General features: G+C 42.7%; 1 protein-coding gene and 1 pseudogene across 1 annotated transcript; one reads left to right on the top strand and one right to left on the bottom strand.

Moving 5' to 3' along the window:
- Positions 1 to 35025: 35025 nt before the first annotated feature.
- Positions 35026 to 205331, top strand: SLC12A8 (solute carrier family 12 member 8). The gene is made up of 13 exons (XM_064286104.1): positions 35026 to 35058; positions 42144 to 42290; positions 46756 to 46947; positions 59499 to 59730; positions 133249 to 133362; positions 155576 to 155663; positions 157922 to 158009; positions 176565 to 176711; positions 181563 to 182208; positions 191089 to 191186; positions 191746 to 191863; positions 195448 to 195508; positions 205028 to 205331. The coding sequence occupies exons 1-13, from the start codon at positions 35026 to 35028 to the stop codon at positions 205188 to 205190; spliced, it is 2127 nt and encodes a 708-aa protein (XP_064142174.1). The 3' UTR covers positions 205191 to 205331.
- Positions 96411 to 115590, bottom strand: LOC135227279 (small ribosomal subunit protein uS8-like; annotated as a pseudogene).
- Positions 205332 to 223528: the final 18197 nt, after the last annotated feature.

The raw sequence follows: 223528 nt of genomic DNA, 5'->3' as shown, positions 1-223528 counted from the left end.
CATTGTTGGATTTGAATTATACTGGATTTTATCTGTGTAGTCTTACTTGTCTTTATTTTAATGCTGTCTGGAAGGGAACTTGGTATCCAAATAAAGCAGGTAACCTCATTTTATTCAAGGGCATACTGTGTAGTGCTGAATTTAATCTGGAAATCCGATGATTTTGAAAAGCAAAAAAAAGTTTATAACAATTGTACAGAGGAAATTAAATGTGTGATGGAAATCCTGATGATGGAGCACGTTGACTTTTCTGATAATATAGTGTTATTTTCCTGGGATCCCGTATGCCTTCTTTGTATTTCAGCTAATAAAGGAAAAACCATGTCATTGAAACTGGTAGGATAAGAGGATATTCTGATGATACAGTATTACTTTTCCTATCCCGTTTTCCGACCCTTTCTCAATCACTGTAAATTTTTATTTTCTATTTCCTATTGATAATTAAATGTGTACATAATATAGATGCTGTTGTATAGAAACTGAATGAATTGGGTTGCTATGCTTGAATGAGTAAGCGGAAATATTTTATGGATACTGAGAATTCATAAAATGCCGGAGCAAATTTACGTGGGAAAAGAGGGGGACATTGTGTGTCTTGAGAAGGTGACTGCAGATTGTTTCTTCAATCCCCTGGGATATCAGTGTGAAAAGACCCAACTGCAAGCTCAACGTCAGAAACAAAGTGGGCTTCTCCTTCCCCTTTCTTCCCCAAAATACGCGCACGAAATTTCAAAATCTACTCAGGTGAAAATTGTTTTGCAATGAAACTTAGCGTATTGAAATTTTCACTGTTAAATAACAAGCTATTTGTGATATTTTTAAATAAAAACTTTCACATCAGTAGTCAGCAGCCTGACAATTGAAATTTGGTAAGTCAATATATTTTAAAAATATATTTTGCCTTCCAAATAGAATTGTTTTTAAACAATTGGGAGGATTTTTGTTTGTTTGTTTAAATGCATTTTTACTGTCATTGTAAAAATAAAAATCTTGCTTGACCCCATATTATGCCACGAATGGAATGGATTGCTGAGCCTTTATAATACAATGAAAGATGGTTTCATGCATAGTCATGGAACATGGAATTGTTCTTTAAACTGACCTATTCGTTAAGAGGTTTAATAAGCTTCACGGCTTCTGGCATTATTGTTTTCATATAGTTAAACTTGCCATTTGGAGTTTATAATACCATTTTATGTATTATGATACTAAAGGAAGTTGTTTTGCTTTATTTTTAATTGAATTTTAGAGTAATTTATATTTGCAAATTCTGCATTTTAAATGTGGACACTGGCTGTTTGAAAAATAAAAAAAATACAGAATACAGTTTTTGAATAATTTTCTAGCCGTGTTTTTCACAATATTCTGAACCAAATATCAAATGGTAGTTATGCAAAAACCATGGTGGGTAGATAATTTAATGTTCACAAAGAGAAAAAGATTTCTGTATGTAATAAACAGTTTGTCACACGAATTAGGTAACAATTAGCAGGACTTTTACTGTAGCTTTGTGTGGAATGTTAGTTATTAGACAGTTCTAAAATGCAGGAGTTCAATCTTACCATCAGTGAGTGTTTTAGATCTGAAATATGTTTAACATAGAGCTAAGAATATATGTGGTTCTTTCTTTACAGATAAGATTCTATTAACCCACCATCAGTAGGATGCATACTTGAGATTTTTGAAATATTATTATTGGAAATAGATTTGTTTTCATCCATCTGCCATCTTGCCATTTCCTTATGCTGTGACTAGCAGCATGCATTGCGGGAAAGCTGCAGTCAGGAATGTAGTCTGGGTCCATGGAACGAATTAAAACTAATTGTCCCATGCGGAGATTAATCCTAGGACCTTGGCCTTATTAGCACGGTGCTTAAACCAATTGTACATAATCCACTGATATTCTACTAATGCATTTCCTAGATCCTAGTTTTTCTTGAATGACTAGGAATGGTGGGAGAAGGGTGGGCAGATAGTCTACAAGATACTTCTCCTACCTTCTGAATGAGAAGATAACAAGAAAAAATAAAATTGAATTCTCTTAAATCAATGTATTGTCGTTGAGTCTTAATTGCCAACTTACCATGCACAAGAAAGTATGAAGACTTTCATATTTATATGTTCAGGTAGGGATTTTTTTCAAAGTGTTGAGTGGTTTTTGTTTTTTTCCCTTTGTGGACCAGGTAAGGTATTTAGGATAAATGATACTAAGCCCATCTGATGGATAAGGGAACAAAGGATTTGAGAAGTTTAAGTGAACTAATGCCAAAATTTGGGTCTCATAATTTCAGCTCTTTTGTCATTTTCAAGTGTCCCTAAAAAGGCATTTACAGGGAAATAGTTTGCGCTCACTCGTGCAGGTGCGTATGCATATATGTAAAAGCGTATGCGTGTATGTCAGGGCTGGGACGTGAAAAGACATTGTAAATGAGAATGATATTTTCAAAGTGATTTTCAAACTATTGGGACAACTCAAGTTTAGAAATGGACTTGAATTGTAAAATAGAGAACATTTAAGCCTTTGCATATTTACCCATGTATACAGATGACCTTTTAAAAGTCATAACATTCTTAATTTTCTCTAGCTTTTTCCGGTCAATAAGGTTCTGAAACTTATGATGCCTGTATCAAAGTGAAGGGGGCCAAAGAAGTATGTTGTCAGGGATAATATTTGTGTTGTCCGTTGATGTGTATGGAAACCCTAGTGGTGTAGTGGTCAAGTGCTATGGCTGCTAACCAAAAGGTCGGCAGTTCAAATCCACCAGGCGCTCCTTGGAAACTCTATGGGGCAGTTCTACCCTGTCCTATAGAGTTGCTATGAGTCGGAATTGACGGCAGTGGGTTTGGGTGGGGTATTAGGTTTGAATCCTTACTTGCGGGAGTATAGGTCTTCCTTCAGCAGGGTCATTGATTGCATACTTCTTAACAGCCATTGTTCTAGATGCAAATAATGGATGAGGCTACTAGCATCTTTATTTGAGGCTCTGAAAGGCATTTATAGTGTTATCAACCACAGGATGCTCTATTAACTTTCAATTAAAACGTTTTTCAATTAAGAAATACCAAACTTATGGAAAGAGTTCAAGACTGGACAGTTGAAATGAGACAGTAGACTGTTAGAAGAAACTGATCTATTACAGAAGTTTAATGCTCTGCCTGAGGTAAAAATACACTAAGGATCAACTATTCCTTACAGGGGTGGGGGGCCTGGCAATTGGAGAGGGTGCTTTGGTGGAAGTAAGGAAATAGAACTAGCTGAACCAATGCCAATTAGTCATTTTAGAACAGTCTTCATGGAAGGGTACTAATATTTCTAAACCCTTTGAAGCCAGGCACTACGTGTCCTCCAGACTACAATAGCGTCCCATCAGATAACTTCAGTAGTCCCTAATTATCTGTTACCTTTTTTTTAACCATTTCCTTCAGGTGTTTGGACCACTGTAAACTTGTAGTTTTAAACTTCGATATCCTTCTTTTGTTTCTTCATGGGGCTCCACCACTATCACGAAACTTTTGTCACTGATAATATGAAGGTTAAGACTGATTACTAGAACACAAAATGGCAGAGAGAGAACGCAACAGAGTAAACACATTGCAGCAGAACTCATCTGGAAATCTCACGGTAGATTACTTGACAGAGCAGTTGTCGCAGGTAGTTGGTTGAGCTGGCCCTCTGGTTGGGAACAGACGATGATACTCAAAGCATGGGAGGAAGTATACATACACAATCTAATAGATTGTAGTAACTGTAAAATATACATATCTTTTAGGAAAATATTTCCGAGGCAGCATAACCAGTGCTGTGTGGGACAGCCTTAAATGGGCTGCGTGTGGTTTTTGTTGGGGAGGATGGCGAGGCAGTAGTTTGGTATTATTCTACAGACTGTTCAGGCCACTGAGAACAGTGAAATAGGCAAGAAACTGATCTGTGACTTGTTCAAGTCACTTAATCCTTTCTGAACCTCAGTTTTTCCATCTGTAAAATGAGACAGTGAAAAAAGACCTATCAGTTTTTGTGAATATCAAATCATCAGAGATACTGTGTCAATTGTAAAGCACTAAAACATTTCCTGGTTCAAGTTTTAAAACTGGCATGAAGACAAGATGGAACACAGTTGGATGAGCATTGGAAGCCTCATTCCATATGTCAATCAGTATGGGGTAAATTCCTGACTTGCTGAAAATATCTTTCAAAAGGTTGAAGATATGAGAGGGACTGCCTCTAGATTTAACAGACCAGCAAGGTGTACCTAGTTAGTGAGGTAGAAATGATAGGAATTTTGTAAGGAATTTATCATTTGTTGTCTCCAAAGAATGGAGTGTAAAAGAATTATCAAGAAACATGCCCTGAATACAGAATTCAAAAAGCTCAGTAAAAAAATCTTGATCCCATGAACAAAGACCCTGAGAAGGATGGGACATTCTGGAGAAGGAAAGCCTGCAGGACACTGATGTGTATTGCAACAAATGAAGCAAACAAAAATAATTAGCCAGTAGATTTGCAGGTATAAAAAGGGCAGAAATATGGTTCTGCAAAAGTAAAGAATGTATTAAGGCGGAGGTGCCCAACTCTTCAATGATCAAGAAGCCTAGAAATGTCAGAATTCTGCACTTGACCACAACCACCTAAACAAGATTCCCAAAGGAGACACAAGGACCAATGCGGGTATTTAGTGGGAAACAAGGTACCCTCTTATTATGTGTTGGGCTTGTTTTCCAAACCCTAGTGTAGAAATGGGCCAGGGAGGCCAGGATTTACATTACTGTAATAATCTAAGGTCATTTCTTCTCCTTGGCACCTTATCACCCTCTGGCTGGCCAGAGTAATGAGATCATCTTAACTTACAAGAAGAGTAAAACAGGAGGCTGGCCAAGCCTCCATCAGTGGGTCAGTGAGCCCCAGCTGTGTTTCTACGGAAAGAAGAAAGGAAGAAGCAGGAACGATCATGTCCACAATGTGTACCCTGTTAATGGGAAATGACCTTGTAGCCTGCTGGATGTGGATCAGATTGGCAACTCATGCAGGGCAAGGGCTTGTAAATATTTTTTGAATTCTTTAGAGTCCCTCTACCACCATCACAGCCCAAGCCACCCCCAGGTCTTACCTGGGCTCCTTGCAAGTTTCTGCACGTCCCCTGTAGGCCTCCAGTTCTTTCTCCAGATAGTAACCATGCAAGACCCTTTCCGAAACTTCCTAGTTGCTATTTGGATAAACACTAAGTTCCTCACCTTGGTTCTCTCCTGCCTAGCTCCCTGGCCTCATCCTACAATAAGCCTCTAATTCTCTCTGCTCTTTTCCTCCAAGACCTGCTTTCAGCCTGTCATATTTGATCATGCTCCCTTCTGCCACAAAGGCAAATCTTCTTTACACTGTTTACCTATTAACTCCCCCTTGCCCTTTCAATTTCAGCCCCAACATCACTTCTTCAGAAAAGCTCATCCTGATCTCCTTGATGAGGCCAGAACCTATCAGTGTCAGGCACAGTGTTTGGTGCTCAATAGATACTAATGTGGTGGAAAATGAGCGGCCAGGCCCGATGAATTACATCCAAGAGTGCAGAGAAAGCTTGCACGTGCCAGAGAGGAAGGACTGCCAGAAAATTTGAGGCTCTGTAGATAGCAGCAGAGGTTCCAGAAAACTGGTCATGTGATTTTTTTAATGGAAGGAAAAAGAGTAAATTGCGAAAAAAAGGAAAAAAAAAATGCTGACCTGCCTTTCAAGCCACGGCAAAATTCTAGAATCTTCATAACAATTCTGCCAGGTAAGTTTGGCAGGTCTTACCATTAGCTCTACGTTACAAATGAGAAAACTGAGGGTGTGACACATTAAAGACCTTGGACAAGGTGACAGTAAAAGGGAGAACCAGGACTCAAATTCAGACCGAACTTCGCTCCTCTAGGCTCTTGAAGGTCTGTCCCTGGGCCCTCCATTTATGGTATTCAAGCAAATGCTGAATGCTGATGGCATTGTCGTCACACCCTAGTAAGGCCGACAAGGTCATCCATAAAATAAACTGGACCCGGTTTATCAGGCTCCTCTCTGCGTCACATGTTTTCTTACGCTCCCACCAGGTCCTGGCTCCTCCAGATGCCAGGTGGCTGGTAGGAGGGAGAGTGCCTTTCTCTTGTCAGAGAGCAAACCCCCAGAGTCAACAAATAGCATAGATCCTGGAGAAGAAACCTGCTCAGCAGGAGCTGGGACACCTGACAGCAGAAGAGTGGTGATCCCTCCCTTCCCACTCAGCCCTATCAGGGAACCCAGAGCGAGAGACTTGTCTCCCTAGGGACCCGCCCAGTCCTTTGGGAACCCGGAACTCTCAGGCTGTAAGCCGGTGGCATTCGCATCTCGTCAGTTGCCCCCTCCCAACTCCCGGACTTCCTGCTTAGATCTGGGAGTCTCAAACCTCAGGCTCTTGGAAGCACATTTCAAAGTCCAGGACGGGGAAAACGTTTCTCTATTTTATCTAGTCACCTGGATTGAAGAGGCTGCATTGTATAAAACAGAGTCTAATATTGAAACCAGACCTATGTTCAAATCCTGACTTCACCCTCAGAGCCAGCAAGTCTCAGTGTGCATAATTCCTGTGACTTTAAAGCAGGCAGGCATGCCCGAGGGAGCTGCATCTCGACGACCAATTTAAATATATGTATGTATATATGTAATACACTATGTATAAATTAGGAGCCCTGGTGGCGCAGTGATTAAGTGATTGGCTGCTCACCAAAGGCTGGCAGCTCGAATCTACCATCTGCTCCTTGGAAACCCTATGGGACGATTCTACTCTGTCCTATAGGGTCGCTGGGAGGCAGAATTGACTGGATGGCAATACGTGTGGTTTTGGTATGTATAAATTATATATTTTATATATGTTTTTTTTATTAACTTTTATTAAGCTTCAAGTGAACGTTTACAAATCCAATCAGTCTGTCACATATAAGTTTACATACATCTTACTCCGTACTCCCACCTGCTCTTCCCCTATTGAGTTAGCCCTTTCAGTCTCTCCTTTCGTGACAATTTTGCCAGCTTCCCTCTCTCTCTACCCTCCCATCCCCCCTCCAGACAAGAGTTGCCAACACACTCTCAAGTGTCCACCTGATATAATTAGCTCACTGTTCATCAGCATCTCTCTCCCACCTGCTGACCAGTCCCTTTCATGTCTGATGAGTTGTCTTCAGGGATGGTTCCTGTCCTGTGCCGACAGAAGGTCTGGGGACCATGGCCGCCGGGATTCCTCTAGTCTCAGTCAGACCATTAAGTCTGGTCTTTTTATGAGAATTTGGGGTCTGCATCCCACTGATCTCCTGCTCCCTCAGGGGTTCTCTGTTGTGTTCCCTGTCAGGGCAGTCATCGATTGTGGCCGGGCACCAACTAGTTCTTCTGGTCTCAGGATGATGTAGGTCTCTGGTTCATGTGGCCCTTTCTGTCTCTTGGGCCCTTAGTTGTCGTGTGACCTTGGCGTTCTTCATGTTCCTTTGCTCCAGGTGGGTTGAGACCAATTGATGCATCTTAGATGGCCGCTTGTTAGCCTTTAAGACCCCAGACGCCACATTTCAAAGTGGGATGCAGAATGTTTTCATAATAGAATTATTTTCCCAATTGACATAGAAGTCCCCTCAAACCATTTTCCCCAGACCCCCGCCCCTGGTCCGCTGACCTTTGAAGCATTCATTTTATCCCGGAAACTTCTTTGCTTTTGGTCCAGTCCAATTGAGCTGACCTTCCATGTATTGAGTGTTGTCTTTCCCTTCACCTAAAGCAGCTCTTATCTACTGATTAATCAATAAAAAACCTTCTCCCTCCCTCCCTCCCTCCCTCCCTCCCCCCCGCTTCGTAACCACAAAAGTATGTGTTCTTCTCAGTTTTTACTATTTCTCAAGATCTTATAATAGTGGTCTTATACAATATTTGTCTTTTTGCCTCTGACTAATTTCGCTCAGCATAATGCCTTCCAGGTTCCTCCATGTTATGAAATGTTTCACAGATTCGTCACTGTTCTTTATCGATGCGTAGTATTCCATTGTGTGAATATACCACAATTTATTTACCCATTCATCCGTTGATGGACACCTTGGTTGCTTCCAGCTTTTTGCTATTGTAAACAGAGCTGCAATAAACATGGGTGTGCATATATCTGTTTGTGTGAAGGCTCTTGTATCTCTAGGGTATATTCCGAGGAGTGGGATTTCTGGGTTGTATGGTAGTTCTATTTCTAACTGTTTAAGATAACGCCAGATAGATTTCCAAAGTGGTTGTACCATTTTACATTCCCACCAGCAGTGTATAAGAGTTCCAATCTCTCCGCAGCCTCTCCAACATTTATTATTTTGTGTTTTTTGGATTAATGCCAGCCTTGTTGGTGTGAGATGGAATCTCATCGTAGTTTTAATTTGCATTTCTCTAATGGCTAATGATCGAGAGCATTTTCTCATGTATCTGTTGGCTGCCTGAATATCTTCTTTAGTGAAATGTGTGTTCATATCCTTTGCCCACTTCTTGATTGGGTTGTTTGTCTTTCTGTGGTTGAGTTTTGACAGAATCATGTAGATTTTAGAGATCAGGCGCTGGTCTGAGATGTCATAGCTGAAAATTCTTTCCCAGTCTGTAGGTGGTCTTTTTACTCTTTTGGTGAAGTCTTTAGATGAGCATAGATATTTGATTTTTAGGAGCTCCCAGTTATCGGGTTTCTCTTCATCATTTTTGGTAATGTTTTGTATTCTGTTTATGCCTTGTATTAGGGCTCCTAGGGTTGTCCCTATTTTTTCTTCCATGATCTTTATCGTTTTAGTCTTTATGTTTAGGTCTTTGATCCACTTGGAGTTAGTTTTTGTGCATGGTGTGAGGTATGGGTCCTGTTTCATTCTTTTGCAAATGGATATCCAGTTATGCCAGCACCATTTGTTAAAAAGACTATCATTTCCCCAATTTACTGACACTGGTCCTTTGTCAAATATCAGCTGCTCATACGTGGATGGATTTATATCTGGGTTCTCAATTCTGTTCCATTGGTCTATGTGCCTGTTGTTGTACCAGTACCAGGCTGTTCTGACTACTGTGGCTGTATAATACGTTCTGAAATCAGGTAGAGTGAGGCCTCCCACTTTCTTCTTCTTTTTCAGTAATGCTTTGCTTATCCGGGGCTTCTTTCCCTTCCATATGAAATTGGTGATTTGTTTCTCTATCACCTTAAAATATGACATTGGAATTTGGATTGGAAGTGCATTATATGTATAGATGGCTTTTGGTAGAATAGACATTTTTACTATGTTAAGTCTTCCTATCCATGAACAAGGTATGTTTTTCCACTTAAGTATGTCCTTTTGAATTTCTTGTAGTAGAGCTTTGTAGTTTTCTTTGTATAGGTCTTTTACATCCTTGGTAAGATTTATTCCTAAGTATTTTATCTTCTTGGGGGCTACTGTGAATGGTATTGATTTGGTTATTTCCTCTTCGGTGTTCTTTTTGTTGATGTAGAGGAATCCAAGTGATTTTTGTATGTTTATTTTATAACCTGAGACTCTGCCAAACTCTTCTATTAGTTTCAGTAGTTTTCTGGAGGGTTCCTTAGGGTTTTCTGTGTATAAGATCATGTCATCTGCAAATAGTGATAACTTTACTTCTTCCTTGCCAATCCAGATACCCTTTATTTCTTTGTCTAGCCTAATTGCCCTGGCTAGGACTTCAGGTACGATGTTGAATAAGAGTGGTGATAAAGGGCATCCTTGTCTGGTTCCTGTTCTCAAGGGAAATGCTTTCAGGTTCTCTCCATTTAGAGTGATATTGGCTGTTGGCTTTGCATAGATGCCCTTTATTATGTTGAGGAATTTTCCTTCAATTCCTATTTTGGTAAGAGTTTTTTTCATAAATGGGTGTTGGACTTTGTCAAATGCTTTTTCTGCATCAATTGATAAGATCATGTGGTTTTTATCTTTTGTTTTATTTATGTGATGGATTACATTAATGGTTTTTCTGATATTAAACCAGCCTTGCATACCTGGTATAAATCCCACTTGATCAGGGTGAATTATTTTTTTGATGTGTTGTTGGATTCTATTGGCTAGAATTTTGTTGAGGATTTTTGCATCTATGTTCATGAGGGATATAGGTCTGTAATTTTCTTTTTTTGTAATGCCTTTACCTGGTTTTGGTATCAGGGAGATGGTGGCTTCATAGAATGAGTTGGGTAGTATTCCGTCCTTTTCTATGCTTTGAAATACCTTCAGTAGTAGTGGTGTTAACTCTTCTCTGAAAGTTTGGTAGAACTCTGCAGTGAAGCCGTCCAGGCCAGGGCTTTTTTTGTTGGAAGTTTTTTGATTACAGTTTCAATCTCTTTTTTTGTTATGGGTCTATTTAGTTGTTCTACTTCTGAATGTGTTAGTTTAGGTAGGTAGTGTTTTTCCAAGAATTCATCCATTTCTTCTAGGTTTTCAAATTTGTTAGAGTACAATTTTTCGTAGTAATCTGAAATGATTCTTTTAATTTCATTTGGTTCTGTTGTGATGTGGTCCTTCTCGTTTCTTATTCGGGTTATTTGTTTTCCTTTCCTGTATTTCTTTAGTCAGTCTAGCCAATGGTTTATCAATTTTCTTAATTTTTTCGAAGAACCAGCTTTTGGCTTTGTTAATTCTTTCAATTGTTTTTCTGTTCTCTAATTCATTTAGTTCAGCTCTAATTTTTATTATTTATTTTATATATAGTTTTTAATTACCTATGTCCCTTTAGTGATATATTTTGCACCGTTTCCTTGTCATTGAAAATTGTGACTGGAGTAAGACACCACTGCTGACAAGATGATGTGTTCTATCTCAGAGGTTTTGAGGGGGAAAAAAAAAGATTGGGCTGGAAATTCCATGGTTTTTAACTTTGGCTCCACAGTAGAATCACCTGAGGTACTGATGCCCAGGCCCTAAAAAAAAAACTAGCCCAGATCAATTCAGTCAGGATCTCTGGGAGTGGGCTGGGCAGTGCTGGTTTCTGAAGGCATTTCCAGGTGACTGTAGCATACCACCAGGGTAGAGGGCCACCAGACTAGAAGATCCACCTCTGAGGCACTGCTGACTCTGGTCTAGCTCCTAGGCTGTGAGATATGTTTTATGTATGTTTACATATTTACATTGTGATTTCATGTTTTCACATTTCTGTTTTGGTTGACTCTGTCAAAGCTCTACTCCCTCCTGAGGGTTCAGACTTTCTGACACATGAGTCATTTTTCAAGACATGGCTTCCTCTCCAGCCCTCACACAGAGGGCAGTTCTCAGCACTGATCACTGGAAGGGAAGGAGGAGAAGGACCTTCTGGCTGAGGTTGAACCAGGTAAGATCCACAAAGTAACAGCTTCACTCTTGTGTGTGTACTTCCACTTGCACACCATTGTCTACATTGACTTGAGCTTGCGTTGTTACTGAATATAAAAAAAGATGAGTTACAAACAATATTGTTTTAATATCTGGGCTGCTGTCACTGAATTCAAACAACAAAATGAAGAAAAATACTTTCAGTGGCAGCAAAACACTTTTTACCTTGGTTGTAGGCACTATGTATTAGCTATCTATGGCTGCGTAACAAATTTCCCCAAAACTTAGTACCTTAAAACAACAACAATAATTTATTATTTCTCATGGTTTCTGTGGGTCAGGAATTCAGATAGAGGCCAGCAAGGACGTCTTCTTTTTGCTCTACTATGTCTCAGACCTCAGCTGGAAGAATCCAAGGGTGGGGGCTGGAATCAAGAAGGCCTCTTCACTCACGTGTCTGTTGGTTGATGCTGGCTATTGGCTGGGACACCCACATGTGGCCTCTCCATGTGGCCTGGGCTTCCTCACAGCATGGTAGATGGGTTCCAAGGGTAAGAACGCTGAGAAGGATGAAGCCAGATGCCCTATTGTCTTTAGGCTAGGAAGTCAAGCGGTGTCATTTCTTCTATTTTTTTCCTATTGGTTGAGGCTGTTACAAAGGTCTATCCACGATCAAGGGAAAGGAACATAGACTCCTGTGTTTTTCTTTTTTGGAGCATATGGGTTGGGATATACTAGCGCAGCCATCTTTGGAAAGTACAACCTGCCACATATTGTTTGCCTTTTTAATTTTCTTACTCATTTTCAGGTTACAAAAGTAATGTGTGCATGTGCTCTTTGTTTTAAAAAGAATTCATAACAATCCAGAATTGTATACACCAAAGTGAGTTTCCTCTCCCAATTTACTCACTATCTCAATCCCATTCTCTAGTGGTAACCACTATTAACAGATTGATGTGTATTTTCCCAAACAAATTACATATATATGTGTGTATATATGTATGTATATATATATATCTCAAGGCAATGGCTCATGCGGTTGTAGAGTTTGGAAGGTCCCAACTCCATGGGTCAGGCATCAGGCTGCAAGTTTCTCCTGACTCACATAGCTGAAGGGGCTGATGAACCCAAGATCGGCAGGTCAGATGGCAGGTTGCTGGCTCAAGCCCCAAGAACCAGAGGTCAGATGATAAGTCAAATGCAGGATCCAGAGCAGAGCAAAAGCCAGGTGAGCTTTGCCAGAAAGTCCATATATATTGGGTGCAGACCACACCCCAAGGAACTCCCTTTCAACTGACTTGCTCATAGCAGATCTTCTCATGGAGATGATTACGTCATTACATAACTGCCAAACCACATCATAATTGTCAAACCACTGAGAATCATGGCCCAGGCACGTTGACATACAACCTTAACCATCACAGTACGGGTGTACCATAATTTATTTAACCAATCTTCTGTTGATGGGCATTAAGGTTGTTCTCACTCTTTTTTCTTAAACTACATATTACAAATCAATGATGGCAATAAAACTCTTTATTCATAGGTCATATAGGGTAGTATCTTTAAAATGAAATTGCTCTGTTTAAAGGGTATACAGGATATTTTTCAACACAAGATTTTTTTTTTAAAGGTAGTGTCACCATTACAAGATAAATCTGTATTAAGCAGGGTACACTTTTTTTTTCTTTGCAAATGGGCAGGTTTCTCTAGCCTTAGAATGAAGAAAAGAAACAAACACGTTTGTTTCTAGGTTTAAAGGATGCCTTATAAGCTCTGAAGGGAACTTCTCATTTATTTAGAAAATGGTGAGTGGCAGGGAGTAGGTGGTTAAGAAGAGAGGGATGGATTGCTTCTTCTACTGTGTTTAACTCAGGCTGAAACAGAATTGAATGTGGAGTCTTCAGAGTTCACACTGATACTTAGAGGAAGGCTCATCAGAAGCTGATAGCAAACAGGAAGCCAGGTTGAGGCAAAAAAAAAAAAAAAAAAAAGGTACCATGTGTAACCCAAAAGTGAATAATAAAGACGACTCCACCTGCCATAAAGATCAATGTATGACTATATAGTAGATTCCAGTGACATGACCCTGTCATCCTGTCTACCTACCCACCCTAGTTCACAGACGTAATCTGAAGTTCTTTCCTCTTGCGCACATGGGTTATTAGAAAACTCTTTGCTGGAACAGAAGAGAGGTTGGGGCTCTGTCAATGTTCCCAGGGCTTTGCCTTCCCTTTTGTTTTTAAAAGAACAACTTCTATTTTTAGGGATTTTCACACAAAGGCTTGTGGGTGTGGGAAGTACTCCCAGCTGCCCTCCTGTTTCTCAGAAGCCCATGTGGGAGCCTAGCAAGTTATTTAAGGCTTAGGGAAATGTGCCAGATTGGAGATGTGAGATAATTTAATCTCTCAGTATATTAATTTTGTTTTTTTCCTGCAACCTGGGGCCCTGCAAACCTTACCTTACTCCTAGGAAACCTGGTTCTGGGTCTTGCTGAAGACAGTGAGGGTACTGCCTTCCCCTTCACCCCCAATCTCAGTAGCCTGGGGCACTTCCCACTCTTCGGGATCCCTAGCGCCGAAGGTCACAGAGACGTCTCCTGTCCGAATTTCCTCCTGCACCTGCCTGGGGGCTGCAGGCTTTGTTGCCCTCCAACCTTTTTCACTCACGTGTGTGGTGTTAGCGATTCCTTAGATGCAACCGCCGGGGGTAGAGCTGTGTCTCTGTCTCTCTGATCCCAGGGCCGGGCACCTCAACTGGTTACATTGAACTAGTTATTGATGGGGAGTAGCGGCAGTGGTGGGTCAAGTCTAGTCCGTGGACTTGGGGCCCCCCTCCCTCATTAAGATTCCCTTCCTCTCCTCCTGGGCCTGTCAGTGCCACCTGGGTGCGCGAATCCCTCTTAAGCAGCCGCAGGTGTGCAGCCCAGACCTTTCGGGAGGGAAAGTCTTTACAGCTCCTCCCTCCCCACGTGGCCCAGAACCTCCGGGAAGGCTGGGGCTGCTGGCGTGTTGGGGTGCGCTGGCCAGGCGGGAACCAGCCGGACAGCTGGGACGCGCGCAGCCGGCTGTGGCGGCCACGTCGCGGCGGGGCGGGGCCAGCCCTGCGCTCTCCGCTGGCGGTGTGACAGGTGGCCTAGGGGAAGCTCCTCTGTCCAGAAGGTGCTCTGATCTGTCCTGCTCCTCCTCCTCACATCGCGCGCTGGTGCACGGTCGCGTCTGCGCCCGGCCAGTCGAACACACACGCGCCTCAGTGCCCGGCCCAAGAGGGCCCTGAGTTCTCCCCAGGGTGACCGAGAGCTTGGTATGAGGACCCCACACCACCACGCTGGGAGGGACGTGGGCAGCTAGTATCGTGGGATTTGCGTTTGTGCCGGTGCCAAAGGGGCCCAGTGTCCCCGCGCTGACTGAGGCGCGAAGGAGTCGGGCTCTGACCGGGGCGCTGGTCTCTGCGGCTGGGGAAGGGTAGGCGTATGTCTCGGGGTTCTTTGCTCGCAGGTTGAGGGGGGCCGAGCAGCCGGTGGAGGTCCGAGGCTGACCTGGGCACTGGCAGGCGCGGCTCTGTCTGCCTGGGGGCAGCCGGCCCGAGCGCGCGGGAACTTGACGCGCGCCCCTCTTGCACCCTACCGCTCACAGCTTTTGCCTGGACCGCAGCCCACCAAGTCCCCGCAGTCTCTGAGTAAATACCTTCCCGCCCACCGCGCCCCCCAACCCTTTTTCTTGGAATACCCTTCAGTGTGCTTTCCCTTCCTTCACATCGCCGGCTGCTGTTTATTTCACTGGTCACATTCTTCTTCTGTGACAAGCTCTATCCCCTTTCCCTTCCCTCATTCCCGCCTTTTCCTCTTTCTTCCAAAATGTTTGAGCCCTGTCTTCGTTCCAGCCCTGTGCTGGGCAGAGGGGAAACACAGCAGAGGGCTAGGTCTCTGCGCCCAAGGAAGGTCCCCTGTGGAGAGAGGGCTCACTCTGCTAGTGGAATGAGGACGGAGCCCTGATAATGATTCTCCAACATCCTTTTTCTCACCGGTCTCCTCCCCTCCCCGCCTGCCCCTTTCTGTCCCTGCTCCAGAGAGGTCCCCAAGACAACCTCCTGGTCTCCCCTCTCCCACTCTGCTCATGGGCTAACCTTCATTCACCCACAACCCCCAACCAATTTCAGGCCCCACAGGACAGGAGATAAGACCCAGTTCTACCTTTAAGGACTGAGCTGGTGGTACCCTAGCCCTGGACAAAGATGAGAGAGAAGTGCAAACTGTCTCCCCAAGGGCTGGGCAACTGGGCGGCTGGCCCCACACACTAAAGGAGCTCAGGGAAGAAAGAGAGGCTGTGGCTTTCAGAGAGCAAGACCTGAGCTTAGTTGGCTCTGAAGGATGAGTGGGATCTAGTTGGGTGGCAGAGGGGAATGGGATGAGTTTCCACTGAGGTGGAACAAGGTCCAGTCCTCAGCTGGAGCATTGTCCAGGATACAGGAAGGATGGACAATGAGAGGGAAGGAGGACCCAGCCTGACCCAGGATGGTATTTGCCTTTTAGATGGGCCTCCCTGCCCAGACCACCAGGAGAATGGCACAGACGTCTCAGGTGCAGGAGCTTTTCCATGAGGAAGCCCAGCAGGTAGGCAGGGGTGATATAGGGGCCTGTGTGCAAGGGGAGCTGACCAGACAGGGAAGCTGAATGGAAACATTTCAGTGCATGGTTCAGAAAATAATTACTTCAGAAATTTGGTATTCCAGAGTCATCAAGAAAATATTACAGCCAACTCTTAATCGTCTGTGTGCAGGAAATCTTCTTTTGCATTATTTGTACTGGATTTTGAACCCTGGACACTCCCACCCCCATCACAGGAAGTCTTCCATGAGCAGTCAGAGTGTGGACTCATACTTTAAACTCCTTTTTAATATTGAATCAAACCATTATAACTAGGGAAACCCTGGTGGCATAGTAGCAAAGAGCTATGTCTGCTCACCAAAACGTTGGCAGGTCAAATCCACTAGGCGCTTCTTGGAAACTCTATGGGGCAGTTCTACTCTGTCCTGTAGGGTCACTATGAATTAGAATTGACTGGAATGCAACAGGTTTTTATTATTATTATTATTATTATAAGAAGGTAAATTTAGTTCTGAAGAACTCATATGTACTGAAGCTGACTAGGTTTCTGGATTTCCTGATGTCTCCAGGTTTTTGTCTTCTTTGTCATCTCCTTATGAGTCATTAGTTACACTAAGTATTCAATGTGTAGGCATGGAACTGAAGTGACTCTCCCCAGAAACAAGAATTGACCCCTAAAGAAATAGAAAGCCTTTTTCAGGTGTTTGTCAGGAAACTGCTGAACTCAGAGTCTGCATTGATGATCACTCAACCCTGAAGTTTTTACTGTCCCTTGGATTTTTTTCATGCTTTGTAGAAAGGGGCAGGAGAGTTTCCCTGCACTAGGAAAGTGGGAACGAGCCCCCTTAGAAGAGAGAGAACCACCTCCAGAGAGTTGATAAAATGTGATGGGTGTTTTTCCCATATTCCTCTTCCTCATGTTCAGTCAACTGTCAAGACTTTTGTTGTTTACCCCACAGATGTATATGGAACTCACCCCTCCTTCCTCTCCACTCCCCCCCGCCCCCCGACTGCCTTGTCTAAGGTACCATTTCTTGATTGGATTATTCTCGTTCTTCTAACTTCTTTCTCCACGTTGCTGTGAAGTGACTCTTTTCTAAAGCATAAATCTGTTCATTTGACTTTTCTGCATAAAGTCCTCAGTGGCTTCTCACTGTCTCAGACTCCAGTTCAAACTCCTTATCTTGGCCCCCAGCCCTCTGTGGTCTGGATCTTACTGACTTCTCTTGCTCTATCCTCTTCCCAGTATTTTCCGTGCCCTTGTCTCTGTCACTGCACTTACTGTGTGGGGTTGAAATCAGCTGTTTCTTTTCTATCTCCCTTAAGGCTGTGAGGACAGCCCTGGTGGTGCAGTGGTTAAAACACTCGGCTGCTAACCAAAAGGTCACCTGTTCGAGCCCACCAGCTGCTCCATGGGAGAAAGGCGTGGCAGTCTGCCTCTGTAAAGATTTACAGCCTTGGAAACCCTATAGGGCAGTTCCCCTCTGTTCTTTAAGGTCGCTATGAGTCAGAATCAACTTGATGTTGGTTTTTTTTTGGCTGTAAATGCCTTAAGTTCAAGAGCATGTCTTATTCATTTTTGTATCCCCAGTACCTGGCATAGTACCCAGCATACAGAGGATGCTCAGCCAATGGTGGTGCTCCCGGACTGAACAGCCTAAGAATTGGGGAGCTGCAATTTGCATTAGATCTTGAGGTATTGGTGGAAGTGGACCATATGATGAGGTTGGGAAGCACCTTCCAGGTTGAGAGGGTAGCAAAATGATAATAGCTACTGATTTGCTGCCATTTACTATGTGCTGGGAGTCCCTGGATGGTGCATCCAGTTAGTCCACCCAGAGGTACCTTGAAAGAAAGGCCTGCAAATCTCCTTCTGAAAAATCATCCGTTGAAAACCCTATGGAGCACTGTTCTACTCTGGCACACATGAGTCAGACTTAAAGGCATCTGTTTTTTTTTTGTTTGTTTGTTTTAATGTGTTGAGCACTTAATATGCATTATCTCATTTAACCTTCACAGCAGTGTTTTAAGGTAGATATTGTTATTTTGGTTTGACAAACAGACCAAAGCGAGGCCCTTTGAATCCAGGTGTGTCTGATGCCTCAGCCCACACTTTTATCCTTTCTGTTACGTTCCTCCTGCTCCAACAGCGTGAGCAAAGCCACTCAGATGGTAAATCAAGGGCCTGTGTGGGGAACAGAGAATAGATTAAGGTGGCTAATTTTTTTTTTTTTTAATTTTTAATGTGTTTGAACTCTGGGAGTGGCTAGCCCTCCAGAAGTTTCTTGTGAACCTGTTCTACCTTTACTCCAGTCTTGGGGATCCTGAATGCTGCTAAGCCTTTCAGACCTGCAGAACAGTGGATTAAGTGAGAAGGCAGGCTTGTGGTGGTACACCAAACCCTTCCATTCGGAAGACTCTCTCTTGGTGGCCGTGACTGGGAAATACCTAGAGGTAGATGAATGGATTTTTGGTGTGCTTTTAGTCAAGACCAGATGGGTTGCCATGTATGAGTGTGTGTATGTGTGAGTATAAGTTGGTCAGTAATAAGCGGACCAGCTAAGAAATTTTAAATCTGATGGTTAGTAGTGTAGTGGCCAACGGTACATGTGTTGCCTGGACCCAATAGTTTAGGACCTTGGGCAAGTCACTTCACCTCACCAGGCCTCTTTTATAGGGTTCCTCATCTATAAAATGCTGTAGAAATAGAACTTACTGCAGAGAATTCAGAAGATTAAAAGAGATAATTTATGTAAATATTTAGTATCGTGCTTGGTCAGTCAGTAAGCCTTCACTCAATGCTGGTTAATAGTAAAAATACAGTAGAGAGTATGTATTTGGTCCATGTAGTAGTGATAGCAATGATCGGAAGGACTAGCTGGCAAACAAATGCATGACTCAGAATAGAGAAGTCAGGCAGAAGACCTAGGCAGGAGTCCCCAACCTAGATGATACCATTGGCCAAAGCCAGAATATGAGATATTGTGTGGGACCATTGACCTGGTTTCTTCAACAAATCAATGGCATGAAAAAAGGTGTGTGTGCATGTGTGTGCATGTAGGGGTGTGTATGTGTGTGCATGTGTGTGCGTGTAGGGGTGTGTGTGTGTGTGTGTGTGTGTGTGTGTGTGTGTAGGAAGAGTACCGAGAAAGGGCCTATTCTAGGTTAAAAGAGACTTGAGACATCACAACTACATATAATGAGTGGACCTTGTTTAGTTTCTGATTCAAACAATTGTAAAAAAGATATTTTTTAGGCAATTGGGGAAATGTGAATATAAACTAAAACGGTTGTTGCCATGGAGTCTATTCCGACTCATAGCGACTTTATAGGCCAGAGTAGCACTGCCCCCTTGGGTTTCCAATGGGTGGCTAATGGATTTGAACTGCTGATCTCTTGGTTAGCAGCTGAGCTCTTAACCACTGCACCACCAGGGCTCCATTGGTATTGTGATTATATAAGAAAACGTCCTTTATTTTGAAGTACATACTCAAGTATTTGAGGGTAAACAAACATGATGTCTGTGGTTTGCTCTAAAATTTTCTAGCAAAAAAGAGGGGCAGTTTGGGGGAATAGATGAAAAAGCATTGAAAAATGCTGAAGTCTTTGAAGCTTGGTGATTCATACATAAGGGTTCATTATACTGTCTTATCTTCATGTTTGGGAGTTTTCATAATAGAAAGTTATTTAAAAAGGAAGAAAACCCAAGAGACAGAAAAGGCCACATGAACCAGAGACTACATTATCCTGAGACCAGAAGAACTAGATGGTGACTGGCTACAACCAATGACTGCCCTGACAGGGAACACAACAGAGAACCCCTGAGGGAGCAGGAGAGCAGTGGGATGCAGACCCCAAATTCTCATAAAAAGACCAGACTTAATGGTCTGACTGAGACTGGAAGGACCCTGGTGGTCATGGCCCCCAGACCTTGTGTTTGTCCAGGACAGGAACCATTCCTGAAGCCAACTCTTCAGATATGGATTGGACTGGACAATGGGTTGGAGAGGGATGCTGGTGAGGAGTAAGCTTCTTGGATCAGGTGGACACTTGAGACTATGTTGGCATCTCCTGCCTGGAGGGGAGATGAGAAGGTAGAGGAGGTTAGAAGCTGGCGAAATGGACACGAAAAGAGAGAGTGGAGGGAGAGAGTGGGCTGTCTCATTGTGGGGAGAATAATTGGGAGTATGTAGCAAGGTGTATATGAGTTTATATGTGAGAGACTGACTTGATTTGTAAACTTTTACTTAAAGCACAATAAAAATTATATATATATATAAAAAAAAAAAAAAGGAAGAAAGAAAAAGAAACAATGCTGTAAAAATGGTGTCACTGCACCAGGCCTCCTCATCTAACTTTACAAAGGTGAAGAGAGAGAATCAAAATCATCATACCAAGGCTGATCCCTATGAGGCAGAGGTTAGACATACCTCCTTTCGGCAACCTTTTTACTGATTCTGACACCAGCCGTCCCTCCCACACCACTTTCTACTTCTCTGCTGGGTTTGATAATTCGTTGAAACAGCCACATAGAACTCACAGACCGTACTCACAGTTATGGCGTGTATTAGGGAAGTAACAGGTTACAATTCAGGATCAGGGGTGACTCAGGATACAGTTCTTCGGTCAGGACAGCCTCTTTTCCGTCATGCCCAGCGGCAGGCCTCTCTCTGGCCCTCGGCCACCTGGCCCCTTGGCCTGGCCTCTGCCTTGCTTGGACAAGTGTTATAAAGCTCTTCAGCTCTGCCAGTAAGTGCTTGGAGGCACCCCATGCTGCCAGTAAGGCTTAGTTCGAAGGCCCTCAGCTCCCTGGCCCCATGGTCAGCACGCTGCCTGTAGTCACCTCACTGTGTGGGCCAGGATGGGTCAGCACGCCGCCTGCAGTCACCTCACTGTGTGGGCCAGGATGGGTCAGCACGCTGCCTGCAGTCACCTCACTGTGTGGGCCAGGATGGGTCAGCACGCCGCCTGCAGTCACCTCACTGTGTGGGCCAGGATGGGTCAGCACGCCCCCTGCAGTCACCTCACTGTGTGGGCCAGGATGGGTCAGCACGCCGCCTGCAGTCACCTCACTGTGTGGGCCAGGATGGGTCAGCACGCCGCCTGCAGTCACCTCACTGTGTGGGCCAGGATGGGTCAGCACGCCGCCTGCAGTCACCTCACTGTGTGGGCCAGGATGGGTCAGCACGCCGCCTGCAGTCACCTCACTGTGTGGGCCAGGATGGGTCAGCACGCCGCCTGCAGTCACCTCACTGTGTGGGCCAGGATGGGTCAGCACGCCGCCTGCAGTCACCTCACTGTGTGGGCCAGGATGGGTCAGCACGCCGCCTGCAGTCACCTCACTGTGTGGGCCAGGATGGGTCAGCACGCCGCCTGCAGTCACCTCACTGTGTGGGCCAGGATGGGTCAGCACGCCGCCTGCAGTCACCTCACTGTGTGGGCCAGGATGGGTCAGCACGCCGCCTGCAGTCACCTCACTGTGTGGGCCAGGATGGGTCAGCACGCTGCCTGCAGTCACCTCACTGTGTGGGCCAGGATGGGTCAGCACGCCGCCTGCAGTCACCTCACTGTGTGGGCCAGGATGGGTCAGCACGCCCCCTGCAGTCACCTCACTGTGTGGGCCAGGATGGGTCAGCACGCCGCCTGCAGTCACCTCACCGTGTGGGCCAGGATGGGTCAGCACGCCGCCTGCAGTCACCTCACCGTGTGGGCCAGGATGGGTCAGCACGCCGCCTGCAGTCACCTCACCGTGTGGGCCAGGATGGGTCAGCACGCCCCCTGCAGTCACCTCACTGTGTGGGCCAGCATGGGTCAGCACGCCGCCTGTAGTAACCTCACTGTGTGGGCCAGGAAACCCATTGTGCTCTTTCGGGCCAGTCTCCTGGTTCTGCTGCTGCACTTTCTCTGCCACTGCTTCTTGTCGTTTTTCGCCACCTCCTGTGTTACGGTTCTCTCTCCTGGGTCTAGGAAGTTCTCAGCACAGGGCAGTGGCATCACTAGGGGTGTGCAGGGAGTACACTGTCAGAGTGGGTGACAGCAAAATGATCCCAGGGTCTGTGGTGGTGGTGGTGATGGTGGCAGCAGCAGCAGGCAAACTAGCACTACTAGGAGAGGGGCCACCAAGGCAGTGGCATCATTAGAGTTGGTGTTATCTGTCACCTAGTGTGGTAACTCATTACCACCAACACCCCATCACTTGCCAGTAGGGGAACAGGTGGCCGGCTTATGGTGCCCACTGTTGGGCGGAGAGAAGGGTCTCCACCTTGGCCAATAGGAGAAGGGAGGAGCTTCAGGAACCATGGGTGGCAGGGCTGGGCTGCTTTGCCTGGGGGGGATGACACCATGAGTTACCTCACTGGGTGACACCAACCCTAGTGATGACAGTGGTGCAGGGAACCTGCATTCAAAGAACATGCTTTGCTCCTGGCTTTTCTGATGATAGTGAGGTCCCCTCTCTGCTTCCGGGATTGGCTGCCTTTAAGTTCAGTGGGATGGCAAAACTGACCAATCCCCTCGTTAGGGTTCTATACACCTTATTTGCATGGTCCAGCTCCCACAAGTGTTTCATGCACCTTATTTGCATTGTTAGCAAGCTGTCCAATCCCTTTGGTGGGCCACAAGCCCTTTATTTGCATAGTCCCACCCAATCATTGTGCAGGAGTCACAAAGACTATGGCTAAAAGGGCCGTATTAAGTCATTCACTGCACTGCAACAAGTTAAAAAAAAGAACGACGCTATCAGGAGCCAGGTGGATAATGTGTTTGTGAAATGGCTTGCTGTGAGACAATCGGAATTGGTGGGGCCTGTTACCAAATACCTTCTCCATGACCAATGCCATGTTGGCTAAACAAGACATGCCTGGGGGCTCTATTCAGCCATCCCCTGCTAGGACTTTATATCTATCTATCTGTCTATTTATCTATATAAGTAAGTAGACAAAGAAAGGTATAAAATAAACATGATCTCATCTTCTCTTCATTCAACCAATAATCATTGGGGTAGACAGTGGAACACGGTAACTCTTGAGATAAACCTTCATGTGGGGAACAAAGTGTTATGTGGTTTCCCAGGGTCTAAAAGTAGTTTTGGAGGGCAAGAGGAATGCCTGGGCTATGAATCTCTTATAACCAACCGCCAGGAAAATTAAAAGAAAAAAAAGAGTAGGGGGATGAAGCCACCTTGAGGGTTAGTGCTCCTGGGTACTTCCTGCCTGGATCGCTCATCTGGTGTTCATTTATTCACCTCATCCCATCTCCCTGGTTGGAGTCAGTGTTTCTCAAGAACAGAAGACAGCGTCTTAAACTTGTTTGTATCCACAGAATAGGTGCCCAGGTGACGGTTTAGGAATCTAGATATTCAGTAACGACTGTTCTAGGCCTGAAAGTCTGTGGTTCTTTGGTAAGCTAGGGAGCTTAGGAATAAATTATGAGAGTCTGAGATGTCCTGGCAAGGGATGGGGAGGGCTAGGACAAGGAAGGAGTCCCTGGAGGTATGAACAGTTAAGCGCTCGGCCACTAACCAAAGGGTTGGTAGTTAGAATCCACCTAGAGGCACCTTGGAAGAAAAGCCTGGTGATCTATTTCTGAAAAATCAGCCACTGAAAACCCTATGGAGCACAGTTCTAGTCTAACACACATGGGGTCACCATGAGTTGGAACTGATTTGAAGAAAACTTTTTTTGTTAAATGGAAGGATATTGATGGGGTCCAGAGCGGGGCATTTCCTTTGAGGAAGGCCTTGCATAATGGAGGTGTGAGTGACTTGGAAGGGGCTGGAGACTGGGCGGGCAAACCATCGAGGAGGATGGGCTATTTTCCAGGCCTAGGGATAAGCTGGGTCTGGAGTTTTTTTGGAATGTGTGTGTGAAGACCTACTGAATCTCCGGCAGGCCTGAGTCTTGTCCCATGGGCCTCTGTCCTTAGACGCTTTACTAATGTGTGGTGTGGTTTGGTGGGAGACTTGAACCTGGGAACCTGGATTCCAGTTTCTGACTATGCCACTAGACATGCTGGGGCCTTGGGCAAGCTATTCAAGGTCTTCCAGTCTCTATTCATACAACTGTGAGATGGGATGAGCATACCTGATCTTCAGGGTTTTTGTGAGCTTAAAATCAGATACCATCTGTGGAAGGTTCTGGCCCAGTGCCTGTCACATGGTGAGCACTAAATAGAAGGCCTGTTCAGGCACTGGATGAAGCGACATCAGACTGAAGCTCAGTAGATGAGGGCTTTGTGAAATATGGGACAGGACAGCTAAAGGGAAGTCGGTGCCAGAGAGAGGTGAATGTCAGGCTGAGGAGCTTCGATTCTGTGCTTGCCTCTGCCAGTTACTGGACAGGAGAGGATGCAAAAAGCACGGTGTATTAAAAGGATTAAGTTGGCAGGAGAAAGCAGGTAGCTGGAGACGGGAAAAGACAGCAAGTAGACACGCTGAGTGTGGTTTGCAGCCCAGCAGAATCAAATGCTTTTAGCATTGGGTATAGGGAGAAAATTCAGTTCAGCTTAACAGGTATTTATTGGGTGCCTGCTCTTGCCAGGATCTCCCTCTGCTGCTGTTGGAGATACTAAAATAAATAAGAATAGAACAGAAACCTCTCAGTTCCAATGAGTAAAGAATGCCTCCAGCTAATCTAAGGCTTTTGTCTTCCTTCTCACAGGGTTGGGTGGTCTAAAGAAAAACTTAAAAGGGAAGCTGTACCACGTGATGGGGACCAAAAGCAAAAGGGTGACGAATGACTCATTCTTTCTTCACCATCAGCTTTCCTACGGAGATGTGAGCTTCTCTGGGGTGGGTCCTTGAGGACCTTTCTCTAGGAAGTCTATGGGCCACGGATAGCTTGCCTGAGCTGATCATCCTAGAAAAAAGCCCAGTGCAGACCCAGGAAGCAGGTGTCCGTCAGAACCGTGTCATCTAGCCAAGTGTGGGAGGAAGTGTTTCTAGGTCTCTGAGGCCTGCTGTGTCCCTGGGTATGACCCACCTCTGGCCCTGCTCCTTGTCTCCCCACACAGTGCCCAGCATGACCTGTCTCCCTGCCCCTGTCTTTTTTTTCCTCTGTCATTCCCTCCCTTGCTCCCTCCCTGTCTCAATTGAGTGGCTTACCTAGGTTAAAAAAAAAAAAAACCTATTGCCGTTGAATTGATTCTGACTCATAGCAACCCTCTAGGACAGAGTAGAACTGCCCCATAGAGTTTCCAAGGAGCACCTGGTGGATTCGAACTGCTGACTTTTGGTTAGCAGCAGTAGCTCTTAACCACTATGCCACTAGGGTTTCTTTACCTAGGTTAGCTTGTCATGATAAGAGTACGCAAGAGAGTATGGTCAAGTTTTAGGACAGTGGTGAACAAGGAGGTAGCAATGGCAAGAAACATAGAATCAAGCATATTAAGAGATGGGGGGTCCTTAGGGGTCCTCTAGCCCCTTGCTTAGCATGTCAAGAAACAAACTCAGAGGTGTCAAAGGCACATTTGTGAAGGGTAGCAGAGCCAGGCGGGAACCAAGGCTCTTGATTCCATAGTACAGCTCTGTGTACTATCTAATTTTTAGGTTATGATATCATGTTGAACATTGGTGTTAGGCTCCACCAAAAAAAGCTTTGCTCTCATTTTCTGCATCCTTATTAGCCAGTGGTGTACAGTCAAGAACAGACTTGTGCTTTTGCTATGCATTTTTCAAAACTGTTTTACCATCTTTGAAAAGCCAGTATGCAAAGTGAAGTTTTGTGGCCACATTCTAGGCAAAAACACATTGCTTTATTAATATGTAGAGAAATGGGTGTAACTCAGGAGAAAGGAAAGGAAAGGTCAGACCAGGACTTCATGCTAACAACCTCTCATTTTATAGATAAGGAAAGGGGTTCAAATGGTGGGAGAGCAGGACGCTTGGCTGGAGCTGTGACCTGGGTCCCCTGTCTTTCTCCCTCCCTGGCAGAGCCAGACCCAGGATTTGTAGGGCATGGAGGCTATACAATTTTTTGGGGGGGGGGGTCCTCTTTAAGAAAAATTGTACAAATTACAAATACAAAATTAGGTATAAATTTTGGAAGGGACTCAATGCATGTGAAGGGCCTTGAAACTTAAGTTCTTAGCTTCACTATAAAACCATCTCTAGTCCCTGAACAGAACCAACTTTTGGAGGCCACAGAAGAAAAGAGACTGACGGTCCTGGAGTCTATAGGACAGGAGAAAGGAAACGACAGAGATTGGTCTCAGAATTGAGATGTGTCTGGGACAGGTCATGGGGCACTAGCTTCCTTTCCTGCCCTTTCTCCCCTGTCAGTTTCTGAGTTTGTTACTTAGCCTAGGAGGCCAACCCTGAAAATGATACCTGGACCAAAAAAGCTCCGTATTTGTAAACAGTAGAATGGATCTATTTCTTGGAGGAAAGTGTCCTAGAAACTGGAATGAAAGTGATTCTGCACTGAAACAAATTAGGTGGGATTCTGCCTAGATGTAAATGGGTGCGCTGAGCAACTTCAAAACTTCTTACTGCCTTAGGGTTCATTTCATCCATGGTCAGATATAGAAAAAATGCAATCTTTGCCATCATTTACTAGATTTAATTTGCAAGGAGATTCCTAGATGCAATTTTATATACTCTGAAGTATTGTTCTTGTAATTTGAGTACCTATTCCATCTGTATGCTGAACAAATAATCCAAGAAGCTGGACTATATGAAGAACGTGGCATCAGGACTGGAGGAAGACTCATTAACAACCTGCAATATGCAGATGACACAACCTTGCTTGCTGAAAGCTAAGAGGATTTGAAGCACTTACTGATGGAGATCAAAGACCACAGCCTTCAGTAGGGATTATACCTCAACATAAAGAAAACAAAAACCCTCACAACTGGACCAACAAGCAACATCATGATAAACAGAAAAGATTGAAGTTGTCAAGGATTTCATTTGACGTGGATCCACAATCAACAGCCACGGAAGCAGCAGTCAAGAAATCAAAAGACGCGTTTGCTAATTGAGTGTTCACAGAGTCTTTCTAGGTTGGAACTACCATGAATAGCAAGAATTGACTACACTGAGTTGGAATCGACTCGATGGCAACAGGTTTGGATTTAGGTGTTTTGTTTTGTTTTGTTTTAGTATCTTCTTGCTCGTCAATAATTATCAAATAAAATTTAATCTGATTCTTAAAAAAAATTTTCCCCACTCTTGAGTTTTAATACCTTAAAAGGCTGTGGTGGTTGTAGTGGTGGTGGTATGCGTTAGAATACTCTTTACTTCAGAAAGGTCTTTACAGGTAACACCTGTCCAGCTTTGATGTGCTTCTAATAGAATTATACTTCAGCATTACCACTTCTCAGGAGAAAGGTCCCGTATATCTGTCATTCTCTTCCAATCTCTCTTTTTTTGTTTCGATGAGTGTTTTCTTTTCCACATGAACAGGCATAAAGAAAAAGAAGATAGTGGAGTGAAACCCGCTGGTCTGTGTAAAAATTCTCTGATGTTCTTTTCCTAATCTGCAGATAGGTTTTAAGTCACTTCCATGGTCCCAGTCACCAGTTACAGGATTTAAGTGTTTACTAATTAACTTGAAGCAATGGTGCCCTAGTAACGCCCACCAAGCCAAAAATAGTTATGTCTGATCCGTATGACAAATTTGCTGTGACATGAATCCTAGTGTTCACAGAGCTTTAAAGAAAACAGAAAGCTATGACTCATTTTGAATCACTTTCCTTTTATTTTAGGCATTTATCAGTAAAGAGCAACACAAAGAAAAACCCAAATTACATATATATTTTTAAAGGTACACAAATTTTGAGGCAGACATTAATTTTACAAAAGGCTTCACCACCTTTAAGTATCCAGTTCTCTCAGTATATTTAAAATGTGATTCAAATGACAGGTAGAAACCCTGGTGGTGCAGTGGTTATAAGCTACGACTGTGAACCAAAAGGTTGGCAGTTCAAATCCACCAAGCATCCTTTGGTGAATTCATTGACCGTACAAAATCAAGTACAGCTATGATCAGGGCTGCTAACTCTAGGTAAGTAAAAACACCCCAATGTATTAACAAAAAATTTTTTAATAATATATTTAAGTAAAAGTTAATTAGTATTTTTATCATAGAAGTAATACATGAATATAGTAAAAAAAAATTCAAACAGGACAGAATAAAAACATAGAAAACATTCTTCCTCTCTTCGTTCACCTCTGTTCCCCAGAGGAAATCACTGCTAATGGTTTTTGATTTTCATTTCCTCTAAGTGGTTATCATTGTAACTTTAAATAATACACTTATACCTCCTTTTAATTTCTGGATCAAGTTATCGGTTTGTTATCCATTTACCTGTTGCTTCCTGGTATGAAAAATAGGGCACTGGCATAAATACTCTTCCTTCCATTTCTCTCATTTTGTTTCCAGCATTTTCTTAGTTGGATTATTAGTATTTGAACTAATTGTTGAGGTTTATAAAGTTTACACTTTATTCTGCAGTTATAATGAACATTTTCTTATCTGTAATAGTGGCTTATAAAAAGTTTAAAACAATAAACAGCATTTACAATAATAAGATTTTGTGTGTGTGTGTGTACGTGCACACACACTTTTGAATAACCAACTGGTATTAATGGACACAGAAGCCCTGGTTGCTCAGTGGTTAAGAACTATGGCTGCTAACCAAAAGGTCGGCAGTTCAAATTCACCAGCCGCTCCTTGGAAACTCTATGGGGGCAGTTCTACCCTGTCCTATAGAGTTGCTATGAGTTGAAATCGACTTGACGACAATTGGTTTGGTTTGTCTTTTTTTGGTTATTAATGGATGCGTGGAAAGAAAACCTAGTATTAAATCATTAAAGCTTTGCTGCTTGAAGGAGAATCTTCTAAGCAACAAGATTTTAATTTCTTTCAAAGATTCTTTAATTCTCCTGGGACGTGTGTGGCTACCATTGTTTCTTATATCTGATGTCACCTTCTTTTTGCAATACTTTTATGTTTTGAGTGACAGTAACTTTTTCAGACTTGAATCAATGGTAGTAAAATACACCTTCTTTTCTACTCTGTTTGTTACTGTGAGAGGCTAGACTTTTTTTTTTTTTTTTATCCATATACTTCAGAAACAACATTTTGCAACAGATTGAATGCAGAAGCAGTTAGAAGAATCCAGCTCTCTTCTATCAAGCCAGACACTAAGAAGATTTGCAAAAATGAATAACCATGCCTCTTTTTACTAAATTTGTTTTTGTTTTGGAAAATAATAATTTTTCATGAAAACAAGTCATTTATGTTAACAGGTAAACGGCTTGCTATTGTTATTTTTAAACTTTAAAACCCATAACCCATTGCCAGTTGAGTCAATTCCGACCCATAACCACCCTATAGGACAGAGTAGAACTGCCCTGTAGGTTTCCAAGGAGCAGGTGGTGGATTCAAACTGCTGACCTTTTGGTTAGCAGCCAAAATCTCCCTTTAAATTTAAAATATAGTAAATATTGATAGGTATAACCCGTATAAATGAAAGCACTTTAGGGTTCTCAATCATTTTGAAGGATGTAAAATGGTCCTGAGATCAAAAAGTTTGTGCCACTTCATGCAAAATGTAGAAACTTTGCAATCCTGTAGGTCTGTTTACGACTCCCTCCCCAATCTTTAATGCTTTAAGTGTCATATGTATTACTTCTATATACACTATAAAGCCTTCAAGATAACATTATCCTCAGTGATTGTCCACGGCCCATGCTGGTGCTCCTAGGTTAGCTGGCTCTGAGCTTGAGCTTCTCAGACGCCCTTGGGAAGGCAGCTCTTGTCTTGGCTGCCCTGGGCTGCTCTACCCTTGGCTTTTTCTCTGCCCCTCCAAGCTCATCTGCGGGAATTCCTCCAAATGGCTCATATGCTGGTGGTGCTTGTTTCTTCCTCCTCCTCGTTATAGTTTCATATTAAAAAAAAAAAAAAGTGTCTTTTCTGTTATTTCCTTGGTAATTTAGGAGGTAGGAAAGTGTTTCCTTTGCCATCTTAAAAGAGATGCCTAATGTTATTTTCTAAAGCACATTGCATTCACTCAGTCAACTAACTCACATTTCATAAGTATCTGCTCCATGGTGGGAACTCGGGGTACAAGAGTGAACAAGCTATGTTTTCTTTTCCTTTTTTTAAACAAGTGTCTGGACTCCTTTTTTACATACAATGTGTACACTATGGACTATATACATATATATATATATACATGTATATATGCATACACACACGCATACACACACATACTCCCAAACTATTTGAAAGTAATTTGCAGACATCATACTCCTTTATCCATAAGTACTTCAGTGTGCATTTCCTAAGAAAAAGAATTTTCTTTTCACCTAACCACCGTATATTTATCAACATTAGGGAACGTAACATCGTTATGGCCTATTATCTAATCCACATCCCACATTCACGTTTGGCCACTTATCCCACTGATATCCTATGGCCCTCCCCACCCTACCCCCAGCCTGGAATCCAACATAGGATCATGTACTGCATTTAGTGGTCATGTCTCTCTTGTCTCCTTTAATATATGACAATTCCCCAGCCTTTCCTTGTCTTTTGTGACCATGACATTTTCTGAAGGACACAAACCAGTTATTTTGCAGAACGTCCCCCCCCTTTGGGACATGATTCCTCATGATTAGATTTAGGTTTTGTGTCCTTCTCGGTACATCATATTGGGAGGTACCTGATTTCTGTTTGTGTCGTTATTGGTGATATTAGCTTTGATTACTTGGTATGATGCCCACTAGGTTAATCTTTGGTGAAGTTACTAATTTTCCTTGTGTAATTAGTGAACAGTCTGTTGGGGATACTTTGAGTCTATGTAATATCCTATTCCTAATCAGTCTTTCCCCCACTAGCTTTCGCATTCAGTGGTGATTCTCGGCAGAATCAATTACTACCATGATGGTTGCAAAATAATGGTTTCTCTGACTCCATCATCCCTTCTACATGTATTAGTTGGTATTCCACTGTAAGGAAGCACCTTCTCTTCTTCCTCAGTTATTTATTTAGTCATTTATTTTTAGCTGTCTGGACTCAGATTTTCATTTTATTCCATGAATATTTTGTTGCTATTATTATTTATTTCAGTGCTCAAATTGTTCCAGATTTGGCCAGTGGGAGCCCTTTCAAGCTGTCTCCTGTGTCCTTTTGACGCATCCTTGTCATTTTTTTTTTTTTTAAGCCCTTCCTTACTTTCTGGCATGAGATGTTCCAGCTCCTTTTGCACTTTTCTCTTCCGCAGCCCTGAAATCAGCCATTTCTCCAAAGAGCACTGGTTCCTTAAAGTGAGTAATGGTATTTAGAAACCAAGATCTGGATGCTATGTGTGTTTATTGCTGCTGGGGTATCTTTACTCCCAGACCCTTTAAGTGGACAGAGAGAAGGAATATAAATATAAAAACACACATATGTATCTATCCATCTGTATATCTTTATATATTAAAAGCCATAAACTGAAACTGATACCTCTAATTCCATTTGAACCCCACTGGGTTCATTCTTCTATTCTGTCCCCTTTCTTTAGTTTTAACTCCTTTCTCTAACAGTGAGAAACTGACTCTCATTCAGACTATTTACTTGTTTGCCAGGCATTGGTGGTCCAGTGGTAAAATTCTCACCTTCCATGCAGGAGACCTGGGTTTGATTCCCAGCCAGTGCCCCTCATGTGCAGCCACCCCTCACTTCTCAGTGGGTGTTGCTGTGATGCTGAACAGGTTTTAGCGGAGCTTCCAGACTGAGACAGAGTAGGAAGAAAGGCCTGTGATCTACTTCCAAAAATCAGCTGATGAAGACCCTGTGGATCACAATGGTCTCATCTGCAAACCATCATGGGGACGGCATACGACCAGGCAGTTTTTCATTTCATTGCTCATGGGGTCGCCGTGAGCTGGGGGCTGACTCAGTGGCAGTTAACAACAACAACAACAAAATTCATAGAAAATAAATTCAGAATTGATAACTCATACCTTCACAACAGACAATCTAGAATGTAATATTAGTTTGTAGTTATTTTTGTCTTTGTTCAAAAGTTGCTCTGGTTAGTTCCTTTTCACCCTCCAATGTGGTCGTTATTCATTTGAAGTACAGTAAGGTAAATTCCTTTCCCTTTGTATTCTATTTTAATTTTTTTTCTCTCATTTATTTTATTTTATTTCAGGTACGTAAAATATCAGCATGGTTCCAAAAGTCAAAAATACGTGAAAGGGTATATTCAGCACTAAGAATTTTTAAATGAATGTAATATTGGCTGATTCACTGAAGCACCCGGAAGAATAAACCTTTTGTAGTTGATTTTTAGCTGCTTTGCCTGATACTTAAGGGAAGAGTGTTAGGGCCTGCGTTGCTCCTCCTTGTGTTAAAGCCAGGTAGACTTCCTTGTGGCAGCTTGAGTCCTGCAGGAAAGGTGCCCTTTTCCCCAGGAGGTTGAGAAGGACAGGGGAAGCTCCTGTTTAGGTGACCATGGCATTTTGGGTACCAAAAAAAAAAAAAAAAGGATGTTATAATTTGCGGGGTGGTATCAGGTTTTATCAGGTTTCAGACTAAGATAGACTAGGAAGAAAGGCCTGGCCATCTACCTTAGAAAATCAACCAATGAAAATTCTGTGGATCTCGGTGATCTGATCCACCACCAATCATGGGAGCCATTTGCCACCAAGGGCTGGGCAGCACTGCATTCCCTTTGTGCACGGGGTCACCGTGAGTCAGGAGCCAACTCTAAGGCAGCCAACAACATCAGGTGTCCAGAGCACGTGTGCCTTCGAGCTCGAGGCAGAAGTGGCTGCCGCGTGGGGAAGGAGCTGCTGTGTGGTCCTGGGAGGCAGACCTCAGGCAGGAACCTGACGTCAGTGTCAGCATTTTCACAGTGCTTGAGGGTCTTGCAGTGGCGTGACCAGGTTGTGCCTCTGGGAGATTCCCAGCCTTGGGCAAGAATTAGGATGTGCAGGCACAGGAAAAATATAGATCAAGCATGCAGGAAGTACTGTATTTAGACACGGTCTCTTCTGTGTCCTAAGAGACCAACGTGGCCAGAAAGATCTCACATTTCTAGGAATGGCTAAGCCAATATTGACCGAGGGTGCTGCCCAGGTTCTAATCCAGGGAAATCAGACTTTGGCCACCCCACTGGGATCCTAGCACCCTCAGCTCCAGAGCCATGGTCATTCCCAACATGGGCTGGGGTGGCAGGGCAGATTTCCTTGGAGTCGTTTGTCCTGGTCCTGCTGGCATAATACAGAGGGTTTGGCTCCCCCAGTGTTTGCACTGGGCAAGGTTAGAGACATAGCTTCCAAAGTTGAGTGGTAGAGCAAGGATTCCTCCTTAAAAATGAGGGCAACAGGTTATCTGGGGGAAAATAGAAAATACATGGTCAACAAGATCTCTTTTCTTTCAAGAGAGAGAACTTCCCGGAAGAAATCCTCACCCACGTTTAAAATTTGGTGTGGTGCTTAGTACTGACAAATAGGCTTCAGGCTTATTTTCTTATGCAAGTTTACAAAACACCAGGGTGCAGGTGTGTAGCTATCTGCCTTCTACACAGGCACCACAGGGGGCCCACGGATGAGCTGGTCCTTGGCTGCCTACCAGTCACTGTGCCCCATACGTGGGGCCTGCAGAGCCCCAGGGGAGGGACACAGCTCCCAGCCTGCCCACTGGCTCACAGTTCAGCAGCAGCTTGGAGATGCCCTCTGGCGTTTAATTAATAATTAAACAATCAACTCCGAAAAAGCACACGGCTGGCTTGTGTGTGTATAATCCTGGCAGGACACGTTCCCATGAGTGCGGTTTGGAAGCAAGGGGCAGGTCATGTCTTGCTGTGACCCACCCCTGACCTGAGTGGGCAGAAGCAGCGTTTCTCACCTGACCTTTTGTCCTGCAGCTGCCAGAAGGCAAAAGGTGTCATCTCACATTTCAGATGTGTTTATGAAGGCCTGGCAGGTGACTGTTGGGAGGTGGCTGTTTGAGGTCAAAGGCTCCTGGGCAGGGGCTCCTGGCATCGACTCTGGCAGAAATTTTTCTTTCATCCTCGGCTCAGCTTGCTGGGTGTACGCAACAGAGTATTTCCTACCCTGGGCAAGATCTAGGTGCAACTTCCCTGCCATTCTAGATCCCCGATCAAGTTTAGAGAGTCTCCTTCCACCGGAGAAAGGCTTCACCCTTGGGGCTCAAACATCCACCAGGCAGTCATGGTATTTCCCGCGGGGTTGCAGACCCCTGGGCTCAAAGGGACAAGGCCCTGGGGAGGAAAAGGCATAACCCTGGTGGTGGGGAGCATGAAGGTGGGGTCGCCCGGGACCAAGCTCTACTTTGTGTCCTGAGTCATTGGGCTCCTGGAACCTGTCAAGCTTGTCCCTGCCAGGCTGGGGGGCCCCACAAGAGAGAGAGGAAGCGTCCCCTGGAGCAGGTTTTATGGTGTCCCTTCTGAGGAGCTGATTTGTTCCTCTTTTTTTAAATCTCCCTTCTCAGTCCCCATCTCTACTTCCCAGGATACCTCGTACGAGGCATAGCCTACCTGGCTTTGCTACCTCTCTCCCCCTCAACCTGTTATTCTATGTGATAGAACGTCAGATAGGATACTTCTTATTTTGGAGTTGGTGATTAGGGCCCAAATCTGAGGACAACTAGGTTTTAGGAGAGCTACCGACCATTGGGACCAGACCTCTACCCTGGGGCTTACTAGGATAGCAGAACTGGCCCTACTACTATCAACCATCGCCCCAGTGTTACACCTGCTCCCCTCCTCCAGGCAACAGAAATGACTGGGTGGAGGCACAAAGGGAGTCTTTGGAGCCAGGGACTTTGTGGGAGGAACATATTTGAAGTGAGAGATGATTCCTTACCCTCCCTTAGAGGAGAAAGTTGGGTGTGAGGCCCCAAGAAAATCACTACAGTGAGTAGGGGAAGCTGACATCTGCCTCCTACTGGATGTCTGCTATACTGCAGCCTGTGGAAGCAGGGGAGGAAACCTTGGAGAGAGCTGGCAGGACAGAGCAAGAGGCAGGCTGTGGAGCCGCCAGCTCTTCACCTTCTGGGTCAAGTAGCCACCATGCCAAGTGGGAGGTTTGCGCTGTCTAGCCAGCATTCTCCCTAGAAGGCTAGCTGTGGGACACTGGCACAGTGCTGAGGGGCATCCCGCAAGTGATGGGGCTGGAGAGGATGGTGGAGGAGGGAGAGGTACGCAAAAGGGGAACACCTAAGCTGGTACTTCGATGTCGACACCTGGGAGGCTGCCTGTCATTCTAAGAAGGCCCTGAAACATCCCTGGGGTCTCTGTATTACCTCTTTGGCATTTTATTCCAGGGTTTTCTGGTTCATCCCTTTTCCTATGATTTTGTTGCTGCTTCCCCTTCCTTCCCTCTTTCTCACTGGGCACTGTAGAATCTCAGTCTCTCTTTCTATAAAAACATCAGTGGGGTCAAACCTAGGCTCTTCCTGCCCAGTCTCTGATGTGCAGGCTGTAGGAAGACCTAGTTATATTCTTTTGTTAGTTGGTAAAAATAGTTAGACTCACGCCCTGTCTTAGTTACCTGCCGTAACAAATAATACCAGAACGGGGTGGCTTTAAAGATTGGAAATTTATTTTCTCACAGTTTTGGAGGCTGAAAGTCCAAATTGAGATCTCAGCCATGTTGATGTCTTCTGTGGGCCTTTCTTTTGGTTTCTGCAATCCTTGGCACTCTTTGCTTGTACGTGAATCCTCACATGGCATCTGTCTTCACCCGGTGTGTGTCTCAGTGTCTTGACTGCTCTTTTTATAAGACACCACTCAGAAGTTATTCGTTTTAGAAGCCACCCTACTCTGGTCTAACCTCATTAACATAACAAAAAAAAAAACACCCCTATTTCCAAACAGGATCATATTTGCAGGTACAGGGGTTTGGACCTCCAAATTTCTTTTTTGAAAACACAATTCAATCTATAAAACAAAAACCAAACTCGTTGCCATTGAGTCTATTCCAGCTCATAGTGATCCTATAGGACAGAGTAGAACTGTACCATAGCGTTTCCAAGGAGCGCCTAGTGGGTTCGATTCAATCTATCACACACCTTAAATATCCCTAATAGGCTATTGTGACTTGGTCACCAAGCCCATTTCAAACCATTTATATTTTTGTTTTGAGGGTAAAGAGTTTCCTGAAGTTTCCACCTGATCTGTAAGGTAACTGTAAGGCTGATTTACCAGTCCAGTGAGAACAAGGCAATGGAAGACTTTCCGTACATGACTGGGTAAACAAACAAGAAAACAAAACAGGCTTCGGTGTACAAATGTTAAGTTTAGGATAAAAGAGAAATAAAGTTTCCAAAATCACAAAGGGTGCTTTATGGGTAAAAGGCACATGTATTCACCATTAGCCAAAATCCAGAATGTGAGAACATGAAACATGGAAGACGTAAATTGAGGGGAGGAGAGGACAGGTGACCCTTAGGTAAGTGTCGTGCTGGGAAAGGTACGGATTTTACAATCTGTAGAGCTGGATTCAAACCCCAGTGTGGGACTTGGGGCATTCGCTTCCTCAGGACAGTCTGCTTCCTTGGCCATAAACCTGGACCCTGGCCCTGCCTGTCTCTCAGGGTTGTTGTGAGGCTCAAAAGAGAGACTTGATGTGGGAGCTAAAAGCAAAAACAAACAACAACAACTACAGCAAAACAAACCCACCATTGTTGAGTCGATTCTGACTCCTAGTGACCCCATAGGTCAGAGTAGAACTGCCCCACAGGGTTTCCAAGGCTGTAAATCTTTATGGAAGCAGACTGCCTCATCCTTCTCCCTCAGAGTGGCTGGTGGGCTTGAACCACCAACCTTTGAGTTAGCAGCCGAGCGGTCACCCGCTGTGCCACCAGGGCTCCGAGCTGAAAGCACGTCTAAATTATGCCTCTTTTGGTGTTGCTAATGGTTGCTATTGTTGCTGTTTCTAATAAATAATAGGCCTGTGATAGCCAAGATAGGAAGTTGAATACCAGCAAAGACAGGAAGTTGGGGCGTGTCCTGAATTTTGAGATTGAGATCCTGGAAAACAATCCTACATTCACCAAACAGGTCCCTGGGACTGTTTGTTCAAGGACAGACGTCGGTAGGCAGGGTCTTAGCTCTGAGCAACAATGACTGTTCTTACATTCATTGACTTTCAGAATGGTCTTTGTTTGTGGTTTGTGAAAGATGGATGAGCAGAAGTATACATAAGTAAACAAGTTGCTAGCTGGAGCTGAGAATTCATCTCAACCGTCAGGGACCTTGATAGGGGATACCAAGAGTCCTCTGTCCCCTGTGGCTTGATTGACGTCCTTAATGATTTGTTGAGGCCCTTTCTTGGTCTGTGAGTGTTATGACTCAAGAGGGAAGGAGAGGAGCTGAGATTCTCTCCTTTTGTTTTGGCCAAGTATGACTGGCCTCAATCTTTGGTCTTAGATCGTAGGTGCATCCACCATTGGATTTTTTTTTCTGTACTCTTGATTTTTCTGCCTTCTCACTGTGTTTATGGATAACACACTCTCATGAGTTACAGACACATTGCACACGATGATTCTTAAGAAGGTGCTTTCCCCTCCCTGCCCACCCCACCAGCTGAGACTCGCTAGCCGCTGCTATGGGTTGAGGTATTGGAAGAGTCTACTGATGTCTGAATTTAGATTAATTACAAAACTGCTAGGGCAGTCTACAGCTTGAGTTGCTACTGGTTTTCTTTAGAATCATTTTAGTATTTCCGCAAGGTGTTAGTGTTTTGAGTGTTTTATAAGTTACCTTGTTATTTTAGAATTGAAAAAGTGAGCAAGGAATTTGATTAACCACTTATTAGCCTCTGATCCTAAACAACTGCCAAATGATATTTGTAGAATCCTAGGGTATTAGAATGGAAGGAGACTCAGAACTCACTGTATCCATCAGTGTTCAGTCAGGAAAAGAGATATTTCAAACAGAGGGAATTTAATCCACGAAATTGATTATACCGAGGTGCTGGAAGAGCTGAAGGAGTCCACAGGGAAAAGTAAGGTTACCCAAAGATTAGTAATTGCTGAGGCTGCTATTACTCCTAGGCCTGGAGGAATAAAAGTGAAGATGGTGTTACCCAGAGCTCGTGGCCACTGCCTGAGCTGGAACCCAGAATCCAACACTCACTGCCCACTGCTGCTGCCACCACTGTGGCTTCCTCCCCTGCTAGAGCTGCCATCAGAAGCTGGGAAAATGACTTCTGCTTTTCTCCCATCATTCATCTCTCACCAGTGCCTCCTCCTGGCAGGATCTAACAGGAAGCCAGGCGGCAAAGGAGTCTGGGAAATGTAGCTTGCAGGCGTCCTGCCCCAGGGTGGAGAGGAGAGTCTAAGACAATGTGGAGCTGAGACAACAGACACTGTCCAGCACAATCACTTTGTCCAATTCTCTGTCTTTCAGATGAGACCCAGACCCAGGGAGGTTAAGGGTAAGTGACATGCCTGTTATCACACAGCTAGCTGGTGACCCAGGTAGGACTGCAAGCCAGGTCTGCAAATTCTCCCTTTATTCCTCTTTCCAGAATAGTGTGAGTTGTTGAATTTTAGGATCAACAGTGATTCAGTAATCATCCATTTAAAAAATTCTTTTTTATTCAGATGAAATTCACACAACATAAAATTAACCATTTAAAGTGCATAATTCAGTGGCAATTAGTAAGTTCACAGTATTGGGCAGCCACCACCTCTATCCAGTCCCAAAACATTTTCATCACCCCAAAGAAAACCCTGTTCCTAATAAGAAGTTACTCAGTAACCAGCCATTTTTAAAAACCTAGGTGCTACACTAACATGAAGAATTTAATTTATAAGAATTCAGATGCTAGAAATTTCTTAAGGTATGACATCCCCAGAGAACAGATCAATAAAATTGGCAAGATAGATTTCACATGGTGGTCAACATCTGCCAGGTGCACTCTCAATTAATGATGCGAGCAGATTAGATTCTAATTTAGCTAACTTTATTCTGGGTAAGTGTCTTAGTTGTCTAGTGCCGCTATAACAGAAATACCACAAGTGAATGGCTTTAACAAAGAGAAGTCTATTTTCTCACAGTAATGTAGGCTAAAAGTCCAAAATCAGGGCATCAGCTCCAGGGGAAGATTTCTCTCTCTGTCGGCCTTCTCATCAATGTTCCCCCAGACTAGGAGCTTCTCTGTGCAGGGACCCCAGGTCCAAAGGACGTGCTCTGCTCCCAGCACTGCTTTCTTGGCGGTATGAGGCCCCCTCTCTGCTGGTTTCCCCTTCCATTTTATCTCTTGAGAGACAAAAGGTGGTGCAGGCCACACCCCAGGGAAACTCCCTTTACATTCGATCAGGGATGTGATCTGGATAAGGGTGGTGTTACAATCCCACCCTAATCCTCTTTGACATAAAATTATAATCACAAAATGGAGGACAACCACACAATTCTGGGAATCATGGCCTAACCAAACATATTTTGGGGGACACAATTCAATCCATGACAGTAAGCTAATTTAGATAAATGAGAATGAGATTGGAAATGTAGAACCCTTTAGATTCCACTCGAAAACCCACACTTGTGTTCACAGGTGAAGTTTGCTTTTGAGGTTTGAGTCATAATGAGGGGCACTGGTGGCGCCTGGCCAACTGGTCTCTGTTTGTCCAGATCACAGCACTGGTCTTTCTCCAAAGTGCTCAGTTCATTTTCTCAGACTTTTAGTATTTTTTTTACTACATAAGTTGTAATAAAGTCATTGTACAAAATTTTTAGAAAAATACATGTAACTACAAGAAAAGAATTAAAATCACCCATGAATCAAGCGCCAGCAAATATACCTGTTAACGCTTTGCTGTAGATCTGCCTAGCTTTTCTATGCACATTTACCACATGGTTTTTGTTTATGTTTTTACAAAACTGAGATCATAAAGTAAATACTGTTTTGTAACCTGCCCCTCCCAATGATCGTCTTTTTGTGTCATCCGCTTGGTAGTCCATTATCATAATGTATTCATCAATCCCTTTTTGTTAAACATTTAGATCATTTCTGGTTTTTTTTAGGTTGTTTATAAACAAAACTGCAAACGCTAGCCTTGTAGCTAAAGCTTTACCACATTTTTATTATTTTACCTGAATATGAGGTCGAGGTGGCGTAGTGGTTAAGTGCTATGGCTGCTAACCAAAGGGTCGGCAGTTTGAATTTGCCAGGCGCTCCTTGGAAACTCTATGGGGCAGTTCTACTCTGTCCTAAAGGGTCGCTATAAGTTGGAGTCGACTTGATGGCACTGGGTTTGGTTTTTTTTTTTTTTTGTATGAGGTCAAGCATTGCACAGCCATTTACTAACTTCTGAGTGCTCAACCTTTGGTGACTGATCTCTATGGAAGACTGAGACTGCCCTCCTCCTGAAGTCTGAATCTTTCCCACACTTGGCCAGGCTCGTCCCTTGGCCACCTTACACCAATAGCCATTTTCACAGTTGCTTCAGGAACCTACAGGTTTTTTCAGGAACCTGCAAGTCCCTCTCCCACCTAGCTACAGCCTTCCCATTAAGAATCCTTGGGTGCTATCCTGTACTGGAAGCCTCCAGCCAGTTCCTTTTCCTGCCCCTGCTTCCCTTTTCTATCAAAAGCTCAGTAAGCTTCTTGAAGGACTTAGGGCTGTGAGTAGGACTATTCCTCTGACATTAGGGACCACACTGGCATTTGCAGTGCAGCCTGGGAAATCCTGCCATGTGTGAGATATATTTCTACTAAGTTCCAGCCAACTTGATTTCAAGTCTGCTTTTGGAGCACCTTCATGCTGTCCGCATGTTGGGCCCTGCTGTGCACATTTGCAGTGAACAACAGATCGCAGTTCTCTGCAAGGGAACCCCACGTCAGCTAGAATTATTCATAAGACTTCCATAAATGAAGAGATGTCCCTTAACTTTTGCGAACTTGTATCAATTCATCTTAAATTATGGATGCTTAAAATATAATGTAAAAAGCAGGGAGTGGTGATTACCCTGTGACTTTGAAAACATCATTGAATGCATTTTCTAGGCCAAAAGTAAGGGCACCTATAAAAGGGTCAAGGGAGAAAAGAACATAAAAGCAGATGATTCAAATCAGGGCTTACATTCATTAGGAAGGCCCTTTAATTGATCAGAGAAATCAGACAGTGGGAGCATTGAAGGTACCAACCACCCTCTCCCCTAGCCTACTACTACTAAGAACAGCTAGCATTTCTTAAACACCTACTGTGTGCCAGGTACTGTTACATACGTACCATATTCTGTCTCTAGTCCTTAAAATCTTATAAGGTAGATATTCTGAATTTATAGAGGAAGAAACTGAGGCTTAGAGGTATTAAGTGATTTTTGTGGGATCACAGGATCAGGAGGTTGGGATTTTAACTGCAAAGTATCTAGTTTCAAAGTCTCTTTGGACCCTTCCACATGACCAAATGCATCTTTTGGCTCCACAATGAGGGAGCTGCAGTTGGTGGAAGGTTCTTAGAATCATTGGCTAAGGAATCAAGACACAACAGAGTGTATTAGTTTAAGTAACACTGTCTCCTTCCTGAAATAGATAGGCCCCAAATCTCAGTGACTTCACACAACGAAAGTTTCTTTCTTTCTCATGTAGAGTCCGGTGAGGTAGGGCTCTGCTCCACACAGTCATTCATAGACCCAGGATGACAGAGAGTCCACTATTTTCTACACATCACAGTTGCCCTGGGCATCAACATCTGACTGATAAAGGAGTGGAGTAGGATGGTGGGGACTGGAGGATTGTGTGGGAGAATTATGGGTGAGGTCTAGAATTGTCATACGTCACTTCTACCTACATTCCATTGGCCAGAACTTAGTCACATGGCCACACCTAACTGCAAAGAGGCTGGGAAATGTAGTCTATGTATCCAGGAGGAAAGAGAACTGAGTTGCTGAACAACTAGTGTCTGCTACACATGGGTACAGGAATCAGTGCTGTGAGGAGAGAACAGTGATTTTATTGTAGAATTTGTCTTCTAGACTCTGTGTGTGTGTGTACACACATGTGTGCACAGACCTGCCTTGACACAGTAAGGGGGGAGTATCCAGACAAAGAGCCTCGGAAGAAAGGCCTGGTGATCTATTTCTGAAAAAAATCAGCCAGTGAAAACCCTATGGATCATACTAGTCCGATCTCATTGTGTATGGGATTGCCATGAGTCGGGGACCAACTCAACAATAACATTTTTAAGCTGAGTTCTCCTAACTCCTCCTGCTCCACTTCCGTTTTCTCACCTCGCTGGTCCTCTCGAGCTGACTTCTGTGTGCTCTGTCCTCAGGGGGCCCTGGCCCAGCCCCAGCCCTGGTGGAAGATCCAGCTGTTCGTCTGGGAGCCAGTGCTATTCGGGACCTGGGATGGGGTGTTCACGTCCTGCATGATCAACATTTTTGGGGTTGTCCTTTTCTTGAGGACCGGCTGGCTGGTGGTGAGTGATGAGCTGGTGGCCCTGGAGCCTCTCATGGGCTTGTGACGTTGGGGGGCTCTATCACTCTTGGCCTTCCACAGTGCAGGTGACAGATTCCTGAAGCGCAGATACTCCAGAAACATGAAACAAGAAGAAGCCTGTTGAGTAAAGAGCACGGGTTTCAATGAGAACCCTGGGACCAGGGCTCAGATGACGGTTCGGATGGACGCCTCACCATGGGTATAACTAGAGATATGAGCGCAGATGGCGGGTGCATATCATGGGTGGAGCTAGAGGTGGGTCATCGAGCTTGCGCTGATGGCAAGTTTGCCTCCTGTTGTGGCCCTCTCCAGCGACCCCGGTGCTCTTCATCTTGTGCCTTCCCAATGGCACCAGCTCCTCACCCCCAAATACAAATACGACCTAAACGTGATCTATAGTTTCCAGACCTTCCATTAGTTTTCCCTGAAAAATCACATTTGATTATTGAACAAAGGCAAATGTGAAATTCCAAAAATAAAGCAGAGCATCTAGGGGATAGCAGAAAATTAAAACGAGTAACGATCAGGCCAAACTTATTTTTAAGTCTGAAATAGTAACTCCAAAGAATGATTTGGCAGCATGCTTTTAATTTGGAAACTGTCAAAGTGGCAGTTAGGTATGAAAACTTAGCGATGTTATTGGTACAGGATATCTTATTATCATAGGCAGACAATTTAAAACCGTGAACGAAGGAAGAAAACAGTAATTCTACAATTTCATTAAAAATATAAAATCAGCAGGGTAAGTAACCGCCATGCTCAGATGTCACAGTCACTTGGGTGGAGCGTGACAGCATCCAGGTCACAGGAAGCTGGGGCTGGGGAGATGGGTGGAGCAGGCTGGGGAGAGTGGGCACTTCGGTTAGCTTCTATCAGTTCTTCTCCCTCCCCTGGCCCTACCGCTTCCATCGTTCATTGCCACCACTGTTTAGAAATCTCAGCAGGCAATCAGGAGTCTCTTTTCACATGATCTGACATCATCATTGAAAGTTGTTTTCTAGAGAGAGCCCGCAGATATCCTTATATGCCAACCTAGCTATTAGGGCACAGCTGAAAAAAAAAACAGCTGAGGAGATGGACTATTAACCCATTGATCTTTGTCATCTTCATAGCAAGCAGCTAAGATTTATTGAGCACTTACCATATGACTGTAGATGAGACTGCAGCCTAGCTGACAGCTTATCTGCAGCCTTATGAGAGACGTGGAGGCAGAGGCACCAACCTAGGTTGCACCAGGATTCCTAAACCATGAAAATTGTACGATTATACATATTTGTTGTTTTAAGTGACTAAAATGGTAGTTCAAAGTGCTTTAAATGTATTAGTCCTCCTAAAGTGTAATATATCCTGATAGCTATAAGTATTATTGTTCTCCCCATTTTCCAGATGAGGAAACTGAGCACAGGGAGGTTAAGTAACTGTAGCCACAGTTGAGGATGTGCTCACTGCCTTAGCTTCTTCTCAACATAATGTTTGGATTCAGAGCCTTCCCTTTCTGGGGGTACACATTGATTTCCAGACTCATGTGTCCCCTGGGGATCTCTTTCCTCCTCCTGGTCGTCTTACTAGGTCAGCCAGCTAGCTGGTCAGAGGCCCCACCCCTTGGTCTGAAATTTATTTCATTTATTTCATGTACTTTTGAGTCACAGCCACTTGAGTGAGTGCACCCTGACACAGCCCTTAATGATTCATGTATTTGCATTTTATTTATATTCTCTTCTATTACCAAAAGGATTTAAGGTAGTTAATAAAGAGACCTACCGTATTTCAAGCTAAAAAATAATGGAGGGGAAAAAAAAAGTCGTGGCCAAGAGAGAATAAACATAGTGTCTTAGTGTGGGTTCTCTAGAGGAGCAAAACCAGTGAGGTGTGTGTGTGTGCGTAGAGAGAGAGGGTGAGACAGAGAAAGAGAGAGACAGACAGAGAGATGTTTACTTCAAAGAAATGGCTCACCCAATTGTAGGGACTGGCAAGTGCCAAATCTATAGGTCAGGTGGCAGTTGGAGACCTCTGCTGGCTCACGGGGTTGCAGGAGCTGACAAACCCAAAACCTGCAGGTCAGGCAGCAGGCTGAAGGCCTCTACTGGTTCATGAGGTTGCAGGGGCTGGTGAATCCAAAACCTGAGGTCAGGCAGCAGGCCAGAGACTTCAGGCTTATGTCCCAGGAACCAGAGGTTAGGCGATGAGAAGAGTGCAGGGTCAAGAGAGAACGAGCTTTGTCAGAACATCCATTTATATACTGGAGGCAGGCCACGTTGTCCCCCAGGAAACGCCCCTTTCAACTGATTGCCTGATCACTTCAGATCACATCATAAAGATGATTACATTATGGTTAAGCAACCAGTCCAGTGTCTGCCAAACCTGCCAAACTGAGCATCATAGCCTAGTCAAGTTGACACATAACATTAACCATGACTTATAGGCATGCAGCTCACGGCAGCAATTCCTACCAGGGCCTACACATGCAAGCTGAGCTTTAGCAGTTCTTCCTATTGACTAGTTCACGCTTGCACGAACACCCAAAGCCAAATGAGCAGTACCTTCCCAAAACTTCCTACCCCAGCAGGCTCTGAAGGGACAGTGGGCAAAAGGCTGTGTCTCCTGGGCCCACTGTGTGGAATATTACAGTAGAAGGGGGTTTTATGGGGGAAAGAAATCCAAACTTGGTCCATACGAAATTCACAGTTAATGGAAGGGTTAAGATACACTCCCAAGAATGAGTCCTTAGGTGGTACAAACGGTTAAGTGCTCAGCTACTAACCAGAAGGTTGGCCATTTGAATCCAGGAGAGGTGCCTTGGAAGGAAGACCTGATGATTTATTTCCAAAAGGTCACAGCCACTGAAAACTCCATGGAGCAGCTCTACTCTGAAACACATGGGTTGGCATGGGTCGGAGTCTACTCAATGGCAATTAGAAAAAACTCCTAACACTGTGTGAATTAGCAGGAATTTTTTTTAATAGAATCAGGCAGCAAGGATCCTGGCAGTGAGAAAAGGGAGAAGAAAAGCTGCCCAACTCTGATCCCTGGAGTGCTGTTGTACATCTCAGACTAGTGGTGGAGCCCCCCAATTTATCTCATGAACAGAGATTTATCCATGAACAGAGGAGTAGAGCACCCCTGACTTCCAGGAACCATCTCTAGCTTCTTTTAAGGCTTCTCAGCTCTTGAGGGGGCTCTGCGCACTCCTGATTTTCTCTCTGACACCCATAACCCAGGGTCTTGCCTGCAACACGGCTTGTCTCCGTTGCCCCTGCCATTGTAAAGCACCCAGCATTGCAGCTCCTTCTGAGGTGCCGTCTATACTGTGTCCATTTCCTCTCTGGACTCTTGCTTTTCACACTGAAATGAGTCTGTCTCCGTGGGTACCTCTCCAGGCACGTGTGTGCATTTATTCACTCAACAAACATTTAATGAGAGCTTCTTATATGGCAGTTGTGCCAAGCCCCAAGGGTGCAAAGGAGAATCAAACACAGTGCCGCCCTTCAGGAGGGCTTGGAGATAGCCACACTCAGTATGAAAAGTTCGTGCTAACGCTGGGCCCTGGGTGCTGCGGGAGCCCAGAGGAGGGGTGACAGAGAAAGCTCGCTGGAGGCTGGGCTGTGCAGGGAGCATTGAAGTAAACCTGGCGAAGAAGGGGAACGAGCAGGAAAGGCATCCCTGGCAGGGGGCCAAGCCTGGGTAAGGTGGGGTGGGGAGAGAGCATGTGACCATGTGCCAGGACACGGAGTATGCGTGTTGTGGGGAGGGGTCTGCCAAGGAATGAGAGGTACTGGGGAGGTAGAGAGGGCCAGGTGAATGCCTTAAATAGCTTTGACTTTACCCTATAAGGAGTCCTGGTGATACAGTGGTTAAGAGCTATGGCTGCAAACCAGAATATCAGCAGTTCATATCCACTAGCGGCTCCTTGGAAACCCTATGGGGCCATTCTACTCTGTCATACAGGGTCGCTGAGTTAGAATCAACTCAATTGCAATGGGTTCTTTTTTTTTTACCCTATAAACAGTGGGATGAGCTTGAAGCAAGGACATTTCCTTTCATCTAGGATTTCTTCCGGAATCCCTGAGTGGTGCAAACGCTTAATGTGCTCGGCTGCTAACTGAGAGGTTGGAAGTTCAACTCCACCCAGGGGTGCCTCAGAAGAAAGGTCTGCCAATCTACCTCTGAAAAACCAGCCGTTGAAAACCCTGTGGAGCACAGTTCTACTCTGACACACAAGGGGTCGCCACGAGTCGGAGCTGACTCCGCAGCAGCTGGTGCTGGTTGGATTTCTTCCAGGCTTTACCCCTTGTGGTGCCGCCTTTGTCCCTTGCCCGTTGCTGCACCACCGTGGCCCAGCTCTGCTTCCTGGATTCCAGCAGTGGAGAGGTGGTCAGTGCTCCCAGGAGGGACTGTGGCTGGTGGGGCCTCCTTATTCTAAATGTTGACCTTGCTCCTTGCTGCAGGGAAACACAGGCGTGCTCATGGGCATGGTCTTGGTGTCCTTCGTCATCCTCGTGGCCCTTGTTACCGTGGTGTCTGGCATCGGGGTCGGGGAGCATTGCAGCATCGGCAGTGGTGGCGTCTACTCCATGATCTCCTCCGTCCTCGGTGGGCAGACCGGAGGCACAGTTGGACTTCTGTACGTGTTTGGACAGGTGAGTGGGCTGGGGAGCCAGGGCTGGGATGCTGAGCTCCTGGGCCACCTGCTTACGTGATTCTCTTCCCTTGCCTTGCTGGTCGCCAGCATCTTCTCATCTGACCCAGTCAGAGGCAAGGGTGGAACAATTGCCCCCATTTTACAGATGAGCAGGCTGGGGCTCTTGGAGGAGCCTCAGCCCACAGTCCACCTCCACCACTCAGTCCTCATGAATTCCTAATTTGATCAGGGAGGCAGAGCCAGGCCCATAACCATCCTTGCTGCCCTTTCTATGGACAGAGTACACAGCAAGTGGCTGCAGCGGGTGGCCTGGTCCCTGGGGCACTTTAGCACTGGAGAAGGGGCATTTTGGTAGAAGCAGGTACTTCTCAAATGAGTAGGGCTCTCAGTCGCATTGGTAGCTTGGATGGCCTTAGCTGGGAGGCTGATGGCCCCGGTGTGGGGAGCTCTGTCTGAGAAGGAGACCACTAAAGAGCAGACAGCTTCATCCGGATGGCTGAAGGCTTGCAGAAACCGAACGAGTTAGGGAGAAATACTAAGGTTTATTTAGCTGAAACACAGGGATGGTGACTTAATGCTGAGGAAACAAAGTGCGGACATTAAGAAGCAGCTCTTTGTAAGCATTTTTTTGGATTGAAAAAGGCTTTTATGAGGGTGCGAAGGATGGTGGGTGGTTGAAAAAACAGTTTAAAGAAAAGAATTTGTTTAAGTGAGAGTACAAGAGGCTCCTTGGAGAAAGCATCGGTTTTGTTGCTTTTATTTGTAAGCAGCAGGGGCAGGGTGTTTCAGCATCAATACATGTGATTCTCCAATAGCGCAAAGCCCTGGGTGCGTGTGTGTAGGACAGACACACGGAAGGCAGACAGATTGTCCCTGCGCTCTTAAGAAGCACTGGGCTTTACTGGAGAAGGGGCTTTACTCAGTAGTTTGAGAAAGGAATAATAAATAGTCAGTTAACTTTATTACCCTGGGGATTGGTGGGTGTATCGATGTTTCGCTTCTCTGCTACCTTATAGCCCAGCAGGCTGCAAGATGAGCAGAAGTTCTCAATTTTTTCACCTTCTGAGTAGACAAGAGCCAGCCTCTTGAAGCAGACACCTCAGATAGGGGACCAGTGCTGAAGAGGTGGGAAGGGGCCTGGATAGAGAGAGCAAGCTGTGATACTGAAGGACCCCCTTTTGTGGGCTGATTTGGAAGGAAAGATGTACACAAACAAAACGTTTTCTAAGTGCTGGCAACCATAGCATCAACATCCCTGCTTGTTTTGCCTCCTTTCCTTTTGGTCCCTGATCAGGTGTTGGAGTCCCTGAGGTCAGTGTCTTTGGTGTGCCTTGCTTTGTCGGAAGCTGAGCTGGGCTGGGGATCTCCGATCAGGGTGTGGTTGCTGTATAATCCGCGTGATGGGTTGCTGGATTCTATTTGCTAGTATTTTGCTGAGGGTTTCCGTATCTGTAGTCATAAGGAATATTAAGCTGTAGATTTATTTTCTTGTTATGCCTTTGTCTGGTTTTAGTATCAGGGTAATGACGGCCTCGTGGAATGAATTGGGACATGATACCTGCTATTCTGTTTTTTTTTGTGTGTGTGTATGTGTTAATTTTTCTTTAAACGTAAGATGGACTTTACCAGTGAAGCCATCAGGGCTAGAGTTTTCCTTTTTGGAAAGTTTTTTTTTTTTTTTTTCTTACTAATTCAGTCTCTTTACTCGTTATAGGTCTATTTAGATTTTCTATGTCTTTTTGAGTCAGTTTTGGTAGTTTGTGTCTTTCTAGGAGTTTGTCCATTTCACCTAGGTTATAGAATTTATTGGCATACAGATGTTCATAGTATTCCCTTGTAATCTCTCTTATTTCTCTTTCAGTCCTGATTTTAGTAATTTGCGTTTTCTCCCTTTTCTTTCTTGGTCAGTCTAGTTCAAAGTTTATCCATTTTGTCGATCTTTTGAAATAATTTACTTTTGGTTTTGTTGATTTTATCTGTTTTTCTAGTCTCTATTTCATTTATTTTCTCTAATCTTTATTATTTCCTCCTTTCTGCTTTCTTTAGGTTTAGTTTGCTCTTTTTCTTTTTATTGTACTTTAGATGAAAGTTTACAGAAAAAACTAGTTTCTCATTAAACACCATACATACTATTTTATGACATGGTTACCAACCCCACGACATGTCAGCACTCTCCCTTCTCAATCCTGGGTTCCCTATTAGCAGCTTTCCTGTCCTCTCCTGCCTTTCAGTCCTTGCCTCTGGGCTGCTGTGCCCCTTTAGTCTGGTTTTGTTTTATGGGACTGTCTAATCTTTGGCTGAAGGATGAACCTTGGGAGTGACTTCATTACTGAGCTGAAACGGTATCTGGGGGCCGTACTCTTGGGGTTTCACTAGTCTCTTCAGGCCAGTAAGTCTGGTCTTTTTTTGTGAGTTGGAATTTTGTTCTATATTTTTCTCCAGTTCTGTCTGGGACCCGCTATTGTGACCCCTGTCCTTTTTCTTGTTTCTTAAGGTGAAAAGTTAGGTTATTGATATAAGATCTTTCTTCTTCCAGAGTATGGTTGGAGTTTCTGAGCTTCCCTATTTATGGTTCTTATTAACCTCATACCCCTCATTCCAAGGCATGCAAGCACTCATTTATTTTACTTTATTAAAAATAAAAAATATTTTTTAAAAATAGTATTTTATTGTGTTTTTGACAAAAGTTTACACAGCAAGTTAGGTTCCCATTCAACAATTTCTACACAAATTGTTCAGTGACATTTGTTACATTCTTCACAAAGTGTCAACATTCTGATTATTTCCATTCTGGTTGTTCCATTTCCATTAATCTAGTTTCCCTGTCCCCTTACCTTCTCATCTTTGCTTTAAAGTGATTGTTGACTGTCTGGTCTCATATAGATAATTTTTTAAAGAAGCGCAGTCCACACGGGTGATATTCTTTATTTTGTAAGCTAATGGGTTATTTAGCTAAAGGGTGACCTCAGGGGATAGTTTCAGTTCAAGATTTGAAGGCTATCTCAGGGCAATAGTCTCGGGAAGTTCTCTAGTTTCAATTTGTCCAGTAAGTCTAGACTTTTTAAGAATTCGAGTTCTGTTCCATATTTTTCTTTTATTCTATCAGGATCCATCTATTGGACCCTGATCAGAACTGTTGGTAGTGTTAGCCAGGCACCATCTTGTTCTTCTGGTCTAAGGGTAGATGAGACTGTGGTTCATGTAGACAGTCCTGTAGACTAGTTTCTTCTTTGAGTCTTAAGTTTTCTTCTTTCTCTTTTGCTGTAGACGTGTAGAGACCAATAGGTGTATCTTAGATGGCTGCTCGCAAGGTTTTAAGACCCCAGGCACTTCTCACCAAACTAGGATGTAGAACATAAACTTTATCAACTATATTATGCCAGTTGACCAAGATGTTCTATGAGATTATGGTCCTAAGACTTCAAAACCAGAAAACTAATCCTGTGAGGTATTTGGTAATATCTGAGAAGTATCTGTAACTATGCTCCCATGTGCTTTATCATATCTATAAATTATATGTGCATGCATACATATAGAATTTATTGGCATACAGATGTTCATAGTATTCCCTTGTATGCACATATGTTTATAGATATAATACACATGCATACATATACATGTATCTATACCCACATGTGGAGCCCTGGTGGCACAGTGGTTAAGAGCTATGACTGCTAACCAAAAGGTTGGCAGTTTGAATCCACAAGTCACTCCTTGGAAACCCTATGGGACCGTTCTACTCTGTCTTCTAGGGTCACTACGAGTCAGAATCAACTTGATGGCAACGAGTTATACCCACATATGGTTTGAACCCAACAGCCAGTCCGTTGAGGAAAGATGTGGCAGTCTACTCCCATAGATTTACAGCCTTGGAAATCGTATAGGGCAGTTCTGCTCTGTTCTGTAGGGTCTCTAGTGAGTCAGAATCAACTTGACATCAATGGGTTTATACCCATGTATGTATACTTATATGCATACATACACGTATATATGCCCACACGTATATTTTTTGGTTGTTGTTGCAAAATTATATATGTCGTAGTATTTTCCAAAACGTTCTTTTTTTCTCATGTATATATGGGAATTCCAGAACACTTAATTGTGCTCACGAGGAACCTTTACATAGATCAAGAGGCGGTTGTTTGGGCAGAACAAAGGGATACCGATTGTTTTAAAGTCAGGAAAGGTGTGCGTCAGGGTTGTATTCTTTCACCATACCTATTCAATCTGTATGCTGAGCAAATAGTATGAGAAGCTGGAGTATATGAAGAAGAACAGGGTATCAGGATTGGAGGAAGACTCACTAACAACCTGCGTTATGCAGATGACACAACCTTACTTGCTGAAAGTGAAGAGGACTTGAAACACTTATTAATGAAGATCAAAGACCACAGCCTTCAGTTTGGATTGCACCTCAACATAAGGAAAACAAAAATCCTCACAACCGGACCAGTGAGCAACATCATGATAAATGGAGAAAAGATTGAAGTTGTCAAGGATTTCATTTTTCTTGCATCCACAATCAACAACCATGGAAGCAGCAGTCAAGAAATCAAAAGACACGTTGCACTGGGTAAATCTGCTGTAAAGGACCTCTTTAAAGTGTTGAAGAGCAAAGATGTCACCTTGAAGACTAAGGTGCACCTGACCCAAGCCATGTATTTTCAATCACCTCATATGCATGTGACAGCTGGACAATGAATAAGGAAGACTGAAGAAGAATTGACGCCTTTGAATTGTGGTGTTGGAGAAGAATATTGAATATACCATGGACTGCCAAAAGAACAAACAAATCTGTCTTGGAAGAAGTACAACCAAAATGCTCCTTAGAAGCAAGGTTGGCGAGACTGTGTCTTACATACTTTGGACGTGTTGTCAGGAGGGATCAGTCCCTGGAGAAGGACATCATGCTTGGCAGAGTACAGGGACAGTGGAAAAGGGGAAGATCCTCAATGAGGTGGATTGACACAGTGGCTGCAACAATGAGCTCAAGCATAACAATGATTGTGAGGATGGCTCAGGGCCAGGCAGTGTTTTGTTCTGTTGTGCATAGGGTCACTATGAGTTCGAACCGACTCAACAGCACCTAACAACAACAACAACAACATATCTTAGTGACATCATTTAACTTGGTTAAGCTGTGCTTACTCCACCCATATTCAGTATTACCTTTCCCATCACCAAAAATAACAAGCGTCTACTATCTAGAGGGTGAGTCCCCCTATCCTTCTTCCCCTACTCATCCCTGGTAACCACCAGTGAGCACTGGTCTCTGTATATGTATCTATTGTCTTATTATAAAAGTGAGATCATACAATATTTGTCCTTTTGTGACTGACTTATTTCACTCAGCATGATGTCCTCCAGATTCATCCGTGTTCTATGATGTTTCAAGGACAAATGATTCTTTATGGCTGTGTAGTGTTCCATTGTATATTTGTACCACACTTTGTTTATCCATTCATCCACTGGAGGATAGTTAGGTTGTTTCCATCTTTTTGTGGCACTCACTTATTTTTAATAATCACCAGAGCAGATTGCCTAGTTTTGCCTTAGAGCAGGGGTCAGCAAATTTCTTCTGTAAAGAACCAGATAGTAAATATTTTAGACTTTGCATGTCATATGTCTCTGTTCCAGTTATTCAACTCTGCCATTGTAGTATGAAAGCAGCCATAGACAGTATGTTAAAAAATGGTCATAGGTGCATTCCAGTAAAACCTTGCTTACCAAGTAGTTGCAGGGTTTGGTCCACAGACTGTAGTTTGCCAACCCCTGCCTCGGAGCATCAAAATTTGGAAGATGCACTTAAAACAGTGATTTTTGCATCACCTTGCACCCTCTAAAATCCTTTCCCAACTCCCATATCTCTGACAGTAGCCCAGACCCCTTGGCTAGTGGAGGAGATGATGGATGGGAGCCTGTCTTCACCCTCTGTTCCACTCACCTCTATGGGCCTAAGGGCTTGTTTGGGGCGGCTTACCCTGGATACCAGAATGGCTCACTACAGCATTTATTAATGGCTTAAATTAAATGGGCTCTGTACAAAGACAGTGGAGTATTGGAGAGCTTTTATAGACCTGATATAGGCCTGGAGTTTTCATTAGGGGAGTTAACACGTAAACAAGACATGCAATAAACAATCTCAAACTTCACCCAGGGATTTTGTGCCAGAGGGGAGGGAGTGTGGCAGGACAGTTCCAGCCCTCTAGGTAGGTACTGGAAGGTGGAAAGAAAAACACCTATGACAGTGAAAATGCAGTTTTGTTAAGACTTGGATTGGAAGTGTTCTACCCTGAAAATATATTGCTTGATTTCTTTAAAATGGTGGGTGGCACCCATGCCTCTTGCAGCAGGAAGTTAGAAGTTTCTCTGTAGAGAATTAAAAAAAAAAAAAGGGAATAAGTGTGATTGTGAACCTTAGCAGGAAATGAAAATACTTTAAAAATGGAGTATACGCTGTAGATGTTTACACTTAAATCTATAAGCATGTTTCAAGGAAGAGTAGTTTTCATGGTTGGCCGGTAGACCATCTGTGGGGCAGTCAGGGTGCTCGAGGAAGGGCTAACAGTCACTGTTTGTGCACATCTCTCCCCAGGAAGGTCTGAGCTCAGACCAATCCTTGTGTTCACTGCCAGTAAGTGGGGTGTAGGTGGGAAAGCCTGAGTCCTGGGCTGCTTTCCTAAATACATACAGACTGGGCTATAAGAATCCTATATTTAGTTTTTACATAAACAAACAGTACTTTTTAAAAATTTATTGTGCTTTAAGTGAAAGTTTACAGTTCGAGTTAGTTTCTCATACAAAAATGTGTACACACATTGTTATGTGACCCTAGTTGTTCTCCCTATGATGTGACTGCACACTCCTCCTTTCCACTCTGTATTTCCTGAGTCCATTCAGCCAGCTCCTATTCTTTCTGCCTTTTCATCTCGCCTCCGGACAGGAGCTACCCATTTAGTCTCATCTACTTGAGCTAAGAAGCACACTCTTCACAAGTATCATTTAATGTCTTGTAGTCCAGTCTAATCTTTGTCTGAAGAGTTAGCTTCGGGAATGGTTTTAATTTTGGGCTAATAGAGGGTCTGGGGGCCATGTCTTCTGGGGTCCCTCTAGTCTCAGTCAGACCTTTAAGTCAGGTCTTTTTACTAGAATCTGAGTTCTGCGTTCCACTTTTCTCCTGCTCCATTATGGGCAGTCTGTTGTATCCCCTGTCAGGGCGGTCATTGGTGGTGGCTGGGCACCATCTAGTTCTTCTGGTCTTAGGCTGATGGAGTCTTTGGTTTATGTGTCCCTTTTTGTCTCTTGGGCTCATATTTTCCTTGTGTCTTTGGTGTTCTTCATTCTCCTTTGCTCCAGATGGGCTGAGACCAATAGATGCATCTTAGATACTGCTTGCTAACGTTTAAGACCACAGACGCCACTCACCAAAGTGGGATGTAGGACATTTTCTTAATAAACTTTGTTATGCCAATTGACCTAGAAGTGCCCTGAAACCATGGTCGCCAGGCCCCCCTCCCCCCTGCTACTCTGTCCCTTGAAGTGTTTAGTTGTATTCAGGAAACTTCTTAGCTTTTGATTTAGTCAAGTTGTGCTGACTTCCCTACAAAAAGTACTTTTAATATGTTTGTTTTCATTTTTCTTTTATGAAATTCTTTTAAAATCACAAAACTATATTTCTTGTAACCAGTTAACGTGTCAGAAACAATGTAAAGAAAAAGTCCATTTCCTTTCATACCCCTCAGGTAACCAGTGTAAACACCTAATGTTCTCTTTCTAAACCTTTCCCTATGGTCGTATACATAGATTTATGGATTTTTTGAGGTGGTGGCTTGTTTTTACAAAAATGGAGACAGTTTTCACGCTGTATTCTATGGCTTGTGTTTCTCACTTAATAATAAGTCAGTGACAGTCCTTTAGTTCAGTGGTTAAACCCCTGCTTTTTATGTAGCTACTTAATATTATATAATATGAATGTACCATAATTTATGGCCCATGGTATTCTCTATTCATTCTTTTGCAATTGTTCTACAGTTCTTGGATAGTCTGTTTTGTATTTTGTTTGCTTTCAGTCTTTTTTCTCTTTGCTTTTCAATGTGAGAAGTTTCTAATGACATATCTTCAAGCTCACTAATTCTTCCCTTGGCCATGTCCAACCTATTGATCAAAGTCATTCTTCGTTTCTGTTATGGTGTTTTTAATTTCTAGCAGTTCTTTTTGATTCTTTCTTAGAGTATCTGTCTCTCTGCTTACATTACCCATCTGTTCTTTTTTTTTTTTTAAATAACCCATCTGTTCTTGCGTATTGTCCACTTTTTATATTAGAGTCCTTTGCATATCAATCATAACCCGTTGTTGTTGAGTCGATTCTGACTCACAGTGACCCTACAGGACAGAGTAGAACTGCCCCATAGTGTTTCCAAGGAGTGGCTGGTGAATTCAAACTGATGACATTTTGGTCTGCAGCCTGAGTGAGCTCTTAACCACTGTGCAGCCAGGGCTCCATATCAGTCATATTTTAAATTCCTGGCCTGATAATTCTAAAATCTCTGCCATTATCTATTTCTGATGCTTGCTCTGTCCCTTCAGACTGTTTTTTGCCTTTTAATTTTTTTTTTTTTTAATTTTTTGATGAAAGTTGGACATGATATACCAGGTAAAAGGAACTGAGGTAATTAGGCCTTCAGAGTGTGAGGTTTTATGTTTATCTGGCTGGGAGTTAGAGTGTTTACTGTTTGCTGTAGGTATCAGAAGCTAACATTTCCTCTGTGTCCTTGTTTTTGTCTCCCCCTGCTGTTTTGGGGATTCCCTAGAGAAATTCCAAATAAGACACATTACTTATCAGTTTCCCCACCTACCAAATACAAAATCCCTGTGATCCTTTTACTTTCCCACTCCCCACAAATACCTTTACTTTTACCACCAAATTTTTAGATTTTGAGAAGATAGTTTGATTTTTGTGTGTGGGGGTGGGTAACTGTTTTGGTTTGCCATAGAGTAAATATCTTTGGTTTTAAGAACCCTTTCTTACAATTTGTATTGCAAATCCTAGTCACATTAGCATCGTCTATTCAGAGGTAATTTAGTATTCTATGAGATTCATGACTACTGTTTCCCTCTCTTTAGTTGCTAATACTAATAAATAATAGTGATAATGACAATAGCTATTATTTCTACACACTGACTATGAGCCTGGTTCCAAGTCCTCTTCTGAATTCCGCTTGAATTTCTGGCGGTTACCTGTTGATATACTGCTACAACCGCTTTCGAATGATCTTCAGCAAAATTTTATTTCTGTGTGGTGTTAATGATATTGTTCAATAATTTCTGCATTCTGTTGAATCATCTTTCTTTGGAATGAGCACAAATATGGATCTCTTCCAGTTGGTTGGCCAGGTAGCTGTCTTCCAAATTTTTTGGCATATACAAGTGAGCGCTTCCAGCGCTGCATCTGTTTGTTGAAACATCTCAATTGGTATTCCAGCAAATACCAATTAGAAAAAGAGGAAGACCTTCAACGAGATGGATTGACACAGTGGCTGCAACAATGGGCTCAAGCTTAGCAATGATTGCGAGGATGGTGCTGGGCTGGGCCATGTTTCCTTCTGCTGTACACGGGGTTGCTACGAGCTGGAGTCAACTCAATAGCACCTAGCAACAACAACTATAAGCCAAATATTATTCCAAGACTTCACATAAATTACCTCACTTAGTCTTCACAATAACCTTTTGAAGTAGGTTTTTTTTTATTATCTGTGTTTTACAGATGAGAAAACGAAGCACAGAGAGGTTGAAAACTTTCCCAAGCACACAGCTAGTGAGTGGGAGCAGCAAGATTTGGCCTTGGGTACTCTGGCTTCAGAGTCTGTGCTCCTAACCACATTGCTCTTTCAAGTATCTTGAAGAGAACCCCCCCCCCCCATAGCATCTTCAGTCTAAAAAGCAATTTTAGATACAAACCTGAACGAGGGGTTCTCTAGAGATACTGGAAACCAAAGGTAGCAGCTACCCAGTTGGCCCACTTCATCGGAGCAAATTTTGTTCTCCACCTAGAAAAAGAAAAATCAGGTTGGAAGCTCCAGAAGCAAATGGTCACATTCAAGTGCATATTAGAGACATTGATACCCGGGCAGGTGACATCCATATAAATGATCACCGTTACTAAATTTTTATCCTTTGTTTTTTCACTCTGATAAACCCGACCAGGACAAGTCCTGTTGACCTGGCCCATTACCGATGAAATAGCCTGACTGACATTGCTACACTCTTGTATTTAGTAGGTTTCAGTTTTGAGGTGAATGTAAGAAAAAAAGGGTTCAGTCTCTCTCTTTCAGAGATAATTTTGTTTCCCCCAAGTTCCTTGGGTTTTCACCCAAAGATAGACAGCAATGCCTATTGCCTATTGTTATGGGACACTGAAAGGGCTAGAGTAACTGTTTAAGCTACATGTGTAAATTTGGGGAACACTGAGAAAAATATTATGCCTAATTGCTTGGTAGGCTCATCTCATTGAAGAAAGGGGCCTCCTTCCTGAGTTCCCCTCAAATACAGAAATCGTAAGAGGACTGGAACTTAAGAGTCCTGTTTTCTGGAGCACTTTTCCTAAAGTCAACATATCCCAAATATTTATTGAGTGCTTGCAACATACTTAGCAAATGCAGGGTATTTTAAGAGAGGCAATCAGTGTCAAAAGTTTTGGTTTTTAAGATGCTTACATTCTTGGTGGTGGGCGGGGGGGAGATAAGCTTATATGCATGAACTAATGATAGCGTATGGAACCAGATAGCTAATTGCATGACACTGGCGGTCTGCATAATATTTATTTAGAAAAGGTAAAAGAAGGAAGCCCTCATGGAAAAGGAAGAACACAAATGGGCCCCTAAAAGAATGTATTCCCTTGGAGCAGAGCAAGAACAGAGCTGCAGTGATGAGAGTGAACAAGGTGATGGGAGAAGAGGGCTTAAGCTGAGGAATTGTGGAAAACGAGGCTGGTGTTAAAATGTTTTCAAAAAGGTAGAATCATGACTCTCAGGTAACTATAAAATAAATGTGTGTCGGCAATTTTATTTACTTCATTAATTAATGAGCTTTACTTAATCGTCAACTCATTAAAGAGCATTTGAGAAGCAGGTATGGATACTGGATGGACACAGATCAAACCTATAAATTCATAGGTAGATAATTTAATGAAGAAATGTAAGGATAAGGTGGCCGATTTAGATACAAAACTTGTTAGTGTCTTACAGGACAGCAAACCGTAATCTTTTGAGTTATCCCTTTCACTGGGCAGAAGTTATTTGTATCTCCGCTGGATAAAAAGTTTATAAGTTCACATGTGACATCACTAAGTCTGGGAGAGTTGATACATTTAATTAACAGTAAATAGCCAAACTAAGTAGATTTACCTAGATAGTCCTGCGTAGCCTTTGTTTTGTATAACATTGAAAGGAAGTGCTACGTTTTCTGTCTTATACCAAAGTTTTAGATAATTTTAAAAATTATTTATTTTCTTTTATTATGGTGAATACATATAAGTATATATATATCCACACACGCAGTGGTTAAGCAGTTGGCTGCTAACTGAAAGGTTTTTGGTTTGAACCCACCGGCCACTCCACGGGAGAAAGATGTAGCAGTCTGCTTCCATAAAGATTACAGCCTCGAAAACCCTATGGGGCAGTTCTACTCTTTCCCATAGGGTCACTAGGAGTTGGAATTGATTCCATGGCAATGGGTTGTTTTTTTGGTTATATCCATAAAAATACTCACCACAATAAAATACGTACTTATACATATATATGACCAAAATTTTGCCATTTCAACATTTTTCACATGTACAATTCAGTGACATTATTTTCATCATGTTGTGTAACCATCCCCACTATCTGTTTCTGAATTTTCCATCACCCTTCACAGAAGTTCAGTAGATCTCATGCCATGACTCCCTCTTTTCCTCTCCCTCCTACCTCTGGTAACAACTAATAGGCTTTGGTCTCCATACACTTGCCTATTCTAGATATTTCACACAAAAGAGATCATACGATATTTGTCGTCTTGAGAGCATAATGTTTTCGAGGCTCATCCATGTTGATGTAGCATAGATAATTTTAAAAATAATAGCAACCTACAGAGAAATGGAGGAAAATCTAGAGTTTGTTGCAGCACCTTTCTGTCTTGATAGATGGGGCCCCGTGTGTTCTTGTTCTATGTTTAGTTCTTGAGTAACTGAGACCAAGAAATCCAAATGCCTCATTGGTCCGCCCGTATCTTTTCATCTTAGATATTACTAGCAGTCAGCTCCAGGCTTGGGCTTGGCTTTTATGCTTCCGTCTGGTAGAGATGTAGCTGAGCAGAGACGGAACCCAGGTGGGGGTTCACAGGAGAGAGGAGAGAAGGGCTTGTCGAAGACCCATGCTGGCTCCCAGATGCCAAGCCTTGGTGATGGTGTGGGTCTGACAGAGGTGAGCAGGGATCTCAGTGTTGGACAGTCTTGGCCCCTGGGCTCCTGATGCTTTTCTACCTTGCTGACTTCTACCTAGAACTGCCTGTTAGTGTGTTGCAGGTGCCATGTACATTACCGGCTTTGCTGAATCTGTCTCGGATTTGCTGGGCCTCAGGAATATCTGGGCTGTGCGAGGAATTTCAATTTTGGTGCTTCTGGCCTTGCTGGGGATTAACCTAGCAGGTGTCAAATGGATAATCCGCCTCCAGTTACTGCTACTGTTCTTGCTGGCCGTGTCTACACTGGACTTCGTGGTGGGCTCTTTCACACACCTGGACCCAGGTAAGCCTTTTGCAGTTCAGTATATGGCCTTAGAGTGGTCTGCATTGCTTTATAGATGTTTATGGGTGCCAGTTTGTGAGACTGTCTCCCTACAATTAGTGTGGCCTGTTCCTGGACGATGTAAGTGGGTATGTCTTGGTGCAGCTTCGTGGGCCCCAAACCCCTCTTGACATAGACATTTTCACTTAGCACATTTTAAAAAATATTTGCTAGTTAAAAAAAAAAAAAAAGCCAGAAAGTTGAGATAAAACAAAGAAAAAAGTAGAACTGGAGGGATGCAGATCAAATTCATAACAGTGATTGGCTGGGGAAAGGAAGTGGGAAGCAGATTTAGAGTAGGGAAGAAAATGAACTTTAAATTTTATGCATCATATATTCTTTTTTTTTTAAAAAAAGGATTTGAGACAAATATAACAAGTGTAACATTTGTGATTTCTGGAAGATAGATACAGGTATATGCTTGATTATTCCTTATAGTTTTCTGTATTGATTTTTTTTTTCAAAATAAAAATATGAATTTATTAACTAAGCTTAAAAAAGGAAATCTGCATGAATCCACGAAACATCTCACAACATGGATAAGCCTGGAGGACATTATGCTGAGTAAAATAAGTCAGTCACAACCATTTGTATTCCAATATTGTATGAGACCACTATTACAAAAAGTCAAGAATAGATTCATGCACAGAAAGAAACATTCTTTGATGGTTACCAGGGGTGGGAGAGAGAGGGAGGGAGATTCACTAAATAGATAACAGACACGTATTAATTCTGGTGAAGGGAAAGGCAATACACAATATGGGGGATGTCGGCAGAAGGTGACCAAGGCAAAGGAAGACAACTATGGTAAAAAAAAAGGCAACTAAATACTGTAACATATATGTTGCTGCAACAACAGTGTCTTAGTCGTCTAGTGCTGCCATAACAGAAGTACCACAAGTGGAGGACTTTAACAAAGACAAGTTTATTTTCCCACAGTCTAGTAGGCTGCAAGTCCAAATTCAGGGCGTCAGCTCCAAGGGAAGGCTTTCTCTCTCTGTTGGCTCTGGAGGGAGGTCCTTGCCCTCAATCTTCTCTTGGCCAAGGAGTTTCTCAGGCACAGGGACCCCAGGTCCAAAGGACGTGCCCTGCTCCTGGTGCTGCTTTCTTGGTGGTATGAGGTCCCCAACTCTCTGATTGCTTCCCTTTCCTTTTATCTCTTGAGAGATAAAAGATGATGCAAGCCACACCCCGGGGAAACTCCCTGTACATTGGATCAGGGATGTGGCCTGAGCAAGGGTGTTACATCCCACCCTAATCCTTTTTAACCACAGGCGGAGATTATGATTTATAACACACAGGAAAATCACAAAATGGAGGACAGCCACACTTGACTTAATCAAGCTGATACACCCATTTTGGGGGGGATGTAATTCAATCCATGACAAACAGTAATAACAGTAATTTGTGAGTGGATACATAGGTAGATGTGTATACTAACTAGGTGGGGGAGGTCCTACGGGAGTACACCCGCTTGCATATGTAAGTATGGTTGTGGTTGTTTCTATATACATATTTGTGTGTGCTGCATGTATATTCATATTTATAGTAGAGCACATAGGAGGCACGTTTATGGAAACTCCTTAGACATATCCAAACACTTCCTAGGACTGAGCTACTGGGCTTGAAGGCTAAGGACCATAGTCTTGGTGGACATCTAGGTCAATTGGCATAACATAATTCTTAATGTGCTATATCCTAGGTTGGTGAGTAGCCTCTGGGGTCTTAAAAACGTGTGAGCGGTCATCTAAAATACAACTATTGTTCTCTTCCCATCTGGAGCAAAGGAGAGTGAAGAAAACCAAAAGCTTAAGGAAGCAATTAGTCCAAAGAACTCATGACCCACATGAACCTCCTGTAGCCTGAGACCAGAAGAACTAGATAGTGCCCAGCTACAGCTACTGATTGCTCTGACCAAAAAACACAATAAAAGGCCCTGGTTAGAATGGGTGAAAAATACAGAACAAAACTCAAATTCATGAAAAAGACCAGACTTACTGGTCTGATAGAGACTGGAGGAACCCCCAAGACTATTGCCCTAAGACATCCCTCAAACTGGGAACCGAAGCCATCCCTGGAGGCCACCTTTCAGGCAAATAATAGATTGGCCTATAAAATAAACAATTATACCTGTGAGGAATGTGCTCCATAGAACAGTCAACTATATGAGACCACAAGGGCAACATTTGCCCAAAAGCAAAGATGAGAAGGCAAGGCAGGTCAGGGAAACCAGACGAATGGAGAGGGGACCCCCAAGGTGGAAATGGGGAGAGTGCTGACACATTGTGGGGGATTGCAACCAATGCCATAGAACAATTTGTGTATGAGTTGTTAAATGGAAAACTAATTTTCTGTGTAAATTTTTACCTAAAGCATAATAAAATGTTAAAAAAAAAAGCAGCAGCAGCACCCAGGTAAAATATTGTACTTTATGGAAACAGTCTATTTGTAACCAATTGATGCCTGTTTAATCTAACATCTAACCCTAGGTCTTCCCTACTTTTGAGGATGCTTGGCAATTCTAATCCTAAATCCTTATGCTTTAAATGAGAAGTTATTACCCAGAGTGTCCATAACTTTGTAGCTTTCTGATTTGGGTTGATTTGGCAGCAAAAACTCTTATTTCTCTTTAGAATGCAAATCTATTCTTCAGATGCTGTAGAAAAAGATAACTGCTGGTATTTCATACTTCAGGGATTCTGTCTTTATCCGGCAGTGGTGAGCAGGTATCTGCATTGGAATATGGAGAGGGAAAGGAAAGTGGGGCTACCAGCTTTATTAAAAAAATAATACGCAGGACAGACAAAAACCTCTAAAGGCACTGTGGGTGGTGGTGATGATGATGACAGCAACTTCAACTGACTGAGCTCTTGCTAATTGTCCTTCACACTTTATATGGCCTACCTCATTTAATTGTGACATAACTTCACAAGGTGGGAACGATTACACCCTTTTTACAGATGAGGAAACTGGAGTCAGAGATTATGTAATTGGTAAAAATGCATGACAGAGCTGGGATCTGAAACTAGATCCATTGGGCCCCAAATGGAGCCATTCCCTCAGGTGAGAAGCTGGTCCTGTCTAGCAGCCTCTTCATATGTCTACACGCTTCCTATCCATGGTTGTTGTCGGGTGCCATTGAGTCAAATTTCAATTGACAGCGACCCTTGTGTTGCAGTAGAGAGCTTCCCCACAGGTTTTTCTTAGCTGTAAATCTCTGTGGAAGCAGATCACCAGGTTTTTCTCTGAGGAGCCATTAAGTGGGTTCGAACTGCCAACCTTTTGGTTAATAGCCGAGCACTTAACTCTTTGCACTACCAGGGCTCCTGGCCTTCATATTACATGCTGTCTTTTTGTTGTAGCAATTTTGGTTCTCCCCATTAAGGCCACCTCTGATATGTGTTCTTACCAGTCTTTTCCTCTGTAAACATGTTGTTTGTGGGACATTCAACTGGTACACAGTGGTCTAGCCACTGCAGTTCTTTATATATTAAAATACTTCTGTGGCAAAATAGTCATTGCCTGAATTGCTTCCTGGGTGGCCCCTACCCTCTGCTAAGCTGGCTCCTCCACCAGAACCCCTGGAGCACCCCATGATCCCTGTACAGAGGGGGCCCCAGGACCCACTCCAGTGCTAAGGGTCAATGTGGTGTCCATATATGATTGCTGAAAGAGCTAACCTGTTAAATTGCAGGGCAATGCTACTGACCTCTTGAAACCCCAGTGAGCTGCTGTATTTTTCTTTGTCTAGATTAGAAGTTTTCTTGGCTGCTCTTCTAATTTATTCCAAATATTTCTTCTTCCTTCTGGATAGTACATTAGCTGGGTGTAGTATGAAATGAAATTTATTTTCAATAATTCCCATAGCAACTGGCCCCTCTGGAATCTGTTTTTGGTATCACTAATGTTTTATGTGGGTTACTTACTCTGTGGTCACAAATCTAGACTGAAGCTTGACTAAACCTTCAAAATGGGTTTAGCAGAATGATTTCAAATCTTTTAACGACTTGTACGTACACAGAGATATTTGAAAAAAGACTGGAAGGAACTATGCCTGTTAACAGTGATTATCTTCCTGCTAACAGTGATTATCTTCCTGCTGAGATTAAAAACCAGATCTGTTGCCATCAAGTCAATGCTGACTCATCGCAACCCCATGTGTTTTAGCGTAGAACTGCTTTGCATGGGGTTTTCAGTGGCTGTGATCTTTTGGAAGTAGAGCACCAGGCCTGTCTTCCAAAGCATCTCTGGGTGGGTTCGAACCATCAACTTTTTGGTTAGTAGCCAAGTACTTAGCTCTTGACATCACCCAGAGACTCCCTGCTGAGACTGGAGACCTGGTGGCACGGTGGTTAAGAGCTTGACTGCTAACCAAGAGGTCAGCAGTTCGAATCCACCAGCTGCTCCTTGGAAACCCTGTGGGGCAGTTCTACTCTGTCTCATGGGGTCGCTATGAGTCGGAATCCACTTGACGGCAACAGGTATGTTGTCTTATTTACATTTTTCCTTCAGTTGGCCAGTGTTTTTTTTTTTTAATTAATTAATTAATAGGCTTTTTTAGAGGAGTTTTAGGTTTAGATCAGATAGCACAGAGAGTTCCCATAACTCTCCTGTCTTTTTCTCTTCCCCAGTAGTCTCCCTTAGTATTAGCATCTAGCATTAGTGTGGTACATTTATTATAACTGATGAACCAATACTGATACATTGTTGTTAACTAAAGTTTACAGTAGGGTTACTGTTTGTGTTATGTTGTGTTATGTTGTTCTATGGATTTTGACAAATGCGTGTCATGTGTCCACTTATAAAGTATCATACGGAGTAGCATCACTGCCCTAAAAATCCCCTGTGTGTCACCTGTTCGTTCCTCCTCCCTCCCTGCCAACTCCTGGAAACCACTGATCTTTTTGTCTCTATAGTTTTGCCTTTTCCAGAATATCAGATTGTTGGAATCATACAGTATGTATGTAGCCTTTTCAGACTGGCTTCTTTCAGTAAGCAATATGCATTCACGTTTTCTCCATATCTTTTTGTGGTTTCCTAGCTGATTTCTTTTATCATTGAATACTATTTCCTTGTATAGATGTACTACAGTTTATTTATCCAGTCACCTTTTGAAGGACGTCTTTGTTGCTTCCACTTTGGGGCAATTATGAATAAAGGTGCAGTCTTGGTCATCTAGTGCTGCTGTAACAGAAATGCTACAAGTGGATGGCTCTAACAAACAGAAGTTTATTCCCTCACAGTTTAGGAGGCTAGAAGCCTGAATTCAGGATACCAGCCCCAGGGGAAGGCTTTCTGTCCTGTTGGCTCTGGGCAGAGTCCTTGTCATCATTCTACCCCTGGCTAGAAACTTCTCAGCTCAGGGACCCTGGGTCCAAAGGACACCCTCCGCTCCTGGTTGCTTCTTTCTTGGTGGCATGAGGTCCCCCTCCTGTCTGCTTGTTTCTCTCTTTTATATCTCAAAAGAGATTAACTCAAGATATGACTTAATTCTGTAGCTTGAGTTCTGTGTCATTAGCATAACTGCCTCTAATCCTGCCTCATTATCATCACAGAGGTTAGGATTTACAACACAGAGGATAATCACATCAGATCACAAAATGGTGGACAGCCACACAATACTGGGAATCATGGCCTAGACAAGTTGATACACATTTTTAGGGGACACAATTCAATCTGTAACAGGTCCTGTAAACATTCATGTGCGGGTTTTTGTGTGGAGATAATTTTTCAACTCATTTGGGTAAATACCTAGGAGCACGACTGCTGGATCGGACAGTAAGACCATGTTTAGCTGTGTAAGAAACTGCCAAACTGTCTTCTAAAGTGGCTGTAAATTTTCATTCCTACCAGCAATGAGTGAGAGTTCCTTTGCTCCACACCCTTGCTGACATTTGGTGTTTATTGTCAGTGTTTTGGATGTTGGCCATTCTAATAGATGTGTGGTGGTATTTCATGGCTATTTCAATTTGCAACTCCCTAATGACACGTGGGGATATTGGAGGTTCAGTGGTAGAATTCTCACCTTCCATTTGGGAGACGTGGGTTCAATTCCTGGCCAGTGCGCCTCACGCACAACCACCACCTGTCTCTCAGTGGAGGCTTGCGTATTGCTATGATGCTGTAGCAGGTTTCAGTGGAGCTTCCAGACTAAGACAGACTAGGAAGAAAGGCCTGGCTATCTACTTCTGAAAATCAGCCTGTGAAAACCCTGTGGATCACAATGGTCTGATCTGCAACTGATCATGGGGATGGTGTAGGACAGGACAGTGTTTCATTCCGTCGTGGACGGAGTTGCCGTGAGTTGGGGGCAATAGCTAACAACAACAATGACGTATGATGTTCAGCATCTTTTCATATGGTTATCTCCCTCTGTATAGCTTCTCTGGTGAGGTATCTGTTCAGATCTTTTGCCCATTTTGTAATTATGTTGTTTTCTTATTGTTGAGTTTTAAGAGCTCTTTGTGTATTCTGGATACAAGTCCTTTATCAGATATGTTTTAAAAGTATTTTCTACCAGTCCGTGGCTTGTTTTTTCACTCACTTAACAGTGTCTGTCACAAAGCAGAAGTTTTTAATTTTAATGAAGTCCAACTTATCCATTTTTTCTCATGGACCATGCTTTTGATGTAGTATCTAAAAACTCATTGCCAAACCCAAGCTTAGCTAAATTTTCTCCTATGTTGTCTTCTAGAAGCTTTATAGTTTTGGACTTTACATTTAGCTCTGTTATCCATTTTGAGTTAATTTCTGTGAAAGATGTAAGGTCAGTGTCTAGATTAATTTTTTTGCACATGGGTATTCAGTGGTTCTAGTATCATCTGTTGAAAAAAAAAATTACACTTTCTCTCTTGAATTGCCTTTGCTCCTTTCAAAGGCCAGTCGATGATATTTGTGTAAGCCTATTTCTGAGCTCTCTTTTCTGTTCTGGAAACCCTGGTGGCATAATGGTTAAGTGCTACGGCTGCTAACCAAAATGTTCGCAGTTCAAATTCACCAGTTGCTCCTTGGAAACTCTATAGGGCAGTTCTACTCTGTCCTGTAGAGTCGCTATGGGTCAAAATTGACTCGATGGCAATGTTTTTTTTTTTCTGTTCCATTGATCTATCTGTCTATTCTTTCACTAATATCACACTATCTTGATTACTGTAACTGTATAGCAAGTCTTGAAGTTGGGTAGTGTTAGTCTTCCAACTTTGGTTTTCTTCTCTAACGTTACTTTTAATATCAGGAAAAAAATTAAAAAATACGCTTATGCCTAACTTTTCCCCCATTTTTTATATAAAAGAATAAGAAAATCCAAACAATCCTGAAATGCCTAGAGTAAAAAAGTATAAGTTTCCTCCTTCACTCCATTTTTCCACCTCTACTCCCCCCAGAGGGAGATTAGTACCTATATTAGTTATCTATTGCTGTGGAACAAATTGCCCCAAAATTTAGTAGCTTAAAACAACAATAAATATTTATTATCTCACACCTTTTCTGTGGGTCAAGAATTCGGGTGTGACTTGGCAGGTGTCTCTGGCCCGGGGTTTCACGTGAAATTCAGACAGCTGTTGGCAGAAACTGCAGTTGTCTGAAGGCTTGATTTGGGCTGAAGGGTCTCCTTCCACAGTGGCTCACTCACATGGCTGGCAAGTACATATTGATCATTGGTAGGAGGCCTCTCTCTACAGGGTCCTTTCCTGAGAGCTGCATAAGGGCCCTCAAAACATGGTGACTGGCCTCTCCCAGAGCAAGCCATCTGAGAGAGAGGGAGTGAAAGTGAGAGAGAGAGAGGGAACAAAAGCTATTCTTTTTAAGATCTAGCCTCAAAAACCAGATAGCAGCACTTCTCTCAAAATCTATTTGTTAGAAATTATATATTTGTAAAGTCTGGCCCTCATTCAAGGGGTGGGAAATTCATTTCCACCTTGCGAGTGGAAGAGTGTCAAATAATTTGCAGGCACAAATTAACCACCACGATTACTTTTAAAATCAGAAAAAAAATTTTTTTTTTTTTAAATACACTTAAGTCTAACTTAATTTTCTCTTTATTTTAAATAAAAAAGACAAAGTAAATATTTTGTTAGGCTCTGTCACATTCATTGCCTTCTAATAAAGTTGTCCAATTCTGAACTCTGTCTAACAGTGTGTAAGAGCTATTATTTCCTATATTCTGGACAATATTGGACACATACAACCTTCTAAATCTTTGCCAATGTGATTGGTAAAAACTGTAATCCCTTTCTTTTAATTTGAGGGGCTCTGGTGGCATAGGGGTTAAGTGCTAGGCTGCTAACTAAAAGGTTGGTGGTTTGAACTCACCAGCTGCTCTATGGGAGAAAGATGTGGCAGTCTGCTCCGGTAAAGATTTACAGCCTTGGAAACCCTACTGGGCAGTTCTACTCTGTCCTATATGGTCACTATGAGTCAGAATTGACTCCACGGTGGTGGGTTTGGTTTAGGTTTTTTAATTTGCTTTCTTTGAATCATTAATGATGATAATTCTCTCTATATTTTTATTACCATTTGTATTTCTTCTTTGGATTGTCTGCAATCTTTCCCTATTATTTCATTAGGTTGTTTTACCTTTTAATGATTTATAGAAGCTTTTCTTCTAGCTTAGCAATTAATTCAGCACAAAATAAATAGTTGTTTAGCTTTTATTAGTGCTAGACAATATTTGTTATATATAAATATATATGTAGAAATTTTTCCTAATGTCATTTGCCCTTTTAAAATCAATTTTTAATGTAACAAAAGTAATACATATATATAAAATATTCATTTTCAAGGAAAAGAGCATACCCTGGTTGCTTTCTTTCTTGTATTGCTTTCAGCTTGCCCTGAAATTAAGCTTATCTCATTTTTTTCATTTGCATCAGAGTAGAACTGTGCTCCATGGGACTTTCAATGGCTGATTTTTCATAAGAAGATCTCCAGGCCTTTCTTCTGAGGTGCCTTTAGGTGGTCTCACACCTCTAACTTTTCAGTTAATAGCTGCGCTCTTAATCGTTTGCCCCACTCAGGGTCTCACGCAGTCAGGGCGCAGACTCTCATTTAACCTTTATGTGTTTCACCTGACATATCCCCCACCCCCACTCTGTTCTTTCATCTCCAGCTACTACATCATGCCTCTCATTTCCTCTCCAGACATCTCATTAGTGTGGTTCTCGCTTGTCGCCTCCATTTCTATCACAACTCCTTAGCTTTCAGGTGAGCAGCATGTGTCCCTCTTTCTTCTCCCACCTCCTGTCCTGTGTCTTCGAAAACAAGTATCATCGTACAAGGCAGCGGCACAGAGCCTCATCCTTGTGAAAGGCTCCGTTAGCGTGGCAAAAAAAAAAATTTTTTTTTTTTTTTTGTGACAGTTAACTTAAAAAAAGGCATTGTCAAGCGTTCCTATGGTTTTAAGCTCCTAAAATGCCATTTTGCTGGATATTTTCATTTATGTAAGATGTGTGTCATGCCAAAGCAGTTTTATTGCCATAGAAGTCAGGCAAATTTAGGAAATGCCATGACATGTATGTGGTCCATTGTAATTCTGTCTTCTGCATTTAAGAATGAAGTTGTGCATCTCCAAGTGCAATACTTTTGTTCATCTAAAAAGACGTTGCCTGGCTCTGTAGTGCCCTTTGCTCAAGGGCTGACATCATGTCCTCCATTCTGCCTTAGCTCCTTGCCATTTGCTGTGAGGTGCGTCTGTGGGACAGTGCACCAAGTGGGGCAGGTGCAGTTCATCTAGCGTGGAATCCAGCAGGCAGGAGCTGGTTCTGGGCTATCAGAGCTAATAGCTCTTTGGTGAGGGCGGGAGCTTGTGCTTGGCAGTAAGAAGGCCAGTGCCTCTACTAGGGAGCCTGACAGGGGTTTGGGCAAGCCTATCTGTCTCTGTGCTCTGCAGAAACTACTCTATACAAGGTCTTAAACCAACCAACCAAACGAAAACAGTTGCCATCAACTCGATTCCAACTTATAATGACCTCGTGTATATCAGAGTAGAACTGTGCTCCACAGGGTTTTCAATGTCTGATCTTTCAGAAGGAGATTACCAAACCTTTCTTTGGGATACCTCTGGGTGGACTCGTACCCCCAATTTTTTTTTTTTTTAATAATTTTTATTGTGCTTTAAGTGAAAGTTTACAAATCAAGTCAGTCTCTCACACAAAAACCCATATACACCTTGCTACACACGCCCAATTACTCTCCCCCTAATGAGACAGCCCGCTCTCTCCCTCTACTCTCTCTTTTCGTGTCCATTTCGCCAGCTTCTAACCCCCTCCACCCTCTCATCTCCCCTCCAGGCAGGAGATGCCAACATAGTCTCAAGTGTCCACCTGATCCAAGAAGCTCACTCCTCACCAGCATCCCTCTCCAACCCATTGTCCAGTCCAATCCATGTCTGAAGAGTTGGCTTCAGGAATGGTTCCTGTCCTGGGCCAGCAGAAGGTCTGGGGGCCATGACCACCAGGGTCCTTCTAGTCTCAGTTAGACCATTAAGTCTGGTCTTATGAGAATTTGGAGTCTGCATCCCACTGCTCTCCTGTTCCCTCAGGGGTTCTCTGTCGTGTTCCCTGTCAGGGCAGTCATTGGTTGTAGCCAGGCACCATCTAGTTCTTCTGGTCTCAGGATGATATAGTCTCTGGTTCATGTGACCCTTTCTGTCTCTTGGGCTCATAATCGCCTTGTGTCCTTGGTAGTCTTCATTCTCCTTTGCTCCAGGTGGGTTGAGACCAATTGATGCATCTTAGATGGCTGCTTGCTAGTATTTAAGACCCCAGACGCCACTCTTCAAAGTGGGATGCAGAATTTTTTCTTAATAGATTTTATTAAGCCAATTGACTTAGATGTCCCCTGAAACCATGGTCCCCAGACCCCTGCCCCTGCTACACTGGCCTTCGAAGCATTCAGTTTATTGAGAAAACTTCTTTGCTTTTGGTTTAGTCCAATTATGCTGACCTCCCCTGTATTGTGTGCTGTCTTTCCCTTCACCTAAAGTAGTTCTTATCTACTATCTGATTAGTAAATGCCCCTCTCCCATCCTCCCTCCCTCCCCCTTCTCGGAACCACAAAAGAATGTTTTCTTCTCAGTTTAAATTATTTCTCAAGTTCTTATAATAGTGGTCTTATACAAGATTTGTCCTTTTGCAACTAATTTCACTCAGCATAATGCCTTCCAGGTTCCTCCATGTTACGAAATGTTTCACAGATTCCTCACTGTTCTTTATCGATGCCTAGCAGTGGGAGTAGGTAGTATTCCATTGTATGAATATACCATAATTTATTTATCCATTCATCCATTGATGGGCACCTTGGTTGCTTCCATCTTTTTGCTATAGTGAACAGTGTTGCAATAAACGTGGCTGTGCATATATCTGTTCGTGTAAAGGCTCTTATTTCTCTAGGATGTATTCCGAGGAGTGGGATTGCTGGATCGTATGGTAGTTCTATTTCTAGCTTTTTAAGGAAGTGCCAAATCGATTTCCAAAGTGATTGTACCATTTACATTCCCACCAGCAGGGTAGAAGTGTTCCAGTCTCTCTACAGCCTCTCCAACATTTATTATTTTTTGTTTTTTGGATTAATGCCGGCCTTGTTGGAGTGAGAAGAAATCTCATGGTAGTTTTGATCTGCATTTCTCTAATGGCTAATGATCATGAACATTTCCTCATATATCAGTTAGCTACCTGAATGTCTTCTTTAGTGAAGTGTCTATTCATATCTTTTCCCCATTTTTTAATTGGGTTATTTGTCTTTTTGCAGTTGAGTTTTTGCAGTATCATGGAGATTTTAGAGATCAGGTGCTGCTCAGAAATGTCATAGCTAAAAACTTTTTCCCAGTCTGTAGGTAGTCTTTTTACTCTTTTGGTGAAGTCTTTGGATGAGCATAGGTGTTTGATTTTTAGGAGCTCCCAGTTATCTAGTTTTTCTTCTACATTCTTTATAATGTTTTGTATACTGTTTATGCCATGGATTAGGGCTCCTAATGTTGTCCCTATTTTTTCTTCCATGATCTTTATCATTTTAGATTTTAAATTTAGGTCTTCGATCCATTTTGAGTTCGTTTTTGTGCATGGAGGGAGGTATGAGTCTTGTTTCATTTTTTTTGCAGATGGATATCCAGGTACGCCAGCACCATTTGTTAAAAAGACTGTCTTTTCCCCATTTAACTGTTTTGGGGCCTTTGTCAAATATCAACTGCTCATATGTGGATGGATTTGTATCTGGATTCTCAATTCTCTCCCACTGGTCCATGTATCTGTTGTTGTACCAGTACTAGGCTGTTCTGACTACTGTGGCAGTATGTTGTTGTTGTTGTTAGGTGCCATCCAGTCGGTTCCGACTCATAGGGACCCTATGCACAACAGAACGAAACACTGCCCTATCCTGCGCCATCCTGACGATCGTTATTATGCTTGAGCTCATTGTTGCAGCCGCTTTGTCAATCCACCTCATTGAGGGTCTTCTTCTTTTCCGTTGACCCTGTACTCTGCCAAGCATGATGTCCTTCTCCAGGGACTGATCCCTCCTGACAACATGTCCAAAGTATTTAAGACGCAGTCTCGCCATCCTTGCTTCTAAGGAGCATTCTGGTTGTACTTCTTCTAAGACAGATTTGTTCGTTCTTTTGGCAGTCCGTGGTATATTCAATACTCTTTGCCAACACCACAATTCAAAGGGATCAATTCTTCGGTCTTCCTTATTCGTTGTCTAGCTTTCACATGCATATGATGTGATTGAAAATACCATGGTTTGGGTCAGGCCCATCTTAGTCTTTGTTTTTCAAAACTTTGAAGAGGTTCTTTGCAGCAGATTTACCCAATGCAATACATCTTTTGATTTCTTGACTGCTGCTTCCGTGGCTGTTGTTTGTGGATCCAAGGAAAATGAAATCCTTGACAACTTCAATCTTTTCTCCGTTTATAATGATGTTGCTCATTGGTCCAGTTGTGAGGATTTTTGTTTTCTTTATGTTGAAGTGTAATCCATACTGAAGGCTGTGGTCTTTGATCTTCATTAGTAAGTGCTTCAAGCCCTCCTCACTTTCAGCAAGCAAGGTTGTGTCACCTGCATAGCGCAGGTTGTTGATGAGACTTCCTCCAATCCTGATGCCCGTTCTTCTTCATATAGTCCAGCTTCTCGGATTATTGGTTTGGCATACAGATTAAATAGGTATGGTGAAAGAATACAACCCTGACGCACACCTGTCCTGACTTTAAACCAATCAGTATCACCTCGTTCTGTCCGAACAACCACCTCTTGATCTATGTAAAGGTTCCTCGTGAGCACAATTAAGTGTTCTGGAATTCCCATTCTTTGCAGTGTTATCCATAGTTTGTTATGATCCACACAGTCAAATGCCTTTGCATAATCAATAAAACACAGGTAAACAATGCCAGAGATCGAATGATAGAATTTTGCAGGACCAACGACTTCTTCATTGCAAATACTTTCTTTCACCAACATAAACGGTGACTATACACATGGGCCTGGCCAGATGGAACACACAGAAATCAAATTGACCACATCTGTGGAAAGAGTTGATGGAAAAGCTCAATATTATCAGTTAGAACAAGGCCAGGGGCCGACTGTGGAACAGATCATCAATTGCTCATATGCAAGTTCAAGCTGAAACTGAAGAAAATCAGAGCAAGTCCACGAGAGCCAAAATATGATCTTGAATATATCCCACCTGAATTTAGAGAACATCTCAAGAATAGATTTGACGTATTGAACACTAGTGACCGAAGACCAGACAAGTTGTGGAATGACATCAAGGATATCATCCATGAAGAAAGAGAGAGGTCACTGAAAAGACAGGAAAGAAAGAAAAGACCAAGGTGGATGTCAGAGGAGACTCTGAAACTTGCTCTTGAGCGTCGAGCAGCCAAAGCAAAAAGAAGAATTCATGAAGTAAAAGAACTGAACAGAAGATTTCAAAGGGCCTCTTGAGAAGACAAAATAAAGTATTATAATGACATGTGCAAAGAGCTGGAGATGGAAAACCAAAGGGGAAGAACATGCTCGGTGTTTCTCAAGCTGAAAGAACTGAAGAAAAAATTCAAGCCTCGAGTTGTAATAGTGAAGGATTCCATGGGGAAAATATTAAATGATGCAGGAAGCATCAAAAGAAGATGAAAGGGACACACAGAGTCATTATTCCAAAAAGAATTAGTCGATATTCAACCATTTCAAGACGTGGCATATGATCAGGAACCAATGGTACTGAAGGAAGAAGTCCAAGCTGCTGTGAAGGCATTGGCCAAAAACAAGGCTCCAGAAATTGATGGAATATCAATTGAGATGTTTCAACAAACAGATGCAGTGCTGGAGGTGCTCACTCATCTATGCCAAGAAATATGGAAGACAGCTTCCTGGCCAACTGACTGGAAGAGATCCATATTTATGCCTATTCCCAAGAAAGGTGATCCAACCAAATGTGGAAATTATAGAACAATACCATTAATATCACATGCAAGCAAAATTCTGCTGAAGATCATTGAAAAACGGCTGCAGCAGTATATCGACAGGGAACTGCCAGAAATTCAGGCCGGTTTCAGAGCAGGCCGTGGAACCAGGGATATCATTGCTGATGTCAGATGGATCCTGGCTGAAAGCAGAGAATACCAGAAGGATGTGGCGATATAATAGGTTCTAAAATCAGGTAAAGTAAGACCTCCCACTTTGTTCTTTTTCAGTAATGCCTTATTTATCCAGGGCCTCTTTCCCTTCCATATGAAATTGGTGATTTGTTTCTCCATCTCATTAAAGAATGTCATTGGGATTTGGATCGGAATTGCATTAAATGTATAGGTCGCTTTTGGTAGAATAGACATTTTTATAATGTTAAATCTTCCTATCTACGAGCAAGGTATGTTCTTCTGCTTATATAAGTCTCATTGGTTTCTTGCAGAAGTATACCGTAGTTTTCTTTCTATAAGTCTTTTACATCTCTGGTAAGATTTATTTCTAAGTATTTTATCTTCTTGGGGGCTACTGTAAATGGCATTGATTTGGTGATTTCCTCTTTGATGTTTTTTTTTGTTGGTATAGAGTAATCCACCTGATTTTTGTATGTTTATCTTGTATCCCGATACTCTGCTGAACTCTTCTATTAGTTTCAGTAGTTTCCTGGAGGATTCCTTAGGGTTTTCTGTGTATAAGATCTTGTCCTCTGCAAACAGAGATACTTTGACTTCTTCCTTGCCAATCTGGATGCCCTTTCTTTCTTTATCTAGCCTAATTGTTCTGGCTAGGACTTCCAGCACAATGTGGAGTAAGAGTGGTGATAAAGGGCATCCTTGTCTGGTTCCTGATCTCAGTGGGAATGTTTTCAGGCTCTCTCCATTTAGGGTGATGTTGGCTGTTGGCTTTGTATAGATGCCCTTTATTATGTTGAGGAATTTTCCTTCTAGTCCTATTTTGCTGAGAGTTTTTATCATGAATGAGTGTTGAACTTTGTCAAATGCCTTTTCTGCATCAATTGATAAAATCATGTGATTCTTGTCTTTCGTTTTATTTAAGTGGTTAATTACATTGTTTTTCTAATGTTGAACCATCCTTGCATACCTGGTATGAATCTCACTTGGTCATGGTGAATTATTTTTTTGATATGTTGTTGAATTCTATTGGCTAGAATTTTGTTGAGGATTTTTGCATCTACATTCATGAGGGATATAGGTCTATAATTTTCTTTTCTTGTTTTGTTTTTACCTGGTTTTGGTATCAGGGATATGGTGGCTTCAGAGAATGAGTTTGGTAGTATTCCATCCTTTTCCATGCTCTGAAATACTTTTAGTAGTGGTGGTGTTAACTCTTCTCTGAAAGTTTGGTAGAACTCTGCAGTGAAGCCATCCGGACCAGGGCTTTTTTTTGTTGGGAGTTTTTTGATTAACTTTTCAATCTCTTGTTATGGGTCTATTTAGTTGTTCTACCTCTGTTTGTGTTAGTTTAAGTAGATAGTGTGTTTCTAGGAATTCATCCATTTCCTCTAGGTTTTCAAATTTGTTTGAACATAGTTTTTCATAGTAATCTGATATGACTCTTTTAATTTCAGGTGGGTCTGTCGTAATATTGCCCCTCTCATTTCTTTTTCGGGTTATTTGTTTCCTCTCCTGTTTTTCTTTTGTCAGTTTGGCCAATGGTTTATCAATTTTGTTGATTTTTTCAAAAAACCAGCTTTTGGTCTTGTTAATTCTTTCAATTCTTTTTCTGTTTTCTATTTCATTTAGCTCAGCTCTTATTTTTATTATTTGTTTTCTTCTGGTGCCTGTGGGTTTCTTTTGTTGCTCTCTCTCTATTTGTTCAAGTTGTAGAGATAGTTCTTTGATTTTGGCCCTTTCTTCTTTTTGGATGTGTGCATTTATTGATATAAATTGGCCTCTGAGCACCACTTTTGCTGTGTCCCAAAGGTTCTGATAGGAAGTGTTTTCATTCTTATTGGATTCTCTGAATTTCTTTATTCCATCCTTAATGTCCTCTATAATCCAGTCTTTTATGAGCAGGGTATTTGTGCAGTTTCCAAGTGTTTGATTTTTTTCCCCCCTGCTTTTCCTTTTATTGATTTCCACTTTTATGACCTTATGGTCAGAGAAGATGCTTTGTAATGTTTCAATGTTTTGGATTCTGCTAAGGCTTGCTTTATGACCTAATATATGGTCTATTCTAGAGAATGTTCCATGTGCGCTAGAAAAGAAAATATACTTGGTTGCTGTTGGGTGGTGTGTTCTGTGTATGTCTATGAGGTCAAGTTGGTTGATTGTGGCATTTAGATCTTCCATGTCTTTATTGAGCTTCTTTCTGGATATTCTGCCCTTCACCAGAAGTGGTGTGTTGAAGTCTCCTACTATTATTGTGGAGCTGTCTATCTCACTTTTCAATGCTGATAGAGTTTGTTTTAGGTATCTTGCAGCCCTGTCATTGGGTGCATAAATATTTAATATGGTTCTATCTTCTTGGTGTATTGTCCCTTTAATCATTATATAGTGTCCTTCATTATCCTTTCTGATGGATTTAAAGTCTATTTTGCCAGAAATTAATATTGCCACTCCTGCTCTTTTTTGATTGTTGTTTGCTTGATATATTTTTTTCCATCCTTTGAGTTTTAGTTTGTGTCTCTAAGTCTAAGGTGTGTCTCTTGTAGGCAGCATAGAGACGGATCGTGTTTTTTAATCCGTTCTGCCACTCTCTGTCTCTTTATTGGAGCGTTTAGTCCATTTACATTCAGGGTAATTATGGATGGGTATGAATTTAGTGCTATCATTTTGGTGTCTTTTTTTGTGTGTTGACAGTTTCTTTTTCCCACTTGATTTTATGTGCCAAGTAGATTTTCTTTATATATTGTTCTTTCCTCATATTTGTTGTTGTTGATTTTGTTTCTGCTGAGCCTGTATTTTTCCCTTGTATTTTATTTTGATGAGTAGGGTAGTTTGTCTCCTTTGTGGTTACCTTATTATTTACCCCTATTTTTCTAAATTTGAAACTAACTTTTATTTCTTTGTATCACTGTATCTTCCTCTCCATATGGAAGGTGTATGATTACATTTCTTAGTCCCTCTCTATTATTTTAATGTTGTCTTCTGTTATATAATGACATCACTGTTACCCCATTTAGGGCTTTTTTTTTTAATATATATATATATATATATATATATAATTTTGCTTTGTTTTTTTGGATTTCCTTGTCTGGGTTGACTTCTGGTTGCTCTGCCCAGTGTTCTAGTCTTGGGTTGATACCTGATATTATTGATTTTCTAACCAAAGAACTCCCAATTTCCCCTTCATATTTAAGAGACAGTTTTGCTGGATATCTGATTCTTGGCAGGCAATTTTTTTCCTTCAATTTTTTAAATATGTCATCCCATTGCCTTCTTGCCTGCCGAGTAGTCTGAGCTTATTCTTATTGGCTCTCCTTTGTAGATGACTTTTCATTTATCCCTCACTGCTCTTATAATTCTCTCTTTATCTTTGGTTTTGGCAAGTTTGATTATAATACGTCTTGGTGATTTTCTTTTAAAATCTACCTTATGTGGAGTTCAATGAGCATCTTGGATAGATATCTTCTCATCTTTCACAATATCAGGGAAGTTTTCTGCCAACAAATATTCAACAATTTCCCCTGTATTTTCTGTTATCCCTCCTTGTTCTGGTACTCCAATCACTCATAGGTTATTTCTCTTGATAGAGTCCCACATGATTCTTAAGGTTTCTGCATTTTTTAAAATCCTTTTATCTGATTTCCCTTCAAATATATTAGTGCCAAGTGATTTATCTTCGAGTTCAGAAATTCTAGCTTCTATTTGGTCAATTCTGCTCCTCTGACTTCCTGTCCAGTTGTCTAATTCTGTAATTTTATTGTTAATCTTCTGAATTTCTGATTGCTGTCTGTCTATGGATTTTTCGAGCTTATTAAACTTTTCATTATGTTCCTGAATAATCTTTCTAATTTCTTCAGTTGCTTTATCTGTGTGTTCCTTGGCTTGTTCTGCCTATTGCCTCATTTCCTTCTTGATGTCTTGAAGGGTTCTGTATATTAAACTTTTGTATTCTGCCTCTGGTAATTCCAGGAATGCTCTTTCATCTAGAAGATCCCTGGATTCTTTGTTTTGAGAGCCTGTTGAGGTGATCGTGGTCTTTTTCTTTATTGACTTGATATTGACTGTTGTCTCTGAGCCATCTATAACTTATTGTATTAGTTTTTGCTTGCTTAGTGTGTCGTAGCTGCTTGCTTTGTTTTGTTTTGGTATACCCCTATGGGTTGCTTGAGTGAGCTAGCTTGATTATTTTCCCCTTCGGAGCTCTGGTGTCCTGTCCCCAGCTGGCTAGGTCTGTTATCAGGTATATCAGTCTAGGAGTCCATTCAGTTTTCTTGTATGAATTCAGCTCAGGTTTCCAGGTAGCTGATCATCAAGTGTGTGATACAGGCTCTGTTCTACAGTCTTAGAGGGGCAGGGGTGATTGGCGTATATACTGGTATCTGATTGCAGCAGGGTGTCATGCTCTGAACAAGGCAGGGGGCTGAGAACTGACCCCCAAGTGTCTCTAAGGAAAACACATCTCTGTGCCCTAGAGCATGCTGGTGGGTGGGTTCTGCAGAGGGACCATGGGCACCCAAAGTTTTTGGTTGTAAGGACCGGGAGATACCAGTTATCTTTGGACCCCTGTCACGGGTGGCTGGGTGACCTGAGTGGAGCTACCAGTCCTTAGGTCCATGATGTGGGTAGGTGAGGACCTTGTTTAGTAGGCAAAGCAATGTCAAATGTCAAACACCCACCTCTTCACCGCATAGCTGAAATGGTTGGAGTTTGCCAGCAAGGGCCTATTCTCCTGAAACAGGCCCACAGAGGTCCGTGCAGAAGGGAAAGGTGCTCAAGGTCCACTGATGGTTTATGCCTGGACAGGAGTCCCTCCTGCCCTGAGCTCCCCCAGTTAATGGAGCTAACAAATTATCTTTTCCCCCCAGTTGCAAATATTTTCCTTCCCCAAGGCTGGGAGGATGGTTCTAGGTGCTCTCCAGGGTCTATCTCAGGCCCAGGGATTTAGCCGCTGAAGCTGGCTTGGGGGTGAGTGGGGCACAGTAAAATATACACAAGTACTTAGCTTTTCCTGAGAGCGTTGTTCTCCTCAGGTTCTGGAGGTGTGAGTGGGCTGTGTGGCTGCTGACTCTCCCTGAGAAAACTGCGGCTGAATGCTAGGACCAGCCCACTGCCACTGCTGCTGCTCCGGGAATGATGCCTGAGGGCTTCCCGCGATTCAGCTCTGGCAACTCCTCTCCACTTCCGAACAGTCTCCTCCTCCCCCTGCCCCTCAGTTCATAGTCCAAACTTGCCTTTGATGCTCAGGGCTCCCAGCTGGTCACAAATACACTCGTTTCACTTTTTTTTTTTCAGGTCTTTGTTGTAAAGAGGGCTCGCTGGAAGCATCTGTCTATTCCGCCATCTTGGCTCCGCCTCCTCGTACCTCCAATGTTTCAGTTAGTAGTTGAGCGCTTAACCATTTTCGCCACCCAGGGACCCCTTCCAAGGTCCCAGTGACCTCTTAATCTCCAGATCCAGAACCTTTTCTTGTTTATTATTCTTGACTTCTTTTACTACCGTTGACCACCTATGCTGATTTGAAATAGTCTCTTCCTATTTCTTCTGTGCCAGAACACTGCCTTGGCTCCCTTGTAGATGGCCACGTTCTCTACTATTGCCTAGTGTTTATACATTTTACATCCATGTTGTCATACTGCATGGATCCCTTTATTTGTTAAATGTTTGAATGTTGGATGAATAAATTAGTTTGCAATTTTTTTTCTTCACCCAGTATACCTTCGACTGTTACTGGAGCCCTGGTGACACAGTAGTTAAGAGCTTGGCTGCTAACCAAAAGGTCAGCAGTTCAAATCCACCAGCCACTCCTTGGAAACCCTATGGGGCAGTTCTACTCTGTCCTATAGGGTTGCAATTGACTTGATGGCAGCAAGTTTGGTTTTTATGGTATCCATGTTACTACATGCTGAGCCAGTTAATTCGTTTTAACTGCTTACAGGCACCCAAGATACCCAGACAAGTCAAAAAGGAGTTACTGAGTAGTGACAAGGGCTGTGACAGGGGTCTACAGAGAGAGCCTGGGGGCTCCCAAGGAGCTCTAAACCCAGCCTAGAGTCAGGAGAGGTTTCCCAGAGGGGATTACCTCTCACTGAGTTTTAAGGTGTCCAGGATTTAGCCAAAGGAAGAACAGAGGAAATCATACTCCATGGAGATGGCAGCTTTTGCAGAGACCTGAGAGCCTGCTGTGCTTGGGACAAGGAGAACACGGGTATGAGGACGTGAAGGCAGTCGGTCTGAGGCTGCCTTCAGGAAGGCCCCCCACGAGCCTCACTGTGCTCATCTGCTGGGCTCTCCCCTCCCTAGACCCTTCTCCTCCAAGACAAGGACAGCTCCCAGCCACTGCCAGGATGCTATAGAATCATCTTCCTAAGCCTTCTTCCTTGGGGCACCTCCCCACTGTGGCAGAAGGGCAGTGAGCAGTGAGCCTGGAGGACCTTGCAGTGCCCAGGATGGCCTCTGTGTGGAGTCTCGATTCTGACTGTTTGCTTTTGGGCCTTGGCCCAGGGCAGCTTGCTAGCCCTTCCTCTCTGCCCATAGAGGGACTACGAGAAAACAGGAGCTCCTTTGTGCAGGGCAGGTCGTGGCATCCTGGCATTTACATTTGACTTATGGGCCAGGCAGGAAGGAGGTTTTATACAGCAAAGGCTTTCTCACACACTGCCATGTGACCTTCACAAATGACCCTGAGAGGGAGGCTGGCAGGTTATTTTCTCCGTTTCAGATGCAGGAACAGCGACCCAGAAAGGCAAGGTTATTTCCAAGAACAGAGCCCCCTTTCTGGTCTAGCACTAGGGAGCGATATCTTCTCAGAGCAGCTGGTGAGCGCCAAAATGACTCCCATCTCACCTCTGTGCCTGGGTTCTAGAAACACTAGGGGAAAACTAACACACGGAGCTCAACCGTGTATACAGGACTGAATGGGTACACCAGCCCAGGGTCAAGGACAAGAAGGGAGGAAGGGACAGGAAAGCAAGATGAAGGGAAATGGGGACCCAAGGTCAAGAAGGGGAGAGTGTTGAAATATTGTGGAGTTGGCAACCAATGTCACAAAACAATATGTGTATTAATTGTTTAATGAGACATTAATTTTCTCTGTAAATCTGCACCTAAATCATAATAATAATAAAAAAAGAAATAGCAGGGAAGCCTCAGAAAAAAGCCAAATCCCAAGCCCCACCAGACTAAGTCAATCAGCATCTGGGGAGTGGGGATGATTGTCAGTTCAAGTGCTCCAGGTGATGGTACTGTGCAGCCAAAGTTGAGGACCCTTGCCAGGCCCCTCTCTGCTCTGCTGTCTGTAGAGACGAGCACTCCAGGCTTGGTGGTGGATGAACCAAAATGTGGCAAGTCCCAGCACCTCACTCCTCAGGCTGGCAGAATTCTGGAGCCCAGATGGTCCTACCCCTTATGCGGGGAATTGCCTCAGAGCTGGGACTGAAACTCTTCAGTTAGACCCTGCATGCAAGGGCTGGCTCCTCTTTCCTTTGAATTTCTCACTTGATGGGCACTGTGCTAAGGACCCCTCACAGCAAACACCTGCTTGTTTGTGTGTACAACCAGATGCAGAGATATAGGAGTGAGCATTGACTCTGACAGCCACTATGCAGGTATTGTCTTTGAAACTACCTGCTTTATCCTTGAAACCTGGTGAGACAGGTGAGATGATTATTCCTGCTTTACAAAGAAATCGGAGCCCAAGGAGGTGATGTAAGTTTCCCCAGCTTACACTTTAAGTGGCTTAGCCAAAATTTCAACCTAGAGGCACCTGACTCTGAAGTGTGGCTCCATGATGTTTCCAATCATCTTCTGGGGCTCCAGCATGCGCTCTGAGACCATAGAGGAGTCGCCCTCCTCCACGGAGGATCCCCTACTGCTTTCCTTTGTCTTTCAGCTCAAGGAAGTCAGAGAACCTGCCAGTCTCCACTCGGGCACTCACCTGCTGGTCGGAGGTACTAGGGAGCTGTCAGAACTGCACCCTAGGAAGGGGAAGCAGGAAATGAGGTGGAGAACTGTAAAGCAAGGTAGAACTAGAATCAGGTACCGAGGAGGCTAAAACGTGGTTCCCGATTACCACCAGGAACAGAGCACAATCAACCAGAGCCACACTCAAGCACCAAGTCAGGTAGATAACGGTGTTGGTCAGGCAGGGCCACCCCCTGCGCAGCTTGATCTCACCTCCGGTCCTCAGGCACTGCCCCCCTCTTCCTGGAGAGTGCAAGGTGAGGCAGCTTAGCCAGCTGCTCCGCACTCAGCATCCAGGTCAGCCTCAGGCAGCCTGACCCACCATGAGTGAGAGTTTCTGCTAGTTTCTGGGATGATACCTTGGAAGCCTGAAGCAATTTAGAAATGTACAATTAACACAGGACCCCTGGTGGGAACAAACCTGCTAGAATTTGTGGCTACAGTTTGGTTGGTTGGTGGGTGAAAGGAATGGGAAACAGCAGATAACAGAGTTTCTTCTAGAATTCCCTTTCTACCTCCCTCCTCCACCCCTTTCCTTTTTTTTTCCTTAACGTCTGGTTTCCTTTTCTGATCCCCCTCCCCAATTTCTCTCTACCTCTAACTCAGGGCTGGACCCTTGGAATGAGCCAGTGGATGGGAGTTTCTGGCCCAGCCTGGGGTCCTTCCCATTGCCCTAATCGCTTTTTGTGAAACAGAAATGTTGCCATTATGCATACAAGTTAGTTACTATCTAGTTAAAGACTTGTTACATTGTAGACAAGTAATGAGCTGGGTTTTCCCAAGATCTACAAATGGGTGGAGCTGATGATGTAGCCTTGAAAAATTTATTCATTCACTAGATGGGATCTCAGTATATGCCCATTTCCATGGTTGGCCTGCCAATTGGCTATGACCAGACACGCTCTTGAGACCAGAAACTGGACCTGAATCTGGAAGGGCTTTGCCCTTGTGTGTGCTAAGGGAGACATGAAAACCAGGGGATGGAGCAGGCTGGCTGGAGCCACTGCCTGTTCCTCTTGTTTACACCGTGTGCCTGCTTTGTTTGCCATGACACAATCTCAGGGTCCCAAGACCCTGCTAGTGGGATTGAGTCCTGGTATGTGCAGACAAGTGGATTCACTGGGAATTCCAGAAACATCCAAGCCTGTCTCAACAACACGAGTCCCCTTGGGGACGGACAGGAATATAGCTTGATCACCTCTGTGTGTCCTAACACCAGCTCAGGGCTTTGTATGTGGGAGTTCTCAGTAAGTGTTCGTGAAGTGAATGAATGAAGAATGAATCAAACAGAATGAAGAAAGTACAAGGGAAAGGCTCTGAGACCTAAATGGAAGTGTGGAAAACCTGGGTCCCTTGTGTTCTTATCTGCAGTCGCCTGGGAGACGTACACTCCCCAGGCCTCCTTTCAAGGAGGCGCCGACCTTCCTGTCTTGGCAGTGGTTTGCAGCTATTCTCTTTGCACAGGCCGCTGCTGGCAAAGGACCGCACAATGCCTGCATGGAGCCTGGCCCCGGGCGAGGTCAGGCTGCAAGCTCATTCAGACCTTCTTGGGAAAAAGGAAGGAAGGAAGGGTTGCAGCTGTGAAGAAACTGTGGCTTTGAAAGTTTTCCTCCTGGGTTTTTTTGTTTGCAAGGAGTGGAGATGCTCAGACAAGTATTAAATACATGCAAAAGAATGTGGATGGATCACTGGTAAAATCAGAAGGCACCTCTTACCTGGTGTAGGTGAGCAGGGATGGTTTTGCCTGTGAACGTCTGCGTGCTGGAAAGGCGTTGCAGCCTATGGTAATAACAGCTCTGTAGTTCTTAGAACCTTTCTTTTTTTGAGAAAAACACATGTGCTTCAGAGTCCTCATACCCACTGAGCATATGTGTGTGAGTAAAAGTAAGCGAGAATCCAGATAGCTGGAAGAAGGAATCTCCTGACCCGTTCTTTCCGCCTGTGCAGGCTTGAGAGAAAGACCAAGGATCTGGCCAGATTGGACCGACATTCCCGCAGATCCGCTGGAATCCCGCTGGGGACTAGCTGATGTGAAACACGCATGGACAGTCACACACAACATATGAGCCCCAAAACACACACACACAAAAAGCAAAACCCACTTGACCTTGAACAAAACCCTCCTTTGCTCCTGAACCAGGCACCGAGCAAGGCAAATCGACGGGTACTGGAATACAGATTTCCATTTGTTAAAAAAATAGCCGATTGTTTCTCATCAGACTTTTCCAGTGATAGCACATAGGATTGCAGTGACCTCATTTTTGACCAATGGCCAATGCATTCAACTGTCTGGTGGAATAATCTATGAACTGGGCACCTGCCAACTGTCTGGAGTAGGAGCTTGCTTAGACATATGTTTTAAAAAGCGATAACATTGTTCGAGCCCTGCCTAGACGCAAGGAGGGAAGCCCAGGCAGGTCAACACCAGCACTGAGGTCAGTTTGGGATGATGGGTTGGATTTTCAGGAGACTCCCTGCCCCATGTCTGACCTTTCTTTCCCCCTGCGTTAGTTATAGAATTTAAGGGCAAACCAACACACACTTAGAATCCCAGAACCTGAGAATGTTGAATCTAGATAGTCCGCCTGGTTCTATGAGTGAGGAAACTTAGGCACAAAGAGGTTAGGTGACTTTCACTGGGTCACACAGAGCCAAGGTGAGTACCCAGTTCTCCCAACTCCCAATCCATTGCTCTTTCCCCTGTACCACAACATGGCCCTGAGTCCCCTGTGACTCCTTTGTGTACAGCGAGTCATCACTCACACCTGTGTGTTGACTCTACAGCCAGAGGACCCTTACAATGCTGGCTGGTGAAGGAGGCAGCTGTGCTGGTTGACAGTCCACCAGCAAGCTAAGTTTGCCACTTTTAGGGAACCATGTCTCATCCTGAGTGAGAAAAAGCTTAGATGAATTGTTATAAACACCGCCTGCTTCATCCAAACTCGCATCTACAATTAGTGAATAATTAAAGATGGCGGTAGCTGTGAAACACCAGGAGGCCATGAGGAGAAGGGCTGACCACAGCAAGGCCCACACTTGGGAACCTTTTTGATGGAAATGACTTCCTTTGCAGAATGATAGTTACCACGTATAGTCAGATAGTTGTTTATCCATGTTGTTGTTAGGTGCCTTGAAGTCAATTTAGAACTGCCCCATAGGGTTTTCTAGGCTGTAATCTTTATGGGACTAGATTGCCAGGTCTTTCTCCCACAGAGCTGCTGGGTGGGTTCAAACCACCAATGTTTTGGTTAGCAGCTGAGTGCACCAGCAGGGCTCCTTTGTTTATCCCTAATAGTAATAACACTAACTAACCTTTACGGGGCACTTTCTGTACGTCAGGCGCGTAGTTTTATGTGCCTTACGTGAATTAACTCATTTAATGCTTACACTAAGAGGTAGGTACTATGATTATTTCCATTTTACAAATGGAGAAACCGAAGTGATAAGAGGTAAATTCCTTGACTAAGGCTGCATCGTTGGTAGAGTTGAGAATCAAACCCAGATAGTCTAACACCAGAGCCCAAGTTCTTACCGCTACATTCTATCACCTCTTGAGATTCTAATGGCCCTAAACTTGGTTCTTAAGCCAGAGATGGGGAACTTGTGGCCCTCAATTTAATCTGGTCTTCATGGCAGTTTTTAAGAGATGATGCAAATTATACCTGAAATTGTGAAAATGCCAAGAAAATTCTCAGTCTTTACAGACAGTATGCCCAAATCTCACAAAATGGAGATCTTACTTCATGAAGGTGAACAATGTTTTTCTCTGTAAAATGACGTGCAATGTTTTGCAGAGAAAGAACACGGAGTTGGGGAGGGAGTTTGCCCCTAAAATGTGGGGGAAAACATTAGTGCATCCAAATTTTACATTAGAATTAATTTTTAAAATTATTTTATTGTAAAACATATCTTACATATAGAAAATATATGTACTAGTTAAAGAATAGCAAAATGTCTTCTGGGTGCCCAGAGTAAGAAATAGAAATTGTTGCTAGCACTCCCTGCTGCACGTGGGTCACTATGAGTTGGAATTTGACTCAACAGCCCCTAACAACAACAAGTACCACAGGAGCCCCTTGTTACTCCTCCCCAGTTGCATCTCCCCACTTCCCTACCAGAGGTAATCACTATCTGACTTTTGGTTATTCACATCCCTGCCTTTCTTTGTAGGCTTATTTACTCTAGATGTATCCCTAAATGATATATTATTTAGGAATTACCTGAGTCACAAACTGGTATGGACTGAATCGTGCCCCCCAAAATTGTGAGTTAACTTGGCTAGGCCATAATTCCCAGTATTGTGTGATTGTCCACCATTTTTTCATCTGATATGATTTTCCTCGCTATGTGTTGTAAATCCTACCTCTGTGATGTTAATGAGGTAGGATTGGAGACAGTTATGTTAATGAGGCGGGATTCAATCTACACGATTAGGTTGTATCTTGAGTCAATCTCTTTTGAGATATAAAAGAGAGAAGCCAGCAGAGAGGATAGGGACCTCATTACCAACAAGTAAGAAGAGTGGGAAGTGTAGTGCGTCGTTTGGATTCAGGGTTCCTTTGCGAAGAAGCTCTTAGACCAGGGAAGATAGATGACAAGGACATTCCCCCAGAGCTGACAGAGAGAGAAAGACTTCCCCTGGAGCTGGCATCTTGAATTTAGACTTCTAGCCTCCTAAGCTGTGAGAGAATAAACTCATGTTCATTAAAGCCATTCACTTGTGGTGTTTCTGTTATAGCAGCACTAGATAACTAAGACACAAGCTCTATAAGGAAAGGGCACAGGTCAGGGCAGCTGGAAGGGCTGTAAAGATGTCTGGTGGGAATGCCTTGGGGGAATGAGCTGCCCTGTACAGTACTGGTCTTCTAAGCTCATCAACGCCTACCTCTAACTCTCAGGAGCAGGTCAAAACAGAACACCCTGTGGGGTGAAGCAACAGGGCATGGAGGGGAGAGCAGTGACTTCATCAGTACGTGGTCAAGATTAGAGAAGTACAATTAGAACGTGAAGCAGGCTCACCCCAGTGTTCTGACCTTAAATTAAAAGCTAGGTACAAACTGCAAGGATTTTGGTAATGACAGCGCTCAGCATGTCCTAGTCACATTGTTCCAATCTGGGTGCTTTCCTTTTACTTCTGTACACAGCTATCATCCCAGGATCTCCACTCGCCGTCCTTTTTTACCTCTCTTCTCTGTTGGACCACTTGTTCTCGTATTCCATGTCATCCTGATCTACTGTTCTAGCAACTGATCTTCTGATTTCTGGTAACTTAAGAACACATGGGAGGCATATTGTTTGAGATATTATATGTCTGAAAATTCTTTATGCTATGCTCACACTTGACTGATAGCTTGGCTGGGTATCAAATTCTACATTGGAAATTATTTTCCTTCAGAATATTGATCACTTGCCTCCTTGCTTCTAGTATGACTGTTGAGACCTCCAAAGCCATTCTGATTCATGGTTCTTTGCATGTAACTGTGAGTTTATGGAGCCCGGCGGTGCAGTGGTTAAGAGCTTGGCTGCTAACCAGAAGGTCAGCAGTTTGAATTCACCAGCCGCTCCTTGGAAGCTCTATGGGGGCAGGTCTACTCTGTTCTATAGGGTCACTATAAGTTGGAATTGACTCGACAGCAATGGGTAGGGATAAGTTTATAGGAAGTTCATTTTGCCCCCATATTCTGAAATTTCAAAATGATATGCTGTCTGTTTTCATGTATTATTTACATGACTGGGGGCCTCATTGCATAGTCATGATTGATTGAATTATTGTATATGGGTGATTGAAATCATGTCCCCCTTCCTTCCTGAGGTTAGCTGGCCCAGATGTAGAACTAAAGACAAAGTCCAAATCAAGTTTTTTGCCTCACAATATCCTTTTTTAAAAACTCTTTATTGAATATTAGTGGGATTTGGGGAGGGAACAAAATTAGGTACATGGGTTCAGCCTTCTATCTTAACCAAGAAGTCTGGAGACAATATTTTTAAATGTTAAACTGACCACGTTTAATACATTTTTAAGCTTGGAAAATTTTATTTACTTCGTTTCCCCTCCAAAAAACAACCATTTTTTTCCTCTTTGAAGGGGTAGTAGTGCATTTTATTTTTGTGATAAACCATTGCCTCTGTTGCCTTGGCAAACTTTAAGTTCATGTATTCAGGACTGTGACCACCATGTGGATTGTACCTCTGATTCTGGGAACTGTCTGTGAAAAACTGAGTGATGCTTTGTAAACAGAAGTTTTTTTTTTGTAAATTTTTTTAAAGCAACTTGGGATGATATTGCAGAAGAGATATGAGGAGAGTATTTTCTCTTGGTAGATTGATGCAGTTTGATTCCTGACTTGGTGTCATAGTGAATATTTGAGAAGGCTTGTTGTCTTCAGTAGGTATGACCTTATGGGTTGATACTTAATCAGAATAGTCAGAAACTGTGAACTGGCGTTGTGAAAACCTTCCAAAGTGACTGTAAGAACCTTCTTCCCCCACTTTCGAGAGATTTCAGACTACAGAGAAACAAGTTTTAGGAATAGCTCTGGGAAAACAGTGACTCCATGCTTAAAATATGTGAGGATAGTATCTAAGGGAAAAGCATAAGTTGTCTGAAGGATACTTAAGATTGTGCCTTAAATAATAGTTTGATACACTTATAATTATAAAAACTTGTTGGGCATCAGGGTTCGCTAGGATTAAAAAGAAACAGAGAAATGGCTTACTTAGAAGTGAAACCTTGGGGTGAAATGGGAAGGTGCATTTATTCCTAAGGAATTTATTTTTTCACTGAGCATTTTAAGGTTTTGTCTTAATGATGTTTTTTCCCTGACTTCTTCATTTCCACCTTGTTCTTTCTTTGGCCCTGTTTCTCTTTGTCTCGGCCTCTTATCGTCCCTCCTTCCCCTCCCCCATTTTCATTTTTCTCCCTCCTCCACTGTAATCAATTAACCACAAAACTTTTTCACTGAGTGCCACCATGTGCAGATCCAATGCTAGAAGTTTAAGATATACATGAGAATAAGGCACGGTCTTTCCCCTAACCAAAGAATCCCCATTAAAAAAACCCAAAGAATCCCCATACCTTCATTAAATGTTGTCAAGGAGAAAATAAAAGTTGCTGGTGGAGGAGAGTGAAAGGACGTTTGTCTTGGGGTATCAGAGTGATCTTCATGGAGAACGCAACGTTTGAGTGGACATTTAGGTTATGCAGGGGTTCACCTGGTGGTCAGCTGGGGAGAGTAATCCCAAGGAGTGGGGACAGTACATGTAAAGATGCATAAAAGTGTATGGAAAATTTCAGAAGGTGCAGGAAGTTAAGTGTGCTGGGGCAGGGTGGGGAAGAGAAGGCTAGAAGGAAATTAGGTTCTTTCAGGTTTAAGGAAGGGACATGCCTTGTTACCTAGGTGATGATGGTTTAATGTGACAGGAAAGCTCAGGAAACTCTCAGCACCTATGTGGCCGCTAGGGCTCCTGCTGCTTCTAGAATCTGCTCATACCACAGGCTTTGTTCAGAAATGAAACATTAGCCTGTCTCTGTGCAGGTTACCACAGTAGCTGACTCCCAGTGTTCTCTGCTGCCTTCTGTGAGGATCTCCTCCTTCATTCTTGCCCAGAGACTTAACTGGGTACTGTCTCAATGGAAACTTCCTGGACAGCTCCGGACCACCTTTGGCTCAGGCTCTGATTTCTGGTACAGATACTGTGTCCAGGGAAATAGGGTCATAGGATTCAAGGAAATCCTGGGGACAGAAATAAATTCTCATGGTCTATTTCCTCAAAAGAGGTTGTAAGCATGGCAGGCATCGATTGCATCCTGGACTGCTCGGTACAGAGAGGCCAGCTTTCATTCCGTGGCAGGCGGGAGTGAGTCAACTTGAAAAACAAACCAAAGTTTTGAGCAATACACGTTTATCAGAAAAAGTTTCAAAAATACGGACAAACGAGAGGAAGAAAAAAAATCATCCATAGTTCTATCATTCAGAGATAACTAGTCACAAAATTATTTGTACATTTCCTGCCAAAATTTTTATTCATACTGCGATTAGATTTGTTGTTATTTGCTTGGAGTTGATCATGTAATTAGTTAGTATATGCTAAACTGTAATTTTAGTTAATTTTTTTATGAAAAATAATACCTATTTATGCAACTGGAAAAAAGAACGAAGTCCTGATGCGTGTCACAACGTGAATGAACGTTGAAAACATTAATGCTGAGCGAAATAAGTTAGAAGCAAAAAGACAAATACTGTATGATCTCACTTATGTGAACGAAGCCATTATATGGAAGCCAAAGATTATTAATAATTACCAGGGATGGGAGGGAAGGAGACAGGAGGAGTTTTTGTTTATATTAATGGTTTACATTTATATTAATGGTCATGGGATATCTAGGAAAAGAATAGTGAAAATGGTAGCACAACATGAAAACTGTAATTAATGTCATTGAATTGCAAATGTGGAAGTTGGGTTAGCAAATGTTTTGGTGTGTATATTTTCACCAAAATAAAAAAAAAGAAAATAACCACATGCCCCCCCCAGTACCTATTTAATATTAAAAATTGAAATATAGTGGCTCTTTTCTTAAGACTTTTTCTATCCTTTTTTAAAAACATGATTGAGCTCACCCAACATGTCGTATTTTTAAGTTAAAATTGATCTACCAACCTTCAGAAGTCCCAAATGGTTGATAATACAAGCAGAGGCTTGATGACATAACTTATCTTGAGGATTTTCTGGTCTTTCTAGTTAGAAAAGCAAGAAAGCAGACAAACAAAATAACCAGGAATAACTTGAAAACTCAGTTGTGAGTTTTAAAGAGGCGGAAATTGTAAATGCTTAGCAAGGTCAATAGTTTGTTTTTTTTTTTTTTAAGTAGAGAAGTGCTGGAATATAATTTGCTCTTTGGGAAACCCCTCCAGGGTTAGTGTGGGTTCAAACGGTGCGTAAAGACTACAGACGGGTTGGTGTGGTGTCGTGTGGAGGAGTTCAGGGCCCTTTGCGATTGTACAGACAAGAGAAAGCACAGCCTGGACTGACGTAGGAGCAGTGGGAGTAGAGATCAAGGCCAGACGCAGTTTGTGAAACAGAGTTATGATTTCATCCTCTTCATTTGTTTCTAATTATCTTTTTTTTTTCCATTCCATTCCTCCCCAACCTGCCTTCCACTGTTTTTAAGCTTCACAACCATCATCTGGAACACACACATACACACACACACACACACACACACACACCCCTTAAATTCAAGCAAACACAATTTCTTTTAATGGATGAGTCCTTTGATTGATATTTCTCTTGGTAGTTGTTTTTATTTTTTTAAATAAGGAAGCTCCCCCCACCCCACACACACTTTTTTCTTGCATGTACCATCCAGCGACATTGGTTATATTCATCATGTTGTGTAGCCAGCACCACTGTTTCCAGATTATTCCACCACCATTAACAGAAACTCTGTGCCATCTAAGGAGCCCTGGTGGTGTGGTGGTTAAGTGGCTGCTAACCGAAAGGTCAGTAGTTCGAACCCACCAGCTGCTCCATGGGAGAAAGATGTGGCAGTCTACTCCTGCAAAGATCACCGCCTTGGAAACTATGGGGCAGTTGTACTCTGTTGTACAGGGTCACCATGAGTCAGAATGGACTCAATGGCAACAGGTTTGGTTTTTTCCATCTGTGCTGCCTAAGCTAAAACTCCCCTTTCCCCCTTTCTCGAACCCCTGGTAACCGCTATAAACTTTGGTCTCTGTACACTTGCCTTTTTCATATAAGGACGATCATACGATATTTGTTCTTCTGTGACTGACTTATTTTACTCTCTCGTTAGTTTTTGATCCAAAATAATATAAGGGTTCCACGATCCTGCCTTAAATATTAGTTTCACCCCATACCACTGGTTATGTAATTGGGCCTACACATATGGACACAGGCACTGATGACCTGGCCATCTGATATGCTGGACACAGAGTACCTGGCACGTGAATCCAGCCATACCAGTGCCTCATCCATGACTCAGCGGCAATCTCAGAACTCAGTCCGTTTGCATGGTTTCTGGCATGCTTTGTCTGTGTCTCAGTAATCTAGAGCTGCTATAACAGAAATGCCACAAGTGGATGGCTTTATCTAACAGAAGTTTATTCTCTCAGAGCCTGGGAGGCCAGAAGTCTGAATTCAGGGTACCAGCTCCTGGAAAAGACTTTCTCTCTCTCTCTTTCTTGGTTCTGGGTGAAGGTCTTTGTCATCAATCTTCCCATGGTCTAGGAGCTTCTCAGCAAGGGACCTCAGATCCAAAGGACATGCCCCACCCACTCCATGTGCTTCTTCCTTGGTGATAATGAGGCCCCTCTCTTTGATCGCTTCTTTCTCCTTTTATCTCTTGTAAGATAAAAGGTGATGCAGGCCACGGCCCAGGGAAATTCCCCTTACATTGGATCAGGGCTGTGACCTGAGTAAGGGTGTTACATCCCACTCCAATTCTCTTTAACATAACCTAATCTTGCCTCGTTAACCACAGACAGAGATTAGGATTTATAACACATAGGAAAATGACATCAGCTCACAAAATGAAGGCCAACCGCAAGATACTGGGAATTGTGGCCTAGCTAAGATGACACATATTTTGAGGGGACACAATTCAATCTGAGAGAGTCTTTTTAGTCTTTTCACACTTATCCTTTCCCCCTGGTGGAGGGCTGCATAGCACAGAGGCTCACCCCGTGAGGCCTGGATTATCACTGCCTGTGGCCATCATTTGCATATGAAAATAATGCCTGGCTCACAAGTCTGAGGCCCAGACAACAGTGTCTTTCACCCTGAATACAGGGTCTAGAGATGTGAAAGGAAAACCTCCCTTTCTTTTCTAAGAATTTGTGTCACTTTTCTGGAAAAGCGAAAGCATTGGGTTATGAAGTTTTGGGTTTTTTTTTTTAGTTTTTGCTAGAGTAAACATAATGATTAAGAAAAGCGGTTCATAAACTGTTACTCAGCTCTTACATTTTCAAGCTTTTTTCTAACAGGCCCATCAGCTTCTCTTGTCTTCACTTGTCTACATTAGTCAACGCATAGAATTTTCTCGTTGCCCTCCTGAGGCGTTCTTCACCAAGTGGCCCAGATAAAATTAATACCTTGCGAAACACTGAGTAAATTTCTGCATGCAAGCAGAGAAGAAAGTTAAGTAGAATAATCTATTAAGAAAGGACAAAAGGGGTGATGGAAAAATTCAGGAATAGTAATGGTTGAGCAACATTTAATATCATTGAACTTTATGTGTAAAGATTGTTGAAATGGCAAATGTTTTCTTACCTGTATGTTTGCCACAGTTCTAAAAAAGAGAAGAGACAAAAGTTGTGGGTCAATCCATGTTGCTACAAACTTTTTGAATTTAAGATTTGAAGGTGGCATACACAACCAAGGAAGGCAATAATAATGGTGTTTTTAGGTCCTGTCAAGTGGTTTTTGACTATAGTGACCCCACGTGACAGAGTAGAACTGCCCTAGAGGGTTTTCTAGGCTGAAATCTTTGTTAGAGCAGATCACCAGGTCTTTTTCCACATAGTCACTGGTGGTTTGAACTGCGGACCTTTCAGTTAGAGCCAAGCACTTGGGCAAATAATGTTTATTGAGCACTCTCTGTGTGCCAGGCACTGTGATAAACATTTTACATCTCATTTTATCCTCACGATATCTGTGTGATCCCTCTACTGTTATGGCCCCTCCCTTAAAGGTGAGAAAACTGAAGCTCAGAGAGGTTAAGTATCTTGCCCAAGGTCACACAGCTTGTAAATAATGGAGCCAGAATTTGAACCCTGGCTGTCTGACTTCAGTGTCCATGTTCTTAACCATCAAGTTCACACAGCTCCCTAGCCACGGGAACCACCCTGCTATTGACTGAATTACAAAATAAGCAGTGCCCTTAGGGCATGTTGTTCTGGTGTTTAAAATGGATTTTGAGAAGTTGCTCAATAGTAAAGTGAAAGGGCACTAGAGTTGAAAGTGTTTTGCATTGAAGACATGAAGCCATAGTCCTCTCTACCACAGTTTGTGGACCCTGGGGCAGAACCCTGACATCTCAGGTTTCAGTGTCTCATAATATAATCCGATTTTAAAGGCTGCATCTGTTAGAAGTCACTGGGCTGTAGTCCCTTCTCAACCTAGCACCTTCATCCTTGGTGTGCAGAGTCAGCAACATGGAAGAACACTGCCCTAGAGTCATAAGTCCCTCGCCACCATGATTTCCTCATCTGCAAAACGGTTCTCCAGGCTGCTGCTTCCCATCACATCCATTTCACAGCTCAGAACCAGGGCTTTGTGTGACACCGCTTCTCCTGTGCTCCCCAGCATTCAAGACGTGGCCTAAATGGAAAAGAACAAGAAGGTGCTAAAAGACAGAGAAGAGTATCTTGGCTTGGGTCATCCTTTGGTGTCCCTGATAACAACAAAACAAAGCAGCAGAAACAGCAGAAAGTAGCACCAATGGTAGCTAAGAGAGTTCAGTAGGCGGCCACAGAAAATTTCCTCTGTGTTAGATTCTGAGTGCGCACAGACTGAGTAGGAAATATGGAGTTTTAGGCTGTGAACTTCACAAGGACAGCAATCACATCTTATTGCCTTCCTTAAATTCTATTTTTTGGTTGTGGTAACAATGCAGGTGGTAACAAAACATTTGCTGCTTCAATGATTTGTAACGTGGGTTTCAGGGACATTGCTTATGTTCATCATGTTGTCCAACATCTCCACTACTTTTTTTTCAAATTATTCCACCACCATCAACAGAAACTCAGTGCCCCCTCCCTTCCATCCCTGGTAACTACTAATAAACTTTTGTCTGTATATATTTGCCTATTTAATGTAAATGGGATCATACAATATTTATCCTTTGTGATTGGCTTATTTCACTCATCATAATGTTTTCAAGGTTCATCTATGTGGTAAAAAAAAAAAATTTTTTTTTTTTTTTTTTTTTTTATGTGGTAGCATGTATCAAAACTTCATTTTCTCTTTATGGCTGAATAATTTTCTATTGTATGTATGTACCACATTTTGTTTACCCATTTATCTGTTGGTGGACATTTCGTTGTTTTCACCTATTGGCTCTTGTGAGTAGTGCTGCAATGAATGTTAGTGCACAATCTTATTACCTTTTTATCCCAGCATCTTAACCCGTTCAAGACCCAATTATTCTTTGAATTTCTTTTCAATACCATGTGTTTTCATTAATGGAAATATGCTGAGTCACAGAGTGTGTTTAAATATTTGGTTGGTAATATGGATTTTGAAAAATATTATATGATACTACATGGTGACCATAGAACTTTTAAGGTTCTGGAACCTCACAATTAGTGGGTGCCCATCTGTACCTGTGGACGTAGGTTGCTGATGGTTTTTGTGGTGCCTTCCATGAGGTTACATGGGGAACCTCTGGTTTTCCAGATATCTCTCTCTCTCTCTCTCACACACACACACACACACAATAAACTAAATCTACCAGGGCTCCTATCGCACAGGAAACCATAAGTTATCTAGGGGTGCAAAAACCAAAAGAGGCAATTTTTACCCAATCACAGTTCCTGGTTGCACTACCTCACTTGTAGGCCTCATTCCCCAGCTATTTTGCTTCAACTAACATTTCTTTTGCCTTTCACTGTTACACAAATTCCCACTGGAGGGCAGCAAATACTTTCAGTTGTAAAAAGTATACTCCTAAAGAACCTGAAAGTCAGAAAAAGTGGGTGGTATACCATAGGTACAGGTCATGAAAGGGTTAGAAAGCATCTGGCACGTGGCTGGCTCTCAGTTAAACTTTGCTGAGTGAATGAATGGGCAAATAAATCAGAGTAGAATAGGGTCTACAAAGTCAGATGTCCTAACACACATTAATCAGAGCAACTCGTGTAAGTATGATAAGAGTTGTAGGAGAATGAAGCTGACTGTCAGAGTACAATCTCCAAACAAGTGGAGTAGTGGAGTGGAAAGAGTGCCTGTTTGAGAGGTAGGCCACATTGCACATATACCTCTTCCTTCCTCCCTTCTGGCTTCCTTCCACCCACCCACCCAACAGTCAGTTATTTATTTATTTATTTTTCCACTGAGGCATTTTATTTGTATGTATGTATTACATCCCTAAAAAAAGACTTCCAGGCATTTCCTTCCTGTATGTTTTCATCTTGCTTCCTCATGGTCCATGGTGCCACCTGAGGTTGTCAATACAGTGAAACCAAACTGATGGAATGGGAGCAGATTCTTCTACCACTTTTCTAGATCTTTGAGTTGTACATCAAATCTGAGGATGATCACTCCACACTTGTTTAATCTGCCTGTAAGGTTCACACAATTTCCCTAGCTTTGTAATCATCAAATTCGCCAGTGTAACCACACTTCATCATCACAGTTAGAAACCAAACAATGACTTTAGAGCAGAACCTAATAAGAACCTGGCATTTCTCTCTCTTCTTGGCATTCGTGATACTCTTAAGAGTGTTGGCCAGATTATGCTGAGTGAAATTAGTCAGTTGCAAAAGGACAAATATTGTATAAGACCACTATTATAAGAACTTGAGAAATAGTTTAAACTGAGAAGAAAACATTCTTTTGTGGTGACGAGGTGGGTGAGGGAGGGTGGGAAAAGAGCATTCACTAATTAGATAGTAGATAAGTACTAGTTTAGGTGAAGGGAAAGATAGCACACAATACAGGGGAGGTCAGCACAACTGGACTAAACCAAAAGCAAAGAAGTTTGCTGAATAAACTGAATGCTTCGAAGGCCAGCATAGCAGGGGCAGGGTTCTGGGGACCATGGTTTCAGGGGACATCTAAGTCAATTGGCATAATAAAATCTATTAAGAAAACATTCTGCATCCCACTTTGAAGAGTGGCGTCTGGGGTCTTAAACACTAGCAAGCAGCCATCTAAGATGCATCAATTGGTCTCAACCCACCTGGATCAAAGGAGAATGAAGAAAAACAAAGACACAAGGTAATTACAAGCCCAAGAGACAGAAAGGGCCACATGAACCAGAGACTACATCACCCTGAGACCAGAAGAACTAGATGGTGCCCGGCCACAGTTGATGACTGCCCTGACAGGGAATACAACAGAGAACCCCTGAGGGAGCAGGAGAGCAGTGGGGTGCAGACTCCAAATTCTCATAAGACCAGACTTAATGGTCTGACTGAGACTGGAAGGACCCTGGTGGTCATGGCCCCCAGAACTTCTGTTGCCCCAGGATGGGAACCATTCCCGAAGCCAACTCTTCAGACATGGACAATGGGTTGGAGAGGGATGCTGGTGAGGAGTGAGCTTCTTGGATCAGGTGGACACTTGAGACTATGTTGGCATCTCCTGCCTGGGGGGGGAGATGAGAGGGTGGAGGGGGTTAGAAGCTGGTGAAATGGACACGAAAAGAGAGAGTGGAGGGAGAGAGCAGGCTGTCTCATTAGGGGGAGAGTAATTGAGAGTGTGTAGGAAAGTGTATATGGGTTTTTGTGTGAGAGACTGACTTGATTTGTAAACTTTCACTTAAAGCACAATAAAAATTATGAAAAAAAAGAAGTAAAAAGATAGGAAAAAAAAAAAAAAGAGTGTCAGCCAGGATGTTCATGTGCACCATATGGTGGCAGAAAAGAGAGGGCAACAGTTAGTTATGGAAGCTGATGGGTGTCAGAGCTAAGCTGCAGGATACAGCGGAGAATAAGATATATGGAAAACATGGAGCTTATTAGGGAAGATAATTTTTTTTTATTAACTTTTATTGAGCTTCAAGTGAACATTTACAAATCAAGTCAGACTGCCACATATAAGTTTATATACACCTTACTCCGTACTCCCACTTGCTCTCCCCCAATGAGTCAGCCCTTCCAGTCTCTCCTTTTGTGACAATTTTGCCAGCTTCCAACTCTCTCTATCCTCCCATCCCCCCTCCAGACAGGAGATGCCAACACAGTCTCAAGTGTCCACCTGATATAAATAGCTCACTCTTCATCAGCATCTCTCTCCTACCCACTGTCCAGTCCCTTTCATGTCTGATGAGTTGTCTTCGGGAATGGTTCCTGTCCTGGGCCAACAGAAGGTTTGGGGACCATGACTGCCGGGATTACTCTAGTCTCAGTGAGACCATTAAGTCTGGTCTTTTTGTGAGAATTCGGAGTCTGCATCCCACTGATCTCCTGCTCCCTCAGGGGTCCTCTGTTGTACTCCCTGTCAGGGCAGTCATCGGTTGTGGCCGGGCACCAACTAGTTCTTCTGGTCTCAGGATGATGTAGGTCTCTAGTTCATGTGGCCCTTTCTGTCTCTTGGGCTCTTAGTTATCCTGTGACCTTGGTGTTCTTCATTCTCCTTTGATCCAGGTGGGTTGAGACCAATTGATGCATCTTAGATGGCCGCTTGTTAGCATTTAAGACCCCAGACGCCACATTTCAAAGTGGGATGCAGAATGTTTTCATGATAGAATTATTTTGCCAATTGACTTAGAAGTCCCCTTAAGCCATAGTCCCCAAACCCCCGCCCTTGCTCTGCTGACCTTTGAAGCATTCATTTTATCCCGGAAACTTCTTTGCTTTTGGTCCAGTCCAATTGAGCTGACCTTCCATGTATTGAGTATTGTCCTTCCCTTCACCTAAAGTAGTTCTTATCTACTAACTAATCAGTAAATAACCCTCTCCCACCCTCCCTCCCTCCCCCCTCTCGTAACCACAAAAGTATGTGTTCTTCTCAGTTTATACTATTTCTCAAGATCTTATAATAGTGGTCTTGTACAATATTTGTCCTTTTGCATCTGACTAATTTCACTCAGCATAATGCCTTCCAGATTCCTCCATGTTATGAAATGTTTCACAGATTCGTCACTGTTCTTTATCGATGTATAGTATTCCACTGTGTGAATAAATTATGGTATACCATGCCATAATGTATTTAACCATTCATCTGTTGACGGACACCTTGGTTGCTTCCAGCTTTTTGCTATTGTAAACAGAGCTGCAATAAACATGGGTGTGCATATATCTGTTCGTGTAAAGGCTCTTATTTCTCTAGGGTATGTTCCGAGGAGTGGGATTTCTGGGTTGTATCGTAGTTCTATTTCTAACTTTTTAAGAAAATGCCAGATAGATTTCCAAAGTGGTTGTACCATTTTACATTCCCACCAGCAGTGTATAAGAGTTCCAATCTCTCCGCAGCCCCTCCAACATTTATTACTTTGTGTTTTTTGGATTAATGCCAGCCTTGTTGGAGTGAGATGGAATCTCATTGTAGTTTTAATTTGCATTTCTCTAATGGCTAATGATAGAGAGCATATTCTCATGTATCTGTTAGCTGCCTGAATATCTTCTTTAGTGAAGTGCGTGTTCATATTCTTTGCCCACTTTTTGATTGGGTTGTTTGTCTGTTTGTGGTTGAGTTTTAACAGAATCATATAGATTTTAGAAGTCAGGCACTGGTCAGAGATGTCATAGCTGAAAATTTTTTCCCAATCTGTAGGTGGTCTTTTTACTTTTGTGGTGAAGTCTTTAGATGAGCATAGGTGTTTGATTTTTAGGAGCTCCCAGTTATCGGGTTTCTCTTCGTCATTTTTGGTAATGTTTTGTATTCTGTTTATGCCTTGTATCAGGGCTCCTAAGGTTGTCCCTATTTTTTCTTCCATGATCTTTATTGTTTTAGTCTTTATGTTTAGGTCTTTGATCCACTTGGAGTTAGTTTTTGTGCATGGTGTGAGGTATGGGTCCTGTTTCATTTTTTTGCAAATGGATATCCAGTTATGCCAGCACCATTTGTTAAAAAGACTGTCTTTTCCCCAATTAACTGACACTGGGCCTTTGTCAAATATCAGCTGCTCATATGTGGATGGATTTATATCTGGGTTCTCAATTCTGTTCCATTGGTCTATGTGCCTGTTGTTGTACCAGTACCTGGCTGTTTTGACTACTGTGGCTGCATAATAGGTTCTAAAATCAGGTAGAGTGAGGCCTCCCATTTTCTTCTTTTTCAGTAATGCTTTACTTATCCGGGGCTTCTTTCCTTTCCATATGAAGTTGGTGATTTGTTTCTCCATCACCTTAAAAAATGTCATTGGAATTTGGATGGGAAGTGCATTGTATGTATAGATGGCTTTTGGTAGAATAGACAATTTTACTATGTTAAGTCTTCCTATCCATGAGCAAGGTATATTTTTCCACTTAAGTAGGTCCTTTTTAGTTTCTTGCACTAGTACTTTCTAGTTTTCTTTGTATAGGTCTTTTACACCTTTGGTAAGATTTATTCCTAAGTATTTTATCTTCTTGGGGGCTACTGTGAATGGTATTGATTTGGTGATTTCCTCTTCGATGTTCTTTTTGTTGATGTAGAGGAATCCAAGTGATTTTTGTATGTTTATTTTATAACCTGAGACTCTGCCAAACTCTTCTATTAGTTTCAGTAGTTTTCTGGAGGATTTCTTAAGGTTTTCTGTGTATAAGATCATGTCATCTGCAAATAGAGATAATTTTACTTCCTCCTTGCCAATCCGGATGCCCTTTATTTCTTTGTCTAGCCTAATTGCTCTGGCTGGGACCTAGCACAATGTTGAATAAGAGTGATGATAAAAAGCATCCTTGTCTGGTTCCCGTTCTGAAGGGAAATGCTTTCAGGCTCTCGCCATTTAGAGTGATGTTGGCTGTTGGCTTTGTATAGATGCCCTTTATTATGTTGAGGAATTTTCCTTCAATTCCTATTTTGCTGAGAGTTTTTATCATGAATGAGTGTTGGACTTTGTCAAATGCCTTTTCTGCATCAATTGATAAGATCATGTGGTTTTTGTCTTCTGTTTTATTTTTATGGTGGATTACATTAATGGTTTTTCTAATATTAAACTGGCCTTGCATACCTGGTATAAATCCCACTTGGTCGTGGTGAATTATTTTTTTGATATGTTGTTGAATTCTATTGGCTAGAATTTTGTTGAGGATTTTTGCATCTATGTTCATGAGGGATATAGGTCTGTAATTTTCTTTTTTGTGGTGTCTTTACCTGGTTTTGGTATTAGGGATATGGTGGCTTCATAGAATGAGTTAGGTAGTATTCCATCATTTTCTATGCTTTGAAATACCTTTAGTAGTAGTGCTGTTAACTCTTCTCTGAAAGTTTGGTAGAACTCTGCAGTGAAGCCATCCGGACCAGGGCTTTTTTTTTGTTAGGAGTTTTTTGATTACCTTTTCAATCTCTTTTTTTGTTATGGGTCTATTTAGTTGTTCTACTTCTGACTGTGTTAGTTTAGGTAGGTAGTGTTTTTCTAGGAATTCATCCATTTCTTCTAGGTTTGCAAATTTGTTGGAGTACAATTTTTTGTAACAATCTGATATGATTCTTTTAATTTCAGTTGGGTCTGTTGTGATATGGCCCGTCTTGTTTCTTATTCGGGTTATTTGTTTCCTTTCCTGTATTTCTTTAGTCAGTCTAGCCAATGGTTTATCAATTTTGTTAATTTTTTCAAAGAACTGGCTTTTGGCTTTGTTAATTCTTTCAATTGTTTTTCTGTTCTCTAATTCATTTAGTTCAGCTGTAATTTTTTTTATTAACTTTTATTAAGCTTCAAGTGAACGTTTACAAATCCAATCAGTCTGTCACATATAAGTTTACATACATCTTACTCCATACTCCCACCTGCTCTTCCCCTATTGAGTTAGCCCTTTCAGTCTCTCCTTTTGTGACAATTTTGCCAGCTTCCCTCTCTCTCTATCCTCCCATCCCCCCTGCAGACAAGAGTTGCCAACACACTCTCAAGTGTCCACCTGATATAATTAGCTCACTCTTCATCAGCATCTCTCTCCCACCCGCTGACCAGTCCCTTTCATGTCTGATGAGTTGTCTTCGGAGATGGTTCCTGTCCTGTGCCAACAGAAGGTCTGGGGAGCATGGCCGCCGGGATTCCTCTAGTCTCAGTCAGACCATTAAGTTTGGTCTTTTTATGAGAATTTGGGGTCTGCATCCCACTGATCTCCTGTTCCCTCAGGAGTTCTCTGTTGTGCTCCCTGTCAGGGCAGTCATCGATTGTGGCCGGGCACCAACTAGTTCTTCTGGTCTCAGGATGATGTAGGTCTCTGGTTCATGTGGCCCTTTCTGTCTCTTGGGCTCTTAGTTGTCGTGTGACCTTGGTGTTCTTCATTTTCCTTTGGTCCAGGTGGGTTGAGACCAATTGATGCATCTTAGATGGCCGCTTGTTAGCATTTAAGACCCCAGACGCCACATTTCAAATCAGCTCTAATTTTTATTGTTTGTTTTCTTCTGGTGCCTGATGGATTCTTTTGTCGCTCACTTTCTATTTGTTCAAGATGTATGGAGAGTTCTCTGATTTTAGGTCTTTGTTCTTTATGTATGTGTGCATTTATCGATATAAATTGACCTCTGAGCACTGCTTTTGCTATGTCCCAGAGGTTTTGATAGGAAGTGTTTTCATTCTCGTTGCATTCTATGAATTTCTTTATTCCCTCCTTAATATCTTCTATAACCCAGTCTTTTTTGAGCAGAGTATTGTTCAGTTTCCAAGTATTTGATTTCTTTTCCCTGATTTTTCTGTTATTGATTTCCACTTTTATGGCCTTGTGGTCTGAGAAGATGCTTTGTAATATTTCGATGATTTAGATTCTGCAAAGGTTTGTTTTATGACCTAATATGTGGTCTATTCTAGAGAATGTTCCATGTGCGCTAGAAAAAAAGTATAATTTGCAGCTGTTGGGTGGAATGTTTTGTATAAGTCTACGAGGTCAAGTTGGTTGATTATAGCACATATGCCTTCCGTGTCTCTATTGAGCTTGTAACTAGAAGTCCTGTCCTTCTCCGAAACTGATGTGTTGAAGTCTCCTACTATAATTGTGGAGGTGTCTGTCTCACTTTTCAGTTCCTTTAAAGTTTGTTTTATGTGTCTTGCAGCCCTGTCATTGGGTGCATAAATATTTAATATGGTTATATCTTCCTGGTCAATTGTCCCTTTTATCATTATGTAGTGTCCTTCTTTATCCTTTGTGGTGGATTTAACTTTAAAGTCTATTTTGTCAGAAATTAATATTGCTACTCCTACTGTTTTTTGCTTGTTGTTTGCTTGATATATTTTTTTGCATTCTTTGAGTTTTAGTTTGTTTGTGTCTCTAAGTCTAAGATGTGTCTCTTGGAGGCAGCATATAGACGGATCGTGTTTCTTTATCCAGTCTGAGACTCTCTGTCTCTTTATTGGTGCATTTAGTCCATTTCCATTCAGCATAATTATAGATAAGTATGTGTTTAGTGCTGTCATTTTGATGCCTTTTTGTGTGTGTTGTTGACAATTTCATTTTTCCACTTACTTTTTTGTGCTGTGATGTTTTTCTTTGTAAATTATGTGTTCCTCATTTTCATAGTAGTTTAATTTATGTTTGCTGAGTCGTTATGTTTTTCTTGGTTTTTATTTTGAGTTATGGAATTGTTATACCTCTTTGTGGTTACCTTAATATTTACCCCTATTTTTCTAAGTAAAAACCTAACTTGTATTGTCCTATATCGCCCTGTTTTCCTCTCCATATGGCAGTTCTATGCCACCTGTATTTAGTCCCTCTTTTTGATTATTGTGATCTTTTACATATTGACTTCAATGATTCCCAGTTTTGAGAGTTTTTTTCTTTTTAAAATTAATCTTAATTTGTTTTTGTGATTTCCCTATTTGAGTTGATATCAGGATGTTCTGTGACCTTGTGTTGTGCTGGTATCTGATAGTATTGATTTTCTGACCAAACAATTTCCTTTAGTATTTCTTGTAGCTTTGGTTTGGTTTTTGCAAATTCTCTAAGCTTGTGTTTATCTGTAAATGTTTTAATTTCACCTTCATATTTGAGAGAGAGTTTTGCTGGATATATGATCCTTGGCTGGCAGTTATTCTCCTTCAGTGCTCTATATATGTCATCCCATTGCCTTCTTGACTTCATGGTTTCTGCTGAGTAGTCTGAACTTATTGATTCTCCTTTGTAGGAGACCTTTCTTTTATCCCTGGCTGCTTTTAAAATTTTCTCTCTCTCTTTGGTTTTGGCAAGTTTGATGATAATATGTCTTGGTGATTTTCTTTTTGGATCAATCTTATATGGGGTTCAATGAGCGCCTTGGATAGATATCCTTTCGTCTTTCATGATGTCAGGGAAGTTTTCTGCCAACAGATCTTCAAGTATTCTCTCTATATTTTCTGTTATCCCTCCCTGTTCTGGAACTCCAATCACACGCAAGTTATTCTTCTTGATAGAGTCCCACATGATTCTTAGTGTTTCTTCATTTTTTTAAATTCTTTAATCTGATTTTTTTTCCAGCTATATCGATGTCAATTCCCTTATCCTACAGGTCACCCACTCTGCATTCCAATTGCTTGATTCTGCTCCTCTGGCTTCCTACTGAGTTGTCTAATTCTGTAATTTTATTGTTAATCTTTTGGATTTCTGAATGCTGTCTCTCTATGGATTCTTGCAGCTTATTAATTTTTCCACTATGTTCTTGAATAATCTTTTTGATTTCTTCAACTGCTTTATCGGTGTGTTTCTTGGCTTTTTCTGTAGATTGCCTTATTTCATTTATGAGGTCATCCTTGATGTCTTGAAGCATTCTGTAAATTAGTTTTTTACATTCTGCACCTGGCAATTCCAGGATTGTATCTTCATTTGGGAAAGATTTTGATTCTTTAGTTTGGGGAGTTGTAGAAGCAGTCATGGTCTGCTTCTTTATGTGGTTTGATACTGACTGCTGTCTCCGAGCCATCCCTAAGATATTGTAATAATTTATTTTATATTTGCTCACTGAGTCTTATCTTGTTTAGTTTTCTTTCAGTATACATAGATGGGCTACTAGATTGCACTGTCTTGATTGTTGTAGCCCTTGAATCACTTATGTCCTATTAACAGCTGGTTTGGGCTGTTACCAGATATATAAGCCTGAGAGTCCATTCACTATTCTTGAGTAGAATCTGATTTTGGGTCACCAAGTGTGTGGTGCAGACTGTCACCTATCCACCTAGAGAAGTAGTGGTGATAGTTGTGTGCACCAGATTCTAGTAGCAGCAGGGGGTCACACTCCGGGGGGGGAGGGCAGGACGCTGACAGGGTTCCCCCAAGTGCCAGTGAGGTAGGTGTGTCTCTATTCCTAAAGCACTTTGGTGGGTGGGCTCTGCAGCTGTACCTTAGGCACCCAATGCAAGTACCTCTACAGATTGGTAGGTGTCACCATCCTCAGACCCATAAGGCAGAGGCTAGGTTGTCTGGGGGGAGCTTCAGCCCTCAGTTCCCCGTTGTGGGTCAGTGAGGGCTCTGTTGAATACGCAGAGATATCAGACCTGGGGAATTTGTCTTTCCAGTAATCTGCTAAAACAATTACAGTCAGATCCCTAAACAGAATTGCCTTTGCATTATAATAGCTACCTTGTTCCCTGTAGGGATGAAAGCCCAACACTGTGGATCTCATATGCTTGGCTGGAGCTTGTTCTGTATTTTTAGTCCAATTTTGGGAAGACAGGGGAGGATTTTTGGTCCCTGGGTTTTTTGTAGCTGCTTCTCTCAGACCAGGAGAATGGGTTAGGAAAAGACCAAAAAACAAAAACAAAAACTGCAGAGCACTTCACTCTCTGGCTCAGGAAATTCCAATGTTAATGAAGCCTTCTGGGAAGGGGAGGGGAGGGATCAGATAGATAGGAGAGAGTAGCACCCTGGAATATAGGCAAAGTTACTTATCTTGCTTGGTGATGACTATTTTACCTGAGATTCCTGAGGGATGTGTAGCCTGTGTGCGTTGGCTGGGTCAAGATTGCCCCCGAGGGTCAGGCCCATGTCCTGTGCTTGTGTTGTCTCAGAAGCCGTCGTCAGTTCCTCTGCTCCCAGTCCAAAGCCCAGCACCAAGGTTCCCCGGCTGGGATGCTGCACTCCAGGCTCCAAAACCAGTCACTGCCTCCCAGTGACTTCTCCTCCTGTCAGCCTTATCGCTGCTCTGCCTCCGTGCACTGGCTCGGCTTCCCCTGAGGTTACTTCTGGAGGCTAGGGCTGCGTCCCCTGTTTGCACCGTCTCAGGATGCCATGCTCAGCTCCCCTGCTCCCACTCCAAAGCCCGGCGCTGAGGTTTTCTGACTGGGACCCTGGCTCCAGGCTCCAAAAACAGTCACTGCTTCCCCGTGGTTGCTCGTTCTCAGTCTCTGTCACTCAGGTCAACTCTTTAGATCTGTGTTTGATGGTCAGAGTTCGTAGATTGTCATGTATGTGATCGATTCACTTGTTTTTCCGAGTCTTTGTTGCAAGAGGGATCCGAGGTAGCTTCTATCTAGTCAGCCATCTTGGCCCTGCCCTTGCTATATATTTAATATGGTTATATCCTCCTGATATATTGTCCTTTTAATCATCATATAGCGTTGTTTCTTATCCTTTGTTGTGGGTTTAATTTTGAAGTCTATCTTGTCAGAAATTAATATTGCCACTCGTGCTTTTTTTTGATTGTTGTTTGCTTGATATATTTTTTTCCATCCTTTGTGTTTTAGTTTGTGTCTGTAAGTCTAAGGTGTGTCTCTTGTAGGCAGCATATAGACGGATCATGTTTTTTAATCCATTCTGCCACTCTCTGTCTCTTTATTGGTGCATTTAATCCATTTACACTCAGAGTAATTATGGAATAGGTGTGAGTTTAGTGCTGTCATTTTGATATCCCTTTCTGTGTGTTGTTGACAGTTTTTTTCCCACTTAATTTTTTGTGCTGAATAGCTTATATATTCTCTTTTCCTCTTCCTTATTCTTGTTGATTTTGTTTCTGCCGAGTCTATTTTTTTCTTGTATTTTATTTTGATGAGTAGGACAGTTAGTCTCCTTTGTTTTATTTCTTTATATTGCCTTGCCTTCTTCTCCATATGAGAGATCTATGGCTACACTTCTTAGTCCCTCTTTATTATTTTAATATTGTCTTCTTTTACATAATGACCTTGCTGTTTCCCTGTTTTGAGCGTTTTTTTATCTTGATTTATTTTTGTGATTTGCCTGTCTGGGTTAACATCTGATTGCTCTGTCCAGTGTTCTAGTCTTGGGTTGATACCTGATATTATTAATTTTTTAACCAAAGAACTCCCTTTAGTATTTCTTTAAGTTTTGGTTTGATTTTTATGAATTCCCTAAACTTCTGTTTATCTGGAAATGTCCTAATGTCACCTTCATATTTGAGGGACAGTTTTGCTGGATATATGATTCTTGGATGGCAGTTTTTTTTCTTTCAATGCTTTATGTAAGTCATCCCATTGCCTTCTTGCCTGCATGGTTTCTGCAGAGTAGTCCAAGCTTATTCTTATTGGCTCTCCTTTGTAGGTGACTTTTCATTTATCCCTAGCTGCTCTTAAAATTCTCTCTTTATCTTTGGTTTTGGCAAGTTTGATTATAATATGTCTTGGTGATTTTCTTTTAAAATCTACCTTATGTGGAGTTTGATGAGCATCTTGGATTGATATCTTCTCATTTTTCACGACATCAGGGAAATTTTCTGCCAACAAATCTTCAACAATTCTCTCTGTTACCCCTCCCTGTTCTGGTACTCCAGTCACTTGTAGGTTATTTCTCTTGATAGAGTCCCACATGATTCTTAAGGTTTCTTCATTTTTTTTTTAGTTATGTTATCTGATTTTTCTTCAAATATATTGGTGCCAAGTGCTTTATCTTCACGGTTCCCAATTCTGCCTTCCACTTGCTCAATTCTGCTCCTCTGACTTTCTTTTGAGTTGTCTAATTCTGTCATTTTATTGTTAATCTTCTGAATTTCTGATTGGTGTCTCTCTATAAATTCTTGCAGCTTACTAAATTTTTCATTGTGTTCTTGAAGAACCTTTTTAATTTCTTCAGGTGTTTTTTCTGTGTGTTCCTTGGCTTGTTCTGCATATTGCCTGATCGCCTCCCTGATGTCTTCAAGAGTTCTGTATATTAATGTTTTGAATGTTGCATCTGGTAATTCCAGGAAGGTACCCTCATCCAGAAGACCTTTTGATTCCCTATTTTGAAAGCTTGTTGAAGCGATCATGGTCTGTTTCTTTATGTGGTTTCATATTGACTGTTGTCTCCGAGCCATCTATAACTTATTGTGTTAGTTTATTTTGTGTTTGCTTACTGTATCCTAGTTTCTTGGTTTGTTTTGTTTTGATATGCCCAGATGGGTTACTTGAATGAGCTAGCTTCATTATTTTTGCCTTTGGAGCTCTGATGTCCTGTCACCAGATGGCTAGAGCTGTTACCAGGTATATGAGCTTATAAGTCCTTTTAGTTTTCTCGTGTGGATTTAGCTCAGGTGTCCTGGTAGCTGGTCATCAAGTGTATGGTGCAGGCTCTGTCCTACAGTCTTAGAGGGGCAGGGGTGTTTGGTGTAGTTATCAGTATCTGGTTGCAGCAGGGGGCATGCCCTGAACCAGGCAAGGGGCTGTGAACTGTCCCCCTACTGTCTCTGAGGAAAGCATGTCCCTGTTCCCTAGAATGTACAGGTGGGTTGGTTCCACAGACAGACCATGTGCACTCAATGCTTTTGGTTGTAAGGACTGGGAGGTACCAGTTATCCTTGGACGCCTGTCGTGGGTGGCTGGGAGACCTGAGTGGAGCTGCCAGTCCTTAGGCTCCTGAGTGGGTAGGTGAAAAAAAAAAAAAAAACCTGCTTATTTATTTTTTTTAATAGGCAAAGTGGTGTCAAATATCAAACACCCAACTCTCCACTGCACAGCTTAAACAATTGCAGTCTGCCAGCAAGGGCCTATTCTCCGGAAATAGGCCCACACAGGCCCATACAGGTGGGAAAGGTATTCCAAGTCCATGGACCATTTATGCCTGGATAGGAGCCACTTCTATCCTGAGCTCCCCAGGTTAGTGGAGCCTGCAAATTATCTTTTCCTCCTGTTGTGAATTTATTCCTTCTCCAAGGCTGGGAGAATGGCTCCAGGAGCTCAAATGGGCCTATCTCAGGCCCAGGGAAATCAACAGGCACTGAAGCTGGCTTGGGGGCTGGGGGCATGGTAAAATATATGCAAGTACTTAGCTTTTGCCGAGAGTGCCGTTCTTCTCTGGTTCCAGAGGTGTGAGTAGGCTGTGTGGCTGGCTCTTTCTTCCTGAGGAAACTGCGGCCAAATGCTACCACCAGTCTGCCACAGCCGCTCCGGGGAATGGTGCCTGAGGGATCCCAGAGATTCAGATTGGGCAACTCCTCTCCACTTCTGAACCCTCTCTCCCCCTGATGCTCAGCCTGTTTTCTAACTTTGCCTTTGATGTTCAGGGCTCCTAGCTTGTCATAAGTATAATTGTTTCACTTGTTTTTTCGTGCCTTTGTTTTAAGAGGGATCGCCAGAAGCATCTGGCTATTCCGCCATATTGGTATGCCATGGCAGCCTTTCAGGTGCAGTAGTCCAAACGTATTCTTGCAGTTGCATATATGCATAGAACCTCCTGCCCCCTGGTGTTCAAGGAAGACACTACGATGAGGGGGTCAGCTGATTTGTTGGGCCAGAAAGAAGTTCAGCCTCCCAGGCTTGCAATTTTCTACGTGAACATTGTTTCTTAGAGCTTGCTAGGGACTGTTTGCATCCACATTACCTAGACATATTAGAAATACAGTCTGAATCAGACTCTCAAGTTTGTGGCTGGATTCTGCATTTTTAGCAAGCACACTGGTGATTTTTATGCACGTTCAGGTTTGGGAACTACTGCATACACGTGGGAAACCCTTGTGGCATAGTGGTTAAGTACTACGGCTGGTAACCAAATGGTCGGCAGTTCAAATCTGCCAGGCGCTCCTTGGAAACTTTATGGGGCAGTTCTACTCTGTCCTATATGTTTGCTATTAGTTGGAATCGACTCAATGGCACTGGGTCTGGATTGGGTGTACGTGTGACTTAATAACCATATTGCTCTGTAAAGGGTTCATTTCAAGGTAAGCACAGATATTGCTGATCAGGTCAGAGGAAGGTTTTTTACTGTGAAATAACCATCCATGCACACAGCTGACGCCTTGGGGCAACCAGCTTTGCTTTTGTACCACTCTTAGGGCAGTGACTACGGGAAGGTGTTTAGGTTAAAAAATCCTGTAAATGAAGCTGATGCATCATTCAAACTTGAATACCCATGAGGGACCACACATCCTGTGCTTGTTTTAGTTTAATCTGGCAGTTGTGGTATTTTTGCTTTAGCCATTATAGGCCTCCCAAGAATGTGCAGCTGCTGGAATAAGTAGTTTTTAACGTAGGGTCCACGAACCCCTGAAATGGTATGAAAATTTTTATGCAAATAAGTATATTTTTTCTAGGAGAGGGTCCAGAACTACTGCCAGATTCTCAAAGGTATCCTTGACCCCAACAGGGGAGAGAGTAAGAATTAGACCAGAGGAATTTTCAAGGATTAGCACAGCAAGGAATTTTAAACAAAGCTCATGTCCAGGTAAGGATTTCTGAACTTTTGCAGACCAAGTCAACAGCAAGGATCTCCAGTGTTCCTCAAAACTTACTTGGTTTCTCTCCTGCCTCACTCTTTTTTTCCTCACTCTTTCTTCCCTTCTGTTTGTCTTTTTTTTTAATCTTTTTTCTCCCTTTCCTCCTCTCTGCCCCCCCATACCCTCCTCATCTCTCCTCCCACCCCTTCTTTTGCCCTCCCCCTTACTGACCACAATAGGAAGCAAAGCACTCCTAGCACTTGTCCATGGAATAACATTTCATATTGCTAGTTCTTTTTTTTTTTTTTTGAAAAGTAGGTGAGCTGAACATTTAAAACTTCTCAGATAGTGGGAGAAAACGGTACTGTCTGTGCTCCAAATTCTCTGGCTCTTTGAATTTAGCCTTGGTAGATGGATGTCAGTGGACAATGGTCCTCACTCATTCCTGGCTGGGGAAGGGTAGGGGCAGGCAAACCTTGGCCCTTCCTCTTGGTCACAGTTTGATTCTGATGAAGAAAGTGACTGACCAGGATGCTAGATGCCAGGCTTCAAGGCCGCTGGCACCTCCGCTGGATTATTGTCATTGGCTGGTTTTGGCTGTGGAGACCAGAGTAAGGACCTCTGTAAGTGGAGGAGGCCCTGGGGTCACAGTCAAGGCTGTTGCAGGAAAGGAGAGCTAGCACTGCTCAGCTTCTAGTCTGTCTGCTCCAGCTCCGTGAGCAGCAGAGAGCTTGTCTGGCCAAGCTCCCTGGCCAGCATTCTGGGGAGAGATGCCTGAAGTATGAAGTCACCTGCTTGGGAGGGCCCTTTACATTGCTGGGCCTCGCCTGCCTTGGCCCTGAGCAGCTGGGATTTCCAAGGAAGTGGAGGGTGACATCCTGAGGGGTGGGCTAAAATTCGCCTGTCCCCCAGCTTCTCAGGCCCAGCTGGGCCTGTGCTCCCTCCCTGCCCATGGAAGGCATCTCTGGCTGTTGGGAGTGAGCAGAATGCTCTCTGCAAGGCTGTGGAAAGGCAAAGGATGGCATTTTCTGGCTCAAGCATTTTGGGGGCACTGCTAGGGTGAGAGGTACTGTCGTGGGTCTGTCAGGGACACAGAATCAAGGGGACTTGCCCTCCAGGTCAGTCATGTTTGGGTGGGAATGAGGCAGCCATCTGCAGACACAGAGAACAAGATGGACAATCACAGGTTGTGAACAGGGTGCAGAGAAGACCAGCTGCCGGGCTTTGCTGTGAGCTGACCCTGGCTCTGTGACCCAAGGAGCCGGGTGGATGCTGGTTGCATGGGGCATAGACTTTGCCACAGGTGGAGTCTGCAGGAGAGCGCCGCCTCCTGGGAGCTGGCAGTAGGTGAAGTTCCAGAGCATAAATTTAAAAGTTGACTAAGGTAAACGATGCCTCAAGGAGGTCTCACACTGCTTCTCTCCCCTTTGCCCCTACTTCAGAGCCCAGATGAGGCCAGCACTAGGGATACCTCAGCCTGTGGCAGAAAGGTCCCCAAGGCTGCTCACCATCCATCTTCTCTGTCACCCAGTCCCTACCCTTGACGCTCCCTGGGACCTGGGGCGTTGCATTACCTTCCGAGGGCCACGAAAACACAGTGCTACAGAGTGGTAGCTTATTGTCTCACAGTTCTGGAGGCTGGACGTCTGAAGTAAGGGTGTTGGCTCTGTTGATTCCTTTGAGGGCTCTGAAGGAGAATCTGTTCTATGCCTTTCTCCTAGCTTCTGATGATGGTGGCGATCCTTAGCATTCTTTGGCTTGTAGATGTCCCTGTCTTCCCTCTGTATCACTCTGTGTTTTCTGCTTTATGACACACCACTTGTATGGGATTAGGATCCACGCCACTCCAGTAGGACCTCATGTGAACTGATTACATTTTCAAAGATCCTATTTCCAAACAAGGTCACATTCACAGATATGGGAGGTTAGAACTTCAACACGTCTTTTTGGGAGACACAAGTCAATCCATAACAAGTATGCAAGCTCATTTTCAGGGCAGTGTTCAGAAGAAATATGGAGCTGTCTGCCACAGGGCTGGCCCATCCCCAGCACACAGCTGCCCACAGTGAAGGCCAGCGCTAGGCAACTGGGCAGCCCCTCCCTGGGACTGCAGTCTCTGCTGCTGAATTTGCCAGTGAAATTCTGGGTCCTGATAGAGAGTTGGCAAGTGGCTGTAACTGCTGGCCAGCTTTGAAAGATTGCATCATGTTTACTGCAGTCATGGGTTTGGTCAGACACCTGGGTTCAAATTCCAGCTTGGTTCTAACTTGTTACGTGAACTTGGTCAAGTTGCTTAACCTCTCTGTCCTGCTTTCCTTGTTTCTGAAAAGCAGGTAATGATGCTTACCTTACCGGGCTGTGAAAGCATAAAATAACATTATGTATATAAGAGGCACAAAGTAAGATACTCAATGGATAATCATTATTAGTATTATCATTGTTTATCTTGCAAGATGCCAATTCTGCAGGTCAGGGGTGGGAGGAGAAGTACTGAGATTCTGCATTTCTAACATGCTCTCTTGGGTGATGCTGACACTGCTGGTCCATGGACCAGATTTGCATAACAAGGTAGGTACTTGGGTCACCTCAACCAAGTCCAGCCTAGAGGGGTGTAGTCCTTCATTTCTCTTTGCTCTTCTTCCTTCTACCCTCCGGGTGCATCGGTCATCAGAACACTTCTGGGCTGTAGTAACCAATATTCTGGGACAACATGTAGAGCATGTAGTCATCCTGACCATGGAGCACCCCCAGTGAGTGTATCTGTTTGGGGTGAGGAGGGAATCCAGAGGGAGGAAGAAACTTCTCGGGACCTTGAGGAGATGGTACAAACACACCTCACTGTCTGTGATGATCTTGTAGAAAGGGACACAGAGGCGGAGGAGCCCAGGGTAAAGGAACACCTGGAGCAGACTGTGTCCATCAGCCCAGAAAGATGGTCTGTGTGCTTTCTGCCTCCTCCTCTCAGAGCCAGAAGCTTGCTGAGGGCAGCTGGGCGAGCACAGAGCTGCAAGGTCAGCGACTAGGGTAGCACATCCGCTCAAGGCCAGTTCACATTGAGTGGCCCCATGTGAAACACTGCTCCCAGGCCTGGCATCCCAGTGACCATGAGAGTTTTGAAAGTGGGAGCATGTGCTAAAAGCGGGCCTGGGACAACAGTGCCATTGACTTTGCTTAAGTTTTCAGTGGGAGTTGGACATGGTTGATACTGAAACACTGAAGGCTGTGCTCTTGATGGCTTGTTGTAAAACCCCCCACTGCCCCTCACGCATGAACAAACCCTATAGGTTTATTGTAGATGTCATCAAAGGGAGCCATGGTTTCCACCAAACTCCTGACAAGATGGTGCTTTCTGCCCACATTCAGACTCGAGAGGAGCCATGGTCAGATGACTCACCAATGAGCCCGTTAGCCTGCCGCAGCCGAGGGCTGGAACGTCCAGGCTTCCAGCTTCTACCTGAGGAGGCCGCTTGATTAGATGAGAAGATCCCAAATCCGTGTCTTCCACTGACTTCCTGATCAGCTTTGGCTAGGAAGCTCCCTTTATTCTCTATTTCCACGTCTGTAAAGCAGGGAGGAGCCCAGGCCCAAAACAAGGATGTGGGAGGTGATTCCTGAGGGGTGCTATGGAAGAAACGATGGCTTGTTTATCATTAATACTCATATTTTTTGCATGCCTGCTGGGTCTAGGCACTGGGGACACGCTAGGAAACAAGACAGCAGGTCCCTGTTCTTACCGGACTCACAGTCTAGTGGATGGTAGCCACACACTGATAATGGAGAGAAGTGTCACTACAGGGCTTGTGGGGCCCCACAGGCAGGTTGAATGGGGGCTTGGCCACACTAGGTTCTAGTTGTGCCTCTGGTGATAACTGTGTGGTGTGGAGTTCTCCTTTCTGTCTCTGCCCTTAGTCTTCCCATCTGTAAAGTGGATTTGAGGCTAAAGGCCCCTCTGATACTAGCATTCTACGGTCCTATGATATTGAGACTTTAGCTGAGGGTTCTTTGGGAGGGGCTTGGGATGGGGTAGAGCTGCCCATGGCTGCAGAACTCAGGGGTCTGGGAGTTTGAATATTTTCAGTATGGTATTTGGCAGAAGGGTGGCCCTGATTATGTAAATGTGAGTGGCAATGCTGACCGCCCCCTGCTGGGGGACTACTTGACCTCCTGCCCTCTCCCCCAGCTGCCTGCCTGGAAAAGGCATCCAGGCAAGAGTGGGGCAGGGGGTGACTCCCAGCTCAGAACTCTTGACCACCACAGGAGACCGAAGGTGGGCAGGGGCAGCTGATTTGGGGGACCACGAGTTGGGTTAGGATTTTTCAGGGGTGTCGAGGGCTAGAGTTTAAGCAGGATGGGAAGTGGGACTCCAGAGGCAGTGACAGCCAGAAGGAGTTAGAGGTGGCTGGGAGGAACCCACAGGCAGGGTGGAGACTTCCTGTCAAAACAGCCACTTCTCCTGGCGGGACAGTGCATTCCTTCCCCCTGCCCCCCCCCCCCAACCGGGAGATAAGAAGGCCAGATTTTCCTTTCTCGGGGCTCCTTTGAGCTGAGAACTGCACAGTGGTGGCGGGTGGGGGCTTTGTGGGCTGGGTGGGAGTGGGGTATCTGTAGGGCCCCAGCCTGACCAGCTCATGCTCCTGGCTCCTCTCCAAAACCCCCAGCCTCCTTGGATGGGCACTGACCCCAGCAGCAGCAGCAGCAGCAGCACAACGATTGAATCCTGATACGTCCCTGTGCCTCAGTTTCCTTTCCTGCAAAGTGCACCTACCTCAGAGGTCATTAAGAGGATTCCATGTGCTAATACATGGGAAGCACTTGGAACAGTGCCTGGCACAAACCCTCGCTCAGTACGTGCGGCGGTCACTGGCATTACCTCAAGATGTCTCTTGTTTCCTGGGGCCCGGTTGAACCCCATGCTTCCATTAAGTCCCTGGGCATTTGACAGTTCTTTCCCTTTTAGACCTCTCTAGGCCAAAATGTCTTCTTGACTCAACTCACTGACCCTAAGGCCATTATAGGAAAAGGTCCATTACGCATTTAAAATAGATCCACGTTAGCAGATGGAACAATTTCTTGGATATTAGAAATCATTCATCATCAGGAAAACGTTCGTCTTCTCTTTCCTAAGTGAGGAATCTTTTGCTCCAAAAGAAGCCCAGCTGATCTAGATTTTAGAAGTTGTTGCTGGAAGCTTCTAGCCATCCCCCTCCCAAGCCAGAGGGGCTGCCCTGACATCACTCCTCCACTCCACCCCGCTGGCGGAAAGGCTTCGTCCCCTGGGTTGCCCAGCCCTGGGGAATCTTCTGGCCTGTCTCCTGCCTACATGTTTTCCCACTGGGTGCGGGCCTTCCCCAGGGGCCAGCAGATGCTCCAGTCTGCTCCTCCCTGGACATCTGGGTGGGATTCCTGGCCCTCTGGGGCAGGCCCAGCCCCTCTGCAGATTTCCCTTCTGGCCCCTATGGGAATGCCCAGCCATCTGTGTATTTTCTCTCTGGGTGGGGGCCTGGGAGCTGGAAACCCTGCTCACATCCTCTCCCCTCCCTCCTTTTGGAGGATAAACAGCAGAGTTGAAGCCAGAGAGGAGACTGTGGCCCAGGGAAGGCCCCCAGCTAACTGCCTGGAATTCTTGTGGGGATTGAAAGCTATGCCTTCAGGGAGGTGCCATGGGGACCTCTTCCAAACCAATCCATATTTCCTCTTCCCTCTCTGCAGCCCTCCTCGGGCCGTGATCAATACAGTTGAAATCAATGTGGTTCAATTCAAAACTCTTTCTTTGATCACCTACACTCTACTAGGATGGTTATGAACCAGTTTGATGGGAAGGCCCAGCAAAATGGGACCTGGCACTATCTAGACTCTAAACTGGACCCTGAATTAGGGTTACTGTTCCATTTTAGACTCTTCGTGTCTTCTGGACAACTGGCTTCCATCTCTGAGTTCATTTGCTCAGTTGGTAAAGTGGGACAATGGATTTCACCATGCGGACTTCCTTCTCTCATTAACCTTTCATCGTCTATACTAATGCAAGACAATCGAAAACAGCAGAAAATTAAAATAAGACCCTGTGGTATTATGTTATATAACATATGATAATATGCGTATTATTATAAATTACAACTGTTTTGTTTTATTAACATAAAAAATGTAGTCATGAGCTTATTTCATGGTTCTGGGCCACACACTGTATTGACAGCCAGAGTAAGAAAAGAGGGAACAGGGAGGTATGAAGCTAGCTTGGAATTTTACGTCTACCATTGGAAATTGATGATGTATTTATTTGGTCAGTATGCCTTGGACCCTAAAAATAGGCTTCTGGTTGGGGCAACTTTCAGAACTGGAACCAAACCAAAACCAAACCCAGTGCCATTGAGTCAATTCCAACTCATAGCGACTCTATAGGACAGAGTAGAACTGCCCCATAGAGTTTCCAAGGATTGCCTGGCAGATTTGAGCTGCCGGCCCTTTGGTTAGCAGCTGTAGCACTTAACCACTACGCCACCAGTTTTTCCCAGAACTGGAAGGATCCTGAAAAATCACCTAGTACTCTGCTACTGGAGCGTGATCTGCAGACCAAGAACTCTCACCTGGGAGCTCATCAGGAATGCAGGATCTGAGAACCTCTTCCCAGACTGACTGAGTCAGATTTTGCATTTTAGAGCTTAGTGGGGAAGGGCTCACCTACAGCCCCACTGTAAGCAAGTCTGTGCAGAATCAGGGCCTGAACGCAGGTGGCTCTTCCCTTGCTTCCCAGAGACCGATGCTGTAACCCCAAAAGCGGGAGCAGAGCCCGGACTTCTCCCAAATCCATGCTCTTTGAGCTCAGTTTTGCCTGGGCCCACCCTCTCCATCTTGATCACCCTTTGCAGCCCCAGGAGCTAATGCAAAGCCACAGCAGATAAAAAAACTCCACTGACAAGCCCAGGAGCCCTGGTGGCACAGTGGTTAAGAGCTTGGCTGCTAACCAAAAGGTCAGCAATTTGAATCCACCAGCCACTCATTGGAAACCCTGTGAGGCAGTTCTTTCCTATAGAGGGTCGCTATGAATTGGAATTGACTTAACAGCCAATGGGTTTGGTTTGATTTTGGACCAGCCCGGGTGGGCTGGGAGCACGCTGGTTTAATTGCTGTTTTAGACCATCTAGAATCTAGAGAAGTATCATGGTCGCTATGGGACTGCTTGGGCAGGGACTCTGCAGGTGACATTAGTGGCATAGCCCTTCCTTGGGCAATCCCTTTCTTCCCTTTTCACTGTCCCCTCTTTTTCAGATTTGTTGTCCCCTTCTCCTTTTTTTTTTTCTCCTCCTAGGCTGCAGATCTCTGTCCCAGTGACACAGTGTCCCAGGGTGGCCAAGGAAATGGAACTGGGCAGACCATCCTGGATTCCAGTTCAGCTCACCATTTAGGAGGCCTTAGGAGGAGCCCCATCTTAAGGCCCAAAGCCTGGCCATTGTAAAAGGCCCAATTCATGTCATCATTAGTGCACACTGTACTGTACTTCCTCCTCCTCTTGGGATTCTTGGCGCCCTCGGTGTGGCCTTCTCTTGCCCAGCCAGCGCCCCTTTGTCTCCCCCACCGCCCTCAAGCGTTGTTTTGGTGTGCTGTCCCTTCCCAGAACCTGGGCCTCTCCTTTCCTTTTCCTTGCATAGTCGCTCTTCCTGTGATCTCCCAGGCCCCACCCCTCCCTTTGGGTCCGTGCTGCTGGTCCCCTCCCTCCCTTCCTCTCTCCCGGGCCCTTCCTCCGCTCTTTCTATTCCTGGTTGGACCAGCCTCTCCCATTGTCCGTTCCCAGGAAAGGGCTGTCTCGCTGGTTGAAGGGTGGGGAGACCTGAGCCAAGAAGAAAGCCAGTGCCGGAAGCCCCTCCGGAGCCCGCAGCTCGCAGCGAGGTGGCGGGGGCGGCAACTGCCACTGCCAACATCATTTTTAGAAATCTCACTTTCTAAGTTAGTCAGTAGCCGCAACCCCCACAAGCGGGGGCTGATGACTTCCCGCCTGCCTCTTCTAATTTCAGCAGACCCCAAGGGCGTCAGGGAGGGGGCCGGGGGAAGAGGGGGGAGCCCACAGGTGCCACCTAGAGCTTCCCAGCAGCAACCTAAGCAGGGGTTGCCGGGTTAGTGTGAGGTTGGGTTGTTGGGGTAGGGCTGTGGGCCCCAACCCAACTCTGCAAGAGCCGCTCTTTATTTCAACTTGTGACAGAGTTGACTGCCTTTGGCCAAGTGGAGGTGGGTAGGGGTCTCACCAGCACCCCTGGAGAGCAGAACCCAGAACCACAGCCCACTGGCCCCATCACAAGAAGCCCCAATGACCCGAATCTGGGTGGGAAGGCCAAGCCTTTTCTGCATGCAGACCTTCAAGTCCTTCCCCTCTGCCAGTTCCTGCCCCAGGCCTATGGTGATTTGCTCTCTCCCTTTTTTTTTTCCCCCTGTTCTGTTTTTGTTCTTCCTAAAACTGCACAGCTCAAATGGGACCAAAGTATTTTTACTCCTTGGGTACAGAGGCAGATGTCCAGGTCAAACTCCCTACATTCAGCTGCAGCAGCTGCAGGCACAGGGCATCCCTCTCCTTTCAGATTTAGAAGGTGTGGGAGCTGAGAGGGCACCTAGCCCAGCTCTCCTGTTGTACCGACAGAGGAACCAAAAGCCCCCTGAGGCAAGAGGATCCTTTTGAGGTCAATCAGCAAGTTTTAGAAATCCCTGGGGAAACCAATCTAGGATGAATTACAGAGGCGCACTATGGCAGATGGAAACATTTGAATTCAGGCAGACCTGGGTAACAGGTCCGGCTCTGCCTCCTCCCAGCTGTGCAAGCCCACCAATCGCTACCCACAGGTTGTGGCATCCCACTGGGGGAGACACCTGTCTGCCCTCCACAGAGGCAGAGGGAGGGAGCTGCCATGATCTCTTGGGTACGTTTCTTGGAGTTCAAGGAGAACCTGTGCTCTGAGGTTCTCTCTGTGAGGCAGGGCAGTGCCAGTGACCTGGAGCCCAACATCCTGGAGAAAGAGGCCTGGCCCTCCCAGAGGGAGAATATGGAGACCAGGGCTTTTACATCAGGCTGCGTGGCCTTGGACAAGGCTGTTCACCTTCCTGAGTCTCAGTTTTCTCAACTCTCGTTTTGCAAGAAGTTGTGAGAATCAAGGTGACTTTGTAAAGACTGAGCACACAGTGCCTGGCACATAGACGGTAACCCTGATGGTGCAGTGGTTAAGAGCTATGTCTGCTAACCAAAAGGTGGGCAGTTCGAATCCACCAGATGCTCCTTTGAAACTCTATGGGCCAGTTAGTTGTACTCTGACCTATACGGTCACTATGAGTTGGAATTGACTCGATGGCAACGAGTTTGGTTTGTTTTTCTTTTTATCATTATTTTCAGAATAGAGTTTTCCCAGAGTCCCTTGGTGGTGGAAACAGTTAAGCACTCAGCTACTTGCTGAAAGGTTGGCAGTTCAAATCCGCCCAGAAGAACCTCAGAAGAGAGCCCTTGCAGTCTGCGTCACAGCCTTGAAAACCCTATGGAGCAGTTCTGTTCTGCACACGTGGGGTCGCCATGAGTCAGAATGGCCTCGAAGGCAACTAACAACAATAGAGGTTGCCTGTGATGTCCGTGGGGGGATCCACAAAATCCCTGTGCACACAGAGACTTGCAGTACGAAAACAGCACTCTCGGGTCTGCTTTCAACCCTGAGGCAGGGCATGAGGCCGTCAGGAATTGGGAAGTTGTGGGTACATGCAGGGTCTGGTAGAACAGAACAGTCTCAGGTGCAGAGATAGGACCAAGAGTAGAGGTCCTGTACCCCTCAAGACATGCTTCATGGGTCTGGGAAACCCCAAATGGTATGCAAAATGGCGGTGTCTAGGGAGAGAGGTCCCTGCTTTCATCACCTTTTCAAAAGGATTCATGACTGAAAGGATTAAGTATCTTTGGTCTTGAAGTTGAGCAGATCTTGCATCAAGACCCACCGTAAGAGGGCATGGCAAGTAGCGTCTGCCTCAGCTCTGTGCCCTGGATATAACCAGCTGACCTCATGTCGTACCACAACTGGGAAAAGTCAATCAGATATATCTGTTTGTGATTGGGGCACCCATTCTGCGTAAGATTGAGGTCCAGCTGGGTCACTAGGTTTGGGGTCTGTGAGAAAGACTGGGACCCCAGAAGAAGGAAGGGTGAGGGCCTCCGTGGGGGCTTGCTCAGGACTGGGAGGCCTGAAGCGGGGTAGGGACTGTGAACATAAAGGCCTTGGAGGTTAAGGGCTGAGGAAATGATGCAGGGCCTACCACACAAGCCTACAAGGCTCCTTCTCATCCACTGAGAAGTGGCCCAGGTGAGGGGTGGGCCATGGGACCCAATGCCCTGCCTGAGTGGGCTTAGTTGAAAAGTTAGAAAATTACATCTCTGGGCCCCAACTTCCAGTCTGAGGGATATCACTACAGGATCTTACCTCAAAGCTTTGTTCAGAGACCGCAGATTGTGTGCCATGGAGACACAGAAGTGGGTGAGCTTGCTCGCGTGATCTTTCTCTCTTGTCTCTTTCCCCATCTCTCTCTCATTTAGTGTTCACTTTCTTCCCCAGTATTATTGTTCCTCTCCTTACTGGACATGATCACTTTTTTTTTGTCCGTGATTTTATTTGCCTATCTCAAGTCACCTCAAATCATTTTGAGAAGTAGGTATAGTTTTGATATGCATTTCTCTAATGGCTAATGGAAGCCCTGGTGGTCTAGTGGTTAAGTGCTACAGATGCTAACCAAAAGATCAGCAGTTCGAATCCATCAGGCGCTCCTTTGAAACTCTATGGGGCAGTTCTACTCTGTGCTTTAGGGTCTCTATGAGCTGGAATCGACTCAACAGCAACTTTTTTTTCTTTCTTTCTCTCTCTTTTTTTTTTTTTTTTTTTTACAGTTAATGGCTAATGAGCATGAGCATTTCCTCATGTATCTGTTAGCCACCTGAATGTCTTCTTTGGTGAAGTGCCTATTCATATCTTTTGCCCATCTTTCTGTTTTTTTTTTTTATCGTGCTTTAAGTGAACGTTTACAATTCATGTCAGTTTCTCATACAAAAACTTATACACAGATGGTTATGTGACCCTAGTTACTCTTCCTATAATGTGACAACACACTCCTCCTCTCCACCCTGTATCTCCTGTGTCCATTAAATCTTCCTGTCCCCCTCTGCCTTCTTATCTTGCCTCTGGTCAGGAGCTGCCCACTTAGTCTCATGTGTCTGCTTGAGCTAAGAAGCACACTCCTCACCAGTATCATTTTATATCTTATAGTCCAGTCTGATCTTTGTCTGAAGAGTTGCCTTTGGGAATAGTTTTAGTTTGGGGCTAACAGAGAGTCCGGGGGCCTCTGGGGTCCCTCCAGTCTGGGTCAGACCATTATGTCTGGTCTTTTTACTGGAATTTGAGTTCTGCACCCCCCTTTTCTCCTGCTCCATCAAGGACTTTCTGTTGTGTTCTTTTTGTATCAGGCTGATGGAGTCTCTGGTTTATGTGGTCCCTTTCTGTCTCTCGGACTCGTATTTTCCTCGTGTCTTTAGCGTTCTTCATTCTCCTTTGCTCCAGGTGGGTTGGGACCAACCAATTGATGCATCTTAGATGGCTGCTTGCCAGCTTTTAAGACCTCAGACATCACTCATTATAGTGGGATACAGAACATTTTCTTAATAAACTTTGTTATGCCAATTGACCTAGAAGTCCATTCCCTGAAACCATGGTCCCCAGACCCCCCTCCCCCCTGTTACTCTGTCCCTTGAAGTGTTTAGTTGTATTCAGGAAACTTCTTAGCTTTTGGTTTAGTCTAGTTGTGCTGACTTCCCCTGTATTGTGTGTTGTCCTTACCTTCCCCTAAAATAATTCTTGTCTACTATCTAGTTAGTGAATACCCTTCTCCCTCCCTGCCCACCTTCGTACCATCAAAGAATGTTTTCTTCTATGTTTAAGCCTTTTCTTGAGTTCTTATAATAGTGGTCTCATACAATATTTGTACTTTTGCAACTGTCTAATTTCACTTAGCCTAAAGCCTACCAGATTCATCCATGTTACAAGATGTTTCATGGATTCATTGTTGTTCTTTATTTTTGTGTAGTATTCCATTATATGAATATACCATAATTTGTGTATCCATTCATCCGTTGATGGGCACCTAGGTTGTTTCCATCTTTTTGCTATTGTAAACAGTGCTGCAGTGAACATGGGTGTGCATATATCTATTCCTGTGATGGCTCTTATTTCTCTAGGATATATTCCAAGGAGTGGGATTGCTGCATCATATGATAGTTGTATTTCTGTCTTTTAAAGGAAGCACCAAATTGATTTCCAAAGTGGCTGTACCGTTTTACATTCCCACCAGCAGAGTATAAGTGTTCCAGTCTCTCCACAACCTCTCCAACATTTATTATTTCGTATTTTTTGGATTAATGCTAGCCTTGTTGAGGCGAGATGGTATCTCATTATAATTTTGATTTGCATTTTTCTAATGGATAATGATTGTGACCATTTCCTCCTGAATGTCTTCTTTGGTGAAGTGCCTGTTAATATCGTTGTCCATTTTTTAATTGGGTCGTCTTTTTGTTGTTGAGGTCTGACAGTATCTTGTAGATTTTAGAGATTAGATGCTGATCGGATTTGTCATAGCCAATTTTTTTTTCCCAGCCTGTAGGTTGTCTCTTTACTCTTTTGGTGAAGTCTTTGGATGAGCATAAGTGTTTGATTTTTAGGAGCTCCCAGTTATCTAGTTTCTCTTCTGGTGTTTGTGCATTGTTAGTAATGTTTCGCATACTGTTTATGTCATGTATTAGGGCTCCTAATGTTGTCCCTATTTTTTCTTCTATGATCTTTATTGTTTTAGATTTTATGTTTAAGCCTTTGATCCATTTTGAGTTTGTTTTTGTGCACGGTGTGAGGGATGGGTCTTATTTGATTTTTTTTGCAGATGGATATCCAGTTATGCCAGCACCATTTGATAAAGAGAGTGTCTTTTCCCCAATTAATGGACTTTGAGCCTTTGTCAAATAGTAGCTGCTCATAAGTAGATGAGTTTACATCTGGATTCTCTATTCGGTTCCATTGGTCTATGTATCTGTTGTTGTACCAGTACCAGGCTGTTTTGACTACCATGGTGACATAAACCAAAAAAAAAAAAAAAAAAGCCAAACCTGCTGCCGTCAAGTCAATTCCACCTCCTAACGACCCTATAGGACAGAGTAGAACTGCCCCATAGAGTTTCTAACGAGCGCCTGGTGGATTCAAACTGCTGACCTCTTGGTTAGCAGCTGTAGCCCTTAACCACTGCACTACCAGGGTTTCCATGGTGGTATAATAGGTTCTAAAATCAGGTAGTGTGAGGCCTCCCATTTTGTTCTTCTTTTTCAGTAATGCCTTCCTTATCCAGGGCCTCTTCCCTTTCCATATGAAGTTGGTGATTTGTTTCTCCATCTCATTATAGATTGCCATTGAAATTTAGATCCGGATTGCATTGTATTCGTAGATTGCTTTGGGTAGAATAGACATTTTACAGTGTTGAGTCTTCCTATCCATGAGCAAGGTACGTTTTTCCACTTATGTGGGTCTCTTTTGGTTTCTTGTAGTAGTGTCTCCTAGTTTTCTTTGAATAGGTCTTTCACGTCTCTGGTTAGATTTATTCCTAAGTATTTTATCTTCTTGGGGGCTATTGTCAGTGGTATTGATTTGGTGATTTCCTCTTCGGAGTTCTCTTTATTGGTGTAGAGGAATCCAACTGATTTTTGTATGTTTATCCTGTATCGTGATACTTTGCTGAACTCTTTTATTAGTTTCAGTAGTTTTCTTGTGGATTCTTTAGGATTTTCTGTGTATAATATATCATCTGGAAATAGATACTTTTACTTCTTCCTGACCAATTTGGATGCCCTTTATTTCTTTTTCTAGCCTAATTGCTCTGGCTAGGACCTCCAGCACAATGTTGAGTAAGAGTGGCAATAAAAGACATCCTTGTCTGGTTTCCATTCTCAAGGGGAATGCTTTCAGACTCTTTCCATTTAGGATGATGTTGGCTTTTGACTTTGTATAAATGCCTTTTATTATGTTGAGAAATTTCCCTTCTATTCCTGTTTTACTGAGAGTTTTTATCACGAATAGGCACTGGACTTTGTTACATGCCTTTTCTGCATCAATTAATATGATCGTGTGGTTCTTGTCTTTTGTTTTATTTATGTGATGCAGTACATTAATTGTTCTTCTAATGTTGAACCATACCTGCATACCTGGTATGAATCCCGCTTGGTCATGGTAAATTATTTTTTTTATATGTTGTTGAATTCTATTGGCTAGAATTATGTTGAAGATTTTTGTGTCTGTGTTCATGAGGGATATTGGTCTGTAAGTTTCCCTTTTTTCTGGTGTCCTTACGTGGTTTTGGTATCAGGGTTATGCTGGCTTCATAGACTGAGTTTGGGAGCATCCCATCCTTTTCTATGCTCTGAAATACCTTTAGTAGTAGTGGTGTTAACTCTTCTCTGAAAGTTTGGTGGAATTCTCCAGTGAAGCCGTCAGAGCCAGGGCCTTTTTTTTTTTTTTTTTTTGGTCGGGAGTTTTTAAATTAGATTTTCAATCTCTTCTTTTGTTATAGGTTTGTTTAGTTGTTCTACCTGTGTTTGTGTTAGTTTAGGTAGGTAGTGTATTTCTAGAAATTTGTCCATTCCCTCTAGGTTTTGAAATTTGTTACGGTATAGTTTTTCATAGTATTGTGTTATGATTCTTTTAATTTCAGTTGTGTCTGTTGTAATATTGGCCATCTCATTTCTTATTTGGTTACTTTATTCTTCTGTTTTTCTTTTGTCAATTTGGCCAGTGGTTTATCAATTTTATTGATCCTTTCGAAGAACCAGATTTTGGTCTTGTTAACTCTTTGGATTGTTTTCTATTCTTTATTTCATTTAATTCTGCTCTAATTTTTATTATTTGCTTTCTTCTGGTGCCCAAGGGTTTCTTTTGCTGTTCTCTTTCTATTTGTTTCAGTTCTAGAGCTAATTCTTTGATTTTGGCCCTTTCTTCTTTTTTGGATGTGTGCATTTACTGCTATAAATTGACCTCTGAGCACTGTTTTTGCTGTGTCCCAAAGGTTCTGGTAGGATGTGTGTTTTCATGGTTATCTGAGAAGATGAATTTCTTTATTTCATCCTTAATTTCTTCTATAACCCAATAGTTTTTGAGCAAGGTGTTGTTCAGTTTCCATGTGTTTGATTTTTTTCCTTGCTTTTTCTGTTATTGATTTCTACTTTTATGTCTTTGTGGTCAGAAAAGATGCTTTTTAATATTTCGATGTTTTGGATCTTGTTAAGACTTACTTTATAGCTTAATATGTGGTCTATTCTGGAGAATGTTCCATGTGTGTTGGAAAAGAAAGTATACTTGGCTGCTTTTGGGTGGGGTGTTCTGTATATGTCTACAAGGTCAAGTTGTTTGATTGTGGCATTTAGATTTTCTGTGTCTTTATTGAGCTTCTTTCATGATGTTCTGTACTTCACCAAAAGTGGCGTGTTGAAGTCCCCTACTATTATTGTGGAGCTGCCTTTCTCTCTTTTCAGTGCTATTAGAGTTTGTTTTATGTATTTTGGAGCCGTGTCATTGGGTGCATAAATATTTATTATGGTTATGCCCTTCTGATGTATTGACCCTTTAATCATTATATAGTGTCCTTTCTTACCCTTTGTGGTGGATTTTACTTTAAAGTCTATTTTGTCAGAAATTAATATTGCCACTCCTGCTCTTTTTTGATTGTTGTTTGCTTGATATATTTTTTTCCATCCTTTGAGTTTTAGTTTATTTGTGTCTTTAAGTCTAAGGTGTGTCTCTTGAAGGCAGCATATAGATGAATCATGTTTTTTAGTCCCTTCTGCCACTCTCTGTCTCTTTATTGGTGCGTTTAGTCCATTTACATTCAGTGTAATTATTGATAGGTATGAGTTTAATACTGTCATTTTGATGTCTTTTTTCATGTGTTTTTGACAGTTTCTTTGATCTGCTTAATTTTCTGTGCTGAGCTGTTTTTCTTTATTGTCTTTTCCTCTTTTTCATTGTTGTTGATTTTGTACTTGCTGAGTCTTCATGTTTTTCTTGTTTTTTATTTTGATGTGTAGGATTGTTAGTTTCCTTTGTGGTTACTTTAATATTTACCCCTATTTTTCTAAGTTTAAACCAATCTTTTATTTCCTTATATTGCCTTGACTTCCTTTCCATATGAAAAATCTATGACTACATTTTTTAGTCCTTTTTTTGTTTTAATGTTTTCATCTTTTACATAGTGACACCTCTGTTTCCCTCTTTTGAGCATTTTAGCTTTGATTTATTTATTTATTTTGATTTCCCTATCTGGGTTGATATCTGGTTGCTCAGTCCTGTGTTCTAATCTTGGGATGTTATCTGGTGTTATTGATTTTCTAACTGGAGGACTCCCTTTAGTATTTCTTGTAGTTTTGGTTTGATTTTTATGAATTCCCTAAACTTCTGTTTATCTGTAAATGTCCTAATTTTGCCATCATATTTGAGAGACAGTTTTGCTGGATATATAATTCTTGGCTGGCAATTTTTTTCCTTCAAGGCTTATATATGTCATCCCATTGCCTTCCTGGCTGCATGGTTTCTGCTGAGTAGTCCAAGCTTAGTCTTATTGACTCTCCTTTGTGGATGACTTTTCATTTACCCCTAGCTGCTCTTAAAATTCTCTCTTTCTCTTTCATTTTGGCAAGTTTGATTATAATATGTCTTGGTGAGTTTCTTTTGGGATCTACTTTGTATGGGGTTCGGTGAAACATCTTGGATAGATATCTTCTCATCTTTCATGATATCAGGGAAATTTTCTGCCAGCAAATCTTCCACAATTCTCTCTGTATTTTCTGTTATCCACCCCCCACCCCCTCGTTCTGGTACTCCAATAACACTGTTAGGTTATTCCTCTTGATAGAGTTCTACATAATTCTTAGGGTTTCTTCATTTTTCTTAATTCTTTTATCTTTTTCCTGAAATAAGTTGGTGTCAAGTGCTTTATCTTCAGTCTCACTAATTCTGGCTTTCATTGCCTCAATTCCACTCCTATGACTTTCTATTGAGTTGTCTAATTCTGAAATTTTATTGTTAATCTTCTAGATTTCTGTTTGCTGTCTCTCTATGAATTCTTGTAGCCTGTTGAATTTGTTATTATGCTCTTGTATAATCGACGGCACTGGGTATAATCTTCTTAAGTTCTTCTATTGCTTTGTCTTTGTGTTCCTTGGTTTATTCTGCATTCTGCCTGATCTTCTTCCTGATCTCTTGAAGAGTTCTGTATATTAATCTTTTGTATTCTACCGCCAGTAATTCCAGCAAGTTATCTTCCTCTGGAGGATTTCTTGATTCTTTGTTTTGAGAGCTTGCTAAAGTCATCATGTTCTGCCTCTTTATGTGATTTGATATTGACCGTTGTCTTCAAACCATCAATAAGTTATTATATTTATTTATTTTATGTTTGCTTACTGTATCCTAGCTTCTTGTTTTGTTTTGATATTGCCAAATAGGCTGCTCATGTGAGCTAGTTTAATTATTGGTGACTTTGAAGCTCTAACATCCTGTCACCAGGATGTTAGTAGGTATGTGAGCCCAGGAGTCCATTCACTTTTCTTGTACGGATTCAGCTCAGGTGTCCACTTAGTCAGTTACCAAATGTGTGGTGCAGGCTCTCACCTACAGTGCTAGACAGGCGGGATGATTGGTGTAGGCACAAGTATCTGGCTGCAGTAGGGGGTCATGCATTGAGCAAGGCAGGGGGCTGACAGTTGCTCCTGAGTGTCTGGGAGGAAAGCGTGTCACTGTTTCCTAGAGTGCATAGGTGGGTGGGTTTTGCAGCCAGACTATATAGGCACCCAGTGCTTTTGGTTGTAAGGACTGGGAGGCACAACTTATTCTTGGACCTCTGTCATGAGTGGTTAGATGGTGTGGGTGGAGCCACTAGTCCTCAGGCCCCTGATGTGAGTAGGTGAGGATCCTGCTTAATAGGCAGAGCAGTGTCAAATGTCATGAACAAGCCACTCCACCATATAGCCGATACAGTTGAAGTTAGGCTTTAAGTATATACCCTGTTGTTTCTGTTGAAATGGGCCCACATAGGTCGATGCAGCTGTGAAAGGCATTCAAAGTCTGTGGACCCCTTATGCCTATGCCTAGGCAAAGGAGCTGTACCTGCCCTGAGTTCTTGGCTTAGGGTAGCTAGCAGGTTATTTTTTCCTATTTGTTAATTTGTTCCTTCTCCAAGGCTGGGAGAATGGCTTAAGACACATGACAGGCCCTACTTCCAGCCCAGGGAATACAGCAATTTCTGAAGCTGGCCCAGGACCCAGTGCAGAGCAGGGAGAGGGCAGGTAAATGGGAGAGAGGTTTTTCCCAAAGGGGTGTTTTGTGATCTGCATGGTTGGTTAGACACATGTACTTATCTTTTGCCAACTGAGCACTGCTTTTCACTGGCTTTGGAGGCTTGAGTAGACTCTTTGCTGCTTGGTCTCTCCCAATGCAGAAAACGTGTCCCAGGTGCCACCACTTGTCTCACTGCTCACACCAGCTGATCTGGCCTGCAGGGTCCTGGTTCCCCCTGGGTCAAGTCTGGCAACTCCTTGCTGCTTCTGAACCATCTCTCCCTCCAACTGCTGTTCAGTCCAATTCCTCAACTTTGCCTTTGGTGTTCAGGGCTCCTAGATTGTTATATATAATAGATTCACTTGTTTTTTTTGGTCCTTTTTGTAAGAGGGACCACAGGAAGTGTCTGACTACTCTTCCTTCTTGGCCCCACCTCCAGCAGGTACAGTATAAATTAAAAAAATGGAGAAAGGGAAGAGGGGAAAAGGAAAGAAGAAAAGATACTGGTATATAGAAAAGTTGCCTGGAGACAGTGGGTATTTAGTTATGGGTTGTTTCACTCATTTTCCTAAAAGAGATTTTTCTTTTAATAAGTTGATTATGCTTATTGAAGAAAATGTGAACAATTTGTTAAAAAAAAAAAAACAGGAAAAAGAAATTGACCATAATTGCATTATACAGACAACCACAGTTAATATTTTGGTATATCTCCTTCTAATCTTTTCTCTTTTTTTCCTTAAAAAGTTTTTTTGTAGTTTTCTTAACATTATATCATATATAACATGGACGATTTTCCATGATACTACAGACTCTTTACATACATTTCAGATGTATAACCCCCCCATAATTAGATCTTTAAACCCCACCCCCAGTTTTGCATTACTATAAATAAAGCATTGACAAACATCTTTGTCCATAAAGTTCTTTTCAGAGTTGAGGTTATTTCCTTGAGAAAGATTCAAAATTGCATCTGGGAGGAGAGAGTTAGTGGTGGTATCTATGTGAGTACTGGTGTGAGTGTGTGTGAGCTGTGCTGGCTATCGGCCCAGCAGAAAGAGGGCACCTGAGATAGGCCTCCTCCCCATATTCGCTTGGGAGCCAGATGAATCATTTTCTCAATCTATGGATCTCGGTGGAATGGGCTTCCCAGTGACTCATCTATTGGGCCTGAAATCCCTCTGAACCTCCAAGGTGCCCAGGGCAAAGCCCTTCAACCTATCTAGTCTCCCCAGGGCTGCCTCTGGGCCTACTGAGATAAATGGCGCCTGATGAGGTGTTTATGTCCTGCTCTGCCTGGCCTGCACAGGGCACACAGCCCTCCGCTCAGATGTGCTCTCAGATGTGTGCCTTATTCCAGCTTAGCTGAGCTCAGTTCCAAGACAGGCTGGGCTCATTTTCTCCTCAGAAAGGCTAGTCAGCAGGGTCAGCCAGCGGAGAAGCTAAAGTTAACTTAGCTATTACTGCCTTTTTGTTCATGAGGAGAAGACCATTTGTAAAGATGCCAAACCATTCAGAAATGTTGCACAGTGCTTGGGATTTAATGTCCCAGAATGAATTTTGTGTTCAGGCAGAAGAAAGAAATTGACAGTGATTTTAAGTCCTCACTGAACTCCCAAGGTCCCTTGTGCTTCGCTGAGCTTTAATTCTACTTTACTTTTTTTTTTTGAAAAATACTTTTCCTATGAAGTTATGAATCTTGGAAGCTGCGAGAAGCTCTGGCAATCTCACTGGACTCATCAGCTTAGCAGGGGCTGTCTTTTGTGGATGGAAACTCTGGTTGAAGTTAAGCCCTGAGGTGGGTGGAGGATGAGGCACCACAGCCCTAGGGGTTGGCTGTTGAGTGGTGTCTGAACATCCAGCCTATAAGGAGCAGGGATTGGCTTCTCTTAGACCAGTCATCAGAAATAAACCAACTCATTCTCAGAGATGAGATTCAATTGCAAAGCCTGAATACCCTGAGTGTTCCTGAGCCCAAGAACACTTGACTTGTTCTTTAAAATTCCATAGTTTATTAGCATGTACACAGATGCTGTTCAAAATGATGTCTTTTGACAAAAAGTAAAGTGCTTGTAGGATTGAAACCACTTGAAAAATCTTGTCAAAATCAGTGTACAAAAATGTTTTAAATGCTTTGAAGAAATCATATCTGAGATAGTCCTGCTATAGTATGTGAACAAGTCGACTTGAAAGCTTGGAGGCTAACCAGCACTGTGAGTTTGAAGAACCTGCCGTGATCGCCATCTAAGAGCTTGACTAAGTCCAGGTATTGATCATCGATGTGTTATTTCTAATCTCTGATCAAAAGGAGGGAATGATTTAGGAAATAATATTGGAATCATTATTCCCTGTCCTTGAGCATAGAGAATGTGACCCAGCTGGAGCTGGGCTCGCAAAGGCTCACAAGGACTCACAAGGACACATCAACTGGGCCCTGAGGTATAAACACAATAGCTAAGGTAATCTTGAGAAATATCTTTTAAGGAACCTTTCACATAAGCCAGAACTAGAAAGACTTTCTACTCTTATCTTCTTCTATTAGCATTTAGTGAATAAAAAATTTGTTGGACCAGTGAAGACCCTCCTGAGTGAAACCTGTACCAATGGTTGTTAAGAAAGACGATTCGAAATGTAGGATCACAGTTTCTAGCCAATCTGTGAAAAGGTGAACCTTTCAATGGTTTTGTCCATTTGTAATGTTAATGAATACTGATGACTCTAACTTTCTTTGGACTCAGACAGACATGGCTGTGGCAACATGCTTGTCTGTTTTCCCATTTTTACCTATTCTGTAATATTCTCTAAATTTGGGCAGACATGTCTGTGGTAGCATGCTTGTCTGTTTCCCCACCTTTGTCTGTTCGGTAATATTTCCTTGGATTTGGGCAGACATTAGCCCTGGCTGCATGCTTGTCCACTTCCCAATTTTGCCTTTTTGAATATATGCTGGATAAAACTTTCTTTTTTCTTAAAAAAAAAAAAAAAAGCTTGGAAGCTAGATATGTCCATAGCTGAGTGAGTCAAGAAAAAGATTGTCAATGTGACCCATATTTGCTACCTATGTACTGTGTGCCAGGTACAGTGCTTGGCTCTGGGGGACAGAAATGTGTAATACTGGATTTCTTGTCTGAAGGAGTGTAGTTAGGGAAAGACTTAATATGGCTAATCATAGTACAAATAGCTAATTGATCTAATTAGGAAGTTGATATAAGGCCCAAAGGATGCAACATTTGAGCTAGGCTTGAAGAGTGAGTATAGTATTGATGCTTAGAGATACGGAAGAATGATCTGGAAGGCAGGAGCTGCAGCCTAATCCATGGCCCGGGGTGGATATTACTGATGTTCTTGGGGAGAGCTGTCTGTGGCTATTGGGGAGAGGAAAAGGCAAAGGTTGAGCTGGAAATGCTAGGTTGTTCCCAGGTTGTGGAGGACTTTGATATTCATCCTAAGGAGTGTGGACTTCATTCTGTAGATAATTGAGGCCCATGAAAGTAACTTGCAAACATTAATTAAATTTTTTTTAATTAAAAACAAACACATAAATATAAATGAATGCTCATTGAAAGGGATTTAAACTATACTAAACCATGAGTCAGAATTGACTTGACGGCAACTTAAAACAACACAAAGTCTCTAAGGAGTTCCTGGGTGGTACAAAAGGTTAACATGGTTGGCTGCAACTGAAAGGTTAATGGTTCAAGTCCAGTAAGAGGGATCTTTAAAGAAAGACCTGGTGATCTACTTCTGAAAAAATAAGTCGTTGAAAATCCTATGGAGCATAGCTCAACTCTGACACACATGGGATCGCCATGAGTTGAAGTTGACTCAGTGGCAACTGGTACTGGTTTAAAGTCTATAAATCAAAAAATGAAAAGGTTTCCCTTCTCAGAGGTAACCGCTGTTCCCCGTCATGACATTTTTCATGTACCTATATATTTTTTGTTATATCTATATGAGTCAAAACTGACTCAACGGCACATAACAACAACAGCAACAACAACGTATCTGTATAGATAGAGATATATACACACAAAAGTTAAGCCCTAGAAGTGGGAAAGAAGATGGTTCTGTCAGCCTCTCTCTCTCTTCTCTTCGCCCACAACCCCCTCACATCATTTAATGTTTAAAGCTACAGAAAATAGGTTTGTAATCTAAGGAAGTCTGTGCTATTTACTATCACGTGACTCATTCTGTTGTCCTTTTTATTATTTCAGAACATGGCTTTATTGGATATTCGCCAGAAGTGCTACAGAACAATACTCTGCCAGATTACAGCCCTGGAGAGTCTTTCTTCACTGTCTTTGGAGTGTTCTTCCCTGCAGCCACAGGTACTGTAATTTGAGTTCTTTTTCACTCTACATTGGGGGTTTAAATGCTTAATTCCCCAAACCGAATATCATAATTAGTCTACATATGCTCTTATCAGAGCCCTGATGGCGCAGTGGCTAAGAGCTCAGCTGCTAACCAAAAGGTCAGCAGTTTGAATCTACCAGTCACTCCTTGGAAACCCTATGGGGCAGTTCTACTCTGTTCTATAGGGTTGCTATGAGTCGGAATCAGCTTGACGACAATGGGTATGGGTGCTCTTAGCATGTATATCTCTGGCTCTAGTGGTGGTGGGTGGTGGTAGGAGATAGCCTTAGCTTTGACTGAGAATCTATTATTTTAACATAGCGTTTACTTGTTTATAATTCCTAAAGTTTCCAAACATGATTTAATCCTTCTTATGCCTTATATGTTGACAACTTTGGCCAAGTTTATAGAGAGGACATATTTCTTGTAGGGCTGAACAGGATCGATTCCTCAGCAGGACAAGCTGCCCTCTTCACACCTGGAATGAATGCATACCTGGTTTTGAAACCCCACTTTCCCCTTCCCCCAACTGTGCATCTTCTCCTACAGAAGAAGCATAAAATTTCTAGTCTTTTCTCTTTCTTTCCCTCGTATTATATGTATAAGTGTTTAAAAAATGTTTGTGTTTATACTATAAATGGTGTATAATTTTCTTACTTAATATTATATCATATATAATACGGACAGTTTTTCAAGATAGTACAATCTCTTTATAAACATTTAAAATTTAGAAGCATAAATTGTTAAACAACAAAGCATAAATTTTCTTACCTTGTCATTTTGGGTGTAGGCCAAACCAGGATCCCATGGACAATGACTAAATGCCTTATCCTGTTTTTTCCCACTTTTCCCCTCTACAGTGGCCATGGAAGAGACTCCCAAAGCTGAGATTCCTAGAGAACTCTTGCCTTATTCTTGGGTTCCTTAAGCTAACATGTTGACCAAATCATCTATAGTAAACAACCATTTGCTAGATATTGGGCTTGTCGCCAGGGCACAGACTCAGAAAAGCGTATCACTTTTGATCAAGGATATGTTAATGACCAGGAGTATACCTGATCTTGCCTCCTTGTCTTCCTCTGGCTTCCTACATGTGACCATTTCCTTACTTATTTTCCTCTCTTCTGATATGATAGGGGCAGAAAAGAAGAGAAGAAGCTCAAAGCCAGCAATTTTGCTTCTTTGGTTTAGTTCTAAGAAAAGATTTTCTGGCAATAGAGGTAAAACCCCTCCATCGCATGAAGTTTGTGGATTAGATATAGATTTCAATGAATTTTTTTCCACCCTCCCTTACCGTCTTAATCACTTTTTTCAATCTTTTTTCCCTCTTCTGCTAATCATTTTGGATGATTTCTATTGGTCTATTTTCAGGTTCGTTGACTCATTTGTCATTTTCAATCTGCTGTTAAGACCATCTAGTGAATTTTATTTCAGATATTTTAGTTTTCAGTTCTGAAATGTCCATTTGATTCATTTTTATAGTTTTTATTTTTCTTCTGAGACTTCTTATTTGTTTCTTCATTGTAAGCATTTTTTACTTTGTTTTCTTGAGCATAATTATGATGCTGCTTTAAATCTTTGTTAATTCCAGTATTTTCTCATCTCAGGGTTGGTCCCGATTGATTGCCTTCTTGAATTCTGGTCATGTTTTCCTGTTGCTTCATATGTCTAGTAATTTTGGAATGAATCTTGGACATTAGTGAATACTATGTTGTGGAACCTCTGGATTCTGTTAGATATTTAGCCAAAGAATCTTATGTTTTTTCTTGTTTTAGCAAGCAGTTAATTTGGCTGGACTCAAACTCCAGAATCTCTTTTGATGAAGAACAGCTATCTGTTCAGCTTTTTTTTTTTTTGGCCTTAACTGGGCTGTTTGGAATTTGCCTCATGTGAGCATATTTTAGGGATTAGCCAGAGATTTAGACAGAGTTTATACACATAATTTGGGGCTTTTTCCCCCCAGGATTTCTTCACTTACTTTGTAGCTGCTCTAGAAACCCTGATTTCAGTCTTCTGATTTTTCAAGTCAGTAAAATTGTAGGTTTCTATCAGAGTTTTGGCCTCACTGCATGGCACAGCCTGGCCTTCAGGCAAAAAGCCGTAAAAAATGCAATGAAACAAAATAGGAAACTCATTCAGTGAGTCACTTTCTTCCTAGTGTACACCCCTCTCCAGTTTTTGCATGATTATAATCATTCAGGCGGTTGTTTTTTGTATTTTTTCAGGGTTTATACTTGTTATCTATGGAAAGATTAGTCCAGTAGGAGCTACTCTGCCATTACCAAAAGTGGAAACTCCTCCTTAATGATTACATTTTTACTCGATCTAGTTTTTTGGTTTTCTGAAGGTTTGGGAATTAGAATTTGTAGTAGACCAATAGAACAGAATAGAGAGTCCAGAAAAAGATCCTTACAGAGATAATCAGTTGATTTTTGAAAAAGGTGTAAAGAAATGGATAATCTTTCAACAAATGGAGCTGGAACAATTGTATAACCACATACCAAAAAAGAATTTTGATTCATATTTCATGCCATATAAAAAAATTACCTCAAAATGGGTAATAGGCCCAAATATAAAACCAAAATGTATAAGCTCCTAGAAGAAAACGTAGAAGAAAATCTTTGTGACCAAAGGTTTCTTAGATGTAATACCTAAAGCGTGATCTATATTAAAAAAAAAAAAAGTGATAAATTGGACCTCATTAAAATCAAGAACTTCTGCTCTTTGAAAGACGCTGTTAAGGGAACGAGAAGTCAAGACCAGGTGAAAATATTTGCATATCACATATCTGATAAAGGACTTGTAGCTAGAATACATATATATATAATGAGAAAACAAACATTAAAAATGGGTAAATTATTTGAACAGACATTTTACAAGAAAAGATATACAGATGAAAATAAACACACCAAAAGATACTCAATATCATTAGTCATTAGAGAAATGCAAATCACCACCACAATGAATATTTCTACATACCTATTAGATTTGTATTGAGCAAATCTGCAGCAAAAGACCTCTTTAAAGTGTTAAAAAGCAAAGATGTCACTTTGGGGACTAAGGTGTGCCTGATCCAAGCCATGGGATTTTCAATTGCCTTATATGCATGGGAAAGCTGGGCAATGAATAAGACCAAAGAATCGATGCCTTTGAATTATGGTGTTGGTGAAGAATATCGAATATACCATGGACTGCCAGAAGAACAAATAAATCTATCTTGGAAGAAGTACAGCCAGAATGCTACTTAGAAACAAGGATGACAATACTTTGTCTTGCTTACTTGGGATACATCATCAGGAGGGACCAATCCCTGGAGAAGGACATCATGCTTGGTAAAGTAGAGGGTCACTGAAAAAGAGGAATACCTTCTACTAAATGGATTCGTAGTGGCTGCAACAATGGGCTCAAACATAGCAACGATCGTGGGGATGGTGCAGAACCAGGCAGTGTTTTGTTCTGTTGTGTGTAGGGTCACTATAAGTCGGAACTGACTCGACAGCACCCAACAACAGCAACGACATTAGAATGTCTAAACTTAAAAAGACTGACTATACCAAGTGTTGCCAAGGATGTGGAGAAGTGGGAACTCTTATACATTGCTGGTGGGAATGTCAAATGGTGCAATCACTTTGGAGGTAGTTTGGCAGTTTCTTAAAAAATAAACATACACGCAGCCATTCCTCTCCTAGTTAGTCATTAAAGAAAAACAAAAGCATATGTTTATATAAAGACTTGCGCATGAAAGTTCAAAGCAGCTTAATTTGTAATAGTCCCAAACTGAAAACATCCCAAGTGTTCATGAACAGATGAGTGGATAAACAAACTGCGGTAGAGCCATACAGTAGAAACCCCCACAGCAATAAAAAGGTCAAATATTGATACATTTGAGAATATAAATAATATAGATGGATCTCAAAATAATTATGCTGAGTAAAAGAAGTCAGACAAAAAGGGGTACTTTTCAAAATAAAGGGAACCCTGGTGGTGTAGTGGTGAAAAGCTACAGCTAACCAAAAGGTCAGCAGTTCGAATCTATCAGGCGCTCCCTGGAAACTGTATGGGGCAGTTCCACTCTGTCCTATAGAGTGGATATGAGGCAGAATTGACTCGACGGCAATAGGTTTTGCTTTAAAATAAAATTATAGAAAATACAAACTATAGTGACAGGCAGCAGATCGGTGGTTGCCTGGGAATGGGGGATGAGTGGGGCTGGAGGGAGGGATTACAAAGCGGCAAGAGGAAATTTTGGAGGTTGATGAATACATTCCTTATCTGGATTATGGCAATGGTTCTACAAGTGTGTTCGCGTGTCAAAACTTTTCAAATTGTTACACTTTAAACATTTGCAGCTAATTGTATGTCTGCCATGCCTCAGTAAACCTGTAAAAATAAAAACGAAAATTAACACTTTTAATCGACTTTCCTCAATCTCCCCTCTCCTTCTAGCAATGGCCCTTCTTCTCTCTTTCTTTTCACAGCCAAAAGTGGTAAGAGCTTTGTCTGTACACCCTGTCTCTATTTTCCTAACTACTGTGCAACTCCCTGACTGTCTCCTTTTGGAAATCCAAGCCTGTCTCTCCAGTGAGATGGTTCTTTCCAAAATCATCAGTGACTTCCAGGTCACTGAATTCAAGGGGCATTTTTAATTCTCAATTTATGACCTCTCAGCAGCTTTCCACTCCCTCCTTTTCTCTTGCCTTTATAACGTAGCGCCCTTCTTGTCTCCCTCCCACCCTCTGGCCTGCGTCATCTTCTGTCTGCCCACTAAATGTTGAGGTACTTTATGTCTCTTAAGAACTATTTATATGGGATCAGGAGCCCTGGTGGCATAGTGGTTAAGAGCTCAGATGCTAACGAAAAAGGTCAGCAGTTCAAACCTACCAACCGGTCATTGGAAACCCTACTCTGTCCTATAGGGTCATTGAGTCGGAACTGATCCATCGGCAATGGGTGTGTGTGTGTGTGTGTGTGTGTTTGGGATCAAAGTGACAACAGTGACTCAGAAGATTAGACAGAAACTTAGGGGGCAGTGAGTTTACGTTAATAGAGGAGGAACAACTCAGAAAAGGAGGGTGAGAATGGTTACACAACTCGAAGAATATAATCTATGTCACTGAATTGTACATGTAGAAACAGTTGAATTGGTATATATTTTGCTGTATATGTTCTCAATAACAACAACAAAGTTAAAAAAAAAAAAAGTTGGAGTTCTTTAGGCTATTCCTGGCCCCTGCCCTATTCTTCCTTGATTATTTTCCTTAGAATCTCATCCATGCCCATTTTTCAATTGCCATCAAAAAAGCTGATGACTCCAAACTTACACCTCTAGCTCAGACTTCTCCTCTGAGCTTTATGTCATATATACAGTTGCCTACATGACACATTCTCTTGGGTATCTCAGTGCCATTTTAGACCCAAAGTGTTCATAACCAAATTGATTCCACCCGTCTTCTAACTGGTTCTTCTCCTATATTCCAGATCTCAGTAAATGGCACCTCTATCTGGGAAACCCTGGTGGTGTAGTGGTTAAGTGCTACGTCTACTAACCAAAAGATCAACAGTTTGAATCCACCAGATGCTCCTTGGAACTCTATGGGGCAGTTCTACTCTGTCCTATGTGGTCGCTATGAGTCGGAATCGACTCGACGGCAATGGGTTTGTTTTGTTTTGGTTTCCAGCCAAATACTCACACCAGTAATAGAGTCATCATGACACCTGTCTCTTACCAGTACCCTCTGAGTCCCATTAGTTTTACCTCCTAAACATTACTCAATTCTATTTCTCTTTATGTCTACCACCTCCACCACTCTGGCCCAAGCTCCGTCTCTCACTTGGACCCCTGCAATGGCCTCCTAACTGATGCCTCTGAAGGCTGGCCACGAGAACAAGCCTGGAGCCAGGCTTAGGTATTGGCAGATGGAATCCTGGTCCACAAACGTATGTGTGCCAGAAATAGTGCATCTCTTTTTTTTTTTTAATTTTCTTTGCAACTTAAATTTCTGACTCTAAGTCTCCATTCTGCCAGAAAACTAACCTCAGTGATTCCTGACACCTCTGCCTGGCCCTGCCATGCTATACGCCAGTTCTAGGGTTGTACAGAGAAACAAGGCAAGCTGGGGGTGGAGCGGGGGGAGGGGCTCTGGCCATTCGTCTTCTGTCCACAGAACCTGGTCCTCCATTGTCCTGTCTTCAGGTCCATTCAGGGCCATGCTCTCTGCTGCTTCTGAGCCACGTTTGGGAACCAGAAATCTTTGCTGAGCCTGGAAATCTAAGTGCCTTCCAGACCCTCCTTCCAGGGAGCGGAGCCCCGGTCCCCATTGCTCCAGAACCAGTGAACCTCTCTCTCCCAGCCCCCAACTCCAGGGTCAATCTTCTGTTGGAATATGGGGGCCAGTCCCATCTAGAACCAGCTTCATGGGACTACAACCTGTGCAGTCACACTGGTCCCTGCCCTCAGAAGGGTCCCTTGCTTGGTTTAATGCTCTGCTATTGCCGACTTGAAACCCTAATAATTTTTGAACAAGGGGCCCCCACCTTTCAATTGTGCTCTGGGCCCGCAAATTATGTAACAGATTCTGCTCTTGTCTCCCCTGTACTTTGCCCAGTCCTTCTGCTGCTTCGTTTCTACTTCCTCAAGCGTCTAAGATCTCCTAAAGGCCCAGGCTTTTAAAAAGCAGAAGCCAAAATAATGTATAGGCACATTCTGCTCCCCCCCGCCAGGTATCTTCCCTAAGGCAATACAATATAGGTCAGCTTCCTCTTGAATGGATGGAAAATGAAAGGGGGAAATAGAGGGACTAAACAATATGTTAACATCTGAAAATATTTCCAGCCCTCTCCCCATACACAAATTGAGCATGCATTCAGGAGCTTCCCATCTGAGGGCTCCCTTGTGCCTAGCAGTGAGTCCCGATATCCGTTAGCAGTTACACCTGAGTCAGGGACTGGGGCCCTCCATGGTTTGTAGCACTCTAGAGGGAGCTGGTTCTTCTCAGGCACCCCCAGCTTGTCTCAGTGCCTGGTCCCCCTCCACACTGCTCCACAGCTTCCCTCCTTGCCTCTCCAGGACCCGCGTCCTTGAGAGGGAGCTGATGCCTGGCCTGAGTGGGCGCAGCAGGCCCAGGGCTCCCTCAGTGCTCTGTGTCCACCAGGAGAAGGTCTTTCTACAGGGACTTAGTGTAGGCACAGGAGTGGGGGAGGTGAGGCTCCCCTTGAGTGCCTCTCCCTCCAGGCAGGAATTTGCGGTGGCCTCAGGCTTGAAGATGCCACCCCGTGGTCCAGAATCTGATCTGAGCTGGATTGACATTTGAGATCAGCTATTCCATGGACTCACCTTTTTTTTTTTTTAATCCACATTTCTTTTTGATAATCATACTAAAAATTTCTCATTCACTGGGAATTCTGATACGACTTCCTGCACCAGGCAGAGGTGTCTTCATCCTTCTTTTGAGAAAGATTGCTATTTAAGACTATGTGTCAAGCTTTATTTTCTGTGTCTTAAATTATGCAAATATTATTTTGTAATGTTCCAGATAAAAATTCTGGTTTTGAATACACTTTTTCAAACTACTCAGGCTTCTCAACACCAGCCCTTCTGGTAATACTTCTCAACAGATACATTTTTTCGCTCCTCACCCCCTAGTCCCAACCAGATTGAGAATCTCTGATCTGATGCTTTATTTGATCAAGGAGGGAAGGAGAAGTTCATGAAGGACTTGCTAAAGGTCACACAGCTAATTAGTGACCAGAGTTGGGTCATCATCCTGCTGTGGAAAGTTGCCCTACCCTGGTTCTTTCTGTTTACTGGGGGCCCAAATGTAAGCATGGTAGGTGGGATGAATGAAATGGACTACTTCACTTTCTTCTGGCAGATGTTTGGCTAAGCTATGAAAAGCATGAATGATTGGCAGTTCCCATGGTGACAGATTTGCCATGGATTAGCTCTGAGTGACTCATGGCTGGGGCTCCCTCCAACGCCATCCTCTTCTGGAACACGAGAAGCTTCAGGCTATGGAGAGAAGAGAGGAGTTTGGAAAGAACAAACGCTTCTGGCCCCCTGCCTCCCCCTCAACCTCCGGTCAGAGAAATATTATTTAAGTTACTTCAGATATTTTATCCCAAGGCAGGTGGCTTCCTGGGAAGAGCAGTTGAAGTGTTGGTTTTGGTATCTTTTCTGGATTTGTGAAATATGTCATCCCCCTGCACTCACCCCACCACACCCTGTGGTGGTGGTTGAAGTGTTTGGGGTGGGGCTTTGTTTCTTGAAGCACTTTCCTTTTCTAAGGCACACCACCAAACTTTCCCTGAAAAACAAATGTCTCTGACCTTAGGATTTTCATATGCCCATATACACACGCAGCCACTCCTGGGATCCTCACCATAACCCCGGAGGAACTAGGAAATGGAAACTCACAGAGAATAATACCAGTCCTGTGACATCATGTAACCCTTGTCCCCAAATCCCAAGCTTTTACTGGAAGGGATAAGGCTTCTTTGGCTACAGTCAACACTCCTGGGTCTGTGGTTGACCACACCCAGCAGGCAGCATAAAAACATGGTGGGAAACAAATAGCCTTTACCAGAATATCCCTAGTCACCTTTGTGGTCAATAGCCATGCGATTTCTGTGGCCCCCTTTAACCTCTCTGGGCCTGATTGCCTCTCCCTGCTCACAAACACCCTGTGAAGCTCTGGGAATCTGCTGGGCCCCTCTGGACTGGCTGGTGGTTTCCAGGTGCCCCATCCCTGATTGCCCCCATCCTGGCACTGGATAATTTGAGGTCACCCTTGGACCTGCCACAACTTCTTGGAGCCATCAGAGCTTAATATGAGGCTGACCCCACTTCGTTCTTATGGGCTTGTGTACAGGAACGGGGGAAAGAAGGATGCTTAATTACTATACATGTTTATCTTTATAATTTTATTTATAGAATTAATTTGTAATTTTTATAAAATTATTCTAAATCTCAATAAGAATTACCATCATTATAGTAGCATACTATGTTAGTCACTGTGCTGAGCACTTTACATACATGCTGTCTTTTAAATTTCACTGCAACTTCACTGGTCTCTAAGATGCTGACTTCTCACAAAGCTATTTCAGCTTAGGCTTCAAGGCCCCTCACTTGAGCTCCTTCCAACACCTTGTTCCTAATTTTGTATCCTTGACTTTAAAAAGCTTCAGACCCCATAGAATCTGGATCCATCCATGTCTTCTATTATTAAGCCCATTTTCCAGATGAGGAAACAAAGGCACAGGTTATTTTCCCAAGGTCACCCAGACAGTAAGTGGTGAGCCCATTGCTTTCCACGTACTTCAGAGGGTGCTGGACAAGAGAACGTGCACTTGTCAGTGGCTGCCCCCTATCCAGAAGCCAACAAATCCCACATGAGTCCTGGCGTTTGAATGTCCCATGATTTGACATTGGTCTGTTACGGTAGAATCTCTAAGGTAACGAGAGACAGGGTGGGGTGGTGACAAGTTGTACCCCCAAGAATAAGAGGGGATAGATGATTTCTATAGGAAAAACTAAGCAAACAAACCAACCGATAAGCCAGGTGTGGGGAGAGTGGGTTTTGGAAACCAGGATGAAGGTAATGAGAAAGCAGAACTGAGTCTTTTGGAACACAGGGGATTTCTTTTTTTTTTTTTTAATTATACTTCAGATGAAGATTTATGGAGTAAACTAGTTTCTTATTAAACAATTAATACATATTGTTTTGTGACATTGGTTGCCAACCCCATGACATGTCAATACTCTCCCTTTCTCGACCTTAGGTTCCCTGTTTTTTGTTTTTTTAATATTTTTGTTGTGCTTTAAGTGAAAGTTTACAAATCAAGTCAGTCTCTCATATAAAACCTTATATATACCTTGCCATATACTCCTAGTTGCTCTCCCCCTGATGAGACAGCACACTCCTTCTCTCTACCCTGTGTTTCTATGTCCATTCAGCCAGCTTTTGTCCCCCTCTGCCTTCACGTCTTCCCTCCAGACAGGAGCTGCCCTCATTGTCTCATGTGTCTACTTGAGCCAAGAAGCTCACTCTTCACCAGTATCATTTTCTGTTTTATAGTCCAGTCCAATCCCTGTCTGAAGAGTTGGCTTTGGGAACGGTTCCTGTCTTGGGCTAACAAAAGGTCTGGGGACCATGACCTCCAGGGTCCTTCTAGTCTCAGTCAGACCATTAAGTCTGGTCTTTTTTACAAGAATTTGAGGTCTGCATCCCACTGCTCTCCTGCTCCTTCAGGGATTCTCTCTTGTGCTCCCTGTCATGGCAGTCATCAGTTGTAGCTAGGTACCATCTAGTTCTTCTGGTCTCAGGGCTGATGTAGTCTCTGATTCTGGAAACTAGGGGATTTCTGTGTGATGTAACAGACCCCTTCCTTCCTGGGTGGAAGGATGTCCTGAGTGGACGTTTATTAAGCAAGCCCCTACTAGGTGTTACAAGGAAACCCTGGTGGCATAGTGGTTAAGTGCTATGGCTGCTAACCAAAAGGTCGGCAGTTTGAATCCATCAGGCGTCCCTTGGAAACTCTATGGGGGCAGTTCTACTCTGTCCTATAGGGTCACTATGAATTGGAATCAACTCAACGGCGAGAGGTTTAGATGCCACACGCTGTTCTAAGTACCTTATGAATGTTAATTCTAACGTTACAACAACCCTGCAAGGTAAGTACATCATCTCCATTTGCAGATGAGGAAACTGAGGCTCACAGCCACACTGCTTCTAAACACTAATCAACTCCTTTCAACAGAAAAAAGACAGCAGGATAAGATTTGGACACTTTAGCACATGCATATTATACCTGAATAAAAAAGAAAAGTACTAAATTTATGAAGCTAAAAAGAAGAAAGAAAACAGGCAGCAGAATAATTACTCTACAAATGGAAAGAAAAGCTGAATAATTTCCAAGGGCACAGATTTGGATTGAAAAGCCCCCAGGAAGAAGTTTGGAAGGTCCTGGAGAAAGAGTAAGCAGTCCTTTAATGGACAGCTAACAGGTGTGGGAAGTACTAGAAACCCGTCAGGTTTTTTTCATCAACAATCCTGATTTTCAGGCACAAAAAAAGGAAATTGGGTGGGAAGTGGAACTGTGATATCTGGCAAAAAGTAAAGAGTTTCATAGATGTTTACCTGTGTTTTATTGACTATGCAAAGGCATTCGATGTGTGGTTTATAACAAATTATGAATAATAAACTGAAGGATGAAAATTCCAGAACACTTAATTGTGCTTCTGCAGAACCTGTCCATGGATCAAGAAGCAGTTGTTCAAACAGAACGAGGGGATAACCACGTGGTTTAAAATTGGAAAAGGTGTTCGGTAGAGTTATATTCCTTCACTTTACTTATTCAGTCTATACACTGAGCAAATAATCTGAGAAGCTGGACTACATGAAGAAAAACATTAGGCATCAGGATTGGAGGAAGATGCATTAACAACCTGAGAGATGCAGATGACACAACCTTGCTTACCATAAGTGAAGATGACTTGAAGCACTTACTGATGAAGGTCAAAGACTACAGTTTTCAGTATGGATTATACTTGAACATAAGGAAAATGAAAATATTTACAATTGGACCAATAAACAACATGGTGTTGAATAGCAAGGGAATTGAAATTATCAAGGATTTCATTCTTCTTGGATCAACAGTCAATGCCCAGTCAAGAAATCAAACAACAGATTGCACTGGGGAAATCTGCTGCAGAAGACCTCTTTAAAGTATAAAAAAACAAGGATGTCACTTTGATGACTAAGGTGTGCATGACACAAGCCATGGTATTTTCAATTGCCTCATAAGCATGCAAAAGCTGGGCAATGAAAAAGGAAGTCTGAAGAAGAACTGATGCACTTGAATTGTGGTGTTGGCCAAGAATATTGAATATACCATGGACTGCCAGAAGAACAGACAAATCTGTCTTGGAAGAAGTACAGCCAGGACGCTCCTTAGAAGCAAGGATGACGAGACTTTGTCTTGCTTACTTTGGACGTGTTATCAGGAGGGACCAGTCCCTGGAGCAGGACATCAAGCTTGGTAAAGTAGAGGGTCAGCAAAAAGGAGGGAGACTCTTGACGAGATGGATTGACACAGTAGCTGCAACAGTGGGCTCAAACATGGCAACCACTGTGAAGATGGTGCAGGACCAGGCAGTTGCCCATAGAGTCAACTGGAGGGCACCTAATAACAACACAGACTTTGAGGTGTGTGTGCCATGGTTGACTAAGGGAGCAGGGAGTGAAAGGAAATGACCGGCTGTCTCCCAAATGTTGGTTAAGTGGTTACTTGACATTAGTAGTGGTTACTTCATCCAAGAGCTTATTTTATACATGTATAAGGGATCATTTCTTCTGTTGTCAGATCCGACATTTGAACCAAGGCACTAGCCCCATGCCCCTGTTCACTGGTGCCATCCACCCAAACCTCAGGCATAATGTCAGTGCCTCAGGGGCTTCAGAAACCTAAGCTGGTAAAGCGATGGCCATTACCATCATTGTTGTTGTTAGGTGCCATCGAGTTGGTTCTACTCATAGAGACCCTTCTTGGAAGAAGTGCAGCCAGAATGCTCCTTGGAAATAAAGATGGCGAGACCGCGTCTTACATACTTTGGGCATGTTGTCAGGAGGGTTCAGTCCCTGGAGAAGGACATCACGCTTGGCAAAGTACAGGGTCAGCAGAAAAGAGGAAGACCCTCGACAAGGTGGGTTGACACAGTGGCTGCAACAATGGGCTCAAGTGTAACAACGATTGTGAGGATGTCGCAGAACCGGGCAGTGTTTTGTTCTGTTGTGCATAGGGTCGCTATGAGTCAGAACCGACTCGACGGCACCTAACAACAACATAGTGACCCTGTGCACAACAGAACAAAACACTGCCTGGTCCTACGCCACCCTCACAATCATTGCTCTGCTTGAGCCCATAGTTGTAGCCGCTGTGTCAATTCATGTCGTTGAGGATCTTCCTCTTTTTCGTGGACCGTCTACTTTACCAAGCATGTTAAAGCTGAGATAATAAAGATGCCAAAAAGCCATAGGACAAGACTGGGAAAAGTAGTTGAAAGCCCTAAGCTATATGAGGGAAGCTCCTTACCTAAGTCACAAGGTGACAATGTGCAGACCATAGTATCACCTTGAGACAGGAAAAAAAAAATGTATTTTTGCACAAAGCAATGAACTGCTTCCTCGAACTGGCGGTTGAAAACCCACAAAGAGTGGGAAATGCCCCTAGTGATATGGAACTGGTAAAGGAAGTACCTGTGGGTAAGTGGTTATATAATGTTGATTATAACTGGTAAATTCAATTGTCTTGCGGGGGAGGTAACCCCAGATTAATCATGGAGCTATTCCGTTTTAGAAAGGCAAGTCTACAAAAAGCATGGGTGTTAGAAAGAAACAGAGAGGCAGTATGGTGTCATGGAAGGAACACTGCCTTGAGGATCTGGAAACCCGGGCATTAATCTGGCTCTGCTCTTCAACTGCCCAAACACTTGAGCAAAATCACTTCCCTTCTTTGGGCCCCTGTTTCCTCATCTGTAAAAGAAGAGGTTGGAATGGTGATCTCCAGGACACCTTCCAGCATTCAGAATCACTGAGGCTAGGTATTTATTTTAAATAACTTCAGGAAGCCTGCCAAGAAGAGCATAAAGATTTAATGGCAATTACCAAATGGACCTTTACTCCGTGTTTCTCAGAATGGGTTTTGTGGAACTCTAATAATGAATGAAGTGTTTCTTTTCTTAAAATAAGTGTTCGATTGTCAAATATGTTTTGGGAAACACCATGTGCTATATTCCCCTTGTTAGAGATAGACAATATTAGCATATTAAAGACACTGGTTATATTAGGGAGAGGACGTGGTGGCACAGTGGTTAAGCACTAGGCTGTTAACCAAAAGGTCAGTGGTTCAAATGTAAAAGCCACTCCTTTCCAGAAAGATGTGGCAGTCTGCTCCCGTCAAGATTAACAAACAAACAAAAAAACAAACCCAGTGCCGTCGAGTCGATTCCGAATCATAGTGACCCTATAGCCTTGGAAACACTATGGGGCAGTTCTACGCTGTCCTACAGGGTTGGTATGAGTCAGATTGACTCGACGGCAGTGGCTTTGGTTTTGGTTTGGTCATATTTGGGAAGCGCTGTACCTAAGTCACAAGGGTGACAATGTGCAGGCCATATCATCGTCTTGATAGAGGGAAAAAATATGTTTTGGGGTAATGCCATTAACTGCTTCCTGGAACTAGCTGTTTAAAACCCACAAGGAGGGGGAAACTTCTCTCATCTTGTTTTATCAAGGCTTCCCCAACGTTTTTTTTTTTTAACAATGGAACTTTAAAAAAATGTAATATTTGTAAACAACTGGACGCCAATGCTCTGGAGACATTATCAATCAGTACGACTGCACCAACCCTAAATCTATCACTAACATCAACTATAATATTTTTCAATTGCTCCAGAAGCAGAAAGAAAGCAAACTAGAGAATCTCTACCACACTTGACAAGCCTGAATGAAAACTACTCAATCAAAATAATTTCTCCAGCTGTAACTACAAGCAAGACCTTTATAATTCATCAGAACTAGAGAACATCTGCCCAAGAATAGTGCAGAAATGGGTTAAATTCTGGAAATGACAGTGACAACGTGCAAGCCAGTCTAACCAGGGTGCACTTGGCCAGCAGAACCAGAGACCACCCATGTTGGTTGCTTGTCATCAAGGGTTTTGGTGACCTTAGGAATGATAGGCTGGGGAGGCCCCAGGTCACACTGTCAGCTCTGCCCTCATCTGTGACCCTGTGTCCCGTGTTGCAGCCAGAATAATCTCTGATTTCTCTGCTCCCACATGCACCTGGACTGCTCACAACCAGGATCGCCCATGAGACTTCTCACCTGACATATAAGTTGCCTCTGTCTCCTTGTTTCTGGCACTTCGTGTCTGTGGTACTGACACCTACCTTCTGCTTCTTTTCTTTGTCTCAAAAGTCAGCTTCCTCTCAGGTCAGACCTTTCACCTTCCAATGACCAGAATCCTCACATATCCCACACCAGGCCACTTGGTAGGACCCATGATATAGGTTTGCTCCTTAACTGTGTAAGGGATTGTGTGGCACAAGAAAAAGGTGTTTGTTATGAATACAGAACCTGTTTGGAAGTAGGAAGCAATTAGAATTAACCAGTCACTTTCCCAGACAGAAGAAAATATAGCAGTGGGGTTCTTGTGGGTCTTCACTTGCCATGTCCAAAATGACATGGCAGGCTCTATCAGTACAGGTACCAGTGCCGTCAGCTGTACTCAGAGTAGAACTGTGCTCCATAGGATTTTCAATGGCTGATTTCTTAGAAGTAGATTGCCAGGCCTTTCTTCTGAGGTTCTTCTGGGTGGACTTGAACCTCCAACCTTTCGGCTAGCAGCCAGATGTGTTAACTATTTGCACCACCCAGAGACTATCCAGTTGCTGTCAAGTTGACTCCAATCATGGAGACCCCATGTGTGTCAGGGGCTATAAGACATATTAAAATGGCAACCTGATAAAATTAAATAACAGTATGTAGTCTCACAAAACTGAATGAATGGGCATAAGTTTGTAAGAATAAGGGGCAGTTACAGATGATGGGAGGCAGTGTGGCCAGGCGGGTGAAACACAGCACCCAGGAAGTCTGGGGACAGGTGGGAATCTTGGCAGAGAGTCAGAATTTGGGAGGTCAGGGAAAGGTCGGGAAACCCTGGTGGTGTAGTGGTTAAGAACTACAGCTGCTAACCCAAAGGTCAGCAGTTCAAATCCACCAGGTTGGAAACAGTATGGGGCAGTTCTACTCTGTCCTGTAGCCTTGTTACGAGTCAGAATTGACTCAACGGCAACAGGTTTGATTGTTGGTTTTGGGAAAGGTTGGGGAGCCCTGGTGGTGTAGTGGTTAAGAGCTCGGCTGCTAACCAAAAGGTCAGCAGTTCATATCCACTAGGTGCTCTTTGGAAACCAGTTCTACTCTGTCTTATAGGGTCGCTAGGAGTCAGAATCGACTTGATAGCAATGGTTTTTTTTTGGTTTTGGGAAGAGTTGGTAAACATAGAGATCCAGCCAGGAATGCCCTTGGTGTCAAGTTGTTCTTACAGCAAGCAGTAGGGCCCCAGCTCTTGTGCAGGCCTCAGCAAACAAGTCCTGGTCCCAGGAGCACTGGTCTCAATAAAAAAAGGTCCTGGGATTTCCTTTTTTTTTTTTTTAATCCAAATAAGATTTGCACAAGATAAAAAATAAATCAGTACAGCTTATAATACAAAGCAAGAGTCTCCTACCCCACCTTTCAGCACCCCAAATACCACTCCACAGGGGCAACCACTTTCAACCATTTATATTTTTAGTACTTTGGGGGCTATGTATCAGCCAGCAATGTGCTTATACCTATAACTTGATTAATCAGAGCCAGATATTGTCTATTGACTCCATGCTCAGAAACATTAGGATTTAGCTTATTTACGTGTTCATCTATCTGCTTCCCAATTTTCGATAGCTATATTGCTTTTTTAGGAGCCTGGTGGTGCAGTGGTTAAGTGCTCTGCTGCTAACTGAAAGGTTGGTGGCTCAAACGTAGCAGCCGCTCCACAGCAGAAGGATGTGGCAGACTGCTTCTGCAAAGATTACAGCCTTGGGAACCCAATGGGGCAGTTCTACTCTGTCCTGCGTAGGGTCACTGTAAGTCAGAATCGACTCTGCTGTAACGGGTTTGGTTTCTTTGGCTTGATACCGTTTTGCTTACATTTCTGTTTTTATTTTATCAACTCTAGGCTCTAGCCCTTCGCTGCTCACTGTTGGCGTGGGAAGCTGAGAGTCTCTGTTGCATTTTCAGATTAATGTATTAGAGTCATGTTTATTTTTTGTGTAAAATGTTTTTATAGGGAATTCTTTCGTTATTGTCCTAAATTTAAAAGAATCTGCAAAAATCCTCTTCTGTTTGAGCTTTTAGAGCAGCATTAGGAAAGCCATGAAAAAACCATAGCAAGCTGATCATTACCAGGTGAGTGGGCAAAAACCCATGAAAAACGTAGTTTACAACTTTAAGTGAACAAACAGTTTCACACACACTCACACACAAAATGTATTAGAAAACTTTTTTTTTTTGTCTTAAGGTTACAGGTCAATAATCTTTGGAACTATGAAGACACTGCTCATTATTATTGGAAAATTCTTTGTTCTTAGGAAACTCTTAGAAACTCAACTTTATGATAACAAGATACAGGATAAGTATAGAATTAACTTAAAACTTATTGCAACTGGTATGTAAATATTTGCTAACCTTTTCCTTATCTATCAAGTTTTTTAATGGAAACCCTGGTGACATAGTGGTTAAGTGCTACGGCTGCTAACCAAAGGGCCGGCAGTTCGAATCCGCCAGGCGCTCCTTGGCAACTCTGTGGGGCAGCTCTACTCTGTCCTGTAGGGTCGCTATGAGTCGGAATCAACTTGACAGCACTGGGTTTGGTTTGGGTTGATCAAGTTTAATGGCTAGCTCAAAAGGCATGGCTTGAATCACTTTTTAAAGTTTTTTTTTTTTTCTTAATTAAAATAATTAAAGCTTGTAACATTGAAGACAGGGCTGAGTGAAAGATCATGGAACTTATATTTTGTTTTCCAAACTACTAAGATGAAAATATTAGTGCTTTTTCTCTTTTCCTCTTTTCACTGCCTAATGGTATGTTGGAGCCCTGCTGGTGCAGTAGTTAAGAGCTCGGCTGCTAACCAAAAGTCGGTGGTTCAAATCTACCAGCCCCTCCTTGGAGACCCTGTGGGGCAGTTCTACTATGTCCTGTCGGGTTGCTGTGAGTTGGAATTGTTAGCTATAGCTAACCGTTAGCTGTAACTTTACTTTTACATTGTCAAGGTAGATAATATTTGTTTTCTGTTTTGTAACTATAGCTATATCTTCTGTGCTTTATCTATAGGTCAATTTTAGAAGTAAAAAAAACAAACATTTCTATTATTATGACTAATAGTTGTTGTTCAAGGAAAAGCAAAGTAGGTGGCTAAAATTCCATTTCCTTTGTATGATCAATGTGCCATTTAGCTTAAAGGAGAATGTTCCCAGTATCATGGCCAAATGGTCAGCTGTTTGAATCCACCAGGTACTTCTTGGAAACTCTGTGGGGCAGCTCTACTCTGTCCTATAGGGTCGCTGTGAGTCAGAATCAACTCAACAGCGATGGATTTTTTTTTTTTTTTTTTGGTGTGTGTGTATATATATATATATATATATCTTTCATTAGTAGTTCAAAATCATGTTGCATTTTAGTTTGGTTCATGTTTAGACCTTGACTTTCTAGTTCAATTTTTCTGGAGTTTCAATAATCATTCATTTTTGTTGTTGTCGTTGTTACCAAAATGTACACTCAGCATATCCTTAAAATCATTCAGTTTGTTAACCATGCCATCCATTGTGTTAGACCCAGTTTCTACCCAGAGGCATCCCTCCTGGGATCTCCATCTTCCTGGCTCCATCCCTGCTGGTTTCTGTACCATACAATGGTTATTCTGGAACTTCACTACATTCCTGGGTTATCACCACTGTTTTCTTTCTCATGTTTTCTTGCTTCATGGTTTACAGCCTCATTTTGTTGGAGTACATACTTTAGTATTTTCCCCAGAAAAGGTATGTGGGAGGTAAGTTTTCTGAGCCCTTATCAGTTTAAATTTGCTTTCACTTAATTTGTAATCTGGCTAAATTTCTAGTTTCAAAATAATTTTCTCTCAGAATTTTTAAGTCATTGCTCCATTGTTTTCTACCATTCAGTGGTACTTATGAGAAGCCTGATGCCAGTCTAACATTTGTTCCTTTGTGAGTGTTAAATTTTTGTTTTTAGAAGCATTTAAGATTTCTCCAGAAATTATACAACGATGCATTTAGGTATGGATTTTTTTTCCCCATTCTTTTTGCTGGGTAGATGGTGAGATATTTTAATTCGAAGGCTCATGTCTTCTTCAGTTTAGGGAATTATCATCTCGTTATTTTCTCTTTCTGACTCTCCTGTTAGTTGAATGTCGTAACTCCAAGATTTCTCCTCTATGTCTTCTATTTTTTGCTCAAATTTATTGCCCCTTTGTCTTTCTGTTCTAAATTCTGGGATATTTAACTGTGTCTTTCAGATCTTCTATTGTATTTTTAATGTTGGTGATCATATTTTTATCTTCCAGAAGATCTTTCATGTTCTTGGATTATGTTTTTTCCGTAGCATCTTGTGTTATATTTACAATATTCTTCTGGGATGTATCTGGAGGTACTAATCAGTGTTTTCTTCAAAATTCCCTTCTGTTTCTTAATTTATTTTTTTCTAGCCCAGGTTGTTCTATTTTTATTTATGCATGTATTTGTTTATTTGTTGCTAGTCTTCATCACACACCTGGTGATCCTTGGTGGTTGGTGTGGATTTCCCCCTGCTGTTGTGTGTTTAGGATCCCTAAGAGTCGAAATCGACTTGACGGCAATGAGTTTTTTTTTTTTTTTTTTTGGTTGTGTGTTTAGGTCTTTTTCCCTGATGAGATTCTTTCTTGATGGGAAGGCTGACTGGAGCAGCCTTGTCAGCAGACTGACTCTTGACTAGGGCTTAATTTGGGGTACAAACATCCACACTGGTACCCCTGGTTTTCCCCAGGCAGTTTATTCAGATCCTTTAGAGAAACACTCTAAGGCTTCCTTTTCCTTCCCCTTTCCTCTGTTGCATTGTCTCCATTTTCTCTGTGCCAGACATTTGTGGAAACCTTTCATCTACTTAGGGCTCTCCCCTCCTATTCTCTGTACTATAGGCGTTTATTCATTTTCCCCTTTGCTATCCTTTTAATAGGATCTAGGGGAGAGGGAATGGTGAGCTGGAGGGAAGAAAATGTGCTTAGCATATCATTTTAAGCAATAAGCCTTTTAAAAATTAATTTTCTCCATTTCAAAAGTAATACACAATTACTGTGGAAAATTGAGAAAATATATATAAATAGTATAATTAAAAATCATCTGTTTTTCCATCACCCAGAAATAACATTGTTAACATTTTAGAACGTTTTCTAATTCCTTTCTCTATGCAGCTATTTTTTACAATGGGATCATGCCATATGTTCTGTTTTCTAATATGCCTCTTAAAACTAAGTAATAGCTTCTAAGTATCTTTCCGTGCTACAGCCTATCCCTGACAATATTATTCTATAGGAGACCTGATATTTATTGCAAGACGCATCATCATTTGTTTAACCAATCCCCATTTTTTTATCTTCTCTCTTTTTTTTAGTTGTACTTTAGGTGAAGGTTTACAGAACAAACTAGTTTCTCATTCAACAGTACACGTATTCTTTTATGACATTGGTTAACAACCCTATGACATGTCAACACTCTCCCTTCTCAACCTTGGCTTCCCTATTACCAGCTTTCCTGTCCCCTCGTGCCTTCTAGTCCTTGCCCCAGGACTGGTGTGCCGCTTTAGTCTTGTTTTGTTTTATGGGCCCAATCCCTTATTATTTTTAAACATTAGGCTGTTTCTAGTTTTCACTATTATAGGTAAGCTTTGATAAACATTTTGGGCTAAATCTTTACTTGTATCTTTGACTGATTTTGTGGGATAAAACGCCAGCAGTGTAATTGCTGGGTGAAAGTATGTGCGGGCCCCAGTCTTGATCCAACTTTCAGGGTCCCTCTGGCATAGCTCTACTTCCTACTTTACTCCACTTCGCCTGGGCACTCTGACACATTACAGTAGAGGGGTTAAGAGCATCATTTCCAGAGTCAGACAGACCAGGTTTAAAACCTAGCATTGTCACTTGCAAGATGTGTGACCTTGGGCTGTTTTGATTAACCCCTTTAAACCCTAGTTTCCTCTTCTGCAGAACAGGGCAATAATTCTGCTTTTCTGATGTGGTCGCTATGAGGATTAAACAAGATAAAAAATGCATGTGAAGCACTTAGCACGGGCCCTGTCAGATCGAAAATGTTCCTAAATCCGTAATGCTTCACACCCATTCCTATCCCTAAGCCTATCCCAACCCTCCTTTCAAAGCCACATTTAAGATGTACTCACCCCCTCTGTGGAAAACCTGGGTGGTGTGGTGGTTAAGAGCTACGGCTGCTAACCAGAAGGTTGGCAGTTCGAATCCACCAGGTGCTCCTTGCAAACCGTATGGGGCAGTTCTACTCTGTCCTACAGGGTTGCTATGAGTCGGGATCAACTCGAAGGCAACGAGTTTGGTTTTTTTGCTTTCAGCCCACCGTGAGGCTTTCCTGGCCAGGGCAGTTCATGACACTGAGTCTTCAGAGCATTCATGGGCTGGACCCTGGTTTGGTATTTACAACACACGGTCTTGTTGCTCATATATGTGCATATATGGAAAGAGGCAACATCCCCCTCCGCAACACCCAGCGCTGTGCTCCACCCATGGCAAATGGTCCCTTGCCATCATGGGTCAATTATTTTTCATTAGTGCTCTAGAGGAATAGAAGGGATGATGAACAGGACTGTGTTCGGAGTTTGTTTAGAGCCATTTGGTAGCCCAGGAGCGTTGAAAGTGGTTCCTGACCCTGACTCTTTCTTTTTTTAATTTTTATTGTGTTTTAAGTGAAAGTTTACAAGTCAGTCTCTCATACAAAATTATACACACTTTGCTATACGCTCTCAGCTGCTCTCCCCCTAATGAGACAGCACACTCCTTCTCTCCACCCTGTATTCCCGTTTCCATTCAGCCAGCTTCAGCCTAACCCCGACTCTTGGATGACACGTGACCCTGAGGACACCTGAAACCACAGGTGTAATCAGCAAGCAGCTGGAGGAAAGGAACTGGGCTGAGCAGAAGGCAGCCCCAGGCGTTTGCGAATGCTGAGCCTCTCCGGGACCATTGTCCCAGTGGAGAGCAGAGCTCAGCACTTGGCATCAGGACTTTTGTGTGGCTCTCACCTCATTACTTTTTGCAGGCATTAAAATGCTTTTGTAGCTGGTTGGGCTCTCCTTCCAAGCATCACCCAACTCACAAAGGTCCCTTTTACGGCCACACAGATGCCTCCCCAGTTGCCAGGGGAGATTGAGAAGCGGCCTGTGTGCAGAGCTGCAGATGGGAGGGCTTGACCCAGGATGGCTTCCAGGAGAGGGCCCTGGAGGAGGGAAAGGGAACAACCCTGAGGAAGGTGCTTCGTGGAGGACACTGCATCACCCCTTTCTCGTCTGGGTATCTTTCAGGAGTCATGGCTGGCTTCAACATGGGGGGTGACCTCAGGGAACCCGCTGCCAGCATCCCCCTGGGCTCCCTAGCAGCTGTTGGCATCTCGTAAGTTACCACCCGACAATCAGCCCGGGCTGGAGAGAGGGAGAGAAAACCCCAGGCAGAGGAGGGGAGTGCCCCTTTTGTTCTGAGAAGGCCCCAACTGTGACCAACCTATTTCATATTCCAATCCTCCTTTAATACTCAGCGGGCTGGAAAATTCGCGTCTGGTGGGTTCAGACGATTGCCCTTTCACACCCCCTGCCTGGGAATGCTTTTGGCGGGGGAGGGGTAGTGTCATTGACACAGATCGCAGATCGAATCCATTCTTTCCTTTTGCCTCAGCTTTCTGCCCCTCCCCGCTATTTTGAACTTTGGTTTTTTTTTTTTTTTTTAACCATTGAGTTTCCAGGATCTTTGGAAGGAGCACAGTGATTAAGGAGCCCTGGTGGCACAGTGGTTAAGCATTTGGCTGTTAACCAAACGGTTGGCAGTTCAAATCCACCAGCTTCTCCTTGGAAACCCTATAAGGCAGTTCTACTCTGTCCTATAGGGTCGCTATGAGTCGGAATTAACTCAACGGTGAGGGGTTTGGGTTTTTTTGTTTATTTATAGAGATTAAGAACTTTATAAGCAAACAGAGTAGAATTGCATCCCAGGCCCAGGGGAGGATTACCCAATAGCCAAGGTAAACACGGGTTTACATTTGCTTACCTACTAAAGTACAGTGAACAATTTCACATTTTTTCACCTTGTCAAAGATTCTGCTTCTTGGTATGGCTGGCATCCGTCTGTCTCCCAACCTCACAGCACCTTCCTACAGAATCAAAGCCCCTTTTCAAATTTACAGTCCCTGACAGGAATGGATTACCTAGTAAGCAAGGTAAGCGCGGCCCCGCTTGTGTGTACTTATTAATCTGTGAGAACAGTTTCACATGTTTTTCACCAAAAGATGTAGTGAAAAACATGTGAAACTGTTCACACAGATTAGTAAATACATACAATTAAGGCTATGCTTACCTTGCTTACTGGGTAATTTGCCCCTGAGTCCCAACTTTGCCATTGATTGGCCATGTGACTTTGGGCAATTTATTTAGCTTTCTGAGCCTCAATTTCCTTGTCTGTAAAATGGGGATAATAATAAGTGTGTCTCACAGATTGTAGAGGATTGAATGAGATCACATGTGTAAAGGCACATACTAGGAACTATACTGGCTACCCTGCATCCCCCAGCTACCCTCTCCTCCTCCACCACCTACGCTGTCTGGCTTCCTGGGGTTTAGTCCAGGCTGTGCCCCTCATATTAGCAGGCTTGGTGGCTATGGGTCTGTTTCTAACCTTCTGTGTTTTGTTTTCTGTCTATACCATGGGTCTTTTTCTAACCTGTGCTTTGTTTTCTCTCTATACCACGGGTCTGTTTGTTTCTAACTTTTTGCCTATTGCTTTTCTCACTCTACCTCTGGAAGAAGCTTCTCAGCCTTTCATTGGGTACGTGTGAAAAGGCAGTGAAATCACAGACAAGACCAAGACTTGAAAGTTAACAGTGCATGGTAGTATTTTAACCATGGTATTTAAAAAATATTACTGTATCTATTTTACAAATGCTGCATTTGCTCCTAGCTTTTTGTAAGGGCATGGCTGCTACCCACCAAGCACAACGCACCAGTGCACTAAATAAGGCAATAGCTCAGGAAGGTAACAAAGATAGAGTTGGGTCTTGGGAAGCAAAGAGGGTTCTAAATAAGAACTGGATCATAAGACCTGGTGGAGCTGGGGGTTGGGGCCTTATTTCTGTCTTATTTTTGCTCATAGCTGGGGAGGAACATTTGGCCCATCCTCTGCTCCCCAGATGGGATCACGTGACTGTTCAAGGTCACATGGCATCTTGGGTGCAGAGCCAGGTCACTGTTCTGCCTGTTTCACACTTGGCTTCACTCCCTATTACCTGTGATCCAGAGAACAGCAGGGCTGGGAGGCCTGAGAGATCCTCAGTTTGTTTTTCTGTTGGAGGAGGGCTGTGGGGAGTGGGGCTTTGGATTGATACTGGCCTTCCTGATGACCTGGGGCCTCTCCCTACACCCCACACCCAATTTATATGTTTTCTTCTTTAATGTAAAAAAGAGACAAACATGGTAATTTTTCTTGGTGAGAAATCTCTTTAGAGAAGAGATGGTACACGTGCCCTCTCAGACCATTGAGGGGGCTTCAGGACTGGCCTTTCTCTTTAATTCTGAGACAGATTCATAGGGGACCCAAAGGGTGGGGTGGGCAGGGGTTTGGGTCCAGGTCAGGTGGCAGCTCCACTCTGCTCTTGGCATTTGCAGGTGGTTTCTATACATCATCTTTGTCTTCCTGCTTGGCGCCATCTGCACCCGAGAGGCCCTACGCTATGACTTCCTGATAGCTGAAAAGGTGAGTGTGATCTGAAGGGATCAGTCTACAGGGTCATTCTTTGTTTCAATCAACAAATGGCAGCCTCCCCCTTGCTAGTACTGTCCAGAGATCTATGTGGTCTCAGGCTCAGGACTGAAGTACAGGGGTACCAAAAAGGATGGGAAAGGTATACATGTTCTGCTTCTGGATCCCTAGAAACTGGTAACAATACTCAGAGATGCAGGTGACTAGATTTTGGGAACATAACCATCTCTTCATGACAAAAATCAGTACAGAAACAAAGAATCTAGCCACCTGAAATTCCCAGCTAAACAAACCCTTCTTTTTTGCCAATAACTTCACCTTCCACCATGAATAGAAAGCGCTACTCACAAGAAGCAGGGAAGAGGCAGATGGGCAGAGAAGAGGGCAGGGAGGTGGAAAGAGGTGGATGGAGGTAAGGAAGTTCAGCTTCACTTTGAGGGTCTGGATGGATGGATGGAAGGCAGGAGCCTTGCCTTGGCACCTGAGGACCCTGACCTATCTGACTCTCCCACTGATAATCTTGGCAACTTCTCTTCCACAGGCGTGCTTATATGGCCCCTCATCTTTGTTTCTAGAGCCTGCCATGTGCCTTGCCCTGAGAAGATAAGTGAATTCCTCTCATTCCACAGTAGCCCCTACTAGCAGGCTGGAGGTCGTAGGACAGGCAAGGATGCTTACTTGGCATTAGAACCCAGGATAATAAGATTTCCAGACATTTTTCAGTAAGTCCCCCCAAACTCCTGTTGTTGTTCAGTGCCATCAAGTTGGTTCTGACTCACAGTGATCCTATGTACAACAGAACAAAACACTGCCCAGTCCCGCACCATCCTCACAATCATTGCTATGTTTGAGCCCATAAGTTCCAGACACTGTGTCAATCCATCTTGTTGCAGGTCTTCCTCTTTTTCACCGACCCTCTACTTTACCAAGCATGATGTTCTTCTCCAGGGACTGGTCCCTCCTGATAACATGTCCAAAGTCCATGAGATGAAGTCTCACCATCCTCACATCTAAAGAGCATTCTGGCTCTTCTTCCAAGACAGATTTGTTCGTTATTCTGGCAGTCATTCAGTATTCTTCACCAACACCATAATTCAGATACACACATCAATTCTTCTTCAGTCTTTCACATACATATGAGGAGATTGAAAATACTATGGTTTGGGTCAGGCTCAACTTAGTCCTCAAAGTGACATCTTTTCTGTTTAACACTTTAAAGAAGTCTTTTGCAGCAGGTTTGTCCAGTACAATACAAAATTTGATTTCTTTCTTTTTTTTTTTTTAATTATTATCGTACTTTAGCAGAAGGTCTACTGAGCAAATTAGTTTCTCAGCAAACAATATACATACATCTTGTTTTGTGACATTGGTTGCCAACCCCAGACATGTCAACACTCTCCCCTTCTCGATCTTGGGTTCCCAATTACCAGCTTTCCTGTTCCCTCTTGCCTTCTTGTTCTTGTCGCTGGGCTGGGGTGTTCATATAGTCTTGTTTTGTTTTATGGGCCTGTCTAATCTTTGGCTGAAGGGTGAGCCTCAGGAGTGGCTTTAGTACTGAATTAAAGCGGTGTCCGGGGTCCATACTCTCGAGATGTCTCCAGCCTCTGTCAGATCAGTAAGTCTGGTCTTTTTTTGTGAGTTAGAATTTTGTTCTCCAGCTCTGTCCAGGACTCTCCAATGTGATTTCTGTCAGAGCAGTCGGTGGTGGTAGCCACGCACCATCTAGTTGTGCTGGACTTACCTTGGACTTACTTTTCCTTTTTATCTTTGGTTTTCTTCATTCTCCCTTGCTCCAGACAGGGTGAGAGCAGTGAAGTATCTTAGATGACTGCTCATGAGCTTTCAAGATCCCAGATACTACTCATTAAAGTAGGATGTAGAACATTTTCTTTATAAACTCTGTTATGCCAGTTGAGCTAGATGTCCCCTGAGACCATGGTCCCCAGCCCTCAGCCCAGTAATTCAGTCCCTCAGGGAGTGTGCAATATTTGATTTCTTGACTGCTGCTTCCATGGGCATTGACTGTAGATCCAAGTAAAATGAAATCCTTGACAGCTTCAGTATTTCCTCTGTTTTATCATGATGTTGCATATTAGTCCACTTGTGAGAATTTTTGTTTTCTTTATGTTGAGATGTAATCCATACTGAAGGCTATAGTCTTTGATCTTCCACCAGTAAGTGCTTCAAATCCTCTTCACTTTCAGCAAGCAAGTTTGTGTCATCTGCATATCGCAGATTGTTAATGAGTCTTCCTCCAATCCTGATGCCGCATTCTTCCTAGTGTAGTCCAGCTTCTTGGATTATTTGCTCAGCATACAGATTGAATAATTATGGTGAAAGGATGCAACTCTGACACACACCTTTGTTGATTTTAAACCATGCGATATCCACTTGTTCTGTTTGAATGCCCGACTCTTGGTCTATGTAAAAGTTCCGCATGAGCACAATTAAGTATTCTGGAATTCCCAGCCTTGAAGTGTTATCCATAATTTGTTGTGATCCATTCAGTCGAATGACTTTGCATAGTCAATAAAACATAGGTAAACATCTTTCTGGTATTCTCTGTTTCAATCAAGATCCATCTGACATCAGCAATGATATCCCTTGTTCCACATCCTCTTCTGAATCTGGCTTGAAATTTCTGGCAGTTCGCTATTGATATACTGCTGCAACCGCTTTTGAATCATCTTCAGCAACATTTTACTTGAGTGTGATATTAATGATATTGTTTGATAATTTCTGCGTTCTGTTGGATCACTTTTCTTTGGAATAGGCACAAATATTGACCTCTTCCAGTCGGTTGGCCAGGTTGCTGTCTTCCAAATTTCTTGTCATAGGCGAGTGAGCACTTCCAGCATTGCATCCATTTGTTGAAATGCTTCAGTTGATATTCCCTTAATTCCTCAAGTCTTGTTTTTTGCCAATGCCTTCAGTGCATTTTGGATTTCTTCCTTGAGTACTATTGGTTTTTGATCCCACGCTACCTCCTGAAATAGTTGAATGTTGACCAATTATTTTTGGTATAGTGACTCTGTTTATTCCTTCCATCTTCTTTTGATGCTTCCTATGTCATTCAGTATTTTGCCCATAGAATCCTTCAATATTGCAACTCCGAGCCCAAATTTTTTCTTCAGTACTTTCAGTTTGAGAAATGCCAAGAATGTTCTTTTCTTTTGGTTTTCTAACTCCAGATCTTTGCACATTTCATTATAATACTTTGTCTTCTCAAGTCGCTCTTTGAAATCTTCTGTTTGGCTTTTTTACTTCATTTCTTAGGTTAGCTTTAGGTACTCTACATTCAAGAGCAAGTTTCAGAGTCTTTTCTGACATCCATATTGTTCATTTCTTCTTTCCTGTCCTTTTAATGATCTTTTGCTTTCCTCTTGTGTGATGTCCTTGATGTCATCCCATGACCTGTCTGGTCTTTGGTTGTTAGTGTTCAGTGTGTCAAATCTATTCTTGAGTTGGTCTCCAAATTCAGGTGGGGTATATGCAAGTCGTATTTTGGCTCTTGTGGACTTGTTTTAATTTTTTTCAGCTTCAACTTGAACTTGCATATGAGCACTTGATGGTCTGTTCCATAGTTGGCCCCTGGCCTTTTTCTGACTGATAATATTGAGCTTCTTGTCATCTTTTTCCAGAGATGTAGTCGGTTTGATTCCTGTGTATTCCATCTGGTCAGGTCCACGTGTATAGTCACTGTTTTTGTTGTTGAAAAAATGTTTTTCCAATGAATAGGTCATTAAAAAAAACATTAGTCTTACAAAATTCTGTCATGCGATCTCTGGCTATATTTTCTAACTACTGACCCTTTTCCTTTGTTTCCAACTTTTACATTCTAATCATCAGTAATTATCAATGCATCTTTCTTTTTTTAGTGTGACAGAATATATTTGTTGTGAGTAGATACAATTTGAATTGGGTAATGTCAAACTGAAAGTATTTGGAAGATGTTCCAAAGAGGGGACAGTGAAAACACATTGATCATAAGATAGTAGCAAAGCAATTATAGAGTGCTGAACACTTGCAGCTGATCTGAACAGTCTTGGTTTTGTTGTTTTTAATGTCTTCAATACCCACCACCCACTGCCTTTGAGTCAATTCTGACTCAGCAACCCTACACGACAGAGTAGAACTGCCCATAGAGTTTCCAAGGCTATAAATCTTTATGGAAGCAGACTGCCATGTCTTTCTCCTGAGAGGCAGCTAGTGGGTTCGAAGCACCGACCTTTTGGTTAGCAGCCAAGTGCTTTAACCACTGCACCACCAGAGCTCCTAATCTGTTTCACAGAGCGTAAGAAACATTTCTAACTTTAAGTGGATTCATGAAATATGTGGGCCCAGATGGAATGATATTGGCTTTCTTCCATGCTATCCCAGATGCTTGAAGAATATTTTGGGAAAACTGGTGTAATATCACAGATGCTTTGAAAATTGATCCTAGACTTATGAACCCAATGTCTTTCAAAGAGGATTTTGTGACACCCCTATTCGACTACAAATGGAAGCATCTCCTTGAAAAAAGGTTATGCTGCATTTTTCTAAAACAATTCTCACAGCTTACAACTATCAAGGCTAAACAAAAATGCAGATGCCATTTGACCAGTATAACAACTTGGATTTATTCTAGGGAAATATGAAAAGAAGCTGTATCACCAAAGATGTGAATTGCCATATAATAGCAAAAAGTGGCATTGTTGTTGTTTCAGCCCCTGACTCATGGGGACTCCGTGCACAACACTGTGCTCTGTAGGGTTTTCTTCTTAGTCTGGAAGCTTTGCTGGAATCTATTCAGCATCATAGCAACACACAAGCATCCACTGACAGACACATGCGGTGTATTGGCCAGGACTTGAACCCCATCTCCCACATGGAATGGAAGAATTCTACCACTGAATCACTGACAACCTTATGCCTGACATAGTGGGGTGGTTGTTTAAATGACCAAATGTCTACTCGATTATGCATTATGCAAAATAGAAAGATTTTACAGAAGTATAAAATGATGTTGAAGACATAAGTAAAAATTAAGAAACACAAAAATATGTTCCTTTTCTACCACAATGTAAATTATGTAGTTGTACGTTCCTGAAGAAGGAACAGACCTTCCTGACCTATGGGTTAACCTTATGGGTTCTTACTTCAGATAGTGGAAGTGATCAAAGTTGCATTTAAATGCCCACAAGGTCAGCTTCACTGCTTCTGGAGTATGTGGACCCACACACCTCTCAAAAGACATTGAAACTGATCATGTAGAAGGGCTTGGATAGAAACTTATTTCTACTCCTTGAAAGGAATTCCGAGTGCATGTCTTATTGCCAGAAGACCAAGGCCACTTTGTCTCTGGTCCCTTCAGCTGGGGTTTCTTTCCTTTTTTTTTTTTAATTGTGCTTTAGGTGAAAGTTTACAGCTTCAATTAATTTCTCATTCAAAAATGTATACACTTACTGTTTTGTGACATTAGTTGCAGTCCTCACAATGTGACAGCACTCTCCCGTTTCCATCTTGGGTTCCCTATGTCCGTTATTAGTGCATCTTGGTTGCATGTTTGATTAATTTCAGGTTGCAGAAGTTGGTAAAAAATCTTCAGTTTCTTTGTCTTTGGCATTAGTGGTTGATGCATCAATTTGAATAATAGTGGTATTAACTGCTCTTTCTTGTAGGCGTATGAATGTTATCCTATCACTGACAGTGTTATACTTCAGGATAGATTTTGAATTTTTCTTTTTGACAATGAGTGTCACACCATTCCTCTTCAAGTTGTCATTCCTGCCAGAGTAGATCATATGATTGATTCAAAATGGCCAATGCCAGTCCATTTCAGCTTTTTTTTTACTGCCTAGGATGTAGGATATCTATCTTCAAGGGTTCCATTTCATTTTAGACAACTTTCAGTTTTCCTAGATTTGCATTTTGTACATTCCATGTTCTGATTATTAATGGATGTTTGCAGCTATTTCTTCTCATTTTGAGTTGTCCCACATCAGCAAATGAAGGTCTCGAAAGCTTTACTTCATCCACATCATTTAGGTTAACTCTACTTTGAGGAGACAGCTCTTACCCAGTTGTATTATGAGTGTCTTCCAACCTGAGGGGCTCATCTTCTGTCACTATATCAGACAGTGTCTCACTGCTATTCATAAGGTTTTCACTGGCTAGTTTTTTTTTTTTTTTTTTTTTTAAGAAGTATTCCACTGGGTCCTTCTTCCTAATCTGTCTTACTCTGGAAGCTCCACTGAAACCTGTCCATGAAGGGTTACCCTGCTGGTATTTGAAATACCAGTGACATAGCTTCCAGTATCATAGCAATGCACAAGCTACCATGGTATGACAAACTGGCAGATGAGTGATGGCCAAAACTACCTTGCCTTAAGTTTCTGGAGGAAAAGTGAACCCTGAGATTTCCATGAATTAGCAGAGAAGTCCAGTAGGAAAGAGAGTTCTTCGCATTCAGTTGGTTCCTGAGGATTGCCCCTTATATTTTAGGAGAAAGTACTGTTTTCTCTTGGTATGAGGTCTTTGCACAACAGCCCTACTTGATCTTCAAGGGTGTCGACTGCTAAGGGCAGCCTGGGGCAGGAAAATCTGAGCTCACAAAACAGAGACAATGGGGCTTGGTTTTCACATTAGCAAAGGTTTCTTTTGAAGGCATGTAGCCCCAAATATAAAGGCGATGTTTGTTTTTAGGGGGCCTTGACCTTACTATGAAAGCAAGCAGTGAAAACACTGACACCCCTTCCGCACCCAGTGTTCCCATACTCCCAGGGAGCAAAGTTTGCTCTCAGGGAAGGAATCTTTGTCTGTCTTTTATCTCTATGTGTGCCCCTCTGGCCTTGAGTTTCATCTTCCAAGGACCTTCTCTGTCACTGTGGAATGAAAAGCTTGGCTGCAATAAAGGAGCTGAAGGCCTCAGGAAGCAGCTACAAGATCATTTGACCAGGGGAAGCTACTTCCTGCTCCTCTGTGCGCTTCTAAAGCTGGCCCAGGTTCCTTTCTGGTAGATTCCCCCACAGAGGTCCTTTCAATCATTAGAGACTCTGATCTGGAAGGAATGAGGAAAATTATCCCCCTAGCTGGGGCTCCCCTCCCCTCCTACCCCTGCTGTGCAGGGAAAGCTAAGAATGAGGATGTGGGTGGCTGGGTGGGCAGCCTGGTATCCAAGGAAGACCACAGACAGTGAAAGGGCAAACACATCTTCCAAAGCAGCACATTAGAGCCTGGTAGGTGGAAATTCCACACCTAATAATAGATGTGAACAGAGGGACGCATGTATGAAATGCCACCTGTCCCAGGCAGTGAAACAGGTAGGCAAGCATGTAGCCAATTGGGAACACCTGCTCAACCAGGCCTGGGGATAAAACGTGGGAATTATAATTACGCACACACTAGATGAGAAGTGGAGAGTTCATTTTTTGGAAAGGATAAAAGACTCTTTCCTGGTGTGGGTAGTTGTAAAGTCTACAAAAGGAGCCTTGGTGGCGCAATGGTTAAGCACTTGGCTGCTAATCCAAAGGTTGGTGGTTTGAACCCACCCAGCGGCTCTGCAGGAGAAAAGTCCTGGCGATCTGTTCCTGTGAAGATCACAGCCTAGAAAATCCCATGGGGCCGTTCTCCTCTGTCACATGGGATCGCTATGAGTTGAAATCAACTCCACAGCACCTAACAACTACAAAGTCTACAAAGAAAGAAAAGATACCATTCTTGGTTCTCAGTAGCAAGCAGGAGCTGATGAAGGAAGTAAGTGAACAGTGTCGGAACCAACCAGGGCAATTCTGCAACAGCAGCAGCCTGGCCTTCTGCTGCCCCACCGCCAAAGGGGACCACACAGGATTTTTCCTCCAAAGACCGTGACCTTGAACCCGGACTTCTCTCCTTTGTGTCTCTTTGGCGTCCCTCCTTAGGACTGACTTGGCTGCAGTAGCAGCTACTATCCTCAGGCAGCAAATAGGGCCACAATTGTTTTACTAACGGTGCCTGGAGCAGGTGGGAGTGCCAGATATAGAGGGAGGGAGGGACACGTACATACAGCCTAACACCCTGATGTGTTTTTTGTTTTATTTTTTAATTTTATTGGGGTAAAATATGTATAACACAAAATTTGCCGTTTTAACTATTTTGAAGTGTTAAAAATAGTACAACCTAGTGACGTTAATTACATTTACCATGTGGCAGAACCATCACCACTATCTACTTCCAAAAGCTTTTCATCACTCTAAACAGAAACTCAGTTCCCCTTAAGCACTGACACCCCATTCCCCCCACCCCACCCCACCAGCCTCTGGTACCACTAATTTACTTTTGTCTCTGTGTAGTTGCTTATTCTAGATACTTCATGTAAATGGAATCATACAGTATTCATCCTTTCAGTCAGCATGTTTTCAAGATTTATCCATGTGGTAGCGTGTAATAAAAAGCGTGTATCAGAACTTCGTTTCTCTTTACGGCTGAATAATCCTGATGTGATTTTAATAAATCGTTCACCGCTGCTTCACTTCTGCGCTATGGCCATGGTTCTGAGCCGGCCCGTCTCTGAGCTTCCCTGGGCCCTGAAGAGGCAAGACCTGTCTGTCTGTGTGTCCTGGCTCTCACTTGCGTGCTCGCAGCAGGCCCAACCTCTGACTTCTGACCTCCAACCTCCTTCCCTTGCCCTTGGTTCATTCACATGGATCTCCACAGCCACTTCTCTCTCTTTCTCTTGGGTGCTTTCTGCCAGCACAATTATCTTCCACGGCTGCAGCCTGCCTGAAATGCCTTTCTGCTAACCAGCAGCTGGTCAATTAATCTGTTTCTTTCTGGGTTTCCTGCAGCTCCTCTGATCTATTTCTAATTATTTGGCTTCCCAACCCACAGTTTCTCTAAGAAGCTTCTTTTTACTTTTTATTCTCACCCAGAGGAACTTTTTCTCAACTCTTGAATGTCGTTCTCAGTAATGCTATGCGTTCTTAAAAATCTTTGGTACTTTGTGGTGGCTTTGAAATAACCTATGTAAAGTACAATACCTGCACTTAGTAGGTGCTTATTCCATTTTCACTCCCCTTCACATTACTTATGGGGAGACGCTGACAGATAGAGACATTTATTTTGGGGACACGTTTGTTTTCCCCAACAAATCCACCATGTTTACTTGAGTGGGAAAAGCCAAAAGAGTCAATCCCAATATTAGTCAGTCATGGAAAAAGGAATTGTGTAAAGGGCAGGTATTGATAGGGATAACACTAAAGAGATTAAGTAAATGTTTCAAAATAAACTTGTGTACAGTCCAGGGAAAAATGTTTATAACACATCAAAGAGACCAAGTACTTTAGGAGCCCTGGGGCTTGCTAACTAGCAAATAAAAGCAGACTACATAGGAAAATGGGAGTCCCTGGGTGGTGCAAATGGCTAACATGCTCGGCTGCTAACCAAAAGGTTGGAGGTTTAAGTACACTCAGAGGCATCTTGGGAGAAAGGCCAGGTAATCTATTTCTGAAAAATCAGCCATTGAAAACCCTATGGAGCACAGTTCTACTCTGACACATACATGGGGTCACCATGAGTTGGAATAGACTCGATGGCAACTGGTTTTTAAGTAGGATAAGTCCCAAGCAAGCGTCTTTGTTAAAAATTGAGAATCCCACAAAGTAGAGTAAACTCTGATCATCCCTGGATTTAAGTCATGATTTCACATATTAAGAGGGACCCTTGGAAGTGCATGACAGGAGCTGTGTGTAGGAAGATGGTGATGGGAACAGGCTCTGGCACCTCGCCAGCTGGGGAGGACCTATGACCATCACAGCCTGATTGTCTTTGCTATCCATCGAGTACACAGTGCTACCTCTCAGAAAGTGAAGCCAACCTTGTTTCCTTATGAAAAATGGCTTATCAAGAGAGATCAAACTTGACTGAGTGCTGAGATGTTGGTCAATCTGTGGAGGGGAGATAGTATCTGTCTCTGTGGAAATGTGACGTGAGAGAAAACCAAGGGGCTATTGAGACATTGCCATATTTATAAGTTTGGGCTTGCAAAGGTTTCAGGATGTACTGCTCAGTCATGTCAAGGGGCCGTGGAGATTAGCTGAGGCAGAATGAGCAAGTGACTTTAAATCCAAGGATTTAAAGGGAGCAGCCAGTGAGTTGATGGGTCCCTCCATGGCTAAAACTCAGAATGGGAGCTGGAAGAAGACACCAAGAGCAAACAGATGGAATAATTATCTATATCAGTAGTTACTGGAAAAAAGGGTAGTTCACATCCCAGATAATATTTTGGAAGGATAGAGTCCTTTTTGTGATGGCTCCAACAGGTATATGATGGAAGGGCACCTTTTTTTTTTTTTTTTTTTAGTCTTATTGTTATTACCTTTTTATTTTCCTTTTCTTTTTTTTTTTATTGTGCTTTAAGTGAAAGTTTACAGTTCAAGTTAATTTCTCATATACAAACTTATACACACATGGTTGTGTCACCCTAGTTGCTCTGCCTATAATGTGACAGCACACTCCTTTCCACCCCAGATTCATGTCCATTCAACCAGCGCCTGTCCCTTTTTGCCTTCTCATCTCGCCTCTGGACAGTAGCTGCCCATTTAGTCTCATGTATCTACTTGAGCTAAGAAACATTCTCTTCACAAGTATCATTTATTATGTTTTATAATCTAGTTTAATCTTTGTCTGAAGAGTTGGCTTCAGGAGTGGTTTCAGTTCTGGGCTAACAGTGAGTCCAGGGGCCATGTCTTCTGGGGTCCCTTCAGTCTCAGTCAGACCATCAAGTTTGGTCTTTTTACTAGAACTTGAATTCTGCACCCCACTTTTCTCCTGCTCCATCAGGGACTCTCTGTTGTGTTCCCTGTCAGGACGGTCATTGGTGGTAACCGGGCACCATCTAGTTCTTCTGGTGTTAGGTTGATGGAGTCTCTGGTTTATGAGAAAGGGCACCATTTTTTTAAAAAGGAACTGTTAACACACATCTGCTCAAGTAAATTCTCACTTCCACCTCCGTTGACACATTTAGCCAGCTTGCAGTCCATTATGAATAAAGGAAATGATGAATTCTGCAAGGACTCATATAAAGCCCTGCCCTGTGCCCAACACTGTGCCTGGAATACAACCTGTCCTCAGTAAACGCTTCTTAAATGGATGGCTGGGTGACAAACAGAAGGAAGAAAGAGGATTTAGGTGGGAGAGAGATGGAATCAAGTTTTATAATTTATCAAGACATGGGGGCTAGCATTTCATTCGTTTTTCAGAAAATGGGCTGAATAATAGTTTTACATGAAAGCGTGGTAAATGAACAGACCATGCTAAACACAATTGACCAACTGGACATAGACAAGTCACTAAACCTGGATGACCCCCTCTCTCGGCCCTCCCAAGAGCTCTGGTGTCATCCCAGGGTGTGTTTGTAGGAGGGCTGGGCAAAGATGGCAGTTACCATATCAAGTCACCATGGTGCCAGAGACTCATCAAGGTCCTGAGGTCAGTCCCAACACTAAAAGGGTGCCATGCCGGGGGTCTCATTTCCCATCCTGAGTAAATGGACCGGCTTTAAATGGGGGGGAAAAGGGGAATTATTCCACACACGTACAACACCTGTGGATGAAAAGCAGGATTTATGTAAGGAAATACTACCTGACTCTCCAGAAGAATTCTTTGAGGAGGGGAATGGAATGGATGCAGTGGACACACCCAGTGGTTCTCCACTGTGGTGCACGTTAGAATCACCGGGAGAGCTGTTTAAAACAATCAGCAATGCCCCGGACCTCTCTGTACCAATTAAACCGGAATCTCTGGGGGTGATTCTTAGGTTTAGCCAGAGTGCAGAACCACTGATTAGATTTTCAGAAAGCTTTTGATGAAATTCCATTATGGAGTCTATTTATTTTTAAGCCAGTTGACATAGGATGCATTTGGTAGAGAAGACAGAAACGACAGTGAGAGATGAACAAGCACATCTCTGAATGGATCGGGATTGATAATGGGACCAGCTTATCTAACAACTTTGTAAGGCATCCTGGGTATGGATTACAGTGAAATCATGAGGCTTTGTCATGGATTGAATTATATTCCCCCCAAAATGTATGTATCCATTGGGCTGGGCCATGATTCCCAGTATTGGGTGATTTTCCTGCGTGTTGTAAATCCTGCCTCTATGATGTTAATGAGGGAGGATGGGTGGAAGTTAAGTTAGTGAGGCAGCACTCAACCTACAGGATTGCACTGTGTCTTGAGGCAATCTCTTGACATATAAAAGACAGAAGCAAGCAGAGAGACAAGGGAACCTCATACCACCAAGAAAACAGTGCTGGGAGCAGAGTGCATCCGTTGGACTCAGGGTCCCTTTGCAGAGAAACTTCTAGTCTGGGAAGACTGATGAGAAGGCCAACAGAGAGAGAAAGCCTTCCCCTGGAACTGACACCGTGAATTTGGACTTTTAGCCTACTTTTAACTTCTCTTTGTTAAAGGCATCCACTCGTGGTATTTCTGTTATAGCAGCACTAGATGACTAACACAGGCTTCATTATTTCAGCTGGTACTTGTTGGGCTCTGTTTGCTAGACTCTGTGTTAGGTGCTGTGGGGAGGGGGACAAAGGTGCATGAGACACAGATCTACCCTCTAAGACCTTATGGGGCACTGGCAAGATAAGCCACAGCGTAATTCACCGTGCCATAGGGCAGAAAATAGAAAATGCCATCAAAGCCCACAAAGTGATGGGGAAGAATAACTTGTTGCCATCATTGCCATTGTCAATTCAGATTCATAGTGACCCAATAGGACAGAGTAGAACCACCCCATAGGGTTTCTAAGGAGCAGCTGGTGGATTTGAACTGTCGACCTTTTGGTTAGCAGCCAAGCTCTTAACCACTGCAACACTAGGGCTCCTAGGGATCAGTAACCCAAAAACCCAGGTGGCATTTATTTCTTCTAGTAATAAAATAACAAGTGAAGGGTGGGAAATGAGGGGGACAAGCCCAAGGAACTCGTGAAATTGAAGAAAACATGATATTCAGTAGGGATATGAGTGAGGTGATACGTTTTGGGATAACTAATTCAAGATGAGATAGGCTCTGTAGTGGACCTTATCTTGTCCATCTCGCCTCAAAAAAACTAAGCCCGTTGCTGTCAAGTTGTTTCCGACTCATAGTGACCCTATAGGACAGGGTAGAACTGCCCCATAGGATTTTCAAGGAGTGGCTGGTGGATTCGAATTGCTGACCTTTTAGTTAGCAGCCAAACTCTTAACCACTGTGCCACCAGGGCTCCATCTAGCCTCTGGCCTCCCTATTTGGGGGTTATTTCCTTATATATTATTTCCTCCTCATATGTAGAGGCACAGTGGTTAAAGCACTTGGCTGCTAATCAGAGGGTTAGCAGTTTGAACCCACCAGCTCTGTAGGAGAAAGATGTTACAGTCTGCTTCCATAAAGGTGACAGCCTTGGAAACCCTATGGGGCAGTTCTACCCTGTCCTGTAGGGTTGCTATGAGTTGGAATTGATTCTATGACAACGAGTTTGGTTTGATTTTATGTGGTCTTGAAGGGGCCAGGTACCCCATTTAAAATTACAGAAGCCCATGGAACCAGACCCTTCCTTGCGCAGTTCCTTTGCAACCACGTGATCTAGGCTAGGAAATCTGGATCCTCAAATTGTAACAAATGAGGCAAAGATAAAGGGATGGTGAGAATTCATCTCCAGGGCAGCAGTGGTGCTGATAGCAAACTGGTCAAACCATTCCTGCTCAAGAATCTGGTGTCCAGCTTGCTGGCCTGACAGAGACTGGAGAAACCCTGTGAGCATGGCCCCCAGACACCTTTTCAGCTCAGTAAAGAGGTCACTCCTGAGGTTCACCCTTCAGCCAAAGATTGAACAGGCCCATAAAACAAAATGAGACTAAAAGGGCACACCAGCCTAGGGGCAAGGACTAGAAGGCAGGAAGGGACAGGAAAGCTGGTGATGGGGAATCCAAGGTTGAGAAGGGAGAGTGTTGACCTGTCCTGGGGTTGTTAACCAATGCCATAAAACAATATGTATACTAACCTTTTAATGAGAAACTAGTTTGTTCTGTAAACCTTCATCTAAAGTACAATTGAAAAAAAAAAAAAAATCTGATGTCCTATTAGGCTTGGGACCTACCCTTTTCCAAGCCCAATCTTTCAATCTTGTCACAGGTTCACAATGATTCTGTGAACCTCCAGCATCCTTCCAATATATTCTTTAAAAAAAATTTTTTTTTTTTTTTCTAACCAAGGATTCTGATTGATGGTCTCCAGTGATAATTTGTGAGCCAGGAAAAATCTCTAGCCAGGGACTGGGATTCAGTGTAGCTTGACACCACTAATCTAGTGCATTGCTAAAGCAAAGAAGTGAAAAATGGGGTTAGGAGAGCTTTTGTTGAGAAGGGTATAAATTGATAAAACTGAAAATTAAATATAACTCATCTGTGATATTTGAGTAAATGAGTGCTGGCCAACCATGCCTAAGGTAAAATAGAATGGAGAAGGGTACCTCAAATAATTAAGAAAAAGGAGACTTTCTTCTGACTACAGAGGAGGTCAGGGCTCAGGAGGGCGAACTGGATTCATGGCTGACATACCTGTGACAAAGCATTAAAGGAAGCCACAGCTGAGTGACGCTGCTACAACACGGTTCTTTTTTTAAGTAGACACCAAAGAGAACAACTATGCCCTCTCTTATTCTGCCTGTTGGTGCTTTGTGGGTCCTAAGGTCATGGATTCCCTCCATCCATCCATCCATCCGTCCGTCCGTCCGTCCATCCTTCTTTCCTTCCAAACATCTATCCACCCACCCATCCTCCTATCCACCCACCCACCCGTCTATCCACCCATCCATCCCCCCATCCACCCACCCATCCATCCATTCATTCAGGATTCATATTTTTATGTTGGGTGCCAAAAATACTAGGGTTCATTTAGACAGAAGCCCTGCATAAAGGAAGCCTCCAGACGAGTAGGGGTGACAACGTGATAGGTGCTATCCTAACATCATGTTGAGGTGCTATTGAGCACCGACGGGAACCAGTGTTGTGACGAGCATGAGAGATGGCGTTATGGAGAAAGTGAGGTTTGTGTTCAGTCTTGAAGCACAGTGAGGGATTCAATAAACAGACAATGAGTAGACTAGGGGTGTGGGTAGAGTTCCAGCAGGCAGAGAAATTGTTCTGACCAAAAGACTCTGAGTGTGCAGGGTATGGGGATAGAAGGGCCACAGACCATGAATGGCATTGTACGCTGAGCAATGGGAGCCATTGATATGTTTGTGGCAGGGGTCTGACATGATCAGATTTGAGTCAAGAGGGGTCACTGTGGCAGAGGTTTTCAGGATGATCCAGAGTAAGGAGATCCTGGAGGCAGGAGGCTAGTTAGTGCTGTAGCTGGCCTCAAAGTGTGATCCCCAGACCATCAGCAGCAGAATCACCTGGAAATCTGTTGGAAATCTAAATTCTCAGGTCTTATGGAGTGCATAAACATCGATATCCTAGGCATTAGTGAGCTGAAATGGACTGGTATTGGCCATTTTGAATCAGACAATCACACAGTCTGCTATGCTGGGAATGACAACTTTAAGAGGAATGGTGTTGCACTCATTGTCAAAAAGAACATTTCAAGATGTATCCTGAAGTATAAAGCTGTCAGTGATAGGATAATATCTATACGCCTACAAAGAAGACCAGTTAATACGACTATTATTCAAATTTACGCACCAACCACTAGAGCCAAAGATGAAGAAATAGAAGATTTTTATCAGCTGCTGCAGTCTGAAATTGATCGAACATGGAATCAAGATGCATTGATAATTACCGACGATTGGAATGCGAAAGTTGCAAACAAAGAGGAAGGATCAGTAGTTGGAAAATATGGCCTTGGTGACAGAAACAATGCTGGAGATCAAATGATAGAATTTTGCAAGACCAACAACTTCTTCATTACAAATACCCTCTTTCACCAACATAAACGGTGACTATTTTTATACACTATACACACATGGACTTCGCCAGATGGAACACACGCAAATCAAATTGACTACACCTGTGGAAAGAGACCATGGAAAAGCTCAATATCATCAGTCAGAACAAGGCCAGGGGCCAACTGTGGAACAGACCATCAATTGTTCATATGCAAGTTCAAGCTGAAACTGAAGAAAATCAGAGCGAGTCCACGAGAGCCAAAATATGACCTTGAGTATATCTCACTTGAATTTAGAGACCATCTGAAGAAGAGATTTGACGCATTGAACACTAGTGACCGAAGACCAGACGAGTTGTGGAATGACATCAAGGACATCATCTATGAAGAAAGCAAGAGGTCATTGAAAAGACAGAAAAGAAAGAAGAGACCAAGACAGATGTCAGAAGAGACTCTGAAACTTGCTCTCGAACGTCGAGCAGCTAAAGCAAAAGGAGGAATTGATGAAGTAAAAGAACTGAACAGAAGATTTCAAAGGGTGCCTCGAGAAGACAAAGTAAAGTATTATAATGACATGTGCAAAGAGCTGGAGATAGAAAACCAAAAGGGGAGAATACGCTTGATGTTTCTCAAGCTGAAAGGATTGAAGAAAAAATTCAAGCCCCGAGTTGCAATAGTGAAGGATTCCATGGGGGAAAATATTAAAAGAGGCAGGAAGCATCAAAAGAAGATGGAAGGAATACACAGTCATTATACCAAAAAGAATTAGTTGATATTCAACCATTTCAAGGGGTGGCATATGATAAGGAACCAATGGTACTGAAGGAAAAAGTCCAAGCTGCTCTGAAGGCATAGGCCAAAAACAAGGCTCCAGGAATTGATGGAATATCAATTGAGATGTTTCAACAAACAGATGTAGCGCTGGAGGTGCTCACTCGTCTATGCCAAGAAATATGGAAGACAGCTTCCTGGCCAACTGACTGGAAGAGATCCATATTTATGCCTATTCCCAAGAAAGGTGATCCAACCAAATGTGGAAATTATAGAAATATCATTAATATCGCACACAAGCAAAATATTGCTGAAGATCATTCAAAAATGGCAGCAGCAGTATATCGACACGGAACTGCCAGAAATTCAGGCTGGTTTCAGAAGAGGACGTGGAACCAGGGATATCATTGCTGATGTCAGATGGATCCTGGCTGAAAACAGAGAATACCAGAAGGATGTTTATCTGTGTTTTATTGACTATGCAAAGACATTTGACTGTGTGGATCATAACAAATTATGGATAACATGGCAAAGAATGGGAATTCCAGAACACTTGATTGTGCTCATGAGGAACCTTTACGTAGATCAAGAGGCGGTTGTTCGTACAGAACAAGGGGTTACTGATTGGTTTAAAGTCAGAAAAGGTGTGCGTCAGGGTTGTATTCTTTCACCATACCTATTCAATCTGTATGCTGAGCAAATAATCCGAGAAGCTGGACTATATGAAGAAGAACAAGGCATCAGGATTGGAGGAAGACTCGTTAACAACCTGAGTTATGCAGATGACACAACCTTGCTTGCCGAAAGTGAGGAGGACTTGAAGCACTTACCAATGAAGATCAAAGACCACAGCCTTCAGTATGGATTGCACCTCAACATAAGGAAAACAAAAATCCTCACAACCGGACCAATGAGCAACATCATGATAAACGGAGAAAAGACTGAAGTTGTCAAGGATTTCATTTACTTGGATCCACAATCAACAGCCATGGAAGCAGCAGTCAAGAAATCAAAAGATGCATTGCATTGGGTAAATCTGCTGCAAAGGACCTCTTTCAAGTTTTGAAAAGCAAAGATGTCACCCTGAAGACTAAGATGCGCCTGACCCAAGCCATGGTATTTTCAATCACATCATATGCATGTGAAAGCTGGACAATGAATAAGGAAGACCGAAGAAGAATTGACGCCTTTGAATTGTGGTGTTGGCGAAGAATATTGAACATACCATGGACCGCCGGAAGAATGAGCAAATCTGTCTTAGAAGAAGTACAACCAGAATGCTCCTTAGAAGCAAGGATGGCGAGACTGCGTCTTACATACTTTGGACATGTTGTCAGGAGGAATCAGTCCCTGGAGAAGGACATCATGCTTGGCAGAGTACAGGGTCAGTGGAAAAGAGGAAGACCTTCAGCGAGGTGGATTGACACAGTGGCTGCAACAATGAGCTCAAGCATAACAACGATTGTAAGGATGGCTCAGAACTGGGCAGTGTTTTGTTCTGTTGTGCATAGGGTCGCTATGAGTCAGAACCGACTCAACAGCACCAAAAACACCACCACCAACAACCCCAGACCTACTGAATCAGAAACCCTGGGGCCATGGCCCAGAAATCATTTTTAATAAGCCCTTCAGGTGATTCTAATGTAGGCCCAATTTGAGAACCACTGTGTGGTCCATATATGAAGCAATGGTGGACTGAACTGAGATTGTGGCAGTGGGAATGAAGTGGCGCAAGGGTGGGGGATATTGGAAGTAGGTTCAAAAGGTTGGATCTAGAGGACTTAGTGTGTGATTAGATGGGGTGTGAATGTCTGCGTGCTGGGGGAGCAGGAAGGGACAAAAGCAGGTTCTGGCATTGGATAATGAAACTACTTCCTCATATAGGTGTCCCTAGTGGGCTTCCTGTTCCTTTTGGGCCTATACATCTCGTCTCTGGCCTCCTGTATGGGAGGACTGTACGGAGCCCCCCGGATCCTGCAGTGCATTGCCCAGGAGAAAGTGGTTCCTGCACTGGCCTGCCTGGGGCAAGGGGTGAGTGACCCTTATTTTTGAGAAATGTACATTTAGCTGCTGACCTGACTATTGATCGATACATTGCTTAAGTCTTTGCCATTAGTGTCTCTGGCCAAGTTCTCTGGGGTGGGACAAATAAGAATGTGCAGGTTGCTTTAATAAAAATAAATTCGGAATCCTCCTAGTACAGAAGGAAGAGTCTCTTGGTAAGGAGGGAAGCTGGTCCTTGCAGCTCTATCTCTGCCCTTAAGGTTCACCTTCCCTTTGGGGCTCACTGTGTGATGATTCCCACACCTCTGACCTCTGGGCTGTCATGAATCATCATGACCCAAACCCTAACTGATACACTGTAGCTTGGCTGAGTCATGGCTGGAACAGTCAAAGGAGACATTCCTAAAACCTAGGGGTTGACAAGAAATAAACACAGAGAACTCCACTTCTTGGTAATGTGGTTTGCAAATGGTAGTTCATTTTTATCTTGTTGGGGTACCACAGGGCACCCCCACTCCCACCCTTTTGATCCCAGTCCCCTCGCTTTTAGGGCACATGTAGTTATAACCCATCCTTACTTCCTCCCTTTACCTTCCTCCACGTCTTTTCCTTCAGTCAGCATGGGCTGAGTGGGGGGACTGGCTATCATCTCTGGTACCTTCCATGTGGTATATGCCTTTTCTCTTATTATATTATCATTTCATTTAGTTTTTTTATTAGATAATATATGCCTATGCATATATTATTCAAAACTAACAATAATATAAAATGTATACACTGAGAAATTTTACTAATATCGTGAGTCCTTCTCCTTCTTGTTTTTTCATTTGATATAGCCTGGAAATCTATCTTTTCATACGAATGTAGTGAGAATTTTCTCATCCTTTTTCCACTGTGTGGGTATACCATAGTTTAACCAGTTTACTATAGATTGACACTTGTGTGGCTTCCAAAAAACAGTGCTGCAATGAATAACTTGTGTGTATATATAATTTTGTACATGTGCATATAAAAAAAAAAACATATATAAAGCTAGATGTGTTTATTTTTTAATTGTAATTTAGATGAGGGTTTACAGAGCAAATTAGTTTCTCAGCAAACAACTAATACCCATATTGTTTTGTGACATTGGTCGCCAATGCCAAGACACATCAACACTCTTCCCTTCATGACCTTGAGTTCCCCATTACCAGCTTTCCTGTCCCCTCCTGCTTTCTCGTACCTGCCCCTGGGCTGGTGCGCCCATTTAGTCTCATTTGTTTTATGGGCCTATCTAATCTTTGGCTGAAGGGTAAGTCTCAGGAGTGACTTCAGTACTGAGTTAAAAGGGTGTCTGGGGGTCATACTCTCGGGGTTTCCCCAGTCTCTGTCAGACCAGTAAGCCCGGTCTTTGTGAGGTAGAAATTCAAATTTGGGAGTTGTCAGCATAAAGCTGGCATTTAAGCCATAAGGCTGATTGAGATCACCTAGGGAGTGAGTATCACCACGCATCTGTCAGTTTGTTGTACTGTGGTGGCTTGTGTGTTGGTGTGATGCCATGATGCTGAAAGCTATGCCACTGGTATTTCAAATACCAGCAGGGTCACCCATCGTGGACAGGTTTCAGCTGAGCTTCCAGATCAAGACAGACTAGGAAGAAGGACCTGGCAGTCTACTTCTGAAAAAAAATTAGCCAGTGAACACTTTATGAATAGCAGCAGAACTTTGTCTGATACAGTGCCAGAAGATAAGCCCCTCAGGTTGGAAGGCACTCAAAATACAACTGGGGAAGAGCTGTCTCCTCAAAGTAGAGTTGACCTTAATGATGCAAATGGAATCAAGCTTTCAGAAACTTTATTTGCTGAAGTGGCACGACTCAAAATGAGAAGAAACAGCTGCAAGCATCCATTAATAAAAGGAACATGGAATGTAAGAAGTATGAATCTAGGAAAATTGGAAGTTGTCTAAAATTAAATGAAACATTTGAAGATAGATATCCTAGGCATTAGTGAGCCAAAATGGACTGGTATTGGCCATTTTGAATAGGACAATCACATGGTCCACTGTGTCAGAAATGACAAATTAAAGAGGAATGGCATTGCATTCATCATCAAAAAGAACATTTCAAGACCTATCCTGAAATACAATGCTTGCTGTCAGTGGTAGGATACCGTTCATATACCTACAAGGAGGAGCAGTTAATATAGCTATTATTCAAATTTATACAGCAACCACTAATGTCAAAGATGAGATTAAAGATTTTTACCAATTTCTGCAGTCTGAAATTGATCAAATATGCAATCAAGATGCATTCATACTTACTAGTGATTGTAATGGGAAAATTGGAAGCAAAAAAGAAGGAACAGTAGTTGGAAAATATGGCCATGGTGATAGAAACAATGCTGGAGATTGCATGATAGAATTTTACAAGACCAACGATTTCTTCACTGCAAGTACCTTTTTTCAACAACATAAATGGCGACTATATACATGGACCTTACCGGATGGAATACACAGGAATCAAATCGACTACATCTGCAGAAAGAAATGATGGAAAAGCTCAATATCGTCAGTCAGAACAAGGCCAGAGGCCGACTGTGGAACAGACCATCAGTTGCTCACATGCAAGTTCAAGTTGAAGCTGAAGAAAATTAAAACAAGTCAACAAGAGCCAAAGTATGACCTTAAGTCTATCCCACCTGAATTTAGAGACCATCTCAAGAATAGATTTGGTGCATTGAACACTAATGACCGAAGACCAGACAAGTTGCAGAATGACATCAAGGACATCATACATGAAGAAATTAAAGGAGTCATTAAAAAAGACAGGAAAGAAAGAAAAGACCAAAACGGATGTCAGAAGAGACTGTGAAACTTGCTCCTGAAAGTAGAATAACTAAAGTGAAAGGAAGAAATGATGAAGTGAAAGAGCTGAACAGAAGATTTCAAACGGCAGCTTGAGAAGACAAAGTAACGTATTTTAATGAAATGCGCAATGGCCTGGAGAGAGAAAACCAAAAGAGAAGAACACGATCGGCATTTCTCAAGCTGAAAGAACTAAAGAAAAAATTCAAGCCTCAAGTTGCAATATTGAAGGATTCTATGGGCAGAATACTGAACAATGCAGGAAGCATCAAAAGAAGATGAAAGGAATACACAGTCACTGTTCCCAAAAGAATTGGTTGACGTTCAACCATTTCAGGCTGCACTGAAGGCACTGGCAGAAAAACAAGGCTTTAAAAACTGACAATACCAATTGAGGTATTTCAACAAATGATGCAGTGCTGGAAGTGCTCACTGGTCTATACCAAGAAATTTGGAAGACAGCTACCTGGCTAACCAACTGGAAGAGATCCATGTTTGTGCCCATTCCAAAGAAACGTGATCCAACAGAACACATGAATTATCAAACAATGTCATTAATATCACACACAAGTGTAATTTTGCTGAAGATCATTCAAAAGCAGTTGCAGAAGTACATTGTCAGGGAACTGCCAGAAATTCAAGCCAGATTCAAAAGAGGACGTGGAACAAGGGATGTCATTGCTGATGTCAGAAGGATCCTGGCTGAAAGCAGAGAATACCAGAAAGATGTTTACCTGTGTTTTATTGGCTGTGCAAAGGCCTTTAATTGTGTGGATCATAACAAGTTATGAATAACATTAAGAGGAATAGAAATTCCAGAATACTTAATTGTACACATGAGAAGCCTGTACTTAGACCAGGACGCAGTCATTTGAACAGAACAAGAGGATCCTGCATGGTTTAAAATCAGGAAAGATGTGCATCAGGGTTTTATTTTTTCACCATACTTAATCTGTATGCTGAGCAAAATAATCAGAGAAACTGGACTGTATGAAGAAGAATGGGGGATCAGGATCGGAGGAAGACCTATGATATGCAGATGACACAATCTTGTTTGCTGAAAGTGAAGAGGATTTGAAGCACTTACTGATGAAGATCAAAGACTACAGCCTTCTGTATGAATTACACCTTAACATAAAGGAAACAAAAATTCTCACAGCTGGACCAATAAGCAACACCATGATGAACGGAGAATATATAGAAGTTGTCAAGGATCCCATTTTACTTGGATCCACAATCAACGCTCGTGGAAGCAGCAGTCAGGAAATTGATGCATTGCATTGGGCAAATCTACTGCAGAAGACCTCTTTAAAGTGTTAAAAAGCAAAGATGTCACTTTAAGGACTAAGGTTCAGCTGGCCCAAGCCGGTATTTTCATTTTTTTCATATACATGCGAAAGCTGGACAATAAATAAGGAAGATGGAGGAAGAATTGATGCCTTTGAATTGTGGTGTTGGTGAAGAATTTATTGATTTTACCATGGACTACCAGAAGAACGAACAAATCTATCTTGGAAGAAGTACAGCCAGAATGCCCCTTAGAGAGACAGGGATAGTAAGGCTTCATCTCCCATACTATGGGCATGTTATCAGGAGAGCCCAGTCCCTGGAGAAGTACATCATGCTTAGTAAAGTAGAGGGTCAGTGAAAAAGAGGAAGACCCTCAGTGAGATAGATTGACACAGCGGCAGCAACAGTGGGTTCGAGCAAAATTGAAGTCAAAATTCAATAGTAATGCCCCATATTAATAGCTGACAATACAACTAATACCTATGCTATGTTAGGTGCCTACTGTGTGTTGGTACCGGATTAAGCATTTTACATGGGCTAGTTCTGATTCTGGATTAGCTCTGATGCTGACAGTAGCCCTATGAGTTGGATATTATTAATCCAAGTTTGTAAATGAGCAGTTACTAACATGCCTGAAGTCACACATGGGAGAAGTGACTGAGCCATTATGATTTGCATTTCTATCATATAATGTGATTTGCTTCTGAAACGTCATTGTCAGACATGTTATTTTTGTTTCTGCAGAAAGGACCAAATAAAACACCTGTTGCTGCCATCTGCCTGACCAGCTTGGTGACCATGGCCTTTGTCCTTGTGGGTCAGGTGAATGTCCTGGCCCCCATCGTCACCATCAACTTCATGCTGACGTACATAGCAGTGGACTACTCTTACTTCTCCCTGTCCATGGGTCCCTGCAGCCTCCCCCAGATGCCTGAGCCAGTGCACAGGGAAGACATGGAAGCTATCCAATGCTCTGAGCACCTGCTCTTGGAGAAGACTACCAGCTATGGTTCTGAGGGCACTGCCCAAAGCCTCTCTGAAGGCACACTGCTAGAATTTACCAAGGACATGGATCAGCTCCTCCAGCTAACCAGGAAGCTTGAGTGTAGCCAGCCCAGACGAGGAAAGAGTGATGGGATCCCAGAAAGTCAGAAGAGGAAATGCAAGAAGGCCATCAAGCAAACCCTGCAAGATAGCTTCCTCTTGGACCTTAAGTCCCCTACTCATTTCCCTGCTGAGGAATCTGAAAAGTTGTCTGCTGCCTCCTCAGAAGGGCAGGAGTCCTACTGGAATAATCAGAGTTCTGGGAGCGAATGGACTCAGCCTACGGGAACTTGTAGAGAACATCTGATCTCTGAGCTATGTAACCAACCTATGCCAAGTGGAGAAGGTGTGTGCTTTGGGATCACACTAGGGCCTCCTGTTTTGGGGTGACTGCTGTTTGTCTAACCTACCCAGTTTTCATGACCTTTTTTCCAAGTCCTTAGCAGTTCACTTTATAACTGGGTTTAAAATCCTTGTTAATTTTATTTTAAAAAGTTATATTCAGGTATGAGTTGAATTATTTATAATTCTACTCTGTTATAGATAGTTCATTTTAGGCAGAAATTTATATCTACTCCTGGAGCCCTGGCAGCGCAGTGGTTAAGAGCTTGGCTGCTAACCAAAAGGTCAGCAGTTTGAATCCACCAGCCACTCCTCGGAAACCATATGGGGCAGTTCTACTCTGTTCTTTAGGGTCACTATGAGTTAGAATCGACTCGACAGCAATGGGTCTAGTTTTTTCATTTTGGGTATGCCCTGGTGGCACAGTGGTTAAGCGCTCAGCTGCTAACTGAAAGGCTGGAGGTTCAAGCTTCCACCAGCTGCTCTGTGAGAAAAAGATGTGGCAATCTGCTTCTGTAAAGATTATAGCCTTGGAAACCCTATGGAGCAGTTCTACTCTCTCTTATAGGGTCGTTAAGAGTCAAAATCGACTAGATGGTAATGGGTTCCTGTTTGTTAGAAATGGGAGCCATTGTTAGTAATTGAATATTAATTTCATTTCACTCAAAAAATCAGCTGATGTGTAATGCCAAGAGGAGTGAAACTAGATTTCTTCTTTCAAGAGAAGTGTAAATGTGTTGTGATAAACTGCCTAGCAAGGACTTAGTATGTTTTGTCTATGGAAGATCAGGCAAGAATCAGGCAAGAAGGGATAGAGAGAAGGTGGCTAAGAAACACAGCTTTTCTTTGCTTTCTCAAATTTACAGGAGAGACTCTCAAAGAGATGCTTACTAGGCATAAGAGAACCTGAGAGAGAGGGAGAAGTCACAATTTTGGAGAACCTCACCATGTGTGAGATGGTTTACATATATTATTTATTGTGTGCAAATGATTAATTATATAAATTAATATTACCTGATTAATATTGTATATGTAATACAATAGATATTTTCCACTTTACAAATGAAGACCCTGAGGCCTAGCGAGGTCACAGAGAAGTCTCAGAGCTGTCACTTGGCACAGCTGGGTGTCACACCCGGATCTGCCTGCACCTGAAGCATTCCAGGTGCTTTCCTCTCTATGACCCTCCCTGTTGAGATCTGCAGAGGCAAGTGTGGGCAAAGAGGAGAAGTCGGAGGGACAGAGAAGGAGATGTCTGAAAACAAATGCATAAAGCATACCTGCTGTTCCTTCTTTATCTCTAAATCGGCGGGGTTTTCTTTTTAATGGTAGAAGCATTATTACATTTTTTAAGTTATTTTTATCACAACAATAAATGTATAGTTTAATAAGCCAAATGGCATTAAACTCGTTGCTGTCAAGTCGATTCCAACTCATAGCAACCCTATAGGACAGAGTGGAATTGCCCCACAGGTTTTCCAAAGAGCGGTTGGTGGATTTGAACTGCTGACCTTTTGGCTAACAGCTGAGCTCTTAACCACTGCACTAACAGTGCTCCCCAAATGGTATCAAAAGTCATATAATCAAAAATAGTAGTTTCCACTCTTCTGTACTCTTCGTCTGTTACCCTTTTCCACCCCTTAGTCCCATACACAGAAGAACCTACTTTCAACCAGAATATTGCTGTTTTTGTTATTAACCTTCATATCACTAAATAATACATTGGTATTGCTCCTCTTCAATATGTCAATTTCAGTCACCACCTTTCGACTTCCTGTTATGGCAAATGAGGATTTACCTCGTTTATACCATTATCTCTGCTTCCCCACATCCAACCTCCCCAATGTAGTTATATCACAGTTTTTGATTGACTTAATAGCCAGGATTCATATTATCATTTTCATGTTATCATGGCTAAGTAAATATTGCTTAGTCCTGAGCCACATATTATATTATAATTCCATTTTCTTTTTTGTACAACTTTTTCTGTTTCCTGGACTTAACAATTGCCTTGGTTTTATTCTTATTTGCTTAGTTTTCTGTTACCATTTTACTCTAAATATTTTGGCAGATAAGTCAATTGTTATTTTTCAAATTCCCAAATTATGGTGATAAATATGATCAAAATATGATGAAAAATCTATTACATCTTTTTCCTTCTGTCTTACAGCTCCCATCTCCCTACTCCAATCTAGACTGCTTGCTCTCTAGGCCTGCTGCAAAGCTGTTGTCTTGGAATTCCTCTGTTTATCATGCTTCCGTGCTGAATCCAGGAAAAAAGAGATTTCTTGGATGCAATATTATAGAGGAATTTTGTCATTCTTTTTTGCCTGTCCAGTGGTGAATGACCTCCCTATGTTTGAAGAAGTTCCAACATTATGGGTCTTGGTGGGAGGCAAACTAGCCTTTCACACTCAAAAGTAAAAACACTAGATACTCAGTTTTCCAGCCTACCTCGCAGCCAGAGTTCAGGCACAGAACAAGGATTCTGCTAATTAGGTGAAATTGGAGCTTGGAATTGGAAACCTGAAGAAATGGGGCTTTGGAATGGAAACATGATGGTAGCTGGAGGACAAATACATTCCTGGCTCCAGTGTCCAATGTCTAGGCTTTCTGGGTTGGTGGGGCAGGCTGCAATGTCTAGAGTTTCGTAAAATGTCTGTTGGCCTTTTGATTTCTTTTCATACTTTAAAGTGAAATGCCACAACGCTGTTTAAAAGTCCTGTGTACACAGATAGGACTTGTTGATCTGGGTACCTCACTGTAGAATGATTGGGAAGAAGTTAGTTTTTTCACTGGTGGACCTCCAGATGTCAATATCTACAGGTTTTTCTTGGGCTCTTCAGTTCTTCCAGAAAATCTTTCCCTGAAAGAACATATAGATGGCTGCTTAAATCCTGGGAGTAGAGTGAGGGAAGGGAATCTGAGGGGGTCTTGCTACTTAGGATACACACTTTTATTTAATTTCCCTGTTGCTGTTCAATCCCCCTACCCTGTTCTGTGCCTGGGGTCTCATATCTGGGCATGCTCTGGTTTGATTTCTTTAAAGGAAAGCCCCTGGGCAAGGGATTGGGAAAGAGAAGGGGTTGTTTCCTAGATGTATAGGTGAAAGAAAGGGTCTTTTTGTTCAGCTGCCCCATATACTGATTTACAACCATCCGCCTATACCTTAACACTTCCATGGAATCTGGTACTTCCTGGTCCTGACCGTTGCTGGGATTCACCAGGTAAATTGGCTGCTTCTTGTCAGTACCTCTGTGGGCCCTCAGAGTTCATCCTCCTGTGCTCTGCCTGGTATCTTACTACTCCTCTGTCACTTTTCCATCTTACAAGATGGAAAATTCTCTTAGTGTTTGTTGCTTTATGCCTTTTAATTCCTTTTCTATCTTCTCAGTGGATTTTTAGGAGAGTCATGTGGTCAGTCTGCCATGTTTAATCAATGAAGTGGTCACCAGCCAGTTGCCCAATCTTAGAAATGTCATAGCCATTGTTGACTAATCTCTCTTTCCCCACCGCCTCCTTTCCATCCTTGCTACCTTGACCTGGGTGCAGACTTTCATCACCTCGCACCTGAACTCTTGCTAAGTCTGCAAACCAGAAACAGATTGTGGGAGAGTCTGTTTCTCCTTCACACTGCCCACTGAATGATCTTTCTAAAATAAAACACTGATCACGTCTCTCTTACTTAAAAACCTTTGGTGGAATCTAGTTCCTTCAGCCTAAAGTCCAAAATCCTTGGTGTGATATGCATGGCCCTTCATAATCTCATCCTAACCTACCTTCCCAGACATTTTCCTCACATCGACCCATATGCACTCTATTTTCCCATTAAACCCAAACTAGTGCCCTAAAGAACCTGTCATGTTCTTTCATTCCTTCTTGCCTTTGCATATGCCTCTTGAATTGCCTTACTCCCCACTTCTCCATCTGGAAAACTCCAGTTTATCCTTTAAATTCCACCTGACCTTTAAGACTCACTTACACTCCTTTTGAGATTCTCTGATTTCATTCATTATGCAACCATAACAGTTGATTCACACTAGTAAAAGCAGTTATCACATTGTTTTACAAATATTTGTTTACAGGCTTAGCTTCAGTCCTATCTGTCCGTCTGTCTTAAGGAAAATAAGTATTAGTTTCATTCCTTTACCGTTACACTGTGAACTTCTTTTGGTCACAGATCATATCTTTTTGCCTTTGTATCCACAGTATCCCGCACCATAAGTGGCACATAGGCTAGTTTAATTGATGGACAATTGAACAAATACTGGCTAAAAAATTGGAATTTTGATCAGCAAAGCAGAAAGAGTTAAACTACCATAAGGACCTATTCTGTACTAAATCAGATGCCATAAAATAATAAAGATCAAATCACTATTGAAAAAATATTGTTCGGGGGAAATAAAAATTGGTATAAAAATTATCTTGGGGCTATGTTTTATACCTTATACAGCCATGAATCCCTTATTTATCACAGCTGTGCAAGAGAGATAATTCTGACTCTTGAAGACATCATCAAAGACAAAAAGGATCTGATTAAATAGAAATAAAAAAACATTTGCACAACAGAGTGTCACAGAAGGAAACAATTATTCTGACAAAGATAGCTGATAAAAGCATACCTTCCACAGTTTATTGGTTTTAAAAACAGCAAGGTCAAAATCCAGATTCTACTAAAAAAAGGTCAGAGATGAATAAGAAGTTTACACATGAAAAATCGATGCCAGACTCATCCATTGTCCATTCAACAAACTAAGTTTTATTGTTAAGTGTTAAACATTGTTAGTAGCTAAAAATATCAAGCATTTATTGGACATGTCCTAAGTGCCTGGTACTGGGATAGCACTTTATATGGATTATCTCATCTGAGCTCAGGTTGAGCATTGTTATTATCCCTTTACAGATGATAGAACTGAGACTTAGAGAAATTGAACACTTGCTCAGGATTTGAGACAGCCACAATTTGAACCCAGGTCTGTCTGGCTTTAGAACCTGTGCACTTAACTACACACAGCGTATGCTGCATGCTGTACCTATTATGAACTAGGCCATGGTATTGATTAAATGAACATAAAGTAAAATCCATTTAAGATATTACTGCCTATCAAACTATCCAAAATTTAAATAAAAAATAGTAGGTCTATGGGAATCAGATATTTGTACACATTACTGGAGGAAATATCAGTTGATTCCTTCCTTCTGGATTTGTCGATTAAAGTTTTTCATCAAACTTGGGAAGTTTTGGAATATTATTTCTTCAAATATTTTTTCTGCACTGTTCTTTTTTGCCCGTTTCTGTGGGACTCCCATTACACGTTTGTTGGTATGCTCAGCATTTCCCCACAGGTCTGTTCCTTTTTTATCCATCTTTCCTCTCTGGTCTTCAGACTGAGTAATTTCTATTGATTTATCTTCAGATTCTTTCTTCTGCCATCTCAAATATGTTGTTGAGTCCATCTAGTAGATTTTTCATTTCTATTCTTGAACTTTTTAACTCTATAATTTTCATTTTTTAAATAGTTTCGATTTCTCCATTGGTGTTCTGTATTTTTAAAGTCATTGTCATCACATTTTCCTTAAACGGTTGACATCAGATTTTCCCTTAATTCTTTGGACAAACATACCAGTTGCCCCTTGCCCCGAGTTGATTCCGACTCATAGTGACCCTGTAAGACGGAGTAGAACTGCCCCATAGGGTTTCCAAGGAGTGGCTGGTGGATTCAAACTGCCAGCCTTTTGGTTAGTAACTGTAGCTGCTTGGACACATATAGCTGCTTTAAAGTCTTTGTCTGCTACATCCAACATCTGGGTCTACTCAGAGATAGTTTCTTCCCATTGCTTTTTTTCCCTGAGCATGGATTGCAGTGTTCTGTTTCTTTACATGCTTTTTTTTCCCCCTGAATTTTTGTCTTGTTTGTTTGTTTTACTAACTTGCCTTTATTTAAACTGCAGAATTTGTCTTCACTGTGGTTGGTGGCTGCTGATGTCTCTGCTCAGTTTTTTATTCTTATTTGTATTTTTTAGCCTGGCTTCCTAGGAGTCTCTCCTGTGTCAGCATAGCCTATAAGTTTCCACCCTCTGCTAATGGATCTGTGTGTGGGTTGGGGAGCACATCAAAGTTATAGAAAGTTCTTCAGTTTCCTCTAGGTTTTTTTTTTTTTTTTTTTTCCCACCAGGTTCTGCTGGGTCTCCCCAGGCATGGTTATAGTTTCTTGGTCAACCGGGGAAATATGGGACAGTTATCCAGTCCTTCTATGGCGCTCTCATTTCCAGGTTCACCCTATTAAATTTCTGACTGGTCCACTGCTCACCCTTGCTGGGGTCACAACCTCAGGTTAGCAAAGCTGTGGATTTTCTCCATTTATTTTCTACCATGTTCACCATCTTTAGCTTATAAAGCCACAGGTTCTTTCCCCCACCCCCCCCCCAAAAAAAAAAAAACAACTAGTTTTTTTTATTCCCAAGATGAGTTTATTCCCTCTGGCAGCAAATTTGCTAGTTTCTGACCAGCCCCATTGTTTTTGCTGACTGAGCTGAGGCAGTGGTGGGAGCAGCCCAGGCAAGAAGGCCATAGATTTTTACTGTTCTTTCTCTCAGCGGTAGCAGTTTTTCAAGAATAAACACTTCTCAATTTGTTTCCTTCCGTTGGTAAATTTCCAGAGCCCCAAAATGGTTGTTTTTGACAATTTTGTCCAGTACTTTTGAATGTATGTGTGTGTGGAGAGGATTCACTGACTTCTTTACACTGCCATAGCCAAAGCCTTCCTTTCTGATTTATTTCTTCCGGAGGATGATTTTTTTTTAAGGTACAATAAGACATATATAACTATTTAATTGCTTTGATTTAGTAAATCTATTTGAGGAATTACGTATCAAAGATACAACTCCAAACCAAGCAATGTGCAGAAAATTTTCTTTATATATCCTAGCAGCATTGTTTGTGCTAGTGATAAATTGTTGTTGTTAGTTGTCTTTGAGTTGTCCCTCGACTCACTGAGACCTCATGTGCTACAGAGTTGAACTGTTCCATAGAGTTTTCTTGGTTGTACTCTTTACAGAAGCAGATCACTAGACCTTCCTTCCCTGGAGCCACAGGGGGATATGTGAAATAGTGTAATGGCATGTGCTTCCCAGGGCCCAGGTTGTAAAGCCGTAGTGATCAGGGAGACTTGGACTAGGAATACTTACTGAGTCCTACACATGCCAAACTCTAGGCGCAAGACAAATGCAGGCCCTGCCTTCATGAAGCATATACCCAGGGGCAATGGAAACACATAAATAAATATACAATTACAAATAATGGAAAGTGCCATGAAAGGAAGGAAAGGAACTGGGCCATAAAGAAAGATTAATGGTAGGAGGGAATACATTTAGATTTTGTTGTGGTTGCTGATTTCTCTGAGGAAGTGATATTTGAGCTGCGACCTGAGGGATGAATAAGAGTTAGACAAGCAAAGGGCTAAGGGATCCATGAGAAAAGGATTCCAGCTGGACTCTAAACCAAAAAAGCCAAATCCATTGCTTTTAAGTCTATTCTGACTCGTAGTGACCCTATAGGGCAGAGTAGAACTGCCCCCAATAGGGTTTCCAAGGAGCAGCTGGTGGATCCAAACTGCCGACCTTTTGGTTAGCAGCCAAGCTCTTAACCACTGCGCCACCAGGGCTCCAGCTAGGCTCCCAGCCCACTGCCATCAAGCTGATTCCAACTTGTAGTGACCCTATAGGACAGAGTAGAACTGCCCCACAGAGTTTCCAAGGAGCACCTGGCGGATTTGAACTGCCAACCTCTTGGTTAGCAGCCGTAGCACTTAACCACTACGCCACCAGGGCTCTAGCTAGACTCCAGGGATAACAATTCAGAAAACCTGGAAGTACGGAAGAAGACTGGTGCCAGAGACAGGACTTGGGCACGTAGCAAAGGGGGAAGGGTATTCTGGGCAGAGGTGATGACACATTAAGGTATTTTAGCTGAAGCAAAAAGTTGATATGGAAGAGTAGAGAAAAGGCTAGGAAGCTGACAACCGTATTTCTTCAAGATATGAAGGTTGGGAACACCTCTTGGTTTAGTATTAAAGTCAGAATAAACATACAGCAAAGTTAATCCAACATATCATTTTTTACGAATCACTGTTATCATGTGTCGTGGTGATTAGACCAAACTGTTAAACAATTCCTATGCATTTTCATGGTTAAATCGAGTGCAGTCAGTTATAAACTTGGAAAGGGAGCTGACTAGAGCATGGCACGGCTCTGAGAAGCTCTGATATGCCTGAGATTCTGAAGGATAAGCCAGGATCTTACATTGATTTATTTGCCAGAAATTTTTCCCCTTAGCCACCTCAACTTCTAGGGGAAGGAATCAGAAGGAGCTATGTCCCCTCCCTCTCTCTCTTTCATCAGCTTCCTACCTGTACCTGAGACCTGGGCTGACCTGGTCTGACCTTCAGAGGCAGAAGGTGGTAAAGCCCACCCCACAGCAGACAAAAGCTAACCTGACCCAGCAGTCCCAATGGTCACACCTGGGAGTCAATATTGCTAGATGTCCAATTCTCCCCCTCTCCCTTCCTACAGATGGAGAAGGAGTTATCTGGACTCCTGGGTTTTCCCAGCCAACTGATCTGAACAGGCTTGCAGTAGGTCTTAGAAGAGCTCTCATCTCCACTCTGCCCCTCCCTTCCGTTTCTTTCTCAGGCCCTTGGCTGTAGAGAGGCCATAAATATTCCTTCCCCCCCACCCCTGCCCACCCCAAGAGCAAGTACTAGGAGTTGTATTTTAGCTGAGTTACAAAAGTCGGGAAGAACATCTCAGAGGTATTTGATCATAAAAGTAGAAGAGGGTTTGGCAACACATTGATAACCAAGGATTTGGCTCAATTCTCCTTTAGATTTCTTCCTGAAGTCCGGTCTCCAGGAACAAGTTGTCCGTATGAAGTCAACTTCTTTCTATGCCCACATTTGTAATCCCTGGGTCTCCCTGTTGGGGGTGAGTAACTTTATCTTGACCTCAATTGTCCCTGCGATGTAATTCAGCCGTGTGTGATCTGGGTTAAGGTGCAATGAGGGAGTGCTTAATTAGGAGCAAGGTGATTTAACTACCTATCCTATTAGAATATAGATGAGACTGTATATGGCAAGATTACATTTAATGAGCCACTTATTTTAATCAATGATTTAATTTTTAAGTAGTTTTATTATCTGATGACCTCTGAGTCATTAAATTCCTACATGTACAAAACTAGCAAACTTCCATGCTAACTTGTTCCTTGTAGGGGTGAGTGAGACAAGGAGCTAGGATAGAATATCTATTTATTGATGGTTTTGATTAAAGCATTGCATTTGGAGAGACGTCTTCCTGAATATCTGCTTCAGTGAGTTTTTTTTTTTTTTTTTTTGAATTATGAATAAACATCAATGATTCAGACTTCTACAGCCGCTGAAGCTTGACAATAGGGACTATGGTTTCTTAAGACCCTAACCTTGTGGCCTTCCTGACCAGGTGGAAAACCATTTGGGGACTTGTCCTTCCTATTCTGTTTCCACAGGCTATTGGGTCCCTTCTCATCATGTTTGTGATCCAGTGGGTCTATACCTTGATTAACATGAGCGTTGCTGCCATTTTGTATCTCTACATTGGCAGGACCAGTCCAGGGCTTCACCTTGGTAAGCGCAGCGGGACCATTTGGCCATGATCTATATTCTTCTGTTTTAACATTCATTGAAAAAACATGTTTTGAGTGCCTATTAAATGCCAACACTGACTCAAATGTGAATCTCATTTTCTTGTTGCTTATAGTCTAGGAGGACAAATCTGACATGAACATAAATGACTATGATATAAGATAGTAAGAGACATATGCTATGAAAAAAGGGATAGGTAAACAGTTTTGGAATTTCAGAGGTGCAAGAAATTGCTTTCATCTAAAGAAATCAGGGGAGGTTTGGGGGGAGGACTTCACTTGTTCATTCACCCAATGAATATTTATTGAGTGCCTACTCCATGCCAAGTACTACTCTAGGTGCTGGGTTTATAACAGTGAACAAAACAAAATCTCTGCCCTTCTGGCACTTACCTTCAAGGTTGGGTAAAGACTGATACTAAAAAAAGAAATAAATACACATTGACATACGAAGAATGTTGGCTTTGGATATATGGAAACATGGTGGGAGAATGCATTCCAGGGGAAAGAATGAGCAGGATAGGAAAGGCACTGAAGAGGGAAATGTAGGTTGTGAATGACATGAAATAATTAGTAATTAGCGGCCTAGGGTAGTTAGCTCAGCTACTTAGATCACAATACCAAGGAGTCTATTGGCAGTAGCCTAAGATGGATATCAGGGACCCAGAAAGCCATAGGAGTAAGGCTGGTGGAAAGATGTATGTAATATCAAAAAGTCAGGTGTGGAGAGGAATACCAAAGCTAGACAGAACGTGAATAGATAAGCACTGTTCCTGAGGGAGACGGATAGGATAAAGGTAAACCAGGAGTGGCCTGGGCAGCACAGATCAGGAGCCTGACTCGTAGAGACCCTGTAAGACAGAGTAGAACTGCCCCATAGAGTTTCTAAGGAGTGGCTACTGGATTCAAACTGCCGACTTTTATGGTTAGCAACCAAGCTTTTAACCACTGTGCCACCAGGGCTCCGAGTAAGGAAGCTGGACAACATGGATTCATTAATTTTCTCAGTGAATGCAAACTCAAACCTATGGTATATCAGGGCCTGTGCTAAGAACTAGGAATAATGAAGAATAGCTTGTGGTCCCTGACCTCATCACTGTGGTCTAGGGGGAGACAGACACAGAAATAAACATTAACTGTCCTACCAAACAAAGTTTAAAAGCAATATTTGAAGGGATTAAACTGTTTCCAAGTAACTTAACCATGTCCCAGAACAAAACTCAAAAATACTTACAAGGATACAAACATATCCAGCACTAAACAAGGTAAAATTCATGTTATCTGGTGTCCAGCCAAAATTACTAGGCAATCAAAAAGGAGAAAACCCATGACGAGGAGAAAAACCAATCAATTAAACACCCAGAAATTATGCGGATGATAGACAAGAAACCACTTTGTAAACAGTTTGCTGGTTTATTAAAAAGTTAATCATATACCTACCATATGACCCAGCCACTTCTAGGTATTTGCCCAAGAGAACTAACAGCATATGCTCACACAAAAACATTACATGAATATTCATAGTGGCTTAATTTGTAATGGCCAAACACTGGAAACAACCCAAATGCCCACCAACAGGTGGTATATCCATATAATGGAATATTAATGGAGCCCTGCTGGTGCAGTGGTTAAGAGCTTGGCTGCTAACCAAAAGGTAGGCGGTTCGAATCCACCAGCCGCTCCTTGGAAACCCTATAGAGCGTCAGAATCCACTCAACAGCGATGGGTTTGGCTTTTGGTTTTGAGTCAGCAATAGAAAAGAATGAACTATTGGTACACACAATGTAATGGATGAATCTGAAAACACTTACGCTGAGTGAAAGAAACCAGATGAAAACAGTACATAATGTGTGATTTCACACATTTGTAATTATTGAAAATGGAAACCAGTCTTAGTGACAGCAAATCAGCGGTTGCCTTTGGATGGGAGTTGAGAGCAGGAATGTTGTGAAGGGTCACGAGGGAGCTTTTGGTGATGACAGATAACGTTCATTATTTTGATCGCGGTGGTGGTTTCACAGGTATATACATCTGTCAATACTTATTAAGTTGTACATTTTAAGTATATACAGTTTACTGTGTGTCAACTATACCTCAATAGAGCTGTTAAAAATACACAGAGGTCCTTTTCAACAAAATTCTGTGATGCCCCAATTTAAAATAAAGCAATTCATTTCAAGTCCTAACTAAATCAGATGAACCATAATAATCCAGACAAATTAGAAGAATCAAATATATATTTTTGAAAGAGATACACTTCAAACACCTAAAGTCACATGTTTATTAAAAATAATGCTTGAAAAAATGGTAATACTAAGAAGTCCTGATATAGCACATTCAGTAGATAGAATATATTTTAATTAACATAGTTATTATTTATTTCAGTATCTATTCTGAATTTCTTTAAAAAATTTTTATTCTAGGAAATTTAAACATATCCCAGAAATCTATTCATAGGAAAATATGAAATCAAATTTCAGGATAATCTCCATCTAAAATTTAGATAATTTAGAATCTGAAAGATCACGAATAAGCGGGTTCTGTTAATAAAATGTTTATTTTTTTCTGAAAAGCTCAAAATATAATAGGAATCTTCTCTTTACAGTTACAAATACTGATACAATCTAAAATGTACCCTTCTTTTAACTAGATCATTCCCTAAGGACCCAAAATGATTCTGAGGAAACATGTTGTCAGCTGCATACTGTTGACATTTGCCAGTTCTAACAGGCCTCTTAAAATCATGCCAACTTCCTGTCCATATATTGGACATGGTTCATTCCATCAATTTTTATCTGCCATGTAGATAAATTTCTGGTGGAGTGAGTGCATATAATTTGGAAAAGCATTTTATAAAATTACATTTGACTTGGTATTCTAAAGTTATATGGGATTTATTATGTGAGATTTTTTAAAAAAACTTACACCAAAGGAGGGGTGACAAAAAGCAAGAAGGATCCATAAACCCAATTCCAATCATTGTGTCTGATATCAGCACTATCAGTATCGACCACAATCTCACTTCAAATTTCAGCTCTAACCTTTCTACATGTTGAGCTATTTGATCCCTTGAAAACTTAACTAATGCCCAGATCCTATGGGATACTGGGTTACAAGGATGAAAGAAACACATTCCCTGTCCTCAAATGACTTACAGCCTAGTACAGGATTTCATAACATGCATTGAACATCTGTCAGTATGAATCTAAGAAAAATTGTTATCGACATTTTTTTTTTTTTTTAATTCTTAAGACTGAAGTTAACAACAAATCTTCTGGTCTTATGTTTTGTTTTTTTCTCTGTAGCACTTTATCCAGTTTCTTCCTTGGGATTCAGGAGTTCAGAAATAAACTTTCGGAAACTCTGCATGGGTAAAACAGCCTTAGAAGGCTGCTGTCAGGGTGTATTGCAACGAATGTTATTTGGTTAGCCTGAAAAAGGAAAAATATTTGTGTTAATTCTGTGCGTGCGTGTGGCAGGAGGTGTACATTTATCCTCTTTGTAACTGGGATTCTAGAAGCATATGGAGAGCCTTCATAACCGTTTATGTATATTTCTCCCCTGCAGGATCCGCCTCCAACTTCAGCTTTTTCAGATGGTTGAAGTCTCTTCTGATGCCCTCCTGCAGGTCTGTGCCAATTTGGGACCAGTACCAGGTGGATGGGTGTTCCAGGGTTCTGGGAGGTGCTAAGGGTGTCTCATTCCTTGCTAGGCTTGGGCCTGAATTGTGGTGTGGAAACCTGACAAGCGAGAACCTTGAGGAGGCTCAGACTTTGCTCCTTGCTGCCCTCCACCACACCCAGAACTCCAGCTCCAGCTCATCAGAAGCTTCCTCTGGCTCATGTCCCCTTCCTTCTTGTTCTCAATCATCACAGAGAAAGGCTTTATTTAGAGTCCAGTTGCTGGTGATAATCCAGTCTGTGAGGCATTGGTGGTTCAGTGGTAGAATTCTCACCTTCCATGTGGGAAACTTGGGTTCAATTCCTGGCTCCGGAACAATGCACCTCATATGCAGCCACTATCCCTCTGTCAGTAGAGGCTTGTGTGTTGCTACACTACTGAACAGGTTTCAGCAGAGCTTCCAGGCTAAGACAGATGAGAAAGAAAGGCCTGGTGATCTACTTCCAAAAATCGCCTAACGAAAATCTTACGGATCACAACGGGTCAACCCCTAATCTATCATGGGGATAGTGCCAAATCTGAAATTGTTTTATCCTATTGTGCAGAAAGGAGGGACCAGTCCCTGGAAAAGGACATCATGGTTTATAAAGTACAGGGTCAGTGAAAAAGAGGAAAACCCTCAATGAAGTGGATTGCCACAGTAGCTAAAACGATGGGCTCAAGCATAACAACCATTGTGAGGATGGCGCAAAACCAGGCAGTGTTTCATTCTATTGTGCGTAGGGTCGCTATGAGTTGGAACCAACTCGACAGCACCTAACAGCAACAGTATTATGCATAAGGTCACCATGAGTCAGGGGCCAACTCAATGGCAGCTAACAACAACAAAAATAACTCTTAATCCACTTCCTCACCATATGTCGCACATTAGCCAATTCATCAGTTTTCCATCAAGTATATATGTGTGTGTATATATACATACATATATATAAATCTCTGGTGGAGTGAGTGTATGTAATTTGAAAAATATGTTTTATAAGGTTACCTCTGATTTGCTTTTCTAAAGTTGTATACAATTTATTAGGTGAAATTTTTAAACCCACACTAAGACATGTTAGCACCAAAATACATCATGCACAAGATCAAAGCCTACAGGAAATATAACACCAGGATTCACATTCTTTCATCTCAAGTCAGAGGTAGTTAACGTGACTGTTAGTGAAAGTGCAGAGGCCAAGCCAGAAGCCAAGTAGAGATCCTGGAGTATTTCTGGGGGAACTCCAGGTTCAGATAAACAGAGAAAGGGAGGGCTCAAGCTTACTGGGAAATCAGAGCAGGCCTCGTGAGAAGGTAAGATTCATGAGGGCCCTAATCTCTTCTTCTCCTCCACCCTTCCCAGTGCCAGTGCTTCCTTGCCTTTTAAGGCCTCAAGATTCTGGAAACTAGTCCTACCCTTCTCTTCCTTTTCAGTAACAGTGAGGAGCCAAAGCTACAGGCTGTAAAAATCCAGGCAGAACCCAACCGTTTGTTCATTTTCACAACTTTGGATGTCTGGGTTGTACTTGCTAGTATTTTCGCCTTCCATGCCCACACATTGCTGATGAATCGTGGGGCCCTTTCCTGTTGATTCCAGATATAAGTTCAGAATCCTTTTGGAAAATTTATGAAGGTCTGTTTTTTGGCCCAGAGTGTGGTCTATCTTGGTGAATGTTCCACGGGAGCTGGAGAAGAATGCGTATTTTCCTATTCTTGGATGAAGTAGTCTATAAATGTCAGTTAGACCCAGTTGATCGATGGTGCTGTTCAGTTCAACTGCATCCTTACTGATTTTCTGCCTGCTGCATGGAGACCCTGGTGGTGTAGTGGTTAAGTGCTACGGCTGCTAACAAAAAGGTCAGCAGTTCGAATCCACCAGGCGCTTCTTGAAAACTCTATGGGGCAGCTCTACTCTGTCCTATAGGGTTGCTATGAGTTGGAAACAACTTGATGGCAACGGGTTTGGTTTTGGTATGTGTCAGTTACTGATAGAAGGGTATTGAGCACTCCAGCTATAGAAGCGGATTTGTCTATTTTTCCGTACAAGTTTTTCCTCACATATTTTGACACTCTGTTATTAGGTGTATAGGCATTAAGGATATTTATGTCTTCCTGGAGAATTGTCCCCTTTATCATGATCTTTAAGATCTCTTTAAAGTGTTAAAAAGCAAAGGTGTCACTTTGAAGACTAAGGTGCACTTGACCCAAGCCATGGTCTTTTCAGTCTCCTCATATACATGCAAAAGCTGGACAATGATTAAGGAAGACTGTAGAAGAATTGATGCCTTTGAATTATGGTGTTGGTGAAGAATATTAAATATACCATGGACTGCCAGAAGCATGAACTAATCTGTTTTGGAAGACAGACAGCCAGAATGCTCCTTAGAAGCAAGGATGGCAAGATTTCATCTTAGATACTTTTGACATGTTATTAGGAAGGACCAGTCCCTGGAGAAGAGCATCATGCTTGGTAAACTAGAAAGTCAGCAAAAAAGAGGAAGACCCTCAATGAGATGGATTGACACAGGGGCTGCAACAATGCACTCAAACATAGCAAAGATTGTGAGCATGGCACAGGACCAGGCAGTGTTTCGTTCTGTTGTACTTAGGGCTGCAATGAGTTGGAACCAACTCAATGGCACCAAACAACAATAGCATCATTATGTAATACCCCTCTTTATCCTTGATAATTTTCCTTGCTCTGAGTCAGCTTTGTTTGAAATTAATATAGCTACTCCAACTTTCTTTTGATTAGTGTTAGCGTGGTATATCTTTCTCCAACCCTTTACTTTTAATCTATCTGTGTCTTTTATTTTAAAGTGGATTTATTGTAGACAACATATTACCGGGTCTTGTTTTTTTTATTCATTCTAAAAGTCTGGTTTTTAACTGATGTATATACACCATTCACATTTAAAGTGATTATCAAAATAGTTGGATTGCCATATTTTACACAAATAACTCACACCTTCTGTGTTTGTCTGCCAACCTCACCCTCCCCCTGTGAGGTATTTTCATAAGTGCTGCTATGCCCATTTTTTTTTTTTTTTTCACGTTTCTGTAAAAAAAAAAATTAGCATGGTGCTCTTACGAAAATACCTTACAGGGGGAAGGTGAGGTTGGCAAACAAATGTAGAAGATCTGCATTCTTTGCATAAAAATATGGTAATGTTGACCATATTTGTAACTGTTTTCTATTCATTGCCCTTGTTCTTTGTTTCTTTTTTTGTCTTCCACTTTTTTCTGCTTTCTCTGGTTCTTATTGAGCATTTTATATGATTCCATTTTTCTCTCTTAGCATATCAATTACACTTCTTTTTAAAAAATATTTAGTGGTTGCCCTAGGTTTTCAATATATAGTTGGCCCTCTGTATCTGTGGGGGATGCGTTCTAGAACCCTGTGGATACCAAAATCCGTGGGTGCTCAAGTTCCTTATGTAAAATGGCACAATATTTGCAAGGAACCTATGCACATCTTCCCATATACTTTAAATCATCTCTAGATTATATATGGAGTCAATGGATGGGATTACACATAAAAAATAGGTTACATATAATACCTAATATAAATGCTGAGTAAATAGTTATCATACTGCATTGTTTAGGAAATAATGACAGGACACAAGGCGAATAGTGCTCAAATGAGTGCTGGAGAGAGACTGAGGATCTGAGAAGTGGTAGGAGGCTACAGTAGGGTATGCCTGTACATCCTTTCATTCCTGTGGTTTCAACGTAGTGCTCAGCATGTGGCAAATTCAAGTTTTGCCTCTTGGAAGCTTCTTTTTTTTCCCCTGAATATTTTTGATCTGCACTTGGTTGAATCTGAAGATGTGGAACCTGCAGATGTGAAGGGCTGACTGTACATTTACAGCTAATTAAGTCCACTTTCAAATAACACCATACCATTTCACAGGTAGTACAGTTACCTTGTAACAGTATTCTCAATGTCTCCTTCCTGTCCCTTATACCATTGCCATCATTTGTTTCATTTATCTGTAAGCTATGCTCACCCAAGGTATTGTTGCTACTATTATTTTGAACACACTGTTGTCTGTTAGATCAATTAATAAGAAAAATGATTTTATCTTATCTTAATTTATTCCTCCTCTAACACTTTTTTTTTCTATACATAGATCCGAGTTTCTGACTTGTGTTGTTTTCTTTCTTTTTGAAGAAACTTTAAAATTTCTTTTAAGGCAGGTCTGGTCTACTGGTGACAAATTCCCTCAGTTTTTGTTTGAGAAAGTCATTATTTCTCCTTCACTTTTGACGGTTAATTTTGTTGGATATGGAATTCTAGGTTGGGAAATTCTGTTTTTTGTTCTTTTCCAACACTACATCATTCTACTCTCTTCTTGTGTGGCTTCTGAAGAGAAGTCCAATGTAATTATTATCCTTGTTCCTCTATATGTAAGGAGGTTTTTTTTTTTTTTAACTCTGGCTTCTTTCAAGATTTTCTATTTGTCTTTGATTTTCTGCAGTTTGAATATGATATGCATAGATATGGACTTTTTGGAATTTATTCTCTTTGGTGTTCTCTGAGCTTCCTGGGTCTGTAGTTTCTGTTCTTTCTTCTCCTCTTAATATTCCCATTACATGTATGTTAAACCCTTTGTAATTGTCCCATAGTTCTTAGATATTCTGTTCTGAGGTTTTTTTTTTTTTTTCTCTCATTATTTTTTCTCTTTGCTTTTCAGTTTGGGAAGTTTCTGTTGACATATCTTCAAGCACATTGATTCTTTCCTCAGTCATATCAAGTCTGCTAATGAGTACATAAAGCTGCTGTGTTTCTAATTTCTATCATTTTCTTTTTATTCTTAGAGCTTCCATCTCTCTGCTATTCCATCTGTTCTTGCATGTTGTCCACTTTTTCCATTAGAGTCTTTAACATATTAATCGTTAGTTTAAATTCCCAGTCTCATAATTCCAAAATGTCTCCCATGTCTGAGTCTGTTTCTGATGCTTGTTCTGGCTATTTAGACTATGGTTTTTTTCCTTTTAGTAAGCTTTTTAATTATTTTTTGAAAGTCAGACATGATGTACCAGGTAAAAGGGACTGAGGTAAATAGACTTTAGTGTGAGGTTTTATGTTTTTCTGGCTAAAAGTTAGTCTGTGTTTATTGTTTGCCAAAGCTAAAATTTCTTCTGATGTCCTTGTTTTTTCTCCTCCCCTGTTATCTTTGGGTTTTCTTAGAGACTCCTTATTAAATAGTCTCAGCCTGGTAGTTCTTTTTAGCTGTTATTCCCTATTGTCATATATGAGCCCTGTTGATGTGGTGGTAAAGTAGGGAGGGAGGGGGAACATTCTATTATCCTATGATTAGGTCTCAGTATTTTAGTTTTCCTGTGTCCTGGGCATGTGACCTTCATAAGTGCTTCTCAGCTTTTTGTTTTGTTTTTCTCCACTCCTTAGGTGATATAGGAAGAGTATAGGGAACTGCACTTGGCTGTTTCCCTTCTCCCATGTCGAAGGCTAGAGGGGCCTGGAGTTGGGTATTTCCCTTCCCATAGGTGGGTTCCAAAAACCAAACCTATTGCTGTTGAGTCGATTCTGACTCCTAGTGACCCTATAGTACAAAGTAGAACTGCCCCATAGCGTTTCCAAGGAGTGGTGGTGGATTCAAACTTCCGACCTTTTGGTTAGCAGCCCTAGCACTTAACCACTACACCACCAGGGTTTCCACCATAGGTGGGTTAGGCTCTGGTTAAATAGTTTCCTTTGAGCAAAGGCCCTTGTTAAGGAGCACAGAATGCTTTGGGCATATTTCAATATGGTTCCTCTTCTCCCTGCCATGCTAGAAGCATAGAGGACTTTTCTTTGATCTTCACAGAACCCAGTGTGAGAAAGCGGAGATTCTCTTCAGGATGGTCCCCCAGGATTTTTGTCTCTCAAGCTAGTCTACACTCAGTTTCCAGCAATTAGTCAGGTACCCTCTATGTGTTCCTACTAGGCTCTTATCTGCAGCTTCTGCTCTTAATGAGCTCTGATTCTGTGTATTCACTTCTCTAGTTTTGGGTACAGCTGTTTGTCCCATGACTTTCATTCTCTGAGGGATCTAAGAAGAGTTGTTGATTTTCAGTTTGTTCAGTTTTTTCTTGCTGTGGGAAAGGGGAGTGACAACTTCCAAGCTGTTGACGTGTCAGATCAGAAACCGAAAGTCCAAAATCCTTTATAACACAACTACTCACAAGCACTGTCAATCTATTCAACTTGGCATAAGAAATGAAATGTATTTGCCACCTTAGTGCTACAAAAAAAAAAAAAAAATAGCCTGGAATAATGAAGAAAAAGGAGCAAGGACTGTGGCAACCCACAGGGAGGGGATCAGGGACCAGGGAGGGAGGGTTGTGTGTGTGAGGAGAACTCCCTATCATCTGCTTCTGCTGGGTTAAATGTCCTAAGTGAAGGCGTACGAAGGATGCAGTGGCTTCTCTCCTCTTTTCCAGTCTTAGGCAAAAGGTTGGGTAACTCAGGTCACAATCCACCTGCGTTAATCTCTTTTATCCTACTGCCTAGTCCTGAGAGGAAATAGAGTTAAGTGGAAATAGATTCTGTGAAGAAGTTGCCTACAGATTTTAGAGCTGTGGGTGATGTGTGGGTGAGAGTATTGGACCTTATCTGATTTACAGAAATATTTTTAGTCATTTCCAGTTTTAAAGCCTAAATGGCTGGGGGAGGTTGCCGTCTCCCACTCTGTACAGACAGTCCCTGGATTATGAACAAATTCTGTTCCTAAGTCTATCTTTAAGTCGAATTTGTATGAAAGTCAGAACAGTTAGGTACAGTTCGTATGTAACATCAGTCAAATGTTTGTCTTAGTATATAGTATATGTTGTACCTTTCTATGCATAAAAAATGTTAAAGAAACACATCCAGGTACACTAAAACATCTTTAATATAATAATACAGTAATAGTAATGTTCTGATGCATATTGCAAAGTAGCAATCCATTTGTTATTACAAACCATTGTGTGTACCTCAGATTTTTAATATAATAGGGTTTACAGGGGTTGGTTCATAACTACACATTGTACGTAAGTCACACGTTCATAACCCGAGGGCTGCCTGTACTCTGAAGTTCTGAGATTTCATCTCTGAGGTCTCTGAAATGCTATGTAGAAAGAGGAATATCTTAGGAAGAGATTATTCTTAGAAAAGGACAGTTAGTTTTATTGAAATAGAATTCAGTCCACTCAGAGCAAAAGTATCAGGCTCTGCAGGCTTGTGAAATGAGTGGTAGAGGCCTCAGCTAAGTCATTCTCAAACTTGCTGACTTCCCCATATCTTGTGGTGGTTTTTCAGTAGAGTGAAAGGACCAAGAAATGATGATTCGTTTCAAAGTAGAAATTGATAGCTGTGTTTTCTATTTTGTAGTTTTGACTTTTTTTTTCCACAAAATTATAACCCGACATGCCATTCAAAACCAAAGAAGATAATATTGTAGAATGTGTTTGGGTAGAGGAATTTGGCTGAGTTACTTCCTCTGTTCCACCTACAGTTCCCGGTAACTATGTGAAGTTAAGGGTCACCTTTAGAAGGCTTTCTTTCCTGAAGCCCTAGCAACTGCTCCAATGAGGGTTCATAGGCCATTATAAGCTAGAAAGAGAAATATGTTATTTCCCTGAACTCAGAAGGATGTACTTTTTTTTTTTTTAATGCATTAGCCAAAAAAAAAAAAAAAAAAGCATTGCCAAAAACACTTATATGTTGGCTCGTATGGTCTTTTTTTTTTTTTTTTTCCACTTCCTAACCTTACTTTGGAAAGCCTGGTGGCATGGTGGTTAAATGCTATGACTACTAACCAAAGGATTGGCAGTTCAAGTCCACCAGGCACTCCTTGGAAACTCTATAGGGCAGTTCTACTCTGACCTATAGGGCCGCTATGAGTCAGAATCGACTCGATGGCAACAGGTTTTTTTAACCTTACTTTGGAAGAGTCAACCTTTAAAGAAGCTAATTCAATTCACGGAAAAACCAAAACCTGTATAATTTAGATAAGCTATATAAAAAAAAAAAAAACCCAAACCCACAGCCATCAAGCCAATTCCAACTCATAGTGACACCATAATATATTCTTTATTTAAACAATTGAACCTTACTACTAGTAAAGTAGGAGCCCTGGTGGCTCAGGGGTTAAGACCTATGGCAGCCAACCAAAAAGGTCAGCAGTTCACATCCACCAGCTGCTCCTTGGGAACCCTGTGGGGCATTTCTACTCTTTCCTATTGGAACTGATTTCGTGGCAATGGGTTTGGTTTTGGTTTTTGACTAGTAAAGTAAAGGATTCTTTTAGAGTAAATTTTGAAGAGGAAATCCATGCCTCAGTTATGATCTAAGGACCTAACATAGACTGTAGGAACTGGAAGGGGTCAGGGAAGGTGAAGAAATAGAGGCACGAGGACTACAGACAACTGACTGAGGTGATTAGCAACAGAGCTGTGACAGCCTCTGTCTTCTACAGATATCTGACTGCCAGCCTCGTCTTTCCTTGGTCCACTCAGCCTCTAGCACTTTCCCCAGGTGTGTCTAACATTTATCTTTATCATTTTATCCCAACTCTAACTGTATGAAGAGAACTCAGTTACAATGGAATCTGTATCTGGACTTGTTCTTTGTCTTTACGCTAAGCTGGTGTTGAAAGCCTTTGCGGTTGACCTCACGGCTGCTTGCTGTGTGAACCTTAACTCTGGAAATCATTCCTCATTCCACTTTCTGTCCAATGACTCAAAGAGGAGGTTTCTCTTTCTACTGTTCTTAATTTTCCGGGCTCTCCATTTCTTTATCTCATTTGACAAAAAGCAAAGAAAAGCTACAGAGCCCAAACATAACACTATTTGGAAAGCAAAAATTCTTTTTCTGGGTTATCTCCTATCAGGTCCATACAATTTTATACTTTTCTATGAAAAAAGGTAAATTATCACCCCTCTTTCCTTATTTTAGTTGGCACTCAGTATTTCTCTTTTTGAAATAATTTGTTTTTTATTTTAATTCTGTTGAAAATATACACAAGCAGAATGTACACCCATTTGTCAGTTTCTACATGTGCAATTCAATAACATTGGTTGCATTCTTCACGTTGCGTCACCATTCTTGCTATTTCTACCCACATTGTTTCGTCACCATTAACTTCAACTCACTACCCCCCTAAACTTCTTATCTATGCTTCAGAGTTCTTGTTGACAATTTGATCTCATATAGATTATTCCTTAAAAGAAGGCAATGCCCATGGTGAACATACTTTACTAATTTAGATAAGCAGTTGTTTAGTTTAAAGATGACTTCATGGGAAAAGTATTTCTCTTACTCTGAGTTCATAGAACGTGCATGTAACTTTCAGCTATTGTATTTTAACCATTTAGCTACATGTTAAATAAAGAATCATCACGCCTAACATTTCTACTGATCATTTCTGCATCCAGGGTAGACTTGTCTTCACACCCAGTGCTTGTTCTTTCTTTCTGACCATCCTCTGTGTTTCTCTCACTGAAGGGCCTTGAGATCCCCCCAGGACCAGATAGTTTTGGCGCCAGCCCTGGCAAGGGTTGACATGGAGATGACTCAGCTAACCCAGGAGAATGCAGACTTCGCCACTCGGGATCGCTACCACCACTCCTCCCTCGTGAGTCGGGAACAGCTAATGCCTCAGTACTAGAGGCAGCCCTGAGCCCTTCTCTCTTGGAGCCATCTGGTGCAGTGGGGACCCAAATCCCAGAAACTTTGTAGATTGGTTCTCCTCACTAAGAAGCTTAAAGACCTGTCCTCCAACTGCTGCTTTGGACAATGGAAACCTAGATGTTGGTCTGTATACCATGTCTACTTCAGGGTAGCCATTGGAAATAGTCAAGGCTTCTGAAACATGGCCCACAATCTGAAGAGCTTCAAGGGGACACCGAGACCATCAGGTATAAAAGAATCAGAACCAGATTGTTCTGAAGGCCACAATAAATGGTTATTTTTAATTTAATCTTATTATTTATTTATTTATTTAATAAATAATATATTCACATGGTTGGGTTCAAAACCCAAAAGTATAAACATATATACACATACTTAGTGAAAAGTCTTCCTCTTATCCTTGTTTCCCAGCTGCTCAGTTCCTACCCCTGCCCCAGAGGTCAGCATTTTTTTTTTTTTTTTTAGCTTTTGGAAGTATACTTTCAGCATTTCTTAATGCATATACAAACATAGAGTAGGAATGTGGATTCTTATCACTCCTTTTTTATGTAGAAATGGTAGCGTATAAATACACATTCTGCAGCCTGCCTTTTTCCCTAAACAATCTATCCTGGAGACATTTCCGTATCAATACATATATAGTTTTCTCATTATTTTTCATTGTAGGAGTGTGCTATGATTTATTTTACCAGTTCTCCAATGATAGACATTTGGATTGTTACCAACTTTTGCTATTACACTCAGTTCAGCGGTGAATAATCTCCTACACATGTACAAGTATAAGTGTACGTCTAGGATAAATTCTTGAAAGCGGAATTGCTAGATCAAATTGTATATGCGTTTGTTAGCTATTCTTGTTAGTGAAGGTCTTTTTAATTGAAAAGTTAAATCACCAGAATTGCCCAGCGGTGACTAATGTTCTTTAAAGTATTTGTCATCCCCAACTCCCTGAACACCTTTGCAGGTGTCTTGGGCATAAATACCCTGAAGGGTCAGACTCATCTTGGTTTCTCTGGGAGCTCAGTGTAGCATTCATCACAAGCACCAGGTGTGGGTCCCGGGATGGCTTCCTCTAGATAATTTCAGCATATGGCCTAGTATCAGTGGTTTCACCACTGAGCCACAGAGGGAAGTACTGTTGGGCCATCTCCAACCTCTTTCTTCTGTGGTAGAAGGTCTCAAAAGTCAGTGTGCTCAAGAATCATCTGGGATGCTTGTTAGAAATGCAGATGCCTATATCTCACTCATAGACTGTCACCTGACCTATGGATTTTGGACAATGACCTGAGCCAATTCCTTAAAATCAATCTCTCTCTATATGTATGTATATATACTTATATCCAGGTTCTTTTTCTCTAGAGACACCACCCATCTTCCCATCCATCCATCCTTCTATCTAATGATCCAACCACCCATCCATCCATTCATCCACCAGTCCATGGCTAGAGCAGCCCCACACATAACTTGGTAAATAGGTGCCTAAGACCACATCACTTGAGCCAGGTACACCTCACCAATCTCAGAGCTCTATAATATAAAAATATGACCACAGGCCATTCAGGCATAAATGAGCTCCTCAGCCATCATGCTCAGACTTTCAGAGTACGGCCTGATATTAGAACATTCTTGAACTTAGGGCTAGAAACCAGAACAGGGGTTATTTTCTCAGATGTTTCCAGAAGTTGTGCTAACAAGTCCTCTGATCTACAATAGGGTACGTCCTGTACATCACAAAATAATGTGGAAGTCAGAGATTCAGGATTCCATCACCCTTCCTTTCTTTCAGGTTTCTCACTGAGGGAGTGTATATAAGGATGGGAAACAATGTGCCAGCTTATACATTAATACCTAGACAAGAGTGCACACCTGTTAAGAATCAGCATGGAGGATGCAGCTTAGATCAGAATGTTGGAATAAGACTCCTGTTATCTTTCTTCCTCTTGAATATGAGAATCCACTTGCCCTAAAGACATTTGGATAAGGAATTGGAACCAAGAGAGAATGACCAGCCAGCCTCATCACACACTAACAGGTGGGCAGAGGTCATGTGGTGAGCACACAGGACCTTTCACCACAGGGCCCTGCCCACCAGTGAAGTGTGGCCTGGTCAACGCCAAGGTGTGTCCGATCATATCCGCGAGGAGGAGCAAATACAGGATGGGGGGTGGGCAAAACTGTTCCCTCCACCTTTGCTGTGAAGGAAAGGAGGTTGGGTGGCAGTTCGTTCCTCTCCATGAACAGAGGTGAAAAATGAGAGCTGAAGAAGGGGCCCAGGAGCAGTGAGAGCAGAGTCAGAGGTAGACATGGGATCTACAGCTGGCAGAGGAGCTCCTAACCCACTCTGACAGTGGTCAGGGAGGGTCCCCTGGAGGAAGAGGGGCCAAACAGCCAGGAAGAACAGAGGGGCAGGACATCCCAAGCACAGAGAATAGGACGATCAAAGGCAAGGAGATGAGAGACAGTGTGTGTGGGACTGGGCAATGCTCCAGGTTTCAGGAGCATAAGGCATGGGCAATGCAAGGCAAGAGAACTGGAGAGGTGGGCAAGGGTGAGAGGCTGAAGAGACTTGGACAGCGTGCTGTGTGCTACAAAATGAGGGGGAAGGCTGGAAGATAACAAAAATCCCAACTCTAAATTTATAGGGTTTACTAATCAGAAGATCCTTGTACGAAATGAATTGGCATGAGCCAGACTCAGGAAAACTGTAGCTTCAGATCTCCTCTCCGATCCGTGGGCTCCTGTTCCTGCTCTCTTCACTGCACTAGAAAGCATGGGTGGAGGGGTAGGGGGGCTTCCACTCCTGATTTACAGCAAGTAGAAGGACAGGCTGAGGACCCCCACAAACTGTCACTGGAAGTTCACAGAGCCCTCACCCTATGCACCAACCATATTCGTGGTTTGTGGGAGAGAGATTAAGGGGTGGTATGTCCCTAAACTTTGTTTCTCCTCAGGCTCCTCTCATCCCTTCCCATGGCTTTAGGAATTTTTCTTAAGCACTAAGAAACCTACCCCACCCTCTGGTTCTCTTGACCCAAGGCTTACTCTAGAGAAAATAACCCCATTCTTGCTATGTCTTATCCCCTCATTGTCCACACAATGCCCAGGAGGAGAGGATATGATGTGTGGGCTGCACTGGGCTGGGGTGATTCTGTGCTATTTGCGCTGCTCCATGGGGTGTGGGGGCGTTGCAGAAATCAGTACTCATAAAACATGCTGTTCAGCATCCTTGCATCTTGGAGATGTACCTGGGCACCTTTGGGAGACTCATAAGCAGAAGTAGGTGCCAGTTTGTCAGCTTGAGGTGGAAAGAAAAGGAGACGTATAGGTCAATTGAGATCTCATAATCCATAGATAGTGTTCTACATCCTACCTTGGCAAGTAGTGACTGGGGTCTTAAAAGCTTCTGAGCGGCCATCAAATTACAACCATTGGTCCCTTCCCTTCTGGAGAAAAGAAGAGTGAAGAAAACCAAACATCAAGGAAAAAATTAGTTCAAAGGACTAATGGGCACATGAAACACAGCCTCCACTAGCCTGAGACCAGAACTTAATGGTGCCTGGCTACCACTACTGACTGCTCTGACTGGGATCACAATAGTAGATCATGGACAGAGTGGGAGAGAAATATAGAACAAAATGTAAACTCATAAATAAGACAAGATTTACTTGTCTAATAGAGGCTGGTGAAACCCCCAAGACTGTGGCCCTTAGACACCCTTGAAACTTGGAACTGAAAATCACTCCTGGCGGTCACGTGATAGCCATACAATAAAATTAAAAAAAAAAAAATTTTTTTTTTTAGATAGGCCTATAAAATGAACAATAACGCCAGTGAGGTATGTACACCTCTCAACAATCAACTGTACGTGACCTAAAGGGCAGCATTTGCCCAAAAACAACATTAGGAAGGACTGTAGGGGCAGGAAAGCTGGGCAAATGGACACTGGGTGCCCAGAGAGGAAGGGCGGAGAGTGCTGACACATTCAGGGATTTGCAACCAATGTCACGAAAAAAGCTATATATAAATTATTGAATGGGAAACTAATTTGCTCTGTAAACTTCCACCTAAACAACAATAAAATGTCCAAAAAAAAAAGAAGAGGCTTAAGAACCTAAATCTTGACAAGGTACTGTTCTTGGGCGGAAGGTCACATTCAAGTGACAGGCAAAGCAGATGGCAAGAAAGACCCATCAGCATCAGGGGTCCCAGTTGGCTGTGGGTCTGGGAAGGCAGCCCATCTTGCACCATCAATGCTGGCACCCTTCACCATGCTCCCTAGCATGGACAGCTAGAGTGAATGGAGGACGGATGGCAGATGGATGCTTGGCACCATTCATTGAGGTGAGGGTGGCCACAGGTAAAAGAGGCAGGAGCGGTTCTCTAAACAGGAGTCTCTAAGAGTCTGTTTTTTTGTTTTGTTTTCCTAAAAACACATGCGTGTGTGAGTTTCTGTGTTTATGTCTGTTGCAAAAAGCAGTATATAAAAATAAGCTGGATTCACCAAATGTAAAAGGTAAATTTAAGATGGCCAGGCTTAAAATATGGGCCATGTGGTATACATCAGATTCACTCTGGGAAGCCCTGAGGGTGGATGGCATTTCAAAGGAGTTGAGGTTATCCTCTCAGCAGCCAGCAAGAGGACTCTCTGAGCGCTGATAGGTGAGATGTGACATACACCAAATGTGTTAAGATGCTGAAGACAGAAAAAAAAAAAAAAAAACCACTGGTTTCAAATATGAATCACAAACTGAAAGTCACCAGAACAAACGCTTCAAATGGCAGTGTCAATTTTTAATGGAGCTGCTTCTCACATGGGCAACTTTCTGCATGTGTTAGGGTGAGCTTACTGCTGCAACAAACATCCCCCATTCTGCAGTGAGCAGATACCATATACATTTATTTCTAGCTCATGTTATAGTCTGATACAAGTCGGAGGGGGTGGCAAGCTCTGCTCCACACTGTCACTTGGGGACCTGGGCTTCTTCAGTTTAGTGGTTTGAACATCTAGACCTTCAAAGTCTTCCCCAGGATACTAGCTGGCAGATGAGAGAAGAGAGGGAGAGGAATACGTGGGGACCTCATTGAGGTTTAGGGGCCAGGGCTGAAAGAGCTCATATCACTTCTTCCTGCATCCCATTGGCCAGAACTAGACATAAGGTCTGTCTACTTGAAGACAGGCTGGGAAACACAGTCCAGCTGTGTGCCCAGGAAGACAAGCAGCCAGGCTGGGTGGGTGGCCAGTCTCTTCCCTGTGCTGAAGGATGAAAACAGCTAGGTTGGTTTCTTTATTGGTGGCAGATGAGTGAGTCTCCTGATCAGCCCTGAGGAACTTCACCCTTCAGACCTTCTGTCTCCAAAGGGAAACGACACACTCAATCCAATGATTCAGCCATTCTCCAAAACATTTTTGGGACATTGTTTTCAGTATTCTCTTCAGAAATTTGGATATTCTAATGGATGACAAGATTTGTCTTTTGAGGGTTCTTTTAATTTCTGGCAGCTCCAGAAATCATTTGAAACCAAGTCTGGGATTAAGGGAATTGGTCAAGTTTAAAGCACCTTCTTTGGGTCAGAAATGAGATGTGACAATATACTGACTCTTGAGGCAATTTCCAAGATGACATCTCAACACATTTTGAGGATTGACACTGTCATTAGAATAATTCTATAAGGCCTTCCAAGTGCTGATTTAGAAGGAGCAGCATTTATTTATGCAGCCGTGCTTCGCTTAATGTCTACAATATGTTCTGTGAAATAGGATGCTACATGATTTGGATACTATGTGAACACCATATTATACACAAGTAGTCCTTGGATTACAAACGAGTTCCATTCCTAAGTCTGTCTTTAAGTCAAATTTGTACATAAGTGGGCAGAGTTAGGTACGGTTCATATCTAACATCAGTCAAATATTTGTCTCAGTATATAGTATATAGTGTACCTTTCTATGTATAAAAAAACACTTCTAGATATACTAAAACATCTTTAACATAATAATACAGTAATAATAATAATGGTTTGATTTGTGTTGCAAAGTAGTGCCCATTTGTTATTACGAACCGTTGTATGTACCTCGAATGGCTTTATGGGGGTTGGCTCGTAACTACGAGTTTTACATAAGTTGGACCTTCGTAACCTGGAGATCACGGACATATACGCGGTCAGACATTGTATATGCTTTGGTACATTGAGTGTGTGTCTGTGTATATATCAAGTGACGTAGTTTTGATGCATATGCAGCCTTTTATTCATGATCTGTTGGCCTTTTTTGTCCAACTGGATTGAAAGGCCTTCAGTAGTAGAGGTGTCTGTTTTGTAAGAAATAATCCTAATTAATTTTTTAAGTATTGTTGGTTTTAAGTGTTGTTGATGTGTCCTGTCAACCCAACCAACTCAGCATGAATTTGTTCACTCACTCACTCACTCAGTATTTATTGAATGTCTATTTGTGCAAAGCTATTTTACTTGATTCAGAAACTATGAAACCAGATGATAGCAATTGCTTCCGTCATAGCCTGAAGCTCAATTTGTAGATGCTAAAAGCAGAGTGTTCTAGGATGAAGAAGTAGGAATTGGTCACAGACTTCCTGAGTGGCCAGAAGGAGAGGAAACTGAACTTGGAATAGGCTGCCCTTGGAGAGTTCACCCAAAGTGTTCTGACAAGAGTAATTATCCATAAGATTTTCTTGTAGGCTGAAGAACACGGAATGAACTCTTCTCCACATGAATGTTTATCTTTCCGGATAAACCCAGTGCTCTGGAAATCCTCATGTCTGTTTTAGAATTACTCGTATTACCTCTAGGCACCAGACCTGAGATTGTCTTCTCCTCATGAACAATGAGGAGAAGTATAAGAGAGAGCAGTGGACTTGCTCTTACCGCTGCAGTGCCAGGAAGCAATATGGGAATCCCATTGTTCCATGACATAGAGTCCCTGGGAGGTGCAAATGTTTAACATGCTTGACTGCTAACCGTAAGGTTGCAGGTTCCAGTCCACCTAGAGTTGCCTCAGAAGAAAGCCTTGGAGATCTGTTTCCAAAAAATCAGTCATTGAAAACCCTACAGAGCACAGTTCTACTCTTACTCACATGGGGGTTGCCATGTGTTTGAATTGACAGTAACTAGTTTCAGATGGTTTATTGTTCCATCATACAGCTGCATTCAGAGGTGAGGAGATAAAGCCTTATTTTTAAAAGTGTGGCCCTCCGCTCATTGGTTTAAAACTATCTCCTGGCATGCTTGCTGAAATGCAGTTCCTGGGCCCCATTTCAGACCTACTAAATCAGATTTTCTTGGGTAGAGCCTAGGAACACACATTTCAAAACACCTACTCACCTAAGTGATTCTCTAAAGTTTCGGAACCACAGATGGAAAGGCTTTGGACTGATCTGAGTCTGAGACTAGCAATCTCCATTATCGTCAGGCTCTGTAATGAGCAGTAGCAGTTCCAGACCAAAGCTCCAAGTACCATGGGCTGGTGAGGCACACGGGTCCAGGTGGGCTCCAGTAAAGTCCTGGGCAGTGAGGCACCTTCCCACGGGTCCCACTGATGAGCTAGAGACAAAGCAATTCAGACACTTGCTCTACTGAGAACAATGAGATTGGGCCTGGACCACCTTGGTGTGTGTGGGCAGATGTGTGTGTTTGCACTGGTAGTGACCTGAACATGCACATTTTGTTCCCTCTGCCTCTAACTGAGAGGAACCCTTCACTTACTTCCCATCCCAGCACCCAACTCCACCCTTCCTTCTACCCTCACCTCCCAGGTACTAGGGCTCCATAACCACCCTGGGCTCCATAGTCATGGCACCCGTCTGCACCTGGGGCCCTGTAATTCATAAGCAATCCTTAAAAATTAAAGAGGCCAATCCTTATTGGGATCCCCGGTGGCAAAGTCATTAAGAGGTTGGCAGTTAGAATCCACCAGTGCTTCTTGGAAACCGTATGGGGCAGTTCTACTCTGTCCTATAGGGTCACTATGAGTCAGAATTGACTCGACGGCACACAACAACAACAATAAAGTCTTTATTAAGCCAGGCATTGTGTTAAAAACAACAAAACAAAACCAACTCGCTGCCATCAAGTCTATTTCCGTGTGTTACAGAGTAGAATTGCTCCACTGGGTTTTCTTGGCTGTAATCTCTACAGAAGCTGATCATCAGGTCCTTCTTCCGTGGCAGTGCTGGGTGAGTTCACTTTATACTGATTCTCAAAACAACTCAATGAGTTAGATATTTTTATTTCCCCCATTTTACAGATGAGGAAACAGACTCAGGGAAACTAAATAACTTGCTCAAGATTCTACAGCTAGAAATTGGCAGAGCTGGATTTGAACTTAGGTCATTCATTGATCACTCTTCAGGGTCCCCATGGAGGACAGCCCAGACCTTATCTTCTCCTGTTAAACACACAACTACTCCTCTTTCACCTACCTCCTGCTTTCCAGAGCCAGGGATGGCAAACTATGGCCCATTGGCCAAATCAAACCTACCCTCTGTTTTTGAGAATGCATAAAATTTTATTGACACAGAGCCACACTCATTTGTTTATGTATTGTCTATGGCAGTTTTCACACTACAGTGGCAGAGTTTAGTTGTGACAGAGACCAGAAGGCCCACAAAGTCTAAAATATTTACTATCTATCCCTTTACAGAAAAAGTTTCCTGACCTCTGCTTTAGAAGATTTTCATCTCTACTCTTTAGAAAGGATCCAGCCCATAGGGAACGTGTTTTCTCAGGCATTTATATATCAGTTAAGAAATGCCCATCCTACACTTGTTCCCTTGTTGGATGCTACACTTTTGCACTTCATGGACCTAGCTCCAAAACCATGTCCATTCCCTCCAACATTCAGGGCTTCGAACTGGTTCCTTTCTAGTTCGACCCCCAGCTGAGAATTTGCATTTCTACCCCAGATATACTGGATCAGAATCTACAGTTTAACAAGATCCCCAGGTGAGTCTTATGGATCCTAAATGAATGCAAATTCTCAGCTGGGGGTTTGGAACAGAACCAGTTTGAAGCCCTGCCAGCATTGCACCCCTGTCTCCAACCACACACAGTGTCATCCCAGTTTTCTTTCCTTCCCCTGCCAAATGCCTGATATATATAGTTTGTGTTGAGAATTTGCATTTCTACCCCCAGATATACTGAATCAGAATCTACAGTTTAACAAGATCCCCAGGTGATTCTTAGGTACAATAAATTTTGAAAACCACTGGTCTACTAGTGGTTCTCAGAATGGTCCCTAACCAACAGCTTAGCATAGCTTGGGAACTTGTTAGAAATTCAAATTCTCAGTAGAGGTTCAAACCAGAAGAACTGGTTTGAAGTCCTGTTTTCTACTAACCTGCAGGCTGGTCAGGGGAAGTGATATATATCCTTCATTTATGCATGACCAGAGCCTAGCATAGTGCCTGCTGATATAGAGTAGGTGCTCAATAGATGCTTCTTGATTGACCACTTACACCATGTCTTTCTGTTGCTGAAGAATTTATGCTGAGCCTCTATTTCCTACTACATTAAGTTTAAGTTTAAGGCAGTGTTTCTCAAACCTGGCCCACCTGAAAAGCTTTAAAAAAAAAAAAAGTACCTATTCCAAGGGTTCACCGTAAGAAATACTAATTTAGTAGGTCTTTAGTAGATTCCAGTAGTCCCTGGGTGCTGCAAACGTTTAACGTACTTAGCTTTTAACCAAAAGGTTGGAGGTTCAAGTCCACCCAGAGGTGCCTTAGAGGATAGGGCTGATAACTTACTTCTGAAAAATCAGCCATTGAAAGCCCTATGGAGCACAGTTCTACTCTGAGACACATGGGTCGCCATGAGTTGGAGTCAACTCAATGGCAACTGGTTAATGGATTCCAGGCACTGACATTTTCTGAAGTCTCCTCTGGCAATTCCAATGTTCAGCCAGGGTTGAGAATCACTAGTCTAATATCTAGTTTTCAAGACTCTCCACAAACTAGTCTCTAAATCACCCATGACCCTCCAAACCTGTCCAGTCTCTCCTTTCATCCCTACAATGACAAACATTTCAGTTTGCCCAGGAATTTCCTGGTTTGAGCAATGAAAGTCCCACACCCTTGAAAACCCTTCGGTCCCAGGCAAACAGGGACCATTAGTCACCTTGTTCATCCCTCTATGTGCTCGCAGGACTCCTTCCCCCTCCAACTCCTCCCATTTGTAAGTTCTCCCCCTCTATCACGTCTTTCCAAAGCTGTCCATCCTTCCCTGCCTCTCCCACGGGCCTTCTCCATCTCCTCAGTCCACTTCTTGCCTCAGAAGCCCTCTTGCACTTAACATCTTAGTGCTGCAGCCGCTGGCCTCCTTCCTGAATAGCTCTCTGCCACTCGGGCTATATATTTCTCCCTAACTAGGTGGCAGTGCTCCCCAGGACGCACCCTCCAGCTTTCCATACCCCGGAGCACCAAGCCTGGCCTTGCTATTGTCCTGGGAGCTTGCAAAGGTTGCTCAAGGTCTCCCCTTGTAGAAACCACTGGGCAAGGCCTGAGGAAACGGCCTTCGGGGTGTGATCCTCGGAGCAGCAGGGTTTGTTTTGATTGGGTGGGGAGGAAGAACTTGGGTGGGAGCTTGTGGCCAGGGCCCAGCCTGTCTCCACATCATGTGTGGACAGGAATAGCTTCCCGTAACCAACAAATGACCCCATATTGGCGGAGAACACACAGTCTTAGATTTGCTCTGATGGTTAGCAGAAATGTCGCCCTGTTGCTGGTCTCACATTCTGGTCCAATTCTCTCTGTAAAAGGAGAAAGTGCAGGGCAGTGGGTAGGGCACAGGCCTGGTATCTGAAGATGAGTCCAGTCCCGGTCCTCCGTATGTCCCCTGTGGCACATCCCTCCCCTCGCAGGCCCAGGTCTGTCTCTGAGGTCCCTTAAGCTCCAAGAGTTAGTGTTTTTTCTGTTGTTCCTCTAGACCATGAGCCTCCACCTGCTTTGAGCCAATGGCCACTTCGAAGTGGCAAAATCCAGCACAGGCCATGTCTTGCCACTTGCTCATGTGAAAAAAAGACATTTGGAGACATTTCTCTTTTATTGCCACAACAGGCCAGAGATCAGGGGGAACTTTTGTCTTGTGAAGGCCACAGGCTCAAATTTTAAAAACTGCTGAACCAAAGGCCTCATGGTATGTGTTAGTCATCTAGTACTGCTATAACAGAAATACCACAAGTGGATGGCTTTAACAAAGAGAAGTTTATTCTCTCACAGTCCAGTAGGCTACAAGTCCAAATTCAGGGCATCGGCCCCAGGGGAAGGCTTTCTCTCTCTGTCGGCTCTAGAGGAAGGTCCTTGCGATACAGCAGTCTTCCCTTGGGAGCATCTCAGCACAGAAACATCAGGTCCAGAGGACACGCTCTGCTCCTGATGCTGCTTTCTTGGTGGTATGAAGTCCCCACATCTCTCTGTTCGCTTCTCTCTTTTATATCTCAAAAAAGATTGACTTAAGAAACTACCTAATCTTGTAGACCTCATCAATATAACTGCCACTAACCCATCTTATTACATCATAGTGACAGGATTTACAACACATAGGGAAATCACATCAGAAGATAATAAAATGGTAGACAGTCATACAAGGGAATCATGGCCTGTCAAGCTGACAGATATTTGGGGGAGATACAATTCAATCTATGTCATGGTATAATTGTTAATTTTTTTTCTTTAATAAGAGAAATAATAACATTACCTTATTTTTTAATGACACTGTTTTCAATTTTTTTCATACTCATCATCTTATTTGATTGTCACAGTTACTTGTGAGGTAGTGTTATAGACTGAATTGTGTCTCCCCACCCAAGTATGGGTTGAAGTCCTAGCCTCTGTACTGATAAAAATGACCCTGTTTGGAAATAGAGGTTTTCTTCTGTTGTGTTAATGAGGTCATATCAGAGTGGGGGTGGGTCCTAAACCTAATCACTTCTAAGTGGTGTCTTATAAAAAAATCAGAATAGACACAGAGACACACACCCAGGGGGAACACAGACACCATGTAAGGACCTGTCTACAAGCAAAGGAGCGCCAAGGATTGCTGGCAGACACCAGAAACGAGGAGAAAGGCCCATAGAAGGAACAGACGTAGCCTAGGCCCTGGTTTGTACTTTTAGCCACCAGAACTGTGAGAAAATAAATTTCTGTTCTTTCAAGTCACCCACATGTGGTATTTTATGGTACAGCAGCACTAGGTAACTAAGACAGGTGGTAATTCTTACCTATAGCAAATATTGCTGCCCATATTTTGCAGATAAGAAAACTGAGCTTCTCTGAGATTCATTGATTCATCCAAATTTGTAGAACTAGAGAACAGAGAAGCCCGAAGAGGGACTCACATGTTCTGTGTCCTACTCCAGGGTCCTTTCCTGAAAACATCCCGCTTGGCCACTTTCATCTGTCCAAATGGAAATAGTTTTCTTTCTTTTTTTCCAATTATAAAAGTAAATACATTATAAAGTAAATAAATAAAAATAAAATAAAAAGTAATACATGCCATCAAAAGACATGCACACAAATGTTCACAGCAGCACCATTTGTAACAGCCGCACATGGAAGCTACCCAAATGCTCATCAACAATAGCATGGAACATAAATGGTGGGCTGTCCCCGCAGTGGGTACTGTACAGGAAGGAAGGTGAAGAGGCTATAAGTACACGCAACAACACAAGTGTTATGAATTGAATCGTGTCCCACCAAAATGTATGTCAACTTGGCTAGGCCGTGATTCCCCAGCATTATATTGTTGTCCTCCATTTTATGATCCGAAGCAATTACCTTATGTGTTGTAAATCCTAACCTTTATGATGTTAATGATGCAGGACTAGAGGCGGTTATGTTAGTGGGGCAGGACACAATCTGCAGGATTAGGTTGTATCTTGAGCCAATCTTTTTTGAGATATAAAAGAGAGAAGTGAAAAGAGAGGAGAGGGACCTCATACCATCAAGAGAGAAGAGCTGGGAGAGGAGTGCATCCTTTGGACCTGGGAGCCCTGCACTGAGAGGCTCCTAGACCAGAGAAAGATTGATGACAAGGACCTTTCCCTAGAGCCAACAGGGAGAGAGGATCTTCCCCTGGAGCTGGTGCCCTGAATTCAGACTTCTAGCCTCCTAGACTATGACAGAATAAATTTCTGTTTGTTGAAGCCATCCGCTTGTGCTATTTCTGTTATAGCAGCACTAGATAACCAAGGCAGGTGACAAAATCTCACAGTCATAATGTCGAGTCATAGATACTAGACACAAACTAGTTCATATTATATCATTCTGTTTATATAAAAATGGAAAAACATAAAACAAATATATACAACTCTATCTATACTGAAAGAAGTCAGAAGAGTCGTGACCCTCTGGGAGGTGGGGAGCTGAAGGACAGAGAGGGAACATGAACAGCTTTCCAGATCTGAGTGCCACTTACACACGTGTGGTTCGGATAGTGAAGTTCATCGACCTCTACATGGCACACTTACGAGCTGTGCACTGTTTTGTCTGTATATCATTATTATTTTTTACTCCGTTTTTATTGTGGTGAAATATATATAGCAAAACGTACCATTTCAATCATTTTTACACGTACAATTCAGTGACAATAATTACAATCATCATGTTAAGCGACCATTACCACTATCCATTTCCAAATCTGTTTATCACCCTTAAGAGAAACTCAGTACCCCTTAAGCAATAACTTCCCATTTCCACCTCCCAGCCACCCCTGGTAACCTCTAATAGACTTTGGTCTCTATGAATTTGCCTATTCTGGATAAATCATATAAGTGAGATGAGGCAGTATTTTTCATTTTGTGTGTGACTTATTTCAGCATAATGTTTTCACAGTTCCTTCATGTGGTAGCATTTAACAGAATTTCATTTCTCTTTATGGCTGAAAAATATTCCATTGTATGTATAGACCACATTTTATTTATCTGTTCATCCGTTGATGGACACTTGGGCTGTTTCCACCTTTTGGCCATTGTGAATAGTGCTATGGTGAACATTGGTGTACAAGTATCTGTTTGAGTCTCTGCTTTCAATTCTCTTGGAATTGAATGGCTGGGTCATAGAGTAATTCTCCGTTCAACTGCTTGAGGAACCACCCCATACTGTTTTCCATGGTGGTTGCACCATTTACGTTCCCACCAGCAAGGAATAAGTTTCCAATTTCTCCACGCCCTTGCTGTAAGTACATCATACTTTAATTAACAAAGTTTTAAATAGTTATGGATGGTCTTATAAGAAATTCAGACAACATAGAAAAGTACAAATCATCCTCAACCAATTTAAAAATGAAAAACTGGAGAATGTAAAAGTATATTCCATGAATGTAAGAAAAATTTATTTAGTTCTGTGTAATAGTTAAGGAAGAAGAAAAGGGAAAGAGAAAAAACTTGGGGATGAGTTCATTGGAAAACAGGTGTAAGTAGGGAAGGAAAGGAGAGACAGAAGGAGAGGAATGAATGGGCCAGGACACAAAGGGCATCCAGGACACAAAGGAGATGAAGAAAGGGGGAGACTGAGATACTCAGAAACAGGCCCACGGAGGAGACACCTGCAAACAGAAAGTGACATATAGGAAAGCCAACAGAATTGGAGGCTCAAAAGGATGCAGAAGAAGATGAAAACCCCCAGACTCACAGAGGGAAAGAGTAGAGATGAGCAGCCAAGGGAAAAGGTGGGAGTGTATGGTTTAGACGTGAAGGCATGAACGTCTTACCTTGTTACTGCGTGAGTGGAGTGAGTTATGACTTTCGAAAGTCAAGGGAGCTTTACGGCCATGTGAGCATTTCCAGATCAGGGCCTGATGCTTAGGAAGTATTTGACCAACATGTGTCCAACGACTGAATGGATGAATGAAGTAATAACTGAAGACCCAGGCCCTTCTAACCATGTGAGAACTCCATGCTGGGCGCCCGGCTCTTTCCCTTGAGGTCTGGCCATTTCACCCAGTGTCCTGGCATCCCAGGAATTTCCCTGCCTGCTCTAGGGAGGATGTTTCATGCTGGATGGTTCTGCAAAATAAGACTGCTTTATCAGAATCCTGTTGGGCCGGAGAATGTTCCTGGCTCATTGACGTTTACAGTGTGTAACCGATGTTATCGGAGGAATGTTGTTTGGAATGGAATGGTCCTCTCAGATGGGCAGACAAGAAACAGGAGGTCATTCGAGGACCCACCCCAAGCTGCGTAAGTTGGAGCTCAGGGTTGCTGTACATGATGCTTGGGAACCCGGCCAAGCCGTGAGCAATCCTTCCTCCTTGGAGGAGATCCCAGCCCGTTTCCAAAGGGATTTCGGTGTTTATGCCCCCACCATGGCCCTCCAGGGCAAATGACCCCAGGAGCCCACCACCAGTGGGTAGACCAGGAGGAGAAGCAGCAAGGGCTCCCTAGGCCTGGGGTCCAGCAAGCAGGCCGAGTGATGCTATCCCTATAATTCCTGGCTTCCCCAGGGAGGTCAAACAGGGAGGCGTGTTTTTTCTTTCAGTTCTTTGGTCAAAATCCCAAGGCACTCTGCTTCCTGGGGCTCAGAACAAAGCAATGCAGATGTAGCAAGTGTTCCTTCTACTGTACCCTGTGCTATCAAGGCTAGCTCTGTAGATCTGTCTTCAGGGATTCTTGATGCTTCTCTGGGCAGAGAAAAGGATCAGATGGGATATAGAGGTTGGGGTTGAGCCAGGAAGACAGGAAGAGTCAAGAGAAGTCAGAAGTCTTTGTTCCTGGTAGGAGGGAAATCTACCCTGAAGTCATGCCCCAGCTGACGCCCAGGATGCTGGATAGTAGTTAGCAGAGATAAGCAAGTTGGGGGACAGCAGATGTTGCTGGACACTTGCCACTATTGGTTCATTTTCACCTATCTCCATTGGCCCTCAACAGGGCTGGGCATTCCAGGATGTTTCTCTTACTCTCTACAACTATTCCTAAATGTCTTCATGACCCCCAACATTTCAAATCTCTTGGGTCCAGCTCCTTCAATCCCCTCCATTCTCAGCAAATAGCCTTGTCTCCTACTTTACAAAGAAATTAGAAATCCTCAGACAGAAATTCAGACCTCTTTAATGCTCTACTCTCTCCTCTTTCCTCAGTTACAGCGGAGGGAGGTCCTTCCTCCCAAGGCTGGTTCCTCCACCTCTGCTAAGGATCCCATCCCTTCTGCTTCTCAGAAACCTTACCATGTTGACCCCATTTTCTCTTTCTTATAACTTTGACATTCTCCTTTCCAAGTAGACCCTTTCCATGTTCAAATTCTCCTAAGAACAACAAGAAAAACTCCCCTACTCCTCCATTCCCCCATAATTACTAGCCTAACTCACTCTTTCCCCTCAAAGCCAAGCTCTCTTGAAAAGTTACCCCTACTAGCTTGGTTTCCTCGCCTCCCACTCTCTCAGCTTGCTCCATTGTGGCTTCTGCCCCTCGCTCCACTGAACCAGTTCTTGTGTGATCACCAATGACTTCCATGTTGCTAAGACCAATGGATATTTTCTGTCTTCACCTTACTTGACCTTTCAGCATCACTCCACACTGTTAATCATGACTTCCTTCCCTTTGCTCTGGTGACATAAGCTGGGTCTCCTCCTACTTCTCTGTGCTCCTTCCCAGTCTCCCTTCTGGCTCATTTTAAGGCTCTGTTTATTAACAACAATACTATCTTCCCTAGGTGACCTCATCCCTTTATATGCAGAAGGCTCCTCTGCCTAGACCTCAAACTTGGACCTCTCCTCTCAGCTTTGAAGTTCTCAAAGTCACCTTAGACCCAAGTACAAAAGCAAGTCAATGATCTTGACCTCCCAGACCTAGTTCTCTTTCACTATTCCCTGTCCCAGGGACTTGCACCATCAATCATCCAGTCATGCAAGCCAGGAACTCAGGACACCTTTGACCCCTTTCTACCTTTTCCTTCATATTCTTGCATCAAAATCCTCCTACAATCTCTCAAATCCATCCTCTTCTCTGAACTCATTTTCATCACTCTCATCCAAGAACTATTATTTCTCTCTTGGACTCTAAGAGCTCAAGCATCAGCTCTTGTTTCTTTCTAAACCATTCCCCTTACAGTAGCCAGAATGATGATTTTCAATTGTAAATCGTGTCACCCCTCACCCCATTTCCCTCCTCATCTCCACCCCCACATCACCCCCCTCATTGAGTAAAAATCTTACAGTGACTTCCCTAAACTATAAAGCAAAAAAAAAAAAAAAAAAAAACCCAAAACCTATAATGCAAAAATCCCTAAAATGGCCTGCTAGGGTCTGCCTGATCTGGCTGCTATGAAAATCTCCAGTCTCACCTCTGTCCATACTCTTCCTTGCTCTCTGGGCTCCAGCCACACTGGCTTTCTTTCATCCTTTACATTTATCCAACTGCATCCAGCCTCAGGGCCTTTGCACATACTTTTCCCATACTCCTTTGCCTGGTTAATGGCCTACACAGTTTTCAGATCTTGGCTCAATCTCACGGCCACAGGGAAACCCAACATCCTCCCCCTGAGTGCTCCCCTTCAGGGTATTTTCTACAGTGACAAGTTTACATTACGTTCTTTTGATTCTTCTGTCTTCTCCAAACCTTTAAGCTCTCTGAGGTCAGGGACTCACCCAGCACCCAGCAGAATGCCTACTTAGTAAATATTCATTGGATGATTAAATAAAAGTAGGAAAGCCCTATGTTGGGTGCTGGGGATACAAAGATGAATAAGGCACAGAACTTGCCAGAAAGTAGCTCAGAAAATGTGCTGGGGTGGACAAGCAGATGAGAGGATGAGTAAAAGGACTACTGCAACCCAGGGTGCTGAGCACACAGCAGAGAAGCAGGCAAACTCCCTGGAGAAGACAGTGATGACTAGGCCTGGCTCACCTGCCCCAGGTAGAGTTCAATCCAGGTGTCTGTGGAACTGATCTATCAACCCTCAGGGACCCTAATCACCAGAATCCTGGGGGTTCCTTGAGATACCACTGCTAGGTAGTCACCAGTGTATCCCAGCCATGGCAATGCCACCACTGACTGCACTACCAGGGTCCTGCAGGGGCACCGTGCTCAGGAGCTGGACACGCTTTGGGGCCAGCTTAGAACACAGTATTATAAAAGGTCCTGGTTACAGTAAGAGCATCATATACAGCTCCTGGTGCCTTTGGGCAGTGATCTCATCATATCTTCACACCAGCCCCAGGAGGTGGCAAAGGGTAGTTGGGGAGACTGAGGTCAACAGTGATCACTTGACTAGCCGAGGAACAAGAACAGCTCATGAACAGGACTTGGAGAGAACTCAAGGCCCTCTCCACAGGGTCTGCCAGCCAGGCCAATGGACAGAGGAGGACCCTGTGGGC

The sequence above is a fragment of the Loxodonta africana genome, chromosome 1 (assembly GCF_030014295.1).
Source record: "Loxodonta africana isolate mLoxAfr1 chromosome 1, mLoxAfr1.hap2, whole genome shotgun sequence".
NCBI lineage: Eukaryota > Metazoa > Chordata > Mammalia > Proboscidea > Elephantidae > Loxodonta > Loxodonta africana.
Note: the sequence above shows the minus strand (reverse complement) of the source record. Positions and strands in the feature narration are given on the sequence as shown.

Bases quoted from the DNA above. Each gene is read 5' to 3' on its own strand.
- SLC12A8 (XM_064286104.1), top strand. From the start codon at position 35,026: ATGGGGCTGGAGAGGATGGTGGAGGAGGGAGAG. The intron at 155,664-157,921 runs GTAAGTTACCAC...TGGCATTTGCAG, and splicing joins CTAGCAGCTGTTGGCATCTC to GTGGTTTCTATACATCATCT. The intron at 195,509-205,027 runs GTCTGTGCCAAT...CTCTCACTGAAG, and splicing joins CTTCTGATGCCCTCCTGCAG to GGCCTTGAGATCCCCCCAGG.